We start from the raw sequence: 270957 nt of genomic DNA on the forward strand, positions 1-270957 counted from the left end.
CTAATAAGAGTATATTTCTATTCTATATTACTTTAGTTATAATAGCTATAATTAAGACTTTACTCTATCTCTTTAATTAATAATAAAGTAGTATTTATATATTTTATATTTTTTATATTATAAAGCTTATAGCTAAATTCTTTATACTTATAGTATTAAAATAGTGTATAAAATACTTTTATAGCTCTTAAAATAGCTAAGTTAGCTTTATATAGGTAATAATAGTAATAAAAAAGTATAGCTTATAACTATAGCTAGTAACTATAGCTTATAGCTATAGCTTATAACTATAGCTATAGTTTAAGCTATATTTATAAAGCTACTATATAAAGTATAGTAGTAAAATAGTATATAAAATCTTCTTCTTATATATATAGAATTTCTTCTTACTTTTTATATAATATTATTCTACTAACTATTATCTTATATATTTTATTAAGACAACGCTCTATTAAAAAGAACTATTCTAACTAATAATTAAATATTTAATATACTATATTCTACTAATAGTTATATTTTAGTACTAGCTAACTTTATACGCGTTTCTAAGATATTTATAATATTTCTCTTACTTAGTAAGAAGAAGACTTTAAGAGTAATTACTTTATATACTATTACTATATATATTTATAGAAGGTAGGCTTAGAACTACCTTAAAATATATAATCTCTAGAATATATACTTAGGTTATAGTAGTCTATATAAGAAAAAAGGCCTTACTACTCTTTACTTTAGTATTCTTACTACTAAGTAGTAAAAGAGAAATAAGATTAAAGCTCTTTATAATTACGCTTATAAAAATAAGCTCTAAAAGTAATATAAGTATATTAAATATATAAAGAGATAGAATTCTAGTAAATAGAAGTACTAGAAATATAACTAGATATATTCTTAGAATCTAGTTAAGAAGGCTAAGCTTATAGCGTAGGTATAGAGAATTTATAATATAATTAGTATATTATATAGTAATATTATAGGCTAGGCTAGGTCTTACTACTACCTACCTAGAGCTTATATTATAAGCCTAGTAGGTGCTACTAGGTTACTACTAGATTACTTATAATGTTTTATAATAGATTATAATATATCTTAATAGGTAATATAATAAATAATATAATAAATAATATAATAGATAATATAATAGATAATATAATAGATAATATAAAGATAAAAGATAACTTAGATAAAGCGTACGCGCGTATAATACTAGAGGCTACTAAATATAATAGACTAGGTAATAGTAGATATACTAGACTACAGCGCCTATATAAGTACTACGTAAGATATAGCGTAATATTACTACTACTATAGTACCTACGTAAGTACTACATAAGATAGCTAAGTTATTATAATATTACTACTACTACTATAGACTATATCTATAAGTACTATATAAGGTGTAGTAGAGTTATTATAATATTACTACTACTACTACTTTTATTATTATTATTATTAGTAAATAAAGAAAGTAATTAGCTAAGACTTTAAATAATATTATTACTTTCTAAGTTAACTATATACCTATCTACGCGCGTATTTATAACTATAAGTAAGTAGTAAAGCGCTATAAGCGCGTAATATATATATAACTATAGTAATAAAGCTATAGTAAAGTAGATAAGAATAACTAAGTTATATTAGTATAAGACGTTACTTAGGTAGATAACGTAAAAAATACCTAGGCTAGTAGAAAGTATAGCGCTATCTTACTTAATAATAGTAATTATCTTAATATAAATAATATAACTCTAGATAAAATAGCTATATAGATAACGTATATAGATTTTAAGAGTATAGTATTTATTAATACTTTTTTAGAAGCTAGGCTTACTATAGTATAGATAGAAGTACTATAAGCTCTAGCTATAATAATCTATAGAGCGTAGAAGTTTCTAAAAGAAACTAAGTATAACTTAGAGTATAGATAGAATACCTTTAATATACCTAAGTTATTCTAATTATTTAAGAAAAAAGAGGTAAGATAAAGTAGTATAGTAGAATTCTATATTATCTTACTATTAGAATATGCAACATTCTTATTATATTTATAGCTATACTACCTAACATTTATAAAAAAGAATCTTAATAATAGTTAGACGCTAGAAGTAACTAACTATTATATTTAAATTCTTATTAAGAAGAGCTTTATAGTAAGTAATACCTATTAGTTTAAAGTGTACTTCTACTATCTAACTATAGCGTTTATATATTACTTTATAAATATTACTAATAAGTAGAAAGAGAATATAAAATAACTATATAATAAATTTATCTATAGATATTAGTTACTATTAAAGAAGATTCTACTAGTATTTAGCACTTTTAATAAAAAGCGCTTCTATAAGTAATATAATATAGAGAATATTATAGTTTAACTATTATATAGTAGTATAATACTTATAAATATAGTACGTAATAATACCTAAAAGATTCTATTTATTATTATATACGCCTAGTATCTAAAATATCTACTAAGAAACTAAACTATAGTAGTTAGTTAATAGTATAACGCAGCTTTAAATATTACTATAGTATTAAGTAGCGTAGACACTAAAGTAGAGTACTTTAAAGTCTAAGTAGTAAGAACGTATAAGAAGAGTAGAAGAAGCCTAACTTAGAGTAAGTTAATAATCTTTTAGCTCTTTCTATCTCTAGCTCTTATAACTACTATAGAAATAGAATAAATAAAAAAAGTATATAAAGTAGAGGTACTTAAGAAAAGGCCTACTTAAAAGACACTATAATATTAGAGAACTAGAATTTACACTAGAGACGTGCTACTTTATATCTATAGACTAAGTAGTCTAGTAATTATCTTAACTATAAGAATAGATAATATCTTTCTATAATATAGATATAAATAGTATTATTCTATTTTTTATATTTTAAAATAGTTATTAGCTATATATAATAGGTTATTATAAGTATACTAAATAATACTAGAAACGTAGAATATCTTCTAAGTACTATCTTAGTACTATAGTAGTATAGTGTTAGTCTCTTATAGACTATACTTTAAGAAGAACTATAATACTATTATATATATACTTAGCTACTAATTATCTAAAATATTAGTCTATATAACTTACTTAGGTCTTAAGTCTACTTAGTATAATATCTTAGTTATAATAAAAGATACATATCTAACCTAGAGTAATATATTAGGTAGAGTATATATCTTTATCTCTATAAGAGAGTAATTAGAATATTAAGATTAGAGTAATTATTAGCTAAACTACCTAGTATCTAAAAAGAAAGTACTCTTGCTATTACGTTCTAGTACTCTAATACCTACACTAATATCTTAACTAACTATACTACTTATTAGACTAAAACTTATATTAAAAGCTTTCTTACTATTAACCTTCTTTACTTTTTACTAATACTTTCTTTCTCTTCTACTATAGGCTATTTTTACCTTCTCTAAGATCTATAATATAGTCTATATCTTTAAGAACTTCTAACTTACTATAATAATCTTGTAACGCTAACTCTTACCTAAAGCCTATATATTGCTTAATATTACTATCTTACTTATACTAGGCTATAAGTACAGCTATAATTAAGAACTAATTAAAGATTATAGTATAAGTATATAGAATTTGTTTAAGAATAAGAAGAGCTATATAGGTAGAAAGGAGCAGGTAGTATTAGTGAGATTAGGGAGGGAGTGCGAGAAGTTGTGGGCGGGGAGGTGGGATGAGGGTGCTGTAGAGGGATGGACGGGGGACGTTGTCTTGAATTGATAGTTTGGCATGGCGTATCGGCTAGCATCCGTTGCTTTCATGATTATTGCAGTCTGGTCTTGCACTCATACGCGAGGATAGTGCGGTAGATGGTGATGCAAAAATAATATGCACATGTATGTATTGCTTTCCTCTGCTTCACTGTCGAGTGCACGTTCTTTCGAGGTTGCGCGGAAGCTGCTTGCGGTTCCGTCAACGTCGTCTCAAACGATAGTCATTGATAGAGGTGAGCGTCGGAGTTTTGCCCTAAGAATCTCGAGATCGAGCTTCCTTATCAGATCCGCGTGCATGCGCATAGTCATGTAGCGAGCACAGTGTTGGCAACTACCCCTCATGCATCCCTGTCGCTTCCCGAAATCATCCCTCTTCCGGACAAGCCTGGGCGCAATGACTCCACGACCACGAACACTTGGTGATGAGCTCTTCAGGTAGTAATTAACTCACCGTGAGATAATCTACGGTAACATCCAAACCAGTCACCAATACAACTGCCGCGATGGCCACGTCACAGCAAAGCCTAGACCACCTAATCCTCTTCGTCCCCGCCAACCCAACAACGCAACTGCCCGAAGTCCCTCCATTCTTCTCGGACAACTTCACACTCACCCCAGGAGGCTTCCACGCTGACGGCGCGACATCAAACGTCTTGATTCTTCTCGCAGATGGGTGCTACATCGAGCTCATCTCTTTCATCAACCCCTCCCTCGCGCCTGAGCATTGGTGGGGTCCGGACGCCGACTTCGTAGGCTGGAAAGACTGGTGCTTGACCAACTCGCTTTCGCCCGAGAAGAACTACGAGGCGGTAATAGAAAGTCACTCAAAGCCGATCAAGGGTGGGAGAAAGAGAGCCGATGGGGTCGATGTAGCCTGGGCTGTCACCTTCCCCAAGGGAGAGAAAGGTGGACAGAGTGTTAGGGGCAAGGTACCATTCTTCTGCCACGACATCACTCCCCGGCGTGTCCGCGTCCCAATCGACGATTCGAAGACGACTCATCAATGCGGCGCGATTGGGGTCAGCCGACTTACTATCATCGTGCGCGACCAGGCCCTGCTAGAGGAGACTAGAAAAATCTACAACGCCGTCATCGGTAGTGCTGGTGAGAAGGTTGATGGAGGATTTGAATTCAAGCTCAGGCGCGTGCATGAAGTGGAGACTCGTGACACCGGTGCAAAGATTATACTGCGCTTGCCAAAGGACGAGGAGGAGCAGGGACGCGTTAAAGATAGGGGATTCTGGTATGGCGACGTAGTCCTAATAACAGACACGAAGGCCGGAAAGTTTGGAGGCTCCGCGGAGAGGCTGGATAGTGGAGAAAGAGGTGGCGGGGTTGGCGGGGTGTGGCTCGAGCATGCCTGAGCGGACGGCGGTGGATATAAGAGTGGATTATCAAGGGACCAGTGGGACCGAGATTGAGGCTGAACTATAATCAGTCGTGTTTCGTATTTCTTGCTTGCGAAAGTACATGTGCCGGGTGGCCTTCGGAACACGACCCTTGGTCTGGGTGGCGACCTGTGCTATAGCAAGGGATGCACCTGCAGGCCGGCGAAATGAAACCATGCTTGCACACACCCGTGTTACTACTGTGCTGCGTTGGCACAAAGCGCAGATCGAAGTGGTTATATCGCGCAGAAGCGCCATGGGCTTGTTCCTAGCCATGCAAGACTATATTCGCATTCGCAGTCGGGAGGATTTATGGATGTGTAAAGCTAAAGGTTGCATGTGCCTTAGCGGCGCTAGGCCGCAGCCGGGCAACCGAGGGACAACCCAAATTTGGCAGCTGCGATGATTGGCGGGTGCTGTCCGGTGGTTTGAGATGACTTGATCCACAAAAGATCGGGTTATATCCTTAGGTGGGAGTATGGTGATGCGCGTGTTTGTTCAAGACGTGGCTCACTAACAAGGTGCAGTCTAGGAGATACACCATATGCTGCCCGGTCACGATAAGGTTATACAGCATAGTGCATGACTCGGGTTATTTGTGCGATGGCACTGCAGAGGTACATAGAAGGACGACGAGGACGACAGGACGGCGATCTGGAGGCGTTGATACGGCAAAAGAAAACACGCCAGCGCCCCAATCTTGGGTTCCTCGCTTACAAGCAGCGAGATGTCTAGAGCGAGAGCAGTAATTCTTCTCGGCGGAACTCGAATCGAAATTCTGAGGTTGGCGGAGCTAGCTCGGACGACTGATAGCGGGCACGTGTCCCAAGGTTTGCTTTTGTGCTAAGGTGACAAAGTGAAGTGCCGGCAGGATCGCATTCGAGGCAAATTCCATGTCGACCTGTCTGGTCGCGCATGGGAAATTGCTGTGATGCAGTGTGCGAGTGGCCAGCGACGGCGGGATGCCGCTGAACGGCGGAGGGGACGACCGGCAGAGGGGCCCGAGGGCTAGCGCCTGCGGATCTGGACCGACGTCTGCCCAGCTGGAGTCAACGTCGACGCCGTCTACTTCTCTGCCCGCGCCCGTGGTCGAGGAAGTCACTATATGGGGCGGCGGAACCTTCGTCTCGACACTCGCCCCGTGGCGCGCCCCTGCAATGGCGGCGCACGCAGCAGAACCAGGGCAAATGCGCGGGCACGATGAGTATTGGCCATGCGGACTTGTGCACCGAAGCCAATCACTACGAGGTCGCTCCCGCCAAGGCGCAGCGTTCATCCCCAATCTTTGATTCCCATGACGCAGGCGGTTATTTTCATAAACACGATGCGAGATGCGCTGAGATGACTCTTGTTCCCTTACCACGCAGCGTGAGTTTTCGCGAGCGGCCCGATGCAAGACGACAGGCGACCTGGACCCCCTCCGGCTGGTCACCCCTCGGCCGGTCCCTACGGGTCGCAGTTCAAGGTCGCCATTCCACGCTTACCACCCCGACGCGCCCCGCCACCCACCACGCCCAAGTCGCGCCAGAGGGACAGAGTCCAGCGGGCATGTCGCAACTGTCACAAGCGGAGTGCGTTGCCATTGTCTTTTCCAACATCATTCACTTTCTCTCGACCTCTAACACACGCTAGAGATCAAGTGTAGCGGCGGCCTCCCCCGCTGCAACTACTGCGACAAGACCGACAAGACATGTGTATACGAGCGCCCCAGGAAAGACCGGCTGGCGACGTCAGTTGAACGACCTGATTCCAAGTTCTGAAATTGACTCCGCCAGTGCCAAAGACCGCAACCATGCCCTCGTCTCCGTCCTCAAAGACCTCAGCTTGCGCGTCAGCGACGATGACCGACGTCGAATTGAAGATGCCCTCCAGGATGTGAGTACAGGACCTGCCAGCCGGATGCCACTGCTCAAACTAATACCGCCAAGTCAGATGACGAGGTCGGGTCGCCCGTCTCCATATCCTCTTCTTCGCGAGCATCCGCCCCTCAACCATTCTCTCAGCACTCGCGCATGCACCCCTTTGCCCCGTCCTCTAGCTATGTGCCGCTCGGAGCAGAAACCTCGCCTACCTCGGATCAGTCACCCCTTCCTCGCCTGGACGGTACTGTCCCGGAAGACTCTGGCGACGAAGACGGTGGCGAACTGCCCAATGTAGTCGAAGCAGGCTTCTTGGGCCAGATCTCCGAAGTACAGTGGCTACAGACGCTCAGGAGCAGAGTACAAGCTCTCGATACCGTTCTGCTTGGCCCACCTGACACCGCTGCGCCACTCTCTCAGCCACCCTCGCCTACTTTCACTGCGTCACCCACCTCCCTTGCCGCGACTCCGCTCGAACACATCGCTCTCACCAACTACTATCTCGATGACGAAGGCATCAAACTCACGGACTGTGGGAATCCGTTCGAGCTGCCACCAGAACATACTGCAGTACTGCTATTCCAGTGCTTCACCCAGACCATCCAAGTCTCCTTTCCCATCCTCCCCCCAACTATAGAGCACCAGCTACAACAGTACTACACCTTGGTTCGGAACGGGCAGGCGATACATTGCCCGGAGAAATGGTTTGCGCTGGTCAACCTTGTTTTTGCAATAGGCGCCAAGTTTTCACATCTCATTCAGGCTGAATGGCGAGCCGACGAGCTGGATCACATCGTCTACTTATCGCGTGCCTTTCAATTGCTTAGCATGAATGACACAATCGTTGTCCTAACGACTCCGGATCTGCTCACAACGCAGGCAAGTCTGAGCTGCTGATTTTGTTTGACTATGCTAAACGTTTCAGGCTGCTGGACTCTTTGCGATTTACTACATGACTGCTGGCCATGTTAATCGGTACGTATGCGGAACATCTCTGCTCGTGATTACCTAGTTTATCCACTCTTCGTCTCTTGCTTCAATCGATGTGCTTGCATGCTAATATTATGTCAGGGCTTGGGTAATGGTAGGCATGGCGATGCGATCGGCCTTCTCGCTCGGCCTTCACGTGCAACAAGATGATCAATCTGTCTCAGCCGCCCGAAGACAGAGTATGGTCTGCACCTGGTGGAGTCTACATGCACTGGAGAGCATGCTGAGTTCGATTACGGGCCGGCCGAGCATTATACCCAACGAAGACATCACAACTCCGCTGCCCAGTGCCGTGAATAGCGATCAGACCCAAAGCGTACCTGTGTCCAATCTCGACTTTCTCGATGCGGATATCCACCTGAACCTCCTGACCCAGCAAATCATCTCCAATCTCTACACACAACGTAGATCTGCGCCATCATGGGACTACGTCCAGCAAATGACCATATCTCTATGCGAACACCTTGATAAGTGGGCATTTGAATACATTCCCCAAGTTCATTCCGAAGAACGGAACTCAGCTCGCATGCAACAACGCGACGTATTCTTGCTCAAACTTCAGTACTACCGACTGAAGGTTCTGACGACTCGTCCCTCACTCCGCCGTATTGAACGCTGTTTCCAAGCCGGCACCGATGACTTCAATTCGCTCGATCAGTCTGTGGCAGAGTCGTGCATACAAGCGGCACGGGATGTCGCATCGCTGTTGGCAAACGAGCCTAATGTCCGGAGTTTATATGAAAAAGGGCCCTGGTGGACAATCGTCCACAACAGTATGTTGACACCTCAAAATTCCAAATCACCTACTGACTAATTCATTACAGTCATGCAATCACTCGCCGTTCTCATGATAGCCATATCCTGCCCCGATCACTTCCGCGACACACTACAAGCGTCTGTGCACAGCACACGGCAACTCGTCACCTCACTCCGCAGCATGTGCGACACAAACATGTTAGCGTCCCGCGCCTACCAGGTCGTATATTCGATAGTCAAGACGTCAAAACCGTACGTCTGGGCCGATATAGCGGACGCCTTCCCAGACGAGGTCATCATGGTGCTGCAACAACCAGCACCAGCAAAGGTCGACCCGCAATATCTACCATGGCCGGACAACGACCAACCGGCTGAAGCCTTGTTCCGTTATGAAATGGACAACTTCGGCAACTACCACTTCCACATGTTATGAGGACGGGGGGAGTACCTTTCGCGGCACAACTACTGCAGCACCGACTGCACACACAATGATGCGATTGGTGGTGAACCCGGGACACTATCGTTACCCTTGCGGCATCGGTATTCAATTCTACGCTAGCGGCTGCTTTACCACAGCCTATTCTCTAAAGGAACCCCACCTCGTCATAATCGGGGCCAAAAGTTGGAAACGGGATAAGTTCGCATTCTAGAACACGACCGGCTAAGAACGGCACAACTGGATACGGACGAAGTAGCCACGTTGTATGTGTCTGCCGGATGAAGTCCAACACTCGTCGCTACCGCAACATGACTTACGCGTGTTATACCCAGATACTATCTCGAACAGCGATGCAAGATGGAGGAAGGATGTTGTATCATAGCATCAGCATTCGCTTGTGCGTGTCATATTATCGGCCCGCATCGCATCGACGCGTTCGCGGGATTAGGAAGAGGTGTACTACCCAAGTACATAGTCTACCGTTCACGGAACAGTAATAGCAGGATAGTAATAAAAAAGCAGTATTGGTTCATGGCCAATGCATCTCCTTTGATGCAACAGGGGCGAATTTTCACATGGCCCGGGAGGCATACTGACAATGTCCACGTGACAGTTGTTTCATGCTGTAGGGACGTACTAGCAGGAGATTGTCTAGGTAAGCCCCTATAGTCTAGCCCCATTGCATCACTTCAGTCTTGCTAACATCCAATAGGGCAAATCCAGCACAGAACCTCAAGACAATCTGGCAGGTCTCAAGCCAGCTCCTCCCGCAGCATCTCCCATCTTCTCTGTATCAATCTCTCCAATGACGCTCTTCAGCAACTCGGGCACAATCTGCGCCGCATCGCCTTGGAAGAACCAGTCCCCATCGTATAATCCTCCCGCAGGAACGTCATTGGCGTCCATGTTGATAATGGCAACCCTCGCCCCCTTGCTACGCGCAAGATCCACATACCCGGCGGCAGGGTATACCTTCGCACTCGTCCCAATGACCATGATGAGATCGATATCCTCTTCGTCCTCGATAAATGCGTCGACGTCCTCCATAACCTTCTTAGGCAGTATTTCGCCAAACCAGACTACACCCGGACGTAGCAGGCCGTTCTTGCATTCGGGGCAATGGGGGAGGTGCTTGTAGTCGAGTTCTGGGATCTCGACATTGATGTCTGAGATGTCTAGTTCGCGGGCGGCAAGGGCGGCGTTGGTGGTTGGGTCGGATTCGTCGGTGGGGATGGCGAGAGCAGGCACGATGGGGTCGGTGTAGTTGTTGCGCTCCGTGTAGTTGCAGAAGAAGTCGGAGCACTTGAGGTCGAAGAGGGAGCCGTGCAGGAGTTTGAGTTGGTCGGCGGGGTGTTGGGCGCGCGGTGATAGGCCTGGGAGTGGCAGTGTTAGCTATGTAACTGCTGGGGTCTGAGGCGGAGACTCACCATCGACGTTCTGGCTCAGCGTGATAAACTGCTCCTTCTTCTTCGCCAGTTCGGCAAGGGCGTAGTGAGCGGGGTTCGGCTTGGCTTTGAGGGCCATGTGCCGTCGGTAGCTGTAGAATTGCCACACGAGTCCTGGATCGCGCTCAAAGGCCTGGGGTGTTGCTAGTGATGTCGCGTCATGTGTCCTCCACATGCCTCCCGCACCTCGAAAAGTTGGTAGTCCAGAAGATGCTGATAGCCCCGCACCGAGAAGCGCGAGAATACGCGTCGACTTGGTCAGGTGTTGCTGGAAGCTCTCGAGGTCCTTGGGCGGAACGACGCTGGGTTGGGCGGCCGACGAGGCCATTCTGCGGATGATGGTGGGCAGCGTCACGGTGGAGGTGGTCTTCTTCGCAGACTAAGCGTGCGAAGAGGAGGAAGATAAGCGGCCGGGCGTGTCATGTGTGCGTTGGCTGTCCGACAGGCAGAAACGGGGGCCTGGAGGTGTTTGCGGGGAGGGGGGAAGCTGCGGCGGTAGTGGCACCTGCAAGGTACGTCAGGCTCCCCCACCAGCGGCCTAGCGCCCACCAGGCCGGGAAACCGATGCCTCTTCCGCCGAAGCTTGATTCGCCCGAGCCAAACCTCCGCCAACGACCATGACTTTTGCCCTGAGATGGCTGCGACCGGCTGCACGCGTGCCATACCGGTGCGATGCTGCGAGACGCGTCGGGCGGGTGCAGCCCAGAGTCGGCGGCACGAGGGCGTATGCGGCCGCTGCTGTGCCCGCCGCTGAACTCCGATTTGGCCAACCGCTCCATGAGACGCATCCACACCTACTCAAGGCTGGGGAAGGTGATGACCGCCCGAGCAACGTCTTACCCTCTACTAACATGCTGTAGTCACCCCCGGTATCACGGCCCTCGAGTACCACCAACGCCGCGCCGCCCTCGCCAAAGAACTGCCCCCAAACTCGACCGCCATCCTCGCCGCAAACGACCTGAAATATGCGTCCGGCGCCGTCTTCTACAAGTTTCACCAGGACCCAGACTTCCTGTACTTGACGGGATTTAGAGAGCAGGATGCCGTGGCCGTAATAGAGAAACACGGGGATGGAGAGCACACATTCCACTTGTACGTCCGGCCCAAGGACCCCAAGGTGGAAGCCTGGGAGGGGCCACGATCAGGCGTTGAGGCTGCGGAAGACGTCTTCAACGCCGACGTGAGCGGCAGTATTGACGACCTACCTCGTCTACTCCCCGACATAGTCAACCGCGCGCAAGCCATATACACCGACCTCCCCCAATCCCGCGTGTCCAAGAACCTACTATCACGGTACCTCGCCGGCGCAGAGCCCTCACGCACAGGCGGTATCTTCAATGTCTTCCGCGACGCACCCGCAAGCGTACGACCCCTCCGCCCGCTCGTCAACGAGCTCCGCCTCATCAAATCCGAAGCCGAGATCACAAACATGCGCCGTGCAGGCCAGCACTCGGGCCGCGCCATCACAGACGCAATGCGGCAGTCCTTCACCACGGAAAAAGACCTCGACTCTTTCCTCGACTACTGGTTCAAGCAAGACAACTGCGACGGCCCGGCATACGTCCCCGTCGTAGCCGGTGGCATCAACGCAAACACCATCCACTACGTCTCCAACGACATGCTGCTCAACCCTAAAGAACTCGTGCTCGTCGACGCGGGCGCACAGTACGGCGGCTACGTCACGGATATAACACGCACATGGCCTGTATCCGGCAAGTTCAGCCCCGCCCAACGCGATCTCTACACCCTCCTGCTCGCGGTACAAAGATCTTGCATCTCGCTCTGCCGCACAGATTCAAACTTCACCCTCGACAAACTACACCATACAGCTTCCAACTCGCTGGCTGCTGGTCTGAAGGATCTAGGCTTCGACATGGATGCCGATGCTATTCAAACGCTCTTTCCACATCACGTGGGCCACTACGTTGGTCTCGATGTGCACGACTCCCCTGGTCTGAGCCGGAGTAGGAAGTTTGAGAAGGGCATGTGTGTTACCGTTGAGCCCGGTATCTACGTCCCCAATGAAGAGCGGTGGCCCAAATGGGCGCGCGGCATAGGCATGAGGATTGAAGATAGCGTTTGTGTGGATGACGAGAGTCCGTATGTCCTCACTACCGAGGCGGTCAAGGAAGTCGTCGATATAGAGGCGTTGAGGGGGACGGAGACGAAGTTGTAAATGGAAATTATGATATCCGCTTTTTGCCTTTTGTGATGGAACGTGCTTGCTATTGCTTGATGACAACAAGGGGAAGTGACGCTTACACAAGTACGAATTCATCTGCACTAGCTTCATCCCAAGTTACTTCCTCGCCGCGCATAGCGCCTTCAAAGTAGCACTGGCCCATCAAGCGATAATAACCATTTGCAAGACGACGAAGCGCAAGAGGTACTTTCGAACCGTGCACGATGCATATCACATCCCCCTCGTTGACTGCATCATGTGCGAGACCAAGTCTCCAGTCGCGACCCACTACCAATTGTCGTCCCCAGGCAATCCGAGCGTGATCGCGGAGTTGAGTCGCCTTCGTCTTCCAAGACTTGGTAGGTTTTGGTGGCTGAGTATCCTGGAGTGCAGCAAGTGCATGCAGGTAGTCGTATGTTTGTAGCAAAACATTTATGTCAACGGCAGACAGTCCGTCACGGTTGTAGTCCGATGTTGTTCGGTTGAATACGAATGAGCCATCTGCTAAACACGTCTTTAATGTGTGCTTTCGAGATGGAACACTCCGTTCTTCTGGCCAGATTTCTCCAAGAACATTTACCAAGCGCGCGATGTTGAGGTAGTAATGTACGGGCCATTGATGACGGCTTGTTGCTGGTTCTCTGTCGATCTGTGTGAAGGGTAGTGTATGCGTAACCTCACTGATTATCTTCCCTCTGAAAACCAAACAAGATGAAGGGACACCATCTCGTTTCTCCGGCTTATGCCGCATCCCGCGCGCGGCGTCGAAGTACGTATGATATTTCGGAAACACAAACGCCTCAGCTTTCAACCGTCGCGACCAATCTGGAACCCAGGACGGGAGATCCGACCATCGCGTCTCATCGTCGTCCCTTCGATGCAGTACGCCCAAGAGATCCAGGCTTTCCGATGCTTCGACGATGGACCTGGTGACCATAACAGGAACCTCATTCCAATCAAGATGGTAATCAGGCAAGATACGCCTATGCGATTCATTCTGCAGTCCAAGGAACGCATAGACAATATCATGCTTATTCATAGTCCTACACCGCGGCGCAAACAGCGAGAGCGAGTGGTAGAAAGAAGATTTTTCTCCACCATTGCTGCTTTCACCTGTGACGCCCATCCGTTGGTCTCGCAGGCGCATGATCTCGCTTAGTACTAGGTATCCTTGTAGCTGTCGTAAACCGACGTAGTCTGCGGATGAGATGCGGTCTTCAGAACTTCTGAAGCGCCGGATAACGGCCCATAGCTCATCGATGGGAAAGGGGGAGGAGGCGAGGAAGCAGGTGGCTTTGGGTGGTAGGACGGCTTCTTGGACTACCCAGGCTCTGCTGAACCAGGGGAGGGATAGTAAGGAGCGTACGAAGGATTGTTGGCGGGGGAGGGAGAAGATGAGGGGTTTCTGGTCAGGAGGTACATGGTGGCTGTCTGTTGAGGAAAATGAAGACGAGGCGTGGAGCTGGGGTGCTACGAATGCGCTGTTTTCGAAGTAATGAGACATGGATTCGGTGTCTTGCACTTCTTGCCCGAGCCAGATTAGTACGCGTTGGCATCGGCTGTAGATCTCGCCCATGAGGGCGACTTGCTGGTTGCGGTCGGGGATGCTTGTTTGGTCGACACATAGCTATGAATATCACAACAGAGTCAGTACGGCACCTCCATCTGCTCGGTAGTGTATTACCGTACCTGATCAACCCATAGATAGCCTGTTTGACAAGAAGGCCGAATTCGCGTGAGTGTTGTGCGCAATGTAGGCGTGATGAGGACCGACTTCCCCGAGCCCAACTCATAGACACACGATTTATCTTGCCCGCCCCATACATAGGAGATCGTTTCGTAAGGAGGTGGTGCATTTAGTGATACATCCACGAGAATAGGTTTTTCTTCACAGTGAGAGGCTTCTGGTAGCTTGAGAAGCCTGATGTGACGTTCCGCAAGAGGTTTGTATTCGTGGTGCGCCATTTCTGAACAGCGGTGATGTATCTTCGCGGAATATGCGTTTGGAACCAGGATAGCGTCTCACCTGATTCACGTTGGCTTTTGGCTGATGTATGTTACACTTGAATCATGGCTTGATCAATATGCAACTTTGTGAAAGCTAGAGTCCGATTCATCAGTGGCGTGACAGTGGTATCGGTGTACGCAACTAAGGTTGAGGGCCATGGCGATGCGCTACAGTACTGCGGCAATGATTACTGACACTTGAGGCATGTAGAGTCGAGTTGGAATTGTGCCAGAGGTGGTGTTCCCACTGGAGCTAAGTTGATGTGGAGGCTTGGTGTCCGCTGCTCTGGCGGGGAAAACCTTAGGTGGGCCGCTAGTGCGATTCTGCTGCCTCTGATTGGCGAGACCTGCGATGAAAGGGTGAGTGCCATCAGCTCCAACTGTTTGGCCGTCTTCTGAGCTGGTCAACCAAGTTACGTTTTGAGGAGATACTGTGCCTATCTATCCGACATGGCTGCATGTTTGTTGGTGCCTTGCCAAGACAAGCTTAGGACACGGAATCATGATTGAGTGATAGATTATTTATTAAATATACACATGAAGTGCCTGAATATCTACTACTTCTAGTAAGTGTAGCAGAGGAGTTTACCCTGAGTATCCAAAAGATCCCTCAACCTGACAGTCGGCGCCAACTTACCCAGACCAACCTCAAAGTCCAGAGTAACGTTCTTGCCACTGTAGTCGAAAGGAATGATCGGGCCACCTACCTGGTGAAGGCGGTTCTTCAAGTCCTTCTGCTGCCACATCGAGAAGATGTGATCGATGTTGCCGTGGTGGAGATAGAACACGGGTTCACCGGGGCTGTTGTTCGCATCACCAGCCTGGCCCAAAGCACCGCCAACACCGAAGTGACCACTGCCGTGAATGTTGGGTACTGCGAAGGTAGCCTCGCCCTCGACTGCGCGGGCAAATCCAGTGTAGTCCTTCGAAGCCATGACCTTATCGACGAGCTTCTGGTCGGCCCAGACGTTGATGAGGGTAGGGACGAAGTCGCGCTTCAGGCAGTGAGGTTCCGGGAAGTTGACCATGAACTTGTCGGGTGTGAAAGGTCCGTTGGTGACACATCCACCACCTGTTCCACCTTCAACACCAAAGGGGTTCGTCTCGGGTGTGGGGTCGACCTTGACGCCGTTACCGCCGAAGCCGGTATCTGGCTGCCAGATCTCAGAGTCGAAGATGCGTGTCGATGCGGGGTTTTGAGGCTCCGCATCCGCAGACCAGTTCCAGTAGGGTTGGCCGCCAGTGTAGCCGCATTCTTCCCGCAGAGCCTTCTCGTAGGTCGCGACGAAGTAGCGGTGCCAAAGTGTGAAGTGGCCGACCCAGTGGATGTCGGGTGTTTGGCTGCTGTGGACGGCTTGGAAGTCGTCGAAACGGTTGATAGCGCCCTCGATGCCGGAGATGGCTGGCTTCGACGCTAAGCAAAGTACCGCATCGATGTATGCCTTTTTCTGAGGGATTGACAATTGTTTCCTAAAGGGAAGGTGGTCAGTAGGGTTTCAGAAGAGTTTCTGGTGTGTTAGACCTACCACTCGTAGCGCTTGATGGGGTTCTTGCAAGTCTTGGCCGCAGGTGCAGGAAGAGCCGCTGCTACTGCCGACGAAGCGAGGCAGAGCGAAGAGATGAGGACGTTGATCTTGACCATATTTGCGGTTGAAGTTGAAATGCGCAGCTATGTGTTTCAGATTGTTCGAAGGCGGAGTCTTGAGGTCCCTGGAGACTTGTAAAGATGGTGGGCGTCAAGCTTTATGTGCGGCTCATTGTAGGCCTTATCAGACGCATTTTACCCGTGCAAGACCCATCGAACGACATGAACGCTATCAAAATTAGAGCAAAGGGCAGTGAGTGGCGAGCGGACGTGAGCATTGCGAATAGAAACGGGACGTTGGACCCTACGCTGTGGGATTTGGAGCGATGTCCGGGGCCTGAAAAATTCCTGTATGCATGGCGATTCAGGAGACATGCAGCCGCGCCGCATGCAAGGAAAAGTTGAATGTGTACCTGCTAATCAATGTTACATGGGTTAGCGTGCGGCGCAGAGATCTGCGTAGCCATCGAGTTGTCCAAATACCATGCTGTACATATGCCATCGCAGGCTATAACTGTTCAAGCTCTTCTTTGCAGGGGATTCTCTTATTGTAAATGCCCATGGCTTTTCAGCGTCCGTTGAGCCTAAGGAAATGTCCCGAGCGGAAGACGTAGCGTGGCTAGTGCATGTTCCGTCAAATGTAAGCTACCGAGAGCTTGGACGGCTCGTATTCCTCCCATGTGGCGCTGAAGCGGAGTCGATTGGTTCGGAGGCGCTCTACACGGGAAGCCCTTATTGACGTTCTTCCTTTGAGTTCACCCATGCGCGCCAACGGTCTAGATGTGGTGGCATGGTCAGACCAGTTTGAAGCGGAAACGCACGTTCTATGATTGCCTAAGCATTGAAGCATACAACAATTTCGGATGATTGTGGCCGGTGGGCCGGTCTGGATATTCCTCTAGGATTTACCTTGCATAGCCAAGAGGTCGTTGCCGAGATAGCTTAGATGGATGCGTGTTTTCTTCCCTCATCCTTTCGATCTTGTCGTGTTGGCGGTCACATGGGATTCTTTGAGTTCGGAACAAAGCAGCTGATAGGAGGCGTATTGTTTCTATCGGTGTTTTGCTCCCCAGCGCGTGTCTTTGCTCGAGCAGCAAAGCCGTTGCGATGAGGTGTGTGGGCTAGGGACGGGAGAACCCATGGATCGGTTTGGCCCGCCTCCGCGCTGCGGCACAATCAACGTCTGAGTCGTGTGTTTAACGATCGCATTAATTGGAAGGAGCCCAACATGTCCAGGTATTCTTGTTGGCGACCTCGGGATTGACGGGAAAAAATAGGGTCAATGGTGGCGAACGGGATTAGATGCTGGGAAGAGAAGGCACGGCACGGAGCTGCTGAGAAGCCCTGGTCTAGGCGACAACGGAGCGTTCCTTCGTCCCAGGACTCTTCGTCTTCATTCGCGCTGCCCTCCTGGGTACCGGCTCTCGGCTGGGGAACGGGGAGAGCGCGCGGGTGAGTCCAGTTCCGCCTCGCAGATAGCCGAGGGGAGCTAGACTGTTTGGAGCGAAGAGCCGCATCACCAACATCCACCATGACCGAACGAGGACAGTCGCACCGAAGTCCTAAATCCTACCCACTGTGTCGTCGTCCAACCGTTCCATCTGTCCAATGGTGGCTCCGAGACATTAGCCGCCGAGGACGGAGTTCATTCAGTCCTCTTGGAAATGCGGCATGTAATAACAGAAGGATTTGCAAGATGAAGCTGTTGGGTGATGTCGTCTTGCGACACGGCTGGGCAGATTCAAGGAGAAGTTGGCAGTACTCATAGTCATGGTTCGTGCCCATTATGCCAAACCATTCTGATGTGAGTGCATACAAACAACATGGCAGACGGTGGCTATGGTATCACTTGGGACAATGGCTCGCGGCAGCCAATGTTCGTGATCACGACTGGATTTTTAATCTTCTTCGCGACAATAGCAGTAGCGCTTAGGTAAGATCTCTCAGCCCTTGATAAGTATATTCATTGACCATTTGCTCATCTTTTCCTAGGCTTTACTGTCGCTTCACTTTCACACGACACGTAGGACTCGATGACAAGTTCATGGTAGCTGCATGGCTGGTATCAGTCTCTCTCGGCATTCAGAATGGTTTCCTTGTTAGCTGGGGAACTGGGTATGTACATCCGTGTCTACACAGCATATGACTACTAACGGAAGAGAAAGTCGACACAACGCCGATTTGGATGCTTCGATCATCTTGATCCCTACATTCAAGCACTGGTAAGACACCTACTGTCCAAACAGAAATTTTACGACTGACTCTGCTCCAGGTATGCGTATCAGCTCGTGTACCCATGGGCATTGTTCTTCGTCAAAGCTAGCATCTTGGCTCTCTACCATCGAATCTTCACCCAAACCAAGTTCCGCTATACCGTGTACGGTGTAGCCGCTTTTGTTGCTGTTCAAACAATCGTTGTCACATTTGTCAATGTAAGTCATACGCGGAGCTACCATATACCTCCCTGAGCCTACCACTGACTTCCCCAGGCCTTCGAGTGCGGAAAAGAACCATGGAGAGCCTGGTCCCCAACCTTTCCGAAAGGATGTAACGATCTTGCCAAGACATACTTCTCGATGGCTTCGGTGAACATCCTCACCGACATCTTTATCCTGGTTATGCCGATGCGCGCTTTTGGGCAACTGAAACTTCAACGGACCAAGCGATTTGCGCTCCTCGGTGTGTTCATGGTCGGCGGCGTAGCGGTGATCGCCTCTATCGTCCGGCTGTACGCTCTCTATGTGTACGCTGTAACGGATGATCCACCATACGATGATATATTTGTAAGTACCGACCCAGTAGCGACCGTGACTATTATGACTAACGATGCAACAGATCCTCTTGCTCTCGCAAATCGAAGTGAACGCAGCCATCATATCCGCTTCCGCCCCAGCGCTGCGACCTCTTCTTACCAAGGCATTCGCATCCTCATCCCACAATTCATCCGGCCAATATCCAGTGTCCTACGGGGTCGGTGGACCGAACTCTAAGATGTTCAGTCGTACGGCTCGCACGCGTTCAAGGGGACACATGGAGCTCTATTCATTTAATGGAACAAAAAGGGTTAGTAAAGCTCCCGTAGGGGATACCCGGAATACAAGTGAAGAATCCATACTGGGCCCCGAAGGCATTACAAAGACGGTTGAAACAAGAATCGAGGAAAATTACTTGGGAGATTCTATAAATGGAGGGCATGGTAGACATGGGGAAACCCAAGGGTATGATGGTGTGAGGCATAGCGATGTATAGTATTCACGATCAATAGTCCTATAATGGAATTCTACCAGTCACGAGACAGAGCGTGTGGAAACGTTGGTGGAGTGATATTCAATTCCCAATAGTATGATTTCGTTTCTACCTACACACAAAGTCATATATCAGCGCCTGAGCGGACTGCGGAAGCCCATACTACCAAACTGGCTACCTCCCTTCTTCGGCGTGGTCAATGGATCCGGTACATCCCCACCATAGCTACCACTCACAGCCCTTTGTCCCTGCCCACCATTCCCAACAGCTCTTCCCCCACTACCTGGCGCCTTGAATCCCACCAAACTGCCCTTGGCATAGACGTCATTCAACATCTGTTCCAACACGCCCGCATCATCAAACTCCTGCCATTTTCTCCACAGCTTCAGCGCCGTCGTCGCATCCTCGATGGAATCGTGCGTATCCTCTTGGATGCTCTCTTTGAGTACACACCAAGCCAGGAACTTCAAGTTCAGTTTTCGCTTGAAGTCTGGTTTGAACCATAGGTTGCTTGTGTCGACGACTTGGTTCTTGGGGACGTGAATGTTGATGGTGCGGAAGTCGTTGGCAAGCGAGTGGCCGACGAAGACACATCCTAGATTGAGTAGCAGCCATAACTTCTTGTAGGCGTGTTTCAGGGATACTGGTGCGTGTGGAGAGGTTTCGCGGCTGAGGTCGCCCGGAGATATACCAGACCATTCGGTGAGGTAGTCGACCACTTGTTCGGTCACAGCGATATAATCATCGATGAAGGGAAGGCCTGCCTGCTCTCCTTCGCCGCGACATACTGAGACACGAGCTAAGCCCTTGCGATCAGGACGAATGGTCTGGCGGGTGCCATCAGCCTTCATTTCGATCTCTTCAGCTTGGAGGCGGATGAACTCGGCATCGATAGCGACTGGGTAGCCAGGGCGTGGCTCTTCTGACGAGTGTTGGAGCAGCTTAAATTTCTCCTCGGGAGGCGTTGGGTTAGACGACCACCACCTGTACAGAATGGAAGTGTCAAGGTTCTGTTTCCACGAGTCGTCGATCTTGTTACGGGCAGACTTCAGCTGGAAGGTCAGGACAGACGGAAGCTTCCAACTTGTATCGAAGCGCAGAGCCTCCTCTTTGGGAATTGGCCTCACTAGGAAGTCGTTGAAGAGATGCCATCTGTCCTCTAAATCCTCTTCTCGTGACGAAGGTGCGGTGTTGATGGTCGCTACCAAGTGAGGCTTCTGACGCTCGCCGCTGTTAATATCCGCGACAACTCCAACAAGTTCATAAACCATGATCTGATGTACTCCGCGTTGCAGGTGTAGCTTCAGGTCTTGGCCTTCGAAACAGTAGAATTGACCTTGATCTACTATGATCCCGATCTCTTGCGGAAGCCAATTGGGCGTCGACCACAACAACTTGGCTTCATGGCTTTGTATGGCAGCGTTGAGCATCAACACTCCAGGTACTGACTGGATCGTCTTCCGCTGTACCATCTGCTGATAGCGGTTGCACTTTGTACACCAACCCCGAGTTTGATCTTGCCGCTCGACGCTGGCTTTCAAGATCTGTGAGAAGGTCGGACGTGCTATTCTAGTGTTCCGCATCACCTGCTTCGCAGGATACACGAGCTCATTGACGAAGTTCTTGCCTCCACGGATGGTTTCGTTGTTGCACTGTGCACATCTCATGCTCGCTTTTGCTTGGGTTTCCAGTACTTGATCCATGGCTGAAGGCCCAGTGTGCCCTGGAAGCATTTGTCGGAATTCTTCGGAAACCTTGTCTAACAGAAAGCGGTTGAGGTTCTGGATCATAGTGGTAAGTGCAACGTTGGGAGCAAATTCTTCAAGCAGATTCAGTGAAACTGCATTCGAAAGGCCACTGAAGGTCTTCAAGAAGTTAGATGCTTGACAGTTGAGCCCAGCCGCCTTTTCGAGCATATCGATGAGAAAACCCAGTTCGCAAAGAAGGCAAGACTCAAAGAGGCATGGCGAAGCAGTGTGTTGCAGAGCAAGATTTCGTAGCAGCGGCGTAAAGCGGAAGAGTTGCAGAAGGGAATTAGCGTAAGAGTTGGTAATGTGAGTCTCTAGACCAGAGTAGGGTGTCTGGTTGTAGTAGCTGGTGCCGTGTCAGCGCGTGCGCAAATGATATTGTTGGGAAGACATACGCAAAGTCGAAGTCATCAACACCGAACTTGCTGTACTTGATCTCCACGTTTCCATACATGGCTGGAACATCTTTGCGTGTAACATCGTCGAGATGCAGGTCGGTCAAAGTCTCCATAGTCTCTGTTATCCGGGCATCTGGCTCGGTGAAGGACTGCGATGCCCGAGCTTTCTCACTTAGAAACTTGGGGGCAGACAGCGATTCGCTCACTCTATCCACCTGCCGTGTCGCTTCGGCTTGGTTTCTGCGCTTCGTATTGGGGTTCTTCGCGTAGAATCCAATCTCGGCGCGCGTCATGTTGCCGAGTATCGTGCTATCAATCTTAGGCGGAGGGGCGCCGACTTCGAAAACTAGATGACTAGGCCAACTCGATAGCAGCTGTTCCTTGTAATATGGCATACCAACAGTACTCAGGGGTCTGGGCAGAGTAAGCAATGCGTCAAGTTTGAAAATCGGTAAGACCTACGTGTCAGGGCTCCAATCCATCTGTGGGGGCGGTGGAACATTATGATCTGCAGTCTCTGTTGGGTTGCTGTATTCTGGGAAGTGTACTTTGGTCGGAGAGCCCCAAAGATGTATGTGCGAGTTGGAGTCTGCTAGTGCAATAGCCTCGCCAGAAGGTGCCATCTCAAAGCCAGTGAGGAACGAATCGTAGAAGTTCAGCTGCCGGAGGTTGGCCGAGTCGGGGTTCATGAGATCGATGACCTGCATCTGGCCGTTCTGAGAGGCGATGAAAGCTGTAGTAGACATACGGGGATGCATGCGCACATAGGCTGCACCTGTGTGGAATGGAATGGGAGGTAGCTGCTTGAGCGTCTTCAAAGAGAAGACATTGGTGAATGGATCCAGCATATATGCATATTGTTGTCGCGGAGACCATCCGCACGTTGCGAGGAAATCGCCCTTTGCGTCCATGTCGTTGATACTACCAGTATGTCCTTCGAACACCTTGATGATGGCAAGCGAATTTGAGTCCAAGATGTGGATGCTACCGGTCTTCGTGGCGGCGCAAAGGTACTGTCCAGCACGCTTCATGATCGTGTATTGAGCTTCGGCAGGGAGCTGCCATTGGTTAGTTCATGGTAGTTGATGAAGGCATGCGATATACCGTATGTGTGATGATGCCCTTCTCCACGTCTACTTTGAACATTTGCGCCTGGCATCCTGCGACGAGGATCTCGCGCGTGCCCTTGGAGGTGAAGTTCATGCATGTCATATCCTTGAACTCGGCGCTCCTATACGCTGATGGTCAGCCGCTGCCCTTGTACGCTCTTTCCCCTTCCGCAGCCAACATACGTCAGGTGCCATTGTGTGAGTCCGCGGCGGTGGGAATAGTGGACGCTTTGTTTAGAGATGGAGAGAATGCCCTTCTCGGTGAAGAGGAATTGCTTGACGGGGCCATCGGGAGGCGCATGTCCGCGGTACGAGGTGTAGCGTTCGAGGTGAGGGCCGTAGAAGGACGTGACGCGCCCCTGCGAAGATGTCAGTCGCACGGCACCTGGCACGGGCCGCGTGTGAACGTACTCACATGGTTGTTTCCTGTCCATAGCAGTTCTTGTGTGGTGTCGAAAGCGAATGTCGATATAGGTACAGCGGGTAGGTGTGGTCCTGGGGGCGGCAATTGAGCGATGGCTAGCTGCGCAGTGGTCAGTACGGTAGGCGTGATTGGCATGCCGTCGGCTACCTACCTCGTCCCAATCCGCCTCCATGCTGAAGTCGCGTGTTGCAGTCCAGGAGCTCTAGGGAGCAGTCCCGACATGCCTTGCGCTTCGTGGTTGACGGACGCGTCGCGGTAGTTGGACCGTCGAGGCGTGGGGTGAGGCCGGAGCTAGAAGACGCGAGGATGTGTGCTGGTGGGACCGCGGGGCATCCGGGAACAAAGCCGCGACCACCGCCTTGGAAGGTGCTCGGCAACTCAACGTCCTTCGCGTACAATACGAGTCTACACTTATTGTTCATGAATATGGCACGGTGGCAAGTGTTCTTGAACTTGAATGTTTGATTCCTATGAACAATCCCCAAACGCTATTTGTCCGACCGACTACGTAAAAGACCTGGCCGCAGATGTTGGTACGCACAATAGTAGTGGCTATTGTACGCACGCACGAAAGGAGAAAGTAAAAGTGCACGTATCTTACCTGACAATGTAACTGGTCCTAGCCAATGCGTGATGCGTGACCAGTGATGTCAGATGAAGTGGGTATCGAACGCCTATCGAGTCGTCGTGCTTAGTGAGTTGGCTCAACAGACGAGAGTGTGTACCGAAGAGTCATACCGAAAGATGCAAATGTCGTGGTCTTCGTGTGAGCTCAATCGAGTAGTCGTGAGAAGTCGAACCGAGTGCGAACTCCTGCATCAGGTTAGCTCCATCCTCTAATACAAAGCCAAAGCTTCGCTTCTCGATCAACAGTGGATCACTCCATGTAGCTGAGGTATATCTAGGTCTGAAGTTGGCCCGAGGGCAACGTAAGCAAGGGATTCAGAGTATCAAATGTTTTCGATCACACTTGTACGTACCACGGAGTATTCGTCGACCTCGCCTTGGACGATCTAGAAGCCTTTGCGGTCGCCAGAGTACTCCTCGTCCTGGTCAGCGTCGGCCTTGTGGTCGTAACGCTGACGCTTGTGGGTTTCGGTCATGCCCTTGCCAGAGCCCGTAAAGCCGACTGTGAGGGTTAGCGATGAGACACGGGAAGATTGCTAGATTTACTCACCTCGACTGCCAGCCTCGGTACTGGTACGGAACATGGACTCCTTCTTGACAACGCCCTTCTTTTTACCTTTGTTCTGGAAGTCGGCCCAGTTTGACTGCCTCTTCTTGAGGATGCCCTTGTTGGCGATGCGACTAGCCTTCCGCTCTTCTCCGTCCTGGGCAGCTCCGGCGCTCTTGGCAGCCTGCGCACTCGGGTTCATGCTAGCAGCTCCGGAGATGACGTGGGCACTCGAGACAACGGGCGCAGACGGGGTTGCGGCGAACGCAGGCTCGGCGTCGCGCTTGCGCTTGTTCGGCAGAGGGCGTACGGCGGAGCCATCGACGGTCAGGGTGTCGTCGTACTCGATGAAACGAACAAGGTACTTGGGGGCTGAGGCGGCGCCGAGTTTACTCTGGATCTTGGCTTTGTACCAGGACCTGTCAGTCCACTGCGCCTCGCAGATGTCGCCAATGTTCAATACGATGGCCTTCTCGGGCTCTTGCTTCTCCATGGTCTTGCGCAGGACTGGGTGCTTCTCAATATCGAACTTGGGACCGGCAGGTTCAGCGGCGTCCTCAGGAAGCTGGGCCTCGAGAGCGGCGAGTTCGGATCGCAGGACCTCGAGTTTGGTGTCGTGCTCGGCGACACGACCCACGATTTCCGCACGCATGGCTCCTGTTTCTTCAGTCTCTCCGACCGTCGCGATCAACGTCTCCATCTCCAGAAGCTATACAATGTCAGTTGGGTCAATGCGATAGCTCCGTGGTGCGCAGCTCACCTGGCCTGCCCATTCTGCACGTCCTTGCTCTTCTACGGCGATTGCCTGCTTCTTGGCGTTGATGGCGCTCTTGATCTGCTTGGTGTTGTCCGCCATGTTGCAATCGCTGGTTGACTTGTGGTTGCGATGTTGTGGTGGGTTGGATTGTTTCACAGTCGCGTACAAGTAAGGATGTCGCGACCAGCAGTGACGCCCGGCAGGCAGCCGCTGGGCTTGGCGCCGCCCCACACAGCCTAGACCCTTTTTTTCTCCGCGCTTCAGCCCTATAAGTGAGACAAGCGTGCGTGAATGTCGAATGGCACTGGGGCCGTCACCACCGTCACCCAAACTCACTGCTCACGTCACCTAACGTCTGCAGATGCAGCCATCACTTCTGCATTTGATAGTTCCTGCCGCATCTTCATGCTTGGCACCAGTCTACGCTGCTTCACCGACTTTTATGACAGATAGTATCCATGATCAACTGAGGCCGAGTCGCAGGGACCGCGCAAGTACGCAGCGAGATGATTAGTATTCTTCTATCCAGAAAAGCGCCGTCTTCGGAAGTAGACTGCGAGAGACGCACTGGCAGCTCTTATTCAGCATGACGCATGACGCCAATGAGTGTAGTGGCAGCGAGAACCCCAAATCTGTTATAACCAGCCAGTCTCCTTCCAGCAGACAGCACTCGAGATTCTGGCGAGACTCACACCTGCTGCAGGACCAGGCACCGGACGCGGTGATCAGCGTCCGGTGTGGTGGTCTTCGATGGCGTTCTCCCCTACCCCACCAAGCTTTGTGCTTATCAATCAGACCAGGAAGCGCATGCTGAGCCTGCCGTCTGCTGCGCCCTTCTCTGACGCCGTGCTTCTGCGAGAACAGTCACACTCTCGGCCCCAACCTATCACTGACGCTGATCATCCGTTCACCTGTTGTCGGCCGCTTTTTGACAGGCTTAACGGCGTTGCTCCGAAAAGTCGCCCGAACCAACCAGCTAGGGTACCCAGGTGCCGCATTGGATCTGGCTTCCAGGCTGTGAGGCTGCGAATTGACTTCTTGCACCATTGCTCCTTCACCATCTGACCACCTTTCGCTCAAACTGCCCATTTCTTGACAAAAGACATCGCATACCCCTCTGCGGCTGTCGTCAAGTGCGCTACACTCACAGAGCCCTCTGCCCTCTGCACAAGCCCTCCCATACCCGCGAAACCTTCGTCGGCTTACTGGCCCGCCTCCGCCCGCTGAACGAGCTACCCAAATCAACCCCAAACATCTTGCGTCATTCATACCACCTCTCAGAACCCCAACGCGCCCGCTCCTCCACATTTTGCGGTGTACGGGTGGCGAAAACGGTTATCGCACGTGGTTGACCGATAGCCAGCCCCTCCGAACTTCCGCTACGCTGCGCAGCTGCGGTAAGCAACCCGCAAGCTCTCCTCGGAGCTATACACAACACCAACCACCCTCTACCTCGCGATTGTAGTTGCAATGGCTGGAACTACCAACGATTTCCAGAATGGCGCGCCCTTCTACCTGGATGCGACGCAGCAGGATCTCCTCCTCGCGGCCCTGGCCTCGAACAACCAGAACCCCAACGACATCTTTTCCGCCGGCCTAGACAGCGGCTCCAACAACAAGCAGTCTATGAACAATTCCCAATTCCAGTATCCTCTTGACAGCCTCGATCCCGCATACTTCACGTCGCCTCAACAACAGACTCCCGCGAACGGCTTCAACGGCGGAAGTATGGAAGAGAGTCCCTTTGTCGACTATCTGGACGGCGACAATGGCTTCGATTTTGACAACGCAGACGGCGACATGATCGGCTCACTGCCTGGAGATACCCCCGGCGATTCGAGCGAAAAGCGGAAGAGTCCGGATGACGGTGATGATGACGATGATGAGGGCGGCGGCAAGCGCAGGGAAGGTGAAGATAAGCAAGCCAAGAAGCCAGGTCGCAAACCATTGACTTCGGAGCCCACGACTGTAGGTTTCATGGAGCATGCTCACGTTGGCTCAACTGACAGCAGGCACAGAAGCGGAAAGCCCAGAATCGCGCGGCCCAACGAGCTTTCCGAGAACGCAAAGAAAAGCACCTGAAAGACCTCGAAACCAAAGTACAAGAACTCGAGAAGGCTTCCGATGCCACAAACCACGAGAACGGTCTCCTCCGGGCACAAGTGCAACGGCTGCAAACGGAACTTCGCGAATACCGAAAACGACTCTCGCTCAACAGCACCGGAGTGTCTCGTACTCCTGCTCTTGCTGGAGGTTTCAGCTCTATGCTGAACAACAATAGCAACAACAACAATTTCTCCTTCGAGTTCCCGCGTTTTGGCGGACTGCCTGGCGCTCAGCTACTAGACAACGGTCCGTTAGCAAAGAACAAGAACACGTCGGTTTCGTCGAATGCATCTGGTCGCCAAAACAGCACCGGACGCGCCCTTAGCCCTACCAGCAGGGCCAACGGCTCGCTCACAGATTCCCCTGGCGCCATGGGCCCAGGTAGTGCGCAGCGCTCCGGCAGTCTCAACGGCTTTTTCGGATTCGACAACAACAAAACGAACAACGAACCCTCCCGCAGTAACACGGAGAACTCCACTCGTTCGCAATCGCGTGTTTTCCAGTTCAACAGTGGCTCATCAAGCCATTCAGACTCACCGTCCAACTCATCCACATCGCCTACCAACCAAGACTCCTCCTGCGGGACATCACCAGAGCCAAGTCATACCTCGCCCAATCAGCAGTTGGACACGATCAAGGACGGTTATGTGTGTCATGGAAACTCCGAAGGTGAGGTTCTCTTCTGCGAAAAGCTCAACATGGCCTGCGGCAACCCTCGTAATCCCATGCCTCGTGCGATGTCCCAATCTGACGACAAACCTTCTCCTGCAGTCTTAGCCGCCAAATCCCCCACACCTGCCGTCAACGGCATCGATTACTTCGCGAACCAAAACGGCGGCCAATTCGACCCGACCCTCTTTGGAGAGTACCGCGATACCCAAAATGCGATCGTGGGCGACGGTGACTTCACTGGTGGCTTCTTCAATGATGCTTTCCTCAACACTGGCTACGGTAGCCCCTTCCACTTCGGCGACACACCTGCAGTGCAGAAGACGAACCCTCTTGAAGAAATTGAGCGCATACAAGATGGGGAGGACGAGGTAGTCCCCGGCGAGGATGTCAACTCGCTGCTCAACTGCCACAAAATATGGTCAGTACAACCCTGTGGTCACATGAGACCTGGTACGCTAACTCCGCACAGGGACAAGCTCTCAAGTCGCCCAGACTTCAAGGATGGCACGATCGACATCGACAATCTCTGCTCGGAGCTCCGCGCCAAAGCCCGTTGTTCTGAGAGCGGCGTGGTCGTTGATCACAAGGACGTCGAGGCAGCCCTCAAGCGTCTGCCCAAGGACAAACTTCTCGGATAAATATGGCGCACACCTGCATGGGGATGACGGTCAAGGCGTACATGTTTGGCTTCTTTTGGGTCCATTTATTTTCTCATGTTGGCACGGCCAGTCACTCGTTGAGCATGCACTTATAGCAACCTTGCAACGATATCATGATACTTGGAAGGGTGGGCATATCGGCGTTTGAAATGGCGAAACGACGAAAATGGTTAACGGCTGTGGAATACACTGTTCGTGTGCAAGTCGTAGGGTCGATCATTGGATGGTGCTACGGTCACAACCCCAGCTTACTTATGGTCTTGTATTCAATGAAGTACATTTTTCTCATATTCTCATTGGTAGGCTGTCCCAGATCTATATCCAACAACCGTGAGTGAGATGGTACAACCACGCCGTACACATGCATAACTTCCATGTATCTTGTAGGCTGCCACCTTGGCATGACATCGACCGCTCTTCAAATAGACCTTTGTTGGTGTCGCGCAGACATTGATCCTTTATCCTCACCGCCGTCACAACCGCACCAATGATTACATGTATCATTGGGCCTCTATACCCCGAAGAGGTCCCTGACATGGGTTTGACTCCAGAGCTCGAAGAGCTCATCAAGAACAACGACGCCGATGGCCTGGAAGCCAAATTCACAAAGCAAGGACGACCTCGAAAAGAGACGAGGGCCGTCACACAGAAAGATAAAGATCATTGTCTTGATGTGGCGATGCCACATGCGGATTTCGACGTCCTCGAAGTATTGTTCAGACACGAGGCTAAGTTGTCCCGTCAGTCATTTGATGCTGCGTTGGAGAGGGGAAACCAGGACACGAGCTTACTGGATCTGATGCTCAAGTGGGGATGGGATGTAGGAGGTACGGGGCTTTGGTATGGAGAAAGCGTGGCTGGGTATGCATATTTCCTCTTGCATGAGCGAACATGACAATTGACATGCAACCAAGCGCTTCGATCTATGAAGAGAACACTCTTCGCTGGGTGCTAGAACACGGCGCAGAGCTGAATGTCGTTTCGAATCCTCGGTTGGTAGGCTCATGCGCAGACTTCGCTACACCGTTACAGAAGGCGGCTTCGTGTGGCTCGGTGAAGGCCATGGACATTTTGCTTGAGTTTGGCGCCAGACCGGATGCGTCGGTCATCTTTCATGCTATCCGCTCGCAGGTTACCGAATCGGTGGAGTTTCTGCTTGCAAAGGGTGTACCTCCGGATGTTGTGTCGCAGACATGGGGTACGCCGCTGAAGTGCGCTGTTCGGTGCCGTAATGCAGAGGCGGTGGAGGTTTTGCTCGCATGTGGCGCGGATCCTGAGGTGATTTGCTTTGGGTCGACGGCTGCGGATGATGCTAGGAAGCGTGGGTATGTGGAGTTGGTAGGGATGTTGGAAGCGAGGATGAAGAGGAGAAGTAAGAGAATTAGAGGGCTTGGGCCAGTTTGAATCACGAGATGTAAGGATGTCAATAATGATGTAGTGATTCGCACATTGGGACTAGGTAGTAAATTATATGTAGCGTTGGTAACGATAGTGACGGGCAGAGTCCTAGACCCCCAAAGAGGCAGGAGTACAGTGTGGGTAGAAAGAAAAACAATCGACGTTGCTAGATGGCGAAGCTGAGATTCTCGTGAAAAGACCGTGTTGAACATTCATATTCGCAACAAACAAAGATCGTTAAAACGAAAAGAATGGGGCGTTTATAGATAGCCGAGCAAGAACTGGGAGTCAGTTGGCGGCGAGAGCGGTGGCGTGGCTTTATATTGCGAAGTAGGACAGAGTGCATCAGGACTTCTCGATAGTGTCCGCGACCCATATATCGTTATGCAACTCTTTGGTCTCGCTCCACAGCATTACTAGATGCTCTGTAAAGGGTGTGCCATCAGCACTCGGTCCGACGCTGAGATGCTTTGCGTCGTATTTGAACAGCAGTCTCCCGCGTGGGGTTTCGTTGAGTATATCCCTGTCGTCCGTAGGTTCGTATGCATGTTCTTCCCAGTGGTTTGGTTCCCTAAGCTTGGGAAGATATATGCATGCTTCCTCTTTCATCTTATCCCAGTATTCTCTATAGTCACCGCTTTCATCGGCGTTGGATTCGGGATGGATGAGGTAAGCTTTGAGATGGTCGTCCTTGAACTTATCGGCATTCAACCTTAAAGAGTCCTGCTGCTTATTCCTCCCGCTTCCTTTGCCGTTTCGCATACCCTTGATAACAGACTCGGTGAAGATTTTGTCTTGGTCTCCCTTGTATTTGTCCCAGAAGTGGTGTGTGTGGTCTGTGGAAAAGGAGATGTCTTCCCAGAAATGACCCATCCAAACACCCCTGCGACTGACAATGACTAGCATAGTACAGCCCATAAGGTGTGAGGTACCCTGACTCATTTGATTCTCTTGAAAAAACTTGAATTGGTCGAATATCGACGTGTTGGTGTCGAACTCATTCTCGTCACTGTTACCGTCTCGTTGACCCCAAACGACTGCCTCGGCTTCTCCAGTCTCCGCTACAATGTAGTCGTCAATAGTGTCGGGAGTGGGAAGATTCATGCGCCTTTGAATGGTAGAATTGTCAAAAGAGCCTTCTAGGCCCCTTTCGACGATGCCAGGTCCTCGGTGAGGCGCGCTACATTTCGCACGACCAGCACGGCGGTGGAGGTGGCTGCCGAGCGAAGAAAGCTGTCTGACATCGTGTTCGATCAGTTCGGTCCTCTTCTGGTTCGGACTATCAACATCTGTCGCGTATCCTAGCTTCTGATTAGTCCAATGTCATGCTGCTAAGGCAGCAAGTATGGACCTAACTTACGCAAGATGACATTAGCGGTCGAGCAGTAGATGGCGAGTAGCACTGCGAAAAGGGTGCCTCTCCTCATTTTGAGATCTGTGGTTCGTGCACTTCGGTGTTTGTAAGGTTTTCAGGGAGCGCGGGCGATGGCTGATATACACGGGTTGGAATGGTACAACACGTCGCAACGAACTCACGCGAGTAGTTCTCTACCCTTCTGGTCATCTACAGGCGGAAATGCTTTGATAAATACTGAAACTGGAGCAATAGAAATTCTGGGGTAGGTAAGCAATGCCGACTAGGGCCGTAGCCGGGAAGGTGCCACTCATGCCTCAATGAGGCGAGCTACAGAATAGAGGCATGGCACATGAAACATGAAACAGGTGTGTGTCTACTATCGACTGTGCCGGGGGCTATCTCTATCGCACACCAAAAGCGCAAAAGATAGAGAAGATGTTGGTGGTGCCAATCCCAACGAAGGTCGCACGGTTCCCCCCAACAATTAGGGGCCACGTGAGGCGGGGGCTATCGGAGGTGGTTGGTATCTTGGCATGACGTCAATCAGCCCCGGGAATCAATTCGATTGTGTTACCACCCAAACATACACATATCTGTGCCGCACGTTTCATGTATGTAATGCTTGCCCTCCTCGATATCATGGCGCGTAGCCTTGACACCCTCGACTTTCTTCTACCAGCGACATGAACTTCCCGCCCCCGGAGATACAGGATGCTATCGGATCGGACGACATTGACAGACTCCTGGCGTGGCTTCATAGCCACCCGGAGCCGAGCTACAAAGAGTTACAAGGATGCCTGACAGTAGCGATGCGAAATGGATCACTGCGTATGCTCAAAACTCTACTGGACCATGGCGCTACGTTATCGATTCTATCGTTCAACGCAGCTTTCGCTAGAGACGAGCCTGCCGCGTTCCAAGAACTCATCGATCATGGCTGGGATGTCAACAGTACAGAGTTTGAAACGCCAGCTGTCCAGTGAGCACTACCATCATTCTATCCAGTCTGTTTCTCACGTTTTGGTAGCCGAGCTCAGCGTTCCGAAAACCTACTACGCTGGTTCCTCGATCACGGCGCAGACCCAAACATCAAGTCCGTAAGACGAGGGTCATGTCTGCAGCCTTGTACCGCCCTCGCCTCAGCGGCGCGTCGGGAAGATGCAACTCCACTGCAGATTCTGCTGTCTCATGGGGCCACGATGGATCCGTTAGCACTTTTTAGCGCCATTGGAGTTCGGGGCCAAAGGAACGGCATCGCTACTATGGCTGTGTTGATCGATCATGGCGCCGATGTCAACTACGTGTCAAAGAAGTGGGCTACGCCGCTCGACCACGCCGTTCGACATAACGCCAAGGAGAAACTGTTGTATCTGCTGAAACATGGCGCAGATCCTACCATTCGGTGCAAGGTAGGTCGAACAACGCCAATCGAGTACGCGCAGGAACGCGGTCGCGAGGAGTTGTACGAAATTCTGAAAGCAGCCGAACTTGGTCAACCTTAGTGGCACATGTGGCAGATCAGTCGACTATGCCACAATTCTCTTCCAAGCAATGTGCTCATCTCGCTTCCAGAGACAGGTGATATTCAACGGATTGGACGTTCTTTACCTTCGAGGGGTGATTTGCAGGAGAATGTGGCCTCTCTTATTCCGTCAGTGGTACACAGAAGCTGTTACCTTCCTCATACATAACCTGCTATGTCATCTTGTCACATATGTCTTGTGTCTTCGCCGAGCCACGTAAGGATATCAGCCCCTAAATGTATGCTTGAGGTGGCGAGGCAAGCTGGCGTGCAGGAGCGGTAATCGTATTGGAGAAGTCAGACATCACAACACACTCGGCTTATCGGTCACATCATCGTCCTCTTGATACCCTCAATCAGTTTGATTGTCTCGGCCCCCCAACTTCGGGCCTGTGCCTCTCGATGCCAGCATACGGCATGAGGTGCAACACCAGACGCAGGAGGGGGCACAGATAGACTGGTCAGACGGGTAGACGGAGGGCCGAAATGCAGACTGACAGTTAACTTGCTTGATGCACACGTCGCAAGTTTGGATTGAGATGCAGGTCTGTTCAGTATTTGCGGGTGTATATGAACCACCAAGTCGGCAGTTCATGACAAGACAGACACCAGCAGATTCCCAGGAGCACTTGGCTACACATTTCACCTCATTACATATCCATCTTTCAACTCATATCATGGTTCGCCTCATCGTTTTGATCAGCTTTGGAGCACTGTTGTCAGTCTCAATGGCTGAGATCTTCACGCTCAGTTTGGGTGACACCAACCAATACTCAGCGACTCTGGTATGAAACAATATCAACTGATGGACATGAGAGCCCTTTCGCTGACAATATTAGACTGCCACGCCAACTCTTACTGGATCACGCATTGTCTTTACCGACTCACCCAGCCCCAACGACGGGGTCGATGTCATACTTTCAGATGAACTGCGCGGCAAAGTCGAAAGCGCTCTGGAAAGCGCCTGCGTCGACCTTGATGATGTATGCTTTGAGAGTATCAAAGACATTCTCGTCAGCCCGAATACCGAACTGGAAACACGTCAAGTAGAAGAGCTGCTGTATGGAGTAGGAGCAGCGGTTGCAGTCTTCTTTGCTTATATCATACCGGTGACCTCCAACTCATCGAAAGGTGTACCCGTAGCTCTCCATGCCCCTGCTCATCAACTGGGACCAGCAGCTTCCGCAGCGCAAGCATCCACGGTTGCTATAGCCACTGCATCTGACGCGCCAATCATTACAATCACGCGGAAACCCGATGCAACTGTAACCACAGCGTAAGCATGTAATTCCTCTCTTCACTTCATTGAACTAAACGTGCGCAGCACCGATGCACCCCATCAGACCATGTTCACCAATTCGGCAAACAATGATTCCCCTGGCGACATTGAAATCTACATCCCGGAGGCTCTTGGAAAGCGAATGACAGAATTGATCGACAGAAGTCAGCAATGTACTATTGATGACAAATCCTCATCATCACGAAGAGCTCGTAGTCTGGACTTCAGTGAGCAGCTCACCGGAGTGATTTGCTCCACTAAGCAAGTACTCCTCAATGCCTCGCCAGGTGCCGCCTTCGAAGCTCTTGACTCATTGGGGGCGGTGACAACCGAGATTCCTACCTGGATACAGCCAGATGTGCAAGAAGCAATGGAGTTTGTAATGAATATGGCGAAAGAGATGTCCGACCAGATTATGTTGTATGCGCACGAAGCGACGCTTATAGCACTATTTGTCTTCATGGTGAACTACCAACGGTCAGTTACTGGGAGCCCCATATCCCCGTCCATCCGCATCCCCGGTAGTGAGCTCAAGGAGATGGTGAAAGTTTCACTGACGCCCTCGATCACGTCGTTTACCCCGACGTCGTCGATGACCTCTACTGTCAGTAGCTCGAGCTCATCCAGCACACAAGAATGCTCAGCATTTTGCAGCATGATTGGTCAGATCAAGAGATGCACAACACAATGTCCGAAAATGACCGATTTGCCGACTGCCACACCAACTGAATACGCTGTGAGAACGATGACAGTGGAGCCCTGGATCGTTCCGTACCAGCCGCAGATCCCCATCAAAGATGTATTCAGCTTCTGTATGCCCAACGAGGACACTAAGTTTCCGGTTTCGGAGTTCAACGTCACTTACGCCGACTTCTGTGAGAAGGCCGACGGCTCGACCGAAGACGTTACCTGGATGGTCAATGCGAAAGGAGAACAATCGCAGCTGAATCGTCGACGCTTCTGGAGACGAGACGCCTCTGACGATTTTAGCGACTACAAGTTCGCCTTGTGGTGGAGACCCAAGACTGGAGACAACGCTACCGACTGTCAATTTTCATGTGAAGAGGCCTTCCAAGGCCTGACGGAGAGGGATTCGTGTTCAGTAGGCGATGGCAACAAGTTCTTGGCGGGAAGCGGAGGTATCGACATCGGCTGTGGCACATACTCCTTCACCGCGCATCATCAAATCGACTCCACAGTCAAGTGTCTGAACCACCCACTCGACGCACCGAAGAACGACAAGACCGCCTCCGGAGGAGTAAGTGTCGAGTCAGCCATCCAAACCTGGTGCAGCGACAACGACGGCCACCAATTCAGTTCCAACGCCAAATCCGACAACGTATACTGGCGCTGGGGCATCACCCAACTCGACGTACCCAATCGGCGCTCATTCTGGCTGCGCGCTAAGCCAAACGGCAACAACCAACAAGCTTCGTTTGTGAAAGACGAATGCATCGCCGCACTCACCAACGGCCTGAGCACCTGCGACCCCGACTCCGACAACACCCACGGCTTCACGGCCACCGTCGGCACCATCGACTACAGCGTCGACCTCAGCGGCGTCACGCAGCTCGACAACCCTCCCTGGAACGAACACCCAGCCTTCCCCGCGCCAGAATTTCTGACCGCCAAGGACAGCAACAAGCCTTATACAACTCAATGTTGGGATCCGAAAACAACCTTTACCAACCGTAAACTCGCCCCAGACGACATCGAAAAGGCGATCAGCGCATGGTGTAAAGACGGGACTACGATCGACGGATTCGGCAACAACGCCGATGGCTTCATGTATCCCCCAGAAGGCGAGACGCCTTTCTACCCGAACGATCATACGCCCATGCATATGCGTATGAATGTGGCGACGGTGGAGACAGGGGAGAAGGAACCATACGGGGACATGAAGTGGTGCGAGTAAGTCTTGATCTTTACCTTTGTGTATGTTTCAGCGATGCTAATTGTTGTGGCAGAGGCTACAACTGGAAATTGAATGAAGATGATTGTCGGTATGCGGTTCGCAAACTGATCAAAGAGTGTAATACTATTAAGAACAAGTTTAATGCTGGGAGATACACGTATCGGTGCGTCACTTATTCGGTGACTGATACCAATGATCCGAGGTGAGGGTTGAAATCTAGTGGCTCTCAGCACTTTAAGCGCCATAATGCAGGGGGTTTTGGGTGGGGAGTTGGCGGGTACGAGAGTCTCGTACCCGCAAGCAATGAGCTTGGAAGGGCTTGTTCGCATTCTGTATAGTGCTGTAGCTCTACGATCTTATGTCTTCTTATACATATCGTCGTTTCTCATCATCTGAATGCCTTGCCCTCATCCACGCCCCGCTCATTCATACGGTCTCATAAGCTCATTGCCAGCCACAGACTCGGCAAAGTTCTCCAACGCCGTAGTATGGCACCAAGGCTTCAATCTAATCTCCTTCAAAATGGTGCTCGAGAAACATCCCGACCAGCCCATTCGAGGCAGTCGCGCCGTCACCGATTCGATAACCTCCCGGCCTACAAGATGTGGTTGTAGTCCCATGTTATCTGAGTAATGTCAGTCGGTCGACTATCCAGAATACTATCAGCACAAGCATGGCTTACCAAACTCAGTAGCAATCTGAATCATCTGCACCATCGCACTGACCGTGCCTGTCTCACCGGGATCCTGGTGGCGGATGATGGCCTCTGCAACGCTTTCGGCTTGGATTTTGTGAGCGCCGAACTCTTGCAACTTTTTCAAAGCGAGGAGGCCGCCTTGGAACTCGAAGGACATGTGCGTGTTGGACATGTTCTCGTCGGTCGTGCCGATGTCGTGGAATAGGCAGGTTAGTGCCCAGGTTTCGAAGAAGTCCTTAGAATGGTATTCCGGGAAGTAATGTTGGATGATGTAGATACCTGTCGTACAGTGTTAGTAGACCTGAAGGGTTTATAGTTGTTTCCATCATCGTGGCGATGCGGAGCATTGGTGTCGAAGAGTACTTACCGTAGCAGAATACTCTCATGCTGTGATTGTAGGTCTCTTTCGAAAGGTGTTGCTGTGCATAATCACGCGCCTTGTCTGTCACGTCGGTTACAGGCCAGGCGTCCATGGGGTCTGAGTAGAACTCATTGTTCATCCCAGCAACCTCTTCGGCAGATGGGACGTTGGAACGGTTCCTTGGGACGGCGATCCAGCCAAAGTTCTCTGGTGTCCATATTCCATGAGACATGTTGGATGCTTCGAATAGAGTAGTGCTCTTGAGAAAAGTTGCAAGTGAGAAGAGCGGATTGGGTTTGAAGTTTGAAGTTGTGATGGCGCGACTTTAAGTACACTTGCTGTATGTAGATGCGCCTTTCGTCCTAGATAGGTTAGACTTGACAAGACCTCATCCAGGCGAAGCCTGCCGGGTAAGCGCAACACACATGTGCATCAGCGAATGACCTTTAGCTCTACATGCTGACGTTGTTTGACAAATTTTCGTCACTCTGGAATTTGTTTTACCATTAGCAATTATTGCATCATGTACGTCATGTTTATCTCCGACGACGGTGACGATCAATGATTAGAGGATCAAGTGCGCCTGGCTGTGTGAGCAGCGGATGTGCCCGGTATAAAGTCAACAAGCTGTAGGCTTGAGCCCATATTCAAACTGATAGACTTGAGGAAAGAATAGCAAGCCCTCGTTGGACGATATTGAAGATGAAATGAAGCATTGACATGATGGGTTGTTGGATCACTTTATCGATAAGAGATGACTAAGAAATGATGATGGCCGAGGCCGCAGATCTAAAGTTTTGGTGACATCAACGTGCACCGCGTCTCGCAGGCACGAACAAGCTTCAATTGTCGTTATGAAGCCACAACTCACAGCCAGAGCAGTGCGCTCAATACAGCGAGGATTGCCACAAACCTCATCATGTCGAACAGCAACCAAGCAATCCCAATTCCGAATACCTCCAGCAAGCTCGCGATGCATATCGACTACCGCCCCCAAACACCATAACCCAACACCCAACTCCACCTCCACCGTCGACCCAACAGAAGTATCTCACTTCAACGCACTCGCATCATCATGGTGGGACCCCCACGGCCCCTCCCGCCTCCTCCACCTCATGAACCCGCTCCGCCACGACTTCATAACTTCATGCCGCTCTTCGACGTCCCCACCAAACCCGTCCGAGAAACTACGATACTTGGACATTGGCTGCGGCGGCGGCATCTTCGCTGAATCAGCCGCGCGCCTACCCACCACCACCTCCGTCACAGCAATCGATCCCACACCACAAGTCCTCTCCATTGCTGAGGCGCACAAGCGACGCGACCCCACACTTACCTCGCCGGGTAAACTTACATACTTGAATACGTCTATCGAGGACCTACCGCGTCCGAAATCAGACACAGAAGCCTTCGACATCGTCACGCTGTTCGAAGTAATCGAGCACGTAAACGCGCCCGGCCCGTTCCTCGAACACGTCCTCCCGCATGTGAAGCCTGGTGGCTGGTTGATAATGAGCACGATTGCGCGGACGTGGACGAGCTGGGTAGTTACGAATGTGGTCGCAGAGGATGTTTTGGGCATCGTGCCCAAGGGGACGCATGAGTGGAGTAAATACGTCAATGAAGAGGAGTTGAGGAGCTGGTTTGCGAAGCAGCCTGGTTGGGGGAATGTCAAGTGTATGGGTGTTGTGTATGTGCCGGGTTTGGGGTGGAAGGAGGTGGCGGGGAGTCAGGATTGGGGGAATTATTTCTTTGGTGTTAGGAGAGACGGCTGAAGAGGGGGCGAAGAGGGGATGAAGAGGGGTGTGATTAAATGATGTGATGTGTAAGTGTTATGGTCAGATGGCAGCATATGATACCCAAGTAATGTACAGTATATACAACATCATAGCCGCCTGGCTTTTACGTACGCTATGCTTCCTCGAAGTCTTCATACACGGCGCTGTAGCAACGTTATGCGAAGCGCTCCGCTACGTCTGTGTTTGTCGCTATGTTGCGCATGCACTCGGTCTTCCCCATAGCATCGCGTTGTGTTCCAACGCTTCCTCGTATCATTTCCCTCTCAGGATTGGACCCGAGATATCGCAATCGCTCTTGTCCCTTCTCAGCCGTCTTCATGACTTCGTTGCAGGTCTCTCCTCGAATGGTGTCGGTATATTCCTGCCTGAGGCTACCGCTTCACTCCCTGTCTCGACGAGATCATGTCCACCAGCCAATTTCCACGCCCTCAAATAGTCTTCGCCGGTGAATCGCTTTTCGTAGTTCTCTGCCTTGCCGACGTCGAGTCCTCGCACCTTTTCTAGACTGGAGTCTACGAAGGGTGTCAACTATGCAGATGTTAGCATTAGATCTCTACAATGTCTTCCCAGCTGTCGCAAGCCAAACAAATCATTGTACGCACCTCAATGTTATGTGTGCCATGAAGTGGGTACACATATGTCCGTATCTTGCTCCAGTCGGGTGTGAAGTTTCCGTATCGGTTGATTGTGCCCATGGATCCCACGCGGTTTCCCTTGTAGTATTCCTTGCCGGCTTGTTTGGGTGAAAGCGGCAGGCGCCGCAGCATCTTCTGGAGAGAGGCCGTGGGTTTCATGGCGGCGGTTTAGCTGAACCCTGCCGTTGTAGCGAGCGATGCGACGATGTCGATGATGGCCGCCATCAATCTTCGAGGCGTTTGCGGAGTTTGGAGCGGAGGTGGGCGTGGCCCGTGCGTCAAAAAAGTGCAAACCCAGAAGTTCTGCAGGTCGCTCCGCCGCGTTGCCTCTCAACCACAACGCCAAAATGCCGCCCCGAGTAGCACGCAGCTCGATTCAGAGCGCTGGCACTTCAAGCAAAGGCAATGCGAAGTCGCGAAACCCCAAGAAAGCGCAGAAGCGCGCCCTCGATGCCTTCTCCATCGCCCAGTACGAGAATCCAGACGATGCGAAAGTGCGCAAGAACCGCTTAGGCGAATTCGACCCCGCCTTCAACCGGAAGCGCGCGCGCGATGACGACGAAGAGGACGACGAGGATGAGGACGAGGACGACGGGCCCAAACGGCGCAAGAAGAGGTCTGGTGACGAGAGCTACGACGAAGGAAGCGACTCCGAGGGCAACACCTGGCAGATGGGCCACGTTGAAGACGACGACGATGATGAGAGTATCGACTCGGACGAGGCGTTCGGCGAGAGCGACGAAGAACGCTTCGAAGGCTACACGTTCAGAGGCAGTTCCAAGAACCACAAGGGAAAGGCCAAGAAGTCGAAACGAGAGCAAGACATGATGGACGAAGATGGCGACATCGATCTCGACGAGGGCGACAGTGCAGACGGAGAGAAGGAAGACGAGGACGATCTTGGCGAAGATGCTATCGATCTAGCTACTGCCTTGGATCAATACGAGGAGGATGAGGCTGAGGAGCGAAGAGAAAAAGAGAAGAAGAAGAAGGCCTCCGCATTCGACGATAGCGACTCACAACCAAGCGAAGGTGAGGACCCCGCAGCGGATGGCGCATCCGACCTCTCGTCCGACGAAGAAGATGAGGATGACCGCCAGGCGCAATTGCAGAACTTGATCTCTTCGTTGGCTTCACGGGAGGATGATAAACCCAAGGGCAGGAGAGTGGATGTTCATGAGTCGGCTGCACCGGACGAGTTTGGTGTCTCCCGCAAAGTCGATCTCCTCAGCTTTAAGCCCAAGGTTGCCGACGCGGAGAAAAGGAAGGCGCTCAAGCTACTGCAAGACGACAAATCCTCAAAACGAAACGACATTGCTAGGAAACTAGACGCGCCTTTACCGAAGCGACAGCAAGACAAGCTCGACCGCGCCGCGGCCAACGCCAAAGCGAACGAGACTCTTGAGAGGTGGACCGACACTATCAAGCAAAACCGCCGCGCCGATCATCTGATGTTCCCTCTACAGAACCCTACCGGAGGCGACATGGGTGAGAAGACACTCCTTCCCACAACGACCGCCGCACCTACGAACGATCTCGAAAGCACGATTCAGTCCATCCTCCAGCAGAGCGGGCTGTCGAACGGCAAGGAAGACGAGGAGAAGATACAGAAGTGGGAAGAGCTCCAGACGAACAAACTACCAGTTGAGGAGGTTCTCAGGCGACGCGCTGAACTGCGAATGCAACGAGAGCTATTGTTCCGTGAAGAAGTTCGCGCCAAGCGCATCAAGAAGATCAAGAGCAAGTCTTATCGGCGAGTACATCGTAGGGAGCGCGAGAAGCTGCTGGAGAAGGAACGTGAGCAACTCAAGGCCGATGGCGTTGATCTGTCTGAGGAAGAGCGCGAATATAACGATCGCCGGAGAGCAGAGGAACGTATGGGTGCTAAGCATCGCGAGAGCAAGTGGGCCAAGGGCATCAAGGCTACTGGAAGAGCGAACTGGGACCAAGACGCGCTCGATGGTGTGACTGAGATGGCCAGACGGAACGAGGAGCTTCGTCGGAGAGTTGAGGGCAAGACCGTCCGTGATGACGATGAGGAAGCATCTGATGTGCCAAGCGAGGAGGAAGAGAGCGACGATGACGACGACCAATCGGACAACAACGCACTACAACAATCTCTCGGCAAGCTCAAGTCGAACCCCTTCTCGACTAAGGAGTCTAAGCTGGGTCAGATGGCCTTTATGCAGAAGTCCGAGGCTGCAAAGCGCGCACAGAACGACGAAGCTGTTGAAGCCCTAAGACGCGAGCTTGCAGGTGAAGACAGCGATAACGCCGAAATCGATGAGAATGCTACCAAGGCAGGACGGAGAAGATACGGTCCCAACGCCGACGTGTCAGCTCCGGCTATACAGATCAACCGCAGCGAGTTCGAGGAGCACGAAGGTTCCGACGCAGAGAACGAAAACAACCTGACTGCGGAAGGCGGAGAGTCTGTTGCGGACGCAGCATCAGCTAGAAAGCCCGCCAAAAGGAACGGCTTAAGCGGGCTCTCGAATGGTGCTCGCAAAGAGCGCAAGGCTGCCGCACCTGTAGAGAACGGCAGCGGAGAGTCCAACCCTTTCTTGACTAAGGCGAAGAAGGAGAAGAAAGCCACAACAGAGCCTGACCTCTTCCCAGCCACAAGTAGCACGACAACCGCTACGCAGGCTAAGGCCGTCGCTCCCAAGCCTACGCCCAAAGCCAAGCCTCAAAAGAAGTCGAAACAAGCGGCCAAACCTCAAGAGACCAGGGTCGACGACTTCTTGAAGCAACGCGTCACCACGGCCGATGACGATGGTTGGGCGACTGTCATTGGTGGCCAAGAAGACGAGGACATGGACGAGCAAGGCATCGAAGACGAAGGTATCGATCTTGACGTTGTCATGCGCAACCAAGCTCTCACGGCGAAGGGCTTCGCCGGTGATGACGTCGAAGCTGACTTCGACGCCGAAAAGAAAGCTACCATCGCAGATGAAGAAGCAACAGAAGAAGTTTCTATCCTCCCTGGCTGGGGCTCCTGGACCGGTGACGGCATGTCCAAGGCCGAGAAGAAGCGTAACCTCGGCGCCAAAACGGTCACCAAGAAGCCCGGTATCGATGCCGATAGGCGGAAGGACAGGAAAATGGATAAGGTCATCATCAATGAGAAGAGGCAGAAGCCTAACGTCAAGTATATGGCTAGCCAGCTACCATTCCCGTTCGAGAACAGGGAACAGTATGAGAGGAGTTTGCGCGTGCCGAAGGGCAAGGAGTGGGTCACGAAGAAGACGCATCAAGACGTTACGAGGCCGAGGGTTATTGTTAAGCAGGGCGTTATTGCGCCACTGCGGAAACCGCTGGTGTGAGCGGACGGTATTAGGCAAAGGTTCGCTTGCCTTACAATGGAAGCGGATCGATTTTTCAATCTTACTTGTCTGTCATGTGCTGGCAGTCACTTCTGCAAGCCACGTGGAAAAGCTCCTCCTTCCACTGACACCGTGACTTTCCCCTCCTTCCACATTTCCTTACAGAGCCACATGGTACGATCCACCACTGCACGTCATTTTCCCCTTGTATTCCTTCTTTCTACTCAGTGATACATCGTACATTCCTTCGCAATGCCGCCGTGGTGCGACCGTTTGACCGCGCAAATGCGCAAACCTCGTGGTATTGAGCAAACTGGCCAGGCGTCACTTCCCAACCCTCACTGCGCCCATCGCGACAGTAACACCAGACAATGGGTCTTTCGCAGCCTGCAGACCGCACCCTGCAACCTAAACCGATATACCCGCTACCCACCTACTTGTCTATCAGCTGTATTGATACGCGATCACTATCACGCCTAGGAGCATATACGGAGAAGACTGGCACGCAGTTCACATCGAGCATTCGGCTCAGGTAGCTCCCTTTTCAACCCCCTAAGATAGCGTCGATGGGACCATCGCAATCCCGCGTCGGCGACCCCCGACCGGTTTCGAAGTCATCGAAATCTAGCAAGAAAGATAGTTGGTTCGGGACATTGCGCGAGACACGTAAAGGCATCAAGACCTCGCTAGGCTACAACGGCTCGGCCGTTCCCGACGAGATACCTCCCGATAACATCTTCACGCCTATACAGCAAGACAGCATTCTTCCGCAGATACCGATCGGCCGGCATCACCCAGTCCCTAGAACGGGGGTGGAGGATGACGACAAGACGACTCTGCACACGAACAAGTTCTACGCCAATGCATTTCTGGGTCAGCAGAACCAGCCTATTTGGACACATCCCTACTCGATATGGTGGGGCAAGTCGGCATCGGATGTGGGAACGGTGCAAACATGGGGCATGTGCGTGAGCCATATTGAGGAGAAGGATTTGGTCTTCGAACCGGGACATCCTGCGAAGGGCTATATCAATCCGCTACACAAACAGCATCTCATCCTCAGTGCCGTCGAACTCGATGCTCGGACAACCCTTACCACGGACACGCATCTCCCTTTCTCCGTCAACATCAACCTCAACGCGCATTCCACACCTAAAGAACCTAAAATTATCTTCCCTGTTGTTCAAGGCATGAGCTTCGTCACAGCTGGATATCGAGATGCAACGCCTATGATACAGACTGGCGGTCGCGGCTTCGTAGACGTGGTGGGACCGATTATCATGGGCCGCACAGTAAAGTATCGTCTGAAAGACAAGGACGGAGCGTGCTGGGCCATGTACATCAATCCAGTAGCGAGTCTCGACTACGACGCCACGAAGTTCGCCAGAATCAACGCCAACACGCTCGTCGGCCCGCCAGCCTTCAAAGGCACGATTCAAGTGGCAAAGAACCCACTCGGCGCAGAGGGAGAAGCCATGTACGACCGAGCCTGCGGAGCATTCGTATGCGAAGCCAGACTCACCGCCGTAGTACCCGACGGCAAAGGCATCTACACGTTCCGATACACGAAGATCGGCCACTCACCCTTACTCATGTTCGCCCTACCGCACCACATCCAATCCCTCGACCCCGAGATGCGAAACCAGATAACCAACCTGCGCCTGCGCACCACCACCAAAGGCATAGCAACAGCCATCTGGGCCGAAAAGCTCACCTTCATCGAACCCGCCATCCCCCTAACCATGCACTTCGGCCCCTGGAACCCCACCATGAGCGCAAACGCCAAAGTGCGTTATCCCCCCGAAGTCCTCGCCTTCATCGCCGCCGTCGCAGAACGCGACCTCCGCCGCGCAATGACCGAGCGCATACCCCAAGACTCCATGTACTTTGCCGGCAAAGCGCTCTCGAAATTCGCAACCATCGTCTGGGTCATCAAAGACGTGTTGAACCACGAAGCCATCGCAAACGCGGGCCTCGACAAGTTAAAACAGGAATTCGCGCGGTATGTTGAAAATCAACAGCGTAATCCGCTTTACTACGACGACAGCTGGAAAGGCGTCGTTTCCGCTGCTGGCTTCACGGATCCGAATGCCGATTTCGGGAATACGTATTACAATGACCATCACTTCCACTACGCATATTTTGTTTACACGGCCGCTGTGATCGGGTATTTGGATCCGGAGTGGTTGGGCCAAGGGGATAACAAGGCGTGGACGAATATGTTGGTGAAGGACTACGCGGAGAGTGATTACAACGGCCGGGACTACCCTTTTCAACGCGCGTTTGACTGGTGGCATGGACATAGTTGGGCGAAGGGGTTGTTCGAGAGTGCGGATGGGAAGGATATGGAGAGTACGGGGGAAGATGCGTTTTCTTGCTATGCGGTTAAGATGTGGGGGAGAGTTAGTGGGGATGCGAATATGGAGAAGAGGGGTATGCATCCCGTTCAGCCTGTTAAGACCAAAGAGGATGAATGTATGATGGGTGAGCTGACAGAGAAATCAGGAAACCTCCAACTCGCCATCCAAGCCCGCTGCTTCAATTCCTACATGTACATCCGCTCCAACAACACAAACCACCCAAACCGCTACACGCAGAATAAAGTCGCAGGCATCCTGTTTGAGAATAAAATCGATCACGCGAGTACGTATGCCCGTCATAGTACCTTTTGCTGTTGCTGTAAGGCCCATCACCACATCCGCACATATACACATACACAACAAGAACCCCCTCCGCCTCCCCGTCTAACCCCACTGTTGGCTAACACACTCAAACAGCGTACTTCGGTCTCGAAACCTCACTCATCCACGGCATCCACATCGTCCCTATTTCGCCGTGCACCTCGCTGATCCGGCCGCGGGGGTTTGTAAGAGAAGAGTGGGATACGTTTTTCACGGAAGGGCGGGCGAATGTAGAAGGAGGGTGGCGCGGGATTTTGTATGCAAATCTTGCGTTGATTGACCCGAGAGCGAGTTACTCGTTTTTCAGGGATGGGATTGATGGGTTTTGGGATGAGAGGTGGATTGATGGCGGGGCGTCGAGGACGTGGTATCTGGTTTGGGCGGCGGCTTGGGGGGAGTTTGCTAAGGCGGGAAGGTGAGGGAGTCATGATGTGATGGGGATGGTGATGAGGTGAGTTGTTGTATGACCTGAACATGTGTTATCCACGGCGACAAGAGCATTCAAATATTTCTTGACAGTTCATTTGATCCTACATATACAAATGCTCCCTTCCTTCCACCTTACCAACATGAGGTCCGTGCCAAGCTCAGACCACATTCGATCGTCAAGCCACACTCCACTTTTCGGCAGCCGATCGTTCCGATGCACTGCCACAAGTAGATAAAACGCCAAGAACAGCTGCACCGCCCCACAGATACTCATACAAGGAGACTAAGGAACCAAGGAAATGCAGTAGCAAATAGGAAAACAAAGAGGCCCTTCCGTTCTGTAGTCTTGTGCCAAGATATATTAGAGCAGAACATAGATTGTACAAAGGAAATGGATTTCATCGCGCCGCTCAGCGAACGCGAATCGATCGCAGCTAGCACGCTTGCACGCTCTAGGTGGCGGCGAAGAAGCGCTTGACAACATCGACGGTGATGTCGCCGGCTGCGTTGTCGGGGTAGATGTAGAACGCAAGTGCGATTATGGCGTAGATACCAATGCACATGGCGCCCTCGAGGTAGTTGCTCTTTCCGTCCTGGATCAGGTAGTTGACGATCAAGACAGAGATGAAGAAGATCATTGTCTCGAAGCCCTGGAAGTGGAGAGTCATGGGCTGTCCCATGATCCAGCCGAGGATGACAAGGAAGGGAGTGACGAAGAGAGCGATCTGCATGGAGGATCCGATAGCGACGTTGATAGCGAGGTCCATCTTGCCCTTGTATGCGACGATGACGGCGGTGACGTGCTCGGCGGCGTTTCCGACAATCGGGATCAAGACCAAACCAACGAATGTTTTGCTGATGTGTGCGGATTCCACAATCGAGTCGATGCTATCAACGAGGAACTCGGCGCAAATAGCGACAAGGACGGTAACGATGACAAGGGCAACACCGGCAGCAACAGGCGACAAGATCTGGGCTTCCTCCTCCTCGCCGCCTCCCTCTTGGTTCTCGACATCAGCGAAGAGGCTGTGGTGGGAGTAGAGCTGGAAGTAGAGGTATAGGATGTAGAGGATGAGCAGGATGATGGCAGTGCCGTGGGAGAGGACCAGGATGTTCTTGTCAGTCTCGAGGTTGTCCTTCTTGTTGTCACCGTGCATGACAGCGTAGAGGGTGGCGGGGATGATGAGCGAGGCGGATGCGACGGCCATGAGCGAAGACATGGTAGATGCGACGGTCTCGTTGAATCGGCTCTCGTGTTGAGTCAGGCCCGCGGCGAGGAAGCAGCATCCGAGCACCTGGTCACAGTCAGCGCTGAAGTATGAGTAATGGAGCAGCTTGACTCACAAGAAGGATGTTGGACAGAATGCTGCCCAGCATACTGGCCTGGACAATTCGGATTTCGCCCTGCTTGAGCGCAACAATAGAGACCTGTTGCGGTTAGTCAATGTTGCAGCGCAATGGATGCGCGCGGAAACTTACAATGAGTTCGACGGCATTTCCAAATGTCGCATTCATCAAACCACCAAGAGTTTGGCCAAGCTTAGCGGATAGCTCCTCAGTCGCGAAACTCAGGAGTGCGGCAAGAGGGATAATAGCGATGAAGTTGAGGACGAAGACGACGGTAGGGTTCCAGTGCAATGCGCCGGCGATGATGCCGAGCGGCACGAAGACGAGGAAGACGTTGACGTAGTTGCTGGCGAGTGTCGCGTAGATCAAATGCAAGACATGCTTGGGCATAGTCTTGACGCGCGACTCGTCTTCATAATTCTGGGTGCGCCCGATGAGCGGGGTGTGCTCATCGTGGAGCCGGCCGTTGGCGGGCTGGGGCATGGCTTGCTGCTGGTGACGGTGATAACTCTGTGCTCGACCGTGACGGTGGAAAGACTGCTTTATGTTTTCTGCCAAGGGCACAGGTTAGCGATATATAATTCGTGGGCCGAGTGCGCGATGAAGGTTGATGATGGTGCTGTGCTGCGCCCCGGTCGGTCGGTCGGCGGCGATGGAGGTTTGGTTAGGAAAGCCGAACAACGATGGTGTTGTAGGGTCGATCCAAATACCAAGGCTGCGCGAAGCGACTACGACAAGGCCGGCTAACTGCCGCGTGCGGGAAAATGAATCAAAAGGGCCATTGTTACTCACTCATTGCTGTTCGGGAGAAGAGTCAGATGCGCACGGCGCGGGAAAGCTAGCAGTATATGACTTGTCGAAGCCAAGCTCGCTGGTCTGGTAGGTAGCTGCCGAATGCACACCCTGCGATTGGCGGAATGGAGACTAAAAGAATTGGCAAATGCTTTGAGGTTGTGTCTTCGCAGCGAAGGCCCGGCGAAAGTGGTTAGTTATCGAGAGGGGGAGGAGGGCAGTGCTGGCTTGCTGTTTTCCTGGCCGGTTGAGATGACGAGGTGGTTGGTGAGGTAGGCTGTGTAGACGCCAAGCGGGTACCAGCGCATGGTTTAGCTCGGGAGCTGCCAGGTTGCCCAGGGGAAGTGGAGCATATCGTCACATATTTCCCTCACTAATCGCCACGCTGTCTCAGAAGCTGCAGAGACTCGAATCGCGATACTCATACCACGTTATCACCAGCCTCATGAGTTTTGAACATGTGTGCCTCGGTGCGCGCTTCAGCCAGAGCTGATGATGTCATCACCCCGTCGCGCTTGCCCGCCAAGTCCAATCTGAGTCTGGAGTGGCCCATGCACGTCAAAACAACCGCTTGCAGATCATCAAACTGGCCCACCGCCGACCGTCTAATCAAAAAAAGTTCGTTTTGAGCGCTTCACTCCGGTACGTCGCGGACTGCCAAGTGCGCGGACGAGATTCACTGATAACAACACTGCCCGCCGTGTTCGTCGCTCAATGTGAACAGCCACACCGCTTCTACGAGGTAAGCCCGAGTCTTACAGTTGACGATGTACAGCGTGGCAAGGGATACTTGGCGCGCCATATTCTCTCTACGAGGATACACCACGGAGGCACATGGCCCGAACTCCGCCTTCGTGGCTGACTGACATGGTGACCACCTCTCGTGGCGGAGTTGTGAGAAGAGTTCTTGGAGCGTTGGCAGGCGGACTTCCGAGTTCTACGTGAAAAGAACTTAAGGTCTTCGTCCATCCCTCGCTACTGAGCTTGTGGCGCACTACGTATTGCTTTGCGCGATGATGCATTCATCAATATGCAGCGTACACAGTTCATGCGACTTTGCCTTCACATCAGCGCTATCCTGCTTGCTCATGCTGTACCAAACAGAATGTATATCAAGCCGCTCCTTTTCCAGCTTGGAAGCACAACCAAAGCAAGAGTATATTGGCAGCATAGAGCTCGCGTGGCTTTAATGCCTCAAGATTACACCTGACCAGAATTACGTGAGTCACTAAAACCCCTTCCGTTTCCTCCATGCTCGGAACCGTAGCATCCGCAATACCGGAAGTGGGCCGTGCATAATCAATTCTTCATACCATATTGGTCCCGTGTTCTCGCCTGACTTTTTTTTGGATAGCATGCGGACTCTGTACGACTGGAATGCAGCGAAAGCCGCCCACAGCATTACAGAAGATGCACACATCGCAACAGCCGTGATCACAAACGCTCTGATAGAATGACCAGTACTGTTAATCTGCTGCACATTCTACGATGACTATCAGTGATAACACCCACGAGCAGGAACCAAGGTGCTTACCATTCCGTATACTGAGGATGCAAGGGAGACTGGTAAGAAGATAAATGCCAAAGCCGTCACTTGAAACTGTTAGCGTTTGCATTGGACTGTGCATGCATGTCGCCGTACGTAGCATGACTCTTTTGCTCTCACGAATACTCATTTCTGCCATATGAATACTCTTGCTTGTACCTTCCACCGCTAGGTGATCTCTGAGCTGTGACTCAGATTGTTCGAGATCTTGCAGTCGAAACGTCAAGCATTCCATGGTGTCTTTGAAAGCTGCTTGGATATCTTGGTTGCTGTAGTCGAAGTATTTTCGGAAGAAGCGTGTTATCCACCGCAGTGTAGTTCGTTGCGCGTCAACCTCCATCCTCAAATGAGTCCACGTTGTACTTGGATCAGCATACAAGGGCGCAAATCGTGCGGCGCCAAATCGATCTTTCCCTTGGATTTGTCCGTAATATTCCAATTGCACCCGAGACTGCAAGCCACCTCTGTGGATATCAAGTACATGCAAAGGCGCTGTAGATGCATGTAACTCGATGAGTGCAGCTAAGCAAACGTAAAGGAAGTTGCCCTTGCCAAAGAAGTCATTAGAGCCAATCCCAGATGTGATGAACCGCTGAACAAGCCACGTATTCTCATGTGTAGAGTCTGGGCGATTGGCAGCACTATCGATTGCTTCCGGGATATTTGATGGTCCTTTGGATGGATACATTACAGAGCTGGTGGAGATTCTGGGGTCTGAATTTGGGTCCCCAAGAAGAGAACCGTGCCCGATGAACATGATTGCTGCAGTACTTGTCAGCTAATATGACCGCCCGAGAATGTAGAATTGCGAATACCAGTTTTAGAAGAAGCTTCTGCGGGCCCAGCCTCGAGAATGCACAAAGCATTCTGTCCTACACGTAAAGCCGGAAAGCTCTTATGCCAAGGTCGAGGCAACGCACCGTGTCTTCCATAGTATGGATATTGTACACACATCTGCACGTATTCGAACCACTCAGGGCCCAGATCTAGACCAAGGCCGAGAATTTCTTCCGTTTCAGAGGCAAAGGGCATGTATCCAGCAGTCACTATGACTACTCTGTAGGCCACATCCTTATCCCGTGTTTGTAGTAGTTTTTGAAGGCCGAGGGGGGAAACAACTGTTGTTTGAGGTTTGACACCGCGTCCGTCTAAGGCGGGGAGATTTTCGGGAGCCTCTAGGCTATCCTCCTTGGACGGTTCACAGTAGTTCCATTCCATACAACGACCGTCTCCATCGAAGGTCGCTAACCACAACTCCTCCTTCCTAAGAGTTTTATTAGACTGGACAGGCCATCTCTTCAATTTTGCCACATATTCTGCGTATGACCCAAACCCGGTGTTAGCATTGGTAGTTGCGGGAGAATATGACTGAGTCGGAAGAGAATCTCCGGTGTTGTCCCCGGTTGTCATCGTGCAATGTGTTCTTCCTCTCGGCTCAAAGGTTAGATGATTCCATCCGTTGGCAGATGGTATGTTCGTAATTTCTAGAAGAAGTGTTCCATGTAAAAGTCTGGAATTGTGCGAGATTGCAGCGCGATTTTATCTTTTATCAAGTGCCCATAGGGTCGCTATCTGCAATGTGTCTGCTGAGCTGACATGCATATGCGCTTCTTTATCAGTTCTCGTCCTACCAGCTGAAGCGAGCTGAAGACCTCGCGTGTCACATCGCGATGTCGATTGGTCGGCTCAACATCCTGTGTCACGTTCTGGCCGATCGAGACCACAAATGGACAACAAGATGCAGTATCGAGCATGCGTAGACCTTGACCGGTCTCGAAAAGGAATTGCATCGGCTTCATGGTCTTCTATGTGTTGTGATACGCTTAGAAGGCTCAGGAATCCGCTGTGCCGTGTCGTGATTGTAGTCCGCAATGCGCCAATGCCCGTACCGTCCGAACGAGGCGTCGGAGGCATGACGGTCGATATACAGGGTCAGAAATTATCATACCGATACCTTTAGTGTGTGATGCGAATACGCGACAATTGCAAGCTAAGTTGGTGTGAACTTTTGTGTGATTTGGTTCGCGAAACGCAAATGAGTGTGACATCTGCCTTGCTTACCAGCGTCTTTGATAGCAGCGCTTTTGGTGTTCGACGAGTGCTTCGCATTTTCCGAATGCTGGTACTAAAGGGATAGTAGACCGTGAGTGATTTTGTGCGGCTGGAGATCTTTCGTAAGTTGCTGCGGCGTAGTGTCTGACGTAGGCCCACAGGTGCGCCGCAACTACACGGTTCGAGTGATCAACGCTACATGTGGCTGTCGCAACGATACAAATACACGTGTACGGTACAATAGGAGCGCAAAGGACGTGTTCGGTAGTCGCGACTGCCCTCAAGCGTGCCGGGTGATGCCGGCGCTTGCCCATGACGTCATCGGCAAACCTCAACCCAGCGTAGCTTCCTGTCTCTTCAACTACACTCAGTTGCCATCCTGGTGCAACGTCCGCCTACTACGCTCATGAGTGAATCTTCACGGGAGAAGCCCATAACCCTTCGTAGTTCAAGCATGCCTCAGGACCCCGCACAGCTGAAGCTGCCCGATCGCGTCCGCTCCCCATTCGAAGTTTGGGTGGACACATAAACCATGTCTTCACAGATGCTATCACGAGCGAACAGCCAACTTTGTAAAGAGCATGGATATAATCGGAAATGACAGTGGAACTTTGCCGGTACTTTGCTGCCTACCGCGAGGTAGACACCACCAATATTCGGATCGATTACATGTTTCCCATACACCTGACTTTGAAAGAAGGCCAGATTTCACGTTCACGCTAAACATGTCGCAATCATGGAATTTCAGGCTTCCATATAATCGATGGCGTCTTCAGGGAATGGCTACCGCGAGCATGACCTATGCGCTGTATGCGTCTACCGTTGGTTCCAAGGAGTCCATGGGAGAGTAGCTCTTCACAAACAGCGTCAGCAAGCCGACAGGTCTGAAGTGTCTACAGCAAACAGCAGCGCAACTGTCCTGGTGAAGTAAAGACTGTATAATAGCAAGCATGTGCTGCACAGTCCATATTCCTACTCTAGAGACCGCGTTCTGCGACTGACATAGGCTGCGCGCCAGTATAGGCGCCCTTTGCAGCCGTGATTGTATGGTCACGCGACCCATAACCCTTTTCGTGCACTCTTGGAAGGTTCTGCTCAGAATCCACTACTTCAACCTACGTCACAAAGCACGAGCCCCTTTCAAGTGTACACTTCACTACGATACGCTAACCGAGAACCGCGAAAGTTCCCAGCGACGCCTAGATCACGCGCTTGAAACTTTGATATATACAAACAACAGCTTCTACCGTCTCACCACTCGCGCGAGTCGTCAAAACATCCACCACTCTCTGTAACCCGACAAAGCTGCCGACATGGCTCACCTCGGACTACGCGCGAGTTGCCTTTCTCTTCCCGCCGCGCCGTACTTCTTTAGCAATGCGTACACTATCTTCGAGCATCCCAGCGGTCCATTTGGCGCGCGTGGTAGTCGCACTGGCGCTCTACCCCCTGCGGAGACTTATCTTCGCCAGACAGTCACCCGCTCAACCCGCGCCCCTGGACTGTCTTCTTACGCCAAGTTTCGGCGCCTAGGTTCAGTCTGGTCAGTTCCGAGCAAGACGACAGTGAGCGCTGCAACAGTCGCCTTGAAGTTGGAGCAGGAGCAGACGAAAGGTACGCCGATCTTCAGATCTAGTTAATAGGCCAAGACACTGACAGCGCCAGCACTGGACGATATTCTCAGCGCAACAAGCTTTCTGCGTTCGACTCCCCTCGCATCCACCACCCTTGTGGCCCCCACCCTTGTGGCCCAGGTTGATCGAGAAGCATGGGATCACATCTTGGTGAACCTAATTCGCATACCCCACGATAGCCTCTCCGCGACCCTTCGTGCAGTAGCGTCCGAGATCGAGCTAGCACTGGGGATGGGGGCTCTACATGTCCCGGAGCTACCCACACACTCGTCTCCTGTCAAGCTTCACACAGCTGACCAGATGAGCCGCCATAATAAGTTCAACCTCTTCTTGGATGACTTCCCCGCCGGCCGTGTCGCGGAAAAGGACTATAGCCTTCTCGCGGCCAAGCTCCTCGAGAACCCCGACTTCCCGGTCGTCCCGCCATGGCACGAAGAGTTCTATCTTCTGAGGCCTTGGTTCAACGTCGCGCTCGAACTTTCGGAAGACTACCCCTACAGCGATATCTTTGCGCATGAGATACTCCTGAGGAAAGTCTTCCCTGTTGTCAACAAGCACAAAGGAGCACCACCCGCGAAGAGGCTTCGCGCTGCTATTCACGTCGCGAGCCGCGACGCGCCCCCAGAGGCCGAGAAGATGATGCAAGCTGAATTAAACGCAGCTGCGCTTCTGGAACCTGGTCGCCTGCTGCAGGTCAAGATCGAAGATCTAGTTCCTGACGTCGCGAAGACCGAGGAAGAACACAAGGCCTTGCGCAAGATCTCTCTGAAGGAATTGAATATCCCCCGAATCCTGGAATCTGACGACCGCGGCGTCATCCTTCTTCTACAGGCCAAGATGCGCGCCATCTTGCGAAACAGCAAGCATGTTGCCGATGTGGATGATACCTGCATCTGCGACATCATCAGCGAATACAGTGATGACGAAGGAGAGCATCACTTCAATGACGCTGCCGCGCTGAAGGACATCTTTCCCCAGCGTAAGCGAGACATCGTCCTTGGTTGGGCCTCATCCATTGAGACTTCAACTATCCACGACATTACGCTTTCCAGCGCTGATCAGACGTACTGCGAGCCACTGGAGCCTATCGGCGATGCGGACGACATGACTGAAGTAGAGGGCGAGCTCCAAAAAATGAGCGAAATAACATGGGAGCTCGAAGGTTGCTCTCTCATCTTCCCCCGCGGTCACGACGGTGAGATCTTGCTTGGATATGGCTGCCAAGCAGACCAAGTGGTCTCCGAAGGCCACTTCACCAACATGATCAGTGCTGCCTCACCGTCAGAGTCAAGCTCGGATGCAAGCTCATACGAGAGCGAGGACGAGAAGGCTGCCAACCGTCGCAACTCCGACACCTCGTTGGAGAGCAATACTGCTCGGTACGACTACCAAAAGAAGCGTGTCGTGATGGCCTCGGTGAAGCATCTCAACAAGCGCCGGATCACAAATCTCCATATGGCGTACGGCATTCCGCATGGTGCGCAAGATCCAGACCAGCTGGGACATAGCATGCCTCTTGGTTTTGCGACATGCGATGAAGTCCCGGGCCTACTGGACCAGTTCAACGCGGACTACGAGGCGAAACGTCGCGAGCGTGAACATCTTGGCGAGTGAAGAGAGATTTCCAGATGGATACCATCTCACATCGGTCACTCCGGAAGTCCTCCAAGCTTTTGGGACTCTTGCCGTCTCGGAGACGAGGCCGCTGCTCAAACTTGGTCGTGGTATGGCCAGGAGCAGGTTTGCGGATCTCGCTTCATTTCTGTTATGCTGTTGTGCTGTTCTTGTCTTGTTCTTGTCTTGTTCTCGTTGCACTCTCGTTTTTCATCACGCATAGCGTGCGGCGTTTCTCTCCAGCCTTGATACCCATTTGTTTCCTTTCTTTCGGCGTCTGATATCGACTGCTCTGGAATTTGAAAGTCTGGAACCTCTCATAATTGAATCAAACTTTCTACTTACTTTTCTGCAGTCTCTTCGTGACTATACCACCTGGGCACGCGATTACACTGCTCGTCACGTGTCCTTTGTAAGCTTGCGCTCCGGTTGGTGGCCCACTCTTTTCGGCTACCTTGGTTTTCAACTCTGTCCCAGGGGTAGCTTACAAGGCATCCTCACAATGCCAGACTTGCTTACTGTGGCAGTATGAGTGACTGCCCTGCATTGGCCAATATATCGCAGGTCGACCATAGTTGCGTTGATGCAGCTTTCGTCTTCGCATATAATAACTCCCGCATTTCACAGTTGAAGTGGTTGTTTGTTCACTTCCCCTCCAAGATTTCAGACTATCTTCACCCAAGTGCATTCACCAAACCAGACACTTTCTCAACCACGCGCATACCAACATCACGCGCCTACACTTTCGAAAGCAGAACACGCATCCACCAACATCATGTCCTCTCAACTTGAAGCTTCCAAGAGTAACCAGGCCGCTCCCACCAACAAGCCTGTCATGCAAGAGCATAAGGTCGCTGTTGTGGAGCAAATCCACCCAGATAAGCCAGACCACCAAGACTGCCCAGAATTCCAGGCAGCCCGTAAGCACGAAGCCTTCTTACAACATATTCACGCCTCGCCAGCATGGATGGCTGAAATGTATTTCAGCAAGATGTCTGATCAAACACGGCAAGATTTCGACGAAACTACCGACAAGACTAAACGATACTGGGCGCAACATCCCGACCTTTTCTTGCTCCATTTTGGTAACTCTGGATCAAGCTCTGAGGCATCCAGTGAGAATCAGTCAACGCTGCCGACGCAGGTTTCGTCTGATCTTGCTGAAGATGATGGGCACGGTGGTTACAAGACATTCATCTACGCACCAACGCCGCGCCGCGAACAGCGGATCGCCGCCGACTTCGAGGACATGGTCGAACGGGCTGACTACGACCCAATTTCTTCTGCTGCCCACGAAGCTGACCACGGTGCGTCCGACAGGTCGTTGGGGCAGCCTGGCAACTACCATGCGTACCAGAGCCAGTGGCAACAACGTCTATACGCACTGTGGGGACGACATCAGAACTACACGCGGCCGAGCTTCGTTCATTGGTATCCCGAGGAGTTTACGCAGCGGTGGCAGGGTCGACAACTACCTCCGTATCAGCAAGGTCGGCCTCAACCACCACCAGGGTACTCGCAATACCATGCTGCCCAGTCGATGTATATGCCTGGGTATCATGCTCAGTACCAGCAGCAGTATGTGCCATGGCAACCAGGATTTGGTTACTACCGTCAGTCTCAATGGCCACATCATGGGGGACATCAACGCCCGCAATTCAACAGTTATGCGGATGAGATGACATGGAGGGGCTTCGCACGCTGAATGGATAAGGTTCGATTCGTAGCCTACTCCTTAACGCCGACACAGCACATTCTACAATCCCAACGCCTCACTAATACCTCCAGTGAGGTTACCCAAGATATTCGACCCACCAACAATAGCAAAGAATACATCTTTGTACGAATCCCTAGCAGCAACCGTTAGCACATATCTCCCACAAAACCAGACGGTCAGGAAGAACACTTACGCCACAATCTTAACCCCCTCCAGCAACGGCTCCGGCGAACTCGACTGCAACTGCACAATCATCAACCCCAAACTGGGCAATGTCGTCGGCAGCACACTCGGCCTCCACCCCAGCTCAAACGGCAACTTCTCCATCTCAAACAAACTCCTCACATACTCTAGCTTGGCTTTTCCCGTAACCGGGTCTCCCATTGTGGAAAGATACAAAGCATTCTCTCCATAACTCAACACCGCCTCTCTCGCTCCATACACAAACTCCGGATTCCTCTTTTGACTATCCGTCGTGCGCGCGTACTTCGCCTTACTCGCCGTCGGGATATCCGTACGCTCCTTCCCATTGAAGAGGGATATGTATTGCTGCCACGTGGGGTTGTGGAAGGGCTGCGGGTTAGCGAAGTAGGCATCCTGGCGCGACATGCTGGCGTCGTGCTCGATGGGGAAGTTGTGCATAGACAGGTCGTCGAGGTCGAAGGAGCCGCCTAGCGGGTTTGGAGAGGAGAGTAGACCCGCGGCTCCTATGGCGGTGGTGAAGTCTGCGCCCATGTTTAGGCCGGCGGCGAGGCCGGCGATTAGGTGTGGGATGGTCATGTTGCGCCCGTTGCGGTGGATGAAGTCGTGGTTTGCTAGGGCGTTCAGACCGGGGCAGGGGGAGCGTACATCACCGCTGGAAGCGGGATGCCAGTTTGTCCATCGGGGGTCGCTTGCGGGTGCTGGGGCGAGCGAAGTGAGTAGATTCGCTATGTCGGTGGGGAGGTCCAAGAGGCCTTTTGCTGATACTACGCCTGCTCCGACGAGCACTGTGGTGACGAGTGTAGAGCGCATGTTTCTGATCAATTCAAAAGGGTTGTATGTTTCTCTGTAATCCCAAAAAGGAAGGATGTTGAAGTATAGTCAATGAAGCGATAGTAAACACAAGAACGTTCCACAACAGACGCCCATCCCGTCCTTAAGCTTTCCCACATCCACTACTCAGGCAAATCCCCCATGATCCCCTCGTCCAATAACCAGTCCCCTAAACCCGCTGACCCCTCATCCTCCTCTTAGAGCCCTGGATCGTGCCTCGGATCCTGTGCATAGCGTCATGTAGCTCGCATAGTCCCGCGTAGTTCCTGCATAGCTAGTTGTAGCCCACGCAGTCACCCGTAGTCAATCACTACTACTACAGGTCAAATCGACTGACATCGCTGCGGACCTGGATGCCGTGGCTGGCGACTCATGCTGATCGGCAGCTAGGCAAGATCGAAGTGCGCCAGATCGACAGACTCCAGACCCACGACGGGGAGATCGGTGATGCGAGGGTAATTGGAATGCACGGAGAGGGGAAAGTCGGCACGATGGGGATCAAGATATGGGGTCGATTGGGTTTGAGTCTTGATTCGTGTTGCGGTTTTGTTGTTCTTGCGGTGAGGTGCAAAGATGGTTGGGTGGTGACGTCATGGTCGCGGGAAGTTTGGGGGCCGAGGATATATTGGATGTCTTGCATTCGCTTTACCTTGCCATTTATCCCTGCCTCGCTGTACATCGATTTTCCGATATAGCAACAATACGATGAGTGTGATGACTCAATGATCTCGAGATCGATATGTAGCGGCGAGGTCATCACGATGTCGACATGGAGATGATGCATGATTTTTGAGTATCTTCATTCTTGTCTACATAATGGTTGTTTACAATTCTCCGTGACCGCGTCCGACCAGCATTCTTGCGTTCTGTGCTGTTACTCCCATCAATCTGGACCCCTGTTATGGGCGTGACACGGTCGACAGAGCTTACCTAGGTATGATGTCTAGGTACCGTTGCGCACTCTGGGCTTCGATTCTGACATCAACTTGTATGCACGCTCATGCAAACTCATGTACGCAACGTACCACCGCAGCCAGTGCGACTATCCTATTCTCATCGCGTTGATGCAGTGCATGCAGAAACGTCCTTGAATGAATGAGTAATACCATCTCGTGCAACGGAGAAACTTGACAAACCTGCAGCCTACACTGAGATAGTAAGAGCCAAATAAGAACACGCAGAGTTTATGTAGGCGTCAAAGTGATCCCAAAACAACACCACCCATCCAATCCCCCACCACCTCATCAGAAAACCTCTCAAACTCGTCCCAAGACTTAACCTCCAACTCTTCCTCAACTCCCCCACCCCGTAACCGCCAACACCCCACTTCACATGTACAAGCCGGCGGATAATGATTCTGCGGCCTCCACGCCTCATCTTGCTCGTCATCGCCCTCCTCGTCTATACCAATAGTTTCCAAATCAATAGGATCAGGCTCATACACAGCGAAAATACGGTAGTACAGTCCAGGATACTCCTCGAGGTACATAGCATGCCGCTTGAAGATGTCATACCACTTCTCCCTCACCCACGTCTGGATATCACCAGTCAGGGTAATCTTCTTAATATGTTGAAGATGCCCGTTGTACCAAGCATACTCGAGGATCCAGTCGATAACCAAGCCACTATCGCAGACGTGCGGGCGTAGTCTTGCTTCAGCGTAGTTCCAAGAGGGATTTGTCTCGCACCAAGCAGCTTCTTGGACGTCGTACCAGGGGTTTGCCTGCTTGTATGCGTCGCCGAAATGGATCTCAAGTTCCTGCGTGTGCAAGAGAAAATGGCCGGCGCCATGGCAGAATTCGTCGCGGTATAAGTTATCGCCGGCAACTGCACCGTCGCGGTAGTGGAAGGGTGGTACCGCGACGTCGAACATGGCGAAGTATTGTTCAGCCGTGAAGTCGAGTTTGATCTTCTCTAGTCCGTGGAGCGATGAGAGATGCTTCATACGAGCGTATTGCGCACCGTGATCGTTTATTACCGGAAACTTTGTCGACAAGGAGAGTTTCGGGTCCTGGCAAATGGCATCCCATGACTGGTTGGGTAGATAGTACCAGCCTATGCGGTCTTTCATCTTCAAACTCATCAGGAGATGGCTCATGTAGAATGTTGTTGGGTCGGAGAACTCTTTGGCGTCGGTCAGCCAGGAGCGGATCCGAGACCGGAAGTATTCTTGGAAGATGAATGATGGGGCATTGCTGGTCTTGGAGATGGTGGCGAAGGGATCGATGTTTTCAGGATTCGTGTAGGACAGTGTGTAATGAGGATGGGCGGAGCCGTCAATTCCGATGCGTTGTTGACCGAGCCATTGCTGTAGTACGATGAGGAATAGTTCTGGGGGTAGATTTTGTGCAGCGATTTGGAATGTCATTTCATTGTCGATTCTTGAAATTGGTGCCATGACTATGGATACTGCCTTGAAAAACAGGCGTCAAGACATGGGTAGAGAGCCTATATATGTTACAAAGCGCATGCTTAAGCGCATCGTTGGTATGATTTTCGTCACTGCGCGTGGTTTACAGTCCGGTTCGTGAATCGGTACCACAGTTCGTACTCGACACCTGACATCGTGCGGAAACGCGGAGACACTAAGGTGAATTTCTGGTACTGCTGCGTTGTAAACGAATAAGCGACATTGTTGTTAGCATGAGTGTGAACATGTGCTGAGTATTGATATTGATGGAGACTGGCAGAGGGACCGGCTTTGTCAGGCTCGCACCGACTCAAGATCTGACCCACGGTTGGGAAGCGTAGCACGACAGATCCTGCGCCACTGAGAATCATCTTGACAGTGTACGATATGAATTGATTGATCGGACAGAGAGCAGTAATTCGGTGACATTGAATATCGCATATGCTTGCTGATGTTTGCCAGATATTGAAACAGGTAGTGGTACAGTCGCTATTGAACGTGGTCATGATCGTCGTTTGGCTGGCGCTGGACTCCAGCCCTGTGGTTGCCACTCCTGACTCTGAGCCGCCTGCTTCCATGGCGAGTCTTTGGGCTCCTTCTTCATCCTCTTCCTAGGTGTGAAGGCAGGCGCGTCGTCTTCGGCAGGCGGTGCTGGCGGGTCGCGTGGCATCTGCTGAGGCTCTGCGGGTTGTTCCGATTCTACTGGCGCTGGTCTCGCGGCTTCCTGATCGAGTGTCCGCGGTGGCTCTATGCTGTCCCGTATCTCTTGGTCGGCATTCATTTGCGTGACGCCGCTGTCTGGGTCTCGCGACTGCAGCATTTGCACGGGCTGTTGCTTATCCGGCGCATCGAGCGCTGACGGCTTCTCAGCCCATCGTGCATCTGCTTGCGCTGCCAGCTGCTTCATCCGCTCCTGCCTCATCATGTCCTGGTGTTGTTCGGCGACGGTGGGGGGTTCGTAGCGCGTGTGTCTCAGCCATTGCATCCATGACGCTGCCACAGTCAGCCTCGGTCAAACACTGGATATGGAAGGAACGAACGTGATATTTGCACGTCGCCATAGTGAGTGCTGCGACTGTATTTTGCGATCCGTCGGTTGCGCAGGGCGTGCAGAGCGTCTTTGAATTCCCAAAAGGTGTTGCCCTGGAGATCAAAGCCTGCGAGGTGTTATTACTTGGAAGCAAGGATACGCCAGAGACCTATGTCGAGGTCTGCACTCACCCACAAGCCACTTCTTGCGCCAGGGGAAGCGCTTCATCTTCCATTGGTACCATGCTTTGCGAATTGCACCCGGTGCGCCCGCCATGCTGAGTCTCGTTGGGCCGCGAACAAATTCCAGCGGGCGAATATCTGGAGGCGACTTTGACGCGCAGGCCGGTGACGTTGGGGCGAGTGGCTGGTGCGTTCACGTTAGCACATGTGCAAGCATTCCCCCCACCACCAAGTTTCTCCACACAACAACACATGCCATCATTGCATACCCCGACGCCACAACAACACACGTAGCAGTTGAGGTCCTTACATAGAGACATATACATTATCATATCTCACTACTACAACTCGTGCACCCTCCCCGTCACCGCCCACACGACCTTCGTGCCCAACCGCAACAAGCCTGATTTGCGCCCAAACCAACCACCATGGCGTCTGTAACGTCGCTGGACCAGGACATGCGGAGGCTGCGGATGGACAGATACACCCCCCAAGCAGCCAACGAAGTCCGCAGCTGGATAGAAGACACACTCGGAGAGCGCCTGCCCGCGGGAGATCTGCTGGATGCGCTCAAGGACGGGACCGTATTATGCAGGTACAGTGATATCCGTAGAGTTACCGGGTAGTCGGGCCAGTATAGCTAACCTTTCCAGACTCATCAACCTCGCCATACCCACGCCGGTCAGGTTCAAGAAGTCCAACATGCCCTTCATACAGATGGAGAACATCTCGCACTTCCTGCGAGCCTGTGAACAGCCACCGCTGAATATGCCCGCCCATGACCGCTTCCTCACCGTCGACCTCTACGAATCGAAGGATCCAGCTCAGGTTCTGCAGTGTCTCGGTGCCTTCAGCCGTGTCGCCAACGCGAAGAACCCGTCCAACTTCCCCAACACCATTGGCCCAAAGCGCGGTGGAGCTGGCGCATTGAGCCCGACAGCAACTGGCGGCATGCCGAGTCCTGCACTGCCGTCTCCCGGCTTCCCACGCAGCAGGGGACCTAGCACCGCCAGCAACACCAGCGGCTCGAGCACATTCAACCCCCTTGCGCGACCTCCTGCCGACCGAACAGCATCGACGCTCAGTGCCGCACGCACTGGAGGCTCAGACACATCATACACATCCAACGGTCTCCCCAAGTCACCTCCAGGCGGAGTCAGTAGCTGGAGCAAGAAGGTCGACGAAGGTAGCACGGCACCGGCATGGAACATTCATCAGTACGGATACATGGGTGGTGCGAGTCAAGGCAACCAAGGCATCTCATTTGGTGGCCGGCGGCAGATCACGAGCGCAGGTCCGCACGTGCCAAACCTGGCGGAGAAGGAGCGACTGCGACGCGAGAGGGCAGCCGAAGAAGAGCGACTACGTTTGCAAGCTGAGGAGGCCGAAAACATACGTCGCGTCGAACGCGAAGCCGAAGAAGAGCGCATACGCGTAGAGGAGGAGCAGAAGTGGGAAGAGGAGACACGCAAACAGCAAGAAGCCAAGCAGGCGCGACTGGATCAACAGAAGCGCGAGTGGGAAGAGCAAGAGCGCCAGTGGAAGTTGGAGGAAGAGCAACGCCAACGTGAAGAGCGCGAGGCACAGGATAGAATCGACGCCGAGACGAGACGAAAGCGCGCTGGAAGTGATGCCAGGCTGAAGGGGCAGTACCTGAGCGAATACCAGGCTGAAAAGGTTAGGTCACCGCGTAGCCGACGAGGAAGCAGCGAAGAGCCCAACGCTGAGCGCGATCGCATACGAGAGCTAGAGCGCCAGCTCGAAGAGGCCAAGGAACGCGAGCGCCAGTACCAGGCAGAGCGAGAAGGACGCCTATCAGACAAGAAGGTGCGGTCTCGATCCAAGAGCCGTACACGGGAGCGATCCAAGAGTCGAGCCCGACCAGCGCCTCCACCCCGCGCTCCTTCGCCACAAGACAGCAACGTCTCATGGGCACAAGCAGACGATCGCGAGTACCTCCGCAAGCAATGGGACCAGACACAGAGGCAGCCAGCACGACCACTCCCTGAGCCCGCAGCGCCATCTCTGCCTACACGTCCTCTACCCGAGCCAACCACGCGACCCCTCCCCGATCCAGCCGCATACACAAAGCAGAGCCGAACAGACCGCTACCTCTCCTCCAACCCTGCTCCCACACCACCCAAACCCCAGACCTACATCCCACCCGAGCTCACATCCACCTCCGAACAACGCGGCGAAGACGCCCGCCGAGCCGCCGCTCAAACAAAGACAAAAGCCGCCGGCTGGGCCAGCAAGTCCCTCCTCGAGCGCGAGATGGAGCGTGAACGTGAGCGCCAGAAGGAGTGGGAGGAGTCGCAGCGGGCGCTGCAAGAAGCTGCCAAGGACCCTAATGCGGGGACTGGTGGAGGTCAGAGTTGGGATGTCAATCAGTATGGATACATGGGCGGTGACAATCAGAATAAGTTGGGGGGCATTGGGGCGGGGAAGAGGCAGATTATTGGGCCTAGGCCTTTTGGACCTAGGTAGATGGGAGGATGGAAGAGGGAAGGGGGGATTTCGTTCGTTTGGGCTTGGTAGATGTTGCATGTTAACGCTGCTTGCGGCGGGATATGTACGTTTTCTAATACATTAATTTTAGACTTTCTGTATATTCTTGGACCGGATGAGCCTGTCTATTTACCCAGTCTTACTAACAACGAAAGCAACAAAGAGCCCGCAGGCAGTTACCATGTACGCGCTCACGCTGAAGGCACCCTGGATATCATGTTTCAACACCCACCAGCACACTGCGAATATCAGACTCCCTAAAAGGAAAAGGAAACAGATGATACTGGTGAAGACGTAGAAATCCCAGCCTTCTTGGAAGTACAAACCCCATCCCGGAGCTGCCTGATCACCGGCCCCTGATAACTCCCCTGCGACACGCCGTGGTACCCGATTCAATACCCAGGTATAACCTTGGGGGTTACTTTCTGGACATTTGAGCTTATGGAGTAGCTTGGTCGGTCCTATAGGGGGCCAAATTTGCGGAGGGCAAGGAAGGTCGCAGCGGTACTCTGCGTTTGGAAATGGCTCGACTATGTCTTGTGGAGGTAGACAGTCGCAGTAGCTGTAATTCGTCGTGGAAAACACGGAGTCACATGACGCATTATGTTCGCGGATTTCGACGCTGCCGCCCGTCTCCAGAAGAAACTGAGTCCATGTCAGATCTTATCCGGTGCGCTCACCCGTTGTTGGTTTCTTACCTTGGTGAAATGGATCCCTACTATGGAACGACATGATACAGTACGGTAAAGACGATTATGGCGCTGGAGTACCTGAGTTTTGAGGAGCTGGAACAGCGCTCGGTCGGTCGCGATGCCACGGACGTCGATTTGCAGTAGTATTGGGTCATCGCGAGTGCGGTGTACGCAGGACATGAGATGGACTGTATCTAGTTGTTGCATCGGGATGCCCGGGTTGATAGTGTTGGTCGTATTGGCCGTACTACCGGGGTTGTATTGCACGAGACCTGGAAGGTTCGGCTTGCGCCATCGAAGTATTGAGAGCAAAGCGTGACCGATGTGACGAAACCATGTTGGCATCCTGGCAGTATACTTTTGTGCCATGATACCAGGGTGATATGGAGTGACTGTGATTTTGGCGTGTACTGAGCTCTGTCTCATCTCTCGCACCAATGCTGCCACGCCACCGGTCCTCAGCTCTTTGAAATCATCGAAAACATGATCGCCGCAGCACTACGATTCATATTAGTAAAACCAGATCATGTTGATATTCTCAAGACAAGCTTACACAATCACTCCTTATCCGAGTCCAGCCAGCCCTTAGTGGGGGTTCCAGGCATCCCAGGATGATCAGCAAATCGTCTGTCAACGGAAAGCAAACATCCGCTAGGAGAATCAACATGAATCTCGCTAGGTATATGCAATTTGGGCTCAAAAATAGACAATGCGCCATGATTTCTACCCTTTCCTGCCATGCTTTCCACCTATGCATGCTGACGGTTCTAGAAGGGTTCACACATTCTGGCCTTTCTATGGCAGGCCTGTTGGATGGCGCATTTGCGTGCTTCGTGCAGAAAGCATGTATATCCGCTTGCAACGTTGTATAAGCATCACTATCGGTTAGGAAGAGGCGGAAAGCTTGCAAATCTTCCAATCCCGTATGTTCTACTGATCGTTCTGCCGTCTCTTCTTCGGAGCTATCTTCAAGATCATTGCTTGTCAGATCGAGGGGTTCTCCAGACTCTGGTAATCTGTACGGTGCGTCTTCTCCTCTGGCGATGCATCGAGCGGTATGGTGTGCCTTTGCCTCCACGAGACGAGACGCAGCATGTTGGAGATAATCATTCGCCTCTTCTTTGAGTTGCTCTGAAAATGTTTTGATAGCTCCACGGATGTGTCTGCGCAGTCTATCGGGCCCAATCCTGGTATCGTTGCGTGCAGGCCCATACAAAGGGGCTAGTAGCTCGTCATTCTGTAGTATAGTTACGAAGAGTTGTGTAGCATTTTGTATCTGTTCAATTGAGAATCCGCTTTCTTTAGAGAGTACCGTTGCTGAAGTCTCTCTGGACGCTAAGGAGAACACTGATTCTTGTGAGGTCGATGCTACCGACATGCTGTCTTCCTGTTCGAACGCGTCTTGTGACGGGACCTCTCGCTGTGGAGTTAGCTCTTGTGAGCTCCATTCTATCGATGTTTTCGACGTGCTAACTTTCTGGTAGTTTTCTTCCCGTAGTGGGGACTCTTGCCAATAACTTTGTGAGATCGATGCCGTCAACATGCTAGGTGCCTGTTCGGGTTCGTTCTGTAGTGGATTAAGTCTTCGCGGACTTCGTTCTCGTGATGTCGATAGCACCGATTTCATATCTTCCTGGGCGGATTCGTCTTGCAGTTGGCCATTCCGCCGTGAGCTTGGTTCTTGTGTGGTTGGAGCTATCGATATGTCATCTTTCTGGTCTGGATCGTCTTGTAGTGGGATACGTCCCCGTGGACTTGGTTCTCGCCCTCGTACTCTCATTGTATCCTGAATGAACAGCTCCGACTGGTCGTAAGCGATATACGGTTGCCGAAATGTGCCAGCATCCTTGCGCGGCGAAGAAGTTCTCCTTTTGAGCAGAGGTTCTTGGGGATGCGATACTTCTCTCTCTTGTAGAGTATCTTCTTGCGTATAAGCCGTATAAACCGTATAAGATGCGGAAGGTGTGGGTGGCCCGTGGTCTCTAAAATCTCTCTGGGATATCCCAGTACTATGGGATGGCGATGATGCAGCATTGGCTACTCTTGTGAACATTGGTGAGAGTGGTTGTACCCATTCTCCATTGACGACGCCGCATTCTGGACAAACACGTCGAGGGTACGCTGATACCCAGTCGCAATCGGGACAGTGCCAGCATCTCTCTGGATTAATGTTTCCCGCCCCGCCTTTACTGAGGTCCATGGTGGCGCTGACTGATGACACGTTGAAGATTCTGACAACGAGAAAAGAAACAGTAGCAATTAGCACAGAAGAAGGCAGAGAAATATTTGACAGATGGAAAGATGGAGTACAGACATATACGCGGCTGAGAGCTTCGGTTTATGGATGTTCGAGCAGCAGGCTGACAGCATCCCGAGGTCAGATGACGAGTCAGACACAGCCCTGGAGCCTTCAGCTCAGCCTCGTTAGTTGAAGGTTCGCATGGAAAGACTATCATCGCAACGCAAACCAGTACTCTCAAGCGCTCAAAAATCGAGGAAAGCGTCGGATCCGACAGGTTGTGTGAGGCACGGGGAGCGTTCTAAGGTTCCACTGGCGCAAATACCTGCGGCCGCATATGCCTAGAAGATGCATGAATGCGGCGGAAACTTGTATCGTATACAGAAATCACCACCTAGGATAAAACGGTGTTCCCGTTTGTTCATCCGCGACGGCGATGGTCGTCAAGTCGCAAGACTGTGCCAGTCGACATGTCTGAGCGAGGGGATAACCGCGTATAGTAATCAGCTAGCCGTATACGTTCTACCTCGGCTCGATCATCACAAGCTCCAACCGAACGACTCGCCCGCCTAGGTCGTCGGAGCCGACAACATCTCACTCATCATCTTACGGACGTATCGGCACTTTCCTCAACATCAATCTCAGAAATTGCGAGTAAGAACTCATTACCAGCTTCGTAAGAGAAGAGAAAGAGCAAGGAAAAACAACATCAGAAGAGACCACGCGATCACGAAGCAACGATGGCGGAAGCATACCAGAAAGAGTTCTTCAACGTCTCATTCCCAGCGGAATGTGTTGCGCATGTCGAAATCAACAGACCGGAGAAGCTCAATGCTTTCAAAGAGGTGTAAGTGCAGAACGCTTTCTCTGTTTTCCGAAGGCCGGGACATAGAGCTTCGGAATCTACGCGTATCACGTGTCGCAATGAAAGAGAAGGGCACTCATTGGTATCGCAATACTACTGGGAAGATATATGTTTATGATGTTCATCGATGCTATCCAAATCGATTTCAGCCTCTACTACACGCGACGCGAATATCTCACAACCCCAGCTCAACAACCCCCAAACTAACAACCCCCCAGTATGTGGCTAAATCTCTCCACCATCTTCCGCCAACTCTCCCACGACCCCTCCGTCCGCGCCGTCCTCCTAACCGGCGCCGGCGACCGTGCCTTCACCGCCGGCCTCGACGTACAAGCAGCCTCAGAAAACGGCGCCTTGTCATCTTCACCCGACACTTTGGACTCCGCGCGCAAAGCCAACGCCCTGCGCCGCCACATCCTAGAATTCCAGTCCTGCATCACCGACATCGAGAAATGCGAGAAGCCCGTCATCTGCGTGCTGCACGGCGTGTCGTTCGGTCTAGCGCTGGATATGTCACTAGCGTGTGATATCCGTGTGAGTACGACGACGACGAGGTTTAGTGTGAAGGAGGTGGATATAGGGCTTGCGGCTGATATTGGTACTTTGTCTCGTCTTCCTCACTCTGTTGGAAACTTGTCCTGGGTTAAGGATATTGCCTTATCAGCACGTATCTTTGGGTCGGATGAGGCGTTGCAGCATGGGCTTGTGTCGAAGGTGTACAAGGATAAGCAGGAGGCGGTTGCTGAGGCGACCAAGTTGGCGACGCTGATCGCGTCCAAGTCGCCGGTGGCGGTGCTGGGGACGAAGGAGATTATCAATTACTCCAGGGATAGGCCGATCAGTGAGGGACTGAACTACACTGCGGTGTGGAATGCGGCTATGTTGCAGACGGCGGATGTCAAGGATGCTATGATGAGTGGGCTGAAGAAGACGAGCCCCAAGTTCAGCAAGCTGTAGAAAGGCAATCGCATGTGTTTTGGAAAGATCCTGGGATGCGATTATCATATGAAAGACTTTTATCCCATACCGTATCCGAGAAGCGAGACATACACTTCATCCATCGCGAGGGACGCTTCCGTGAGTAACCCGAGCCTCCATAGCCGACATACGAAAACATAGACCACCACGCATGGCAAGCAACCACTTTTGGACTTGAGAATTTTCATTGACTCTAAGCGCCTGGACGTGGTAATGCCGGAAGAGTCCCAAACCCATCCCGCATGAGCATCAATCATAACCCATGGCATGCTACAGAAGATGTGGAATCGTGATTTTCCCGTTACGCCCCGTTGCACTACCCAACATGCACTACCTTATCCCCTCGCCATGACACCCCAGCAGCGGATACGGTTGTCGGTGTATCCGGCGAACAGGGTCTGGCCGTCGGCGCTCCAGGCCAAGGAGACACACTCGGGCTCCCGGCTCTTCTTGCCAACCTCCATGTACTCAGGCTTGAGCTCGTCAACCTTGGACTTCTTCTCAAGGTCGAAGATGATGATGCTGGAGGCGGTGGCAGCGCACAGCCAGTAGCGGTTGGGGGAGAAGACAAGGGCGTGGATCTCGTCACCGGCGGAGAGAGAGTAGAGGTGCTTGGACTCGTTCAGGTCCCACAGCATGGTGGTTCCGTCCTTACCACCGGAGGCGCAGAGGGAGCCATCGGGCGAGATGGTGACGGTGTTGATGTAACCGGTGTGACCGATGTGGTCGGTCTGGATGCGGCAGGAAGCGAGTTCCCAGACCTGGATATTGTCAGCTTCCCGAATTGGAAGTTGGTTGATCAGATCGAGTGAAGGAGCGTAAATCAGTACTAGGTGATAATTGTCTCATAGCCGAAGCTCTGAAGTAGCAAATACATAGATATTCATCATATAAACAAGGAAACGGAGGAGCTGGTGTAAACGCGGATGTACGCACCTTGACGAGCTTGTCCCAACCAGCAGAGACGATGACGGGGTTCTGGGGGTTGGGGGAGAAGCGGACGCACGAGACCCACTCGGTGTGGCCCTTGTCGGTGATGGTGTACTTGCAGTCACCGAGGGTGTTCCAGAGCTTGATGGTTCGGTCGCGCGATCCGGAGACGATCTGGCGGTTGTCGGCGGAGAAGGAGACGGAGAGAACGTCGTTGGTGTGGCCGACGAAGCGGCGGGTGGTGACACCGGTGGAGAGCTCCCAGAGGCGGAGGGTCTTGTCCCACGATGAGGAAAGAGCGTAGGCGCCGTCAGAGGAGATGACCTGTGCAGCAATTGTCAGCTCAGCCGTCGTCGCTTCCTAGCTAGCCAATTGCCCAATTTTGTGGTGAACGTACACAGTCGGAGACAATGTGGGAGTGACCGTGCAGACTCCTCTTGGGGTAACCGTACGAGGTCTCGTCGCGGGTCAGGTTCCAGATGATCAGAGTCTTGTCGCGCGATCCGGACAGGAGCATGTTGGGGCTAATCGCGTGTCAGTATTGCGCATTCGTGTATTTTCCCTCTTCCCGCGTATACGCACTTCTCCAGGGAGGTCGCCAGGGAGGTGACCCAGCCGGAGTGGCCCTCGAGGGTGCCACGGAGTACGAGTTGCTCGGCCATGATTGCGATGAGTGGCTTCTGCTTGGGATGGACGTAGGCGCACTCGGGTGTTAATAGTTGTTCGTCGAAGAGCACTGCGCACAAAGGCTGGAGGCTTCAAAATTCCAAGGTTGATAGGCGAACCACTAGCGTCGTTCGGGATTAGCGTGGTCCGTCAGCACAGGAGCCCTTACTCGACATTTGACCTCACTTGGACATGACATCGTCAGGCCACTAACAAAGTACCTGTAGTGAGTGGTATAGTGCTAATGAATAGTAGTTCGCCGCATGATGCCAGTCCACGCGATCTTGCGTCCTTAGCAACTCACTTTAAAGTCAGGTATGGAGGGGTCAACTTGCTTGCGCGTATCTCACCTGCGCATTATGGGCCATGTAATTGCATGCATTACATACGCATTCACGTTGTATTGTGTACTGGAGGACGACACCAGTGCATGGTCAAGGCTAAGCAAAACATCTCTACTTGTTCCTTCCTTCCTTCACAACTTCCATCCAAAGCCGACTAACTCCGGTATCCCAAGTCTTATCTCCGCGCTACTTCCCCACCATAGAAACATGCACAAACGCATAAAACAGCATACCTCGCATGTGATAGATGATGACCTGATCTTGTTCTTGATCTAATATGATGAATTACACCCACGTACATATAAGAAGAAGGCTCTACCTGACGTGGAATCCTACGCTTGCTTCCAACAAGATAACATCCATCTCATACGACTCGCATACCACACAATCACACATCCATCCGAAATGACCTACCCCCAAACCACCATCCTCCTCCTCGGCGCCGGCGAACTAGGCTCAGCCTTCCTCCCTCACCTCTCCGCCCTCCCCAACGCCCACATCACAATCGGCATCCGCTCCCCATCCAAATACACACACCTCCAATCCCCCAACATCTCCCTCACAGCCATCGATCTCACCTCACCCTCACTCTCCCTCGCCAAAACCTTCTCCACATACGACATCCTCATCTCCGCGACAGGCTTCGGCGCCGACCCCAGCAGCGTCCTCAAACTCGCCGAGGAAGCCCTGTTGGCCGGCAAGATCAGAAAAGAGCAAGGGAAAGGGAAATTATGGTTCTTTCCCTGGCAGTGGGGTGTTGATTACGACGTCATTGGTGATGGGGAAGGGATGATGCCTTTGTTTGGTGCGCAGCGCGATGTGAGGAATTTGTTGCGGCGGAAAGCTGAGCAGAGTAATGTCAAGTGGACGGTTGTCAGTACGGGAATCTTCATGTCTTTTCTTTTCCAGCAGTTTTGGGGGATCGTGGATAGGAGTAAAGAGGAGGAAGGGAAAGTGGTGGTGAGGTGTTTGAAAGACTGGATTCACAAGGTTACTGTGACGGATGTGAATGATATTGGACGGGTGTTGGCGAGGGTCATTGCAGGGGATGTTGAGGCTGAGGACCGTGTTTTGTATATTGCGGGTGATACTGTAAGTTATGGGCAGCTGGCTGACATCGTCAAGCGGGTGGGCGGGAAGCAGGTTCAGCAAGAGGCGTGGAGTATTGAGCACTTGAAGGAGGAGCTCGACTCGGCGCCAGAAGATGGCATCAAGAAGTACAGGCTGGTATTCGCCAGGGATGGCGTGTGGTGGGAGATGAGTAGGACGGTGAATAAGGCGTTGGGCATGAACATGATGGATGTTGAGACGTTTACTAGAAGTTTGTTCAGTAGATAGAAGGTGGTTGGTAACTGAAAGTAATGAGCGTGTTGAGAGTTTCGAAATAGATTTCGTGATCCGCATTACGTGTAATTACTGATGAACTCTTTGACAAGTAATACTACATGAGCGTGAGCCGAAAGCATCCCGACAGCCTGGGAGTGGAACGTACTTGTTCCTATGTGCCTTCACAGCCGTCTCACTGATCTCGCTTCCCCTAGCGTATGGTCCCAGCCTGCGCTATACCCTCTTGATCCGTGTCGGGACTATAGCATTTGCGCCTGTAGCTGCTCCACCTCCTTCTCGTCCGCCACCCCTCATGGAAACTCCGGGTATATCTTCATCATTCTGCCTCTTCCTCTTCATTCCCGCCTCAAGGGCCTCAGCTGCGTAGTTGTCGTGACCAAAGGCAGGTATCATCTCTCTGTGTTCACCAGGTCGCTCCTAACGTCCCGGTGGTCCAGGAGGATATCTGCCAGGAGGTCCGCCAGGTGGCATTCCCATACCACCTGGGGGTGGGTAAGGCATTCCTCCAGGGGGTGAGCCTGCTTGTCCTGGTGGTGGAAATGGGAAAGGTGGCATTCCTTGGGGTGGGCCGCCTCCCATGTGTGGTGGTGGGAAGGGTGGCATACCACCAGGGCCCAGGGGCATACCGTTTGGCGGAGGGAAGGGTGGCATTCCGTTGGGCGGCATTGGAGCTGTCGCACTGTCAGTAAGGAATGATGTGTGGTGACTATGAGGCAACTTACGACCTCCGCGGCCCATGAAATTTGGAGGCATTCCACCCATAGGCGGCATTCCTGGAGGCGGGAACCCAGGCATACCCATCGGTGGCATTCCCATTGGGGGCATTCCGCCCATAGGTCCTCCAGGGAAGCCACCAGCCAGATTCTGTTGGAACAGCGGGTTGGCTTGGCCTTCTGTGTTGTATGCGTCGGTAATACTATTGATGACTTGCTGTGTCTGGTCGCTCGATATCTGCTCGTAGTAGGCCTGGACGTTGCGGAGGTGGTTGCGGCCGTTGTTGTGCGCTTTCCGCACGCTCATACTGTCGTGGGTGAGGTAGACATCGCAGTAGTCGCAGAAGAACTTGGGCATTGTGTATTAAGTGCTCGTCTGGGCGCAGAAATGGGATATTGGGATTGAGGGAGTTGGTAGCGAAGTTGCGCGTGGAGTACGGAGCGCGTCGCAAGAGCTAGAACTGGAAGAATCCCGTCGGCGGTACTTGCGCCGATGGTCTTGGCAAGCCTCATCGCCCTTTCACGTGTTCCGTCCTGAGTCCGCACCTCCAACATCACGCATCGCTACCCACGCCATCTCGCATCGATGCAAACTAATCACAATCCAAATTGGGCTCTTTCAATCAGGATATGCGCATAGGAGAAATCGACTTTCGCATGCATAGGCTGCAAACGTCCTTTTGAATCCATCCGCGGCTCCCTATGTAGGGGACGCATCCAACATGCTCTCGTCGAACCTTCTAACGTCATCCTGTCATTGAGGATCATGAGCCGAAACCTCAATCTCCACTCTCATAGCATCCTCGCCTAGTTTGACAACGCCAACACACGTCCAGATAGGCTGATGATCAGGCATCCATTTCTTGAAATTCCGCACCATAGCCCCCAAGGCCTCATTGTCCATAGGGATGTGGTAAGAGTTTACGCGGAATACCTGCGACCAACCCTTCCCACCAGCGGTCTTCAGAGCAAGTTCCACATTCTGGAAAGCTTGGTCGATCTGAGCATCGATGTCTGCGGGTATGAGTCTGGTCATCGGATCCCATCCACCTACGATCGCAGTCATCAGTATGTGGAGCTCAAGGAAGTCATGGGTATGAATTACCTTGGCCTGCACACTCAATGCGGTCGCCGATCCGTACTGACTGGCTGTAGCTGGTGTTCTCTCTGGCCGACTCGCCCTTGCCGGGGTATGCGTAATACTGGAGATGCGACATGTTCTTGCGGCTATGGGTGTATAGATTCAATCTTTGGAGATTTCGCACGTATCATGACATTGTGGTACGACAGCATTTATAGGTACCGACATTGGCATATGACGCATATACTAATCATATACAGTCCGGCTGACCAAGCTCGCAGGGAGCTATCGTTAGCTGCTTGGGTGGGCTCACGGCTCCTTCTCCGCTGTTCCGCTATATCACCGCGTCCGCTGCGCCATCGACAACACCACTCCGCCATGCATCATACGACGATTTGCAATATGAGAACTGGGCTTGACATACGTTGATCGATTCAACTGAGTCGATAAGTTGCGCAACGATGGAGCCCCGGGCTGCTGGTACGACAACTAGATAGACGTCTTTCACGACATCTCAACTCGCTCCACGAACTACGAGGTGGAAACCAACAACATCAACCACTTTCCCGACACATGGTGTCATACGCACGATGCGTCGCGCATCTCACATGGCGACTAGACGTTGTCGTAAGCCTTTCCACACACCCGCTGCGAGCTGTCAGTACCGCACGTTGGAGAAGACAGAATATGGCATACCAGACGTCGCTCCGAGAAGTCTCTGCGAAGCTCCAACCACACGTCTCGGTCTGTACAATCCGACTCGCCTTCTGATAACGATCTGCATGACGGTTGTTGTCTAGCGACCTGGTCCTCTGTCGCGTTCAACCACGGTTTTGGCAGCGGCCAGTCTGAAAAGTGGACGAACTTGGCTTCTTTCACCGCATCCCGTCCGTTCCATCTTTCTGTCGGCGAGCCGAGGTAGGCCTCATGCTGATCAATCTGGTGGCGAAATTCACCAGTCAAAAGATCGTATCTACGATGCGGTATCACTGAAGTCGAGGCACCGAACACCTTGTTCAAGATATCCATATCGTAGTCGTGGCCCTCGTGGTGTTCCATTGCGCTTTGCACCCGCTGCCAGCTATCCTCCGATGGCTCGATAACTATGAGTTGGGACGATAGGAAGAATTGTTCAAGCCAGTATGCGCGAGGCATGGCCACTGGAGCCGTGGGAAGGAGGAAAAGCTCGTCCATATGCTACTGATTGTCAACACTGGTCATTGTAGCAAGCGACAGCTTCGCTTGTCGACGGAGATAGGCACGTACATTCAAAAGCGTCGCGTCCGAGTCTAAAGAAATCACGCGCTTGTACTGAGTCTGATTCCATGCTAACAGTTTTGTGTAGCTGTCTTGCCACGTCGCATCCTTCTCATTGACATACGTCCTTACTTGGATGGGGTTCAGCTTTGCGTGATACTGGTCCCGAGCTTGAGCCAGCAGCGTGCCTTCATAGTCGGTTGGAGGTGCGTCGTCATCGAGTATGACTTTGGGCACCTTCCACTTCTGTGGATACAACATGAGAAGATCGGCTCTCGTCCCATGTCGTCTGAGCGCCTCAAAGATCATGAGAGAGTTGCAGAGGTAGTTCGAGTTTGTTACATATTGTACGTATGCAAAATCTGACCAGATAATGCTAGCGTCTGTGACTGGAATTGGGGCTGGCGATGAGTCTATTGCGAAAGGAGGGTTGTGCTTGGTGAACTGTCGGAATTGGTTTGGAAGTCGAGCAACATGCTCATCATACCTTACTAAGACACCCGCGAGCAGCAGAAAGGCTGCAACCATGAAAAGAACACGCAGCTTGCGTGCCGAAAGTGCATATTGAAAACGTACGGAGAGCGGTATATGCGACCCTCGACCATGGCATGAAAAGGAGGGCAGAGCAGAAGAGTTCGACGACATGTCTAATGTACAGACGATCCTTGAGCGTTGAGAAGTAAACACAAGAATTGAGAGTGCGTGGCATGGAGCGTCGCTGGATGCTTGCAAATGTAGGTCGTGGCAACTTCTCCGTCCCTCGAGAAGACACTGCGGGCGAGATTGCTTGCAGCAAGGCACACCCCAAGACGAAGGCTGACTACATGCTGTCGGGAAATGACCGCATGACGACAACAAAAAGGTTACATTGTCGGCGGAGTACATCCTGTGCGATGCACAATGCTATTGTTAAAGTACTTCAGGACCGATGTATGCACCGAGAACAGCATCTTCGACCAATCGTGCAAACTTCGGGCCCCGCCCGTGACTTCATTCGAAACGCCATGTAGGTTGTTATCCGTTCCAACCTACATGGATCGGAAGGCTCGTGTCACTGACGGGTGGGGTCACTTCTACACACCGGCTCGCATTGACTATGTATAGCAGGCCATGACTGGTCGTAAGATATCCTGTTACGACTTATCACACTGTTCATCATACCATAGTCACACGCTGTTCGATGTCTTCACGATCTTTCCTCCAAATAGGCGTCAATTTCCTGGTCTTCTTCATAGTTCGCTCGACTGCGCAGAGCCACCTCGATGTGCCATGGAGTGACAAGAAGTATGGACCCGATGGGCCATGGCAAGCTGTGCGAATTACGGTCGGAGGCAACGACACCAATCTGAAAATAGGAGGTCAGAACCACGCTGACGTCGACGTCTATCCGGGAGGATCGTTCGAGAGTTTCATCTTCAGCCGATCGGCTTGCGATCCTTTCCCTGATAGTACCTGTGGTGAGGGAGGCACATGGGAGCCAGATGCTGGTGCAACAAGTTTCCTCCCACTGGGTGGGTGGCACCCTACTGTCAAGATTCCATCTTTCGGTCTAATTGCGGGCCCCGCGAACTACACTGATCGAGCCTTGACGATCCGCGGCACGACAGTATGGAACGCCTCAATCATGCATACGAATTCGGGAAACATCACGGCTTTTGATGGCAAGGTGTCAGGGATGAGGCTCGGCTACTTGGGTCTTGGGGGCGGAGAGCAAGTGCAGACCTTCTCGGAGAGCGACACTGTTGCGGGGTACGACGTATCACTCAACGTTTATAACGGCAAGCTATACAAGGATGGCATCATCGGTTCATATTCGTACCTGCTACATATCGGATCGGCTGCATTTGACTACCCTGGCTCGCTGGTCTTCGGTGGCTACAACAAAGGTCGCGTTATAGGTCCTCCAACGTCCTTTCGAGACCAGGATAAAGTCGACCTTCTTGACATTGGAATCGGGGTTGAGTTTGGCGAATCACCCTTCGAAGTGGACAGCATCAGTAATCTGCTCGTCGCCGACACTGGCGAGACAGGCAAGGCCCAACAAGTCATCATCGACCCTCGTAATCCGTACCTCTCACTGCCGGACAACACATGCGAAGGCCTTGCCAAAGTACTTCCGATCAAGTACGATCCAACCACGAAATACTTTCTCTGGAAGACCGACGACCCAAACTACACCAAGATCGTCACTTCTCCCGCATACCTCAGTTTTACCTTCCCCCCTGGCTCTGGAGCTAGCCTCAACGTCACGATCAAAGTCCCTTTCGCATTACTCAACCTCACGCTTGACACACCTATCGTCGAAAAGCCGACACCCTACTTTCCCTGCCACTCTTACACGCCTACAAACGAGGATGATCGCTATAGACTAGGCCGTGCGTTCCTCCAAGCAGCGTACGTTGGTCGCAACTGGGCTTCGCAGATCACATGGCTGGGTCAAGCCCCAGGACCAGGCTTCAATGGTCAGGGCCTAGGAGATCAGCTCACGGACATTGCCGACGGAGCAACGACTCTAGACTACTGGGACAGCGAAAAGACGAACTACTTCAACCAGAGCTGGGCGGGACACTGGAGTGTCGTTGAAAGTGTGAAGCCGAATTCACCTAATGACACCAATGTGAGCACATCAGGGAGTAAGCCACGATCTGAGCAAGGGCTGTCAACGGCTGCCAAAGCAGGTATCGGGATCGGCGCTGCACTTGGCGGTATAGCTATCCTCGCTATTGTCCTCTTCCTATGTTTCCGACGCAAACACAACCGTAAAATCGTTCCGGATGATGGTCTTCCCACGCCGCAACAACACGCGTATGGCTCGCCGATGTCACCAATGTCGGCGCTGTCACCAATGTCGGCGCTATCACCAATGCCAGCTCCATATGGTCAGCCAGAGAAAAAGAACAATGAGTTCTATTCGGGTACTCAGGAGATGTACACGGCTCCGGTAGCTCAGGAGTTGCCTGATTCGAACGACGTGCGACACAATTGATTGGTGCAAGATCTACGTTGGTGTTCGGCTCAGTACGGTTGGAAGGTGTATCGTCTTGCGAAACAGTGTACAAGTAGGTGTGGCGTCGAGGTTTCTCCTTTTTTTGTGTGTTGACGATTTCATGATGGGGTGCTGTGTTTTTGAGTTCAAGGCGTTGGCAACATCATTCGTAGCGTTCAAATTCACAACGTGGGCTCTTGATGAACTTGACCTCACGCACGATGACGCGATCGATATTGAGTAGCAGGGGATTGAACTCGGTGTCATGCGGGGTACTGCTTTGGGATCGATTTTGTGATTGTCAGTATGCAATGATTACAACTCATGCCTTCCATCACCACTGGCAAACACGCGCGCGTGCTTCTGCACAAGATTCTGAGTAATTGAGGAGATGTAGACCTCACCCTCTTTTTCAACAGAACTACTGAATAGTAACGAAAGGTTTTACCTGGCATGTCCGCGCTGAGCGGTTGGGTGTAAACCTTGTGCGATGTGCCTGTCTGCAGGCTAGTACGGGAAGGGACTCAAGCAGCGAGAGATGCCTGCCGTGCGATAATGCACGACAAAACATGCTTACGCCCAGCAATGCAATGGGCAAGACATATATGATGCGTCGCGAGACGAGATCCGCATCGTACAGTATTCCTCCTCCTTCAGTGTATTCCGTCGTAGAATGGCGGGTAGCGTTGACGATGGCGGGGCCAGCCCCACGCTGAGCAATTACAACAGCCTCATCGCGATTGGCGTACCAACCGCACTACTACTTACATACCTAACCCGCGTCGCACTGCAATGGTACCGTCTATCGCACATCCCCGGACCCTTTTGGGCATCAATCTCTACCTACTGGATCATATCGAAATCGCTCAGAGGACAATTGCCTTTCGCGACGAAAGAACTAACCGACAAATATGGCCCGCTGGTACGCGTCAGTCCAACCGATCTGGTCACCAGCGATCCAGATATCGTGCGCAGAACAACGGCAGTGCGGTCTGAATACACACGGGGGCCATGGTACGATGCGATGAAGCTGGAGCCTGGACGCGACAATCTCTTTTCGATGCGCGACGAGGCGGCGCATTTGAAGTTGAGGAATAAGATGGCTCCTGGCTACTCTGGGAAGGAGAATGAGTCTATGGAAGGCACTGTTGATGAACAGGTAGCCGCTTTCATCGATTTAATCGAGACGAAGTATATCTCGACCGCGACTGAATACCGGCCTATGGATTTAGCGCTCAAAACGCAGTACTTCACCCTAGACGTCATCAGCGCACTGGCATTCGGGAAGCCGATGGGGTATCTGAAGCAAGACGTTGATCTACACGATTACATCAAGATCACGACGACATACGTCCCCGTCATGATGGCGCTTTCGTACGTACCTTGGCTGGCGAATCTGTTACACTCGCGCCTGTTGAGAGGTGTGCTTCCCAAAGAGAGCGACAAGCTCGGCTTCGGGGCCTTCATCAACGTGGCAAGGAAAGCGGTTGCGGAAAGATTTGCATCCGAGGAGTCCAAGCCAAAGTCCGACATGCTCGGATCTTTTATTCGTCATGGTCTCACGCCGGAAGAAGCATCGAGCGAGGCGCTCCTGCAGATTATCGCTGGTAGCGATACTTCGGCGTCTACAATTCGCGCTGTGATGCTGCATACGCTGGCCAATGCGTCTTCTTATAGAAGACTGCAAGCGGAGATCGACGACGGTATCGCTGCTGGGACGATTTCTTCGCCTATTACGGATGCTGAGGCGCGACAGCTACCGTACCTTCAGGCTACTATCAAAGAGGGCCTGCGCATTCTGCCTCCAGCCAGTGGGTCGAACTTCAAAGCCGTTCCTGCAGGCGGTGATATCCTTGCCGGCAAATTCATTCCTGCAGGCACGCAAATTGGGTCTTCCTATCTCAGCATCCAGCACTCTACAGATATCTTCGGTCCAGATGCTGAGCTCTTCAGGCCAGAACGCTGGCTGGATGCTTCGGAAGATCCTGCACGTCTTGCGCACATGGCCAGTACCGTGGACCTAGTCTTTCACTACGGAAAATACAAGTGCTTGGGCCAGAACGTCGCGTTGATGGAATTCAACAAAGTTTTTGTCGAGCTACTGAGGCGCTTCGATTTCTCGATCGTACATCCGCACGAAGCGGCGAAGATATACAATGCCGGGATGTGGATTATGGAGGACTTTTCGGTCAGGGTCACACGGCGTGCAGTCTGATTAAGACATGACCAGGGCTGAGTGAGATGCGCTTCCCATTGCCGTAGTGCTGATGCACTTGTTAGGTCTTACGGCGGGTTGCGGCAGATGTCGACATAGCGGAAGGGAGGGACCCGACATGTCACCGAAAGTATCGGAAGCAAGGTTCATGTCATCAATCTCGGCCTCCGGGTAAACCATGTCTTGTATTGACGCACTTCAAAACCAACGTCCGAACAAATTGAACAATGTATAGGCTGTCGTGTAACTTGACATTTTAGGTGAATGCGACGAGTCTTACGACTGTAAGACGTAATGAAATCGACCACTACAGGCTCAATGCGCACCTCATAGAAGATGACGACTCCATATCGAGACAATGCATCGCATACCGAAACTGCGGAGTTCAGCGTGGCAGGAACAGGTCCATGTTGAAAAATATCGAGAAGCATGCGCCGCAGTATATGCTCGGCTTCCCAAACCCAGCATCACTGCGCCAACCAAAACTGCTGATCGCAGCGTGGCAACGGAAAAAAAGAAGCCCTGTACGAAGAAGCATATACAGTTCTCGGCTTCTCAGACCTAGATCGCGGAGACCGCTGATCACCGCGCAGCGACAGAATCCTTCTCCCACAGGCGTCAGAGAGTACTCGGTTTCCAAAACACCATCTGGGTCGACTACGAATGCTTGCGAGGCGTAGCGCGGGTTACATTGCTGATGAGAGCACAAAAGCATCATATGCTCGATTTGCCACGTGCACGCATCGCGAGCGGTACCAGTACCGGTGTTCTCCAACCCAGCCGTGTGACTTTCCTCGTTGGGGGACGCTGCCGCTGGTAGAGACGCTGGTAGGCTCTAGCTAGTGGGTTATGTGTAACCGAACAACAGTCCCATGAGGCTGAGACACGCCCTATAGTAGCGCGAACATGCGTTCTACACACAGATTGAACGTTTTTCTTCTTCGCTCATGTGGCACATGCCCGTTGCGGCATTGCTTGGGGTTTGCACTGGTGAGTTGTATGGCGGTGAAGAAGCATAGCGGCACTCCGGGCTCGCCGTTTCGATTGCTAAAAAGAATCTTACACGGGATGGGTTTTTTTCGCACGCCTCGCAGGTACTAAGCTCAGCCTTCTTCAGCCCTCGAGCAGTAGTGTTATTGTTTTTCTCGTGTCGGCGCTGGCTAGCGCTGAGTAGCTGGCGGGGTAGACCGTATTCCTCCTTCGCCCTCACGCACTTTCCAACATCATCACCATGCTGCCTTCGTACTGTGGAATTGGACCTCGTACGACGAGGCATGGAGGCGTGCGCGATGCGAAGTGGAGCTCGCCACTCGAAATAGACGGCCGATAAGCCTGTGCGCGAGGAGATTGCGATGGGGAGTTTGCGTGATAAGGCGATAGTGGATTGTTCGGGATGCTTTGTGCGAGGTTATTCCCGCTTGTGTGTGGAGCGCCTCTATGTGAGGCGCTGGGGGTTGGGTGTTTAGCGACAGGAAGTGCATGCTGGCCGCAGATCCCCCTTTCAAATCACAGCCACTTTGTTTGCAACGGCAACGGCTGCTATCTTCCCGTCACACAATGGATTGTGGCATTCTAATCTCAGCTGAACGGGCGAAGGGCGATACTAGCAAATCCTTCTGGCAAGATGACGCTGCCGTATTCAATTGACAACTCACCCGCGCGCGATGTGACAGTCTGCATGACAGTAGGTATGGCACGCTGGCGGACGCCATGTTGACCGGAGCATTACTAGACATTGCTAGATACCGAGGGCGTTCCTGAGAGCTATATTTGGCTGCACGGCATCTGGAAGCGAAGAGAAAAACACGATGCGCCATCCAATCATGGCGGCCCTGCATTCCGGCAGCCGGCAGGTCCGCCGCGTGAACGCAGCGTGGGCAGCCCAGGAAAAGCGACAAGCTCCACAGTAGTTCGTTCACGTCAGCGCGCGCTGACAATTTCCGCGCAACTCGGGGTCGGCTCAGGCCCAGGAGCCCACGGCAAGCAGCATTATCCTCGTGTGTAGACTGTCAAGCCCGAGGTTGGCCTGACCTGGGCGCCCGGCCAGCGTTTGATGAGCCACGGCCCAAAAGCAGTATAGCCTCCCACTTATCATTTGTTCCCTCTGCTGTAGCTCGCGCACGCTTACTTACTTTCCAATACTACGTTGCAGGCCTAGGCCGAATTCACGCCCACGGTACATGCGTGCTTCGTATTTCCATGACCGATCATCAGGTGTCGCTGGTGAGACGGCTCGTCAAGCGCACTGCGAATGATCTGCAGTACGAGGCGCGCGCGCTGTGGATAGTCGGGCGGTAAGGCGGAAGATGCAGGTCCCAGGTATAAGGATGACTGGCCGTCCTGCATGTCGGGATCTTTTTGTACAGCTCGCTCAACAATCACACCAAGCAACCGCATTCGCTTTTAGGTTGTTGTCCTTCGCTTTCCTGCTACTGTCAATCGGGATCTTAGTACCTTTTTAATACTTATACCTTAATCATGCGTACCTCAATCTTGTCCGCCACCTTGGCTGTTGTAGCCAGCGTTTCTGCGCTTCCATCTCCTCAGGAACTTCCCCTGACCAAGCTCATCAAGGCCCTCCCGCTCAACATCTTCGCCGAGACACCAAAGTTCGTTCAGCCCGTTCCTCTCGCGGATGCCAAGCGGATATTCGAGGAGCACAATGCCACACAACCAGAGGAGCCTGCTGCGCAAAACCAAAACTTCCGCGTCTCTACTCTCGCTGCCGCTGCAACATGCGCCAACCCCCGCGTCCGCGTTGAGTGGGACTCCTACCCCGACAGCAGCAAGCAACAATTCGTGGATGCCATCAAGTGCTTGATGGGCCGCGCTCCCTCAGGCCAGTTCCCCGCAGCCAAGAGCCGGTATGAGGACCTCGTCGCCCTCCACCAGACCCTGACACCCAACGTGCACGGAAACTCCAAATTCTTGCTCTGGCACCGATACTACACCTGGGTCTTCGAGGACATTCTACGCTCAGAATGTGGCTTCAGCCAAACCATGCCCTGGTTCGACGAGACCAAGTACGCCGGTCGCTTTTCGGCATCATCCATCTTCTCAGCCAAGTGGTTCGGAGGCATTGCCCTCGGCGGAAACTGTGTAACCAATGGCGTAAGTACAACCCCATTGTCCGACACGCCTCCTATAACCCAGCAACTAACACTCTACAGGCATTCGCCAACCTTGCCATTAACATTGGCCCCGGTTCAGGCAACACGCCCCATTGCCTTGCCCGCAACGGCGATGCCGCCAAGACCCAATACTGCAACTCCGACTACGTGAACCAATGCAACGCCTACGGCGACTTCGCCGGTATGGCTCAATGCGCAGAGGGAGGCCCCCACGCCTGGGGCCACAACGGCATCGGCGCTGTCATGCAAGACACGTACGGTTCGCCCGCCGACCCCATCTTCTGGCTCCACCACGCTTTCGTCGACCGCAACTTCCGCATCTGGCAGAACGCCAACGGTGCTCGTGTCAACACCATCAACGGCAACGACGCATCTGGCCGGGCCCTTACCCTCGACACCAACATCAACGTCTACGGTATCCGTCCTGATGTCAAGGTCAGGGATGTCCTCGACACCACTGGAACGACACTGTGCTACAAGTACAACTACTAGAACTTGTTTGGCTTTTGTGTATAGCGTTGCTTGGGTGGCAGTGCCCGTTTACGCCTTTTCGTGTTCTTAGCGCTTCTGTAAATATTTTTATTAGAATGACATGTGTATCCATGAGAACGTCCCTTCGATTGTGAGACTATGTGCGACTGGTACGATTGGGTCGCATGCCCCCTTCATGTAATGAGAGTGGCTGAAACAGGCGATATTGTAACAGTGCTGGTGGCATGTAAGACACCGACCCCATATCCTCATCTTTGCAGGTTCCGACTGTATCTCACGTGGAGATTATCGCCAAAAGCTAGTTGTCTTGTAGTGCCTCTTACTGCAAAACACCCTAAGAATATACGCGATGTTTTATGCGCGACCCTGACGAACAATGGCGTGTTGATCTTCAGGAGAAGCCTTTTATCAAAGCTCATGAGGATAAGCTTTTCCGTGCTTGATGAATCGCTACTATGATGCAATTGAGATTGGGGGGAGTTCGCAATTGTCGATCGCAAAGTGAGCGTTGTGAGCCGTCAGCGGGCACTGCCCTCCACTGACGAGATAATTCTCAACGTCAGTGGCGAGCTCATCGTCCCTCTTGTCCAGTCGCCATCCAAGCACATCTCCGTTTTCACCAAGCGTTCCCGATACAGTCGCACGCTTCAGCGACAAGCACTCTGCTATCTCTTGCAGTACCCGCGGCCATGCGCAATGCTGAATAGACCTCAATGGCACCTTGTGCTTTTCTTCTGATGCGTCGTTTGGGCCTGTCTTCCAGGAAACGTCGCGTAGCCTGAGATCCTTCAACGTGGAGCTGTGTCTGCTGAGAAGTGACACCAATGTCTCCGGCGTGGCAGAAAGACCAGACAACGATAATTTCCGTAATTTGGGCCATGTAGTTTCAGCAGCGAAAACGTGGCGGATGCTCGCAAGTGGTGCGGTGGTCTCCACTCGCCCGTTTTCCAGGCCAACTTTGAGACTTTCGAGCTCTGGTAGGCACGCAATGAACATCTCCAGGTTTTCCATTAGTAGTTCCAACGTCCATTTAGTACTTTGGAAGCGCCAATCACCAGAGAATCCAAATATCGTGATGTCCAGACTTGTTAAACAATGCAGTTCGCCCGGCTCCCATGAGGTGAAAGCCTCAAGTTGTACTCTGTCTAACTTGAGTTTTCTCAGCGAAGGTTTGCAATATTGCTGTATAGTCCGGAAAGCCTCCACCCCTGGTAGAGCATAGAAAAAGTTGATACCTTCTCCTCTACGCAACACGGGAGGTACGGGTAAAGCGCGGGGTAGCGCATGTGCCACTTTTCTCACACCTCGGTGGGCCTGCGAAAGCTGGCCGTTGACCATGTGTATCGAACGTAAGTTCTGAAAGTTTCCAAGCGCCTCAAACTGGCTCATCTTTTGTCTTGCGATTCTCTCGTCCTTTACTTTGTCACCATAAGCCTCCCACTCTCGTCGGTCCTCCGCAAGCTGAGCATATAACGGCTTATCTAGCTCTTGTGAGTCGCTCCGGCGATGTCGGGGCAGGTGACGACCTGCTGTGAAGTCCCAGTACATTTTCCATTCGTGCATGCCCTCGACGCGATAAATATGCCATAAGTTGTCGTCCCAGAAGATGGTCTTGACACATCTTCGAAGTCGTTCATTTGAACTGAGCTTCTGCAGGCGATCGACACTCGCAGTACTGTAGTGGAAAACAATCGTGCCGAACAGTTCTTCGGTACCTATCACGCACAACTGTTTGCTTGCGAGCCGATAGTGTGGTAAATCCTCACGATGGACGTATGCTGCAATAAGGCGATGTATCTCCGCGGGGAGATGTGGTATTTCCGCGTCCATCGTGATGGTTGCGCGCACTAGAGCAATGCGATAGCGTTCTGTGACATGTGGAGGGTTGATGTGTAATCAAGGTCGCAAGGCAGACGCGGGGCATGATGAAATGCTGGGCAATCACCTGGGCACGCTAGCCACGAAAGCACGTGCCATGACCAGGACGCGTTCCTTCCCGACATCGATATGCTATCTGGGCATACCTAGGTAGAAACAGACAAGATGTAGGATGAGGACGGCATACAGTTTTCCATAAAATCACAAGAGATATGGGATACCGGATTGATCTAGAAGAGAGTGCAGGTCCTGTCTTTGTCCACCGCCAACCGAGCTAACCCATTTGGGCAAGGACAGAGCCCCTTGCTTTCTCTTCCCAACCACCGCCCTTTCGCGGACTCAACCACCACAACGCGCCATGCCATCATCTATCAGACACACAATCCTTCCTGACACCAATCTTGGCATCGATGCGAAAATTTGTAGCCATCCTCGGTACAATAAAACGCCGAATTCCAAGCTCCTGGCCCAGCGTCGCAAAGGTCAGTTGGGAACGGCTGGCGCATGCATCCGTGGCAGCTCAGAGCGTCATGGGCGTATTCCCCTTGGCAGTAACTGTGAAGGAGTGTTTGGTAGTCTTGGCCTTGAGGAGGTTAGCCTTGCGATCCACCTAGTATTTTAAGGAACGAAGAGGAGATTACAAAGAGGCGGATTGGGCGAGGTATCGAGAGAAATGACGTACCTTTTCCCCAAACGACTTCGTCGAAACAATATGTGCGACCGGGTTCGCCGTCGCATTCGACTTGGCCTTGAGCGGGGATAGGACCGGTAAGAGCTCCTTGTCTTTTATTCAGCCCTAGTGGAGGGGCTGCTGCCGCGAAGACTGCAAGAGAGACGATTGCCAGAAGAAGATTCATGGTAGCGGATTGTATATTGATCGATGGACGATAACAGCCTATATCAACGAAGAGAAGATGGCAGATGTTGAGACGCAATCTTTGGACGGTATGTCTCTGGCATAAGTATGATGCCTCTGGGCGTAACGCGACACGGTTAGATGATAACCAAAGGCAAAACGGCCATCCGGTAGCTATCACAGTACCTCATTCCCGCCTACGCTGACTCGAAAGCCAATTTTGTAGCACGAAGACGCTGTTCGAAATGAACTTCGTCACACTTGGACTCAATGACAAGCACGTGCGTAACGCTACGCGGACGATTACCATTGCATCACTAGGAACTCATATCCCCATGGTGCCTAGTCAAGGAACGCTGAGCCACGACATACATCTAAATTGACCCTGGGGAAAAGAAATCGCAGCGTGATTGTACTCGGCGGATGATGCCCAACAATATTACGAAACTGATGAGGCGTGGTACGCAAACCAAGGGAAGAACGAGCGATATCGAGCCAAGTCACGTACACAATCACGACCCAGCAAGAGAAATTAGAGTTCCAAGGAAGTAAATGGGAAAAGGTTACAATCACACTAACGCCTACCCAAACACCACAATGCGATCTACATCACGCCTTCAAAATCCTCCAAGCTCTGCTTGCCCTCCTCAGCAACTGCTTCCCCATCATCGAAGATCTTCTCTCCCGCTCTACCCTTCATCAAGCACTCCAGCGCTTCACCGACCTCCTTCAACACTCCCCTAGCAACGTCCTTCCACTCCTCAAAAGTAACAATCTCAATACCCAACTTCTTTCCTCCGTCCTTGACAAAGGCCTGGCACTTCCACTCCCTCAGCGGCTCACCATGCGGATACAGCGTCTCGAACTTCGCTTCAACACCATTGCCGAACGGCAGTTCTTCAACCCAAGCAGGTGCCTGGTGAACCACTGTGTCGAACCAGTTGACCTTCTTCGCATCCCAATCCGTGCAGTTCTCCACGATCTCCGTGAAGCCCATGGACTCGTAGGCTGCGGAGGTAATGTGCTGGTGCTGCACGAAGTTCAACAGGTCGAGGTATGTCCAGCTAGACTTGAACGGTACGCGGAAGGGAATGTACTGCCATGTCGGTCCAAATATTCGATCAGCGTTCGCCGCGCCAATGTTCCTGCCCGAGACAACCTCACCAAAGACTACGTCTTTGAGACCAAGACGCTGTGACAGAACGAGCGCCCATGCAGCAGTTGGCAGCGACCCGATGGTGATGTTTGCCGGGCGGGCAGAGATATCAAACTCCATGTATACATCCGCAGGGCCACGGTGTGTGAGCGGAATGTCGGGCTTCATGACAGACATCTGGGAGCCGGAGAGGAGGTTCCGCCAGTAAGGGATGGCTTTTGGCATGTTATCTAGAACCACGTGGTTTACGTGCTTGCTGAATGGTATCGTCTCTGGTACGTCGGTGCCTGCGTATAGCGCGGAGAGCTGCTCGTACAGGATGGGAAGACAGATCTCGTCGTATTGGGCGTGGGAGATACGGAAGACGAGGGTTGAGGCGCCGGTCTTTGCGCTTGTGAAGAGAGTGAAGGATACAAATGACGACCCGTGCGGCTTGGGTTCTTGGATGTCTTGTTTCGTGAATGCTTGGACGACTGTGTTGATGTCTTCGTTGTCTGGCACTGCGATCTCGGTGTAGGGAACCCGCAGAGATGACAGCACCACGCCAAGTACCTTGCTCTCGTCTTTGACGAAAACGGTGCGCAGGACTTCGTTGCGTGCCACGAGCTCTTGGCAGGCTTGCTCGAGCTTCTGACGATCGACTGGTGTAACGAACTTGATGAGTTCGTAACGAAGTGAGTAGCGTGGCAGGTCGACGGTACCCTCGACAGCGAGTTGCTGGAGCGGTCTTGCAGGGTATATATCCGCAATTTGCCATGTCTGGTCTTGCAGGTATGCACCGATGCGATCAGCACTGTATAGCGACGCTTCCTTACCGAGCGCGGCGAAAGGTGCATCGATGTTCACGTTAGTCTGCGATGCATTGGCTTCCTCCGCGGACGAAGCAAGCTCGGAAAGAGATTGGCTTTGGAAGACTTGCGCGACGGTGATGTTGAGACCCTGGGCGCGTGCGTCGGATACGAGACGCATGGCACCGATGGAGTCGCCTCCAAGCTCGAAGAAGCTGTCGCTGCCGTTGATATCGCTCTTGGGCATACCAAGAATGCGGCTGAGGACATCCAACAGCTTATCTTCTTTCTCGTTGCCGGTCGAAGCCGCCAACTCGGATAAAGACTGGCTCTGGAAGACTTGAGCCACCGTCAGGTTCAAGCCTTGTGCGCGCGCATCGGACACGAGACGCATCGCACCGATGGAGTCACCACCCAGTTCAAAGAAGCTGTCGCTGGGCTTGATCTCCGTCTCTGGCATACCGAGGATGCGACTGAGAATACTGCACAGCTTCTGCTCGTTTGGCGACGACGCCTTTGACTTGGCATCTTGAGTCGGGCTGTCGATTGGCGAGGTGCCTACACCACTGTCGCTTATGACATCTCGCGGCATCATCGCCTCTGCATCTCGAGCTTCGGCAGGATCGAGAACAGCCACATCGCCCAGCTTACTCTCGGGATTACCCAAGAACGCCGTGATGATGCGATTGAACACGACAAGTACCCTCTCCATAGCTTCCTTGCTGATGCACTTTGAATCGAAGCTGGCCATGACCAAGAAGCCGTTCTCGTCCAATGTGCACACGAGCATGAGTGCGTATGTGTTGAACTTGAGTGCTTCACGTGCAGCTTCCGCATCATCGGCGGGAAGGAAGGTGTTGGCAGGGGCAGTCTCCATATCGACAGGAGCACCGTCATCGTCCTCTCTGGGATGCAAAACAAGACCTGTGCGCAGATCGCATGCTACACGCGCGTCCTTGCTTAGTCGGCGGATGTTCTGCAAGCCCAAGTGCTCATGCGGGATCTGCTGCACCGTCTGCGCGTGAACAGCTTGTAGATATTCAGCAATTGGTCGGTCGAGATTCAATCGGACGCGAATGGGAACGGTTGTGATCATGGGTCCTTCGATCTCCACAATCGCGTGTACGGGCGCGGAACGACCTGTCAACGTCTCACCGAACACGACATCGGGATGGCCCATGTACAATGATGAGGTCAATGCCCAAGCTCCGCGGATGATAGTTGCCAGAGTGAGCTTGTTGTGCGCTGATGTTGGAACGGTAACGTAGTGTTCGAGCAATGAGTCGGCTTGGGTGACATATCCCTTCTGCGGTAGAGGAGGGAATTGATGCGGGTTGACGCCGTTCAATCGCTCTTTCCAGTAGTCTCGGGCTACAGCTGGGTCAAGGCTGGTGAGGTGCTTGATGAAATGCTTGAAAGACACAGGCCTCTCAGTTGTAAGGCCGTTGAAAGCGCGGTTGATACGGTCAAACACGAGAGGCATCGACCAGCCATCGTATACAGCGTGATGCATCGTGATGACAAAGTGGGTCTTGTCGCTACCAGCTTCTTGAGCCAGACCGTAGCGGAATAGTGCAGTGCCCAGATCCATAGCTTCTTCGCGGTCGCGTCGAAGATACTCTGCTGGATCATGACCATGCTCGCGCAGTAGTTTGCCGTCCTTCAGGACGACCTGGTAAAGACCACGGCCAGAGACGTTAACTATTCTTGTGCGCAAGATGGGTGAGCCCTGAACTGCGACATCGAAGGCTTTCTTCAAGCGCTGAGCGGTCGCTGATGGCAATGTCGCAACTCGCTGAGCGACATAGGCATCCTGGAACTTAGCCGAAAGGGCCATGAGACCTTCTTGAAGCGGCGTGCAAGGAAGAACGTCCTCGACTTCGTCAATCTCGACACCACAGAGCTTGGCAGTCTCGGCTTGAGCAGACTTTGCTTCCCAATCCTTTCCAATCAGCGAGAAAGCAGGTACGTCGTTCGTTGCTTCTTCCGACAACGGTGTTGCCTTGGCAGCCATGGCCGACAGGGTGGGATTCAGCATGATGTCTGGAACGTGTAGCAACAACCCAGCTTCTCTCGCAAGAGGAACCAGCCTCATCGCTCGGAGCGAGTCTCCGCCCATACTGAAGAAGTTGTCGTTGGCACTGAAGTCTGCTTCTCCTCCCAGAAGCTTCGCCCATAATGACCGAAGCTTGAGCTCCGTCTCGGTGGTAGGCTCTTGCTTCTCAGAGATGACGGAGTTGAAGCGCCTGAGATCTTGGCGTGTGACGGAGGTACCGATCTCGCGAAGTCGCTTCCGGTCTGTCTTGCATGACACTAGTAGTGGCATCTTCCAGAGCGGGATGTAGGCGCTTGGCACCATGTAGCCGGGAAGATCGATGGCGAGTTGCTTGGTCATAGCTTTGAGAGCTGACTGGAACTTGGTGGTGAAGCTTCCGAACACGTTTCCGTCGAGATGTCGCATACCGTTCTTTTTCTGCTCGACGAGGAAAGCGACGAGCGTCTGTTCGCCGCCTCCACTGGGCTTGATGACTTCAACAGCGAGCTGAGTGTCTGCGGGGAGATGCTTCTGCATGTTGAACTCAATCTCAGCTAGCTCAATGCGTTGGCCTCGGAGCTTGACTTGCTGGTCTTGCCGTCCGACGAAAATGGGTTCACCGTTGCCATCAGGGTCGAAACGTACAAGATCACCGGTCTTGTAGATGCGCCCATGTCGGCCCGGGTAGCTCTTGCTACCTTTGAGTAGGAACTCTGGGTCTTCGATGAACACTTCCTTCGTTTTTGACGGGTTGTTGAGATACCCGTCGCCGACGATGGGGCCTTCGATGAGCAGTTCACCGACTGCACCTACGGGTACGAGCTTGTTGTGGTCTTCGGGCTCAGTAAGCCAGATGGCACATCCCTTGCGCTTTCCCATAGTAATGTATGGTTTGGCGGCTACGTTGTCGTTGATGGTGGCACCAACAGTGGCTTCCGATGGTCCATAGGCGTTGACGACCCTGGTTCTTTGACCCCACGACATCGCATCGCTAGTCGATACACCTTCGCCACCTAGCGCGATGGAATCCAAGTGGTCGAGAATGTCTACGTCCAGCGTTCGAGCGACCGAAGGAGTCATGCCAGCGAATGTCACGCGCATGTCGCGCATCGCGCCACTCATGTCGTTCATGCGACGCTCATCGGAAGGTGTGCAGAGCGTGGCACCGTGAGCGAGAGTGCAGAGCATTGAGTCAATACACACGTCGAAGGCATAACTCGCAAAGTCCAGCACGCGAGAATGCGATCGATAGCCCACAGCGTCAGCGCGCGGTATCGCACCAGACGTGTACTGACTGTGCGTAACGATGCATCCCTTCGGAAGACCCGTACTTCCACTGGTAAATTGGATGTACAACGGCTGGTCAGGTGATACTGGTGCGAGAGTGGTCTTCGGTTGCTGCGCAGCAGCTGGAGAGTACACCTTGTCGAACTTGGACGAGGAGATGGGGATGATAGTCGCCGATGGTGCGACACGCGCAGCTAGTGTAGACTGAGCTTTCGATGAGATGAAGAGCTTTGCACTGACTTGCTGCACTACTGCTCTTAGACGACCTTCTGGTTGTGCTGGATCAAGGAGCGCGAAGCATGCGCCGGCCTTCATGACAGCCAATACTGCAACCGAGGTCCATCGCGACTTCTCGAAAAGTACTGGGATGATCTGACGGGGTGAGTCGTCCAGCAGCTGCAGAGTCTGCGCCAAATCGGTAGAAAAATCTTCGACTTGACGATACGTTAAGGTGCCGTCCCAGGCCTCGATGGCGATCTTCTCCGGATTGAGCGCAGCCTGCTCGGAAACCTTCTCATGCATGCAGAACCTCAACTCTGGCTGTAAGGGGTAGTTCCAACTCCAGAGCTCATCGAGTTCTTCTTCAGTAACAGGCATGAAGGAAGAGAGGGTGTGATCAGGGTGGCTGAATAGGGTATCAAGAATCGAAGCAAAGAAATGAAGTTGCGAAACGGCTTGGTGGCGAGACATGGTCGTCGTCTGCCATCTTGAAGTGGCATGGAGAGAGCCCCCCTCCCTTCTGAATGATACTTCAAAAGTCCACTGGGTCATGTCAGTCGTGTCAGAGAAATGCTTGTGCTGGTTAATACCTCATGTAATGATCCATCGTTGAGGAAAAGAGTAGCATTGTGCGCATCATAGTCCCTTGATCGCACATTGCTGATCTGTGACTTCAAACTCCCGGCTGTTTGGTGGCTGGCGAAGTTGATGTCGGTTGTGTTGATGGTTTGCGAAGCCCGATCACGGCCATCGACCGCGCCCCAAGTGAATTGATGGAAGACATCCCTCTGGTATCGGTGTATGAGTACCGACCATGCAGCCAGAACGGTATCCACAACGGCATCTGAGGTGAGGTCGCTGGGTATTAATGCCCGAATCTCGTTGGCTTTCGAGCTGTGGCCGTTCGTATGCAGAACGTCATGGTCGCCATTCTGGGTTGCGGCCTGCTTGTGCGTCTTCGAGGCGCCATTGCTTTGCACCTTCTTCGCAACATGCTCCTCTGGAGCACCACTGAAGTTTGATACATGCTCGCCGTTGCGAAGATGCATCTTGTCGCCGCTCAAACTGCTATGTGGTCTCTTCATGGCGAGGTCGGTATATATTTTTGGAGAAGATGTGGAGCTGAGGAAGACGTGTATGTTTCCGAGTCCGATGGAGACCCCGGATACTTCTGTAGCAATAGCCAAGCAGTGTAAAGCCGCGAGTCCACCAAGTTCACACACGATCTTCCGTCTCTCTCACAAACTAAGCTCTCCACACATCGCGCCAGGATGAATCTCCGGCACGAGCACACCAGACCGCTTCAAGTGACCCATCATCCTCGGTCGGACAGCCGTCGGCGTCATAGTTTTCTCTTACGACGCAGAAACAGGGCCCACTATATCGCGCCATTGTGTCTTTCTCGATGCAGGCTGTATTGCGCATCGCCTAACGTAAACACGGAGGCGATGTCACCAATGTGGGATCAGGCGCAGTACCACGATTTAGCCGTAAAGGAAAGCCTCTCCGCCCCTGCACACGCATCCCCACACTTAGCGGATCAGATAATTCTAGCGTGAAAGGCGGCGTCATGAGGCTTCATCTGATAAATTTGATGATGTGGTATCGATGCAAGCGCGGAATTGCCCGATGGAGTAGGAGTCATGCAGGGTTACGTCTTTGGCGCTGCAGATCTTTTTCATCTGATAACGGCCGATGTTCGGAGAACTACTCGCGTCCAATTACAGCAGCAATGCTCGTTGCTTGCATCGATCGACAGCGTCCACCGGCTTTAAGTGTCGTGCATCATTCGTTAGGGATGTTGCTGGTTCAATGAGAAGGGCCGGCCTGCAGTATGCACGCTGTACATACGGGATACGGTCATCCCACGCGTGAACGACACGGCAAATTCTCTTGTACGCGCTGATCGCGGCAAGAGGTGGATATGCGCGTGGCCATGGTATTTCTCGGATTTGGCGCTCTAGGCGTCATCCGGTTGTACGACGGCACATCCCTCGCCGTGGCCGGGAAGTTTCGCTAAGGACGGATCAGATAACTTTAATCGGCACATGCGAGGGGGAGGCACAGGCAGAACGGCCGGTACGCCTCAATGGAGAAGGTCTGGTTGTCGTCGGTGGCGTGAGGGTTTTTCGTGTCGTAATGTGGGTCTTGAATTCTAGTTTTGCGCCCTGTAATTTAGCGTTGTGAGGCAGGCGGTAGTGCTTCAGTGACAGCCGAGGAATTGGCACAGCTATGGTGCCCGTCCTCCAACTGCTTGGTATCAAAGTATGTTGTATGCGTGACCGACGATCTCTGAACCGCAAGGCTGGGCATCGAGAGTGGATCGTTGAATCCGGGTGGTTAATGGGCGATAATGCTACCAAGTTCATGTCTTTGGGTCGAACAGTTCGCTGCAGCTGTCAAACGTTACCAAAACCTTCTGTTTCTAAGTTTACATCTTGATTGGCAGACGATCTAGATCCTTCCCCGCTGCTCGATCATCCAAACGACACTACACTAAGTCGACGAATCGTTCAATATGGGCTTCGTAGTCCTCCCCGCTCTGGTGCCAGACATTAGCGCGGTATACGATGTGCACTTTGCGGCCTTCAAGGACAGCCCGATCACGCGCGCGCTGTTTCCTTCGGCTACCGAGAAAGATTTGACAGACTCAACTTCCGAGTTCCGGTAAGTGCCGGTCATTGAATCGCGTTGACTGTCGGACGTGTGGACTGACTAGGAGAAGACAGGCTCACACCGGCCATGTCTCGGAGTACTGGAAGACAAGTGCAACGCAATACACCCTGAAATGTGTCGACACCGACACTAACAAGATCGTTGGGATGGCGCTTTTCGATGTCTATATCACGCCTAGTGATTGGAAGAGAGGCGAGATTGGATGGCTGGAGGGCAAGGAACGTGAACGGGCCGAGGCACTTGTGAAGCCGCTTTGGGACGCGAGAGAGAAGCTGTGGCTCAATGAGAGATACGTCTACTGCCACGTCATGGCCGTGCACCCGGACTACCAACGGCGGGGCATTGGCGAGTTGCTGTTCAAGTATGAGATGGACATTTGCCGGCAGGCTGGGCTGCCCATGTACATAGAGAGCTCAAAGCAGGGCATCAAGCTTTACGAAAAGATGGGAAGCAGGAGATTGAAAGAAAAGCTGGTGCACAAGTCGGAAGACATTACTCCGGAGAAGACCAACGGCGCGAGGGAGGACCAAGAGCTTCCATTGTTCGTCTGGCTGCCGGAAGGCGCAGAAAAGAGACTACCAAAGTCTGTGGAGCTGGCGTGAAACTGCCATGGTGGAATTCGATATAAAGATACATATTACGAACAAATCTATCCAAGCATCTGATGGAGAGCGTTGACGCGGTAACTCTCACTGCGTTGCACCAGTTCTTCGTGGCGTCCTTGGTCCACAACTTTACCCGCCTCAACCAAGAAGATCACATCGGCTCTGGCGATCGTCCTCAGTCGATGAGCAATCGCGATGACGGTCACACCGTGACCCTTGACAGCCCGCTCGAGGCCTTGCTCCAAGGCCTTCTCACTCTCCGCATCCAATGCGCTCGTACTCTCGTCCAGCAGCAGCAACTTCGGCTTACGCACAAGAGCTCGAGCAATGGACAAACGTTGACGCTGGCCGCCAGATAGCTGGTTGCCCTTGGAGCCACACTCGGTATCATAGCCTTGGGGAAGATCCATGATGGTGTCGTGTATGTTCGCCAGCTTGCAGGCTTCTTGAATCTCTTCGTCGGATGGGGTGTGCCCAGGTCTCGCTCCTAATCCAATGTTGAACTTGATGCTTCCTTGGAAGAGAATGTTCTCTTGAGGTACATAGGCAATGTCATCGCGGAAGGACGCGCCGTGATGTCGAGAGATATCGAGGCCGTTGATGGAGATGCTACCGGAGGAGGGAGAGTAGAATCGTTCAAGAAGGGCCAGAACAGTGCTTTTACCTGCACCAGATGGTCCGACCAAAGCGCAGAATTGACCGGGCTGGATGGTCAAAGAAAGAGATGTCAAGACCGGCACACCAGGACGTGCTGGATACGAAAAGCCCACGTCTCGGAAGACAACCCTAGCACCACCTTGTGTGGTAGCTGGTATTGGAGATTCAGCCAGTGCCTCGATGTCGTCCTGGTTCTTCTCCGAGAGACTGGGGTCATCACGGCGACCCGCATCAGGTGTATCCTTGCCCAATTCGATTAGTCCACAAATGCGCGACATGGCACTCTTGGCCTTGGAGATCTCAGGTGCAAGCGTGAACAGCTGACCCCATAGCTGTGCGGAGACAAGCATGGCGATCAGGATGACGAAGAACTCAGTTTGGGTGTACCTGCCTTCGATGATGTTCTTGGTGCCCCACCAGTAGGCGAAAGCGTAAATGAATGTACCACAAGAGTTGGCGACGGCCAACCAGACGTTGGTCTTGAAGCTCTGCTTCACCATCTCCTTTCGTGGAGCCTTCAGCGATCGCCTGTAAGTTGAAATGATCTCTTCTTCGATGGAAAGTGCATGTACAGTCTTGATGTTGGAGACAGCTTCGATGGTAACACCGATAGAAGAGCTGAAAGCTCCAGCATGCTTTGCAGCGAATTTACCAATAGCACGCAACTGCATAAAACCGGCGCCCAAGAGAAGTGGTACGACGACGAGACAGACAATTGCGATTCTCCATGCGAGGATGTGGGAGAGGATGATGGCGGCTATGAAGTTGACAACGACGGAGAAGAGTGTGCCAATGATGGAGCCGCTGAAGCCCGCTAGCGATTGGCCATCCTTGGTGATGAATTCGAGGAGCACAGTCGGGCTTCTTGATTCAGATTCGTGCCATTGTAGCGGCTGTTGGAGTAGCGTGTGTAGAGACAGGTTGCGGACCTTGTAGATCAATCGTTCCGACAAGAGACCAAACGACGCCCAACTGGTGAAATTGGCCAGGAAGGCGACACAGGCAAGCATGAACCACATCCCAGAGAGGAGTTCACCTCTAGAACGAACGTACTCGGGCGTGTTGCATGGAGACATAGTGCCCATGATGTTACCGAACAGGAGACCCGATCCGCAGTACTGGCCACCTACTACCAGTGCTGCCAAGAAAGCCAGGATTACAAGAAGTAGGTACGGTCGCGTCAAAGGAAGCATTGTCTTCCTGATAGAGCCCGCAATGACGACACCCTTAGTGTGCTCGACAGCTTCCGCAGCATTGGCGTCGTTCGCTGGCACAGCATCGGGCTCCTGCGCACTTAGCGCCAACTTCTCATTGGTAATAGAATCGGCATCGCGGGAGTCCAGACTGGTTCTTGAGCTGGTCGCACCGTCGTCAGATTTGACGCTTTGAAGGTGAACCATGTCTGCGTATGACCCTTCCAAGTCCATGAGTTGATCGTGGGTTCCTTGTTCGATGATGTCACCCTTCTTCATGACGATGATCTTCGCTGCAGCTCTGATAGTGGACAATCGATGAGCGATCGAGATCACTGTCCGGCCGCGGGAAGCCCGTTCAATAGCAGCTTGGATGCGCTGCTCACTAGCTGAATCTAGAGCAGCGGTGGCTTCGTCGAGGATCAAGATACGAGGGTCCCGGACCAGAGCTCGGGCGAGAGCAATACGCTGCTTCTGTCCACCACTGACAAGACTGCCACTCGAGCCAACCGAGGTCGCGAACCCGAACTCCAGGCGATCGATAAAGATAGCAACATCGGCGAGGTCTGCAGCATCCTTCACAAGTTGAACGATCTCCACAACTTCAGGACCAGCCTTCTCGGCGACTTGAGCAAGATCCTGGCCGCCCCTGACGTCTTCCGCAACCTGAGCGAGGATTCCGCTCAGCAGCGTTTTCTCGAGATGGGCATGAGGCGGGCTGTTGACGAGACCGAGAGCAATGTTCTCCAAGATGGAGCGATCAAGAAGTGAAGGTTCTTGCTGGACGAGACTGATGAAACCTCGGAGAGACTTGATGTTGATGTCTTTGACATTGCGGCCGTCCAGAACTACATCGCCAGATTCGGGGTCATAGAACCGGCTGATAAGACTAGCGACTGTGGACTTGCCGCTTCCGGAAAGACCCACGATAGCAGTCAGTTTACCTGAGTTAGATGGTCAGTCTACGTACTTCCATTCCGTGCCATGTAGGTGACGTACCAGCTTCGCATGTTAAAGAAATACCGTTCAGCACGGGATGATCAGGCCTTGAACTATACGTGAACGCGACGTTGCGGAACTCAACAGTCCCATCAACATGAGTAGGCTTCTCCGCGGATGACGAGGTGTTGTCGATGGTGGGTTGAGTCTCGATATCCTTGCGCAAGCGCTCGAAAGCTGATATCGCCCCGCCAAACAACGGCAACATCGGCGCGATCTGACTGAGGACGATAGCACCTAGTATCGGAAGTTAGCATCGGAAGAACTAAACGATCGGTAAGATACTGACCATCGAGCAGAATGAATGTGACGGTGTAGATCTCTCCGATAGTCGCACTGCCTTTGCCCTCGAGAGAGTCTGCGATCCTGCGACTACCCTGCCAGTAACCTAAGGCGCTGGCCGAGAAGGCGATGAAGTAGAGCAGACCAGCCTGAACCGCAGCGGTCGTGGCCTTCTTGACACCTGCTTCACGAGCATCGCTCAGATGGCCCTCAAACTTTGCCTCGAGCCTGGCATTTGCACCCAGCGCATGCACGAGGCCTACATGACTGAGAGCTTCAGATGCGATGGCGCTAGCGGACCCAAAGCAATCGCCGACCTTGGCAGCATACTTGCCAAAAAAGTGACCGCCAACCACGGCCATGAGCAAGAATGCAGGGATTAAAGAGACGAGCATGCCAGCGATCTCGGCATTCTTGATGAAGCCAACGATGTAGGCCGTGACACAAAAGGAGAGGCAAGTCAGAGCCACGCCAACCTTTTCGCCAGTACCACTCTCGATTGACTGGATGTCGCCGTTGAGTCGAGAAGACACTTCTCCGGCCTGTAGGTTGTCAAAGAAGGCCATGTCCTGTCGCAGCAGGTTTCGGAGGTAACGGTCTCGGATGCGTTGAGCTAGGCGCTGTGATGCCAAGTTCCAGCATACAAGGTGCGTGTAGATGCAAGTGAAAGTGCCACAAGCGATGTAGACGAGCAACAGGATCTTGGGCGTGATGTTGGCTTCTTCAGACCCGTTAGAGCTACCTTCGCGGTTGTTGCATGTCGCAACATTGATCTCATCGACCAATTGACCGAAGACGATTCCGATGAGTGGGAATGGCACGCCTGCTGCAATGGCAGCTATAGCGCCCACGAAGACCAGTATCTTGTCGAGCCATGTCGGGTCTGCGTAGAAGAGGAGGTGAAGGAAACCAAAGAAACGCCTGATAGAGGCCCCAGAGGGCTTACTGAACGGCATTGAGCCTGCGAGACGTGGTTAGGAGCTCAAGAAGGAGTATCTCGCGCCGTATGCAGTGGTGAAGCTGCGCGAAGACGCCTGCATGAGGTTCACCCCCCGGGCGCTATGGCCGCGCCAGGAGGCGATGGCCAAGATCGACATGGTGCAGCAGCAGGGTCAACGGCTAGCACAGCGTGAAGAGGCATAGCGTCACGTGAAGGAGGATGCGTGGTGGAAAGTGGTGTGGGCCGGTGTGGTTCGTGTGTGGAGGCTTCAGGACGTGTCACCGAGTCACTTGCATTGGGGTCTGTGCTCAAGTTGCATCAGATTAGATAAAATTCTGCACCATCTAGCGCCTAAACCTTGGAACCCAGAACCCACAGCTGCGCACCATCATCCCGCTCTATATCCTAGCCTGGACCTGTAGTCCGGCGCCATCCCGTACTTCAGATGACCCTGTCGCTGCCTTGCGCACGATCTCGCCAGCCATCAAGGCAATGTCCTTGGCCAATGCACGTCCGCCCTCTGACTTCGAGGACACCAGCCACAGCCGGCAGCCCTCCGCGACGGCGCCACGCTTGAACTGCACTTCCTCCAGGCTCTCTCCCTTTGGCCGGCAACCCAGGATGAGCGAATCAATGCCCTGGAACAATGCTGTGTTTGCAAGCGGACTTGCTGCCGTATCCCTGATGATGAAGTCGGACTGTGAGCACGCGGCAGCAGCGTCCTTCCCAATGATGACGCGCAGTCTGAACTCGCCCTTGGACTGGACTAGCTTCTCGTACGCGCGCATGTAAATCGTCTGGATGAGCTCTGATGCTTCCGTGACAGAGGCTGGCTGCGCGCTAGTCGGTTTGGCCCAGATCGAGCAAAGCTGGGGTTGCGACGGCTTCGTGTCGTCGAGAACCGTCAGAGGGGCCAGCGATTCGTCCTCTGTCACAACGGTAATGTTTCCCAGACGCGAGCACGTCAGGAGATCGTCCAGCACCTCGGCAGTCTTTTTGCCTGAGCCAACAAGAGACACGTTGAGTCGTGGCTCATTGGCGCCGCGCAGTTCGTTACGCCTGCTGGGGTACTCGTCCATGGAGATGATCCGCTGTCCGGATAGGAAGTCAACAGTCGGTAATGGCTGCGCAGCCGGACTGCTCGCTCTTGATGGGGAGGGTGCGACAAGACTCCTCGCCCGCACCACGTATGTCTTGCCTGCGCTGTCCTTGACGGCCACCTTCCAGCTTTGCACAGCATCTGCCTCAACCTCGGGCGCTACACCAACGACTTCGCTGCCATAGCGGACTTCGTCTTTGAAGTGCTCGGCGGACCACCTCATGTAGTCTTCGAACTCTTCTCGTAAAGGGTTGAGACGATCCGAGTTTGAGAACTCGATGAGACGTTTACGAGCGAGCAGATAGTTGACATAGCTGAAAGCAGTCCTTGGGTTGCGCAGGGTCGCCAGGTCGTACATGAAGGGGCTCTCCATTCGCGTTCTCGAGATGTTGGATGTCGATCCCCATGAGAAGGATTTCTTCTGCTCGACGAAAAGCATTTTGGACGGCGTCTTAGATTCGCGATTGGCGATGGCTGTGGCGAGTTGAGCTGCGCCAAAGCCGACACAGACAACGTCGTAGTATGGCGATGAATCCGCCATGGGCGCGGCAGTCGCTGCGTCGCTTGCTCTCCTCTCGGTCGAAGTCATCTTGGAATACTGTTTGGTTGATTTGGAGCAAGTATCGATTGTGACTTTCTTGATTTGTACAGCAAGAAGGTGTTTCAGCGCTAAGAGATATAGTACTACAGCGACATAACACGATTGCACAGCTCAGGCACAATTTGCAGGCCCTGCGCACTGGCCATCATCAGGTATATCGATGCCCACGCTCGAAACAACGATGTCACCAATGGTTAGCGTCGCCGGTACAAAATGCGCGATGCATTTTCGTCCACTGACGCCGACCTGCATGGGTTTGTGGAAGCTAGACTGCGGCCCACATGGGGTGGATCAGCCACCAAATCGGAGCTTTCCTCACGCCACCTCTTGACTACAACCCTGTGACCTGTTTTCCTTGCCGGAGAATGGGTAACAAATCCACCTAAGCCTGCGTAATGCAGTGGCCTAAGCTATACCGGATATTGGGAACGACCTCGGTTAAACATTCACGCATCGTATTCCTGAGCATCTTGAGAGACTTCAAGCATCCGGGTTATAGCTTCTCGTCCATTGCTGTCGCATGCTCGACTGTATTTTCAGTTTCTTCTTCTTCATTCTCAGTTCTTGTTCATCACCATGGCGCAGCAAGCTAAGTCGGATACCGCGCAAGAACCGCTCGTTCTCAAGCTTCCTCATCCATACCTTACGGCATATACTGTCGCGAACGTGGCACCTAAAGGCCAGTCTGCTAGCTACCAAGTTCAGCTCTCTTCACAAAACGATACCGGCAAAGGGATCGCTCCACCCACAACTCTGCATAACGAGACTGTCACGTTCAGCGACGTTGGGACTTTGAGCCAAGATGCTGTACCGCCGATGGGTGATAACAGTTCTTGGGCGCGCACTCGAAGATCTCCATATGTGACAGTTACGTGGACCCAAGATCGTCCATCTGTCCCGCAGCTCTGGCTCATCGCCTACGCGTTGGTCTCGCTGCATCCCCTAGTTGAGAACTTCCGCGTGCTATTGTCAGGGAAGGACTCTCAAGCACTAGCCCAAGAGCTATACGCCACTGGTCTCTTTCATTCGCATCCCAAGGCTTCCAACGCATCGGCGCCTCATGATGGCCATCTCCTCTTCCGAGGAACATTCTGGCAGGGCGCGGCTTCTCCATTCGGTGCTCGTCCAGTCTGGGCACCGCATCTCGATGCCTCAGGCAAGCCGATCGACAGGCGATATCCTCCATTCCCATTCCAAAATGCGCCATCAACACAGTTCCCCGCTCTCCCCCGGCACACGCAGCATCCAGTTCGTGAGCCAAAGCCCGAGCCAGGCTCGATCATCTATAGCCGATGGGTTCCACATCTGAAGGAGCACTTCACGATGGTGGCTCTCGACTACACCAATGACGAGCATCTCCGCCTATTTAACAAGTGGCAAAACGACCCACGTGTCGCTGCGGGATGGAACGAAACCGGTACCCTGGATCAACACCGCGAATACCTCCGAAAGCTGCATGAGGACCCCCACGTACTCACCATGTTCGCGGCTTTCGACGACATACTATTTGCGTACTTTGAAGTTTATTGGGCGATGGTAAGTTAACATCATCTCCGATCTCGTACAACCTATGGACTAACACATGTCACAGGAGGATCACATGGGTGCTCACTACCAGTCTTCGCCTTACGACCGTGGCAGGCACTCACTCGTCGGCGACGTGCGGTTCCGAGGGCCATATCGCGTGTCTGCGTGGTGGTCTGGCCTAATGCACTACATGTTCCTCGATGAGCCGCGCACCTGGAACCTGGTCGGTGAGCCCGCAGCAACAAGTAGCACAGTGCTAGCATATGACTTCGCCCACGGCTTCCATGTTGAGAAGCTTATGGACCTTCCTCACAAGCGCAGTGCGCTGATGATGGTCAACCGGGAGAAGTTCTTCACGCTTAGTCCATTTACTTGGGACGGCGAGAAGAAAGTTCGCCCAAGCCTGGATGCAGGCGCGAAAGCGAAACTGTGATCTGGCATTATGCGCTCCTTTCTCGATACCACGTAGCTATACCGACTTTCCATTAATGTAAATACCACATGTCCATCTTCGACTCAATGCGTGAGCCATTTCCCTTTCCGATCACGTCGGAACTAGCTTCCGTCCCCAAGTACCGCAACCCGGGTTTCGCCTGGAGACGGCCGGCAACATTGTGATGTGCATTAGACAGCTTCCGCATCGCTTTTCACAAGCAAACTTACACCGTTGTACGAACATACATTCATCCGGCCGTTCGTATATCCCACACTAACCGACGACACGCACGTCACATATGACATGACCTCACGCCCCGTCCAGCCAATAACGACCGTCTCACCCCGGTCTGCTCCGCTGCAGCCCGCGGATCTGATAATTAGCCGCAATGTTTTTATCTGATCCGTCGGTGCATAGCGCTCAAGCCAGTGCGCACCGCGAGTGGACGGCGCGGCATGTCTTCGACCGCATTTTCCACGGCGCTCGGATGACGGTCACTTTGTGGAGATGTGGTGTGGATGCAACACGTAACGGCACTGCAGCGACACGACAGGACAGACCCCGGCTACATTCTCGAACTGGTAGATCGCTACGCGATGGTGGATGTGGATGAAAAATTATCAGATGCACCGGCATGACACCAGGGCGCGCCTGATGGGGCAGGCCAGTAAATTATCTGATCCGCTGTAGGCTATTGCCCAGCCGGATACAAGGCGCTAGAGCATCCTTCCCACTCTCCACATTGATGCGGCACACCATCCCATGCCGGACGCCTTACTCGTACTTTCCATCTGATAAAAATTTCTTTTTGATCTAATAAAAATTTGCTTTGCATCAATGCGCCTTTTACGAGGAAGGGCCCACCGATGTCGCAGCGCCAGGATATTGCCATAGCCTGCCTTAATCTTATCAGATCAAGATCGAGCGCCCGACCCTTGTCGGTCTACTACCCCGACAATGGTGGCTTCGCCGCTTGCTGTCATCGGTCCCAACATGCAATGGAAACGAACTACACTCACGGGGGCGATGCGACTTCGAGCGACGATCTTTGCCTGCTGTGAGTAAGGAAAATTCTGCCCATCACTTAATGGTGCCTTGTTAGCCTGGCTGCGGCGTTGCGTCCGGAAGGAGCAGGGCTGAGCGAGAGGCCGGCGATGGCGTGGGTAGTCGATCGAAACGTGAGTGATGGCCCACAGACGTGTCGTTTCGAGGGCTCCGGAGACGGCGCGTTTCGAGGGCGAGATGGGTTGCCCTGTTTGTGTTCTTAGATCCGAGCCATCGGCGAAGCACCGTCATTGAGCTGTTGTTATCGCTGAGTGCTATGGCCGAAGTTGCTACTTCGAAGGTTCATCGCCGAGTGATTGATTGCCTTTGGGTGTTGTTGTATACTATTGCTTCTTTATCGTTTTCTTTCTACGCCTTCCATCAGCTTAGTCGCCAGCTTATACCCACCGTTGCGAACTCTTCGTTTTGAGGTAGCATTCGGATCGCTTTCCGCATTCGACCATAGTACTTCGACAGGTTGCCTGCGAGGGAACGACATACACACATCGAAATGGGGGAGATATACGACCAATCGCGGAATGACGCATTACAGCGTCTGAACCAAACACTACTTCAAATCGACCCTTACATCCTACCTCCATATCCCAACCTCTCGATCGTCGCAGGGCCATTGGATCCACCACTACTCCAACTAACACTCTCGCAACTACTCCAGCAGCAGGTCGAGTGCTACCCAGACAATGAAGCCGTCGTCATACCTTGGACAGGTGCGCGGTGGACGTACAAGAAGTTATGGGAAGAGTCAAGTTTGCTCGCAAGAGCTTTACTGAAAGAGGGAGTGCGACCGAGAGATAGAATAGGAATCATGAGCGGAAATTGCGAGAAGTACATTGCACTTTTCTTTGCTTGTGCGAGGGTTGGGGGTATCTGCGTTACGCTCAACAACACGTATACGGCGACGGAGATGGAGTATGCGCTGAAGCATACCAGTAAGTTAACTTGACGTATGACATGAAGGAAATACTGACAATAGTAGAATGCAGAATACTGTTTACTACACCTACGATCGCACGCTTCGACAATAGACCACTGCTGGAGAAGCTCAGTCAAGACGATATCAGCTCCACACTACCGGACCTCAAGACCGTGTGCCTGATACGCGGCCAACACGATAGCTTCATCTCCTACTCTTCCCTTATCGAAGAAGCCCAATACATCCCGGAGCATATCCTAGACATCTTTGACGGCATAATAAGTCCCTACGATGTCGCGAACCTGCAGTTCACGAGCGGTAGTACTGGCAACCCGAAGGCTGCCATGTTGACACACCAGTAAGTCAGCCCACTCCATTAGATGATACTCTGCTGACGTTGTGCAGCAATCTCATCAACAACTCCCGCTTCATCGGCGACCGCATGGACCTCACACCGAACGATACCCTCTGCTGCCCACCACCTCTCTTCCACTGCTTCGGTCTCACCCTCGGTCTCCTCGCTTGCCTCACACACGGTGCGAAGATTGTCTTCCCAGCCGAACAGTTCGACCCAGTTGCCTGTATGCAGGCTATCGACGCGGAACGCTGCACAGCTCTCCACGGTGTACCAGCTATGATGGAATCTATAATGGACGTGCCGCGGCCGGAAGGCTGGACGAGCGATCTGAGGACAGGCATCGTGGCAGGAAGTCCGGTGCCGAAGTGGTTGATGGAGCGCATGGTCAACGAACTCAACATGTCGGACTTCACGTCCTCGTATGGGCTCACCGAGGCCAGTCCGACGGTGTTCAACGCACACACGACTGACTCTCTGCATGCGCGGTTGACTACTGTCGGAACGGTGTTACCACATGCGCGCGTCAAGATCGTCGACCATCAGGATCGCGTCGTGCCGATCGGCGTCAGAGGCGAACTCTGCGTCGCTGGATACCAAGTCTGCCGCGGGTACTGGGAGAATGCTGAGAAGACGGCGGAGCTCATCGTTCGCGACGAGTATGGCGAGCCTTGGCTTCATACTGGTGATGAGGCGGTTCTCGACGTGGATGGTTATTGCACCATCACCGGTCGGTTCAAGGATATCATCATCCGAGGTATGTGTCTCCCTTCCGTCAACACAACCATTGAAGCCTGCGTACTAATGAGATGTTAGGAGGCGAAAACATCTACCCTCTCGAAATCGAAGAACGTCTCGTCGCACACCCATCCATCGCCCGCGCAATCGTTGTCGGCGTCTCACATCCCCGCTACGTCGAAGTGCCCGCTGCCTTCCTCCTCCACGAGCCCAACACGGATAAACCAGATTTGGCTGAGGTGCAGGGCTGGGTACGGAAAGTGCTGGGCAGGCATAAGGCGCCTGTGCATATCTTCTGGCTGGGGGAGGATTGTGATGCCGAAGTACCGTTGACAGGCAGTGGTAAAATCAAGAAGTTCGTGTTGAAGGATGTTGCGGAGGGTTTGTTGAAGCCCGCGGAGGGGAGGTAAGCACTATGTCACGTGCTGACGTGCCGCGGATGAAATTTAGCGTGTCATGCTTTCGCGCAAACATCATTGTTCTTATCGCGACTTCATCATCGTCTTCGCGCAATTGTTTCCTTCCACTTGTATACACGTTACCGACTTCCTGAACTATCTTATACCTCTTGCTCAGGCTCTTTCCCCCGCTGACAAGCGTTCCTGTCGTCCACAACTTGACGCTCCACGGAGTCGCACAATCGACGTCATGTCGTCGTCAAAGCTACACCATTGCCAATGCTTTGTTTTGGCTCACGCGACGCACTGGACCAATGATGCGCGAGCTATTACATGAACCCGTCATGATAATTGACTGTTTGGGCATATACAACACCATGTACCTCCACGTGCAGCTCCTACGCTCCTTTCACCTGCCGTTAAGACATGTCGCTGTCTGCCCCTCGTCTCTTCCGTACCTCTCTCCTTCGAAACACCGCACGAATATCCTCCATACGTCTAGCTTCATATAGCAGACTCGCGCCCCGCCTACAGCAAGCACCGAAATACGCTTTCGCAGGACAACAAGCGAACATGGCGACCATGAGCGGCGACGCGCCAGTAGCTACGGCCAAGACTTCGAGCCCACAGCACTTCATGTATACAAGCGGAGAGACGGACCCTGTGTGGATTCACCACCTGCCGTACAAGAGCATCCCCAAGTTCCCCAAGCTTGACAAGGACCTCGAGACGGACGTCTGCATTGTCGGCGCCGGCATCTCTGGTGTCTCAGTTGCCTATGAGCTCGTCACTCGTGGCCTGAACGTTGTCTTGATCGAAGGCCGAGAGGTACTTTCAGGTGAAACTGGACGTACCAGCGGTCATCTCGCCAACGACCTAGACGACGGCTATACTGCGATTGCGAAGAAGCACGGGGACAAGGGCGCAAAGGCGGCCGCCGAGTCACATACCTGGGCGCTTAACCGCGTCGGTGAGATCTCCAAGCAGCTGGGCATCGAGTGCGAGTACCGCCATCTTCCCGGCTACGACTTCTCGCAATACCCCAAAGACTCAAAAGACCATGCGAGCGACATCAAGACTCTCATCGAGGACGGCGACAAGGCGAAGGCGCTCGGTATCCCCACGGAATACAAGGAAGGGTTCAAGCTCAAGGGTTGGGAGGGCAGCATTGACCAAAGCGATGCCGTCATCTACCCGCAGCAGGCGACGTTTCATCCCACCAAGTACGTCGTCGGTGTGCTCGACTTTCTCAAGCAGCAGTCCAACTTCTCGTGCTACACCAACACTCGATGCATCGACGTGCAGGAGAAGGGCGTAGAGATCATGGGCATGGGCCACAAGGATGTCTACGTCAAGACAGCCGACGGAAACACCATCAAGTGTGCCGATGCTGTCGAGGCTACCTGTGTCCCGCTTCAGAAGCTCTCTGTCATCGCCGAGGAGGAGTACTTCCGCACCTACTGCATTGCTATTCGCGTACCCAAGGGTTCAGTCGAAGACGCCCTAATCTACGATTCGGCCGAAATCTACAAGTACATACGTCTCACCGAGTGTGACGAGAAGGATGACTACATGGTCGTGGGTGGAGGCGACCACAAAGTTGGCCAAGCCGATACCGTCGCGCCCTTCAAGGAGCTTGAAGAATGGACACGCGTCCGCTTTCCACAAGCAACCACAATCGATTACAAGTGGAGTGGTCAGGTCTTCGAGCCCGTCGACCACATGGCGTTTATCGGCAAGAACCAAGGAAACAAGCACATCTACATCATCACCGGTGACTCTGGCAACGGTCTGACCCACGGCGTCCTCGCCGGAAAGCTCATCGCAGACTCCATCACCGAACAACCTAACTCCTGGATCTCCGCCTACGACCCCAAGCGTCTAGCTTCCATCGCAAAGTCAGCAACCAGTATGATCAGCCACGACCTCCAGATCAACGCCCAGTACAAGCGCTTCGCTCAGTCTGATATCAAAGACATCGAAGACCTTGTACCGGGCGAGGGCGGTGTTCTCAACACCAACCCCACCAACCCGCTCGCTGTGTACAAGGATGAGGGTGGCCAGGTTCATAAGTTCTCCGCCCTGTGCCCGCATCTGAAGGGTGTGGTGTGCTGGAATACTACGGAGAAGAGCTGGGATTGCCCGGTTCATGGCAGCAGGTTTAGCAAGGATGGTGTGCAGCTTTGTGGGCCGGCGAAGATGGGCCTCGGGCCTGCGAATGAGAGTGGTGAGAAGATGCAGCAGCAGGCTATCAAGGGTTGAGTGGTCGATGCGAGTGGTCTCAGGTGGCAAGCACGGTAAAGTTACTTCATGTGTCGAAGAAATTATTCCAAAGTATCAGCATGTTGTTGCGTCATGGTGTCTGCTATGTAGCCTGATATGAACACAAGCACAAGTACAGGTCTCGCAGAATGCTCTTTGTGTCAAACCTCTGCGGAGGCGCTTATAGCTTCGAAGAAGACAGCAAGCCACTACAATCACCTCGCAAACTTGCACCTGCCTCTTACCATCATGACAGAAAATATCATATCCTCTTTCACTGCCCTTTCACGCTCACCTCCACCCAATCTACCACAATCACATACGTCATACCAATAACAACGCGCACTCTCACTTACACACAACATCCCATATACTCAAAATATTCTATTCGAATCTTACCCTACCGTCCCCGATCACCACCTCCACACTCGCTCGCTCTTGCAGTCCAGTCGCGCCCGCGCACCCAAAAATGGCAACACCAAACCGCAACCGCGGGCGCAGCTTCCAACGCGTCGACCGCGCACAAAGCATCCTCTCCGACTCCCAAGCCTCCTTCCACACACCGCGTCCCACGCCCCCACCGCGACCCCCGCGAAGCGGCCGCGGCGTACGCGCCAACAGCACCGTCAGCGATGCGCCTTCCTTGCTCGAACAAGACACGCCTGGCAAAGCAGCAAAGAAAGAAGCAGCAGCCGCAAGATTATCCGCACACTACCACTTCGCGCCCACAGTCCCGAATCCGTTTGCAGGGACGCTGGAGGCGAGTTTGGATGCGATACAAGCCTGGGGGAGAGTTCACAGCAACCTTGGGACAAAAGGACTGCATCCGCTCATCGACACTTTACTCCGGCCTGTGGACAACAAGACAAACTGGCCTGCTCTATTCAGTGCGCTTGAAGACAGGCCTGCAGGTCGTTTCCGGTATCTGTGCGAGGAGCTACTTTTCCTGGTCACGCGGACGTTGTTGCCGGAGGGGATTGTGCAGAATAGGGCGCTTATGGCTAGGCTTTATGATAGGAAGAAACAGCTTGCTATGCGGTTGGTGCTGAGGTATGATATGTTGCGCGAGTGGAAGATGGAACATGGGGCGACGGGTCGCGAGATGCCTGTTGCGGTTGCTTCGGTGCCGCCGACGGGAATACCTGCACCGGATCCAGTCCCAGCGACTTTCCCTACCAGGTTTCCGCACAGAAGGGCGCGGCTGCCTAATATCATTGCGACGGTTATTGCGGCGCCGCCGGGAGGGTATGGGACGCATGGTGTGATAGCGAGGATGAGGCATCATGTTACGGCTTTGGACGATTATCTGCTGTTGACCGATGAAGAGGTGGCGGGGTTGAGTGGCATCGCGCTGCTGGAGAGGGTGTGGCAGGTTCTACTGCATTGGCAGTGGTTGAGGCAAAATGATGAGATGCTGGAGGAGATGGAGGTGCATGGGTGGGAGGAGTTGGAGGGCAAGGCGGATGAGTCGGAGTGGATTGCTGATGATGTGAAGAAGAGTGCGCAACCTGGGAGTAAGAGAATGAGAGAGAAGGAAGATGAGTAAGGGTCGAGAATTGCAGGTGATTGCAGGCTGAGAGCTATGAGTAGGGAAGGTGCTGCCAGGAAGACTTGCAGATAAAGAGGTGCGCTGCGCACTACAAAGCGCCCAGTCGGTGGACGCTGCTGTTCTTGCTCCAGCGACGGAACGTCTTGCCTTTCCACCAAAAGAGAATACCGAACGAGCACCAGAGCGTAACAAGAGCCGCGTTCGTCATAATGGGCGAGATAAATCTACTACAGTTAGCAATGCTTTTTCAAGATCAGATTTACGCGTCTTACCCAACCTCTTCACTCCACGGTGTGATGAATTTGCCAAACCCGTAGCCCCAAAGATTCTTGTTGACGGTGATGGCGACGAATAACGAGCCTGCAACGGGCTTGTAGGAGTCAACAGCATATGTACTGACAATGCCTGGCAGCGCTGCAACCTGTATACCAGCGCATGTGTAGCCAATGACGATGATAGCTTCCCAAGGCCACTTGCGCTCATAGCCTATCGCCACGACGATGTTACCGATAAACATGATGACGACATATGGTATCATAGCTGGCAACCGCATCTCTGGTTCACGAATACCATTGTTCTTCCTGGTGCTCCTTGCAGACACCCAATCGCTGAGCGGACCAGCAGTGAAGAGTCCGATGAACGCTCCCGCCATGATGGCGAAGTTGGTAAAGCCGACCGTCATGGGCTTCATGTTGTAGGGAGGCAGGGCGAGGACTTGGCTTTGTGTAAGGTTGATGGTGAGGAAGCTGGAGCATGACCAACTGACGACGAAAGCGGCGAATTCGACAATGGGGAAAGCGAACAGTTTCCAGGGAATCCAAAGGTCGAGGAAGATGGAACGAAACGGGTGGGCGTTTGGTTGGAAGATCTTCCACTGCCATTTGCCAGGTTTGCCGCGGCCAAGGAAGGGGTCTCGCTGAGCTGTCTCGGACATCTCTAGGCCGGCCGTGTTGGGCAGGACGGAGTTAGCTGTGTTGATGTGCTGGATTGGATTTGTCTCTTTCTCGCTATCGGAGTGATTGATGTCTTCCTGGGTAGTTGCTCGCGTCTTCTCTTCTAGTGAACTGGGTTTCTTCTGCCCTAAGTGCTCGGGCAAGGCGCGCTTGAACCTTGTTTCTGGGAACATAAAGACCACCATCAAGAATGAAAGGCCGAGGATGCCTGTATTGAGCCACCAGAAGCTGCGCCAGCCGACCGTCTCAGTCATCGATCCAGACACGATGGGACCGACCATCAGCGAGCCCATGTAGACTACCCAGTAAAGAGTGTTCCACTTCCCACGGTCGTGCAAGAAGAAGATGTCGGCGATGATCTCGGGCATGATGGTCTCGGCCGGTCCAGCACCGATGCCATTGAGAATGCACGCGCCCATGAACGAATTGTAGGAATTGGCCTTGGCGCGCCATATCGAGGTACCGAAGTTGATGAGTTGGGATGCGAGATACACCGGGCGACGACCGAACGATGTGCTAATTGGAACCCTAGCATTACCCATTAGTATCTGGCCCCTGTATCTTGGTCTGATGCTACTCACCAGATGAAGTTGCTAAATCCCAGTACCAAGATGCAAACACCAGTGAATTGGACTGCTCCGGCCAGATCGGTGTTGAAAGCTTCGATCAGTGCCGGAAACATTGGTGCTAGAGCCAATGGACCAAATCCTTGTGTGAACGTGGCCATTGATGCCGCCATGATGCATGCCATCTTCCAACCGGTACTCCAATTAAGAGGATCGTTGGGATCATCGCTGGGTTGTGGAACGAGGACTTGGCGGTGCGCTCCTTTGACGAAATGGTGTGAGCCTACATCTGCCATGACCTCCGTGCCGGGAAGGATCTCTGTGTGCAGCTCGGCTTCGAGCTGCCGGCGTTCCTGCATCTCTTAGCACTGGGCGGCATCAATCGTCTTGACCACTTACATCTTCGTTATAGTCGTGTGCCTCCATCGTGATCAAAGCAACTGATGTGCGAGAGACGATGATTGTGCTCAGACCAAGGATATAGCGAGGTACTTGTATCGCGTATTGTACGAGCAGGCGCACTTCGCGGGCCTATTCTGACTCAATCTGGAATGTCGGTGCTATTGCGATTCGACTTCGAAAACCAGCCGGAGTGCAAGTCAGACGTGGCTTGCCATGGAGCGCGTGAAGATATCGGCAGGATAGCACCGTGAGCACCTCTCGTGATCCGGCAATTGTAGTCGGAGCAGAATCCAAGACAAAAGGTTACTAAAATGTGTAGACAACGGCCGGTCGATCCTCTGCTGAGCGTCTGGGTACTTATCGCCCATCCTGATTTCCAACAGCCAGGTTCTCCGCATCTTCCACACGTGAAGGACCTGCGTGCCGTCTCATCGTTCATAGCACATCATCTACGGCATATATCAGCGCGCGCTGTCCAGTCATGAGCCTTGAGCACGTATTAGCCTCTGTTTAGCCCCGGTACGCCGATACATACCCATGTTCGCAGCGCTGAAATCTCGACCCAGGTTCCGGGATCGAGCGGCAGCGGATGAAGTGGGCGGCAAATGTCTTGCGAGCACGCTCAGCCACGCTGCGCGAGTTCACGCGAGGGTTAAGCTGACCGCACGGGGATTTGATCGAAAGAGTGATGGTTTGGTGATCGTGAGTGAGGTTTGACGACTTGTGTAACTGCCGAGCCACGCTAGTTTGCGCTACGTCACTAGTGCGATGCGGGGAAAATAAGGGGAAGCCGCCACGAGAAGACTAGAACGCCGAGCTTACGACACCAGCATCGACGGTCCAACATCACGACAGGGAGCTCCTGCTGTTCTACTGATAATATCTTCGTTGTGTCTAGCCTATCGCGCAACCTCACTACGCCTCAGGCTTCAGCGGCGCGGGTCGTAAAGAGCATGTTTGTCTCCAGGTATCCCAGTCCTTCTACCGCCTATCCCTCTAAGTATTCTGTGCCTCAATCTTCGCATACGAACCGATCGTGTACTTTGGGGTCGTAATTCATGCGGCCTGTAGGCCATGGGAACTCGAAGTTAGCTATCTCGCCGTAGGCAGGCGGACCGAATTCCTTCCACCAGTGGCACGGGCGCTTGCAGAAGCACACAGGAGGACTGCAAGAGATGGTCAGAACACACATCGGCAACAACAGTCTCAAGCTGGAGGGAAACAAGACTTACAAAGGTCGCCGCAAGTAATCTGACATGATTGTCAGCCTTTCAGCGGAAAGGTCGTGAAGCGTACCATTGCGCTCATCATGCAGTATTGCCTCCCACTTAGTACGTGTGCTGAGTTTCACATGTCCGGACATAGTTACGGATGGTATCTGTCGAAGGTCTTCCAGCGCCAGTGTGAAGAACCAATCCAGTAGTGTCTTCTGACAGGAGATCAGGTCAGTAGGATGGCTCGGCAACGACCGAACCCAAGGGTCGTGGGAGAAAAATTGATCTTCGTTACCTACCCTCTCTATCCATCGGGGGAGAGAAACCTGGAAATGCAAATGGAGGCGAGCTAGCGTCGGGATCCTCCCAAAGACTCGAATCAAAGCTTGACCTGGCCACTCCACTTGGCGTTGGTCATCATAGCCCAGAAACCTGAAGTAAATGGAGTTTGGAAAACCGAGAGAGATGTGACGGAGCCATTTGCCTTGCAAACTAGGCAACACCTCTATGAGCGTCCAGGGATCCCGAAAATGCGGCACAGTCGATGTCACGGTAAACTTGCGGAACTCGGCTCTTACCTGCTTACAGATGTACTGTATGTTGGTGTTGATCGACGCCCAAGGTCGTTCATTTCCGATGGGATCGAGAGAGTACTGAGAAGTCCGTGCGAATGCCATACAGCGGTTAGTGTACGCTGTATACGTTGCCTGGCCGAAGATTCTCAACGGACTTCTTAACGGGTGTTCATGGTATCCTAGCTTTTTGTGAGGCCATATGTAAAGCCCAAGAAGCTGTCTGTATATCATCGAGCGAAGTTCGAAAGGCAAGTCCAACAACCTAAAAGGGCGGCCATTCGCCTGCCACCAGCACTGTTGGCTGTTGTCAACAGCACGTGGAGGTAGTGTCGCGAGCTTTGCCGTGAGCCAGTTTCCGAATGAAACCCATTGATATGAGAGCCCAATCTCTACGTCGCTCAATAAGGTTGCTACTGGACCGCATGTAAGAACCAATGAGGGTCGTCGGCGTATCTGTAATGCATTTGTCTTGCCAAGTTCCCCAGATGTATGGCGCGCGAAGAAGGTTCCGTCTTGAAGCGACTCCAAGGACATGTCGGCGATCGAGGTCTTCCTCCATACATCGAAGTCGATCTTGCGCAACTCGAGGAGACGGTCCTGTAACATACGGTAGTCAACGAGCTGAGAGTCGTGTCAGCCTGGTATTCGAGTAACGTTCACGTCGCACGTACAAGCCCGGTCTCGTTGCTAAAGCCCTTACATTTGCACCGAACCTCAACCCAATCACGTAGAGGACGCCAGTTACGGCGCCCGCGGACCTGGACACATGCTAGAGGAGATATGTCTGCTATGTCTGACTTGTTCGACAGCGATAGATCATAGCGTATCTTGACGCGAGGGGTTCCTGGGCTTGTACCAACGAAGCTATAGTAGCCGGAAGAAACTTGTTGGATCTTTCGCGGAGACACCTTGAGCCCGGCCGTTTTCGCGTGGAATGTGGCGCATCCGCGGCGCTTCTCGGCAATGTACTCGTTGATCGTGGCAGAGATCAAGTCCTTGGATTGTCAGTGTTGCCACACAATAACCTTGTATGATACGAACTTACTGCTTCTTCGACCACATTAGAAGCTTCCTGACGACTCGAGTGTTGTGACATTTTGCCGCTGGGTATAGGGGTTGAGTACAAAGCGACTGGTCATAGTTCTTGAAGAAGTGTGATGGACAGAGGTTTTATATACGCAGGCGCAAAAATTGAGGAGTGTATGGCCCTTAGGCAGCAATCTGCGTGAAGGATTAGGGTCTACCTCATTAAGTTAGTGTGTCGAAGCTTACTGGAGACCCAACAAAGGTAAATCTGGGAGCGGAACTGGGAACTTGTAGTCGCTTGTCGGCGAGATGATCGTATGTTTCATAAAGCGCGTTGCGAGATTACGAATTGTCGGCTGCGAGTACGACAGATAGGCAGGACATCTACATCGCATTCGTATTGTCTGAACGTGTTCATTCAAAGACATTGTAGGCTACATAGTAGACGATGGTCAACTTGCGCCAGGGCCAGACTCGGTCCAAAGCTCCGTACCTATCACATGCTGTCATAGGTATCATACCTTCTCAGTACCAGGAAGACTCCACAATCGCACCTTCTCCTTCCTCAGCTAGGAACCCTTTTCCACCACCGGCGGGAATTCGTGGAGCAAAATCGCCAGGTACCCACATCACGGGCGCGAAACTCACCCCATGAAACTTCCTCATGCTGCAGGAGTCGAGTTCGTCAATGAGACACTTCGTATCCTGACAGACATGTCCATATACGCAGTCTGCACGATGGCAATCACCGCCCATCGCGCAAGGGTTCCTCTTTGTCATATATCTAACCACCTTGTAGATCTGGCTACTAATTTCAGAGTGATCAAAAGAACAGTCGCTACCAAAGCGGCATTTTCCTTTCCCGAGGTGGAACAATCTGCAAGGCGGGGCGGCGCCACTTCCGAATTTCTCTGCGTATGCTTGTCTATCGGCGATAGAAGGAAGCCCCATATGGTAGTCTAGACGATGCCCAGCTTCGTTGACGGGTACATGGCCACGTTTTGCGTCTCGAAGATACGGAAGTCGGAGTTCTTGACGATGCGCATCCGTAGTATCGTTCGGCGTAGTAGGTTCAACGTCGCAATCATAGTGAGTGTCGACGTAGGAGAGATCGTGTGACTCGTTTTTGCAAGAAGCGTCAACGCTGAGCAGTTTCTCTACGAAGCGCTTGCGCATAGAGTGCGATGTGAGCGAAGAGAACGGGTCTTTTCCTGCGGGCTTATCGAAGATATTCGGGATGCTGATAAAATCGCACGGCAGAGGAACGAACTTGGCCCCCGCGCCCATCCCGTCGCCCTGGACTAGCGTGACCTTTTTGGAAGATGTGCGCAACATCGCGAGGTATACGGGTCGTCTCCAAGCAGCGAGGAAGATGTGCTTGCAATTTGGATCGTATCGAGCTGTTTCGAAGGCATCTAATATGGTTAGGGAAGATAGTCCGAGATGATCAAGTGTTACTCACTAGAGACTTTGAGCTCTACCGTAGCTTCATCTTGAACGCCGATGAAGTCGAAGTCGGCGTCAATCGAGGAGAATTGAACAGCAAATTGCTGAAGCGGGCGAAGTAGATCATTCTCTAACTTGGACGAGTTGGCATATAGGCGCACAATCAGTCGAGACGCCCCGAGTGCTGCAACCGCGGATATACCGATCAAGTAATTCTTAATTGCTTTCTGAAGACGACTCTTGATGTTAAATGGCTTGACTCTTTCGAACTCGGAGTAGATGTGCTCGGAGGACTCGTGGTAGACATCGTTACAGAACTGAGTGTAGAGTTAGCAGTTGATGATGTAAAAGTGCTCGTCATGTTGAGATGTACTCCAACACTCAAACACGTCCTAGACGGCTACATTGTCATCTGCTTCTTTATCTTGCAACGTAGATCGTCGTGTATCCATCTGACTTAGGCTCTGGATAATGGGTACAAGGGAACAGCTTACCGGATGACTATGCGCATCAATCAGCACCAGTACGTGAGCATCGCCGCGTGAGTGGAACTTGGTGACAGTCTGCTCCAACTCCACCGCAGCCTCTTGGAGCGACGTCTTGGATCTTTCGTGAGGATCTTCGTGGGTCGATATGCTATCAGCGAGGCTACGCAGTCGCGCCGCCAGCTCAGCGACCTTCTCGGGGCTCGCCATGGTGTTGAGAAGATGAGAGAGAAGCCTCTGGGGCTGGAAATTTCTATATTGGCGTCTTTGAGATCCCTGTCAAAGCGCGTCGCTCCTCATCTTCACCATTCACCGCGCCAAGGCGGTGAGCGTGCGGCGATCGACCGATTAGGAAGTCAACATAACAGACGCGACAAAGACGCTCGAAATGATCGCAGTTGAAAGCGGTAGAAGCAGATGGAAGCAATGGTAAAGAGAAGTAACGCAAGAAGTGGACCTGTCGACCGATGAGACTGTGTAGCAAATTTTAAGGCATTATGAAAGGTCAATAGTGGTCGAAGACAAGGCCTTAACGGCCGCAGCGCAACGTCGGAAGCACTGCATATCTTGACGCAGTGCTAATGCTACCTCCAGTACCAAGACCTAAGTATCGGCCATCGTAGCTGAGCGGCTTCTCTTCGCATGCTTGATTTGAATATCTCTTTCTCCCTTTCTCGGCAAAACGAATAGCTTTCCAGCAAGCATATGCAATGAAGCACCGTTAGCGGCCCGTGGACCCTGGGAGTATCTGCGTCTACCAAGTGGGCAACATGGCGAGAGAGAACGGTCCTCAAAGATTTCCATAAAATGCAACGAGATGGCGTGAGGATGTATCTGTTGAAGCGCAACGGAGAGAACTACCCGGGCGGTCGGCATCACCAGCGCTCTAAGATGATGATCAATGATGTCATCACCCTTTCCTTTTCCCACAATCCCAGCCACACCGATCCGTGTGGCTGTTCCTGTTTCACCATCCACATCAACAACATTAGAGTACCCTCTTTGATAGCATACTAGACTCTTCGCGCCACGCTTCTATATACTCGCATCAGTCTGCCCGCGTGGGCGGAATACTTGCCCCAGCTCCTCTAGGCCAGCGTAGCACGCTCTTATGGCGAGAGCAGCCACCTGCTCACTACGCGCGAGTGCACACATCAATAACGATTGCCAACTCGTTTGCGATCATCGTACGATTTTTCGGAAGCAAGGCAACTGCTTAGTGTCACTGCTAAGTAGCCCTTGAACGTCTCGCTACGCCGTTTGATGCTATCGGTATCGCCATCGGCTCTGCTGCGTTGCGACAGGCGCTGCTTCAACAGACCCAGAACAGTCAAAGGCTATAAGAAGGTTGATAGAACAAACATCCCGTTCAAGATACTGCTTGGTCCAGTTTTTGCGAGATTACTGGTGGTAAGTGTGCGAGCCTCGTTTTATTGTGGTCTAGTGCCTACGAAAGCATCACCCAGGAAGAAACCTTGGAAGTCTCCCGAGGTCATTTCACCATCTGGAGCACTCTTACCCACTTTGGTTCCTTTCGGTCTAACGCAACCATTGCGAATTTCTGCATCGATAATACTCGTGTAGGGGCTGTCAGGCTGAGTGGCGTCTGCCTGCAGAACGTCTCCTACGCTCAAGTGCGCACACAAGAATGTGGCTGAGTTGGCCGTATGGAGTAAGCTTGCGGAACCGGAACTCCCGAGAACGGATATCAAGCGCAGATTCTTGTCTGCAACCTCATGAATACCCTGCGACTTGCCCAAAACACTGAGCCATTCGGCATGGAGATACAAGGTTGCTTGTGTGTGTACTAGCCGAGATTGGCACACTAGGGCTTCATAGGTCAGCATGCAGTCAACCCCCCGGGGCGCGCTTGAATGACTCCACATTTCGCGAACGCAGTCCATTCCATGCGTCATGTTGGCGCGGATGTCACCACTTCCGTAGTCCACTCCTTCCTTTCTTGAATAGCACTGACTATCCTACTGCGTAACATGAATACCTGGTCCTCAAATGTAGAAGACGATTCGACTGTCGGTACTGTATCGCTTGGTATGGTGGTTATTGATGAGATCCACCTACCAACACGATCGCCTTTGATTGACGTAGCGGGGGGCTCGGGAGCCTACGGTATGTATCTTACACATGTGGTGCTTCCAGAACGCTGATAGACTTACGATAAACAGCAACGCTTGGGAGCCGCCTGTTCAAGACCCCTGCGCGATCGAAGACGGTGGGCTGTCTGGCTCTTGTGGGCTACGACTTTCCAGATGCCGTGCGAGAACAGCTACAGGCATGGCAGACGACTCTGCACATAAAGGTCTCGCAGGACAGGCTGAGCACCAGAGGGCTTCTTGAGTACGAAGATGATACATTTGGACGTATGTGACTGCCTTGTTCCAGTGGTAGACTTTTGGAGCTTACGATCGCCTAGCGAAGAAGTTCCGCTACACTGTGGAGCCGTTGAAGCCATCACCAACCGATCTGATAGATACGAATCTACTTGGCTCGGAAGCATTCCATCTACTTGCACCGCCCGAGATTGTCGAAACACAGATTCCAGAATTGATAAAGCTTCGCATGCAGCACGGGTTCAAAAGCCGGCCATTCATAGTGTGGGAACCATTTCCAGCAGCTTGCACCACCCAGAACCGACCTTCAATCCTGGAAGCCTGCAGACTGGTGGATGTATTTTCGCCCAATCACTTAGAAATGTATACCATGTTCGAGGATTCACCCTGCGAAGGCTTTCAGCCTGGCCGACTGGAAACATACGCACTAGAGTTCAGCAAGGCAATCGGACCGAGCGGAAACGGGATCGTTATCGTGAGAGCAGGTGAGCATGGGTCACTGACCACTCAACATGAAGCTAAGAATGTATGGCTTCCGCCATACTACGAATCATCGGCGGTCAAGGTTGTTGATCCTACCGGAGGTGGCAACACGTATCTAGGCGGGTTTATTGCAGGCTGGAAAACATCGGGAGATATTACTGAAGCATCTATGTATGGCAACGTGGCTGCAAGTTTTGCTATCGAGCAGATCGGTTTGCCTTCTTGTGAGGTGAGCGATGGTGAAGAGATGTGGAACGGCACTCGTGTAATGGAGCGTCTTTCTGAGTACAGGGAGAGGCTCAGCTCCACAGGCAAGAAGTGAGAAGAGTATATCAGAAAGATAGAAGGGGCCACTGCAATAATCGATTCGACTATGAGTTTCGGAGACATCAGTCCGTATGGAGCCCGATCAATCGTGCCGTTTGAGAGCCACCTCTGGTGTCTGCCGATGCTGGCCTGCTACCATTGGAGCAAAAATATCCGCAATACGCTGTCGGGACACTTGATGTCACTTATAGCGCCATGCAGAAGGAAGTCCTGGTGCTGGATGGACATGGATGTAAGGGAGGCCGTTCTATTCCAGATATCTGGCAGTGATAGAGAGTCCAATCTCAACAGTATTCTGTACAGCGCACTCTGCGCTCGCTCTCTGTTCTTTTCGTTGGGACCTGGGCAAAAGCTGATGACGAGACAAAGCATTGAGGCTCGGTGTAGCGTAATCACATCAGAATCAGTCTACTTTACAGCACGTCATCGAATCCCCGAGCAGCAGGCTTACGTCGACATTGATACGCCTATCTAGCTACAAGCGCTTGAGCAAATTCGCCTTGTAGACAACGTCCGGTATAGCAAGTTCCACTTGCAAAGATGGAAGAGCTCAAGACCGGTGTCAGCTTGCCAGGCAATGTTAACACAAAGGTCACATAGTAGCAACCTCATCCGTTCTACCTCGCTAGCTTAGTCTTCGAAGCAAACCCTGAAGAAGAGCCACCTCAAGACGGAGACGAAGTACTTGCCGCCACCTCCGACTACAAACCGTCATATCCCAGCTTTGACACAATCACACGTAAGTGAGGCTTGGGTCCGCGAATCGACGGAGTCGCGGAGTCACGGAGAATACTCCGCCGAACTTCACTCGCGACCCAACGTACCAAACTGCATACCGACGCTACTGTCTAGATGCCGCTGGAGAACGGAGATGCCGCTTTAGATTGGAGATGCCGCTATAGATTGGAAACACAGACTTCACCAACCCGTTCCCGAGAAAGGGATCCATGTAGTCGCAAACTCAGCCTTGACTGCTCGTATCGAGGACCGGCATACTGTCTCCGAAGGGCTCAACAGCTCTTGGCAGGACATTTCACTCACGGGCGGCTCCCGCAGCCTCATCATGATGCAAGGTATCCTTCCCATACGCCTGCCGTAGCTCCGAAAGTCGCTTTACACGCGGCTGACAAGACTTGGGAGATATGGGGCGATGGGACGATGGGGCGATACGAGGCTCAAGGCGTTCCGTCCTCGCTATCGGTAGCGCGCGGACTTCGAAGCCGAATGAGTGATTTACCACCATCTTACAGCGCAAGACTATCGGAAGTTTGACGATGCAGGATTAGCGATTCGAGGGGTGCTGGAGGACAGCCGCCACCCTCCACACTGGGGAATGCCGGACTACTGTACATATACCAACGTGTACTGTGCAGTAGGCTGGAGAGCTCAATAAGTCACGCGCCAGGCTTCCCAAAGGATGATAGTCAGATCGTCGAGCGTGAGGGGTTGACGAAGGCGTTGTAGCTGTATGCCTAGATCTTTCCCAAGAAACTCTGACAGTACTAATGCACGTACGCATGCAGAAGTCTCAATCCCATGCGTCTCAGCCTTCCACTACAGGATCGCGATCACCGCCCTACCTTGACTGAGGATCCCATTGGGTACCAATTGGGTTACAGGACACGCTACCCCACTGTCGGAACGTGCATTAGTAGGGCTTGTTTTGTAATCTGACAGGATCGGACGCTAAAATCGCCGATCACCCCCCAATTTCCCGCTCCTGCACGTTTGCGCTGCCACAGTCGTGGCTTCCAACGTCAAGAATACGTTTCCACGATACCTTTAGGATGTCCGGCACTGAAGTCTTGGGCTCGACTTCGCTTGTTATTGGTACGAACTAGAACGACGACATGGCGGCGCGCATTCCGGTTCGATACGGAGCCGAATACCGAAGAGATAGAGGAATGCCTTTGCCGCTTTGTCTCCTCAGGCAGCCTCGATAAGTATTCAGGTGAGATATATATAAGAGTATTAGTTCGTGTCTGTATGTCAGGATGACCACATTCGTATGTCTCTTCAGAACAACTTCTAGTAGCACGTCTACTCCACGAGACACATACCAAAAAACAGAGCAACACCATCCTTGTCATTATCACAGCTATTCCACTTCAACGTCTTTCACCAGGACAGATCTTTGATCCCAACCATGCCTTCGTTCCTAATGAGAACTTCACACGGTCTTATCACCATCTACGACTCAAATCTCAAGAACGACCAGCCCGCCCTCCTTCTCCTACACGGCAACGCCTCATCCTCCAAACAGTTCCGCCATATTATCGAGTCGCCCACGATCAACAAGAGCTGGCGCATCGTTACTCTGGACCTCCCCGGCCACGGCTGCTCGTCCAATGCCCCTGATGTGAAGACAACGTACTGTCATCGTGGCTACGCCGACCTCGTTATACGTGTCTTGCAGCACCTCAGAATCGAGTCTGTGGTGCTCATGGGCTGGAGTCTGGGTGGTCACATCGCGATCGAAATGCTTCCCTGTCTCGCCCATGATGATCCTCCCATGGTGGAAGATGCACCTCGGATCAGCGTCAAAGGGCTTATGCTTATCGGTACCCCGCCCTCGCGTGGCGCCGAGCAGATGGCTCAAGCGTTCAAGATGCCGGCTGGTGGTCTTACCTTCGCGGGGAATAGAAATTGGGTCAATTTGGAGGCTGACCTTTACCTGAGACACGGTGTGGCAGCGGGCAAGGAAGAGTTCTATGAGAGGTGGATGTTGGAGGATGCGAAGCGGACGGATGGGCGCGCGACAGTCTTTATCGCTGATGCCGCGACTGGAACGAAGGATAGCCCGCCCAAGGGTTGCGATCAGAAGCGTGTGGTGGAGGCGACTGATGTGTTGATCGCGGTCGTGAACGGAATGGAAGATCAGTTTGTCAACCTGGATTATATCGACGAGGAGGTGAAGTGGAAAAGGCTCTGGAGGGGTGAGTGCTTGGGCTTATCTGGGCTCGGGCATGCGCCATTTTGGGAAGATGCGGCAGGGTTTGAGAAGGTGTTGGAGGAGTTTTTGGACGATTGTGAGGAGTGGGAGGGTTCGGATTGTGATTCTGCTGTAGGTATTTAGTCTACCATGTTCATGGTTTCTCTCCATGTACGCAAATCACTGATACCTAATGCATATGTAGTATCCACTACTGGTTCTTGTTGAATGTGCTGGTTCTATAACGCAGGCACGGCGCGGCTGAGTAACACCGTAGATAGTCGCAATGCAGGTGTATTTCCCAAACACCTTTGCTCACAGTATGTAGCAGGTAGTATCCGCTACAATCCCATCATAGTCGTGAGCATATGCATTGGAACGCCACATCGCATACCATAACGTCCACTAATTGCTGACAAACATCTCGATACGAGGACATGTGATCGCAAGTTCGCTTCTGGCGAGGTCTGGATGGGGCGTAACTAGTCAGTGTTCGCGGAAGCGCTAGGTCAACACTTCCTAAAGCTAGATCCCTGTACACGTCCCGCCTGATCTACGCATGTCTGATCTAATTCTTACGACCTAGCAGGGCGTAGTCCCACTCCTCTTGGTACTTTCGGAAGAAATCCCGCTCACCAATAAGGTGCTTGCCCATGAACGCCTCCCAATGCTCGCGCTTTTCCCCGCCCTGAGTCATGGCCTCGAGCTCTCGCGCTCTCCGCATGCGTACCAACTTCTCCGCGGTCTGCTTCAGCTTCTGATGTGGAGCAGCGTACTCGCCGAGACGAAGACTCTTATCAATCTCTCGGCGATTTAGGTATACATTGGTAGCTGTGCGTATTTTGCTCAAAGTCCTCCCGCCTGGGCGAGCTGCAAGTTTGCGATCGTTTAGTAAGGAAAATATCCCGAGCTCCCATTGATCAGGCGGAAGCTTCTCCAAGCCGTCCGTGACTTCGAATCGCTTGTACCATCTATGTTCACCTTTGGCGATGGTACGCATCATCTTATGCCGGTCTTCGCTTTCCATATATTTGATGAGACTATTCTTGACCACAGCTGCTTTCTCCGCGTATTTGCTAAAGGTGGACAGACCGAATGGTATTATCCCAGCGAGGGATGCGCCGTCGGAAATGGACCTGGTTTGGCCAGTACCTATGGACAATAAGATGGCAGGTTCGTTCTCATCACCCCAAACCGAGGCAGCTTCAGAATAAGCGCAGTAGCTGGGGTTATTCTCTCGTATGCCACCATCTTTGAAAGTGGAGCTACCGTGGGGGCCCTTTACTTCCAGTGGCTTGAAAAAGAAGGGTGTGGCGGTAGTCGCTCGCCCAACCTGCCACGTAGACATGTCTGAAGTACCTTCGTTGTAGGTCGTGACCCATGGTGGGGCAATACTAGGGTCGTATTGATGATTGTAAGTGCGCAAGAGATGTGTCTCGTCCCATCGCCGAGTGGAGATGGCAGTTACGCATATCCTAAGCATCATCAACAACAGTTCTTCCTATATGATTCCAACACACTTGATCACCTACGTTTGGCAAAGCTGATATTCTGGACTCTGTAGCTCGAAAGCACGAAGCTTGGACTCCATAGGGTCTCGTCGTGTCGTCCAACTGTTCGCGTCGTCCGAATCGTCCGAATCATCCGGGTCATCGAGTTCCTCTTCACTTGCGAGATCTTCCAAACCTGTCGTGCCCCACCAAAAGTCATGGTCTTGATTGCAAAGACCGCGTTCGTGCTGTTTGCAGTGCTGTCGGGTCATCGATGCAAGCGCAGCCGTAAGATCCGAATGGCTGTACTTTGTAGCAAGTGGGACTACGTTTCGTGAATTTGCATACATCGCATTGAGGATGGACTCAAAAGCGACGATCGTTTGGCCCACGTTCATGCGAAGTCGACTCAGCGCGATGGCTAGTATCCTAACATAATGTATTAGCATGAGTTTGTTCTCGACGACGGCTAGCATGCTCACCCTCCTGTCGACGTGCCATACATCTTATGAAAATAATGGCATGGACGGAATTCGGAAGCTTCGAAGCTTCTGGGGTATTGTGTAAACTGCCGCTCAAATCGGTTCTCACAAGCGATAACCTCTTTCATGAGTTCCTCGATGATCAAAAGACTTGACCACGACTTAACTCCACCACCATCTGACCCTCGAGTTAGCAATCACTCTGCAATCACTAGCGCAAGTACAGACCGAGAGTGAGTAGGCATTCTCCAGATCCACCTTCCACCAATCTGGACCATGTAACTCCCGATTTGTCTGCTTGAGAAGGTGTATCATTTTTCACCAGGCTCAACGGTCTGTCATAGTTGAACTTCTTCTCTCTCTCAGTCTTAGTGGGAGGTTCTTCGTTGTACAATGACTGAAAAGATGCGCCATCGGTGGATTCCTCGTCTTCATTGGTCTTAATGAAAGGTTCCTCGCTGCTGAAGAATGAACGGATCGATGCGACATCGTTGAGTTCTCCGTCTCCATCGGGCTCGGTGAAAAGTTTCTTATTGGATGCTGAACGCAGCAATGCGCCATCGTTTGTTTCCTCGCCCCTCTCGTTCTCAGTGATGGCGATGTTGTAGGCTTCAGACAAACGCAAAGGCAAAAATTCGGGTTTGGCTTCTTCTACGATCCAATCGGGAGTGTTTTCCAAGAATACATCCTCTAATGAAGCCACAATGAGGTCACGATTTTTACCGACAAACTCTGTAGTAAAGCCTACTGCTCGCAGAGATCTTTCTATCTCTAGCCAGACCTGTCGCTCAACATACGGATTCTCTGGAGCCGTATCAAAGCTGCGAATTGATGGAGCCACAGAGAAGCTGCGAATTGATGGAGCTGTGACAAAGCTACGAATGGATGGAGCTGCAGGGAAGCTGCGAATGGATGGCGCCGTAACAAAGGTGTGAATGGAAAAAGCCTTTTCTGTGTTTTGAAGGCTATTCACTAGCTGAGTGAGAGTCTCCTTGATGGTATTGTAGTCTTTCTGGGCCTTGCGGTTGCTGACGATGTTAAGATGCGATTGCAGACTTGTGAGCCTTGACCGCAAATCCAGAACATTTTCGCCGAAGGATGGAGAAGTCTCGTATCCTCCAAGTCCACCTTGCTCTAGTGTCTCTACCAGTAGTTTAAGCTCTCGTAGTATTGAAGCGCATTCTTCTGAAACTCTTCCAAAGTGTAGGTCGCTGGAAAACACGCTAGTGTCGAGCGTGTTTGCATAGTCTTCAGTGTATTTCGCAAATACACTCAAAGCCTCTAGGCTACCGAGAAGTTTATGGGAGTTGTTTGTTTCGTTGCAACGACTGCTCAAATGTTCAGCGACCTGCCGTATTTCGGTGATCTGATTGATGGTAATGTCTCTGCCTGCGGTAATGTCACCGTGGAAGACGGCGCCACCCCCACTATCCACGGATCGGTCCGGCAGGTCCATTCGTGCGCAAGTAGCTTGGCTGAGGTTCTGCAACCACCCGGAGGATTATTTAGAGGCTGACGGCGACATGCAATCCATGAATCGGTCTTGGTAACGTTTGGGATGGAGGTGTTCTTCTGGGTGTCCTCACAAGGTGGGGTCAGGCTGACTGCGTATCGCACACCTCGCAGTTGGCTTGGTCAGCTCAGCTGCCGCTGGGGCTGAGACAAGGCAAATAGCCGCCCGCTGTCTGCCTGCTTGACACACTCGTCAGAGGCTGTCGCGCATAGCTTCGAAAGCTGTGGAGATACCGGATATGGGTATGTTCCGCCGTTTGAAGACGAGCGTCCGAAAGAAGAAGGGTCCAGAAAGCGACAAGCAAACCGAGGAGCCACCAGAGGAGTTGTTCTCGACGGCAGGCGCTTACGGCCTCAGAACAGTAGCGGAAGGAGCGACTGATACCGTAGAGTAAGCGCCCAGCCTCACCACCAGAATACACCTAACACCCATCTTAGTATCGTATTCGTCCACGGCCTCACTGGTAACCGCGAAACTACGTGGACGTACAAGAAGACGATTTTCTGGCCAAAAGACCTCCTGGCGAATGACCTCGAAAACGTGCGCATCTTCACCTTTGGGTACGACGCAGATGTGGTCAAACTCCTTAACATCGCGGGCGGAAACACTGTACGCGATCACGGGAAGTCTCTCGCTCAAGACCTCTCCTTGCGAAGAGCAGAAACGAACACAGTACACACCTACCTTCGCAACACCATTCCACCAAATAACCATCGTAGACCTCCCGCCCAGTAATCTTCGTAGCCCACTCCCTCGGCGGCCTCGTCGTCGAACAAGCCCTCCTAATCTCGCGCGGCACCTCCCAGTTACACGTAAAATCTCTCCTCACCTCCACCTTCGGCATCGCCTTCATGGGAACCCCCCACCTTGGCTCGCGAAAGGCAGACTGGGCGCGTCCTCTAACGCAACTTTCTTCTCTCCTCCGGAAGACCAACAAAGACATCGTCGCAGTCCTGGAACCAGCCTCAGAAATGCTATCAACCCTCCAACAAGAATTCCACACTATGTTGGAAGACCGGCGACGCAACGAAGGGAAATGGATTGAAATCTTCTGTTTCTACGAGGAGTTGAGTTACGCGGGTATAGGAGATATTGTGCCGCGTCAATCGGCGATTTTGCCTGAGTATCCTAATGCTAGTATTCATCAAAATCACTCTGATATGACGAAGTTTGGTGGGAAGGCGGATCTGGGGTATGTGAGGGTACGGGGACAGTTGTGGTTGTGGGTTGATGCGATATGCAAAAGAGGGCATAGTACTCCTGGGGCAAGTCCAGGCCAAGCCGACTGTGGTAAACGGACACTTGTCTCGCAGACGAACGAGTCAGAGCAAACATCCGTTGCACCAGTGGAAGCGGAAGTGTCTGAACCGGCAGACTCGGGAGAAAGGCAACCGGCGCAGAGGGAAGCGAAAGTGTCTGCACCGGTAGACTCAGGAGAAATGCAACCGGCGCAGAGGGAAGAGAAAACTAAGAGCAGTCAAGCTGGTGCTATTTCATCTCAAGGCGGCCCAGTCTTCATGGGTAATGTTAGTGCTGGGCGCGACTTTAGATACACTCAACACTGATGCTGAGAAAAAAGACTCGTCGCATCAGGATATAGTATTAGTCGTGACCATTGACCATGAGGCAATCACCCCTCCCTACCTGTTATTACCTTAGTTATAGCCCACACTTGATTGTAAAGACACACCATACAACACGTGCGCAGATAAAGGTTGTGCATTGGTTACACGTGAGACTTTTACGTCCTCCCCAGCCCCTCTTCTCCGGAAAGGCTTTGCGGAACATGTTACTGCTAGAGCTCGGCGCGACCTTCGTTATTCTCAACGCTCATCTTAACATACACATCTCGCCAAAACATCCACTCCCCTTCGTTCGCCTCTGGCCCCATTTAAGCGGTCCAATCTTGATGCGAAGTGCTAGTGCTAGGGACGGCTTTAGTATCGTTAGCATCGAAGTGAGGTCATGATGCCTTCCACTCCTTCGCTGGTTTCTCCTTTCATCCACATACCTACCAGCAAGCCAAACAAAACCGAAACCCCCCACTGAACAAAGAAGATAAAGAACCAACGTGACTCCCACAACCTACCTTTCAAACGCTACATTTTGTCAAAGCTAAGTGCCTAGAGGAAAACGCAGCATCTAACCCTACCTCGAAGGCACTCGCAGCGACTTGCTTCCCCGTGAGTACACAGACAACGCAGCTGACTGAAACTTCACGGTGTGGTACATTGAGGATAGATACAGTCCACAGGTGATATCTTTTGTATGCGGCCTACAGATCCATTCGATGTAGACCCGAAAACATAGTTCATGTTACATGGCGAAGATGAATCGATTTGCTCGATCCAGTCTACTTCTTTTTCTCCTCTTCTTCATCGTCATCGTCATCATCATCCTCTTCCTCATCACTATCCTCTTCATCCTCATCGTCGTCGTCATCGTCATCATCTTCTGCGTCCGAAACTTCTTCTCCGAGAGCCTTAAGTCGTTCCTACAACCATTAGCTGCATCCTTCCACAACCCTTTACACAAAAGGGAATAGAAATCACATACCTTATCTTTCGTCCTCTTCTCCTCAAGATCAGCCAGCACCATGATCAAATCCTCCAACTCAGTCGCCTTCTCCTTCTCTGCTTCTTCCGCTTTACGCAGTTTCTCTTTGAGATCTTTGAGTTCCTTCTCGCTTGCACCTCCAGCCTTACCCTTCTGAGGGTTTGACTTTGCGGCAGCCGCTGCAGCTTCAGCTTTACGCAACTTCTCCTCTGCTTCTTTGACCTTCCAAGTCTGATCCTGCGCTTTTGTCTTAAGATCTTGGTTCTCGGCTTTGAGTTTATCGATGGTGGATTGAAGGGCTGACTTTTCGGATGTGGATTGCTTGAGCTGGGCCTCTAGGGTGGATTTGGATTTCTCTGTCTCTTCTTTGAGCTGCTTGAGTTGAGTCTCTTTCTCTTCTTCGAGTTCTCTGAGCTGCGTCTCTTTCTCCTCTGTAAGGATCTGAAGCTGTGCTTCGCTGTTCTGTACATGCGTTTGTGCGTTGCGGAGAGTTTCGGTGATGGTGGCGACTTCGGTGCGGGTTTGTATGAGTGTATGTTCGAGGTTACGGATGTTCTCGATGGCTTCTTGGCGGGCCTTCTCTGAGGCGCCCAACCGACGCTCCAGCTCAGTGCGTGTTCTGTGTGCGTCGTGGAGCTGCTCGTCGTACTCTTGTCTGACCTTGGCGATAGCTAGATTGGCATCCTTGCTCGCTTGTTGGACCTTGTTGTTGAGCGCAACGATTTGAAGATTGTACTTGTTCTCCATCTCCAGCATAGATTGTCGGTGCTCGCGATCCTTCTTCGCAACTTCCTTATCGAGATCGTCGTGCAATTTATCATTGATGCGCTTCAGGGTGCTACGTTGCTCCTCGGCTGATTGCTGGGTCTTGCGATGCTCGGCCTGCTCCTGGTCTATCTTCTGCTCCAAATTCATGAGTTGTGCTTTAAGCTCTTGGATGGTTTGCTCCTTTTCGTTACTCTCGCCACGAAGTGCATCAACTACATCTCGATCAACACCATCGTGTGATTGATGCTGCTCAATGTTTGGGTTGCGATCGATCGCCCGAGATAGTCGGCTAAAGTTATCCTTTAAGAAGTCTACAAAGGCTTCGTCGAAAAAGATGTCTGGCAAACCACCACCTCCGCCGGCAGTCCGGGGCAAGACCTCAAAGTCTCGTACGAGCGGATGACGGCGTAATCCAGTGATGGCGTCTAGGTATTTGTCACGACCGAGCTTCGTCATGAGTACTGGTTGTAGTTCGCGTCGTGGCACAGGTGAGTCCCTCGTTGAGAATTCGTATACGACTCCTAGCAGTGCAGCACAAAGACCGCGAATCATGACTCGGTCTTCTCCAGGGGTCAGGACGGCTTGTACCAGACTTTGCAGACTGCTGGCTTCTCCCAAGAAATCATCTACTGCAGCGGCATCCTCAAATAGCCAGCCTAGCAATAACATTAGATAGGCTACCGATATGCGCTCATCTTCCCCGAGTTGCAGGCTTGCGATGAGATTCGCCGTAAGCGTTTGTATGCACGTGACGACCTCTTCACCGCTCTCTGCATCTCCTTCCTTGACCCCCATAAGAGTGTCCTTCGCTTGATAGTCATCGAAGATGAGGTGGTAGATTAGATTAGAAGCAAACCAGATTCTGTATGGGTCGCCAGTTGGGGGAACCTGGGGTCCGGCCATTAGGATTGTAAGAGCATTGGCTGTTTCGTCGCCGCCTTCGTGACCACCGATGGCTCGGTTAAGGAAGTGTTCTTGTATTTTTCTGTGATTGTAGAAGTAGGCCTTGATGCACTCGCATCCTGCATTGCGCAGGTCGAACAGGTCGTTCGGCGCCGGAAAGAGGACCAGGTTCAGAAGCGCTTCAATAACGTATACAGAAGGTACGCCGTTGGGAGAAGTGACGCCATTCGTAGGAGGCTCAACAATGGGCCTGACCTGCTCTTGAGCGAATCCTTCTTGGAGCCGAGCGTTGCCTCTAATCAGATCTGCACACGTGTTGAGAGCCTCGATCTTGATGGGCATGGCGGTAGCGGGGTCGAAAGCGATGTTGAGGAGTTGGCGAACGAGGCCATGCTGCTGGAAGACGTTTTGGTTTTGCAGTGTGCCCGGGCTGCCCTTGACGAGGAACATGCGCATTATGGCGAGCAGCCCCCAGATGTTCTTGTCGCTCTGCGGACTGACCCATTCGTCCTCTTCTTCAGCACTCGCGCGTCCCTTCTTCGGCTTGTTGCCGCCGGGTAGCAGCGCGGCAAACCTCGCGACATGGCCCATCTCTCTTATGTTGGTCTGATTGGACACGTTGAAGCGAATGAGGATAGCCAGCAGACTCAAGCAATCTTGAACGACAACCCCGCCCTGGGTGAGGCCGCCATCGGCATGTATCATGTTGAAGACCTTGGTAAAGGCATCCTCGAAGACGAAGAGCTTCTGGAGTTCGGCAGAGGTTCGGGACAGGTCGGTAAGGACGACGAGGGCTTCGTTACGGATGGCATCGCGGGGGTCGTCCAAGGTGGCTACCAGGCGCTCGATGCCGCCTGGGGCTGTGAGGACACATTCCTGGGTTCGTTGGGGGCGGGCGAGCGAAATGGCGCGTATCAGTTGCAGCGAATAGAGGCGGGAGTAGAAGTCGGGCTTGTCTAGGAGATCAAGCAAGAGAGTGATGTTGTCTTGCCGCTATCATAAGCTCAGCACTAGTAGATGTGTAGCAGGACAGGACCTACTTGGGAGAACTGGTCGGCCAGCAGCAGCTCCAACTCCTCCGAGGCCTCGTGACTGGTCTCGTCGGGGTGGAAGAGCATGAGCAGCGTCTCGAGCACCACCTTGAGCGTGTCCACGTCGTCGCCATCTTTAGTCAGCGAGGCGATGAGCCCTTTGAGGGCGCCCGAAGCGACCGAGGCGGGATATTGTTTGGCGAAGCTCCGGAGGCCGAGGATGGCAGCGCGACGGTCTTCGAGGAGGCTTGCGCTCGTCAGCCTCCCACTAAGAGTGCTGATGGTGTCGGTTGCCGTCTGCTTCGGAGGCGCATTGGCCTCGAGAACGCGCATCATCTTGGGAGATTGGCAAGATTATGGCTTCATGGTAGATAGGTAGACAGTGTTTGGTCATACATGTGACTCTCCCATAGGCAACGTAGTCGTCCCGTTGCATCGCAGGCCTCGTGGTGTGGAGCTCCACGTATAATTTGGCGCACGGGCTCGCGGCTCCTCCACATCCCTGCAGCGTCGGCGGGTCGGCAAAACCGCGACCTTCAGGGTCCCGGCCGCGATGCTAAGGAAAGAGCGCGTCTTCCATCGCCGCTCCCTCTCCCTCTCTCTCCCCATCACCACCTCCCATCAACCATCGTGCGCAAACTCGGTGATCGCGCGCCGACAGAGATTGCGGCACTAGCACTCATATCGCCGCACTGGATATCGCATCCGGCGCTTCAAGAGGAGGAAAGGGCTTTCATCGCCATCAGGCAGTCTTTTTCTTTCCACTGCGCATCGTCGCAGCACTACCACACACTCCAGACTACTAGTACACACGCTCTCGCACTCGTCGCAATCGCACTCGCACTACTACCCTCCAGCTACAGTCTCACTATAGCCACCCTTCACCCTCACACGCCGCGCGCCACCGAGCGCCTACCGCCATCATGGGTGTCCCAGCCATGTTCCGCTGGCTCAGCCAGAAATACCCCAAGATCGTCTCAACTGTGCAGGAGGAGTTGCCCAAAAAGGTCGGCGACAATGTCATTCCTGTAGACCGCACCGGCCCCAACCCCAACGGCGAAGAGTTCGACAACCTCTACCTCGACATGAACGGCATTGTGCATCCTTGCTCGCATCCCGAAGATAAGCCTGCGCCCAAGACCGAGGCCGACATGATGATGGCCATCTTTGAATACACTGATCGCTGTGTCGGCATGGTCCGTCCTCGTAAGCTTCTCTACATGGCAGTCGATGGTGTTGCGCCTCGTGCCAAGATGAACCAGCAGCGTTCGCGTCGTTTCCGTGCCGCCAAAGAGGCAAAGGAAAAGGACGACGAGCGCGCTGAATTCCAGAAAATGCTCAACTCGCAAAAAGCTAGTCGTGGCGAGGACATCTCCAGTCTCGAAGAGGTCATCGAAAAGACCTGGGACTCCAATGCAATCACACCCGGTACACCCTTCATGCATCTCCTTGCCGAGAGTCTTCAATACTGGTGTGCCTACAAGTTCACAACCGACCCCTCGTGGAAGGACATGAAAGTCATCATCTCCGATGCGTCTGTGCCTGGTGAGGGTGAACACAAGATCATGAACTTTATCCGCTCGCAGCGTTCTATGCCTACTCATGACCCCAACACCTCGCACGTTATCTACGGCTTGGACGCCGATTTGATCATGTTGAGTCTTGCTACCCATGAGCCTTATTTCCGTGTTCTCAGAGAAGATGTCTTCTACGACTCGGGTAAGGACAAGGTCTGCACGCGCTGTGGCCGCAAAGGACATATCCGCAACAACTGTGAATTCCCCGACGACGGCAAGAAGCTCACCGAAGAGGAAGCTGCCGAGGAGTGGGCCACTTCAGAGCACCAACTCAAGCCCTTCATCTGGCTGCATACCAACATTCTGCGCGAATACCTGGCAGTCGAGATGGAGACGCCAAAGCGCAAGTTCAAATACGATCTAGAACGCTCCCTCGATGACTGGGTCTTTATGTGTTTCTTTGTCGGTAACGATTTCTTGCCACATTTGCCTAGTCTTGAGATCCGAGATCAGGGTATCGACTTGCTCATCAGCATTTGGCGAGATCTCGCTGCTGAAATGGATGACTACGTGACCAAAGATGGTTTCCCAGACATGCGTCGTGTGCAGCAGATTCTCTCCGCCCTAGCGACTCGAGAGGCTGGCATCTTCAAGAAGCGAAAGGAAGTCTCTGATCGTCAGGCAGCAAACAGGGCTAGGCGCGAGGCACAGCAGAACGGCAACAAGCGCCAACGAACTGAAGCAAGCGGTCCACCTGGCTTCAAGCGTGCGAAGGAGAGTACCGACACGTATACCAGCGCAGGTATAGTATTCTTCGACCCCAAGGATGCACAATCCAAGGAAGTGCGCGATGTGCACAAGGACATCATGCACACCCGTGACGCCCAATCCAACAAGAGCGCTGCTGCTCGACTCAAGGAGCTCATGAAGGCCAAGGCCGATGGCACCGCTGCGCCTGAGCCTGAACCGACCCCAGCTTTTGAGCCTGCGGCGGAAACCGCTGCTGAAACCGAAACCGTCCACCTTGGAAAGCGCAAGGCAGATGAGGTTGAGGACGCCGACAACGGCACACCCGGTCGCAATACACCCGTAATCCCCGACCCACCCGCCCAGGCTGCCGAGCCGAAGAAGAATGACGACGGCACTGTAGAAGACACCATCATGCTTTGGGAGGAAGGTTACGAGGAGCGTTACTATGAGCAGAAGTTTGGCGTTGACCCCAACGACATCGCCTTCCGTAATAAGGTTGCGCGACAGTACGCCGAGGGTCTCTGCTGGGTGTTGGCCTACTATATGCAAGGTTGCCCATCGTGGACATGGTATTTCCCTCACCACTATGCTCCCTTCGCTGCAGACTTTGTCGGTCTCGAAGACATGGATCCCCGCAAGCTCTTCGAGAAGGGCACGCCGTTCCACCCGTACGAGCAACTGATGGGTGTCTTGCCCGCCGCATCGAACCACGCCATCCCCGAACCCTTCCGTGTACTCATGGAAGATCCTCAGAGTTCAATCGTCGACTTCTACCCCCCAGACTTCCCTATCGATCTGAACGGAAAGAAGTTCGCCTGGCAAGGTGTCGCTATCTTGCCCTTCATCGATTCGAAGCGACTACTAGATGCCATGGCAACCAAGTACCCTGAACTCTCTGACGATGAGAGAAAGCGCAACGAGTTCGGCAAAGAGACACTCATGTTCTCCCAAGAAAGCGGCCTATTCGACGATGTTGAGAAGGCTCTGTACCGCAAGGGAGAGCAGAAGTACAAGATCGATCCCGCCAAGAGCCGCGCGCTCCATGGAGAGATTGAGCCGCATGATCTATTTGTTATGGACAGTCAACTCGTGCCGCCTTTTGATGCAGATGGTATCACGGAGTTTGAGATTACTCAAGATCGGTCAATGAGGTACGTTCGAAATTCTATCAACTTTACATCCAGACAGTACTAACAGTCATTCAGAGTATACTACGAAATGCCAAGCGTGAGCAACACCCGAGCCCACAAGTCCGCCCTCCTCGAAGGCGTCATCATGCCCAAGCCAGCGCTCAGCCCCGGTGAAGCCGAGTCAGTACGTCGCTCCAACGAACGCGGTGGCTTCCGCGGCGGCCGTGGCCGAGGAGGTGGAGGTTACCGTGGAAACTACAACAACGACCGAGGCGGCGGCTACAACAACGACCGTCGCGGCAACGACAACTACAACAACGGCGGTGGACGAGGCGGCTACCAAAACGGTCGTGGAGGGGGTGGCTGGGACAACAACCGCGGCGGATACGGTGGCAACCAGGGTGGCTACGGCGGTCCTCCACCCCCGCAGAACTTTGCTCCTCCGTTTCCCGGCGGCAATTTCGCGCCTCCCTTCCCGGGTAACTTCCCTCCTCCACCTCCTGGATGGGTACCTCCACCCGATGTAGGAGGCTGGCAAGGCGGTGCGCCCCCGTACGGCGCACCTCCCATCCCTCCACCAGTTACTCAGCGTCCAGCTTGGATGAACGGCGGAGGTCAGCAACATGGTGCCCCGCCGCCACACCACGCACCCAACAATAGTTCGTTGAGAGACGAGCGGTTTTACCGCCCCGCAGACGAGATTCTGGGTCGTAGTGGAGGAGGTGGCGGTGGAGGATACCAAGGTAACAACCCTTACAATGACCGCCCGCCGAGGGATGATCGTGGTGGCCGTGGAGGTAGAGGTGGACGTGGTGGACATCGTGGTGGTGGTGGTGGTGGCGGAGGGGGATACCAGGGGAATAGGCAGAGCTATAACTCTAATGATTATCGTTAGAGGGAAGCTTGAGGCGGATGGATGTGGTATGGATGGGGTATGGAAAGGATGGGATGGGATGATTAGGATATGAGCTTTGTATGATAGTATATGGGTTTTGATTGATGCCCATGAAAATTCGTTGTATGATTTTTGAGAGTTGAAGGAACGAAATCCTGTGTGAATGTCGGTCATGCATACTCTGTGACCTCTATCCGCTGCCCAGAATTTACATGTCGCACTTGGTATTTTCTTTCGTCGATATTTCATCGAAACATGGAGGATCGATTTGACATTCTTAAGGCTTAGCACGTGACTGGTACCTGGGGAGTATAAATACCCCTCGCATTTCCTGTCTTTCTCACTCAACTTAACTTTCATCCCTCTTTTTACCAAAACGCGCTCAGTCGATCTACATGGTCCCCTCTCTGCTCTCGGTGTTTCAAAAGACATGGCAAGTGTTCATATGATCTCCTGTCTTGCGGCATTCCGTCGTCATGCACATTTATCTCGCATTTAATCCAATAACTTCAACGTCATCATCGTTTCGTGTTTTGCACCCTAGTGACGTGCCATATCAGTCTTCGGTCTTTTTCTCATGACAACAAGCTGGGAGAATTTTGGAACGCACATATGTTCGCGTTGTGGATATTTCGGAAACATAGTCATGAACACCTCTTCTTTTCGTAGCTGTTCGGAAGTCTGGAGAAGAACAGGAGCATGATGCGTCGCTTTCCATATTTTGGTAATTGAAGTGCAGGAAGACGACTCGCACATGTACACGACATCTACCGAGTTTTTTGGTGACTTTGGTGCGCCGCACATGTAACGATGTTGATGAGGTTTTGTTTCCACTTCTCAGACATGTGCTCTTTCCATGCTTGTTATGGGAAAGGCGGTGGTCTCGAACATGCGATGATCGTCTTTGGTTTTGGAAACTGAAGTTAAGGGAAGAGACGCGGAAGTTTCGCACGCATAGAGTAAAGCAGAAAGCAGTTTTGGTCTTCTGCTGACATGGGCCTGCTGGTGGTGGTTCTTTCGCTTTGCAGACATGTCGTAATTCTTGAGTAGTTTCTGGAAAAGGCGATGAGATAGATCAAAGCCAAGTCGAAGGCGCAATTTTGATGATTGAAGTGGAGGGAGAAGAAGAGGAAGACTCGCACACATCGAATTTCGCATAATGCTTTTTTAATCTCTCGCACATAGTATGAGGTTGGAAGTTTTTGGTCATCTGCCATGATTCGGATACTCGTGATTTTTGAGAAACAGAAGTAATACTGTCTTGAAGAAAGAGGGAAGAGAGAGAGGACTCAATTTATATAGACATCCAGGTCAGTGCGGAGACTGCACATGATATACACTGATCGACGCACTGATCCTCACGGCCACCTTCTACAAGGAAAAAACATAAACAGGTCTGCAGACTACAGCAACACAAAGACATGCAAAGTAGGTGACCTAACCTCGATGTAGGCTCTGGGGTGTTTGGTTTTACGCTATGGCTGCAGGGAACAGGGCAGAGGATGAAGTGTGGTGTCTGCGAAACTGGGAGACCGCGTGAGATCACGTGTCAGCGTGGGTGGAGGTGTGTATAAAGCCCTCGTTGATCTGTCTCTTCTTCTCTTCAAATCACTATGTCTTGACATTTAAATTCCAATAAAACAGACTATTCACTGCCGCATGGCTTTCCTTCTCTTCCTCAGCCAGCCTTTTCAAAAAGTCACATAATGGCATTCAATGTCTTCGCGACTGTCTCCCTATAAAATTATCTTAGACAACCCCATGGTCTGATAACGTTAAGATGGCCTATCCTCACTTTTTCGGTCTTCTCTTCCAAAAACCGTACCCTCACGAACCAATGTGTGTGCGTTTCCCTTTTCAAAAGCATGCCAAAGACATGGAATGAACACTGGAACAACGACATATTTCTACATCTCCCTCGGACTTCTTTTCCAAAGGAAGACAAAGATAATGCATGTGTTCGCGTTCTTCCTTCTTAAAAGTTAGATCTGACGAAGCCTATACGACCTTTTCGTATTTCCGATGTCTGCTCTTCTAAAAGAACTGGTCTCTGTTCTTCGTGTTCGCGAGATCTCTTTCTTAAGAAGCTGTCAAAGAAAGTCCTATGGACTGAGCACACCGATACGACATGCTATCTCTCTCTCGATCTGCTGTTCGCGACTTACTTTCTCAAAATTGAACAAGAGGAGCACCTATGAGTGCTGGCGTCTGTAATTCTACAAACTTAGTCGATCATGCGCGCGCTGCGAGCATCGTAATCTAAACACTTGAAAGATGAAGAAGTGTCTTCCATGGAGTGGCGTCGCTGCTATACTTTCCTTTCATATGGAAATCATTGCTCCAGTCTTGCAACACCAACATCGTATGGTCGGATATCGATGTCGCCGAGCGTCTTCCTGTCTCGAAGTCCACATCAAATATTCGCATGGTTGAGCTGTGTGTGGAATCCGCAGGAAACCATTGAGGTTATCTGGACGAGTACAAAAAGCATGAGTCCACTCGTCATGTGTGCCCGCAGATGAGGGTTCGACTGTCACAACGCATTGCAGTATTTCTTAATCGATGAGTAGTGATATGTGTTGCGGTAAACTGCCTATGATGTTACATGACACGTCGCGACGGCGAGTGCGTTGGGTAGCTGCTGGAGATGCCCAGGTGCTGTCGCGCGACCGTGACGCGTCGCGTTCGCACGCCAGGTTGCTTGCCGTGCGCACCTTCCAGCGTCAACCAATACCCTACATATCGTAACGATCTTGATGATAAGAGCAGAGATGCTAGCAACAAATTCTTTGATGATTGTGCAACAAGCGTGTGCGGACCTGGTTTTCGAGGAGTTGGATGCTGTGATGCGTTGCGTGAGCTCTATCCTAATTAGGCAAGTTCTCGAATGCCGTCGATTGCAGTGTCTGCAGAGTTACCACAACTTTTTGGACCTTGAGCCTGCCAAGACGCGGCATCCGCACGCGCTCTGCCGCGGAGAAACCCCAATTCGTGAGCCAAATATACGAACTTCGTCATAAGATGTTACCAACACATCAGCAGACTTTCAGAAACGGCTGATTACCTCAGAGCGTGCCTGCATCAAGGTGCAGCGTTGCCTTCGGAAGAAGTCGGCATTTCGGAAGCGAGCTGCGAGGAACCATCGGATGGTGATGGTGTGACTTTTAGTCACCGAACAATGCAACTGCATCATCAGACTTGCGGCTACAGCACTGTGAGACTCGTATGCGGATAGTCATGGAGCTTGAATTGAGTTACAGGATCTGTTGAGGACACTGTCATGATTGAGTGCTTGGAAGATATCGACACCCGATGTAGAAAGTTGCGGCGCAGCGACCTCGGGAATGTTTACTCCAGCGGTCTACTACAACATTCCCGTCACGAATCTAGAAACGCGATTGAAAACGTTGTCGCATATCGGAGTCTAGTCCTATCGTAGCTGTCGCGCGTTGATGCACTTCGTACCTGAACATCCTCACCCGCGCGCCATCCCTGTAGCCGTGCAGCGGAAAAGCCGCGGGCGCCCGGATACGACGAAATCCATCACTCACACGTGTGCTATACGTAATATCCGATCGCACTTACTAGACGGACGCTTCGAGGCTATTGTGAGCCCGCGAAAATCCTGTCACGCTTTTGCGATGTGGACCCATCGGACTATTATCATCGTTCGATATATCCTGGTTGCTTGCTGGATGGAAATGCATCACCGCGGAGATGCACAACTCAGCGGGTGTTGCAGGGAGTGGGAAATGGCGTGTTCGTATATGGGAGGAAATGGGAGAGATATTTAGTCGCGTGGGATTTGAAGTTGGTTTGTCAGTGTCATACGGTTGTCTTGTTTCAATTTCTGTGGTATATTCCATCTACTGTACTCCTAGGAAAATTCACAACACCACCACAACAACCAATACTCAAGGCTACACCCAATATTCCATACCTCCCAGATAATCTCCATCGAACGCCCGCAAAAATGGGCGCATTGACCCCATCACAAGTGCAGACCATTAAATCGACAGTCCCCGTCCTTGCGGAACACGGCAACGCCATAACAGCAAAGTTTTACCATGACCTGCTCTCCGCACATCCCGAACTGAAGAACGTCTTCAACAACACACATCAAGCGACCGGCCATCAAGCACAAGCCCTTGCAGGAGCCCTCTACGCATACGCCGCCAACATCGACGACTTGGGGAAGCTGAGTCCAGCAGTGGAGCTCATATGTCACAAACACGCGAGCTTGTTCGTCCGAGCAGACCAGTACGATGTCGTCGGCAAGCATTTACTTGAGACAATGCAGACGGTGCTGGGTGATGCTGCGACACCCGACATTCTGAAGGCGTGGGGTGCGGCGTACTGGCAGTTGGCGAATATCATGATTGGCAAGGAAGATCAGCTGTATCAAGAGACGTCGTATTGGCCTGATTGGAAGGACTTCACCATCACAAAGAAAGAGAAGGAAAGTGAGGAGATTGCGTCGTTCTACCTCGAGCCAGTGGATGCAGATTTGAAGCTACCGGTCTTCAAACCTGGCCAGTACATCTCGGTCAACGTTTTCGTGGACGAGCTGGAAGGTGGTGTATGGCAAGCGAGACAGTACAGTTTGAGCGATGCGCCGGGAAAGCAGTATTTGAGGATCAGTGTGAAGAAAGAGCCTGGGATTGAGATTGGGGAACCAAAATACATGACACATGCGGGCTACATCTCCAACCTGCTACACGACACGAAGGACGAGGGAGACATAGTGAAGGTGTCGCATCCATTCGGAGAATTCTTCTTCGACACGAAGGAGGTCGATGCAGACGCACCCGTTGTTCTAATCTCAGCAGGCGTCGGACTCACTGCTTTGACCTCTATCTTCAACTCCCTGACAGCGGAGAAATCAGATCGACCGATAACCTGGGTCCAAGGCGCACGCAATTCAAAGACACGTGCCTTCAAGACGCACTTTGACCAATGCGCTGCAGCAAACGAGAACGTGCATGCAGTGTATTACTCGTCGACTCCGGGCGAAGGGGAAGTCCAGGGCCGTGACTACACCATCAAAGGTCGCGTAGATCTGGACAAGATTGACAGGAAGTACCTGCATACCGACAATGGCAAGACACAGTACTACTGTTGTGGACCCACACAATTCATGCTCGACGTTGAGGCAAAGCTGAAGAGCTATGGCGTGCCTAGCGAACGGGTGAAGATGGAGTTATTCGGTACCGGCGGAGTACCGAGGGTTTAGGGCTGTTGGTGGAATAGCGATCGGCTTAGTGATGCGTTCATCGTATTTCTAGTTGTTTAGTATACCAGATTTCGTATTAGTAGATCCAACACCGTTCTGCTCATCCGCGCGCCAGTCGCGCAGCGGATTTCGTCAGTGCAGCGGCGTACAAGCCACTAATTCGGCATGTGGGATGCGTACCACAACGCGCATGCCGTAGGATGCCATTTGCAACGCTCCTACGGACACGTGCAGCGGAACGAGGAGCTTTGATGGTAGATCTTCTTAGATGGCAGCGGGAAGGTAAGGTACTAGGACATTGACCAATTCCGACGTCCTGGTCGTTCACCAGGTCAGGCCAGAGGTCGCACACTTGCGCCAGATGCAGGGCAATGTTCCCATGCCTTGCCTGGGACCATGTAAGAACGGTCTTTGAGGAAGCTCGTTTTGGATATATTGTACCCCAGATACTGACGCCACCCGAAAGGCACACGGCAATCTCTTTGTTTACTTCAATAGAACGTGTAATATCGAATACTACCAGGATCCCATATCCGAATGCAGAACAACTCAGCAGAAACAGCTGTCTTCGTAATTTGCCAATTGAACTGAATGTTGATCGTGATCATAAGGGGCGCATATAGTTCACAACTGCCAGTACAGCAGGGCCGGTAGGATCATACGACAAGGTAGGGCCGAATTTTGAACGTTGTCCGTTATCACCTTCATGCAGGTCGGAGTTGTACGCGCTGCCGCCGACGTCTAATTCGCCCATAGGGGCTAAACAAGGCGTTGCAAGGCCAAAATCTGGGTGGCTGGTAGCCTGGCGGGTAGAAAGCAGGCGCCAACTGAGATGACGGCATGCAGGTTCTGAGCAGAGTCATCTCTCGGGCTCGTGTTCGGAGTCACAACCGGCGAAAGGGGTAATCTTCTGGAAAAGACAGGGTGTGGGCGAGTGAAGCGCACCGTGAGCCTGACCAATGCGAGCGTCTTCTAGAAATTGCGCAGAAGGGCGCTCGGGCAATGTGTGAGCCTTACGCGCAGGGTTGCGACAAGTCATCCTGGCACGCACGCCGGAACGTTGGTCAAAGGAGCTGGGGCCGCAACCGCCGGCTGGGCCATTGGCATATTCTGCGGCGATGACACAAAGCGCAAGGAATTGTGAGGCGCCCGTGCATTCGGAGACAAGAATAGCTCCCAGGAATCCATGTCGGGTGAGGATGTGAAACAGCTGTGGGCAGCGCTGCCGTAGATGGCACAGTACGCGTTGTGTGCGCGTGATGATGACTCAATAAGAAATAAGATTTAGCTTGTCGGTGTCGATCGTCTATGAACGAGTCTGGGGAGTGCGGTGTAGAGAAATTATGCTTTTGTGATGTGCTGGCCCCGTGCACAACTGTTTTGGAGATGCGCTCGTGTCAGGCACAGAAACGCGACGAGGCTGGGAGTGGGTCCGGCAAATATGGGCATTGGCTTTAGGTGGGACGCGCAGCACAGACGGATCTGGCGGAAGCATACCGACGACCAGGCTGCAAAGAGTTGAAGATATGCGGGACCCCTTCACCGCAACACAGCCAGGAGGTAGCAAATGTCGGTGGGCAGAGCTTGGCTTGGAAAAGGGAGTGAGGGAGGAACCACGTGCCTGACTTGCCTTAATGAGGATGTGCTAGAGACGCGGAAGCGGCAGGCACGCTGTACCTGCCGGGAAGGAGGTTTTGTGATATTGAATTCCCTTTGAAGATGCCGTGCATTGCAAAGGATGCAGAGGCGCCCTGTTGGCAGTTGGACATGGACATCGACGACGTTGGATACGGCCTCGTGGTGGCGGTGTAGACCACGCAGACCTGGCGTTCGCGCCCTGAATGATTGACTCGGCGGCGGTCAGGGGCGTCTCCGGGTGTCTCACAAGTCTCCAACCTCCACAAAATGGACAAGCGTGGCCCAATAGGCGGCGGGACTGCAAAGGCAATACGTTGGTTATTCAGTCGTTATGCTTCTTTTTCGCTGTCTCAAACCCGGCTGGTGCTTTGGCCCCCTGGTGGCTTCTTGTCGCCTGCTGCACGTTCTAAGCAAGTGCTATGCACCGTGCCTTCCCTCCCTTCTAGCGGCCTTCTATGTGCCTTCCAAATCTGGCCCATGCTCCCACATCCCAGCAGCCTCCAGGAACCGCTGAATCGCTGCACCTGGTGTTGCGACCCAATCTGCGCGGTAGTGGAAGGGGGAGGGTGAGATATCGTGGCGACCGCATGTAACGCCGGAGCCGCAACTCTATGCTCCTTGTCAAGTCACGGTGCATCATCAACTCCAGTCGCGTGGTAAGGTCCAACATGGGCGTTGGAGACTACCGTCGGCTTGTGGATCCTCATCTGTGCACAAAAGCGCCACATACGCCTCAAACAAGGTCGCAGGACTGCCCCAGCTCCTTGACAGCTAGCAGCGGCATGCTAACAGGAAAGGTCATGGTGAAGCTGTAGTGTCGCGAGCGCGAGATGAACGCAAGGATAGGGCCGCTCCACAGCTGGGTGCGCTGCGATGCATTGATCGAGTGTATTTGAACGTGCCCTGCTCCATGCTGTCAGAAGAATGCTTGCCCGTTCCCTCTACACGCACCACATCTCCAGACTGCTAGGACCAATCACCTAGAGCCTCAGACACAGTCAGCGAGCAGAACTGATTTTGCTGCAGCCACGATTCACCTTTTCTTTTGCCGGCTCTAGGGAGGAACACGATCGACCAGCGCCCCCATCAGTCCACGACAAAGTTACCGACCATACCGACCCTCTTGTTGGGCGGAAGCAATCTAATCAGCACTCCGGCCCAAAGTGTCTTGTACGTCACGTCACCACATTGTTAGGTGGACAGCCAGGACGCCAGAGGACCAGAACCGCCGCGCCGCCCCCGCCACTCTTCAGTTTGCTTGCGGTGAGACGCGCAGTTTCGTGTGTCTGCATAGCCGTTCGTCTACATAAACCGCAGTGTCAGTGTGGTGGGCTTCAGACGCTTTGACAGCGACGCTGCCTGCACATCGTGGTCCCTTTTTGTCGACTAGCGCCTAGGACGATCCGCCCAAGGCCGAATCCGCTCTAGCGCCCCTACGACTTTCTGGGCAACTACGCGCAACGAGGAAAGAAGTACCTGCAGACTCTCCAACACCACGCCCTCCATCACCGCCATCCCCTGCCCTGCCCTCTCGCGCGTCTATATCTATCTCAGGTACGTACTCCCGCTTTGCACGATTCCCTTTCGCCCCGTGCAGCCCGCGCATTCCCGCTGCAGGTCCTTCTCACCGCTCCACTCCCCTTTTCTCCTGCTCCGACGTGGCCAGCGTGACTGCCAGACCGACAATTTCTGGCGCGCCCTTCTTTCACCCTTTACCTTGACGCTGCTGCCACGACGCCCGCTCAACCTCGCAACTGACATCGCCATCTTCAGTAGTGCATCCGCTGCATTGACCTACGCGCGGCCCCTCGACGACTCGACCTGACGCTTCACCAACGCCATCTCTGCTGCGTCCTCGCCCGACGCCTGATTTGCATCATCCTTACAGGCTCTCACCCTCACTTGGTGCGCACCGTCCCGTCTCTTGCTCATCGGGCCTGCAGTGCCTTGCCGCTTTCCGTCACGCGCATCCCGCCGACCGGAGAATGGAGTTGGACACGATTCTGAACCAGAGATTAACAGCATCCCTAGGAAACGGAGCGCTCACCATGCAACACGCAATGCAGCCCCAGCACTTCGGTGCGCCCCCGAGCTACCTCAATGGCGGCCACATCAAGTCGGAGAACGGCTCGGAGCGTGGCGTGTCGCCGCACCCGTCAGACTCGTCGCGCTACTCGTCGCAACAACCGCAGCAGCAACTCCCCTCGTACCCTTCGATTCCCCAACAGCACATGAACGGCCTGCGCTACCCCTCGCCCTCGCAAATGCAGGCGCCCATGCCCATGCTCAACAACAGTAATTACATTCCCAACCCGCCAGAGCACGCGTACGCGCAGCAACAGCAGCAGATGGCGGACGCGCAGGTCCAACACCAACACAACGGTGGGCGCCCCGCGTCGGACACGGGTCCACCTAAGGCCTTCGCGTGCTCGACCTGTGGTAAAGGCTTCGCGCGACGCAGTGACCTCGCACGTCATGGTAAGAAGCTTTGGCCCCAACATCAAAAGCAGAGCACTGACAGCATGCAGAACGTATCCACAGCGGTATCCGCCCTCACGTGTGCGACTACCCCAACTGCGGCAAGCAGTTCATTCAGCGCTCCGCCCTCACGGTTCACCAACGTGTCCACACTGGCGAGAAGCCTCACATGTGCGAGCGATGTGGAAAGGTACGAAAATTCTGTTCTGCACTGCATTCACAACTAACATCGAAAAGCCTTTCAGTGACTCCAGTTCGCTGGCCCGCCATCGTCGCATCCACTCCGGCAAGCGCCCATACAAGTGCCCTTACGCCGACTGCCAGAAGACTTTTACGCGTCGCACTACCTTGACGCGTCACCAGAACCACCACACCGGCACTGTCGAAGAGGCCGCTGCCGCCACTGCTGCTGCGCTCGCATCGCGTGCCTCTGCCTCGAGCAGGACCGGTCGCTCCGACGGTGGTGACTACTCCGAGACAGCATCGCCGCTTGGCACTCCTTCGCCCAATGACCGCAATCTCTCTCTTTCACCCGCACAGGGAATGCCTCCTGGTGGCATGCCTGGCCTTCACCGCCAGGGCTCCGACTACGCCTACATGGGCGGTATGAACGTCCCTCCTCACATGCGTCATGAGATGCCCCAGCCCAGCCCTCGTGCCTCCCCTGCGCTCACAGCTCAGTCATACACATCCAACGTGAGCGGCTCTCGCCCAGCGATCACCTCTCACCCGACCGCCTACGGCCCACCGCCGATTCTTGAGCCTCCTGCGTCTGCAAACCACAACCAGTCCGGAGGCACCACCAGCGCCAACGGCAGCCCTCACATGTCCGCCATGGGCTGGCAATCACCGGGCCAACAGGCTCTCCCCTCCCCTGGTGCCCAAGACAATGGCTACGTTTACCCCGAGCCCCAATACCAGGCACAAAACGGAATGTACTACCAGCAAAACAACATCCGTCGTCCCAACAGCACTGAGCCGGACCACTACAATCCCAACCACCGCGAGATGGGCAACGGAATGTGGGCTCCTGCTGTCCAATAGAGTTGCGGCCCTGGCGCAGTTCTCCCACAGATCCTGGAAGATACATCCGACGTAACGCTTGAGCAAGCTCCACCGCGGCGTCACGGTTAATCTTCCCCACTGTAAAACTAATACATGCGATCACGCCAACCTAGGGAAAAACTGAACAGCCTGGAGCCTACGTTGACTTTGGGTCGCCTGCTTTGCAAAGTTTTGGGTCAATATAGTCTGCAGACCTGTTCAGTTTTTCCCTGGTATGAGGTGCGATCCTTTGGTGTTCTCGGCAGGCAGGACCTATACCCTGTTCCACAAAATTTTCTTACTGGCATCCCTATGGGCTAGCGGGTCATTGAGCGCGTTAGTTTTCCTGTTTCTTTCGACTTGCCCATATCTGTTTGTTGCAAGTCTTCCCATCTCCGGGTCGTGGTTATCTGGCGGCGGTTTTTCCATGGGTTTTCGTCCATCCCTCTCTCCATCGGGAGCTCGAGACGGGATGGCAGGCGTTGGGCGTGCCTCATACACACCAAGACGGGCAAGGGCGTCCGGGCTTGTTCCGTTTTGTCTTGTTTTTCATATGCACCGGTAAACCTCTCTAGACTGGTATTTAATGAAGGACTTATATCCGCCTCTTAGACTACACCACTATTCTGCGCAAGCGGAGCCAAAAATTTAAATCTCTATAATACACTCATTCCACGGTATGCAAGTGAGATGCGTAATATGTGAAAAGCTATGCCATTTCCATTATGGTAGGTACAGAGATGTTGTGCTCCTGTCGTGCATGGCAGGAACGTGAAAGAGCTCGGCTGTACCTGAATACCCTGAAGGTGTTCGCAGAACTTTGAATTGGCGATAAAGTTCGACAACAATACATGCTTGAGGGTGCATCCCAGTTAAGCGTACAAGTTGCTCGAGACGAGCGCCTTCGTATCCTGTGTGCTGCCCTACAGTCGCCTCATTGGGCTCAGCGCATTGCGAGCATTACCCGTTGCATCCAAGATCTGCCCAGGCGACAAGAGAAGCCTCGTCAGCTCATTCGCAATAGTTGCGTGCTGCTCGCACAGTTGTTTCACGACAGAGAAGGATATCCAAGTATCTAGCACGAGTGAATGCCACAATATCAAGACCAATGTCCATGTTGGACCTCAAGTGAAGGTGCTGGTGGTGCCCGGCATTGACGTCGTCGCCGCGCTTTGACCCTCGAATTCGGTCGCTCGGCCCTGTCCTATGCAGGCGGTCATCGCACCAGCCTCGCATTACGTCTATCCACGTCTCTCCTGCATGTCCATTTTACCCCAGCTTGCCACAACCCACGCTGCCATATCTCGCTACTCTCACCATCGCTGGGCAATCAATTCCGACGACAAACCGCGCTGTTGATTGCTTGCGCCCGTCTACTTAGTGGCACGTCATCCGCCCAGCGCTATACCTCAGCCACTCCTCTGGCGACCCTTCCCTCCCGACAGCTCCGACCCAACGACACCGCACACTGTGAGACGGAAATTACGTCGCGACCATGAGTAAAATCGCGAGATCGGTCAAGAACGTGACCAAGGGGTACAGCCAGGTCGAGGTCAAGGTCCGCAATGGTATGGAGTGCCCCAGGAGCTGCATGCAAGGCGTAGCTGACCATCGCAGCGACCAGCAACGACCCATGGGGCCCCGTCGGGTCTGACATGGCCGAGATCGCCCAAATCACCTTCAATAGGTACGACGAGTGCGAAGGCTACGCGAGCCATGCTGACCGCTACCCAGCTCGACCGACTTCTATCAGGTCATGGACATGCTCGACAAGCGCCTGAACGACCGCGGCAAGAACTGGCGTCACGTCCTCAAGTCGCTGAAGGTGCTCGACTACTGTCTGCACGAGGGCTCCGAGCTCGTCGTGACATGGGCGCGCAAGAACATCTACATCATCAAGACACTGCGCGAGTTCCAGCACACCGATGAAGACGGTCGCGACGTCGGCCAGAACGGTAAGCGCGTCCTGCTTTGCGCATTCGTGCCTTACTAAGACAATCGCAGTTCGAATGGCAGCTAAAGAGCTGACTTCGCTCATCCTCGACGAAGAGCGCCTGCGCGCCGAGCGAGCCGACAGGAAATCGTGGAAGTCGCGGGTCACGGGCATCGAAGAGTACCCCGGTGGCGGCCACCACGGTCCAGATGGCGGGGAGAGAGCCACGCGCCCGCGCAACGGCGAACAGCGTCGCAACCGCAGAACAGAAGAAGAAGATCTCGAGCTGAGACTCGCGCTCGAGGCAAGCAAGAACGAGGCAGAGGAGGAGAAGAAGCGCCGCGAACGTGGGGCCAGAGTCGAAGACACCGACGATGACTTGGAAAAGGCCATCAAGCTGAGCAAGGAGGAGGAGGAGCTGCGCCGGAAGGAACTCGAGCAGACCAACGCCGACCTACTTTTCGGCGAGACCACCGCACAGCCGAACGCCTACCAGCCCACGGGCAACAACCAGGGGTACCAGCAGCAGGGCCAAGTGGATTGGTTCGGCAACCTGATGGACCAGAACCAGCAGCAGCCTCAGAACACTGGCTTCCTCAACAATGCATACTCGCAGCCCACGGGCATGCAGCCTCAGCAGACTGGCTTCCAGAATGGTTTCGGCGGCTACGGTGGCTTCCAACAGCAGCCCCAAATGCCACAACCTACCGGCTTTGATCAGTTCGGCGCTCAGCAGCAACAGCAGCAATACATGCAGCCCCAACACACGATCCAACCTCAGCAAACCTCGTTCAACAACAACCCGTATGGTCAGTTTGGAGGTGGAGGCTTTGGTGACATGGGCCAGCAGCAACAGCAACAACCACAGCAAGATCAGAATGCACTCCAGCCTGGCAGTCATAACCCGTGGGCAAGCAACCAGACTCAAGAGTCGCTCAAACCGCAGCCCACTGGCTCCAACAACCCATTCGCTCAGTCCTTCAACCGACCGCAGCCCACTCAGACCTTCACGCAACCGACGTTGAACTCGTTGAGCGAACAGAAGACCCAGACTCAGTTCAACAACACCTCGTTTAACCCACCGGTATCCTTCTCTCCTGCACCGGCAGCGCAACCACAGCAGCAGCAGCCACAGGCGCCACAAAAAGAGATGGACCCGACCGCTGCCAGACTCAATGCGCTTCTTGCAACAGGCGAAGGTCAGGACACTTTCGGCAACGTCGGAAACATGCGTATCCCAGCTCAGCACACTGCTCCTGGAACATTCGTCAACTCGGCTGGCGCGGGCTTGAACCGGGTCAACGCCAACGCTACCGGTAACAACCCGTTCTTGAACTCGCAGTTCACCGGCATGCCGCAGCAAAACCGCATGATGCCTGCGGCAACTGGCCCAGCGAGCAACTTCGGCGCCAACCCTTACGGCAGCGCGAATCCATTCGGTGCTCAGCCTCAGCAGCAGCAGCAACCCCGTCAGCCTGGTGCCAACAACCTAATAGACTTATAGTGTGCTGGTCCAGATGGTAAAGCTTGCGCTTCGGGTCATTCTTCGATGCTGAAGCGTGGCACTCAGGTCTGCCCCAGATCCCCTCTCCCTCAGAGGCCCAAACCCGCATTCACGAATGGCAAGGCAGAGAGTAGCTTGGACGAGGCTGGTGGGAACGCGTGGTCATTTTGATTCCCTTATTATTATTTCCCCCGACCACTGCGGTTTGCATAGAGGCGAGCGACGAGCGCAACGAGTCAGTGGTGGCTAGTGTAGATAGCTTGATGAGACTATTCAACCCATGATGGTGCAGCTCGTCTGTGGTGCCGCGCAAATGTCTAGATTGAGACTGGAATCATTAATCCCTATTCTCTTTTCACGCTCCTCTCCGTGAAGTGAAAACTTGGAAGCTGTTGTAGAATTAACACGACCTCATTGGGCTGTGTATGCCCAGAACGAGACTGTAACGGCCATCTTCTATTGTCCGTTTACGCCCTCTCACCGTGAATCGCGAAGCTATTGTAGAATAGGCACACGTGACGCAATCTTCATGCGCACTGACGTTTGCTGGGCCCACAGCCGTTCTACACGCTATCCAACCCCGCAATCATTCACCTCCGCGTCGAGTCCACCTGCACCTTGCCGTGTCGCGAACTCCCTTGCCGGCTATTGTTTGCGCCGCTTTGGTTTATTGCCATTGTATTCACTTTTGACGCTTCTCTCAGCCCAGCTATTATCGAATGCCGCGCACCTGTTAGCATTGTCTAGACCTCACGCTTGGCCAGCAGACTTCACGCTACTGTACTTGGCGACTTCGACGCGTCACGGCCAGCCAGCCATCGTTTGATATACAGACAAAACAAATACGATTACTAGTATCGCCATCTTTAGGACATATCGTTCTACCCAAAAGCCTACATGACTTCAGAAGACGAGGCAATGCGCCGACGAACACGCCCGGTGTCCGCCATGAGCGGCCGAAAGCGTGCCATTCAAGAGGAGGAAGTGGAAGCGCATGCGCCAGAGCCGAAGAAGCTTCGTACTCGTGGCCCAGTTGAGAGCGATGTGGTCGGCAGCAAGCCTCAAGCTGCCGTGGTATCAAGCTCGCGAGCCCGCAGTGGTCTTCTCACGCCAGAACCCAGCACCTTGACCGAATCGCAACTCGAGCCTCCAGCCGACACCTCAGAGACGTCCGAGACTGCAACGGCAAACTTCTTCCCCTTCATGAAGCTTCCCGCCGAACTGCGCATCCACATCTACCACATGGCGCTCGTGCGCGAAGAGCCGCTCCTCCTGCATGCCGACCGCGCGCCCGAGAAACCCGAAGACGGCGACGACCTTCTCGCAGCACCGCGTCGAAACAACCTCTACGCCCCCTACATGCCCCGTCACGAACTGCCCGGCCCCGGCTACGCCTTCCATCGACCCAGACAGGGTCCCGAGCGCATCCCGCTAGACGACCCCATCGTTCCCGAGATCCTGCGGCTGAACAAGTTGATATACCGAGAGGCGCGTCAAGTCCTGTACAGCGACAACGTCTTCACCCTCAGCCTCACAAGCGGCATCCACACCCTCTCCACACTACACCAGCGCTCGCGCAGCCTCATCAAACACGTCGTCCTCACCATACCCTCCCACCACGATATCCTCGACGGCTTCGCCGACCTCGTCCGCCTGGGCCTGCGCTACTGCTGGGGTCTCAAGACCTTCAAAATCATCCTCCAAGCCAGCCTACCAGACGACGGACGGGTGACGGGCGCAACAAGCGTATACGCCAACGCATTCCACATACTTCGATGGCTGCCACGCGGTTGCAACGTCGGTCTCGAAGGCAACGTGAGCGATACCGTCAAGCGCGTTGTCGCCGAAGAAGGCAGATTACAGGCTGTACTTGATGAGGTGAGAGAGAATCTGAAACAACGTGATGATGTGAGGATGTTGGGAGCTGACAGTGTTGCAGGCGAGTTATCTCAAGAGACAGCATCAGATGCCGGAGAGGCATTAGTGGTGTCGATGTGGTGGCTCTGTGTTGTGTTTTTTTGAAGAGCGTGATCTGAGATGTTCTTGGGTGTAACGCTGTTGATGATGTGATGGGAAGTTGGCCTTTTTGCTGGCTTTGAGCCTTCGCGCAACGGCATGTTGTCGCGTCTTGCGTCGTTGCCAGTAAAGAGACTTTACGCTGGGTTGCAGTGTTGATGATACGATGAAAGGTTGCGCTTTACCGGTTGCCGGCTAAGAGCGACGTTATGTTGTCGCGTTTTGCGTCGTTGTCAGCGGGGAGACTGCGCCCTGGGTTGCCATTTTGATCACAAAGGGGAAAGAGGCTTTTGCGAGCTGGACTAGAGACCCGTGTTGTCTCGTCTTGCTCAATTATCAGCAGCAGCGTACACATCGAGTGTGTTGTTTTGAGTATGTGTTATCGTGTCTTACTTTGTCTGGACTGCAGGGAGCCCTCACCTCGAGCAAAACACCTTCCTCTCACAGTCACATACCTGTCTTCCGTCTCATTGCTCGCGATACGTAGCGAACATTCATGTCTCAACGACACGCGATTGACCACAGGAAGACTTCCATGGACAGCTCGAACCAAGAACATGCCCCTGTTATGAACCAATAACGTATTCCCTTCTTCGTGGAGGCGCGAATGCGCTCTCAGCTTCTTCTTGGCAAGTCACGTAAAGTCACCTGTCATTGCAAAAGTCTGCACAGTAACGTGACAGACCAACCCTTGGAAATCTATAAATTGAAGATGCTTCTCAGCCGAGATGTCCTGATTGGGTGGGTGCGATTTGGAGTTCGGAAGTCGCGACCTCGGGCGTGGCTCGTATGCCTCGTGTCACCACGGTATCAAGGGAGGAGCGCCACATTCAATGCTGTAATTTTATCGTAAGTTATGAATGATGCACAGCTCGCCCCTTTCCCTTCGAAAAGGCGGCGTGAGATTCTTTGTCTCGCGACTGCTTACGCAGCACCTTAGCTCCTACCACTATTGGCTAGTAGCTTACAGTGTTGACACGCCACAGGTACAGTACCATCTCAGCTCAACATTCGAGTGTGCTACCTAGCGAAGTACCTGGTAATCCCCTCGTCATCGCACGCCTGAGATCGCACGCGCTGCTAGACCTAGGTTTGTTTGGGCTTGCCAGCGGAAGTTGTGGCGGTGACGCGTCAAACGCGCCAGCGAGACATCACAAAGCTATGAGAACCGTCTGGAAAGACAGAATACGGGATCTTATCTCCAGAGCGGGGGCTGAAGCGCGCGTCCGAGTTATAACCACCTCCTGTTCTAGGTGCGCGGGTGAGGGACAGCGCAACATACCATCAACACTGCTCGGCACAAAGGCGTCCAACTTCTGTTGGAAAGACTCAGCTAAAACGAAGCTTCTCAGATGATTCAGCTTCTTCGGAGAGTGATGGTGCAGGCGGTGGGGATTAGGTGGATATATCTACCGCCTGCTCCGCCTGCTCTCGTGCATCTTAGCATCCACCATACATACGTCAGATCGGATCGCGGTTCCGAGATGATTCAGCTCTTTGTAAAACGCAAACTCCATGGCTATCTTGTCCGTTCAGTATGCCCAATGCGGAAACAAGTAATCTTGGGATTTAGTGACCAAGCGGCTCTCAATCCGCATCTGTCGCACAGCATTACCGGCAGCTATGACTAAGTCCTCGAAATGAATACCCTTTGGATTTGGCATCTCGGATGACCATATCCTAATGCCGTGCGGCGAAGTTGAGGCCATGGTTGACGGCAGCATAGTGGTGAAGTGCGTTACTTGCCTCCGCCGCCCGTTGGGGCTGTTGCTATTCTTGTTGTGTTTAATCAGCAGTGCCCAGGAAAAGCACGGCAGCGGAAGCCGTCGCCTGGCTCTACCTAGCCAACGTCGATGTAGGGTCTAGGCTAAGCTCTCTTTACGGCTTGGATGTAACCCTGCCGTCTTGCAATTAGGAACTGATCAGCGGCTCAAAAGCAAGCCTTCGCCAACGCTTTCGGGCAATATCCATCCCATCGTTCTGGTTACCGAACACACTAGCTGGCGCCATGAACTCTCCTCCCACTACTCTATCGTCACAGTCTCTTTCTACACCCGATGCGCGACCAAAACGAGCGGCAGTGAGCGAAGAGCCTGGGAAGAAGCCTAAGAAGCCCAACAGCGAGATACGAAAGCAACAGAACAGGATAGCTTCACGTAACTATCGTACGTGAGCCCACGGGTCGTCGCTTGTGGTGACCACAACTAATGACATTCGGTATAGGAGAGAAGCGCAAACGGAAGCTCCAATACCTCCAGCAGTTGATCAGGGACGACTCAGAGGGCCGTCAGGAGTCAGAACCTTCGCCTGAGCAGCACGAAGTGTACCCGCGCTCTCTGTCTGCGGACTACGACATTGTGGGCCCGAGTTCGTCGCCCTACCAGATGTCGTCAAACCGTGTCTTCGGCGCAAGCAGTGCAGTTGCAAACGAAGCCATACTGGCAGCTACCGTCGCATCCCTTGATCCCCATCATCTCGCAGTGGACCAAGCGTATCCTTCTTACCCGCCTCATTGGAACACGCACATCTACTCTCCGTCTCCACCAGCGAGCATACCCTGGAACATGCCGCCAGCGTGGATGTCGAGTTTAGACTACTCTGCGCAGGCAGTTGCGACCACCCGCCCCTCTATGTACCGATACCACACCCACCCAGCACGGCCATCGTTTCAGCACCCGCATGCGCCATCACCGTCACATTTCCAACGCGACTTCTCATCGAACACGGATGTCTACGGCTATGGCGCAGAGTATGCATCACACAGCCAAGCGCCTGGCAACCCCAACGTGAGTCTGCCTACCTCGTGCTCGTACTCGCCGTATAATCAGGGCCGGCGGACTGCTCCACATTGAGGTTCGAGATCCTCTTCCCCCGTTTTTTGCCGTATGGCTTGGGTGGAGACAGCAAGTAAGCTGACGTGACCAACGCCTAGCAGTACGCGCTTGTATGCGATCCTTCGAGCTACGAAAGGCTGGTCTACATCTGAACGTCTATAACGCATCGATTTCAGTCCGCGATGGCTCGCTTGATGCGAATAATGCAGGCAAAACCGTGCCAGAACGTTTTCCTCCGTCGCAGTCAACGCGAAGTCTCTTCCCCGATCAAAGATAACGCGCGTCACCACTGAACCGGCAAACTACCACGCACAGAAAATGACCACGACGATACAATCGACTTTCAGCCGTCTCCAAAATTCGCTTCAAACGAAGTATCTTACTCCATCGGGCTATTGTTCACGCGCGGAAGCCGCGAAACAGCTTACGCCAAGGCTACTGCCACGCTGGTAGCACCACACCACGATATCTGAGACATATGGCCACGCGGTCTTGCGTTACTTGTTGGTATAGGCGTGAGATGGATGAGATGGATTAGAGGGAGGGGTATCTTGACTGTATTGAAACATGTTGGGGCAAGTTGGAATGAGCTTTTGGAGGTGACGACGACGTGGACGACCTTCGTTGAAAGACGTAGTAAGATTGAGTTGGAAGGAAGGCTGTCATCTTGAAGCGTGCATTGTTGCGGCTGAGAGACCAACGAAGAGTCTGGCAAAGTACGGAGTAGAGTACATGTTTGGGGGCGGACTGGCGTGACGTCAGCTGACCGGTCACGCTTTTGATCGGTACTTCAGTACCTATTGAACTGGAGCAGAGAGGGGAGATACTCCCATGCGCAAACATTATAACTGCGAGTGTAAATGGCCAAAAGTCAGATGACTATCGATGTGCATTTGCTGTTCTGTCTGATCGCGGGTGTGAAATGCCTAGTCCGCTTTCGGCTAAGCCTGGATGGGCTGTGCACCAGCGTCATCAGCTGCACCCGTCGAGGCTTCCTTCATCTGCCTCCGCGCACGCACGACAAAATTGACGCACGACACGCCATTCCACAGGTCTTCAGAGGAGTGGCGCTCAGTGTCGTCGCCATTTTCTCAGGTATTCCTGTCTTCCGGAGACGGCCTAACAGCTAGGCTGCGGCAGCTAGCTCTCGCTGTGTGCGTGTTAACTTCGCGTAGTAACTGAAGCACTGTTGCTGCTGTTGAGGCAATATTCCCATATATGCATGACGACTACTGTGGAACTATAGCTTACCCAGGCTTTTACATGCGGCGATGTCTTCCATAAACGAGCTTTCAGATGCGGAGATGTCTTCCAGCGACGAATCTTCAGGCTCGGAGCTGGTACCTTTGGAACGGTCAGATATGGAGGTGTCTCCGCGAAGCCGTTCAGAGTTGTTGTAAGGTGATTGAAACGCCTTGATAACGCATACTAATCTTGGGCAGGTCTCTCGCCAGGAGACTTTATCCAAACAAAAGTGAAAAGAACATTATCTCAAGATCGAACAAGCTTGCTCTGGTGCCCGACAGAGTGTATACTTTATACGAATTGAGTTGTAGCGTATGCCATCAAGGCACGATTGAAAACAACTTTCACTTTATCTTTGCGGAGTGGCTGAACGCAGACTGCGACTTGTGTGGAATCCTACGCAAATGTCAGCAGTATTTTGCAAGAGACGCGAAGTCGCTGAAGTTGAGTTCCCTTGAGCAGACCGACATCCAGATATGCTACAGCAGTCATCCAAACGCTGTTTGTGAAGACATTCATGTCCAATTGTACTCAAAAGGTTTGTCCTTGAACTTTATTCGAAGGACTGGCTGATATAAGCGACAGAGCCAGAGGCTCATGTGAGTCCTTTCAGATACGCGAAAGATGTTTGCGAGTCTGTGAACTTGATAGCCTCGACGAGTGTCATGAAGGAGTGGATCGATCGTTGCGACAATACCCATCAGCATGCTCCACCAAAACACGAGTCTAGGCCTACACGCTTGATTGAAATTGGTGGCCAGGACGGGAGAATTTATCGACTCTGCTCACCAAAACATTCTGTAAAATTTGCCGCACTTTCCTACCGCTGGGGATCAGGCAAGCAGTCCGAGACGACGAAGGAGAACGTTGGCGAGAGGTCCAAGAAGCTGATGACATCTGAGTTCCCAAAGACTCTCCAAGACGCCATTCAGGTTGCTGGAGGACTCGGTTTGGAGTACATTTGGATTGATCGGATTTGCATTACCCAGGACGACGATGAAGAGTGGGCGAAAGAGGCATCACTTATGGCAGACATTTACGCAAACGCGTATGTCGTCTTGTCTGCCACAGCGACTGAAGACTCCAAGGATGGGTTTTTGCACGAAAGATTGGAGCCCCTGGTCATGGTATACGCACGAAATGGCCAACAGGGCCGTGAAGTGCGTGCAAGACTCATTGAAAGCCACGAATGTCGTCGCGATATAGGAAAGAACAGTTACACGTTATTCCGACGGGGTTGGTGCATGCAAGAGAGATTTCTGGCTCGTCGCATAGTCCATTTCCTGCCAGATGAGATCCTTTTTGAGTGCGAGCGTGAGCGAGAATGCGAGTGTGGCGCGGCCAGTAAGGAAGAGATGACGCGGCGCGCTGGCAGAGGATACAGGATGTTTGCAAAACTGCGAGCTGCCCCAGAGATGACAGAAAGTTTTGCGTTTGAATGGATGGAGATAGTGCAAGACTACAGCAAGATGGAACTAACCTACGGACAAGACTCACTACCCGCGCTTTCCGGAGTGGCATCATGCATGGAACACTTGATACCCGGGGAGTATATCGCAGGACTCTGGGAACATCGCGTCGTGTGTCAACTGGGGTGGTATGTTAACACAAGTCCCGCTACAAGACGTTGGAAACACCCCGAGGATGTTGATATTTTGGGCCCTACGTTCTCATGGAGCTCACACGTGCACGGCATAGGGTTTGATGACCCTCTTGAGGATGCACGATATATATGTACCTTGGAAAGTTTCCAAGTCCAGCCAGACACATCCAATCCTTACGGACCAGTTCTGCATGCATCCCTTTGCCTCAGCGGCTGGATAGTACCTGGAGATCACATGATAATGCGTTTACCGGCGTATGGGATTAATGGCAATAAGAGGGTGGCCTTGGTGTTGCTCGATTCGGGATTCAGCTTCAACACTTTTGAACCATACCCGCACGTTGATAGTGGTTTAACCTATGAGGGGTTGCAAAATAAGATCGCATGGAAGTCGGTGGTGTGTTTCGGTTTACACAAGGTGTCTGAAGAAGATGGCGATCTTGACGCACTTTTACTGCAGCCCACAGATAATGGGGAGAGGGAGTACGTAAGGATTGGGTTAGTTTCTGGGTTGGATAGCTGTTGGTTTGATGAACACGCGGTAGCAAGCACGGTTACTCTAGTCTAGCTAGATAATTGGCGATGGCATTGCCCAGAGAATACAACGCGTCCCAACTGCACTTATCAACGTGCTCTTCCGTCCCTTCTTCGCCGATGATCACCATTTCGCGGTCCACGCGGTGGGTCCCTTTGCGGTATCTCACCACTAGACCACCTACCCTGCTCATCTCTCAAGTCGACCCAGCGTTCATCCAAACCCTTAGCCACAGCCTTGTCCCTGCGTTCTTTACCCGCCACTTTGTCCGTCACGCCATCCTGCACCAACAACTGCATACCTAACCCCTCCTCAGTACCTTGTTCATACATGCCCAGATTTAGTGCGCCTCCATCCGAATTGTACGAAGCGCGAACGTCGACTACACCAGCACTGTGACGGACAAGAGAGTGGGAGAGCATGGGATCTGGGTGGGTATCCGCGACGCCATGGAATGTAAGACTCTCGACAACGCCTTCGAGGCCGGCGTAAAGGTTCTGTGAGGTAGATGATGGGATCGAGAGGCTGTACACGGGTGAATCTCCTCGCAAGCGGGAGTAGTCGGTGCGATACGCCGTGCGTGACGGAATGGTGCGGGGAGTCAGGTAGAGATTCCAGCCGCCACTCACTATTGGAACCTGGCTCTTCAGCCCATCAACGATGGTGTTGGTGGCTGAGTCTCGTGACAATGCTTTGTTTGTTGGCTTGGTCTTTTTGTCAGATAGTGAGATGGCGTGGTACGAGTGCGAGCCTGATAAACGCAGGTCAAACACTTTGATCATGCTGTGTAGAGCTACACCTGCTACGAAGCGTTCTCGCCCTTGTGCGGCAAGAGAGTATACTGCCGAATCGTTTGTTGGATCCCAGAAGGTCTGTTCGAAGCCGCGCGGTGAGCGCATGTCATGCAGCCTAACGATACCATCGTAGCCGCCGGACAGGAAAGTGTGGCCTGCTTCCGATGCGCCCGGTGATGTGCTGGGTAATGGGAGTATAGAATAAACCGCCGTGTGATTTGAATGCGCCAGGCTCTCGCTGGCCACGTTGAAGCGACGCAAAGGCTCTGATACAAAGCCTTCGGGCCCAATGTGGTAGACCTCGATAGGTTCGGCGTGGGGACCCCATCCAACGGCGACAGCATCATCGCTTATAAACTCGCATGACCATATTTTACGTTGTGGTTTTCCGTCTAATACGGCCTTTGCTGCGGAAGAGGGCTTAACTGCTTGATCCGAAAAGTTGTGACGATCGATAGGGTAAATCGCTAGCGATGTATCCGAAAGTGCGGTGGCTAACAAGGGCGTGCTCGAAGACGATATCGAAAGATTAGCGATGGCGCGTTTTCTGGTTTCATCAAAGACATCAGGACGGTCAGTGTTGTAGTGTTGCAGCCGCGTCTCTGCAAAATCAGGGCTGGCGCTGAGTAGCGATAGCTGGCCTGATGCCGTCCCAAAGACGATGTCTTCGGAAGCTAAATCCCGTTGATGCGGACGGAGCAACTTCAAGTTGACGATGTCGTCGCGACCTTCAGAACTGTCTGGGATCTTATACGTGAACCACGTATTTAAGTGTCTGAACGCGTCATACCTCCACGTCTGGTCAGGCGCCTGGCCGAGCCCCTCTTCGCGTTGTCTGATCTTCTCGATGTTCGCACCCGTCTCTTTCGTACGCATCACAATCTGCGTGCCTGCAGACCACGCCAATACTTCTTTTCTTTCTCCCCACGATCCATATATCTCTTCATAGCTGTCAATGCTAGGCTGATAGCCCATTGTCTGGCCCTGTGGACCCCTCCATCTTTCGGCTCGCCAGGTATTCATGCTCATCGTCTTCTCTGTTGGCTCTAAGTATCTCGCGATCAGACCTCTTCGGTCCCAGTTTCGGCATAGTGTTGTCACGCCGTGTACGGCGTTGTAGGCATCCGCGTCCAGACCGCTCAGGCCAAAGCGGCCTCTAAGCAAAGCTTTCCATCCATCAAGCTTTGCGAACTCGCTCAACCGGCGGCTTGCCAGAGAGAGGTAAAGTAAATCGCGCGGTCGTTCAAGATGGGTCGTTATCAAGGAGAGAATCTCATTCGGCAGCGTGTCGATAGTCGCCATGCTGCAGTCGCCTCCCTTAGCTTTTGCTCACGGCTTCGACGACTAATACTGTAATGTTGATATTTGAAGTGTCAGGTTTAGTAGAACAATTGCAAAGTCGGCATGGTGGCGTTTATAGGGCTCATGTTTGCTGGGAGGAAAAGTGAATGCCTAGGTGTCTCATCGGACGATGACGACAGAGTTCTCGCTTGGTGGCGTTTGCACTAGCCACATGTGAGCCGAAAGGTCTGGGGAGTCATCGATCATGGCGACAACAAGGCCACTTTGTGACTCTTCTGCGTATACTGCACGCCTAATTCGGACGACATCAGCTCAACCCAAAGCGGTTGTGCAGTCAGGAGACGATATCGTTTTGTACCTGACATTGAACTGCGCCGCTCGGCATCCGCGCCCCAAATTAGCCGGCGTCCCTCATTAGGGACCGCCACACCACCCGCTGGCCGCGTTTCCCCTGGCATCAAAACGCGCTATCGCACCGTTGAGATCACGGCTGCGACTGATGGCTCGTTCTCGTGACGAGGCCGAGCCGTTGTTGTTGGAATCCCGCACTGGCAGCACGCCCTGTTGATCGCGGTGCAACTCTCGCCAGACAGCCCCATCGCGCCCCAAGCTCGCGGTATCTTCTCGGGTCCTGGGCCCACGGCCATCCCTATAAGCAAGCCATCCACCTCCGCGGATCTGGCGCTGATGACTTCCTTGTTGTGCTCTGTCTTGTGACAATCATCCGCAAGTGCCAACCTTAATCCTGGTTGTTTCTGACTAAATGCGCGGGGTCTCGCGAGCGTTGCCGTCAGTCGCAACAATTCCTGACAGTCAGACACTTGTTCAGCAATCCGGCGCCGCCCAATCGATCCACGACATTTGTTTTGCTGCGACGCGACGCGACGCTATCGCGCCATGGCGGACGATGAGAAAAGGGTGTTCGCCTTAATTAGCGCCATCGGCACCATTCGCGATCAGCTGCGACAGAACATCGACGGCTTGCGACATATCCACAATCGTTGGAGAGATAGCGATGGCTCTTCCATCAACCTCATCGCGCAACTAACAGCATTGAAGTCTAGTCTCGGTAACATCCTGGACTGGCTCAATTATGCTATTAGCGACCTCCATCCACAACTGGTATCCGACTTGGACGTACTAGCGCATTCTTGTGGGCTGCTGGTACGCCATGTAGATGCCCTGAATGCGCGTCTGGACTACCGGGACCATGGTGCTGTCGATGTCGCTTCCAAATTTAAATACAGCGTCGCTAGTAGATCTATGGAGCGATTGCAGCAGGTTGCGCAACGACAGAATGACGCCGTGAACTTGTTACTTGCGGCATGCCAATGGTGAGCTGCTAACCCACCCCTACATACAACTGATTCTAATGCCTCTCAGTACTGCACAAGCGCAACGAAAGATCCTGCTTCATAAGAGCCGCCAGATCAGGAAGGAAGATGCGGCAAATCTGAGGACCCTCACCCAATCCTCGAAATTAAACGGCGCTTGCATCACAAGCCTTGCGCAATTATCGCGATTCATCCAATGGCTGAGACTTTTGTTCCACATGAAGATTGCGCGGAACGATTTCGATGGAACGATCACACCATCGGACGAAGAGTACGAGCATATGGCAGCAATCAACCGGTCCGAAGCAATAGATCGCGCTTTGGAGAGAGAAGCTACTAACCTTCGGCACGAGACTAAGCTGGTCCTTGTAGGCAATCCACAGGGTGGCAAAGAGCTGATAATGCATCAGCTGAAAGTGCAGTTCGCCGAAGGTTATGATAAGACGGAAGAACGATTGAAGTACCGCCCTGCAGTTTACCAAGTTGTAAGATCGCTCATATCGTCGATCACGAACTTACTTACAGAAACTGGCGTTACGCTCTCTGCCGAACTGACCCACGACTTCGCCATCTTGTTGCACGAGCTAGACGCCAGGGAGGAAGGCATATCGTCTGACGCCGTCAAGGCAATCACCAGAATCTGGTCCTGTCCCGAATTCTCCAAACTATACGTCCGGAACTTCGAGATCGAATTCCCGCAGTACGCGCCATACTTCGTGCAAGAAGCACCGCGCATAGCCGAGGAAGATTATGTCCCCAGCGAGGCCGACATCATTCGCCTAACCCGATCTGGTGGTGGCATCAACGAAACACGCTTCAACTGGGACGAGCTAGATATCCACCTCTTCAACATCAAAGGCTACGTTCCTCAACACTTCAAGGAGCGCTGGTACCATCAACTCGAAGACGCGACTGCCGTCATCTTCACTGTTGACGTATCCCTCTACAACAAGCCCAGCCCCGAACGGCCCTCCGAATCCATCCTAGTCCACGAATTCGAAGGCTTCGAACAATGGGTCAATCGTCCCGGTTTCGCCAAATCCACCATAATACTCATTCTCAATAATTTTACCCGCTTCGTCAGCAAAATGGCCTACGCACCCCTGGAGAAGCTTTTTCCCGATTACGTCCGTAACGAATCCGATCCGGAATTGAGTGCACGTCAATACATTCTCCGGCGTTTCAAGAGCATGAACCATCAGTGTCTTTCGGTATATTCTTTCTGGGTCGATTTGGATTCGAGCGATAATCAGCATTTGTACGGTGCGCTTAAAAAGACACTGAGCCAGGTTCAGGCGAGGAAGGCGCAGGAACAGGCTTGGTGTGAGGGGCTCTCGGCTGCGACAGAGTCGGATAGACCGTCTACGAATGGGCTGTCGGTTGCGCTGAGTCCCACAAGGAGTCGAAGTCGAAGTCGGGGGAAGAAGAAGTAGGAGAAGGATCGAGCGAGGGTTGTCAGATTGATGCAGTTTGGCTGGGTAAATGGACTGGTTGGATATGTCGTTGAGGCGGCGCGTCGGAATAAGTGTGACCAGGGTAATGGCTTGGGATTTGCTGTTCGGATTTGGCGTTTCTGGGTTCGAAGATACCATGGTACAGGTTGTTTACATATAGAGAGCTCCGTCTCATAATCATCACCGACATCTCCTTTGTATTGCAACGAGAGGTTGAATGGCAGATAGTTAGTCAATAATCCTGAACTGTTGCCCCCAAAGATAATACTGTTGAGTTGTGGTATGGAGGACGCCTGGTCTGATTTCGCGCGTCTGGTGGTCTCCTTGGTGTAGAGTCTAAGTTACTTGCGCTGCTCCCTATTAATACAGCAGCGTGGCGATGTAGCATCCCTCAGCCTCATGCGATCACCTAGTCACTGCTCCGTCTCCTTGTAGGTCTGCACGCTGCTGCTATATGTACTATTTGGGCAATTGCGGCTGTGCTTCGTTGATTGGCTACTTCTCTCCTGTTTGGCACTAGTCAATATCCACTCTATTTCCGGAATGCGCATCTCCATCTCCCTGCATCGCAACCTCTAGAATCTGTCGTGCTCCCATCTACCATCGACTTTGCCTGGATAGGCCTGCTCTATGATGTGGGTAAAGAGAATAAGGCGTCCAGTTCGGCGTTCATTCACGCCCATGCCCTACCACCAATGATCGAGATGATCTCGCAGCTTGTTACCGGTTTCCGATACGGTGTGGGGGCCAGCCTTGTGATGCGGCAGGGCTGTTAGGTGTTACTCTGTGGCTTCGGGCGGGACAGCGCGACACCGCTGATAGGGTCCGCTCCGCCTGACAAGGCTTGCTTGTGTTAGTAGGCTGGTTATGAGAGGTCGCCGTTCATCTGGTGGCTGCAGGCGGGCCACCGGTCAGCCATGTCGGAAGATTGGTGGCCGCCCCGCAACCTTCAAGTCGCCGATGTCCCAACTACTATGCGCTCACTTCGAGTTCATATTTCCCGTGTTCCCAAGCTCTTTCTCCTGGAACGTTTGTTCTTGCGCTCAATTCGACTTCCCATCAACATCAAGCATGGTGGTATCCAGCATAGCCATTGTTACCGACCTTGCGCAATGGAGCAGTTCAGGCCCATCTGGCGATCCTCCCCCTCTGACAACCAGATATGATCCTAGCCCGGGATGCGCGACTCAATGGATACACAATCCTGTCAATACCACCAACATCCGAAGCGGAGACAATAACCTTGTCTGGCAATCCACAAACGGAAACCCGGGTGGTCGGACGGGTATCGCAAGCCTTCTATCAGCGAACTACTGGAAGTCTTGTCGCCCTTTCCTCCAGCCGATAGATCAGCCTTATTACAGCCCGGGGATATGTACAAGACAACAAACGATAGCTGGTATCGAGGAGCAGCGCTTTGGCAGCTCGCGAAGGTGGAGAGGATGGTGTTGCGACAGGTTGTTTGCCCACGGCTGAATCCGAATCTCTAAACCCGGGCTTACGTATCCACCAGGGGAATGTCCATGACAGTTCTTGGACAGGACTGCGAAGGCGAATTTTCGACTCCTAGGACTGCGCTCGCAAATTTCACGACGACAATCATAGACCAGTGGGATAGGACTCAAATCGTCTCTGGCATTGACACAGCAACGAGGTTTTGTACAAGATCAGGGGGTTCCCAGACTTGCGCAGATCAGACGACGCTGCAGAGGCCGACTGTGTTATCTTCTGGTATGGCTTTTGCTACTCCCTTCGGGGTGTATTGGGAGGAAAGAGATTTGTCGAACTTTCCTAGCGAATACGCTTCTTCACTTGCGTCGCTAGTTGACACTACATTTGGAGGCAACAATACGACTGCGGATCCATCGCCGGACTCAAAAGATGATGGCTTAAGTCCTGGCGCTATAGCGGGCATAGCCGTCGGGATAGGCCTATTCGTTATTATCGGTGTCGTCAGCCTCTTGTTCTTGAGGCGAAGGAAAAAGCAGCAGAGAAAACGTCTTCAGCAGCCGAACGAGGCGGAGATGGATGGGAGCTCACAAGGGTTCATGCACCCTGCGGACACGAAATGGAGGGCTGAGGCGGATGGAAGGTCGGTGCCCGTCGAAGCTGGGACGGGAGGTGTGGTGCCGCGGTCGCCGGTGGAGCTGGATAGCACGCAGCGGGAGAGAGACCGCTGAGGAGATCGAAAAGAGAAGGACACTATAACGAATTTGTCGCGCTAACGAAGATCGCAATCGAGCGATGGCCGTCGTTTTCTTGGCTCACTGTTGCTTGTGTGCCTGTCTTGCATGCGACAAGGCTGCAGGTACTCTGTCATAGTATTGGGTGTGTGTGGTACACATGCCGCTGTAGCCGCTGCGTGAAATGCACATATCGGCGCCGAAGGACTACGCCGCATTATGCGGCGTAGCAACTCTACCAATCAACTTCACAATTCGATGCCCGTCACCTCTCCACATCTGGATCAAAGTTCTGTGCCGCTGGCGGACTTCTTTAAGACCCGTTCTTCCCTGAAAACAGCGTTGACTTATTCTACCTTCGAGATACCGTCGATATGGCGACTGTTTCAACAATACCAAAGTCTGACTGGAGATACCAAACTGCTCCAACAAATTTGCCACCACTATTGACCGTCTTTACGCCGCCAGGAGAATGTTCAACGCGCTGGATCTACGACGACACCAGTTCATCTGCAATCTACAGCGGAAGAGCTGTCTTTCAATACTATACCGATGCTGTTGCCGACTCCTATTACTATGAATGCAATCCGTATCGGCAGGAGCAGACGACGCCGCTGTACAGCCCAGGAGTTTGTGGGGATAGTCAACAACCCGCTGAGATAGATGAAATTCGCTTGGACTATGTCTATTGGTTAGCATACTGTTGTCCCAGGTACGCTACCCATGCTCTCAAAGGGTTTATAACTCTCACCCCGCGGACACGCGCTCACATGAATGCAAATTAGCGATATGTCTTATCGTTTCGTGGAACGCGAAGGCTGGTTCTGCGAGAAAACCTTTTCAGAGACGACAACTGTACTTAGTCGATTCACCACCACTACAACCAACGACGTTGCGGTTGGGGGAACATCCGTCGTCACGCTGATCGACACCACTGTGCAGGTCTGCAGCTCTAGCCCATGCTCTACTATTACTTTCAACAGTAAGACGGTGTTGACAACAGGTACGGCTCGAGCGAAACCAACCGTCGTTTTCTGGCAGTCTAGCGACCTCGCCCTGTTCCCGGGGGACTATGCATCTTCTATTGCAGCGGTGATTGGTGTTTCATTCGAAGGCTCCGCAGCGTCCTCTTCACTACCAACCATCACCTCGCAAGATGCAGACTCCGGACCATCGACTTCGTCTCCGCCCATCACATCACAAAATACGAACTCCGGTCTAAGTCCAGGTGCCAAAGCTGGTATTGGAGTTGGGGTGGGTATCTTCGTTATACTAGGCGTCGTGATCTTCTTATTCCTATGGCGAAGGCGGAAACAGCAACGACAACAGAAGCAAGATGCACAGCAACCAGAGCAGGAGCCCTCGGGCGAGATTGGGGTATCGGAGATGGATGGTGATGCGAACGGATCGAAACGCTTTTTGAGTGGCCATTGGAGGGCTGAGACGGAAGCACCGTCGGCTCCAGTTGAGGTTGGGTCGACGAGTGTGCATATCATACCCGGACCACCTGTAGAACTAGACGCTACACATACGAGAGGAGGAGAATGATGGCTACGCGAACTCGTGTGAAGTATTATATAGAAAGGATATGTTTGTATAAGAAGAAGATGGGACCAAGACAGAACGTAGCTATCGGAAAGCCTCCACCTATGACCCGTCACTAGAGTATCCTTCGTCGAGCGCGTTCTCATCTTCGCTTGTGTCGTAAGTCTCTTCTTCCACCGTGGAGTAGCCATCGTCGTCGCCGCTTGCACCATCGCTTGCTACGTAACTTTCATCGTCGGAGCCACTTGCATAGCGCTGCCAATCACTTTCACTTTCACTTTCGTCAGAAACGTCTCGTTCAGAGTCTTCGATACGAATGCTCAATCGATCCAATTGTTGAGACAACGAACTGGGAGAGCAGGCCCGTCTTGGTAAAGTAGTCCCCCTCGCTAAATGCGGAATGATCTTTGCGCGAGGAGGCTTTCGTGACGTAGAGGGTATGTCAGGTATTCTCTCATTGGGTGGCTCGAGAGACTTCGCTCTTCTTCGTTGCTCGACCTGATGGCCGTCTGGAGCGAGAGACGTCGAGGGCTTTGGATGCAAGCGGACTTGAGTGATCCATCTGCATATCTCAGGTTTCACCCGGTCGTGCACCCATTTGCGCATGTTCTCGATCACAGCACGTAGCGCAAAGACACCCCAAGTAAGCTCCAATGAAGTTGCCCAAATGCAGCGCATCTCAATGTTGTGGCTGGTCTGACGCATGTTAGCTACTTGTGACGCTTGTATGGTAAGCTTCATACTCACTGGGTGTCTGAAGGTAAGCCAAAACCGAACGCTTGGACCAACACATGTGAAAGAGAAGATGACCAGAGCATCCTTACTTGGCTCGTTCACTCTCTCAGCCAGTCTTTCCCTCATCATGAGTGCTTCAGCAGACGCGTTTGCAGCTTGGCGATAACAAAATTTTGACTTATCACGCTTCCATTTACTGGTTTTGACTTCGACAACAGCCCAAGGAAAGCATGTTAGGTCTGCAGCGCCAATCGGTTGTGGTTTTTTAGGATCCCACTTGGCCAACGCAGATGTCGGTGACGAGATTAGGCTACATCCGGATGCCTTCCGGAGTTCGCTAAGGACAGGAAGCGTGAAGTTTTCGACTTTAGGGTCAAAACGGTGGAATTTTGACATCTTGTGTGAGGGATCGAAAATAGGGAATGAGTAGGTCACGTCCGGCTTCGGTCCAGTGCGCACTCGTATCACGCAATCATTCCTCGGGAAGCGTTCGTTCCAATGAACATCGGCATGCCTATCAAAGTTAGCCTGATTTGTGAGGCGCCACCGTATTGCTTACAGTTCCCATCGATCAAACAAAAAGCTAGAAGAAGTCAATGAAGAGACTTTGAAAGCATTACAAATGTGCATACCTGTGCTCGTCTGGAGTGCCATGTACCTCCATGTATGTTTTGAAGAAGCTCAATCCTAGGAACTCCGCCCATGCGGATTCCTTCTCGTTCCTCCCACGAAGATATATCGCCCGTTCCTTGACTTTCCGACAATTTTCCAGTACTTTTGTCGTCCCTGCTGCTAGGCTGTCTTCTTCGTCAAAGCTCTCCTCGCGAAGATATTGATTCCTGTTGGGTTTCAATCTCCAGAGTGATTGCGATGCGATAGCCCCATCTTGACCTGAACGTTGGAACGTCTCGAGCTCGGCGACAAACTTCTTTCTTTTTTTCCTTGGGACTTTTGTGCGCAAAAATCTCATCTCCCAATGTATGGGACGGAGCCACTTAGGCAAAGAGTTCCTCTTGTGGACATGCTCATAGAAGTAAATGCCCTCATCTTCTAATATTTCCCGGGTCAAGTTGGGCTTTTTAGTGCCTTTGGAGGGAGACTGCATGTCTTGATGGCGTTTCGGGGTCAACTGTGTGCGCTGTACGGGAGTGGGTGGTAATGGGTAAAGCTTCACACCACGTTTGCGACGGACGACTGTGGTAAAGCAGAAAGTACGCTGGCTGAGTGTAGTTCTTTACGACTATGTTCTAACAGATCTTTTTATTCTGTATACTGGACAGCATCAGGAGGCTGGGGCGCAGTTATTCGAGTATGCAAGGCTGAAACAGCTTTGGCGAAGCACCTGCCAGTTCAGCCTCCCTGCTCTCGCCCCCACGCTGCAGGAGTAGCAGCACCGCTGTCGACTTGGCCTCGTCTTCATTTCACCGATAGATAGCCCGTCTATCGCATGCTGTTCAAACTTTAACCGAGATGTTTGAAACATGGAGTAGTGTCAGAATGAAGTAGAAGGATGAAAGATGAGGTTCTGCGGCGGGAGACGGCTCTCCTCTCCCATGGCCCGTGCGCAGGATCATAACGCTAACGTGTTATTGGGAGCTGCTCCGTCGATGCAACACCATTCAACAACGTTTCTGGAAAGCAGCAACAATAATAGTACACGAAGGATGCTTTGGTACAGGTGATGGCATGGTTTGAGACGAGCGACGACGGATGCTACTTGGCGATGTTTCCGCATCCCACGCCCACGTGGCTGTTATCGGATGATGTACTCATTAAATCAACACACAATTTAGCGCGAGTGGTGGCCAGGGTCGGGGATCAGTTTTCGAAATACCCTGCGATAGCGTTGCATCAACGTTAGTCAGAAGGGTGGCTATCGTCATTCCAGAAGGAGCTACATTTTGAACCGCATGTCTGCCTACGGCCTATTTACAGAGTGTAGCGGAAAAGAAGGCCGGGTCCATTTGCGACACCCTCCAAACCTACAGCCTGGTCAGATTTGCGATTCAGCTTCTGCAGCCAGAAGCGTAGTATAAGTGACGCAGTTGCGCAGCAAAGGAGTGCTACTGTCAAGACAATGCAGCCCATGCGGTAAAGGCTAAATCGCCGAGTTAGTGATTGCTCAATTGGAATATGGAGAATACTTACGGTGCGCTCCACGCGGGGTATAGGTAAGCAGTGGCAATGTTCGTTGCATTCGACACCGCCGTCGCCAATGCCAACGTAACAGCCCTCTTCGCCTTTGGCCGTGCAACTGTTGCAGAGACCCAAGGCAAGATGAGCTGGAAAGCAGAGAAAGATCCCATAGCTTGTAAGAACATGGCGAAATAGCGAGGGCCAGTCTGGTACGTTGACATGGAGATGATCTGCCCAACAGCGGAGATGACGCACGCAGCGACGATGTGGAAGCAATGCTCACCGGAGCGCCCAGAGTGCCACGAATTCGCGACCGAGAAGATGAACGCCAGGAAGTAAGGCGGCGCTGTGAGCAAGAGCGTCTCAACGCGGGGGAAGCCGAGTGTCTGGACGATGGATGGGAAGAAGTAGGTGAAGCTCATTGATACGACGGCGCATGTCTGGATGAAGACAAGTAATGGCTAGAGGTGGCATTCGACGTTAGCAACGCGTACTGGTTTACGGATCCCGATTCTCGACACGCAATGATAAGATGAGAGAGATACGTACCACTTTCGGATCAGAGAAAGCCTGCTTCAGTCCAACGAAGACCGATTCATTCACTTCATCTGCTACGCCATCGTTTTCGCGGTCAAGTCGCCACTGCGCCATAGCAGTCTCTTCGGGCGACAAGAAAGAGGTGTTCGAAGGGTAGTTCGGGAGAAGCGCATATCCGGCAAAAGCCATAACGATTGTCAGAGCCCCCTCAAGTATGAAGATCCAGCGCCAACTCGGGTAGCCACCAAGACCTTCCACGCCGTCGACAATGCCAGCGGCAATCAATCCGCCAAACGCCGAGGACAGCGTGTATCCAGAGTAGAAAGTGGCGATACGACTTGGCAGCTCTTTCCGGGTGTACCAGCACGAGAGGAAGAAGATACATCCAGGGAAGTATGGGGCTTCTGTTACGCCGACCAGGAATCTCAAAGCGACTAGACCGGCGTGGTTTTGGACGAATCCTGTAGCACCGGAAACAATGCCCCAAATGATGACAACTGTTGGTAGATATAGCCTAGGCTTGAAGATGGAGAGGAGCATGTTCGACGGAATCATCATGGAGATGTAACCAGCCCACAGCACCATGACTGCGGTCTGATACTCCACATCGTCGATGCCCAGTGTGGCTTCCAGCCCTCCAAGACGTGCATTGGCAATGGCATTCCGATCAAGGACGTTGAGTAAGAAGAGGACGATCAATATGGGTAGAGCTCGGAAGTCGATCTTCCGCACAAGTTTCTTCTCGAGGGCGGTGAGCTGCTCAGGTGTGTGGTTGCGCAGGATCTCGGGGACGGAGTTTCGAGTTTCATTTGTAGCTTCGATGTATTCGCATGCTACATCCTTCTCCAAAGAGTGCTTTTCGACGTCCATGGTGACGGCTTTGGGAAGATTTCGTGATCGTGACGGTTGAAGATGAAATTAGATTGACGCTACCCCACGAATCTGGGGTAGACTGCATTTTATACTTCTACCCCGGATCCATATCGTCACGTCGTCGTCTTACCTGCTGGTGTTGGCTAGGTTAGTGTGGGATGAGATGCGGGGGTTCCCGCATCTAGCTATGTCTCCCGGCCGGGTAAGGTCGTCCATGCAAGTCGCACATGCATAGCAGGTGTCATGGCCAGCCAAGTCTGGTGATCACGGCATTTTGGCCGAGACTTACTGAAATGACGCTTGCATGCTAAAGTATCGGTCTTTGAGCGAGTTGGCAATGATCTGGATGAGAGACGAGGGGAAGACCGGGGATGCGCCGATCACGGTGCTTTATGTATAGCCGAACAAGGTCCAAATGGAACGTGCCGACGGGCAGCATGTGCATTCAGTCACCGGCAGTGCGTAAGGCTGTACTGTATGCGATATGGGTGTCATCATAGAACAAGATAGTTTGTGTAAGATAATAGTGGCCTGGCCAGTGACATGCGAAAGGAAGACCCCTGGCATGTATCTTTGCAGACGTAATAATCTCTGCGCGATGACTTCGACGTCATAAGAGAGCGCTGTCAAACATGGTAGCATAGTGGCTGTGTGAATCTTTCAAACGGATCGTGGTCTAGTATATTATGCTGCGACTTCTACAGTATTGACTTGCACAATCTCAATCTTCTGGCTCGCCTGCTCAGTTCCCTTCACACTCTGTTTCGGTGCGAAAGCCTCCACATAATCCCGAACAATTTGATCAAATCCAGTATCTCTCACGAAGCCAAGGTCCAAAGCCTTAGTGTTGTCAAACTCAGCAGGCCATGAGTATAGAATCTTCTTGCACGCGGGTTCGTCCTTCATCTCAAGCAGTTCAAGCTTATCGCTACCTCCTACCCTTGCAAGAGAGTCCATCATGTCCTGCACCGAGACGCCGATGCCGGGGAAGTTGAGGCAGCGATCAAACTTGGCGAGGCGATTGATCTCAAAGTCCGTGGCGGCGTAGACGAGGTTTTGGACTAATATCCTGGGAGAGCATAGCCAATGCCGCCATTGTTTATCCTCTAGTGGAATGACACACTTGATGCCGTTCATCGGTTCGCGGATCATACCGCTGATGAACGAACTCGCCGCGGCTGTGGGTTTGCCTGGCCGTACCGAGACGGTAGGGAAGCGAAGTGAGATGCCATCGATGAAGCCGCGCCGTGTGTATTCGGTGATGAGGTACTCGCACATCATCTTCTCAGCACCGTAGCTTGTCTCGGGCGTCGGCATCTGAGATTCCGTGACGGGTAATGTGACGGAGTTGTTGTATACTGCCTGACTTGATGCGTATATTACTCTCGCTCCTGGGCACGTTTTCCGGATAGACTCCAGTAGTGCGCGGGTAGCATCGAAGTTCGCTTTCATGCCTAGCTCGAAATCGGCTTCTGCGCCTGAGGACATGATGCCGTGGAAGACATAGACAGCCTCTATGTCTTTAGTAACGACAGCATCTGCTTCTGTACATAAGTCCGCCTTGATGGCCTGTGCTCGTGTTGAGGATCGCGCATCTGATGGGATGGGTGGTTCGATGATGTCGGTGAGTACGAGTGAATGCGCTGTCTTCTCGTCGTCGAGCAGCTTCTTTGCTACGAGTTGACCGATGAAGCCGGCGGCACCTGTGATAAGAATGCGCATTGTGTTTTTGATGAACTGGGGTAGTGTGAGATGGCATGCGGCTCTGCCAAACAAACTTTACTCATATACGAATCGCGCTCTGCAACCATCGGAGCGGTGCTTCGGCCGACTGTATGCCCTTGTGATGCAGGCATGTTGCTCGCGAAACCTTCTCCCCTCGGTTCATTGTATCCGTAATGATTAGATGCTTGATAGTGTTGGTGGTGTCGGCCGCGGTTGCGGTTGTCAGAGGCTCGTCGCTGCCTGCGAGCCATCGGCGTTTCGCCGGGCCCACTTCTCCGCATCCACGTCGGTAGATCGACTAGCGAGGTACCTGCCGCGCCAATGGACAGCCTCGCGAACATTACAAACGTTCTCGATATACTTTGCGTTCTTAGCCCGATTACTTTCTTAGCCGTTCTTGTGACAGTGTGCAAAAATGGCAGATAACACCGTTTCCGTGGAAGAGATCAAGAAGCATGCTACTGAACAAGACTGTTGGATAGTAGTAGATGATGTAGTATGGGACATAACAGAGTTCATACCAAGTCATCCTGGCGGCAATGAGAGTAGGTGATTTCTTGCATGTTCTACTAACCTTGGAAAGCATTGGAAGGCATGCAGACAAAATTAGAACCTCTATCCGGATACACACATGTCAAAGTACCATCATGCTACAAAACACGCAACTGACAGCCCCCAGTAATAACCAAACATGCCGGTCTCGACGCCTCTCTAACCTACAACTCCGTCCACTCCCCCACCCTCATATCCAAAACGCTCTCCCCAAGCAAACGCATCGGCAAAGTCTCGTTCTCAACACCCTCCTACGAGCTCCTAAAACCACCTCCAACAGAATCCGCCCAACCCGCCCTATCAATCGCCTCAAAGCCGCCGCTCAGTAGTTTGATAAATAGCCACGACTTCGAAGCCGTCGCCGAGAAAGTTCTCGGAAAGAAAGCATGGGCCTTCTATTCCAGCGGCGCAACGAACCTCGTGACGCGGGATGCGAACAAGAGCATGTTTGATCGGATATGGTTTCGACCACGATTATTGAGGAATATCCGGCATGTTGATACGAGAACGAACATGTTAGGGCAGAGTGTGGAATTGCCGTTTTTTGTTAGTCCAGCTGCGATGGCGCGATTGGCGCATCCAGATGGGGAGAGGGCGTTGGCGAGGGGATGTGAGGGGAGAGGTGTTGCGCAGTGTGTATGTTGATATCTCCATCTGCTGTGCGAGCTGGAAGACGGAAAGGTGAGAAAGATGATGTGCTAACACGAACTGCCAGATATCAACGAATGCGTCGTTTACCATGCAGGAGATTACGGGGAGTGTGAAAAAGGATTCCATACCCTTCTTCTTCCAACTCTACGTCAACAAAGACCGCAAAGCCTCGGAAGCTCTTCTCAAAGACGCGGAGAAGAATGGGATTAAGGGTGTGTGGTTCACCATCGACGGACCCGTGCAGGGGAAACGAGGTATGTCTCACTCTACCAAACACCCGTTTTTCTTCTTTGCATCTTTACGTATTTGCAAGACCCATACTAACCCCCTATTGTAGAAGGAGACGAGCGCGTAAAAGTCGAATCCGCGACCTTCGCCAAAGCCGCCATCAGCGGCGCGGCCGCCACAAACGACAAGAAAGGCGGTGGCCTCGGTCGCACCATGGGCGGCTACATAGACGACACATTCAATTGGGACGATATCGCCTGGCTGCGCAAAGCAACAAGGCTACCTATCGTAGCGAAAGGAGTGCAGACAGTCGAGGACGCGGTGCTAGCTGTGAAATACGGGTTGGATGGCATAGTGATAACGAACCATGGAGGGAGAAATTTGGATACGTATGTCCTACCCTGCCTTCCCTATCCATATACATAAAAGGGAAGAGTAGTTTGCTAATAGACACCAACAGTTCCCCACCCTCCCTCCTAACCCTCCTCGAAATCCGGCGCCACGCCCCCGAAGTCTTTTCCAGCCTAGAAGTGTACCTAGACTGCGGTATCCGGCGTGGAACCGACATAGTGAAAGCGCTGTGCCTGGGCGCAAAAGCTGTGGGAATGGGTCGGCCGTTCTTGTACTCACTGACGTATGGACAAGAAGGTGTGGAGCACTTCATCGACATCATGAAAGATGAGTTGGAAACGACGATGAGGTTGTTGGGTATAACATCGTTGGAACAGTGCCATCCGCGGTATCTTAATCTTGGGGATGTAGAGCATTTGATTCCGAAGGATTTGGAGGGCGGGTTACCGGAGATTCCAGGGAAGAGGGTGAGGGCGAGGTTGTGAAGTTTGTGGGTGTTGGCAGAACGAAGTATTGGGTTTATCTGTGACTTATTCAAAATCGCCCGACTCGAGTGCCCTTTTGTCAGCTTTCTCCTCTTGCATTTTCCTCTCTCTCCTAAACTTCTGATCCAACCCCGCAGCCTTCAGCACAGCGAAACGCACGTGATCAACACCCAACCTCTTCCCTTCCACCAGCGTCTCCGCGCTCACCCCTAGAATCTCTCCTAGCGCACCGCCGCCGACCGGTGGCTGGATGTCGTACTTCAACTTCTCCATCGCCTTTCTGAGCTCTTCAGGGCTACCTTTTGGGGATAGGCGACGCAGCACTTTTCCATCGTGGCGTTTGATCTCCTTGGCAGCGGGAATGTATAGTTTGTCTAGCTTGGAGAGAATGACTTGGTGACTTACACCCGCTAGGCGCAGTGAAGCGAGCAGAGAACGGTCTTTATCTTTAATACCGTGTTCGGCGTCGATTAAGAGAAAGACACGGCGGAGTGGCTTGCGGTTGGTAATGTACTTCATGATTTCCGTACCCCAGGATGCGAGTGAACCTTCGCCGTAGCCGGGCATGTCGACGATAGTCAAACCGCCGAGGCCGACGATCTTTTCACGATCTTGGCCTTGTTTCTTGATGGTTACACCGTTGCCGGCGCCGAGACCGTAGAGGTTCATTGTTTTGGTGAAGCCTGGGGTGGATGAGGTACGCGCTAGTAGTGCTTTGATATCGGCGTTTACAACGGCGTTCAGCAACGAGCTCTTGCCAACGTTGGAACGACCGACAAAAGCTACTTCCGGCACGTCAGACTCGGGGAAAAGACGGAATTGAGCTATGCTCCGTAGTAACTTTGCATTCCGACCGTGGGTAGTGAAGAAGTGGTTCGCAGTCGTTTTCTGTGCGACGGTGGGGGGAAAGGTATCCCAGTACCAATTGAAGTCTTGCAATTTGTTGAGATTGAGCGAGAGCGAAGTGACTGGTGTCTCAGGCGCTGAATTTAGTGTTGTCTCGGATTTTGGTTTTCTGCCCAAGGGCGCTGATGGCGGAGAGGGTACTAGCTCGTCTCCGAACGATTTCTTACGACCAGCGGGGAAATTTGTCTCCCATTTGCGAATGACAACACTCTTTGGCTTTTTGATAAGAGGTTTGTGAGGCGCGTTGAGATGTGCTAATTCCATTTCTTTCCCTTCTTCTTTCAATTGCTCCATCTCCAATTCTCTCTTGTGTCTTCGGCTCTCTCGCATTGCCCGCATTTGTGCGGTGGTCATGGGTGCATCTCTGTTTTGTTGCCGTCTCTCTCGCATCGTAAGAGGGCGTGGTTCATCCGCTACTCGTTCAAGGTCCTCCGCGGAGGGTTTTTGCTCGTCCGTCAATTCTACGCGCAGCTTATTTTCCGTCTTGCTCATATGAAGTATACTGCGTGTTGGCGCCGTTGGCCTGAACTTCGCTATCGCATCGCCATTCCAGTGCTTCCGTATCCGTAACCTCGCGTTGGGCGCATCATCTTGAGATGCATCGGTGGTCTGTAGACGGACTTGCGATCGCGCGAGGGGTTTGGTATGTTGGCGCGATAGCCGTTGTATGCAATTGCGGCATACGTATCGTGAACTTGGCGCTAAGTTGTTCATTGCATTCGTGCGAGAAGACGGAGGAACAGTGGTGGTGCATCTGAAGTTCACGACTGGTCCAAGCTCTGCCGCATCTTTTCGCCGCAGCACTTCCGTGTGGTGAACTTCTCCAACACCACATCGACAAACCACGACACCCAGGACACCTCGACGGCCTTTCGATACATCCAATTCCCCAAATCAACCCAATCACACCCACTACCCACAATGGCACAACCCGCGACTCCCCAAATCCTCTCCATCTACCGGCGCCTCCTCCGCGAACTCCCCTCCACCCCCCAATTAACCCGCACCCAACACCAAAAGCTCTCCGCACCTTCAAAACTGCAACAGCGCATCCGCTTGACGCTCTCGCAATCGAACCCCAATGCCAACGCGCAAAGTCATATACAACAGGCGGAGCAATTCATACAATATGTGCAGGCGCAACGGATGCACTCGACGCTGCTGGAGCGGTATAATCCGGGTATGGGCATGACGGAGGAGGAGAGGGTTAGGTTGAGCGCGAGGAGGGTGGGCATGAATTTGCCGGTGGAGTTTGAGGAGGAGGGTGGGGAGAAGGCTTGAGGATGAGGGATGGGGTTGGTTGGAGTGAGATGCATGGGTGCGAGGAGTCATGTCAGAAAATGAAGGGCATGAAGACTGGAAGGATGACGCGCTGCGAGAACCTCAAGATATGGATGATGCAATACAAGATCACCGGAGTCTTCTCGGATGACATGGAGAACAGTGAGACGGACTGGCACATGGAGATGAAACTAGAAATGTGCATATGCAATGTACGATTAGAACTGTACAAATCTATAAACTCAAACTTTCAACACAGTAATCCGACCCTCAGTCGACCAAAGTCTCGTACCAGTGTCGCCAATTAAGGGTATGCTGCTTTTGGTATACATAACTCCGTGTTCGCCATACTCTTACACGCCAAGGCGCATATCCTCTTTCTACTCGTGAAAATGCTTTGCGAATCGTCTCCCGTCTATATCCAGTTATGACGCTCAGTCCTCAAACTTGAAGCCCTTGCCGCCAGAGGTGTCGATCATGCCACCCCTGTACGAGCCCCTCTTTCCCTTGTTCTTTTCCTTGGTAAAGCCCTTGCCCTTGGTGACGATCAACTTGGCGTGCGCGCGGTCGGCGTAATCGTAGGAAACGTAGGCGTTGCTTGCGAGGTTGGGGTCGACTACGACGTCGGGCTTGATGCGCTGGAATCGGTTCTCGACGTGGCTTCGCTTTGACTTGGGAGCGTCTTGTGAAGGAGAGCCGGCCTTGCGCTTGTTGTTCTTTGGCTCGGGGGATGTTGCTGGAAGAGTCTGAGACGAGTCGCTGCCAGAGGCCTTGCGCTCGAGCGCGGCGGGTTTCTTCTCATCGTCGCTGTCGCTGTCGGAGTCGCTGTCTGAAGAGCTGTCCGAAGAGCTGTCGGAGGAGCTAGAATCGCTTGAGGACGAGGGTGTGGCAGCCTTCTTTCCGCTCTTCTTGGCCTTCTTCGTCTTGGCTGGCTCTTCGTCCGAGTCGCTGTCGGAGGAGCTAGAGTCGCTGGAGTCGCTAGAATCTGAAGAGTCCGAGTCGCTTGAAGCAGACGATGATGAGACTGAAGCGGCCTTCTTGCTCTTCTTCACTTTCTTGTCCTCCTTCTTCTCGGCTTCTGAGTCGGAGCTGCTGTCGCTCGAGGAATCGCTGTCTGAGTCGCTGGACGAAGAGTCGCTGGAGGCATCGGACGAGTCGGAGTCAGGAAGCGGGACGTTGGCGGGCTCTTCCTCAGAGCTGCTATCGGAGTCGCTCGAGTCGCTGGAGGAGGAAGCGGAGGATGAAGACACGGATTTGGCCTTCTTCGCTTTGGGTTTCGCCGGCGCGCTTTCCTTCTCAGATTCGGAATCGGAATCTGAACTGGAGCTTGAAAAGTCGGAGCTAGAGTCGGAGGAACTCGATGAGCTGGAAGCATCGTCCTTCGCAACTGCCTTCTTTCCAGCAGTCTTCTTGGTCTTCTTTGGCTTTGCCTCGGCCTCAGACTCGCTGCTTGAGTCGCTGCTGGACGCGCTTTCCTCATCGTCGCTAGCCTCCGAATCGTTGTCGCTCATGGGCGACGCACACCATCGGTCAAACTCCTCATCGATCTTGGTGACAGCATCCTTCTCGCCCTTCTTCTTGAGGAACTTCTTCACCAGCTCAAGCTGGGGAACTTCTGTCGATGCAGCCTTCTGCTTCTTGTCGCCGCTAGACTTCTTAGAAGCCTTCCCGGTAGCCATTGCGCGGTACGTGTCTTGTTTCGTGGACTGCGGCGGTGGAATGGTGGTGTTGGCGTGAAAGGTGCAGACGTCGCGCAAGAAAAAAAGTACGGTAGGCGGAATGGTTCAGCGCCCCGGCTGCGCTAAGCCCCAATCGTGATCCCTGTCCCGCGCGCCTGCCGTCTCATATGGAGTACACGACGCCAGACGTCCCTCTCCGCACACCACCCCATTGCCTCTTTTCACTCGCCGCCCACATTCTTCCCTCGAACGGCGCACTTGGCAGCAGTTGTTCCGGGACTACCGCATTGAGCACCCCGATTGCTCCTCACCGCCGCTCCACCCGTCGACGTCGCATCGCCCGGCCATCGCAAGACTCATTACCACCTTTCGCGATTCATGGCAGCTCCCGGAGGACCTCTCGCTAGCGCCCGGCGGCAGTAATCGGCGCATCATCCACCCACGCCTTCAACTACCCCATCGGCCTCGTAGATAGCCGTATAGCAGAATGGAGGGGAGGCCACGCAACTACACCAACGGAGCGGGGGACCCTCGAGCTCCTGCCGGCCGCCCACCTGGCAGCTCGAGGGGCGCGCCTTCTGCCTCTAGCTCGACGCCCTCTGGCATGTCGCGCGCAGAACGATTCGACGACGAGCGGAAGAGAATCACCGAAAGCTGCTTCTCCAAGACGGATGACCAGGGTCAGCGTACGTGTCTACATCAGTGCCCGCGCATCTTGGGATATATGCTTGGCATACACCTCTACGTGCTGTAGCATCGACTGACAAACCCAAGTCCAGGAATCTTATATCACCCACATCCGCGTCCAAGAAGATGGCGGCTACCCGCAGTCCCCCCCACCACCGAGCTCGGCCCCGTCGAACAAGAAGGCGCGCATCATCATGATATCAGTGCGAAACACAGGCAGGGTGAAGCTGCACAAAGCCAGGGAGAACGCCAACGGGTCCTTCTCCATTGGAAAATCTTGGCCTATGGAGGAGCTTACTGCTGTCGAGAACTACACCCACCTCAATCCTACCAGTGAAGAGGAGGCACAGCGGAAGCTATGGGCTGGGGAAAAGGGCTTCACTGTGACCATAGGCAAGCCTTACTACTGGGAAGCGGGCACGGCAAAGGAGAAGGAGTTCTTTATTGGAAGTATGGTTAAGATCTACAACAAGTACACTAAAGGAGACTTTCCTATCCTGACAGGATTCAGCGTGACAGAGCTGAACAGTCTGACCAACGGGCAGCCGCATCTCGCGACACCAGAAGGCCGAGCCGCCGCAGCCAGTGGTCAGGGTGGTCAAAGTCCGTCCCAGAAGCGACCCGGGCCACCAGATCAAAGACCAATGCCTCCAAAGTCACCTGGACCACCGCCGAGAAGACCTGGCGAATCTCCGCCTATATCTGACGGGAGAGCGCTTCCACCTGGCGCAAATCCAAACTTCCGGAGACCTCCTGGAGAGCTAGGGGGGCCCCCAAGAAGACCAGGACGACCAGACGATTTGGGTAGACCGAGTACTGGGGATGACGCCCGTAGGCCTCCGCAGTTCATGCCAAATTCAGTTTCGGTCGCGCCATCTATGCCCGACCTTCGCCAAAAGCGGTCAATGGACCCAAGCATTCGTTCTCGGCCTAGCGGTGATAGCATGCGGCCTCGTCCTGGCCAGGGACAAAGCCCTATCCCACCTCAATTCGCGTCTCGCAATCTAACACCACAATCTTCAAATTCTGAATTCGCTGGTCGGCCACGGACACCGGATTCAGGCAACTTCCCAGCAAGCTTGAGTCCAGGGCGCGGGCCGCCACGTGAGGATGCGCAATCGCAACGGTCAGAACGATCCCTTGACGAACCATTATTGGACGGCGCGCCTCCAGGTATTGCGCCACCAGATCCACGCAGACAGAACGGGTACCCCTCGCCTAGGAGAGATCCGTCGCCCAGGGGTCTCAGGCCTGGAACAGCCCAAAGCGCTGGTCGACCGGGTACGGCTCAGAGCAACACCAGTTCAAACTTCACACGAAACGACGACATGCCGCCAGAAGAACCGCCCCAAAGGAGAAGGCCACTCATGGAGCCCCGTCCATCACAGATGTCACAACGGAGTGTCGATAGCCAAGGCGCAGAGCCACGCTCAACGTTCCATACGCCTTCAGGCTCGCCAGCTCCACCACTGGAAGTACCGCCGCGGAGACGACCTCAGGAGATACCCGAGAGACTGAAGCCCGTTTCTCAGGAAAACATCGCGCCTCCCGCAGACCCACTGCCTTCTCGACCACCGCAGCCTACGCCTCCTCCCACATCACCCCTTCCACAAATTCCGACTGCGCCAATACCAGCAGCACCACAGGCTGAGGAAGTAGCGGCGCCTGCAACACCACCAACAGCGCCTGAGCCAGAACCGCTAGAACGCACCAATTCAATGCCTGAGGATCAAGAACGCCCTGGCCTTGGGCCAATGGTCAAGAAGCCGCTGCTTAACGATAATGCGGCGACCAAGTTCCGCAAGGCAGCAGCGGCGGCAGGCGCATTCAAGCCTCGTGCTGGCGGTGCTGCTGCAAAGCTCTTCAACAAGGAGACGAAAACAACCGATGAAGCAGACGGCGTCAGCGCAGTGTTCGTGCCCCAGCGACCAACACCAAAAGAAACACCAAAAGAAACCCCTCAAGAAGAAGTCGAGCAGAAACTCGAAGAGCCCCCCAAATCCATACCTGACAGGTCATCTAAAGAGCGACTGCGCGTTAGTACCGAGGTCGTTCCGTCGGTTACAGTCTCTGGCCCAGGTGATCGCAATGTGGCTGGCGCTGTCCAAGAAGTTGAAGAACAGCCTGCTCCGCCACCTCCAGAAAAAGCAGCATCAAGGAACATTGAGCCTGAGCCCGAGGTGCGCCGAAAGAAGCGCCGGTCCAACCAACAGATTGTCAACATATCCAAGCTTGGTATAGATCCGAACATCATTGACGAACGGGGATTGGAATTCGAGAGCCTGCTGACTGAGCTGGGATGGGGAAACAACGAGCTGTCCGCCAAGCACATCGAGTCTCTGGAGAATGACATCAAACGTGAAATCGCCCGCGTGGAGGCTGGGAGCTGGCTAAATCACCTGGAGCAGAAGGACGATCGTGTAGAGGCTGTTGAGCGCATGTTGGACCGCGCGATCGCTGAGTGCGACGAGCTTGAGGGTCTGCTAACCCTATACAACGTTGAACTGAGCAGCTTGAACGATGATATCGCTTTCATCGAAGCACAGAGTCAGGGTCTGCAAGTGCAGACTGCTAATCAGCGGCTACTGCAGCACGAACTTCAGCAGCTAGTCGACACTATCTCGATCACATCAGATCAGCTGGAGTCATTGAGACGCGCTCCTATAGGCAAGATCAACGGACTCAAGGATATCGAGTTTTCTTTGGTTCTGCTTTACAAGGCACTCATCACAATCGACCCTTCTTTCGTCGCCGGAGCTCGACAGGGCACGATCAGCAGTGGACCAGGATTTGGTAATAGCGATTTGGCAACGATGCAAGCTCTGCAAGAGAAACGAGACAGGTACCTCAATGAGGGATCCATGTTCCTCGAGAGGCTCAAGAAACATATGGAAATCACGTTCGGCGCAGCCTTCCTATCGACGAAAGATGCACTTTCGAGACTCGATGATCAGGGATCTGAGCCATCTCTGAAGAGAAACGTAGAAGCGCATGACGCAGGTCGAAACGAGTTGTGGATGTTGAGCCCAATCATGCTGTTCGCGAAAGAAATTGACAGGGCAGCATGGGACTCACTACTACGCATGTATCAGACTCAAGCAGCGCAGGTGTATCAACAAGAGGTTCGCGACAATATCCTGGCATGGAGACGGTTCGCAAGAAAGCCCACTGGCGAGGAGCAAGAACTGCTCTTTACCGCGCAGGAGAAAGAGCCGGAAACTACCTCCACATTAGGTACGGCAAGGAAGCTGACCGTTAAGCGAAGTCAGACCCTAGCTCGTGGCCTGAGATCAGCGTCTGGGGACAAAGATGGCAAGGCGAAGCCAGCGGCTCAAGACGGCAAATTCCACGCATTCAACGTCTTCGCTAGGATCCTAGAAGATACCGGTCCGGTTCTTTTGACGGAGCAGAACTTCATTACTGAGTTCTTCCATGCTACTTCAACTGACTCGCTTGACTTCCCCGAGGCCGTGCAAGCCGCGCCCCCCGAAGCGCGTCGTGGACCCAACCTCTGGATCCGCAAGCAGTTCGAGGCGGACCGAGTCATGGCAAAACATGTCACTGGTGTCATGGAGGAGATCTTCTCTTTCTGGCCCTCTGAGATTCAGAGCCTTGTGGACTGGGCTACCAAAGCTGATCCTCTGTAAGTCATATTTCTGTTATACATTGCTCGCTTACTGACTCTTCTTAGGCAAGGTGTAGGCATTCTTTGTGCTGTCGACCGGAAGTTGCTCGATATCGCAGAGACGGACCAGGACTTCTTGACAAGGAACCTGCGAAAGATACACGAACGTTTGCAAGGGCTGTTCAGCCGCTTCTTGGACGAGCAGATACGGGCCATTGAAGATACGAAGGTCAAGATTAAGAAGCGCAAAGGAGTAATCTCGTTTATGAAGACTTTCCCACACTTCTCTGTGGCGATTGAGAACATGTTGCCGCCTGCTTCAGAAGGCGGAGACAAGTTGGAAATCCGCGACATGGTCGACGAAGCCTACCAAAGAATCAACAAGGCTATGTTCGAGAGCTTGAAGGTCATTGCCAAGGAGTCGCCCACCGTCATGGCTTCCCAAGGACAGGGCGATCCCGAAGATAAGGAGGCGCTCAACTACCACATTCTGCTTATTGAGAACATGAACCACTACATGGAAGAGGTTGATGCCCGCTCGGTCAACGTTCTGGAATTCTGGAAGGGTAAGGCTCAAGACGAATACAGCGAGCACATGAGTCTGTATGTCGACGCCGTCATCCGGAGGCCACTGGGCAAGCTTCTGGTAAGTAAACATCCTCATCTTATACCACTAAATCTAACATGATCCAGGAATTCATCGAATCAACCGAAACCCTTCTCTCCCAACCCGGCGCAAGCGCCCAAGCCATCGCCCAACGCTCCTCCCATTCGCGCTCAGTCTTCAAGAAACTAGTTCACTCTCACGACGCTAAAGAACTTCGCAAAGGTATTGAAGCCCTCAAGAAGCGCGTCGACAAGCACTTTGGCGACGCCGATGACCCGACTATCAGCCGCGACCTCGTCTTCAAGGTCCTCAAGGAATGCGAGAAGACATACAACAAGGTATCAGAGCGCATGACGACTATCAACCAAGATGTATATAGTGGGGAGGTGGAGATTGATTGGGGTACTAAGGAGGTCGAAGCCGCGTTCAGGAGATAGAGTCTTCGGAAGAGTGGGAGTCGGCATCTTCTCGGGTTTGTCGTGTAGTGTCAATTGTATCGCTGTGTTGCTGGTGTTTGTTGTTGTGTTACTAGGATTTCTGTATTGGTGTGTTTTGCATTGACGCGTCTATGATGGTTGAGCTGGTGTTTGGGGTTGTATGGCTGGGTGCTGGGCTAGGTACGCGGCTTGCATGGTGTTCTGGTGCGGAGCGAGTGATTGCGAAATGTATCGTTATGCCCGTGGGCTTCCTCACCATCCATCATACTCCACGTATTCTTTGCAAATGTTAAACCTGCATACATTCTAGACTACAATGCAGTACGTCAACACGCATCCTTATGCACGTAAGCAAGATCTCGTATCCTGAATGCGAAGCCCGCCGGCGTCCGAACGCACCGAGCCCTGCGCGCTATCCGGAAGCTTACCGCTGGACCCCAGTCGCAAGTGGAGGTAAGCGAGGAATGACGGCATCGATCCTGACTGCGAGTCTAGATCGCCAGGCGCTTTGCAACAACGGCATGCGCCGGATGAACCGCCGATGATTGTGTTTGTTGGGTAGAACAGCGAGGTGCATAAAGAGTACCTGAAGATCCTCCGTCTTCCGATTGAAGGGTATATGTTGGGGTGCGCCGAAGTTTCCTCAACCGCATTTCTGATTTCGAAGCTTTGCAACAACATGACGCTCTTGCAAACCCTCCTCCGCGCAACAGCGTTCAAGAATCCTCTTCTACGTACCCTTGTTCCCTCTGTTGCGCTTGCGTACGGCATTCAAGCTGCCGTCGCTGTTCCCTCCATCGCAGCACAAACGGAACGGTACTATGACCTCTCCGGCAGCTTCACATACCTGTCCTGCACAGCCCTCAGCCTAGTACTCCCATACATGCGCGCAAGAGCCGCAGGCACCATCACCGGCGGTATAACCGAGTATTTCAGCGCCCAGGGCTTGGGACAGGGCACGTGGTGGTGGAGACAGGCGCTTTTGAGCGCTGCCGTGGGGATTTGGGCTACGAGATGTACGTTCCGTCCGAAATGGCTGGGTTGAAAGAGAGTTGAGGTGCTAATGCTGATGAAACAGTGGGTTCTTATCTCTACAAACGCATATCCAGCGACGAAGGAAAAGATTCCCGTTTCGACTCCATCCGGACCTCCCCGCCCAAGTTCCTCGTCGCCTTCTTCGCCCAAGCAACATGGGTCTCCCTCTGCACCTTACCCGTCATTCTAGTAAACTCCGTTCCACGCTCCGCCTACGCAACCTCACTCCTCGGTCAAGCCGTATCTTCAAAACCATACTTAACAGACATCCTCGGCCTCGCCATCTTCGTCTTCGGTCTTACGTTTGAGGTTGTGGCTGATAGACAAAAGGACACCTGGGTCCAAGGCAAAAAGCAAAAGAAACACTCTGAAGAGTTCCTCACACATGGCCTGTGGAGTAAATCTCGGCATCCGAATTACTTTGGCGAGGCGACGTTGTGGAGTGGTATTGCGATTGCGGCGGCGGGGTTGCTGGTTAGGCAGCCTGCGCAGGCTGCTTTGGGATTAAGTGGGGGCGTTGGTGGACAGGTGCTTGTTGCTGGTATGTGTGCGGCTAGTCCGGCTTTTGTGTCTTTCTTGCTGCTGAAGGTTAGTGGGGTGCCGTTGAGTGAGAATAAGTATGATAAGAGGTATGGGGATCGCAAGGATTATCAGAAGTGGAAGAGGGAGACGCCGATGTTTGTGCCGAAGATTTGGTAGGTTGATGGAGAGGAGTGTAGAATATGCGTCTCACTCTGGTCGTATCAGGAGAAAAGGCTCTTGGTGAGAGGCGAGTATGGGCAGAAGTGGAAGTCGAAGTAGAACAAGGCGTAGAAAAGAATCGCTACGACTTTTCTCCCTCAGTTTTTCGGCGCGTTCTCTACTATTCGCAAAGCCTCTTCGTCCATGATTTTGGCTTCCACTAACGCCGCAACCGCATCGCGTATCCAAGTCTGACAGTTCCTTATCTCTACCTTCTTTCTTGGTACCTACCACATTCAGTCAATCAGCCTCTCAACATCGAAGTTCGACAGCACAAAACTCACCGTACTATCCGCAGCAACCAAACTTGGCCCCGGCGGCTTTACACTCAACACGATCTCCTCAAGCCTATCTCTCGCAACTTGATCAACAGACCACTTCCCGCCACCCATTATATCGACAACATGCTCGTCCGCAACTTCCCCCAAAGAGATGAGTTGGTGCCGCCTTCCATCAGCACCCAGTTCGTGGTTACGTTCGAACTCAATATCAAAGCCAGATGCTGCATCGCCGGTTGCGTTGAGATACGTTCCGGTTTGAGGGTCGGTGGACGAAAGGTGCGGGATCCAGAAGCCCCAGTGCGCGGGGAAGAGAGGGGAGTTGAAGACGATGAGGTAGATGGGCCGTGGCATGGCTGTAGTTATCGCGTGGTTTGTGTGATATAGGTATAGAAGGATTGGGGTTGAGCGCTGTGGTCGGAGGTTTTGCTGGTGAGCAAGGGGGTGCGCAGCGCTAATGCACTGTGCCGCCCCCGCGATCAGCGTTGCATACCTGGGTGTCTCAAGTGTGCTAGGCATCAGCGTTGTACTTGTATACAAGCAAGATGGTTGGAAAACTTTTGGAAACCGGAGTCTCTAGTTCCTCAATATGTTGCGGTAGACATTCACAAGTCGCCATACTACTGCAAGACTAGAAATCTCTTTCAAATCTCACAAGATGCCGGTTTTAGACTCACCAGTCTGGCTTCGCATGTTTGTTTGATTCCATGACACTCTGTTCATCAGACTAACGCCATCTAGTGTCTTCTTGGCTCTCACCGTGGCGTCCTTCATACCACAACTCCACCGTACCATCTTCAGACAGAAAAGTTCAGGCATGTCGACAAACTACCTGCTATTCAACCTCGTCTCAGCAACCGAACAATTCGCCTTCACGTTCTTCTACATTGTAGATTCCATTCGAGAAGACAAAGGTTTTCACCGCGAACCCGTAACCGTAGGGAATTGGATCGATCTAACACAAACCGTTGTTGTACTGCTGTATTGGCTTACCATGTATGCGCCCGTTGCATTCCTTCCATTTCTCCGGCTCAAACAGCACAAGCACTGACTCTCATCGTTTACAATAGTTCAATCCTACATCTCCACTACCCCTCCCCCTACCGCGACGTCTCAACAAGCTCCGCCATAACAGCCTATGCAACGTATTTCTTCCTACTAGTCTTCCCCATCTTCGTCGATGCCTTCTACGCTAAGGATATACACTGGTTTTACCACATCATGTTCGCCTGGGCATGGTATGGCGCGCACATCCTCTGCATCAATTGGATTGTCATCGGTTTGGTTATCGCGTCGTTTTTCTGGCAGGCGAGAGCGATTCGTGCCAAAAAGAATGAAGAAGAAGAGGAGGAGGATCGGGACGAGGCGAAGGAGGAGGCGCTGAGCCGTTTGGGGCTTGCGATGCAGGCGGTGGTATTTACTGGGGTGGGTGTGGCCTGGGGGTTAAGCGTCGAGATGCCTTCGCGGTGGGAGTGGTACAATGGGTTTTTGGGGTGGTGGAATGGATGGTATCGTTATGCGGGCTGGACTGCCGTTGGTTATGTGATGTTCGCAGGTGTACAGGCAGGCTTGCTATGGGAGGTGATGCGGGATTGCAAGGAAAGCAATGGATGTGATGATGATGAGACGGAGCTGTTGCTGCCCGCATGAAGGCAGTCTTAAGACCCTGCTAAACTTTTACCGATTAGAAACGAAGTGGTTAGCCACTCTTAGGTTGAAAGTCATGCAAACCTCGTTGGTGAAGTCCCCACCTAAAATTGCTACGACACTTGTCTACCCGCACTGCGCACCCTATGATCAACGAAAGACGCGCACTTCATTTCTCGCCAAATTCACATCCAATCTTGTATCTATTGGCTTCTCTCACAGCAACAATCAATTCATCAAAGGTATCATCAAATCTACATCACACTCACGCCAACGCGCCCATCGGGTCCCACAGCTCCAGCATCTTCGGCTTCTGCTCGAGCACCTTCTTAATCGTCGAGCTGACAACGCTGGGATCGACGACGGCCTGGTACACAAACTCATCCATCCAAGCATCGCTCATGACAAAGTAGCCCTTGTCACCTGCACGCTCACTCCACGAGTTCTCCACCCTCCAGCGCACGGGCTTGCCATCAACAACATGTACAGCCGTCAGCACCATAGCATGCGTCATCTGGCTCTCACCGGTCTGCAGACGCTCCGCCTTGGACATGCCGAGCTTGATATTGAAGCCCAGCTCGTACTCGAAGAGATCGGTGTCCATAATTCCCTTGGTGGAATCGGAGTACTTGCCTACATCCGAACCAAAGAAGACGGGCATGCCTTTCTTCAGCATCGCAATGCAAGCATCTTTGATGGTCTTCATGTCGACATTCACATACGTCACTGGTCGGCCGTTCCAGACGTTACCGAGTCGCTTCACGCTGAGCAGACGGTTGTAAGGGTTGCGCGGGTCGTTTACAAGCGAGAAGAGCGAGTGCACGTCCGTTCCAGACAGCGCGCGGACGGTCTTGTTGTCGGAGAGTTCTTTCGCAAAGGCGGTGGGTCGCGTCTTGACGGTGCAGAAGTTGCCGTCCTTGTCATAGTACTCCCAGGTGAACGGCTTGGTAGAGCACGGGGGAGGTCCTAGCATCAGTGTTAGGATCAGGTGAATTTCGCGCAGCATCTTCTCCTTCTCTTCGGCAATAGTCGCCTTGATCGCGTCTGGCGATGCGTTGCTGGATGCGATGGCACGTAGACGGACGGCATCCTCCCGCAACTTGGTGGTGATCAGACGGTCCATGGTGGACGAGTTGGACGCGTTGAACGAGTCTGGGTACAGCGAGTGCGGTACCAGACCGTACTTCTGCACGAGGTTGGCCACCATATCCCACTGTCCGCCGTCACCGACAGGGCTGGACATCAGCGCCTGCACGATGCGGCTGTCAATCTCCTCACTCTTTGTATCCAGTATGCTTTCGAGGAAGTAGTTTGCCTTCTCAATCTTGTCCCAGTAGAAGAGGTATGCCTGCGATAGCTGGAACTCGGACAACTTGTACTTCTTCATGATAGCGACGCGGAAGACGTTGGTGGAAGCGAAGAGCCAGCATCTTCCAGATGAGGCTTGGTTTGTGACAGGCGAGCCCTCGAAGGGGATCTTGATGTTGAACTTCTGGGTGTCTGCGATGACAGCGGATCGGGATGAAAGTACGGCGTTGGCAGAGTTGGAGCTAAGAGCTGCGAGAGCGAGGCGGTTCTACAGAGGTAAGTAAGAGACGGTACAAGAGCTGTGTGTAGTACCTTTGGGTCTTCCATGAGCTCCTTCTCCCACTCTGACACTGAGGCGGCAGATACATCTTGTCGGTACTTGACGCCGGGGGTGTATCGAGGTGCTTTGACAGTTAGACTTGGTATACCATTCTCAACGCCATGCAACGTACGAGCCTCTCCGCCAACAACGACAAATCCATCCTTCTCGTTCATGGGTCGTTCATCCTTCATGTGGAGTGCCTGGAGTCGCTCCATCAACTTCTCATTAACAGCAGCATCGGACGGTCGTGACTGGTTGTTACCCATGATGAAGATGGGGACAGAACTTGCGGACTATCGTACAGCTCTCGATCAAGAGATAGCTATGTGTTGTAATCTGGGGAAGCTCTGGCTGCCCATCAAGGTGTCGCTCGTTATCGCGCTTATCGGGCGGGAGCAACGCGTGCATGGGTCTCGTGGCAGCCCCACTCCGATCAGATGGCTGGCGCGGAAAGTGCCCGCCTCCATACCTTCCACATTCGATCGACGTGCATCGAAGCATGATGCTTACATGCGAGACAGGCCGACTCGTGCACAACTCAGCATGCAGATGCACGTTACTCACGACTGTTGATCGGGTGCTGGAGTCTATCGTTGCCTGACTGCCTCAGCCACGACGCTGCGACCACCGCGCTATTACCGCGTACGAGGCTACGAGCATCGCCTAACGGCCCATCTCCACAGACCCTGAAACTCGTGACAGCCGTTTTGCTTCTTCATCAGGACAGCGAATAACATTATATCGCACCAATTTAAACACTTTTAACGCGCATCCAACGCATCTATCACCACCTACGCATAGAGGCCATGCTGCAACACCGGCCCCAAACGGCGCGGCTGCTAAAAGAGGGAGATGAAGATGTACAGGGCCGAACGCGTGTTTCATCACGGCGCCGCAAGGCGTTCCCCTGAGCGTACGCATCACAGCCCAGTCAACGCGAGTTCCCGAAATATCGGTGTATCTCGCGCTCAGCCCTGCAAACTGAGATTTATATCCTGGTTTCCTCTTTTTGTTGCGCAAACATCGCACCTAGCCACCGACAAGCAGCGATAACCTCCAGCGGCACCGATTCACCATGGCGCAACGACCGGTATTTTGGCAGAAGCGCGTTCTCGTCCCCTTCTGGATAGTGCGCATATGTATCATGCTCTTGATCATTGGAGCAGTAGGCATTTCGCTGAGCAACGTGAAAGAACTGGAAGACGTTATCCAACCCTCAGTCTCGTAAATCACACCATCAACGGCGCATACACAAAGCTTACAGCCAGTAGATTGCTCATTGTCATTATACTCTTCAGCTGTATAGTACTCCTCATCGACATTCTCGCCATCCTGCTTTTCCTTCGCGATGCGCTGAAACCCGGCACTTTCCTCACCATGAACTCGTTCCAGACTGCGTTCTGGGGCGTCGCCTTGATCATGGAGTTTGCGGATATCGGCAAGGGCGGTAGCCATGTAGGGCTTGGATTCGGTGTCTTCGTATTGTACGTTCAGAGTTCCATGGGGTCGTTTGCAGCACTGACACATCGCAGCCTCAGCTACTTCGGTCTCTTCATCTACTCGGTCATCGGTTATCGTCGCGCGAAGGCAGAGGCCAAACGAGGCCAGTACGCACCGGCGCACAACCCATTCGGGGGTTCCGTACCTGCTCAGCAATCATCTCCGTACAACAGCGCACCCGAATACCAAAATACCGCATACCACTCGCAGACGCAACCTGCTGAGATGAACAACCAGTATCTTCCGCCATATCAGAGCGGTGCTGCGACGGACTACTACCAGCAGCCGGTGAAGCCTGCTCATATCGTATGAGCGAGAGATGGAGATCTTAAGGATCTGGCGAAGTGCAGAGAAATATAGAGCATTTGGATAAGGCGTTCTGGCAAATAGGAGACATTGATACCACGGGTTCCGGATACTTTCACATGTCGACATGCCGCATGAACCTTCATGCGCAGCGGTCCGAACGATTCAGTATTGAATAATGGAAGCATAGTTCTTCGAGGAACGGGCCGTTTGAATACATGCGCGGGATGACATCCCATATGGTCAGTGTGAGGAACGGTTTCCTGAAAATCGATAGACGGATATATGAAAGATCATGAACCAAACTACTTGCATATCAAAATCCGTGAATGACACCTTGAGCTCCTCACACGTGCGAAAGACTACCGGACGCTCCTGCCCATTTGAGTGGCTGCAGCCGAGGCGCTAGGGGCGACACCCCCAAAGGCTTGGAAATGTCTCCGTTTCGGAGGTCAACAACCACTCACAGCTCCAAAGCCGACGTTTGCAGCATGTCACGACCATGGTCATTTATGCGACGAGCAATCAGATCGCTGCTACCCGCACGTTGTGACTAGACTGCGGCGTGTGCCATGGCTGTGTTCCTGACCTCTGTTCGCCCGTTCGGCTCGCATAATGCTTGGAACATTAGCGGTGGATCAAGACTGGGGACTCTGTGGCTGGCGTAAGGATAGATCGGGAGGAGGGTGTTGTTATAAACGTCAGGTGCGCGCTGTTTACTTGCATAGGTCTCAGGTCGCTCCGTCAAACACATTCGCTTCATCATCTTCCATTCGTTATTCAAGATGCGATCCTTCCTACTACTCGCTGCGGCAGTTCCTTTCGCCCAAGCCGTTCGCATCGTTCAGTCAAACGATGACGGCTGGTCAGAGGCAAACCTTCGCACCTTTTTCGACGTCTTGAACTCTGCTGGTCACGATGTCGTACTGTCTGGTCCCGCCGAGAACCAGTCTGGCAGAGGTTGGTAGTCGAGTCATGGCCATATACACATGCTGACTTATATCAGGATCCTCCGACGCACCCCCGAAAACCGTTGATTCAGACGGTTGCATTCATGCGTCCTGCCCAGGAGGAAGCCCGCCAACCGGCGCAAACGCGACAGACCCTCGCTTAAACTACGTCAACTCTTTCCCGGTCACCTCGATCAAGGAGGGAATCGATGTCACTGCCCCCAAGCTCTGGAACGGCGCAAAGCCTGAACTCGCTCTGACCGGACCGAACGTCGGCAGCAATGTTGCTGTTCAGGTCCCCTTCTCCGGCACAGTCGGCGCTGCTGCATTCGCGGCAAAGACGGCTCAGATCCCGGCCATCGCCTTCTCTGGCGTGACAGGAGATCCTACGGCATGGAACGCACCTACTCCTTTCCACAGCAAGGTCTATGCTGACCTGGCTTTGAACGTTACCACGACCATCATCAACTCTGGAAAGCCGTACCTCCCAGCAAACTCCTTCCTGAACGTCAACTTCCCCGCTGTATCCGAGACCAAGTGCAGTGACCCCAGCCAGTTCAAGTACATCTTTACTCGCATCAACACTGGTCTTCTGAGTGCTCGCGATGCCGAGTGGTGCGGTAGCACGCGCCTGCCGTGGGAGGCGGACGTCATCTTGATCCGTGGAAGCGACTGCTACGTTACCATCAGCCCTGGCGATGCAAACGACAAGACGACTATGAATGATGCTGCGGTTCAGACTGAGATCATCAACAAGCTCAAGCCGATCCTTTCGTGCTTGCCTTAAGTTAGGAATCATTATTGGAATGGCTGAGCATGAAGCTTTTATGATGTACATAATAATACTATGGAGGATAATGCTGCTTCAGAAATACCCTCCAATCCGTCCTTCATCGCGACGCGACCACCATAACGACCCTGATCCAGCAACTGAAGTGAAAACACGTGAGGCTGATGAGTCATCGTTGACATTAGGGTGAAGGCAGGTGTTGTCTTACCTCTTGACAGCCAACACCTTCAACCGACCTGCAAGATTTACGATACTAACTCCAATACCATGTCAAACCACGGCGATGTCGAAATACCAGCACCGCGCACCCATAAATCTCTATCACTTGCAGCGCGCATGAAATCGTACGAAGCACAATTCGACCACACCCTTCCTCTCGACAAGCCCATCATCCTCCGCCTGGACGGTCACGGCTTCTCACGCTTCACCTCGCATTTCGCGCGCCCGTTCGACGAGCGCATACACAGCGCCATGATATCAACGTGCACCGATCTCCTCCATTTCTTCCCCCGAGCCACAGTCGCATACACGCAATCCGACGAAATCACCCTAGTCTTCCCAGAAGGCGTGCAAAGTTTCAACGAGCGAGTACAGAAGCTATGCAGTCTAAGCGCTAGCTACTGCTCCGTGAGATTCAACAAGCATCTCACTGATGCTCTGAAGACCATGCCTGAGCCAGAGGTCAAGGGCGATGTGGAAGAAGTGTTGGGAACGGCGCATTTCGATGCAAGGCTCTTTCCTGTGCCTGACATAGCAGAGGCGCTTAATAACCTTATTTGGCGCTGTCGCAATGATGCTGTGAGGAATTCTGTTTCCGCTTTTGCGAGGACTATGTATTCGACCAAGGAGATGAATGGGAAGAAGACGAAGGATCTTGTTGGTATGATGCTAGAGGAGAAAGGTGTTAGGTTTGAGGAAGCGGTGCCGAAGTGGGCGATAGAGGGCTGTCTGTTGAAGAGAGAGCAGTACGAACACGAGGGGGTGAATCTGAAGACTGGAGAGACTGAGAAGACGTTTCGGACGAGGACGCGGGTGGAGGAGAGGGGTATTCGCGAATTTGGAGATGAGGGGTTGAAGGCGATGACAAGTAGGTATTGGTAAAGTAACTTCGTGAGCTTATTGCTCTTCTGCGCGGCAGTCAGGCTGCGACAATAGCCACAGCGATCAAACGTCACATGCAACCCACTCGTATGTGTGCTTTCCTTAATCCTTTCTTAGTTAATATTGAATCCGCGAAGAATAAAGGTATACAGCTGCGTACAGTTATTACAGTGTGTTTGCGTTGCGATAATATAACGTGTTGCTCAGCCGCTCCATTTGGCGTCCCCAGACCAGCGCAATTAAAAAATCAAAAAATAAAATAAAATGAAACAGAAAGATGTGAGTCACACACGCAACTCATACCTGATCTCCTCATGCGTAGAATGCTGCAAAAAAAGAAGTTGGGGCCTGACCGGGATTCGACTAGACGCTATTAGTTTGCGTTCGGATTCGATTCTTAATGGGTGAACTTACACCCGGGGCCTCCTGCAGAATAGGCTTATCACAATCACGTGATTTCCCAAAGCAGGAATCATACCACTAGACCATCAGGCCGATGGATCTCTTGAAGAGATGATTGATGAAAGGCTGTGATTTTGGTGCGATTATATAGCGGGTTTTGCAATAAAGGGGCCGCGTCGAAAATTGGGGCATTAGCGTTCCCAAGCGAGACATGTTGCATCTACCCCACCTTAGTCCACTAGTCTCACTATCTTGCCCCTCGGATTTGACCCAAGAATATTGGATATTGCATTTTCATGTTTCCACCGCGACTCGTTTTTGCTCGACACACTTAGGACCCCAAGAAACTTTCCGATGCACTCGATGTAAAGCCTCAACACCGCATTCATGATCTCAATGTCCAGAGCCTGCGTTGTCAATTTAGTGATCGCACTTGAGAACAGTCATGGGGTAGCAGCAATATGAAATCATAAGAAAGTGCAACACTGAAGCACAGCATGCGAAAAAGTTTACAATTTCAAGACCAACTGTGCGCCGTAAAAGCATGTACAGTATCATGAGCATCGATTCAGGTTCCGTGGCATTTGATCGGCCTCCTAAGATCCAAAGAGGTTCTCATCCCTCCAAAAAATGGAAATTTGCTCAGACAAAACATCAGAGTGTGTAGAATCACACAGTGTTATTGACCATAAGACAAGCGGCAAAAAGATGGGTGTAACGAGAGAAGCCATCTCGACTGGAGAAGTTCTTGGAATTGTCACTTGGTCCGCAAACACTAATCTGCCAGAATAGATGCAATGAGTATTTGCACATACGCCGCATATAATGGATGCAGAAAGCGTTCATGACTCATAGTTGAAAGCTTTATCACTGCCTAGGAACATTGCAACGTTTAATTAAGAGCTTTGCGGATTGCGCAGAAATGGCGCGTTTTGCCTCCAACCATTCATGATTACACCGTCATACTCATGTATCTAGCAACCCGTAGCTTCAGGTCCAGCCTGCTTAGATACCAACGGTATGATTTGTGTAGCGCGCTGTGTTGCATTGCGCAAGTACGTGTGCTTCTCAACTGAGTAAGCCCGGTCAACCAAATCACGATGTGATCGCTTCTCGAGCTGTCCAGGACATTCTATCGTGAAAAGTGAATCCTGCAATGCAAGGACCGCTGCGAAAGCCTGACGTGAATCCCATGGCAAAGTGGAGTATTTTCTCCACTGCGACCACTACCACGGCCGTGCATGCTGCGCAGTCAGGCTCTTATCATGGGAAAATGAAAACTTCTCCATCTTAGATAACGCATCAAGGCACAAAATTCCCATGTTCGCTCAGAATGATGTACCTCTGGCGTGTTGGCGACACTATCCGCGACCAATCACCACAGCTACCACCCAGCCCTGTGTCTCCACAGCCCCGCATTCCGGATACCGGTTGGGAACAGGCGCGACCCACTCAGACCACGCAGGCCAGCCGTGCCTGCAGGTGCCAACATCGTGAGATTGATGCTCGTACGTCTGTGTGGCAGGCCCAGTAAGCTAATCGTTACTAAATCTTATGCCGTGTTTCCGTCACGCGCCTAGTATCAAGCTTTTGCCCTGCTCATTTGTAGCGGCGTTCATCTAGGGTCTCAACGAATCGTGCGGCTGGGTCGCCGCGGAAGTCACGATGCTTTGTCGGTCAGCCAAGGTGAAGGAAGGGGAGGTACGCGTATGAGCTGCAATTACATCATGCCTGTGTGACATATACATGTCAGCACAGGAGCGCCCTGGTTTGTCGCTCAACATTGTGTTTCCTCTCGTCTTGTCTTCCTACTTTCGACTATCAGTCTGCGAATATACAACATCAGTTATGGCAGCTTTCCGGTCCTCGAGAATGTTGCTTCGACGTTTCGCGCGCCCAGCGCCACCTGCATTCCGACTTCAGCCTTGCACGACCCCTCTTCAGCGTCGAGGTCTCGCTTCACACCAAGACGCAACCTATCCCCAAGTTCCATACGAAAAACATGAAACTGTTGGAGAGAAGCGGTTCAGCCAATTCGACCTCGACGGAAAAGTGTTCGTGGTTACAGGTGCAGCATGCCGTCCTCCTCCCATCTCCAGAGCAGACAATATGCCTTTGTAACCCGTGTTAACGTATCAACAGGTGGAGGTCGTGGATTGGGACTATGCATGGCCGAAGGGCTCGTAGAGGCTGGTGGCAAGGTGCATTGTCTCGACCGGTTACCAGAGCCCCCTCAAGCATTCCAAGAGGCTCAGGGCCGTCTCAAGAGCAACATCGGTGCAGGTCTGCAGTACCATAGGGTGGACGTTACAGACGAGCAGGCGATGCGAAAGTGCATTGGCGACATTGCCTCGGAACACCAAAGGCTTGACGGCCTCATTGCAGGTACGGAATTCTTCAAATACTTCGGAACTCCAATGCTAACCATCCCTTCTCCAGCTGCCGGCATCCAGCAAGTCACACCCGCGATCGACTTCAAGAAGGAAGACATCGCAAAGATGCTCGACGTCAACTATACCGGCGTGTTCCTAGCAGCTCGAGAATGCGCCCGTCAGATGATGGAATACAAGATTCAGGGCTCGATCTGCCTGGTCGCAAGCATGAGTGGCACCATTGCCAACCGAGGCTTCATCGCGCCCGTTTACAACTCGTCCAAGGCGGCCGTGGTGCAGCTGGCACGGAACTTGGCCATGGAGTGGGGGCGAAAGAATCCAGATGGTTCAGGGGGTATCCGAGTGAACTCTTTGAGCCCAGGTCATATCGTCACGCCGATGGTGCAAGGTAAGTTCTGACTGTACGAAGTGCATGTGAGACATATACTGACTTCGTACCTCTACCTCTGCAGCCAACTTCGACAAGGGCGAGGCCAGCCGCGAGGAATGGGAGAACAACAGCATGTTGGGCAGGCTCAGCACTCCTGAAGAGTACAAGGCTGCGGGACTGTTCATGTTGAGCAAGGCGAGCAGCTACATGACTGGGCATGATCTGAAGTTGGACGGCGGTACTACCGCTTGGTGAGAAGGCTGTTGTCGTACTGTAGGATATGTCTTTTGAGCGTTCTCAGCGACAGGTTGGCGTTGGTATGGGTTAACGCCGTTACGAGATAGTCTAGTTTTGTTAAGCTTTCCAAAATTGTATCATCAGACTTCTGTCAAGTTAGTACGAATCGTGGTCGTCTCAACATATTGAAGCTGGAAGAGTGATGGCAAGACGCTCCTCCCAGTCGCTCCAGCTGTTCTGGTTCAGGGTCCGCACGCGCCTTCCCCACTCGGCGCTAGCTTACAGTCGGACCATCTGTCCTTCCGCGCGGTCTTGCGACAGCTGTACATTTCGCGGAGCCACCAAGAGGGCAACAACTCGAGTCCGCAAGCGCTGCAGCTCTCCACACATCCCCCATCCAGCATGGACCGGTTAGCACGTCTTCTCAGCTGCGTGCTGCTGGCAATCCTCCCCCTCGCCGCGGCCCTGAAATTCGACCTCCACCCCGTCGCACCACACGACTCGGCCAAGTACGAGCGATGCGTTAGGAACTTTGTTGCCAAAGACCAGTTGGTGGTTGTCACGGCGATTCTGGATGGATACCGCGGAGATGGACAGAGAGTGGATATGCATGTACGTTGCAATTCCAGCGCCATATCAACAAACCAGCATCATGCGAGCATTATACTGCCTGGAGACCTTACTGACAATAACAAACAGATCCGCGACGCAATGGGCAACGACTACCACCGACCCAAAGACGTAGTGGGCGAGAACCGCTACGCCTTCACCTCGCACGCCGACTCAGCCTTCGACGTATGTTTCGAGAACATCTTCACCTCGTCCGGCTCGTCCAAGAACATCGCACCCCGCCACGTTGAGCTCGACATTGACATTGGCGCCGACGCCAAGGACTGGAACGCCATCCAAGCCGTCGACAAGCTGAAGCCTGTAGAAGCGGAACTCAGGCGGATCGAGGAGACGGTTGGCGAGATTGTCACCGAGATGGATTACCTGAGGAGCCGGGAGCAGAAGCTGCGTGATACCAATGAGAGCACCAATGAGCGGGTCAAGTGGTTTGCGCTGGGCACTATGGGTATGTTGGTCGGACTGGGGGCTTGGCAGGTTGTGTACCTCCGCGCCTACTTCAGGAGCAAGCATCTCATCTAGAGATGTGGAGTGGAGAGGAAGACTTGGAATATGGTCGTTTTGGTTAAGAAAGAGACGTCAGGTACGGATGGGTATGGATACGAGTACGGAGCGTTATGGCCTGCATACTTCACACACGACTGGAGCGGCGTTGGTAGGACATATCCAGATTTCAAAACATGTTTACACTAGTTCAAGACGCCTTCCAAGCCCGTGCCTCAACTCCTACGTCCCTTTTGCTGGTACTCTTCCCACAATGCCACTGGCGTCCTCTCCTTCTCCACAGCCCTGACACCTACTACCCATCCCATGCCCCTCACCAACCCCAGCAAAACCAGTATAACACCCCATTCCAACCACTCCTCCACCTTCCTATTCCACCGCCCCAACCAGCACAGCTCAGGCAATCTATGTCTAACCCTCAAATACACATCAATAGGCAACGGCCACCAATCCCTCCCCTCCCCCAACATATTCCTCAACCCCAACACCACAGGCCAATTATCCAACTCCCAAAACACATTCCACAGCTGAAACTCTACCCACCAACGCCCCAACACCCATTGCGCAAACTGCTGAAGCGGAGGCAGCGTCGCGGTAGAAGGTGCCTGAATAACGCCATTCAAGTTCCAGAAGAAAAGCGCTTTCCCCCCATCCGCCGGATCCGTCCATTCCTCCACCACCACCTCGTCGTCGATATCGACCGGGAATCGTGGTGTAACACACGATGGTCTGTGGTTCGCCAGATACTCTCTCGCTCTACCCCAGTTGTGTCGTGCGTACTTGGGGATCTGGAGGACTAGTCCGGGTTCAGTCTTGTAATTGCCGTAAACGCATACCTCGCCACCGGCTACAGCACTCAGAATCTTAGTTTGCCCGTCTAGGTACACGGAGATGGAGCCGCGGACGAGGTGTAAGTATTCTGTGTGCTGGGCGTGGAAGTGGAGGCCTGATGTCCATTTTGAGTGACGAGGGAGGGAGATTGTTGTTTTGGAGGTGGATTGAGTGGGAGAGGGAGGGGAGACGGGGATGTGGTAGGTTACTGCGGAGGGCCCTGGGCGGATGACAGGTTGGGTTCCTGGGGGAGGAGGGTTTAGGACAGTAGGGGAGGGGATGGGTTTGGAGCGATGGGAACGCCTGGGCATCTCGGCTGGTTTTGCAGCGTGTCGTGGTATGAATTGAGTCGGTTGAATGGAGACCAAAGAAGAGATGATGGAAAGGGAGATGCAGTCTCGATTTATGCTACGTGCAGTGTATTTTCTGTGGAATGGTTCAAGTCGAGGCCCTGCAAGGACTGTTGCGCAGTGTAGTGAGGTAGCTACATGATGCATATATATCGAAATGTAGTCTGGCTGCCTAAGCATACTGTGCCGTAATCAGCAAGGGGCGGCTGACGTTCGCCAGGTACCTAGGTACTATCAGGCAAGCGGAACAAGTCCGCACCTGTATCGACATGTAAGCTACTGTATAGAGCTCTAGCGTACCACAATCTAGATCTGGTTCTCGACAACGGCGCAAGCATAATGATATTTATGTTTAGATTGATATTGATATTGGTCGGTGGTAGTAGTGGTAATGCTTGTACAAAGCTGTTGGCAACACAAACGCCTTAACCCATCCCATGTCCCTTACAAAAGTATCAAGGCAGCAATGCCGTACATATGATATGTCCAATACGCCACGATACATATCTCATCAGTCAGACGCCGCGATAAGTATAAGCAGGACACCGCTCCTTTATCTAACCAAGTCGCCATGCTAGAACGAGCAAGAAAGAAGCAGCAATAGTAGTAGTAGCCAGGCAAGAAAGGTAAGCTATGCATTTGAACGCCGGAAAACAGTATTCAAAAAGGAAGAAGAAAGAGAGAGACCAAGGGCAAGCGGGTGAGTTACTCGCTGTCCCCCTCGATCTCCTCTTCTTTGCCACCAGCAGTGATGGCAATGCGCTTCTTGGGCTCGCCCCACATTTGCTGTCGAACCTTCTTCTTCTGGTCATCTCTGAGAGTCTTCAAAAACCCATATGTACCCGTCAGGTCGTTCAACTGCTGATCCAACCCAAAGCTGTTGCTCTGCGCAGCGCGGATGAGAGGACTGATGAGGTTCTTGCGTGCTTTGTCTAGCTGGTCTCTGACGGAATGGATAATTTGGATATGCACTTTGAGCTCGGATTTGTTGATGAGGGTTGATGCGCGTACGTCTTTGAGTAGCTTGAGGTTCTTTTCGTACTTTTTGATCTTCATCTTGTTGTTGATGGAGGTGCGCCACATGGAAGCGAGGAACTCGTCTTTGCGGTTTGCGAGCGAGTCTTCTTCTTTGGCGACGGAGCGGTGGAGGTTGTGGAATTGGCGGTCTACACTCTCGAAGAGTTGGAAGAGGACGTCTGCGCGCGCGAGCTCGTTCGCGATGTTCTCTTCTAGAGTGGTCAGGAGGTAGTCGAATGTGCGCTGCAGGGTAGCTTTCGACCGCTGTTGTGTAGTATGTCCAAGGATATCGTTGACAACACGGCCAACGGCTGTAGCTTCGCCGTTGCGCTCAAGCAGGCCAATCGCGTTGAGGCCGCCGTGGACATTGTCGATGACTGTGTCAATCATGCCAACCTTTGGGCCTTGAATACTTGCTAGCTCTCGCTTGGCCCATTCCATAGTAATGAGGATGCTACAGTTATCAGTAGGTGTACGAGGTCAAGAAGGCTATACCTACGAGTCCATGTCGCCATCTACGTTGGTAAAGAAGCTGGTAATCTTCTCGGATAGGATCCTGAGACTATCGCCTAGGTCGTCTAGCTGATCGATGATGACAGGCGACGCAGACATGTTAGTCGCACGGACGCTCTCTCCCAGATCTTGCACGGCGATACTGGCATCTGCAAGCTCACGCGATCGTGGGATGACACTCTCTGAAGCGTATAGCAAAGGCTCGAACTGTTTCGCCATGCTGGCGACATTTGCGACATCAGGAATAAGACTGGCCTGCCAGGGGTGCAGCAATAGGTAAGACATTAAAAGAGTCGCGACAGTAAAGATGAGGTTGGCTCTTGACCGTGTAAAGATGTGAAGGCCACTCGCGAAAGTGGTGATTGTATCTTCGATGGGCGCTGTGCGGAACTTAGCTTCTCCTCTGTACGCAAAGCGCATGACTATGGCTGTCAGTATACACAGCGCGCATTGGGTCTCACTACTTACAGCCCTCGACTGGCCCTCCGTCGTCGTGTTGCGACAACGTCGACTCGGTCCCCGCCAATGCGCCCGCGCTCGCTTGCGGCTCCTCCTCCGGGCTCTGTAGTCGCGACGCGATGTTGGTCGACATGTATCTCTGCTCCTCCTCGGGAATGGGTTCGGGGCTGGTGCGCGGTGTTTGCTTGTAGGGCGACTCCGGCAGTGGTATGCGCGAGGGTGTGACGTCGCGATCGGTGCGGTACTCAAACGGCGACTTGGACGGGCTGTTGCGCATGGCGCTTTCACCGAGCAGCGACTTTCTGTACCAGTGATTGCTAGATTGCGACTTTTGCCATGCTGGTGGCGCCCAGGGCCCGTCCGACTCGGTTTCACTGTCGACCTCGTCCTGGGGCACGCTCCAGCGCGACGAATGCATGTTGGAGCGGCCGCTGTAGGCCGAGTGCATGCTGCGCTCCGGGTCGAAGGCTTCGAGCGACGCGCTCAGCGACGGGATGTCGTGCTCGTACAAGCTCCCGCGATCGGTTGTGTCCATCATGGTTTGCGCGCAGTCGCTGGTGGCGGAGGAATGGGAGGAATGGGCGGAATGGGAAGGCTGGTTCGCCGTCTCAGCTATGCGGTACTACGGGCGTGTCGAGGCTCTGGCGGGCACATGGGAGTACCCTTGTGACGCGTGAATCGGGGAAGGAACGGTGCAGGTGGTGGGTGCCTAGCGCTTTGGTCAAGACAGAGTCGAGAGGGAATGCGATCATGGTGGAGGAGCCCACAGAGAGTCCCCGTATACCGCCGATAAGCTAGCCCGCCTATGCGAGCGCATCTAATCGCCCGTGTGCTGTCCAGGGCTGCAGTGGGGTGAAACGGAGTGGCTGGGAGCTGAGTCTTGATTGGCTGTCATCCATCCGGGCTAGTGCGGGGAAAGCGCGACCGCGACCCCGTGACGCCCTGCAGCACGCATTCCGTACCCTTGCAGCCCACCATGCCCGTCCGAGTGGTGACGATAACATTAAGCAGTAAGCCCTTGGTCTTTGCGTCCTCAAGCTTTCGAGTAGAGTCCAACATCACTCATCGCGGAGGGTGCGCACTGCGGAGTTGCTGTCCTCCGATTGGCTGTCATCGCTGTGGAGCAACACTGCGGGACGGGGGCGAGCGACTGACTTACATGATATGCACCATACTGGGTACTAGCTCCATCTAAGGTGGCAGTGACCAATGAGCAATGTCCGACGATCAATGCAAAGGAAGAGTGCAGTCAAGCAAGAAACAAACCTGTCGCCAGTTCTAGATGGGCAAAGGTGGGGACAGCTGAAATAGACGCGCAAATGATGGCAAAAGCAATGCGATCTCAAGGGTGCAAGGTGTATACATCGACTTGGAATGTTTTCCAGCCAAAACCATCTGACAGCCTGGAGCTAATCAATGACTTCTACACTGAAGTTAAGCCAATACAAAACACATTGGCATCCTCCCGACCTACCTCATATCCAACAGGTCTGAAATTTGATCATGGCGGTCGTCTGCAGCGGAGCAAGGAGACGGCGGACCAGCTGCCCAGGAACAACTTTGGCCAGTTCAACGGGCAGCCAGATTTACCCATTGGCATTGCCATGGGCGACCAACGATGTTTGCGGAAAATCAAGCTCGATATTATACTCCTGCCAGAAGTGCGCTTGAACGGTCAGGTGGGTATTTTTCCCCATTGACGACCTTTGAAAACGCGACGTTTGTACTGTTTTTGCCATGGTGGGAAGATCCGATGTTGGTGTGCATCTTTCGTTTGGGTGCCTTGTTCTCCTCATTGCGGCTGTTGTGGTCTATGGTGTGATTTGTCTTGACCTTGACTTTCTTGAAGAAGTTCGAGACCTGCTTGCTCATACAGTGCCAACTCCTTCAACGGTGACTGGTACGTGTTCCTTCTACGAAAACTGGCTAACCCGGGGTTGCTGTTGTCTGTGGGCAAAGGAAAAGGATCGCCGTTCTTGGGATGGTATACGACAGTGAATTTCTTGTCGAGTGATACCTTGACTAAAGAGCCTAGCTTCTGGTTGAAATCCGTTGCAATCTTCGCTGCTGAGAAAGGCGGCATGCTCAAGAGGAGTTCGATCAACTGCTTACTCCGGGGCTTGGAGAATTTGTCGCCGGAGAATGCAAGAGAGTACCGGTGCAGGTCTGTGGCCGGCTTGATTCCCTTGAGCTCGAAAAAAGTGGTACACAGCCCAATAGGTCTTCCTCACGTCAGGTCGTCTTGTGTTAGTTGAGTGAAAGCTGAGGCTGATGGAGCGGTTTGATACAAGTGAATTGAGAGATAGGGAAGAGAGAAAGCGTAGGATGCTTGTTATGAGACCGTGACTGCTACAAGAGCGATGGATTGACGGGCAACTGAAAACTTTCGACACCTGGATGCGGCAGGCCTAACTAAATGCCCAATGGCAAACGGCCATGGCGTCTGTCTCACCGGCCTTTCCGCCCATGTGTAATGCTCTCTACGGATCAGCTCGTTCTGCGGGAGTCGCAACCCAACCTGCACCGTGGAGGTATACGCTGCATCATGTATCATATTGTGCAGCATGTAATGTATTGAAGACCTTCAGGGTACATATTGAGCGAAGGCGCACATGTAGCATCTTGGACCTGGCAATATCAGATCATGGTGGTGATTTGCCGAACACGTTGGTTTGATCTGGGGTAAAGGCAAACTGCGCACGGACGCTGTAGCGCGACATCGGCTTGAATATTCGGCGTCACTTTGCAAGAACATCACCCAGCCGACTCCACAACACAACTCAATGCCGCCACGATTAAACGTCCCCGCGATCACGCGCTCGATCGCGTTCCGGCCAAGGCCTCAGGCTCAATGGCCTGCTCGGTCAGCGCTTCGAGTGGCGCCGTCGCAATGCCGCCTCTACTCGGATCAAACCAAGCCTCCCGCCGCCGACCGATCGAAGCGAGAGGACGCAAAGCCAATTGAACATGTCTCGGAAGAAGCAGCCTCGATGGCTAAGACAATGGGAGAGGACGGTCCCGACCTCAACCAGGGCACACCAATCGAAGATGTGGGGTCATGCACAGCAAACATGGCAAGGCGAAGGCTGACAGTGTGTTAGGTAGTCAAGGGCGACAAAGAGGCGCAACAGAACCTGCCCAAGGTGATGCAGGACAAGCTCAACTCGCAAAAGCCCAAGACGACACCGAACATGGCACCCAAGGGCTCGCGGTCCTATTCGACTATGACGACACAGCCAAGCGGGAGCAGCGGCGTGGACATGGGTCTCGTAGACTTCCAGGCTGCCTCAAAAGCACCAACGACGCCAGGACTCAAGTATGAGATGCCCACTCTGCCGCTGCCCAAGGACGGCCATGTCAAGCATCGCCACGACCCCGTAGTCGACCAGGTCACCAATCTGCTCATGCGACACGGCAAGAAGAGCGTTGCGGAGCGAGTAGGTCAGCCAGCCTTGAATCACAGCCTACAAACAACTGACTTGAATTGCAGAACATGGCGCTGATCCTGCAACACCTTCGGACATCACCGGTTCCCACTATTAACCCAGCACGACCTCTGCTTCCTGGCGCGCCACCACCATCGCATCTACCCCTCAACCCTGTGCTTTACCTCACTCTCGCCATTGACTCTGTCTCGCCTCTGATGCGCATCCGAAGTCAGCGTGGCGCTGCTGGAGGTGGTGTTGCCCTTCAGATCCCCGTTCCGCTAGGTCAAAGGCAACGGCGACGTTCTGCTATCCAGTGGATCCTGGCCGCAGCTTCTAAGCGGAGGAATATGGGCAGTGGAAAAGGCAGCTTTGCCCAGCGTATTGCGCAGGAGCTCATTGCTGTAGTACAGGGCACGAGCGGCATCTGGGACAGGCGCAATGCCATTCACAAGCTTGGTGTTGCTGCACGAGCCAACATTGTTCTGCCCAGGAAGAGGTAGACTGCTGGTAGTTAGGGAGCCTCCATGTATAATATATTTATCGATGCCTGCACCTGTATGCATGTGTCTTCGCTTCACGTCGGTTGATTCGGGAATGATGAGGTAACTTTCATTGTTCTTTTGGCTAGACCGCAGGAAGCTCCACATGAGTATCCATGGATGGAGCGACTGCCAGCACAGCACAGCCACACCCCGGGCTGCTTCACTAATCGCCAAGCATCATATGAAAGATGCGCGCGCTACTGTTGAATTGCTCAATGTGCGTGCGCTTGATGATTGAATTCAACTGGACAGTAGTGGAAAGACTCTTCATATCTGCGCGTTGTTGCCTATTCATGTCAAAGTAGCCACTCGTCCCTGCGTCAGCGGCGTGGCAGTCTCTGGTGATCTTCGCTTGCCAAGCGCTGCCAAATCGCCAGATGTTGAGGGGAGGGGTTTCATGCCCACTTCGCACCGCCGCCTGGACCAAGAGCACCCGCGACCATCGACGCGCGCTGACTGTTCGTGCATAGCTTCATCGCCTGCTGCTCGCGCTTTGACTTCCACATGTCGTCCGCCTCCATCAACCTGCTAGGGAACAACTTGTTCTCCGACAGCGGTTAGCTACACTGTATACTACGGTTCGGCCCGCCATCGCTTTCAGCTACTGCCAGCTGCTACAGTCTTTGGAATTGCTACCCCACCGCTGCTATTAGTCCATCCCATCACGCGCTCACCCCACATCTTTCCAGACGACTGCGCTCGGGACTGCATCGCTGCTATTTGTAGCCCCTTCACCCGACAGCACACAGCACCGCCTATGATGCCATAGCGCGACGCCAATTGATACCTTGATCACTTCTGCTACCCCGCGAGCACGACCGCGTTCTACTACCAAACTTCCACTCCGACCGGCCGCCAGCCTCACTCACTTACTCCACAAACTCCACAGCCCGCACTCCACACGCGACTCCGTGTCTTCTCGTCCAGTTGCACACCGCCACCATGGCGTCACTCGAAGCTGCTATTGACGAGGAAATGAGAGAGGTCGTCAAGATCCTCGAAGGCAACCAAAAGCCCGGCGCACGACGCGCAGAGAGCCCAGCCGCGCGCGCGCAAAGTCCTGGCTCCGCTGCCTCGCCCATTCGCAGCATGCTGGACGTCGACTCGCCGGCCCAGCGTAGGAGCTCCAGCCGCGGCAGCACTGGCATCCCCTTTGCCATGCCCTCGTCACCGCGTCGCGTGAACCCCGAATCGGCGTATAAGTTCGAAATGCTGCCCTCCATCGACGCACATGCCATGCCTAAGCGAGTCTCGCAGGGTGGCAAGCTGGATGCCGCTGCGAAGCCGCGTGCCATGTCCTCCGTCTATGGCAACTCCAGCGGCTTCCTAGGGAATTCCAGGGATAGGCACAACTCCGCGAGTGGGCCCTTGGGCAGATCCAAGTCTGGCTCTCCGGGGCCAGGCCGATCTGCCTCCCCAGTAACGCGCATGGCGAACCCGACGCCGGCCGCACCAACATCGAACAATACCTTCGTCACAGACTCGGGCAAGCGCATTGACATGGACAAGGCATATCGCAAACTGAACGACTCCGCTTTGGCACAATCTGAGGGTGGATTGTCCTCACTACCGAATCGCAAGGGTGTTGATCCCGTCAAGGGCACGGCTACCGCGCCCGGTGGAGGCGTGCGCCTTGCGACAGACGACGACGGTGAAGATAGTGCTGCTGTCGAGAGTAGTGACAATGCCTCGGATAGCTCAGATTGGGAAGATGGGTGGAACAAAACCAAGGAGAGAAAACGAGGCAGGCAGCGGTCGAGGAAGTCATCTGGAGGCACCGACAGCATGGGCAGAGAAGTCATCACTGCTAAGAGCCTGCTGGCTGCCGCCGAGCAAGAGCGTAAGCATTGCAACCTACCTATATTGACTTGTACATCTCACTAACTCCACACAGGGCGAGATGTCGCCGTTTCCTACAAAGTACGATCATTACTAGACCCCAACATAAACATTACTGGCCCCAACGGGGAGAGGATATCGAGGAAGGGTTCGTCGGGAGTGGTACATCCCCATACCAGTTTTGACCAGGGCGGATCTGGTCTTTCGACCCCAGTCCATTCAGATCACGAGGATGAGCTTGCCGAGATCAAATCAGCCCAGCAGCTTTCGCTGAACATTTCCCCTATCCAGTCCAGCCCAGAGGCCCACCGCTGTGTTCGACAAATTATCCGCGGCGACTACGTTCAGTTTGCCGAAGATGCGAAGAACGGGTTGAGAAGACAGCGTGTGTACCTGGTGTCTACCGATCTCAGTGATGAAGCAGCTTATGCTTTGGAGTGGACCATCGGCACCGTTTTGCGAGATGGCGACACTCTACTCGCCGTCTACGCTGTTGACGAGGAAACTGGAGTTGCAACCACGGATGCTTCAGGTGCACCTATCAGTCAAGGTACTACCGGACGGCAGGAATCTGATCATCTCAAACGGACGCTGTCGAACCATGACGGGTTGCCAGCCACAAGACCTGGCTTCTCCGCGCTATCCAGCTCCATAATGGCTACCGAGGCCAACGTGAAAAACATGGGAAAGGCGGAGAAAGACAGGTACCAGGCATGCGTAGAGGTGTCTGACCGGTGCGTCAAGCTGCTCAGGAAGACCCGGCTGCAAGTGCGTGCCGTCGTTGAAGTGTTTCATTGCAAGAGCCCCAAGCACATGATCACTGAAGTGGTAAGTTTTCGATCTGGCATCTCGTAAGCGAGCGGTTTGCTGACAGGTGCTGGACAGATTGACTTCTTGGAACCTACCCTGGTGATCCTGGGGTCGCGAGGCCGCAACGCGTTGAAAGGGTGAGTTGATCTTGACAAATACCCCTCCGCAATTTCTAACTACGGCAGTGTTCTTCTCGGATCGTTCAGTAACTACCTTGTAACCAAGTCGTCGGTACCAGTCATGGTCGCACGGAAACGGCTCCGGAAACACAGCAAATACAAACGGCAGAACGTTCGGATGTCGAACGTGATCGCGGGCTCCAATGACAGGCTCGCAAATGCAAAGATCGATTGATGCTCGTTTGGAAATTTGTCAATTCGCGTTTTGGAGGGTGTTTTGGTCCGGCGGGTGGCTGCCATCGTAAGCCTGAGATTTGAGTTTCCAAAACGTGAGCGGTTTGGCCGGTAACATCACGTGCCTAGCTTGGTAATGGCTGGAGTCTGGGTTCTGTTTCTCACAACACATATATCTCTACACAGATCGGGGAGTCAATCTCGTGCCGCGAGTCTATTTATATCCAGATCGTGCTCAGGCACAGCATGCTTCAGCATCCTTCCGCGCTGGGACGATCCATGGTAGGGCTTAGCCTCTTCATGACTTGACCGTTCAACTTCGTATGTCTGCTGCATCATGATCACTCTCCGCTAGAACAAGTTTGTCCGGAAAATTACGTACCGTGTGAAATTGCAGGACGATGCATACCATATTGCTTTTTTCCTTCTAGAACTTCTAGCGCGGCATGTCGAGTCCGCAACCAGGCGTTTACCGGAACAAATCCATGAGTCTGCATGTTTCAGCTCGTGTTTTTTCTTTTGCAGTCGCGACTGCCCCTTCCGAAAGATTGCGACGTCACCTGCTTTGCACCTGCGAGGACCGTGCGGACCCGTAATTGTACCCGAACATCTGGATCGCTCAAACTTTACTATACCCAACTACGCCTTATGCATCCTAACGTATCGTCAAAAGGCAGCCAAGCCTTCATCATACCCCGCAAGTACGCAATGCGGTAGCAGGTGCGCGAGGGCCCGCTTGTGGCGCCAGTGGGCTGACGGAAAACGTTCATGCATGGCACCGTCCTCTCAGCTTGTCTATCGCTGGCCCCAAGACCAGAGCACGGCTTTGCGCCGGCGCTCTTGGGTGCAGAAGGAGGGATCATGGGTCATGAAGGGAGAGCGAGGCCATCGTAGTCAAAAAGGTCTGGGTGCCTTGTACAAGAGGCCAGTCCATCATCGAACACCAACAGTTTTCCTATCAAGCGAGCTGGATAATGTATTTTCCCATGGCTTTGTCAACACCATTCCAGTACTACTCCCGGTTCGGACAGTGCAACTTTCTGGACATCGACGAAGACGAGCTGGACACTTCGAGTCTTACTACACGGACTGTCAAATCTGGTGCACGAGAGAGTTTGATCAATCAGCACAGATGGACGGCGCCATCGTTCACCACCAACATCAATGCGACTACCCTCTTGGCGAATATCAGCCGTCTAGCACCGGCACTCACCAAGGAGTTCATTCCCAAAGACCATCTGGAGGCCACTTTCCCCTTCCGGTTGATCAACGACGTCGAGTTCCGCGGCGAGGAAGAGTCGTATATCGCACTCAGCTACTGCCGGAAATCTTTCACTCTGAACGCGCCGAGAAGAGTAGTCACACCGGTTGGAGATCTTCCTTTTGGATGGCAGAAGGAAATCGAGCAGTTCCCGCTACCCACTGGTGCTGCATTATTCGAGGCTGTCATCAGAGAAAAGAACAAGGGCGAAGGGCTGTGGTTCGACCAGGTTTGCCTTGAACAAGAGGATGAGAGCGAGAGGACAGGGGTTGCTGGTGCTATCGATGTCGTTTACAAGAATGCAAGAGCGGTCGTAGTGGCAATAGACGACATTGCCATCACGCCAGAGGAGGAACAATTCTTACGCTACTACGTCGAGCAATACAGCTACTCCCAGGTACCTTCGGGTCAGCAACCAAATGCAGGACTTACTCCGCCTCTCATGGAGCAGTTCAACCCCCTCAAGACTTTTCTGGAACGGATACTCAGCTCTGAGTGGTTTGATCGCGCTTGGTGCGCCCACGAGATGAAGATGGGGCGAAGCCATGTTTTCTTAGTACCTTGCTTGCGGCATTACGAGGATGAGGTCCAGACAATCGTACGATTTACCGGAGAGTTCTTCACTCACTTACTGGTTCTTGCCAGTGAGCTCACTACCTTCACACATCCAGTCTCGATGAAGATCCGCTCGCTTCTGGCGTTCTTCCAGGAGCTCGATACACTAAGTGCACATGGCCAAGGCACATTGCAGAGACCGGATACTCCACACGATCAATCTCCAACGATGCAATCGTTTACGTCATTGGTCGCGGAAACCTTTCGCATGAGAGCCGGTGGTAATCCAAGATTACCCGAGTACATGCGGAGGCTTGACGCAAACCGGGACAAAACCGCTATCGCTCTGAACGCTTCAGGCCTACCTCTAGCACTGGCTCCTCCAGGTCCGTTCTCAAGACCGAACATCGAAGACGAATGCCTTCGGTCACTACTACTCGTCGGTATCGCGGCGCGAGATCCTGTTGCACTTTGCACAACTGGCACACCACTTCAACTACACGACGGGTCCGTCTCATGGCTGTGCCGTCCAACCTCCCTGGACACCAACGCGGCCCGGCCCCCACCCCCACGCTTTTCAAGCCAAGCAAGTCAGATTGTTCAAGCCTCAGACGGCAGAGCCGAGTATGCGCAGCTAGATCTCATCTTCCTTGATCTACCACACCGAACACAACCCAGCCCGTCTTTTCCCGCACATGTTGTGCGAGCGCGTACAATCATCGATCTCTGTGTTCAATACCAGATACCAGGAACAGGGTTGTGGAACTTCTCACATGCACCCCATCACCCACGAACACCAGCTTTACGCAACATCTTCATCCAAACACTGGCTTGCGTACTGAGCTGCGGCTCACAATGGCTTCTAGAAGTTTCGACAAGCCTCCAGGAGCCAAATGAACCCAGACTGGAGCCTTACAACATCGAGATGCTGCTAAACCCTCATCTCATCTTACAAAACTACATGCTTCTTACCGAAGGCCGAGCGGCCTTCTCATCGCTCGTCCACTTCCTCTCTAAACTAATCACTTCGGGTATACCCTGGCCCTCAGGCGCTTCAGAGCGCACCCACGGCCCTTTAATCATCTCCGCGCCCTCTTCACCATCATCGGCATACGACTATACTGGTGCACCACTCTCAAGCGGCAAAGCCATCATCTTCGCTCCCTTTGAACACTCAAAAACACTCCTCATCGCCGTCCCCGAAGTCGTCAAGGGGACTGAGTACTCTCCACTAGCCCGCGGTTGGATCTTAACCAGCATGAACCCCTTCACTGGCAGCCCCAAACCGACAGTCAGCTGGACACTACAGTCCAAAGGCGCCATCTTCGGAGACATCAACTTCGCTACGAGGCTAGCAGGTAGTGGCGCCGTGGACGTCAGGAATCACAGGGTTTACGGTCCTTTGCGTCGCTGATACCTGGTGCTGTAGCATCTTTTCTTTCTTTCTTTTCGGCGTTTTACTGGGCACATGGTTTTGGGTTATACCTCGGATAGACTGGATAGACGGATGGGATTGGATTGGATGGCTTCATGACACTTTAGATTGATGTGATAGATAGACCTTTTTGGGCGTGAGCCCTTAGATTGATGTGCTGCGGTATATCGAGCCGCTATGAATGTATTGTATATTATCAGATTATCTGCATGTTCCGACCTTTTGTCACGATGTCTCCCACTGTAGTTGAGTTGACTTCACATATCCTTCACCACATGCATGCTCACGATCGGCTACTGCTCGTCCCACGCCAATCCCTCCATGCTGCACATCAACCAAGAAAAGCTCTTCCAGGCGTCGCATCATGCATGCGTCGCTCGCATCTCACCCCTGCTCACCTACGTACTCGTCAGCAAAGGTGTACCCACACCACAAGCACGACTCAACACCCACCACGATCCTCCGACCCTCGTCACCACATCTGCACCCCTATTCCCACATACCCACTTCCCTCTTCGCAACCTCTGCATGCCACCCCCGCCGCCCATCAAACGCACCCCTCCCAAATCCTAGCCACGATCTATACCCTTCCCCCACATTGCTTTTTCCCCAAACCCGTTATCTCGAAACGTCTCTACCCCACCATGTTTACTTTTTCCTCCATCTGCCAGCGTCTGCCTCAGCACTCGGTTGACGGACCGAATCCTTCAACCAGGCTACGCAAGGCTGCGTAAGCCACGATATGCATGCCCTTGACATGTATGCTTGTTGATGTGTGTGTGCGATTCAGTAGATTCACGACGCGAGATATACGCTAGGGGCGTTTCAGATCCTTCTATGCAGGCTTAGAGGGCTTCTATGCATGATTGTGAGATGAGGTCACATTACAAAGTCGAGAAAAAGAAAAGAAATATGGGTGCGGTGGTGGTTGGGATGTTGTGATGCTGAGATGCGATTGGTGGTGGTGTTGTGAAGCTGGGATGCGATTGGTCGTGTTGGCGTTATGCAGATATGACTTCGTGTGCTTGGAGGACCATAGGGCTGGCGTGGCTGGCGTGGCTCTCGTGAGTACTATCCGGACGATCAAACATCAGCATCTTGCAATCCGGGTAGCTGGAAACATGCAGAGCGATGTTTCAGGTCGTTTTGTAGTTGAGGTCGTTCCTTTTGGCGTGTGGTGATATTCAGCGCATCACGATGATGGACCGAGGTTGTCATGCTGGACCGAACGCCGAGTGAGGGTTTGTTTGTAGTCAAGGGCATGATGTGATGGAGGAATCCAAGGGTACCCAGAGGTCGTTTCGCATGTTGCAGCATATTGATAAGTGGATACTCCTTGAGCTGATGTATGCTTCAACCTCAAAATAGTCTTGTCAAATACGACACGGAATCAAGATTTGAAAATATTTATTATGGCTACATGGCCATTGTATTCTGCAGAATTCATATTCTAAAGCTAACGTAGACTTCAGAGCCCCATTTCAGCTCAGGTGCTCTCGGCACCCAAAGGCGCAAGCTCGTTAACGATGAAGTCACGTGCAGAGTATAGGTTGGTGGAGCCATACACCACTCTTCTTTGCTGACCAGCGCCAGCAGCGCTGGTTCTTTGCGACCATGCCTGGAGGTTGCCAAACTATGGAGATGTTAGAACATGTCTTGGGTGCATTTCTAATTGACTACTCACCTCGTCCATACTGCCGCCTCCCACTGGGAAGACGAGGGCTTCTGTGTAGCCTTGCCGTCTTTGTCCGAAAGAGGCTTCAATACCACGTGAGACAGTGCCTTGATTGCGTGATTGACTGGCTGGCGGTATGGTTCCACGCGCGTTCGCTGACCGGGGATCAAAGTAAAGCCACGATTCAATCTTGTTGAGCGCACTGGAAGTTGCGTCTAGAAAGGTATTAGCACATTTCCTGATATGCCCAGGAGAATCGCTCACTTTGTGGATCGGAAATGGCCTCCACGACCTTTGTGAGGGTAAGATCCTTGTTGGCTGGCAAGTAACTCTTAATGCCGGACTAGAGGATGCCACATTAGTCATTGTCTCGTATCAAGGTCTATGAACCTACCAATACACCTTCCAGATTAGGTGTTCCGAGGCCGGCTTCCTTGAACTTGTCGGTAACGCGACTCCCTAGACTCGAGAAGCCGCCGAAAAGGTTCGATGACGTCGTCTGGGCAGGTTGTGCAGGCGCGGAGCTGAGCATTGTCATGCGCGTGATCTGTCGGACTGTCTTGACGTATGCGACGGCAGTTGTATCGCATCCAGCTTGTTCCAGAGCTTGTGTGAAGCTGTCGAGCTCGTTGCGCGATAGGTCGTCAGAGGTGGTGAGATACCACTGTAGGAACAGGCGCAGCTTGTCGTAGGGGTCGTTTCCTTTATCTGCGGCTTTGATTATCTCCATTATGGTCGCTTTGGTGGCCTTTCCAAGCTCTTCTTCAAGCTGGAAGAATTCGTCCAGCTTCCTCTGCTTGATGCCATCCATGACAGATTCAAGCATACTCATGTGACTCTCAATGGTAGCTTTGCGATCACGGAGCTCGGGGAGCATGGATATGGCCCCTTTGAGGTGGGCTGCGAACTGGGTCTCTACATCATCAAGAGAGTTGGAACCTGTGGTTTTCGTGATCTTCTCCGCGTCTGCTGTGTACTTGGTCCATTCGTTTGTGACGTCTTCCGCTACTTGAGGGAACGGCTGCGCCGCGTTGCGTTTCCAGAAGTAGTCACTCGCAGTCAAATCGTACGTCTGCTTCTTGGAACCACTCTCTGGCTTCTCCTTGTCATTTGGCACAGTAACGGTGACTTTGTTGAGAGAAAAGTCTAGCACGTCGTAGACAAGACTTTGGTATATCCAGGAGTGACTGAACATGGGGTTGAGGTCGATGTTGCGGTCGACAATGATGAGGACGGGGCGAGACGCTGTGTTGGCGGAGAAGAGGTTCTCCTTGCTGTTGAGGATGTGGTCGCGCAGCTTTCGATCGAGCTTTGCGGCGATGTCGGAAGCAGCGCCTCCAGTTGGGCATCGTATGATGGGTACGACAGCCATGGTGACGACGACGGAGAAGAGGCCTGAGACAATGCGGTCGATCAGCTCGTCCAGCTCCTGATCCGACGTCTTCGGGCTGTTGATCTTTCGGTACGCATCTTCGATGTTCAGGGAGAACTGGTCGCTGTCCAGGGTGACAAAGTTCAGATACTGGTCGTATAGCTGGGCAATGTTCTCTGCAGCTCCTGGCGACGCAGCAATCTGACTACCCCAGTCTTCCAGGAGTGTTCGGGGGACGCTTGAGAGGAAGTTGAGGTATATCGGAGTGTACAGGCTATCGTTGAGGTCCTTGGTGACTAGCGCGAGGTTGTCGGCGGTGGGGGCGATCAGGTACACGCCTGGCGTGTCGGGTATGGGGCTGCGCTTGGAGGCCAGGTTGAAGTGTACAGTGACCTATGTGTTCTCAGTATGTGTTCGTATTCTAACACCCCATAGGAAAATCTGATGACCGTGGGGACTACATTGACGCTGAGCCTTCACGTTTGCTCATTTTTGAGTCGATGTAGCCTCCACGGTCTTTAGACTTCATCGTGAATAGGGTGCTCGGGATTGGTCATACCCCAGCTGCCCTCAGGTCGTTCATGCGTAGAACTGCCGATATCACATTCCTTGCCTGTGTATCGAGGACTAGGACCTTCCATTCGATGTCGGAGGTATTTGCGGTCGCGCTGGCGGCGTCTTCGGGAGCGTCCACATCGTGGATGGGGGCATTGAGGCTTTCTGGGTTAGCGGTGCCGTCGGTGAAGCGGTTTCAGCACTCACTTCAGTATGCGCTTGATTGCAGCTATCACGTGCTGTCAGTGCTATTCCAGCGTCTCAAAGAAAGTCGCATCGCATACCAATCTGGCGATCCCGCAGTGAGAGAGCCATTGTTTCCGTGCTGGCACCCGCCTCTTGTTAAATTAAGCGCATGCGCAGAGGGGACATGAAAGAGCGTGAGACGTACGCGAAGACCAGAGTGCACAAAGAAGATACCGTGGCGCGTCTGCCTGCCCGCGCTCCTTCCACGGTTGCTGTCCCGGCCTTTGGTGATGCAGCTCGAGCTTGCCCGCCGCCCCACTGGGGGCTAGCGCGTCGCGCTACTTGGCGGCCAGGCGACCTTTGAAAACGGGCTCGCCCCTTCGCTGCGCTCCCTCGCTCTTCAACTCACCTCGCCCACGACAACAAATCGTCCCCTTCTTCCCTCTTGACACTCATGCTACTTCTCAGTGAACTCTCGCCCACCTAATAAGGGCATCTGATTCTGAGGCTAGATTCAACCTTCGGGTCCTTGCTTTGGGGGAAGTGCGCGCTCAGGCTGGCGGCGGCGTTTGTGAGGAAGGCTTGCGTTGTGGAGGGCAGAGTGACAATCATCTTCGATTTCTGCTACTAATACAGCTCCGTCTTCGATTCGACGCGCTGCGCATCAGGGAGTCTGGCCGGAGAGAACTGCTCGCCGCTGTCGCTGTCGCAGACATACAACACGTGCTGTGCTCTGGTGCGCGCAAACGTACGTCAAGTGACGCGCCCAGCAGTGGGCTCCTCATCTCATCGCATAATACGCGAGGCAAAGTGCCATCTCCATAAAAGCCGTATCTACTGTACGCATCGTGGACTGGGCGACACGGCATCGCGGGCGTCGGGACACGAGTACTGCCTTGTGAGCCAGGTCTGTTGCATCTCCCACCACATCCGAGGGCCTGCGACCTGCGACGGCCTTCAGACAGCACAACAGCACTACCGCCCGAACCGGAAGTTTTATCGACCTTTTCTCCCATCCCCGAATCGGCAACCCTTCACACTTGTGACTCTGCGCCAGTCCATATCGCGCCTAGTGCTGCTGCATAGTCGCCTAATTCATTCCGTTCGCTGGTTTCAGACACTTGTGCGTCATCCGCCAATCACACCCCTGCAGTTGCAGCTGACAGCTGACACTTTGGCCAGCCAAGAAAATCCTCTTCACCAGCCACAACATGGCGGCTAATCACGTGCCGAGTGACCAGGTGCCTCTGCAAGGCCAGAACGTCTACACCGACCCGTCATATCAGCACCTCTTCCCTGGTGTCGACCGCTACGGCACCCCTTCATGGGATGCCCAGTTACATCAACACTCGGCGCTGCCACCCAATACCTCAGCCCAGAGCTGGCACCATGGGGCTTACGCACAACAACCCTTTAGCGGCAGCAGCCAAGCATACACCACTCAATCACATGGTCTTCGCACCGCGTCGCCGTATCAGTATGGACAGTTTGGCCAGCAAAGCTCCTTGGGCGGTTACGGACAGCAATCGAATGTCGACCCATCGCTGGGCATGGATCCCAATGCTATCCGACAGCAGCAACAGTCGCCATATCCAATGCCCATGCGAACTCAAACTCCCCAGGGCCATGCAAGTACCGTGACACCACAAGCTCTGCAGCACAACACGCCCTCGCTGCAACAAGCCCGCCCTACTGCATCTCCTTATCAAGTAAGCTTCCCCATGGCCTCCTGTCATCTATCAAATGCTAATTCTCTAAAGGCACCGAAGACTTTGGCAGACAACTTTGCTCAGCAGCGTGCATCTGCTACGTTTGTAAAGCCAGTACCCGTGCCTGAGTATGACATGCCAAAGGGAAGGAAGTCGGGGGGTCTCTACGTTCTTGACCAGGCTGCACTAGCAAAAGCTACCAATTCTACTCCTTTGAACAAGTTTGTGACATTGGGCAACGAACCTTTTCATCTCGCAACCAATAGAAGTAAGCTTGAATATACTACAAACATTGCGCTTAAAGCATCCTCTAACATGTGCACAGCTGCGCTCCCCGTCTACGTTCCTCGGCAATCGCTCAAAGACCTGAAGAAGGCTGGTGCAGACAGCAAGAAGCTTCGTGCAAGTCTGTCGGCTGCCAAGTCTCAGTCGAGAGCCTTCAAATCCACAAAGAAGCCTACGAGGCAGGCGAGCGATAGTGAAAGTACTACCGACTCATCGGATTACGATAGTGACTCTTCAGAAGAAGAGGAGATGCCCATCCCAGAGACAAGACCAGATGATCCTGATGCGGCTGTTCGTTATGATGTTGTCAAAGCTACATGGCATCCTTCTTCGTCTTCGCCTAGTTCTGACAAGATCAAAAACAGCATGCGCGAGGTATGGGAAGTACTCGACACAATCCATAAGCGGTGGCGAGCCGACAGCAAAGCTGTGACGGAAGCGGAGGAACAGAAGAAGCTAGGTGAGCTGCCCGTGCTGAAAAGCCGGGTAACCAGTCAGCGTGACCTGCTCAAGTCTGCCCTTCAAGCTGCGCTTGAGCACTCCCATCCCGATGTGCTATATCAATTGGGACTGATTAAGCCTTTCTTGTATATGTGCTATCAGTTTCTGGCGAACCGTTTCAAAATTAAGGACTACGATGGGCCTTTGTCCGCGGTCATATACGAAGTACTCTCGCGGTGTGGTACCTTGAATTCTGAGCTCCTTGAGGAGACTAGACTTGGAAAGGCACTTGTTTCGATGAAGAAACACGCAAATGACAAGCACAAAGCTTTCATACAACAAATCATAGATGGTGCTTCCGCAAATTCCAAAAAGGCCAAGGCAAGCCCGCCGCCACGAAGCGAGCCCACAGAAAACAAGGGCATCAAACGACCTGCACCAGATGCCGCGAGCCGATCGTCGACCGAGAACCCTTTGACGAAGAAACCAAAGGCACCCGACGCTCCTGTGAACGCTGTCAAGAAGGATCTCGCGTCCACTTTGGCTTCGAGGTCTGCAACCACTGGCTCCAACACAACAGCACAGAAGCGACCTGGCGAGAGGGCGGCACCGGCGCCCGCTCCCGTCAAGACCCGTGTTAGTCAAGTTACCAATAAGCCCTCGGGCATCTTTGCCTCGCTCAACGCGGCAAGTAAGAAGTCGGCGCCTGCACCAGCACCCGCGAAGGCTGCTGCGCCTAAGGCTGCTGTCCCCGCGCCGAAAGACAAGAAGCCAGCGGCAACGACAACATCGAAGCCCGCATTTTCGTTTGCTCAAACGATGGCCTCACTCCAGAAGTCAAAGGAGCCGGAAGCTGCGCCAGTCAAATCCGAGAAGCCAGTTCCAGCGGAAACACAGGAAGAGAAGGCGAAGCGTCTGCGGAAGGAAGCTCGAAGACATCTTCGCGTTACTTGGAGGCCTGAGACATCGCTTGTGGAGGTCAAGTACTTTGATCACGAGGCGGATGACGAAGAGATGGACAGCAAGGGCGACAATCTTGTTCGGGATGCCGGTGACCTCGGTGGAGAAGGACACATGTTCAAGCAGCACAAGGAGCTTGATCTCGACGACGATGATGAGGAGATGGATTTCGACAGCCGATCATGGCCCCCGCCGTCCCAAGTCGACTTCAGCGTGGTGCCTCAAGACGAGCGCCAGCGCAATTACGCGCCTTATGGTGGCGGAGAGAAGGAGCCGTCGTGCCCTGAAAAGGAGGCCAACGTACAGCGCGAGAACGGTACATTGATGGTCTACTACTCAAGTCCTGACGACATCCCACCGTCACCCCAAGAGCCGGTGGAACAAGGGCAAGACAACACATCGACTGGCACCGTGGTCAGTTTCGGTACTCCGCCCGATATAGTAAAGAACAGGTGCCCACAAGCGCCAATGTCTGCAGGTGTACCCGACTTTAGTCAATTGGAGAACATAATCAAACAGCTTTCCGGAACCAGTCAACCGCCTGCCGCTACTCCGGCTCCTGTCGAACAGGCTTACACCCCACCTCCCCCGTCAACAGCCGCTCCATTCGACCCCGCCGGCCTTCAGACCATACTCAACTCCATCAGCAATGGCCAAGCCCCTCCTCAGCCCCCACCTGTGTCTTTCCCGATGCAGCCACCGCCACAGCAGCCAGGCATGCCCCTGGATATTGCTGCACTCATTGCCAACATGCAGGCAGCAACAGGCGGCGCTCTTCCTCCACCACCACCTCTCCCAACTGGCTTCCCTCCATTCCCATTCGCTTTCCCACCCCAGCCTCAGCAGCCTGAAGCTGCAGCATGGACACCACAGATGCAGGATGCGTCCACCTACCAACCCCAGATGCAGCCGCAGTACAACCAGCAGTCGAACGGTGGCACCAAGCGGCAACGCGATGAGGGCAATGGCAACGGCAACAACGATCGCAACCAGGGAAAGCGGCCCAAGAACCGGGGAGATCACAAGCCTCACAAGGTCCTGGCATGCAAGTTCTTTGCCAAGGGTCTCTGCAACAAAGGCGAAAACTGCACCTACATTCACGACCCCAAGATGATCGGGCAATGATGTCGTTGCAAAAGCTGCGGTGTCTCTTGGAGGAATATGGTGGATCTGTATAACAAGCGCTTTTCTTTCTTCTTCATGTTTTCCTAGTTGTCATTCGAGCATATGCATGCATACCCCGGGCGGTTGGCCTGCCCACGCGCGCAGGCCGGAGCATTCACAGGCGTTTGTTAGTAGCGCAGCATTTGAAGGGCGCAAATAGGGATAGTTATGGATATGGGTGGGACGCATCTCTACGGAGACATGGATGGGCTAGGAGTGGTATGTGTCGGATGATAGTAATTGTGCAGATGGATAGCATCCTAATTCTATTCACACATACTTGCATTTTATTGATCTGTTACTTGATTTCGCAATGCTACCTAGAGTGATGACGCGCCCTTGGGGAGTAGACTAAATGTTCAGCTGCAGTGGAGTCGATAGCGTTCGCTCGCAGCCTGGAACCTGCAGCTATGGCCCAAACAGTTTCAAGGCTGCATGTTTGAGAAAAGCAATCACGTGGTAAACGACTGAAGCACTCGGCGCCCCCCTTCTCATTATTGTCTTTTCCGCACCAATTTGTGCCTGATCATCGGCTTTGTTCTGGTTCCGAGACGTGTTGTTGTGGAGTAGCGCGCATCAACCGGTTCCGCGCTGACCAGGCTTTCCCGCAACGGCAAGCTCCGTCATATCTTTTCACAGGCATCAGACATCATCCAACCTTGGCCGATCCGAATCCAGCCCTCCGTCCAACACTCGCCCTCGCCCATCACCACCGCAATCGCTGCACTCGCTGCACTCTCTCGACCCGCACCCTCGGCGCTCTCCACGTCGCTGGCCTCTTCTTCCCGGACCTACTCCGCTGCCGAGTCATCGCTCCGCCGTACACGAGCCGATCCACGACCACCCCACGCCCACCACATCGCGCCTCCATCGTCCGCCACTACCCAGACCCCGCAATCATGGCTCCCGCCCGCAAGAGGACCACCAACATCGCGCGTCGCAGGCGGACGGATGACGAGGATGAGAGCCAGTCGGTGGCAACCCTTGCCGACGACTCGCAGAGCGACGCTTCCCTGCTGAGCGATGTCGACGAGGACGCCGACGCCGACAACAGCGACCTGAGCGAAGTCGACAGCGCGCCCTCTCTCACACAAGGAAAGCCGAAGCGGAAAGCAAACGGGGCGCGTGATGCAAAGGCCCGGCAGGATGCAAGCAATCGCCAACCCTCGCCGCCCATCGCCCGCTCCGATGTGGCCTTTTCCACCATGAAGGAGACGGAGATCATGATGAATGGCCTGAAGGTTGGCGAGGACGGAAAGGAGGCGGAAGTGGTCGACTTCGAGACGGGCGTGGCAGCAGTGGAAGCCGCACCTGCCGTTGGTGCGCCGCAATCGCGGGCAGAGACGCTGGCGGAGCGGCGGCGGCGGGAGCATGAGGAGTACAAGAAGAAGCGCGACTCGGATCCCGCCTTCATCCCCAACCGCGGCGCCTTCTTCATGCACGACTCACGGCATGCTCCTGGTCAGAATGGCTTCAGGCCCGCAGGCCGTGGACGTGGGCGGGGTGCTCCCATCGGCGGGCCCTTTTCCCCTGCCAAGTATGTACAGACGCGGAAAGCATGTAGACATCCAAATAACACGTCCTCTAGCATGCGGCCACAGCCACAGGAAGCCACGGATTCCCCCTGGCAGCACGACCTGCACGAGACCGTCAACGCGCCCGGCTCTCACGCTCACGCCGGACACCATCCTTCCAATGGCCCCATGTTCGCATCGAGAGTGCCGCCAGGCCCTAGCCAAAAGCCACCGCCAGCTCGCAACTTCTCCACCACGACGCACACGCACAATGCCATGGTACGCGTCTTCCTGCCGAACATGAAGGGCCCTATACACTTCCAGAACGTCCCCATAAAGTCGCACACTCGTCTGCCCAACCACCGGCCACCCCTCCGCCGCGACAAGCCAGTCCGCATATCACTACCCCCGGCTCCACCGCGCTACATCTTCCCCACAACAGAGCGCTCCTTCATCTTCATCCCACGGGCCCTCCGCCCCAACCAGCAGGGCTTCGGCCGGGGCCGCGGTCGATTTGGATCCTTTGGCGGAGGCTTCTCAAGCAGACGGACAAGCGCGTACGGAGGCAGTGTATACTCGCCAAGTGTAGCCATGAGCAGGCGGTCGTCTATTGCACGCGAGATGGGTCGGGACAATCTCGTCTCTCCGGCTGGTTCCATCATGTCACGTAACGGTGGCTTCGTTGATCCCAGTCGTCCTGTCGTGCGCCTCCCGCCTGGTGGCCCTCGGATGCCCAATGGCCCATCCATGATCTCGCCCACAAACGGCGCTGTGCAGCCACCTTACCCTCTTCCACAGAAGCCTACCTACCGGGAGAACTGGCAAGGTTCACTTCCGATGCACCAGCCCCGCCCGCAGAAGACTGTCTCTGTTGCTGGTATCGAATCGCCTGCATCTATGAGCTTCAACCCCCCGCAACAACAAGAGCAGCAACCCTTCCATCAGCAAGTTCCCGCGCATATCAATGGAGCTGCCCCTGCGGTCGAGCAGCCATACTATCAGCATGGACGTCACCCTTCGTACCCAAGCCAAGTGTCAACCGGCACACCCAACATCCCCGAACGAGCCATCCACGCTCCCGCATTCCAGCCTTACGCGCAGCCTGGCTTCCAGCCACAAGCCTTTGTGCCACAGGGATACTACTATCCCCAAAACGGCGCACAGCCCCAATACATGGCTCCTGCCGGCATGGTGCCAATGTTCGTTCCTGGTGCTCAACAGCCCGGCTATGTCATGCCGGTGTCTGCTCCTCCTCCTCCTCCTCCTGCGGCTCCACCAGCACCTGCTGGCCCTCCCAACATGGTGGCTTACGAGCAAAACGGCATGACATACTACGTGGATTCCGCCCAGCTTTACCCCGCGCCGCCCGTAGAGAACTATGCTCAGCCTAGCTACGCCGTTCCTGGGATGGGAGGCATGATGACACCTGGTCCGGACGGCGCCTACTACTACCCACAGCAAATGCAGCCCGCGACATTCTACCCGCAACAATAGACGACTAGATCCTTGCCACCCATGTCCCATCTCACAATCGCTCTGATTATCGGTTTTGCATTTCGACATGTTACGTCCAACTATACAGTTCCTTCCTTGCAGTCGAGCATGGCGCATCTGGCTTTTGATTGGGATATTTGGTGTTCTAGGCGAAGCACATTCGACAGCGTAACTTGGTTCTTTCCCTCGGTCACGACAGCAAGCGACACAAAAACATTCATATTATCAAATGTACTGGCGGGTATCGGTCTTTTCTCAGCTGCTTACGATGTGGCTCTTTTACACAAGAGATGATCTGCTCACGTTTGCATGGTGTTCTGCGTCCTGCGTTCGGTGGCTGTATCTTTCTTAGTCTGGATATTTCTACTCTGTCCTAATAAAGCTAAACTTTGATTCCTCGTCATTTGATATTCCGGTCTTCTCCTGGCTTCTTGCATTATGGCAAGCAGCAATGTATCGGGGTTGGAGGGACGTCAAGTAGGCGAATGCCTGAGCAAGGCTTTGTTGCTCGTCAACTACTTAGATAAATAAATATTGGTTTCACCACCACGATCTCGCGACGGCGAACAACATCAGACCATTGCTTGTATTGCTTGTGAATTGCTTTTAGATGGTGAATGGGTGTGGTTGGCATGGATGCAGTAGCGGGGCTTGGCGCGTCAAGACGCTAGGAGCTGGCACTGGGTTCGCCGCATCATCATCGCGCAGGCGTTCGAGGCAGCTCTCGCTCCATCAACCTCCATCTCGCATAACCCGCCCCCATCGAATTCAGGGACAAGCACACCTCCCCCGAAGTCTTGTCTCCCGATCCGCCATCATGGCGCCCAACAAGGACACCATGTTCCGCTCCGCGGACATGTCCTTGACCCAGCTGTACATTGCCAACGAGATTGGCCGCGAGGTCGTCTCAGGCCTCGGAGAGCTTGGTGTCATGGACTTTAGAGATGTGAGCACAGGCAGACATGTTCTAGAGCTTCGCTGGGAGCTCTGGGACGGATGTGATGGCATGGGAAGCTGACAAGATGTGCTAGCTCAACGCCGATACGACCGCCTTCCAACGTACTTTCACCCAGGAGATTCGCCGCCTCGATAACGTGGAACGCCAGCTCCGCTACTTTCGCGCCCAGATGGAGAAGTCGGATATCTCGATGCGCTCCATCTATGACTTCAACAACCCCTTCACTGCGCCTTCCGCCTCCGAGATCGACGAGCTCGCGGACAAGAGCCAGAGCTTGGAGCAGAGAATCTCTTCGTTGAACGAGAGCTACGAGACACTGAAGAAGCGCGAGGTGGAGCTCACAGAGTGGCGATGGGTGTTGAGAGAGGCTGGCGGCTTCTTCGACCGGGCCCGTGGCCAGACTGAGCAGATTAGGGACTCTGTTGATGATGACGACGCGCCGCTGCTCCAGGATGTTGAGCAGAACGGACAGGGTGACACGGGTGCCGAGCGCTCTTTCACCGTCATGAACATCGGTTTCGTCGCTGGTGTCATTCCCCGCGAACGCATTGCCGCGTTCGAGCGCATCCTGTGGCGTACTCTCCGCGGTAACTTGTACATGAACCAGTCGGAGATCCCCGAGGCCATCATCAACCCGGAGAACAACGAGGAAACCAACAAGAACGTCTTCATCATCTTCGCGCACGGCAAGGAGATCATCGCAAAGATCCGCAAGATCTCAGAGTCGCTCGGCGCCGACCTCTACAGCGTGGACGAGAACAGCGAACTCCGCCGCGACCAGATTCGCGAAGTCAACACCCGCCTGAGTGACCTGGCTAGCGTCCTGAAGAATACCAAGTCCACCCTCGATGCCGAGTTGACCGCGATAGGACGCAACCTCGCAGCTTGGATGGTCGTCATCAAGAAAGAGAAGGCTACCTATGAGACGCTGAACAAATTTTCCTACGACCACCAGCGCAAGACGCTCATTGCTGAGGCATGGGCCCCCACCAACTCCCTCGGTCTGATCAAGTCGACCCTGTCAGATGTCAACGAGCGTGCTGGCCTGTCAGTACCCACCATTGTCAACCAGATCAAGACCACCAAGACGCCACCGACATACTTCAAGTCGAACAGGTTCACGGTGGGTTTCCAGACCATCATCGATGCCTACGGAACGATCAAGTACCGCGAGGTCAACCCTGCGCTGCCAGCCATTGTTACGTTCCCCTTTATGTTCGCTGTCATGTTCGGTGATGCCGGACACGGTGTCATTATGCTTCTCGCAGCTTGCGCCATGATTTACTTCGAGAAGCGGCTTGAGCGCAGCAAGCTCGATGAGTTGTTCTCCATGATGTTCTACGGTCGTTACATTGTCTTCATGATGGGTCTCTTCTCCATCTACACCGGTCTTCTCTACTGCGACGCTTTCTCTCTCGGACTGCCCTGGTTCAAGTCTATGTGGGTGTGGGACAACGACGGCAAGGGCCCAACCTCGAGCCGTGTGGAAGGTTACACCTACCCCTTCGGTCTGGACTACCGCTGGCACGACACCGAGAATGATCTGCTGTTCTCCAACAGTTACAAGATGAAGCTCAGTATCTTGCTCGGTTGGACCCACATGACCTTCTCCCTGATGTGGTCGCTCGTCAACGCTCGCTACTTCAAGACCAAGATTGACATCTGGGGTAACTTCGTCCCCGGTATGATCTTCTTCCAGTCCATCTTCGGTTACCTCGCCTTTACCATTGTGTACAAATGGTGCATTGACTGGCCTGCGCGTGGCGAGAGCCCGCCCAGTCTGCTCAACATGTTGATCTACATGTTCTTGAGCCCCGGTAATCTCGAGGCTGGCACCCAGCCGCTCTACCCTCATCAAGCAGGCATTCAAGTGGTTCTCCTCTTGTTGGCGCTTGCTTGCGTTCCCGTCCTGCTCTTCCTCAAGCCGTTCTACCTTCGATACGAGCACAACAAGGCTCGCGCCATGGGCTACCGCGGCATCGGCGAGAACTCGCGAGTCAGCGCGCTGGACGACGACGATGAGAACGGTCATGCCAACGGACGTGATAGCTACGGAGACGACGATGACGGCATTGCTATGATCACCCAGGACATTGGCCACGGCGAAGACCATGAGGAGTTTGAATTCAGTGAAGTCATGATCCACCAAGTCATTCACACCATCGGTAAGTTGCCCTTCTGCACCTGTTGCAACGTCTACTAACACCCTTCTTCCAGAATTCTGCCTCAACTGCGTCTCCCACACAGCCTCGTACCTCCGTCTCTGGGCCCTCTCGCTCGCCCATCAACGTCTCTCCATCGTCCTCTGGGAAATGACCATGAAGAACGCATTCGCCTTCACCGGTGTCGGCGGCGCCTTCATCATGGTCTTTGTCTTTTACTTCTGGTTCGCACTCACGGTTGCTGTGCTGTGTGTCATGGAGGGTACCAGTGCCATGTTGCATTCGCTGCGTCTGCACTGGGTCGAGGCTATGAGCAAGCATTTCATCGGTGATGGTGTGGCGTTTGAACCGTTTAGCTTTAAGCAGTTGCTTGAGGATGAGCCTGTAGAGTAGTTTGCTGTTTGTTTTGTGCAATGTCTTTCCTTTTGTTTTTCTAGTTTGGGGTGCTGCTGTAGGAATATGATGAGAGTAATTGTGCATGTCTGTATATAGGAATGGATATTTTTACTCCGTGTCACTTGTGTTGTTCGTAAGCTGAAACTCGTCTCAAGTCTTTTTTGCGTGGTTTCTCAGACGAAGATATATCGGAAATGTTCGGGTCGACAATGAACCGACTGCCAGGACCGCGGACAGGAAACATGAGTGGGCCCACGATCGTAGGGCTGCAACTGTGGCTGGGTGAGGCATTATTCCCTTTGGGCGCCACGGAACTGCGGATCAGCGACCAGTGTTACAAGCCTCATATCGGTGATGACATTTGGAGCTGCAGCTGTGACATCTGGCGGTGCTGAGGCGTAAGCTGACAGGGGGTTGTTTGGCCACACATTTGGAGGGATGTTACTGCATGGCTGGCTGGCTGGCGTCTTCTCCACGCCAATGCCGACCTGCATATCCGTCCCATGTGGCATGGACTAAGTTCTTACATCGGCCTCGACGCGGTCGGCAGCACTAACTACCGTACGCTACGTATACCGTCAAGCGGTGAAGAACAAGTGAACCCAGGATGAGGGCCTTTCTGATCTAGAGGCTAAAGGCACGCGCCGATCCGAGACGTAAGCCTCCATCATCTCCGTGAGGCAATTGATTAGGGATTGGGATTGTCTGAGCAACGTCGCAAGGCATGTCTGTGTTATCCCCGGTGGCTGAAGCAAGACGCGGAAGAAGGAATGTTACATACGGGATTGGGCTAGCTACCAACGCAGCTCGCATATGTGCAGTTGTGGATGCGTGCATGCATGCGTTTGTGGGTGGATGCCCTACCTGGCGTGCGAGAGGGCACCACGACACGCGTGTTTACTTCGTACGGCGAGTTATAAAGGGCCGATGCGCCTTACCTACCCTACATACACATATTATCTGGCCCTTGAACCTCCCCTCGATCGATCTTCTTGAGCCCCTCGTTCTCCAAAGCTCGCTCTGTTTTGTTCTGTTGATACCACTTGCCCTCTTCCTTCCACACCCCACTACGCAGATCTGCGCACCCACCCCTCCATCATCGAAAGCTAGGCAAAGCTTGATTTCGCGCAACCACCAAACTCTACACACACGATGTCTTTCTCGGCAGACAAAGTCAGTCATCTCAAGGGCGCGTTCTCGCAGAGGCGCTTCTCGAGTTCCAAAGATCCTAGCGAGAGTGGTACGTACATACCCGTTTGTTCTTCCCGATTGCTGTGACTACGTCATTCCTGAGGTGTACAACCCAATGGAAGTGGATCTGAGAAAATTGGGGGCGCGCTGCTTAAGATGGGCTTTTGGGAGCTTTTCGGTTCTCGATGTTCCGATCTTGACCGCTAGAGGTTCTTATCGGACCTCCTCCAACTTTTGCGCTTTCTTGGAGAGTCTCGTTGGAGTTGCTTGAGTCCTTTTAGCCGCTTTTCTTATCGCGCATTGTCCCCCCGTGCCGTTTCTCGCAGCCATGTCGCATACCAGACACGAATCAGGTCTTTACAAACTGGGAGGATGTATTGAAGGTCAAAAGTGCTAACATATCGTAGAGCTCGGATCCTCTATCCATCGCCAATTCCGCCAGTCGCACGAAGGCCACAAGCCACACGCCGGTCTCGACGCCACGCGCGCCTCCACAGGTGTCGTCTGGACATCCGAACAAGCCTACAAGCACGGTTTCCTCGAACACCCGGAGGAATGGGCAAACCTAGGTCAGGGTGCGCCTGAAGTCGACGACAGCATCAAAGGCTGCTTTGAGAGGCCGAAGGAGGTCGATATCAGCGCTCATGGCAGAGAGTACGGCCCAACTGCCGGTATCAGGCCGCTGAGAGAAGCGGTCGCGACACTATACAACGAGCACCACCGCAAGTGGCGCAAGAGCCAGTACACATGGGAAAACGTGTGTATTGTGCCTGGTGGACGTGCGGGTTTGATCCGTATCGCTGCTGTGTTGGGTAACTGCTACTTGGGCTTCTTCATTCCTGGTATGTTTAGATGAGAATTGTAGGATATTGGCTGCAGCTGACGAGAACAGACTACACTGCGTATAACGAGATGTTGTCGCTCTTCCGAAACATCGCTGCTATCCCCGTTCCCCTGGGCGAGGCCGACCAATACCACATGTCTCCCGACAAGATCGCTGAGGAAATCGCTCGCGGTACTTCTGTCATCCTTACATCAAACCCGAGGAACCCAACTGGCCAAATGGTTAGAACATAATTTCTATTGTATGAGGCATACACTGACTTCAAACTAGGTCACCAACCCCGAACTTGCACAAATCCAGAACATCTGCCGAGACCGCGCAACCCTGATCATGGACGAATTCTACTGCGGATACAACTACACCACCAACTGCGACGGCACCGTCATCTCAGCTGCCGACAACGTCGAAGACGTAGACGAGGACGATGTTCTCATCATCGACGGACTCACCAAGCGCTTCCGTCTCCCTGGCTGGCGAGTAGCATGGGTTATCGGCCCCAAAGAGTTCATCCAGGCCATCGGCTCCTGCGGTTCCTACCTCGATGGAGGCTGCAACGTGCCCTTCCAAGAAGCCGCCGTAGAGATGCTCTCACCACCCCGTGTCCGCAACGAGATGCGCGCTCTGCAAATGCACTTCCGCACCAAGCGCGACTTCGTCATTGGCCGTCTCCAGGAAATCGGCTTCAAGTTCCCGTACATGCCCAACTCGACCTTCTACCTGTGGCTCGATCTGTCGAACCTACCTGAAGGTATCAACGACGGTTTGAACTTCTTCCAGGCCTGTCTTGAGGAGAAGGTCATTGTTGTTCCCGGTATTTTCTTCGACTTGAACCCTAGCCGTCGTAGGGATCTGTTCGATTCGCCGTGTCATCACTTTGTTAGGTTGAGCTACGGACCTCGGATGGATGTTTTGGAGAAGGGATTGGATTCTATTGAGAGGATTGTTAAGAAGTAAGTCAGCATCGAGAAGTAGGATTGCGAGATTATGCTAACAATTGATAGGTACAGGGAAGAGCCGCAAAGGCATCGCGCTGTGGCCCACAGGCCGCGTGGTACCGGAGCCCCCAACTAGATGTGGGTTGAAGGCGACATGCGTGAGATGGATGATCTGTGTGGATTACGAAGTCGATGCCGACTTCAATACAAGTTATCATCTTCACTTTGCACCGATTCTGTGAGCATGTATGCTGCTAACCTGCTATTTTGACGAGCCTTCACCGCTTTCCAATATCTATGAACTCCGCAATCCTGTCAACGTCTATCATAACAGCTAATTCGGTGGCAACAAATAAGGATTATGAGATAATCCTTACGGTCGGGCGTTGGCTTACATCCGTCTTATCTCCTCGAAGGACTAACTGGGTGTCAGCACTACAACACAGCACGAATGACAAGGCTGGAACGGAGCTTCTACTGCATCACTTTTGCCTCTTGGACACCGATCTCAATGTTTTGCGTTTCTTTTCACTGTAGATGTCTTAGCGGTCCCGACGGATTGGATCCGATACTGCGTCACAATTTGTTGAATAACATGTGACGGACTTTAGCCGGTAAGCTTGGGGGATGTTCGGTGCCCGCCATAGAGCATGTCGTTTACTATAAGCATTCTGTTACTAGTCAGTCTTCCGACCCGTTCTTCTGTTGCTCTAATATATTGTCTCTGCATTCACGTTTCTGCGATGGCTTGATTCACGACGGCAATTATGAATCTGATCGTGACAAGCACCGCCACGAATCTCGATCAATGGAGAGGTTACAGTCCTGGGAACATTCCCTTATTGACGAGCTGGTTTTCTCCACCATCTGGTTGCTCGACTCGGTGGACCCAGTTGAGTTCTGATCCAGTCGTCATCTTCAACACATGGAATATTTACAATGAAGATCGGCTGGAAGATCGCGAATGCCGTCCGTATGGCAACGCAGAACCAACATACAGCCCCGGAATGTGCACGGCTGGTCAAACTATGGGTGGAATATTTGAGGTGCATTACCAGAACTCTGTGAAATGGATAGGTCGCTGTTGTGATAGGTAACAACCCCATTTGAGTACAAGGCAGTCTTACCCAGGCTTACGTTGACCTAGTGGTATGACTATTGGAGTCCTGTCCACCAGCTGCGAAAAACGTTTCACCAGCCCAATGACGGCTCTCACATCCTTCACAACTACATTAACCGACCTCTGTGAAGGAAACCTTACGATCTCCGCCCTTGATTTAGTAACATCAGTCTGTTATGTTAATGAGCTTTCCGAGACGACTGGAATTAACACTACCTTAAGGCAAGCGCCTACTGTACTTCTGTCCGGTATAGCGCAAGCAGCCCCGTTGACAGTTATCTGGAATTCTGAAGATATGGGTGCTTTTCCCCGTGATTATGCATTGTCACTCGCATCAGTGTTGAAAGTCCCTCTCGGAGATACAACTTCGGCTTCGTCGAACGATACAAATTCAACCTCCGCACCTCCGCGCACCAACTCTAACCGCAAAAGCACCATGATGAGCCCCGGAGCCATTGCCGGCATAGCCATCGGAATTGGTGCATTCGTCATATCCAGCATCGTTGTCCTCCTGTACCTTTGGCGAAGACGAAAGCAACGACAAAATCGACAGCACCCAGACGTGCCGGAGATGGAAGGAAGCTCAAGAGGGCTGAAGCGCTTTATGGGTGGGAAGTGGAGAGCTGAGACGGACGGAACTTCACAGCCGGTAGAAGCTGGTTCAACAAGCGTGAGGATTATTCCGGGGCCGCCCGTGGAATTGGATAGTACGCAGAGGGAACGGGATCAATAACGCATACCTGGGTGTGGAGAGGAGGGGACGCAGCAATTCGCTGGGCATTTCGGGATATTGGAAATAAGCGCGAGCAAGCTTTCGTGACTACATCTAGGTGTTGGACGAAAGGGAATTGGCGGATCGCAGACGCGATATTTTACCGTTCAGATAATGTGCCTGCCTGTCAAAATGGGGCCAAGATGAGAACCAAGAGGATGCTGCATTGTCAGACCGCACTTTCGCTTCTTTAACCCAACAGTAATCGACCACCATTATTCCCCAATATACCAATCTTTGCTGGGGGTAAGAAGAGGGCGCTCTGGACGTCTAGGTGAATCTTAGGTATGTTTGAGTTGGTGGGGGTGGTGTTCTGGGTGCGTTGAGTTGGCAAAAATGATTTAATTCAAACCAGACACATCTAGTATGTTTCTAGATTGTTCAGAACTTGTAGAACAGCAAAAAGAAACTGTTTCCGACACCGGGAATCGAACCCGGGCCTTGCCGGCACTGCGCTGCTGTGAGGCTGCGAGCTTGCTCTGCGATGAGAGCGGCAAATCCTAGCCACTAGACCATATCGGAAATTGATGGAAGAGACTGCGGATAGAAACAATATAATGAGAGTTTTTGACAGCTGGCGTGATTGGGGAAGAAGATCGAAAAGATGCGAGTCAGGAAATCGGGCAGGGAAAAGTTCGACCAAGATTGACTAACTCGCATCAAGCCTATGTATTACAGACCCACAAAGACCCGAGGCTAGACTATCAGCACTTGTAATATATTCTATTGGACGACCTAGGTGCGTACTACGTTGTATGTGGTTTGCGAAGCCACTGTTGACGCATGGCTGAGGAGGTCCTCAAGACATTTTCGGATTACGCAGGATATTTGGTACCCTACTGAAGTACACCAGTCATCTCTATTGTATTCTGATCGTAATATGAACAGCTTGTGAAGACCTCCTGGCTTGAGAGTTTGTACCACAGTTCACGTAATATATCATTCGACCAACAGCTTTGACTGCATACTCGCCCACCAAACGTTAATAGTTCACCCGAAAATGGACATATTTACCTGCGCCGAGAACTAGCTCCGATGAATTGGTATCGAAGCTCGATCAATCAAAATAGTTCTCCGATGATGTGATGACTCCCGACATCGCCGCGTCCCGGCCCGCGAAACAAAAAGTTCCCCGCGAACACCAACTTCGACTGGACATAGCGGTCCTCCACTTCAACTCCCAGCTTCTTCCACCCGCCCACCATATACACAATGGTCGCAAAGAACACGGCATTCGATCTGCAGAAATGCGCGCGATCCAACATTCTCGCATTGGAGCCGTACCGATGCGCGCGCGAGTAGGTGAATATCCATGACTCTTACCGCCGTGCCCAGCTCACGACGCGTAGCGACTACAAAGATGACGGCACCAACATCCTCCTCGACGCGAACGAGAATGCATACGGGCCGGGACTACAATTGAATGGCGAGGGCAAGCTGCCTGGCGCGAATGTCAATGGCACCTCAGACTCATCTTCCGCGATTGATGTCGATTTGCTTGGCCTGAACCGATACCCAGATCCGTATGTACACCGCGACCGCTTGCATCGCACACGCTGATGACCTCATGCAGCCACCAAGAAGAACTCAAGCAACTCCTCTGCAACCTCCGAAATACCCACACCCATACCTCCAAGAACATAGCACCCGCCAACCTCTTCGTTGGTGTCGGCTCCGACGAAGCGATCGATGCCCTGATCCGCGCCTTCTGCGTCCCCGGCAAGGAGAAGATTCTGACATGTCCACCCACATACGGCATGTACAGCGTTTCTGCGCAAGTCAACGACGTCGCGCTGGCCAAGATTCCCCTACAAACACCAAGCTTCGATCTCGACGTTCCCGCGATACTGAAGGCCATGGATGAGGACAAGAGCATAAAGTTGGCGTACCTGTGTTCGCCAGGCAACCCGACCGGAAAGCTGCTCAAGAAGGAGGACGTACAAAAGATACTAGAACACCCATGGAACGGTGTTGTAGTCGTGGACGAGGCATACATCGACTTCGCGCCCGATGGAACAAGTCTAGCAGAATGGGTAGCCGAGTGGCCCAATCTGGTGGTCATGCAAACACTCTCGAAAGCGTTCGGCCTCGCAGGCATTCGATTAGGCGCTGCCTTCGCAGACCCAGCGATCGCCCAAATCCTCAACAACATGAAGGCACCCTACAACATTCCCAACCCAACAAGCCAGATTGCGCGCGCCGCCCTCAGCCCGAAGCACCTGCAAGTCATGCAAAGCCACAAGGACCTCATCGTCAAGCAGCGCGACAGGCTGATCGAGGAGCTGCCCAAGATTCCTGGCATTGGAAAGCTCCACGGTGGCGTAGAATCGAACTTCTTGCTCTACCAGATACTCGATGCACCGGCGGATCAAGGTGGCAAGCCATCGAACGAGACGGCGCTCGCGGTGTATGAGGGCTTGGCGGAAGAGAAGGGTGTGGTAGTGCGGTTCAGAGGCAAGGAGCACGGATGTCTGGGCTGCTTGAGGATAACGGTGGGTACGGAGAAGGAGGTAGATCGCTTCTTGCAGGAGATCAAGCAGGTGATTGAGGGTATCCACAAGAGCTCGGGTAAGCTGGGGAAGAAAGAGGAGCAGCGGAGGGAGATGGAGGCTAATGATGTGGTCGCATAGAGGAGTGTAGGAGAAAGAGCCGCGATGACAAAGTACAAGTTCAAATGACCAGTCTGAACCAATGTCAGGCCCCAGTCTGAGTCAAAAGCACATTCTCTTTTTCATCAAGTGGTAGAGTACGTCCCTTCTGGTTCTTGACACGTCGACTACTTGAGGTGAAGGTGAACTTTGAGCGTTTGCTCTTTAGCGCTCATTCCGTTTCGGGAAAATCATATCCTAGTCTCAATATTCCGCTTCTGCCTGGTTTCTTCTTCCTTCTCTAGGGTCGCGCAAATTTTATTCGTCAGCTACCTTGTTCAATACCTTCTGACACCGCGTTGCGCCTTTCGATAATCGGCAATAGCAGCGCGCATGGACACGCCAAAGCAGGAAGCTGAACTTCAGGGCCTGCTCGCGGAGGGCCGAGCCCTGCAGAAGTCTTTGGCGGTATTGTCTTCCACTTTCCATCTCTTTTTGGTATTTGACAACTAATCTTTTACTAGACTGCAACGGCGGATCACGGCGCATACATGGAGAAGTGTATTGAAGCGAGCGAGCGCATTCTTGCCGCCGCAAAGAGTGTGACTACAGCGTCTGTCTCAACTCAAACTGCGTTAGAGGGCGTAGAAGAAGCGAGTACAGTCAGCACTGCTGGAGCCCCAGGCGGTCATGCCATTGTGCTGGTTCTCATCGATGGTACAAGCCACCAGGTATGTGACAAATCGCTGGTTATGATCACGATCTGACATTTCAGCAGTTTCTTGATGAACTATACCGCAATAAGATGTCAGGAGGAGCTGAGACAGCGAAGCGTCTTCGTGATGTCGTGGGTGAGAGGGTTGCAGCCATACTTCCCGCAGTCGCACGAAGCGGGTACCATATCTTCATCAAGATTTTCGCCTGCCTGAAGACTCTCTCGACCCGCGCTGCCGCAGCTAAGCTCACTTCTCCGGAGCCTAGATCCCTTGGGTTCCACTTCGGCGAATTCTCCAAGGTCTCTTCCTTCTTCGACTTTGTGGACACAGGCGACGAGGGTCATGTACCGACAAAGATTAGTGGTAAAGTTCTTTTCCTGCATGAGATATCTGGTGCTGACATGCCTGGTGTAGAAAACTTCAAGTTTTACATGGCCGACCCGAACTGCAAACACGTTTTCTTTGCCGCCGTGGGCTCGTCTCTGTACCGCCGAGCACTATATCCCTATCGCGGCCAGGCTAAGAAGGTAACACTTGTGCGTGGCACGAGCAATACTGGCGGGTTAAGTGAGCTGGGGTTTCCTGTTGTGACATTCGGCAATGTGTTCTCTATACCATTGATTGGTCAGGTCCAGGCTGGAGGTACAACGCAGATTGACACTACGACAGAGTCTCCCATGGCTGATACCGCTGCAGTGCGTTCAGTTCTTCATTATGCCATAAGTTTACACTAACCATGTCTCAGAAAGCACGTTCCACGAGCAACACAAGTACTTCCACCAGTCTCATCGATGTCAGTGGAGATCTCGAGACTGTGGGGGCTACGTTATACGAAGGCAAGTTGCCATCCTGCTACATTGACGGCCACCTACCCGTGAATGCGGCAGAGCAGCGCATCGACATTTATGTGCCAAAGCCACCTGCAGCGGAGATCGATATCTACAAGGCGCACTACAAACGGGATAAGCTGTGCAACCAACACCATCTAGGCAACTCTTGCACCATCGCAAAATGTCGATACTACCACGGCGTGTTGGAACCCGAAGCATACAGGGCGCTGCAGTACCAAGTGATTCGCCACCCATGCAAAAAGGGTGGCCTTTGCAGATCTTCAAATTGTTTCCACGGACACGTCTGCCAGAGCGAAAAATGCGCTGTAGCAGGCAATAAGGTTAGGGGATGTATAATGCCCGCTTCGATGCACGGGATGGATCTTAAGGTCGCTGGCTGGGTGGCCCCATCGAATGACAAAGTGAAGAACAAAGCTAGGCTGGCTGCACCGACCAAGATGGAAGATCTCCGGCCATTCGACGATATCGGGGACCTTATCGACTTTGACTAATGGGTTTCTGTCTGACCAGGCGTGTATTTTACCTGGACCTGAATACTGGAGTAAGGATTAGAAGGACACATGTAGATGCCCGAGATGATGAACCACGAACCTAATGAGGAAGACCGAGGAAGCGCTTTGTAGGCTACATGTACCTAGGGATGACACGCCTACCAATTATAGGAGAACGCGCCTTTGGCTCGGACTCGTTGTAGGCACGTTTGCCATATGTGTAGAAAATGGAGGGCTAGAAGCAAGCGCATAGATGGTCAGACGAACACATCGAAAGTAAAAAGTAACCACCCACGATGGATGTAGAAATACAGCGCATGACTGAAATCTGAATAATGTGGATGACCTCATGTTCCCATGGCTGCCAAGCCTCCATCGCCGAGGCACGAGTTCGCGCCAGTGAACCTTCCAACGCGAACAACACGCGTCCAACCACCTCACTTTTCTAAACTTGTGTACCAACGCCCACCTCGGATCACTTCTCGCGCTTCTGTCTGGGTGAACACTCGATCTGAAACCTTCACATGATCCTGCAGCACCCGCGATTGCCCAGTAGTAGTAAGCAGAATTCTGAAGATGCCCGCTGATGACTTCTGGTGCTCGAACAGCACTCCTAGGAAAGCATCGCACCACTGCGCACCTGCTCCAAACGCGAGGTCGTTGAGGCTGTCAATGGCACATATGCTGAGGTGTGGAGTCGCTGCCAAAAGTGCTGAGAACAACTCAAGAGCTGTCGGCCAGCTTTTATCCGAACCGTCCAATCTACGTAGCGCGTCCTGAGACGCTTCGAAAGTGTCTTCGTCGAATTGAAATTGCAACAGCTGAGATATCAAGCTGTACATCAGCCCGATCAGACCGACTTTCTCCAATTCTCGGTCCGCTACATGTGTCGCAGTCCGAGGTCTCTCGCAGAAATGCGAAACTGTTGGTAATCCCGCTTCCCACGCTGCAGCTAATATGTTCATCGCGAACGCGCGAGAGCAGGATATGCCACTATGCGACACTTCTGGGTCTGACACCCAGAGTGTAGAGGACCCGGCTTCTGCATCCTCCCAAGCCTGGTGTTTGCACGTTCTTTGGACCTCAGATACCCAGCATTTGTTATCGACACAAAGCGAACGACCTTCGGTCCCTACACAGAAGTCCTCTAGACCAGGAACGAGGTACCTCGATTCTGTTCGATTTACCAAGCTGTCATCCAGCGCGGCTTGCCCTGCCGCCCTGGAATCATCAGTATGTGCGAGCTCCTCCTTTTTATGATCATTTCCTTCAGCCCCGAATTCGATACAAGATCTCTTGTGCCCACTTAAAAGCAAGTCATGTGAGTTCCGTCCTATGTCATACAAGTCAGAGAGCTCCGAGTTTTGCTGTAGCTGAAGAAGCAAGCGTTCACCGCTTCGCTTCTGCTCCGCACTCATCACCAACGAGTTGGCCAGTTCCGCAGTCTGCGCTACCCTATACATCATCGTCACTTCCCTCTCGATTTTTGCTATCGCTTGTTCGTATCCTTGCTTTATCTTGCTGTTGAAACTTTTAAAAAAGCGGGCCGGCTGCGACTCCATATACCATTGCATAGCCTCGCGATAGAAGAGGAAGACTTGCGCGTAAAGTCTGGAATACAGTTCGCGCATCCGGCGTGTCCGCACCAACAGCACAAGATCTGCTGTATGAACTGCTATCTCGGTTATGTGAATGACATACTCTGAAAGGCAGTCGGCAATCTCGTCGTGGTTGACAGCAGCCTCAATGATGAGCATAAGGCTACCAGAAAGCACAGAGGCGTAGCTGTTGTGCGATGGGAAGATTGTGAACACGTTCTTGTGCGCTTCCAGTCCTCGGCAGAGGCCACGAAATCGACGAGCGAACTTGTTGGTATAATTAGTAAGGTGAGCATTACTGCGCAGTTTATCTGGCTATCGTACCAATCCTTCTTTGCTCCTCCATGTGCTTTCAAGATCACGAACGTAGTTGCACAAGTCATCGAATCCATGGGTGGCCATTCCCTGGATTGCCTCATTGGCTCTCGTCCGAGCCGCTTTGCGTTTCAATCCGAGTTTTGCTAATCGCGACGGTGGTTCTGGGATCTCGAACAATTTGCAGGTCTCAAGAAGTGCAAGTCTCTCCGTTTCGATAGTATGGAAGGCAAAATCGCTAACTCTATCAGTACCAGCAGATACACGAAAAGAAGACAAGCTTACTCTTTCTCGTCGTCTTTGTATAGCGCCCGTACCTGAGCCTCGAACATCTGCTTCTCTGCAGCGTCCTGCGCATGCTGTACGCTAATGGTCGCAAGCTCGAGGGTCGACTCCCCTCGCAGCTTGTTTGTAAATCGCCGCACCAGCGTTTGTCCTTCAAGATTCTCAGCTTCGATCCGATGAGAAACAGTATCCGACGCCATCTGCTGACTTTGGTATTTGACTACGAACCTACGGAGATCAGGTCAGCTAGTTATGATGCAGGCAGAAGATCCAAAGGCTTGCTGAAACCCTGCGCCTCACTTGCACCCTTGCAACCTCAACAAAGGGTCACAAAACCTGCAATGGCCCGCGTGGCTTCACAGCTGAGAAGCAGTAACACTCTCGATACCTATACACTGGTCACGACGTACGTGGCTTCATTGTTGAACAAGAGGTACAGTTTGATATTATCGTGATACAAGCGCTGATCTGAGTTAGGTTGACGGGGCCTCATGTAGCATCCGTTTCTTTGTCCTCGTCCACTGCCCGCGTCATGCATTCTCCCGTATAACTACGCATGCCTATCTAATTTAGGCTGACCGGTTACGAAAACTACTCGGAAAAGCCCAAGCGGCGGCAGGTTCCTGATGGGCCAACCTTGGCTCAACTGCGACCACGAATTCATTAGATTTGGATCATTCACGACACCACGCTTCTCCTCTTGTCCATCATGGCAACGGCCAAGCCCAGCTCGCTTCCTTCCAACGCCTGTGCTGAGCCACCAAGAAAGTCTAGCCCGGAATCTGTTCTCGTCGCAGTCGGTGGATACGAGTCTACTGCTGACAACCATTCCAAAACCCCGAAGCACGACCGACCGAAACTCCGCAGCGGTGATACTACTGACGATATCCAACAATGCAACAGCCAGTCCGAAGAAGTCATGGAAGCCTGCTCCGAAAACAACAGTGCTGGAAATGCGAACTATCAGGACGAGGAAGCCGAAGAAGTAACCGAGGATCTAGGCGAAGAGGATCACGACACCAACGAACAAGAATCCGATGACGATATCACATTTGAAGCTCCGATGGATCATGTCAACAGAGCTATCCAGGCTGCCACCGAAGCTGGGACGAAGAATGAACCGTGCTTCGACTTGTCGACGGGTGTACCTCGGCATATCAGCGCAAGATTTGGGGATTCGGCCGTCTATGTCATTCCTTGGATAGCGTGTTACTCATGGGAGGTATGAAGATCGCATTTTCTATAAATTTCGTGTTGCACGCCTGACTCAGTATACCAGGTGGTCTTAGTGTTACTAAAGACGTATTACCGCAACGACCACGATGCACTGAACGACATAAACTGGAACAACATCAATATTCTGAAGCTAGACCATGGCTTGATCTCCTCTGAAACGTGGGACTCGGTTGTCCAACACGGAATGCAGGTCGTATTCTCGGTGCACTCCTCTCTCGTCCCAAAACAGCCTCCACTGGATTACCGAGATCAATTGCGGTATACCGTCACCTATTTGGAAGTCAGTCCAAAAGACAGGAATGGATGTTTCGTTGACGAGCGTGCATATGACGCCCCAATGGAGGTAGATACTATCCATGGTGATACAGCGATGCCCGCACTGGAAGAATTGAGGACCATCCAGACCCCACGTTACCGGGCAAATGAGAAGGACGCCGATGCGCAAGCGAGAGCTAAGCTGGGGCCTCTCGATCAAGTGAAAGAGATTAGCCTGAAGATCAATTCGTCATATCTACTGAACATACTCAAGTCGGTCATCGAATACGCGTCAGAATCTCCTCATGGAGAGGAGTTCGGTGTAGGTATGGGCGAGTTCAACTACCCATTCAAGGATCTTTACCATCACATGGACGATCTGATAAGATACCGGGCTGGTGAGAGCTACTTACGTGCTCAGCACCCCGCAGCTTTCAACGAGAGGGCAGACTGTCACATTGACTTAATTCTTGACTATCTGAGCTTGCAGCGAGATATACCCTTCGAGAAATATGCCTCTGCCCGCCGCGAAAAGGTGTCAGTCACCACTTTCGCATCATGTTGGTTACTCCTAAAACCGGGTACTGATGTGTATGTGCGTGAAGAAGATGGACTTATGAACGCGTATATCGTGCATGCAGTCAGCGGAGGCGTCACTCAGGTCGATGGAAAAGCGATCAATCGCGACTACGAAGTATCCGTATGGAACCTGGCGTGTGATGGAACACACGCATTTCCCGAGGTTCGACATGTACGTGTTCCAGTTTTCGACAACGAGAGGGAGGTGAAAAGTCTGCCCGTATTTCCCGTTGAGTACAACGACAACTTCGACGACGGTAAACTCAAGCAGGAGTTGACAGAACGAGGCAAGAGGTATCTCAAATACACGAGCCAACCAAGCTTCTTGCAGTACTCTGGCCGGGGCTTAGCAAAGGGTGTAGAGGTAGCTACATCATAACGCCTACGATATAAACAACTGACTGTATGCAGTACAAACGAGCACGTGTTGTTGTTGCACACGAGAAGACGCCCTGGATTTCTTGCGACTTGAGCGATGCCCACCATAGACCGATGAATTTCACAACCTACATAAAAGCATCTATTCGCGTGGCAAGCTGCGAATGCCACCAATGTGAAGAGTTGAAGACATCGCAAGAGACTCACGACAAGGAACGATTCAGCGATTATTATATGATTCAGCCAAAGAGCCCTGATCTGATCTCTGACCATCAATACATGCTTATGGCATCGCATGTTTATGCCTTCATGCTGAAAGAGCGCACTTATGGTATGTTCGCCATCTTTGTCGCCCTAAAGTTGCTTACTGTACACTAGACTTGCTAGCTGTCGAAGGCTTGGAAGAGCCTGAGCTGGTCGAAACAGCGATCGACAGACTGGTCATAGATCACAACAACAAAGAGTTGATCAAGGCCATGGCCCAGGTCTATACAGATAGCGACCCCGATCGGTTCAGTGGGGACTTCATACGTGGAAAAGGCGAGGGGCAGATCATACTGTTGCACGGGCCTCCTGGAACTGGCAAAACGCTCACAGCTGGTGTGTTACCGTATCGTGTTGTCGGTTTACAACGACTAACGTATCCCAGAAACCGTTGCAGAGTATACGCGACGACCGCTCCTTAGCATCACTGCAGCTGACTTGGGCCATGAGCCTGAAGCGTTGGAAAGGAGTCTTCTCCGCTTCTTCAAAGATGCTAGTGACTGGGGCGCTATAGTGCTACTGGACGAAGCAGACGTGTATCTCGAGCAGCGAACGATACATGACCTGAGACGGAACAGCATCGTATCAGGCAAGCTTTTCACCTCTGCGTCTGCTGACGGTCGCTAATTGTCATTCCAGTATTTCTCAGAGCTCTCGATTATTTCGAAGGCATATTTTTCTTGACGACGAATCGCGTTGGTCAATTCGACGAGGCCTTTATGTCGCGCATCCATCTCTCACTTGGGTATGACAAGCTAACGAACGACTCGCGTGGCAAGATATGGGACAATATGTTCAGGAAGCTCCGCGATGATCACGAGCGTGGCGGACGAGAAATACTCTACGAATACGACGCAAAGAGCTATGTCAAGAGCAGAGAGGTACAGGAGCTAGAGTGGAACGGACGCGAAATTCGAAATGGTGAGTCGCTTGATGCGTATACTGAAACGTGTGACTGACGAGTCGTACCGTAGCCTTCCAAACCGCCGTCGCCCTAGCGGTCTTTGAAGCCAAGAAGGACAAGAGTGGAAAGCCACCCAAGGTGACTGAGGGCCGCCTCAGACAAGTCGTGCAGATGTCTTCGGCTTTCCGCAAATACATGACTGCTGCGCATAACGGTATGGACGAATCGACATGGGCTTTCAGACATGGGAATCGCGAGGACAAGTTTCCAAGCACACCAGCGAAGACCGCGACTTAAATCTGGGTAGCGCGAAAGTACTTAGTCCCTGCTTTTTAGTCATCAATATCTACTCTCATGGCTTCTCAAATGGAACTGAGTTCCTCCCTTAGTTCCACTTCATGGCAAGCTCAAAACCAACTCGTCGCAGGTGTCAATAACCGAGAAGCAGTACATGACTTGGTCCCGTCATACTTTGATCGCATACAGTTCTCCAAGAACTCTTTTAGATACGCACCAGCTGCAAATCGCAGCGCAAAAAACATACCCATGTATCGAATTCGATTTGATATTGTGATTCGAGGTGTAGTTGAAGAGACAAGATGCGCACATCCAAAAGGTATTTATACCCTTGCATGGCTGGAATTTGTGAGGTAGATCATCGCATCTCTTTCGTACACCACTCATGCTATTTTCCGAGCACGCATTTCTGTCATAGTTGGTTCTTCTGGTTGTGAGACCACAGCACACTCATCACACCAAACACTTTAGCTTTTCGTTTTGGATAATGCGTGATATACACCGGGTCTTTTTGCGACTGTCCTCAACTTCTCAGAACATAGTACTTTAGCTCGTCCGTTTTGGGTTTTCTGAAAGAGGAAGCAAAACTTTCACACATGAAAGCATTTCGTTGATACTTGAGAATGTAGTTTTTGGTGTTGGAGAAAGAGTGACGGGTGGTCCAGGAAGGCGGAATGAACGGTCTTTATACACCTCTTCTCTAAACCGACATGGCAACTCATCGGCTACGTTTTGATACTGTTGCACGACGACACACATGGACCCTGTAGGTTTTTGTTTTGGTAGTTCCGCAAACATCATCTTTTCAGGAAGCTCTTTTGGAGTCTCGAGACATGTATGGGAGTTCCTGTATTTTGAAGACATCGAAAGCGCAAGCCAGACTCGCGCACATGGAAATACTTTTGTAGTCTTTTGGAAACACGAACATTGAAGTTGTGGTGGAAGTACAGAGCTTGAAGGCAGCGGCGAAGTAGATATTTATACTCGCGTCAGAGCTCCGACGCCCGGCAGTCTTTTGGGCTCGAGACGGAAGACAAGAACATGTGCAATCCTCCAGCCAATTTTGAAATGTGACGTGATGGCTATGAGAGATAGCAGATGTGCGCAAATCAGGCAAGGAAGCCCGGAAAAGTCCAAAGACTATTCATGTGCGAGATGTTGATCCACCGCGTAGCTGCGAGTACGTCGAAGTATCCTTCTGTCGCCGTTGAGACATCGAAAATGCGAAACATTTCCTCAAAACTGTCTAAAGCCAGCGCTCAGAATGCCGCAAGAACATGCGCGATGTGTTTCAGCATTTAGATTTTAAAAGAGAAGGTCATGGGTCGAACGTGAATGTCATTTCGAACGCTGTTTTTGTGAAGGTGGGAATGAAGATGGGTTGTGGCAGGTTCGAGGAGCAATTTATAGACCCAAGGACAAAAGTTCAAAAATGGGCCATGCTGGAATCCATGAAAATGTTTATCATTGTGGTAAAAAAATTTGACTTGAAATATACATCAGTTCGACAACACCTCAACAATGTTATCCCAGAAGCCCAGATCATACACATTTTCCACCGCCGCCAGATTCCACACGCGCTCGAAGCTATCTTCTCTAGCTACTGACTGTATGCGGCTCGGAAGTGTTTTAGGCGGTTGACCATTTCGCGTGCGGATGAGAATGTGTCTGCTTTCCAGCGGCCATGTTGTTGGCGGCTCTTCGTCTTCTGGCGGGGTTTCCGGAGGAGTCGGGAAGGGTGACGTTGACGAAGAAGAATGCGCGGAGGCATGTGTGTGTTCCCGTGCAGGTGCTGCTGATCGATATTCTTGCATGGTATCCTCCCGCCTATGGCCCAGGAAAACGACGCCATCGGCCATGTCATCTCGCCAGTCTGCCCACTTGGCACTCTCGTTTGTGGTCATGCCAGCCCAGATCAAGTAGATGTGGTATGCGAGCAGACCCAACGGAAGCGGCCATGTGAGGAGAGCCAGCAGTCCGACTCCGGACCCTCGCACACCGCCCATGTCGAGGTAGATGGTCGCGTAGATAAGGAAGTAGTGAGTCTTCCGGTCAAAGTACCCGAACCAGCTCTTCGTGTTTACGCCTTGCTTAGGGCTGTATCTATACCATCCTTCGTACTTCAAGTAGTGTCTGTGGACCAACGGTGAAAGGCTGTAGTAAGCCAGGTATGCGCCGTAAGCTATCAGTATGCCCGTGGATAGCAACAGGGCTAGGAACCACTTGTAGTTGCCCCGTCCTAGGCAATTGTTAACCCATATGCAATGATGGTCCATCCTCGACACGCATGTCTTGCATATGCTGCAATGCTTGCTCCGCGCCGGCTTCAAGAACTTGCACGTCCGGCACGGCGTGCCCGGATAATACAGCACCCGATCATATGGGTAGTGTCGCATCTGCTCGGCATGATTGAGCGTGGTGATGTATGTCTGGCTGTTGCTTTTCGCACTGAGATATAGGAAGATGTACGGCTGCGGCAGCAGAACGAAGGCTAGGAGCTTGTGATGCGGTCGGATGAGGTGCCAAACGGTGGGCAGGAACAGCGTCGCGCATGCGGTTACGAGGCCGAGGAAGAAGATGACGACCAGCGGGTGCTTGTCGTGCATGAGGTAGTTGCCCAGGCGGGAGCCGCCATTGGTGATGCGGCCATTGGTGAGCGCAAGATCGAGCTTTCGGAATGCGGAAGGGATGTGGATGAGGAAGAGGCGGTTGAGGAAGCCTATAGGCGTGTTTCTGGGAACGTTAGAATGAATGATGCGAGGACGAGGAGCGTAGATACCTAAAAGCCGGGAGTCGTCCGAAGAAAGCTACAAAAGTCACCAGCGACACTGTGATGGTGAAGATGATGATGGTGCGGGCGACGGTCATGGTGAAAGAGACCTGCAGACTGCGACACTAGGCATGGCGGAACAGAATGAAGACGCGGATCGAAGCTCTATGGCATCACGTCGCGCTCTGTCTGTCAGTTCACAGAGGTGACAGCGCAAGCGTCGGATAGGGCTGAGCAGCCGCGGAGGCTAAGCGACCCCGCGTGAATCATGCATCCCATGTGAGCACGCGTCGCGCCTGAGCCAACGCGTCATTCATCACCACCATAATCCGACAATACCACCCCACCATGGCTGGGCCGACCGTATACACCGACGTCGCTGAGGACTTCGATTTCGCATCAGGCGGTCAATTATTCGCTGGCAAGAAGTTCTGGGTTGCGCAGCGCGTAGCGTCACGCAAACGGCTGCTGGACGATATCAAAGCCAACGGCGGAGAGATCGTTGCGTTGGAGAAGAAGGCAGACTACCTCATCGTCGACCACGCTCGGAGAGACTGTCCTCCCGGATCAACATCGTACGAATTCATAGAAAAGTCCATCAAGGAGGGAGAACTCCAAGATCCCGAGGACTACACAGCCGGACCGCCGCTAGGTGAGGCGCGAGAGGCTGGTTCCATCCACCAACCAACGAAGAGCGGAAGGACATCGTACACAGCAGAGGAAGATAGGATACTCTCCAAATGGGTGCGCGACGCTCAATCGAAAGGCGCTTCCATCAGCGGGAACGAGCTATACAAGCAGCTCGAAGCCAAAGTATGCGCCAACAAAGAAAACGCGCGTGGTAGTGGTCGCTAACGAACGACAGTACCCGCGGCATACATGGCAGTCATGGCGCGACCGATGGGTCAAGACACTTAGCAAACGTCCGCTCTCGGCTTTCACGATACCTGACAACGCTCCTCCGTCTCCTCCTTCCGATCAGTCCAACGAACGTATGCCCCCAGTTCCAGCCCCCTCCAAGCCTACAGAACAGCAAACACCTAAAACAGAACAGGCTCCGAGTGCGACCAATCTCGATAACAAGGGCAAAGCAAAAGCAAACCGCGACTATAGTGTGGAAGAGTTAGAAGTTATGTTCAGCACAGACGACTGGCTGGAGTGCTATGCTTTTGTAGCGATCATCGATGGCGTGGAAGGACAAGACGACTGGATCTCAGCTTGGGATGGGTGGGCTGAGAATCAGGGGAACCAAACTGCCGAGCAGTGGCGGCAGTATTACGAGAAGGTAGTCCGTCCACAGTGGTTGCGCGATCCGGTATCAAAAAGGGACAAGATCAGAAAGAAGATGGAACAAAAGCACGATGCCGAAAAGGCAAGGCGGAGTCAGGCGCTCAGTCAGCATCTAGCAGAGATCGACAAACCAGACGAAACAGTGCCATATCCTCCTCCAACAACACGAGATGAAGTGGAGCCGGTACAGCCGCCAGCCTCTGAGGGAGCGTACTCTGAGGAATTACTGCAAAACCGAAACCCACCGAAGATCGCATCAGAGCCTAAGATGCCGTCATCATCCACCGCTCGCCAAGAATCTCCGAACTTCTATGATGAACAGCTTGCCAGGTACACTAAGCGATTACGGGAAGACAACTTTGTGAAGCAGGAAGATGGGGAAGAACTAGCTCCTCCCACCAAACGTCGGAAGAGCGGAAGCGCGACGCCTACCCAGGAAGAGCCAATGCAACCGATCAAAGCCGAGGGCACGCAGAACCAGCCCGTGGAGATATCTTCCGCTGCGAGTTCCCAGACTAATTCGACGTCAGAAGATGCCGAGGAGTTGATGCAAGAGCAAATCCGGTCTCAAGAACCCGATGCACTGGATGAAGATGCTACCATCGTGAACATCGACGAAGATCTAAAAGAAGAAGAGGTGAGAAGCATAGAGTCAGATGATTTCCCTGACATTGATGAGCTACACCCACTCTCACCGCCACGAGAACAAGACTCGGTATCTGGCGATGATCTTCCCTCAAATACACCCACACCGCGTGCCACCCGACAAAAGATTTCTAATTTCGAGACTCAAGCCATCCTATCGTCGCCGACACAAGACACGTCCTCAAGACCACAAGACTTCGTCCCCAACATGAACCCTCGCCAACCGCAGCGGTTCTCATCACCACCCGAACAACCACCATCCGACGCATCGACAACGCAATCCATGGAAGAGTTCCGCCGCTCCCTTCAAGAAGAAGGCGAAGAAGAAGACCCAGATCAAACCCTCTACTCACAGAATCCCCCTCAACCACTGCTCATATCCTCATCCCCCGCACCTTCCACCTCATCCACAGGCGAAGAAGACCCCGACCCACCTCTCACTGGCGACGAAATCATCGATTTCTACACCGAGCTAAACGAGCAAAAATGGTCCGACGAATTCATCAGCCAAGCACTCAAACGTACAAGTCTACGTCCTGACTTGGCTGAAAAAGTACTCGATGCATGGAAGGTCGGAAAGCCTCTACCGATGGAAAGGGGTATATGGAGTAAAGAAGATGATGAGGCGGTTGAGGGTGGTGATGGATATCAATTAGCGTTATTGGAGAAAAAACATACGTTGGATGGGTGGGGTGGGATTGTGGAGAGGTTGAAGTTTTTGGACACGTATCGGAGTCGGTAGTGAAGGAGATTCATGGCTTTGGTATTTGACAGTATTGAGCCAATTTTTAGAATGGCGCTTCGCAGGATTGGATGGGACGTTCGTATATACCCTCAGCGCAGCCCACATGGCGGCTATCTTTACAAATTTCGCAGGTCTGACAATCCATGTGTAGGAGAAGCTCATCTCATCACCTCCCCCGAGTCTTAATGCCCAACCCAAGCCCGATGCGCCTCCCCATACCTCTCCCCCTCCGGCTTCGCCTGATCCACAATCCTCCTCATCTCCGCCATCTCCTCCTCACTCAACTCCACATCCCTACTCCCCCAATTCTCCTCCAACCGCCCCACCTTCGTCGTCCCCGGAATCGGCATCATCCCCTGGCTCGCCACCCAAGCCAACGCAATCTGACTCGTCGAGCACCCCTTCTTCCTCGCCAACTTCTTAATCTCCTCGACAATCGCTTTATTGCGATAGAAGTTCTCGCCTTGGAATTTCGGGACGGTCCGCCGGAAGTCGTCAGGCGCAAAGTCGTCGGGCGACGCGTAATCGAAGTTGTCGACGAGCCAGCCGTGGCCGAGGGGTGAGTACGCGATGTAGGAGATGGAGAGTTCAGCGGCGGTGGCGATGAGGGAGTCGGTTTCGTGGAGGGTTTCGAAGGCGGAGTATTCGGCTTGGATGGCGTGGATTTTGGCGACTTGCGTTGGGGTTAGTAGGTGGAAGATTGATAGGTTGGGGGTGGTGTACTTGAGTTTGCTTTTCGGAGTGTTTTGGCTGAGCACTCTGAAAGACCGATGTACTTGGTTTTGCCTGCCTTGCGACATTCGTCGAGGGCGGGGATTGATTCTTCTAGGGGGGTATTCGGGTCGATGCGGTGGAGGTAGTAGAGGTCGGGTGTGAAACCTAGTCTTTCGATCGTGCCGTCGATGTACTTCTTGATATGAGCTGGGCTGTTGGTTACGCCTGACTCGCCATCGAAGCATGCAACGCCACACTTTGAGGCAACTGGACATAGGCTATCAGCGATACTGCCAGTACGAGATCTTAATCTCTAATTAGGAGAACTTACTGAACACCTTGTCACGAACGTTGTGCTTTCGGATGAAGTCTCCTAGAAGCTTTTCGTTCACACCAGCCTGGTACACGACGGCAGTATCCCAGAAAGTGCAACCGAGTTCAATGGCTTTGAGAAGAACGGGCTCGGCTTGTTCAAGGCTGAGGTTGCTACCCAGTCCATGACTGAGGCCCATGCAACCAAAACCTGGAGATGGGACTTGGATGTCCTGGAACTGGAAGGTCTTGACCATTTTGATAGAGTTGGCTGCGTAGAGACGAGACGTTCTGAGTAGAAGTGGAAGTTATTGAGCTGGTTTGATAAGGTAAGACTTGCCCACAGAGGTCTGTCTTATATATTCACGCAAAGCAACTTGGAATATGTTCGGTGATACAGACTTCGAGAGTGTCAGCCAGTTGCATTAGCGGACCCATGCAACTTCGTGGATAAGTGATGTTGAGTCGAGTATCTCCGCTAAAGCCGCGTTACCCTCATGCCTCACGTACTCCTGATCCTCACGTACTCCTAACAAGAACGGAATTTTGTCGGTGAAGAATCTGACGTGATGTCCACATAGTTGTTTCGATTGGCGTACTCAGAGGCGTTATGTCCGTTACCGCCGATGTTGCGACTCACATCCACATCAATAGTTTGAAGTATCGACATCTTGTTTGTGCCAATCTCACAGGTAATTCTTACGATCGAATAGCTTACGAAAGTATTTATTAGTATTACGGCAAGTGTATCTGAGAAGTGTGAGTTGCATCGTCTAGGTAGAGGTGAGATATGTTGGAAGATCGCAGCTAGCACATCGATGTTGATGAGGACCTCCAGCCACGCAGCCACAGCTTCAAGCCACTCATTACCAGCAATGACGTCGCCCAAGATGTGGATGCCGGAACCCTGCTTGTCGCGTGTGTCTCCTGTTGAAATGTCGACACAACTACGTCTTCGCGTCTCCGTGTATTACGCCGCGATCCGATCTCCCCGGCCATTGCATCATCCTTGTGCCGACAATGAGGCACCGACTGTCAGCGCTGGCCTCGCTCCCACGCGCCTCAACATTCCCGACCGCTCGATGCGCACCACTATTCACACGCAACTCTCCACGCATATCAATACAGCTTAGGGCATCCTCCCAATTCCGATGCTATGCGACCAAGCCCAGAGGCCTGGACAAGGAGACTGACAAGTATGGAGACTACAGCAACTCCAATGCGCGGCCTGCGGCAGACCTCAATGAGAACATCACACAGGAAGAGAAGGACCACTTCGCAAAGAAACTGAAGGAAGACAAGGGCAAGCAAATACGAACACCATGGCACAGGGAAGGAAGCGACCTGCCGCCTGTCGCGCGACAGAGGAGCGCTGGAGCCATGACCAAGGGTATGCCTCTCTTGTTGTATGAGGACTTCATCACTAACAAGAGACAGGTAAACTTCTCACTACCCCGTCGCGGATGCTTAAGATCATTCTGCCACTTACGACGAGCGATATGAACACCGATCGCAAGGATGTTGAACCTCTAGCACTCCTCGTCCACCCACAACAGCCCATCTCCTACCTCGAACGCCTGATACAAGCCGAGCTACCCACAATCAAGGACAAGGAGGGCCGTGATCGCCAGCCGAATGTCTACTTCCGCGCCGAGGACTCAATGCAGCATGACGCCGAGCCGGAGGAAGTGGAAAGCACACCAGTCAGTAACGAAAGCGAGAGTCTCAGCGAGAAAGACGGCGAGGAGGACTTTGAACAGGTCGACGAGATCCGTATCGATGGAAAAGTCCAGAAAACAGGGAAGCTCAACAGCCAGGATCGGAAGACACCTGAACAAGCTGAGCAGCTGCGAGGTGGGCCTGGCAAGGGAGGCGTCGAGTCGTACTCCGGACAAGGCCAGGAAGCACCAGCAGACAAGCAAGGCGAGCGCAAGTTTGTGCGATGGTCTTCATCCACCGAGATTGGCGACTTCATCCGCGATGCTGCTCGAGGGCAGGAATTCGCCATTGAGATTGAAGGTGCGCCAGAGGAGATCCGGGTTGGTGTGCCCAGCTTCAAAGACAGGACCTACTATCTACGAATGCGTCTGCGCAAGACGTCCAAGAAGATCAGTGAGATGGCGAGTGTGAAGAAGGAGTGCGACGATCTGGCACAGGCGGCGGCAAAGAACGTTGCAAGGGCTGGTTTCGTCGGCATCGCTGGATGGTGGTGCGTTGTGTACTACCTCACCTTCCAGACAGAGCTGGGCTGGGATGTCATGGAACCCGTCACGGTAAGTTTGGTCACAACTTGAATCTGGGATTATCTGACATTTTGAACAGTACCTTGTCGGTCTCTCCACCCTTATTGGAGGTTACGTATGGTTCCTCTACCACAACCGCGAAGTCAGCTACCGGTCTGCCATGAACTTCACTGTATCCCGCCGACAGCAGAAGTTGTACGCGCAACATAATTTCGATTTGCGCAAGTGGGAAGTCCTGATTGAAGATGGAAATGCGCTTCGCAAGGAGATCAAGGCTGTTGCCAACGAGTACGATGTTGAGTGGGACGAACTGCAAGAAGAGAAGGACGAGAAAGTCCAGGAAGCACTCAAGAAGGACCGCAAGAAGAAGGAGGAAAAGAAGAAGTCCAAGGACGACGAGGATGACCCGGCACCGGAATCGAAGAAGGACGACTAAGACAAGTGAGCGGTAGATCATTGCACCAGCTCATACATGTTTTGTGGGTTGAGCACTTGAGCGAGGCGTTCATGGGCATTTTCGGTAGACAGCGCTTGCAGCATGGTACATATTGCTGCCACATGTGGTCCTGCACCACATATACATATTTGCCATTGAGCGTCACTTCTGATCATCTGATGGCGCGTCGGCTGATTTAATATGATCAAACATCATCAGCCGGGTTTGGACGCGGAGAACGCCCTGCTGTCATCTATAACGTGGTACTGTGCCGCCACTATACATGACCGCGTCTGGGGCTAACGCGCTGTCAGACCTGGGTCTGGGAATGCACGATTGCCGAGAACCGTACTACGGCCATCAGCAAGCAAGCAATCGCTTCCTCCCACGGTCATCAGTGTGCCTTTTGTCTCACACCTCAGTCCATGATAGGATTGCGACACCACCACCAACTCGTAAAGGAATGTGCATCATCATGTATAATCGGTAGCAATGTCCACGTATGCGACATTGGAGACGAATGTTGTGTTGCGTTATAATTGGACCTGTTGCCTCCTCGGCCAGCGAAAAGCAACTCGGCACCAAGACACTTCGAGATGGCGGTGCATGGTGGTGTAGAGATTTAGGGTCCGGGTTGGGGTGGGCCGTTGCGCGTGTTGGAGTGGGCCCACAGCGACTATTTATATCGCCCCGTGTGGGGATTTCTTCTTGGATACCAAGACGAACACCACAACGGTCGCATGTCGGACAGGACGATAAACGTGTCACGAGGCTGTCCGAACTTCGCCCGGAATACATCGGCGGTTTGCAGCACACCTGGGATTGATAGTGCTTGTTCCGAGAAGTGCTAGACGGGCGCAGACATGGCCTGAGGATGGCGACCGTGTGGTGCCTGTTCTTTACTTAGCCGCCGACGTCTGGTCGCGGGCAGGGATGGTGCATAAGGTGCATGTGGGCGTATGCATGAGGCGGCGCCCATTCGCTGGTCAAGCAAAAGTCAAGCCTCGCTACCTTGCCAAACCTCCGTCGTCGACACTGCATCGAGTCTAGACGTGCAAGCCGCGTGCCCGACATGATCGACGTCTGCTTGCCCGGCGTCGAATTGGCCGCCTTCCCTTCCATCCTCATCGTTGACCGACACACAGCATGACCCAGCATCCTTGCGCGCCTCGGCCTCTGCGTTCGCGTGCTAGGTGACAACGTCGAGAGTGGTGCAGCGACCAACGCCGCCCCATCGCGTCTCCGCTGCTGGATTCGCCCGTACCACTTGGGAGCCGCCAGCCCTAATTGACATCAAAGTTGATAGTGGCAGCCATGGAGCACGCCTACAGTCCCGCGCCGCCGTCGCCCCGACTGCCTCCACCACCGCCCTCACCGCATCCCGCCCACCTCCAGGCTCCGCAGATATCTCCCCGGCGCTTCGCTGTGCAACCTCCCCTCCTCAACACCACCCTCGCCCCGCCCCATCACTCCCCCCACGCCTACCTGCATGGCTCGTCGTCTACGCCGGGGACTTCCTCATCTCTGAGCCTGCCCTTCACGCCTTCCCCAACGCCCTCGACGTATGCGCCTTCCCCCAGCGCCGCTGCTTCTCCCATGGCCATGAGGGGCTCGGGTCCAGCCGTGCCATACAATCCCCAGCAATGGACGCGGGGAGGGAACGTCAGCGGGCAGCATGTCCAGCATAGCCAGACGTCGGTCCCTACGAGGCTCCAGGATGTGACGGGCATGGAAGGTATATATCACTTCCTACTTCCTCCTCCTCTCATATCATACGTAGTAGATTGGATAGACTTTCTTTTCGTCTTCGCAAAGCATGAATCCCTGTGTGCCGAAGCCTTGTATCAATTGCGCAAACCCTCGTGGAAACCTCCCGCGCGTAATGAGATGTGATGCTAATGGCAACAGCGTCGATGCCCTCCCCACCGCCTCCGTACTCCCCTGGCCAGAATCCGAACGTATCTCAGTCCCTGAGCAGCCATAGCAATACCTCGTCGCCTCAGATGTCGGCCGGCGCGTTTCCTCATCCTCCACCTCCCCCACCGCCGAGTAGCACCCCTTCCTCGGCGCGACCAATCTCTGGGTATCATAGCCGACCCGGATCTATGGTCATACCCTCTAGCGCGACGAGCATAACATCAAATCCGCTATTCCCTCCTCCACCGCCCAGAAACGGGCCCGGACGGTCAGCATCGCGCGACAAGTTGGCTTCCAAGTTTAGTCTGTCGTCGTTTAGGAATCGGAACAATGACCATAGTCCTGCCCCGAGCAACATCGACTCGCTCCATATCAGCACTTCCGATGCGATCCAGCGGGCACCAGCTTCTCCTGGGCTGGTCGCACAGAGGGCGACTTCCAAGTATGTCAGTGTACACTGTAGCACGACTCGATACTGACTTCGGTACAGTTACATTGCGAACACGTTAGAACGGCGGTACAGCCCCGACACACAGTCGCCTATCCGGGCACCAACCTCTCGCAGAGCTGCGTCTGCTGGTGTGCCAGGTTACGAGACCCGGACACCTATTGACGAGTCGCCCATAGTCCCACCAGGAGGGAGCTGGAGTCGAAATGCCCCATTACCCCCGCCTCCGCCGGGCCCGCCGCCCAGCAGCTCAAGATCGCAAAGTATGGGCCCCGGAACAGAACCGCCAACAAATCGTGCGCCTACGTTACCCTCAGCACCTCCAACGAGGAGACCGGGGCAAACAACACTGACACCGATTCCACCTACACCTCAGGGCTGGCAGGAGGAGCAGGCGAATGTGCGATCGAGGTCCCCCGCGGCACACGGTCTACACATTGATACGAGTCCTCGTGCTGTTCATCTATCAGATCCTGCGCCAACGTCAGAAAGCGGAAGCGTTTCGATATCCTCGGGACCAACGACTATCACATCGGGTTCCGGTAGCACTCTCTACCGCGCAAACAAACGGGAGACGAGTACCAGGGGCATCCGTGAGCGAAGGAGCGAGAGTCGTGCTGCTCGAGAGCTACGGATCGAGCCTAGCAACAACCCTTGGGCGCAAGATTTGGAAGCAGAGTCAGCAAAGCCTGCCAATCTTGACTTGGGAACGCCTGAAGGAGGCTTAACCCGCCGTGGTGCCATCACCAAAGGTACACCGAGGAGCGGTGGCGCACTGCGTTCGCCCAGAAGCGGACATCTTTTTGAAGACCCCGGGTCGTCGCATTCCACGCCTCGGATGGACGTAAACGGAAAGGCTGTAGCTTTGTCTGTCGCAACGCCACCTTTCTCGCCAGGTATGGAACATCTCAGTCGTTCAGCACAAAAAGCACCCGTCTCAATCCCCTCGAAAGCGCTACCCACTCCACCGCTACGTATATATGGTGATGCAGGAGAAGCAGACCTGACGCAACACTCAGAAGCTGCAAACGAATCTGCTACGCAAACACCCAACACATCGAGAATGGGCGTACAAAGCTCAACGCTGAGCACACCCAAGCCAGCAAACGTGCACGCTTTTGCGACTGCCTCCATGGAGCGACATCGACAGTTCATTGAAAAAGAGATGGCTGCGGAAACGGACCAAGAGAGGCTGGAGTTGTTTGCCGAGTTCATTGTCACTGAGTCGCGACTCCGCCGTGATCGGTACTCTGGAGCTTTCGACGCAATGGCCGGAGACATTATGGATCTAACAAGAGACTTATGGCGATCGTACGGCAATTCAGGACGCAGATCAGCTACACCAAACACCCAGGCCACGCCTGTAGGTCATAGCAGCAGGAGATCTCAAGGCTCCGTGGCTGGTGAATCCCCGGATACACGCTTCTCTTCGATGCCGACGACAGCTGCTAGCCCGGCATCCTCCATTGGCAACTTCACTCCACATACCGAACCGGCCTCTCCTTCGAGCGCATCTAGCCAGAAAGCTCGGGATGCTTCGTGGGCGAACAACTATCACCCCTCGCTCTCGCCCATCCCAAGTATGGCTATGAGTACCATTCCTGATGAGCAAGATTCGCGAGGACGCTCAGCAAGTCGCTGGTGGGAGAGCGATGGCGGCTCATCTGGCGTAGGAGGTGGCAGAAGGGTGGAGCGGAGTAAGCGGGAATCCAAATACATGAGCTTGTTACCGAAGGAGGCCCGCGAGAACCAACAGTGGGCGGGTGAAGACCTGTCTACTCCAAGGCAACGAGGCGAATCCAGCAGTCGACCAGCTTACGGAGCCAATGAATACCCACCCGAGAAGGTCGGACTACACGAAGACAGTCTACAGCCATCGCAGCAGCAGCCTTACGGCTACTATCCCAGATCTGCTACGGCAACGCCGGACCCACATAAGCTGGATGTATCGCGACTAGTCACTCTCCCGCCATCGTACCCACGTCACCACCCCGCAGTCAACAATAGCCATCCCGATTTGGCAACTATCCGGACTAGCCTCAGAACTCTATCTGAGCTCGACGACGTAAAGAGTACGAAGGCGAAGTTCAAGACGAAGATTGAAGCACGAAAAGAGCAAGAAAATGCATCGCTGTCTGACAGAAGAGCTCAACTGCGATACAACATCCAGGACAATGTTCGGAATGGAGTCATGTCGTTTGCGGAGGCGGCGAAAGCAGAAGCGGACTTTGAAGCGCGAGAGCATCAAAGAGCTCAGGACGTAGTTCAGTGGGTGTTCGACAGCTTTCAGGCTGAAGTTGCCAACCCACTGCACGCCATGTTCTGCGAGCGCATCACCAAAGCCACGGCATCGATGGAGCACCTTAAAGGACGTTTGAGCAGCGAGGCGCAAGAGCCCAATCCAAACCAGATGCAGGAAGAGGGCGATGAGAAACCAGAACTCTTGGAGATGCTTACCCTGCACAAATGGCTCTTTGAGGCCCGGGAGCAGCTGCACAAGGAGATGTTCGACCTGGAAGACGAGCGCAACGATCTTTACAGAGACATTATTGTCCTGCCGTACGTCCAGACCAAGAACGAGCAGAAGGTCAAGGAAGCTACGACCTTCTTCCAGCGCGATGGCCAGGATCGCAAAGTCACCTTTGAGAAGGAGACGTTGAAGCGCTACGAAGACCTCATGAACGTCATCGAGCAGAACGTGACTCGGGGTGTCGAAGCGCAGTTGTCAGCTTTCTGGGACATTGCGCCTGGACTACTGGAAATCGTGCAGCAAGTACCCCGCAATTTGCATGGCTTCGGAGTTCTGGTCCCACCGCAAGAGTATGCGGAGACACCAGCATACCACGACTACCCTCTACAGTATTTGTACACTCTGTTGGCTCATGCTGGTCGTTCGGCGTACCAGTTTATTGAGTCGCAGATCAATCTGCTCTGCCTACTGCATGAGGTCAAAACTGGAGTTATGACCGCAGGCTCCCGACTTCTCGAGACACAACGACTCTTGGAAGGCGAGGATCTTACGGGTGTGAATCAAGAGATGAAAGCCATCAGGGCAGACGAAGAACGGCGACTAACGGATGACCTCAAAGAAAAGGTCGGTCTTGTTGAAAGCCAGTGGAACGAGGCACTTGGGCAAGGCCTGGAAGACTGCAAAGCACGTGTAGAAAATCACTTGACCGAGCAAGGAGGGTGGGATGATACTCTCAAGGAGTAGTCTGAGTACTCGTTGATGACGATGACGTGGTTGGCATTTTAGCATTTTCGCACCGTATCGATACCCGTTTGAATATCTACTCAAAATACCATCTCGTAGGTTGTCGAATCTGACATGGATACGCCTTGGAGGCGTGATTGCGCTTGTCTCCGAAGACGGTTGTCTAGCTTGCAGTGCTTGTGCATGTATGTTGTGCGTCGTCTTACAGAGATGCACCTTACCCCAGGATAGCTGGTCAGCGGCGCCAAACCTGGTTTCAGTGCGCACTTGATAAACTCGCTTTGTTCTGTTTCTCGAGTATTGATCAAATTGGTACAGTCCTGCACAAGATTTGCAACAATGCATGATCGCGACTGCAGAAACTCTTCTGTTCCACCCCTCCTCATACGCCTACTCGCGTATCTGACATGTGATACGCACAAGGTCAGGGTCCAGTATCGCGGCGGCTGTTACGCTTGTCTGCTCTTTCACAAACAAGAACACTGTAGTGAAGCCACTGCCCCTGGTCTTGTCAGCCGCCTGCGTTCCTATTTGCTCACCCATCGCCATTGTCTGCCTGCCTAGGGCTCCTTCATTCACCGCCCTGGTTGCGCCGTCTATAAGAAGCTAGCGCGGCGCCCGGACCACCCAAAAAATCACACACCTGCGCATAAAGACTGGCAACCTCGTCGTGTCCCTCCCCCCCAAACGCTTAACCACCCCCAACTACACCCACAGCTCTCCAAGCCCTCGGTTCCCAGTGGACCGTTCATAACAGAAAAAGAAACAAAAAAATACAGAAAACAACAAGAAAAGCCCGTCCGACGACCACCGCCAACCCTTCGTCTCCCACTGTCGCTTGCACCCGACAGACGTCTTACTTGGTCTCACCTTTTTCGCACGAAGAAGCAACCAGCGCGCCCGCACAGCCCGCGCTCCCGGTCCCATACGCCGACTCTGTTACCCCGCACATCTGCTGTTGCAACTTAGGTGAGTGCTGAAACTTTTTGCGAAGCGAGCGCACTGGCACATGTCGACGCTGCTCGTGCCCGCAATATTAGGACCCCTCCGCTAACCTGCGACCCCGCAGATATACATCATGTCTGACGTCGCCAACTCTACCTCGCCCGTCCAGGACGGTGCTGCCGCCAACGGCGCTCAGGTCGACACCAACGTCGCTGCCGCCCAGGGCGAAGCCCCCACCCCCACCACCGCTGCCCCCGCGAACAACCAGAACTCCGCGTCGCTCTATGTTGGCGAGCTCGACCCCTCCGTCACCGAGGCCATGCTCTTCGAGCTGTTCTCGTCGATTGGCCAGGTCGCGTCTATCCGTGTCTGCCGTGACGCCGTTACCCGTCGCTCGCTCGGTTACGCCTATGTTAACTACAACAGCTCTGAGGATGGCGAGAAGGCCCTCGAAGAGCTGAACTACACCGTCATCAAGGGCAAGCCTTGCCGCATCATGTGGTCCCAGCGTGACCCCGCTCTGCGCAAGACCGGCCAGGGCAACGTCTTCATCAAGAACCTCGACCACGCCATCGACAACAAGGCTCTCCACGACACCTTCGCCGCCTTCGGTAACATCCTCAGCTGCAAGGTCGCTCAGGACGAGCTCGGCAACTCCAAGGGCTACGGATTCGTCCACTACGAGACCGCCGAGGCTGCCAACAACGCTATCAAGCACGTCAACGGCATGTTGCTCAACGAGAAGAAGGTCTTCGTCGGTCACCACATCCCCAAGAAGGAGCGCATGAGCAAGTTCGAGGAGATGAAGGCCAACTTCACCAACATCTACGTCAAGAACATCGACCTTGATGTCTCTGACGAGGACTTCCGTGAGCTCTTCGAGAAGCACGGTGACATCACCTCTGCCTCCATCGCGCGCGATGACCAGGGCAAGAGCCGCGGGTTCGGCTTCGTCAACTATATCAAGCACGAGGCCGCCTCTGACGCCGTCGAGAAGCTCAACGACGTTGACTTCCGTGGCCAGAAGCTCTACGTTGGCCGTGCCCAGAAGAAGCACGAGCGTGAGGAGGAGCTCCGCAAGCAGTACGAGGCCGCTCGTCTTGAGAAGCAGTCCAAGTACCAGGGTGTCAACCTCTACATTAAGAACCTCAACGACGATGTCGACGACGAGAAGCTGCGCGACATGTTCACTCCTTTCGGTACCATCACCTCCGCTAAGGTCATGCGCGATGCCATGCCCGCTGAGCGCGCCGAGACCCCATCCGACGAGAAGAAGGACGAGGCCAAGGAGGAGCCCAAGGAGGCTGAGAAGACTGAGGAGTCCAAGGATGAGTCCAAGGCTGACTCTTCTGACGAGAAGAAGGACGAGAACGCCAGCGGCGAGAAGGTCACCATCAAGGGTGAGAAGAAGATCCTTGGTAAGAGCAAGGGCTTCGGCTTCGTCTGCTTCAGCAACCCCGACGAGGCCACCAAGGCTGTCACCGAGATGAACCAGAAGATGATCGAGGGCAAGCCCCTCTACGTCGCTCTTGCCCAGCGCAAGGATGTCCGCAAGAACCAGCTCGAGGCTACCATCCAGGCCCGCAACCAGCTCCGCATGCAGCAGCAACAGCAGCAGCAGTTCGGTGGTATCCCTCAGATGTTCATCGCACCTGGCCAGCAGCCTATGATGTTCCCCGCTGGTGGCCGTGGTCAGATGCCCTTCCCCGCCGGTATGCCAGGCCAGCAAGGTGGTCGTGGCGCTGGTTTCCCTGGCGGCATGCCCGGGCAGCAAGGCGGTCGCGGTGGTCCCAACGGCCAGCAGATGCCTCCCATGTACATGCCCCCCGGCATGGCTCCCGGTGCCTTCCCTCCTGCGTACATGAACCAGCAGTACATGCAGCTTGCTCAGGCTGCTCAGCAGGCTATGGGCGGACGCGGCGGTCGTGGCGGCCCCATGGCTCCTATGCCCGGTATGCCCCAGGTCCCGATGGCTGGTGTTCCCGGCATGCGCGGTGGTCAGGGCGCCTTCCCTCCTCAAGGCGGTCGCGGCGGTATGCCCCAGGGCGGCCGATCCGGTCAGTCCCCCATGCCCGGTTACCCTCAGGGCGGCCGTGGCGGTCCCGCCGGTGCTGGCGTCGACATGGGTGCTCTGAGCGGCGCTCCTCCTGGTCAGCAGAAGCAGATGCTCGGTGAGGCTCTCTACCCCAAGATCGCTGAGATGCAGCCCGAGCTCGCTGGCAAGATCACCGGTATGCTCCTCGAGATGGACAACAGCGAGTTGATCACCCTGTAAGTTCTCCACTTTCCATCGCACTACCTTCCGTACTGACTATCCTAGCACCTCCGATGAGTCTGCTCTCCGCGCCAAGGTCGACGAGGCCATGAGCGTCTATGACGAATACGTCAAGAACAAAGAGGGTGAGCCTGAGAAGGAGGCCCCCAAGGAGGAGACCAAGGAAGATGCTTAAACCTCTTTCTAGTTGCCACTGAGTAGGATTCAGTTCGCGATTCTCTCGAAAGGCAACAAGTTACGATGGTCGCATGATCTTTCTGAACGGCGAACGGCGCACGGGTAACGGTTTTCATTCACGACACGGGACGGCTTTCATGACCCATGCACCCAAAAGTTTTCACGATTCGATGTCCACTTCTCAGCTACCTACTACGATACCTCTTTCCCCGGTGACTGACTCCTTCACTGGAACGTCGGACACCTACAGCACCCAAACTCGCATCTCCAGAGTTTGGTTTTCCTCTCATGTTTTTTCTTTGTTCCCCGCTTTGTGCATGTTATCATAGACGGCGCCACGTCTTCGAAACGTCATGATATGGGTCTGTGTGGATGGATTTTCTTTGCGCAAACAGTATGATACCTCACGAGCAGCTTTACGATACTAAGCTGGCTCTCAATGTTCGGGTTTTCGGCGTCTCGATAATTCATGGTAGATGTGGATAGGATTACGGGTTCGAAGCATTTAGTCCGTACTGGATAGCTTTGCTGGGGAGAGATGAGCAGATAAGATCTTAGGCATGTAGTCGATACTCCTAATAGATCTTACAATATTCACGACTGGTTCTTGATGTGATGACTCCCAACTTGTCTGCTTGAGTGTCTCCAAAGTCTGTAACCACGCATACAACCATACCATCACCATCTCGAGGTCAGACACCGTCAGACACCGTCATCATTACACGCGCATGACAAAACGAGAATGAAGAGATGTCGAGATTGGTATCGTCATTCAATAACACTGCGTCGATGTCGTAAACTCGAGTCTTGACCAGCAAGGTATCTGCTTATATGCCCGTGATAGCCCAATTATATGCCATCCCACGTTCCAAGCTATCCACAGACGCCTATTTCTTGTAGTTCTTGTGCGCATCGATGACCTTTTGGACCTCGCCTTCCGAGCCGAGGAAGATACCCGATCGGTCGTGGATGTGTTCGGGGACGACCTCGAGCATACGGTCCATCTTGCTGTTTACCGCCAAACCGCCAGCTACAAGCAAGAAAGTTAGCAGGAGTACATTGGGATAGGAAGAAAGGAGTGAACATACCATTCTCAAAAACCATAGCCATAGGCGCACACTCATAAAGAATCCTCAACTTGCCCTTTGGCGTCTTCTTATCCGCTGGGTACGCAAAGATACCACCATAAAGCAGCGTGCGATACGCATCTGCCACCATGGAACCGATATACCTTGCACTGTACGGCTTCTGTCCCTCAGCGGGGTTCTTCAAGCTCTCACACCACTGCTTGACAGGCTCTTCCCAGTACATGCTGTTACCCTCGTTGACGGAGTAAATGCTCCTCGTCTTGGGGACGCGCATATCGGGATGTGTGAGGATGAACTCGCCAAACGCATTGTCGAGCGTAAAGCCATTGACGTTTCCGCCCTTCATTGTAAGCACCAACTGTGCGGACGCGCCGTACATGGTGAAGCCCGAGGCCACCATCTCGGTACCGGGTAGAAGCATCTCTTCTTTTGTGCCTTTGGCGCCCTCGGGCAGTTTGTACACGGCGAAGATGGTGCCGACGGCGACTCCGGCGTCGAGGTTGGAGGATCCGTCGATGGGGTCGCAGGCTACGGCGTAGCGCGCGTTGGGGTGCTCGTTGAAGACGATGGCTTCTTCTTGCTCTTCGGAGATGAGGAGGCGCACGCGGCCGGAGGAGCGCATGGCGCTGATGAAGAGCTCATCGCCGATTACGTCGAGCTTCTTTTGGTCGTCGCCGGTTGTGTTGGATGTGCCTTGGAGGCCGGTGAGCTGGGGGTGTTAGTTGCGCTCTCGTGTGGTCTGTGATGGTTTGCATACGTTGATCAGTGTTGCTCTCCGGATGTAGTAGGCAATGCTCTTGAAGGCGAATTGCAGTGCGTGGCATAGTAGTCTGGTAGAATGATCAGGTTTCTGTTCCAAGTGGCTTGAGTTTGGCACTTACGTGAAGTCTCCTGTTGCCTCCGCGTACTTGGTCTGCTCTTCAGTGAGGAATCGCGTAAGGGTGATGATATCGGTGTTGATCTTCTCCTGCCCGGCTGGGCCTCCTTCGTTACCGTTGGAAGCCATGGTGTAAACTTTTGCTATACTCCAATTTACAAGATGCGAATGAAGTCAGACGTTAGAAGCAAGTTGGTAAGTTGGTATGGGCGGTCGAAGGGAAGATGGGAAAGCAGTCTGGGGAATGGGGAAATTTGGAGAGAGGGATGGTGAAAAAGCTATCAAGCTCAAGGTTCAGCGAAAAGCGGAGCTGGCTATCGTTATGAAGTCAGGGTGGGTAGAGTCGGGCAGGCGGACCACACTTCTGTGGCATTTGTTTGGCAGGCCGCTGGGAAGCTATAGCCCTCGGCAACTGGCCGGACGTCACTGGCAGCTCACGATGCTTCAGCCGGGGCGGCGGTCAGCGCGTGTCACTGCGCCAGTTTCTCCGGAGCAAGCCCGAATTTCGTGGAAAAATTCCCGAGCGAAGATGCTCGACATGGTTCTGGCCCGCGAGCTGAGGACGGCATCCAGAGTGTTGCGGGAATTGACGCGCTTTGTTGCGGGAGCGCGTGGGTGGCAGGCTATGATGCAGGTGCGGAGACGGAAAAGTGGAGGGGCACGAGGGGTTGGCGGGGCGCGACTGAAGCGCTGACGTTTGCCCGACTTCTTCCGGACCGCGGACGTAGAGGCATCACCATCACGCTCGTGCTATATACTCCCGTGCTTCTGAAGACTATTCGTGGTTTAATTGCGCTATGCTGCGTTTTCCTCTTTGGGTTTCCGCGTCTGGAGAGAAACCGCGACTTTTTCAGTCAACAATTTACTCGTGTTCGGCGCAAGCAGCGACAACAATATGCCCAGTCCAGTAAAAGCCAAAGACACCAGATAAACAGTCTTGAAAGCTTGTGACAGGCCCAAATGATATGCCGGTACCGCAACTGCTCTAATCTCAGGGGTTAGTCCGTTTACCATGGACCATGCCGCAGGCGTTCCCAACGACAAGGCTGAGAGGATCGAAGCAGTGCTATCTTTAGGCAAGCCAGCGCCCAACACGGCGGGAACTACTGCAGCAGGTACCGTCGTCGAGCGCCTGTTCGCCAGGACGACGTTGTAGACTGCTTGACATGTACCCGCGACAGCGGTGCGTACTGATGCAGCAGCACCGCCAGCAGCGCCAATCTCTCGTTGATCGGTTATCGTGAGAATCGCGTTTCCGAGGGCGATGTCCGCGACGTAACCCATCATCATGGCGGAAAAGAAGATTAGCGCAGAAGATTGGGCTTGGTTGCTTGGGTTTGCTGTTGACACCGCTGTTGTCCCCGTTAGTATACAATACAGTGTAGATGCAGGGATAAAGTAAGACTTACACGCAAGCAGCCCTCCACCTATAGCCATAGCCACGGTAATCTGCCAATTCTGATATCCGATCGGTCCAGCCAAGCATCCTCCCACAAAACCGCCTATCAGAATCCCTAAATTGGCTAACGAGGAAAGGAATGCGGCATGCATAAGGTCGCCGTTGGCGTAGAAGTTCTGTGTGATCTGGGGCCAGATGACTGGGCGATTAGCTGATATCCTAGCAAGACTGAAGGAATGAAACTTACTCGCGCCGGCATAGTACACTCCAGCCCCGATACCCGTGAGTATTGCCGATACAACCCATGGTCGGTGGCGGAAGAGGCTCATGGGGACCAGAGGCTCCTTCAAGTCCATGAAAAGTTCCCAGCATACAAAAGCAACAAGACAGGCGAAGCCGATGAGGATGAAGGACAGCACCTCCGCCGACGTCCAGCTATACTTAGTGCCGCCCCATGAAAGACCAAGCAGGAACATAGTAAGGCCGGCGGCATAAAGCAACGTGCCAACGTAGTCGAACTTCTTAACAAAATCCATCTTCTTCTCCCTCTGACCATGCTTCTGGTGGAAGTTGGGAGGATGGTAAAATACGCAGTAGCAGATCAAAGACGCTCCGTTGACGGCAGTGAGTAAGAAGTATACAGCTCGCCAACCAACGCGAGTCGCAACTAGGCTCTGCGCAACGACGGGGGCGAAACCCTGCCCAGGTAGATTCCAGACGTTGATTGCGCCAATCATGAGATATCGGTACTTAGATGGGATGAGTTCGCCGATGGTGTAGTAACAGGATAGTTGCGTCGCAGCGGCGAGGGCCTTGATCATGGATCCAACAATCAACATGTTGACGTTGATAGCGAGAGCACTGATCAGTGTCCCGATCATAGCGAGGAATGCCCCCACGATGAAGAAATAACGACGGCCGAAGATGTCGCTCAGTCTTCCTATGATGGTCTGGTCGAAGTCAGTGATGAACGAGTGGAAGTCGAGATTGGTCTTTGTACGCACCATACCTACGGACAGTCCAACTGGATGCACCAGTGCCACCCACTGGATGTTAGGATCTGGTCCAATATCCGCGTTGATAGTTCCCAAAATAGGTGCAGCATATGCAAAGCCTGTATTGCGATCGTTAGGCATTTTCTCATGTGATTCATCAAGTAGCGGACTTACCAGCATTGCCAGCCCAAGCACCAAAGCCCACGGCGCAACATGTACCAAGGAAGAAGGAACTGAGATAGTACCCCTTCGGCAGATTCTCCACATCGCCAGCGAAGCCATCGGCGTCAGTCTGGATCTTGTCTTCTTCCTTCATGTTTTTGAGAGGTATGCTCGAAATGTCCTCAACCGTAGAGATATCGGGAGTTGACTTATCGGTTGCGGCCATTCTGATAGCTGTTGTGGCCCCAGTTGTTGTTGAACCGGACATATGTCGGAAGTGGATACAGCATTGATAGCAATACTTATGGTGTGGGATAAGACTTGATTCATACGCGAATCACACAGTCCCGTCCTTCCCGACTTTGTGGCTGCGAATGTCGCGATCTGTGTTGAGAATTACGGGAGTGGATACATTTCTCCGAAGCCACCGTTTTCAGCTCAGCACACGCCATGAGATTCGTAGAGTCTGATGATTCGAGAACACGACTCTGCTAGGTGACTGTGATCAGAGTACATAGACAAGCATTGCGGGGTATCGCCGCGCGAATGGTAGTTCTCACGCCGCCACGTAGTTCGGTGTTGAGTCTCGCCGTTCATGATGCGATATGCAATGTCAGTGTGGTAGCGTACGAAAGCGGGCGCTAATGCAAGGTCATGCTAGCGGCACCATGTCGTTTGCGGTCATAGCGATTTCGCGGGAGCCGATATGCGACCGTATACTTTCGATTGGATGAGACGAATGCGGATATCGTTGTTCAAACGATGTCGGTCGTGCCGTAACTCCGCGTAATCGGCTTGCATGACACTGCATTGCAGAGTCCATGTCGATCCGAGCGTGCACCGTTGAAGTGGAGATGTATCTGGGCAGTCAAGTCTATCCTGAGTTCAAGCCAGCTCAGAGTCGCTTCGAAATTGATCACGACCTTACGTTGTCTTCGAAGTCGTACACCTCCAAATTTCACACAATATGGTAAATCGTCAGCGAAGCCCCGTCAAACCAGCATGGGATGCACAGACGGCTGTTCAAGAAGTCGACGAAGCGACACCCTTGTTTCCTGAACTGACATCATCATACGAGGTGAGCTTCTCTCATCCCAAAATTACCTTTTTTGTTAGCTAAGTTTTTGTAGGCAGTCAATGGCGCTTCGCAGGATCCTGAGCGAGGAGATGGGTCCGCGAAAGACCACTCAACGCCGAAACGATCGCTGGTGACAACCATTTCTATCTTGTTGATCGGTGGGTGCCTTTACTCTGTCGACACAGCCCTCCGCTGATCGTAGCAGGTGTCTTCATCTCCCAAGCGGACACATCGCTAGTGTTAGCCACGTATGGCAAGATCTCGTCCGAATTTCATGACCTCGAGAGCGGCTCTTGGCTCCTGTCAAGCTACATGCTGGCCATGTGTATATCGCAACCACTCTTCGGAAAGCTGAGCGACATCTTTGGGCGAAAGTCGTGTTTGCAGGTGGCCTACGTCCTCTTCGCAATTGGAACGCTCGGTTCGGGACTGGGCCGGTCAATGGCTCAGATCATCGCTGCTCGTACAATTCAGGGTGCTGGGGGCGCTGGAATGGTGTGCATGGTGTCGATCTTGTTGACTGATCTGCTGCCCTTCCACGAAGTCGCGCTATACCGAAGCTATGTCAATGTGGTGCAGACAGTTGGAAGAAGCTGTGGCGGCGTAATTGGGGGGTTTCTTGCTTCCACGATTGGCTGGCGCTGGTAAGTCCTTAGATGGCAGTTCTTTCGTTACGCACACAAGTTACTGATGGATGCCGCAGGGCCTTCTTGGCACAAGTTCCTCCAGTCATTCTTTCGATTGTCTTAGTCCAGTGGAAATTGGACGTTCCACAGAAGACTTTCAAACCTGGGCACTGCGAATCCACTCGCGACAAGTTACGACGTATCGACTTCATCGGAGCGGTATGCATGAGTATAACCATCTTCACTGCGCTATTCGTCCTGGACACTGGCGGACAGAAATACGATTGGAACCACCCCGTCATCATCACATCCGCTTGCGTTGCTGTTATCGGTGCTGGAACGTTTGTCGTATACGAACGGTACTTCGCGAAAGAGTCAATCTTTCCTGTCCAACTACTCACCCGCTACGTTGTTGGCACGTCTTATGGAATCCTTCTCCTGCAGAACTTTTCTCAGACCGCAGTAAGACCCAGCAATTGTAGCTGAAAGATGAAAGGCTAACTTAGTGCCAAGCTAATGTTCATCATCCCCATCTACTTCCAGGTCACCAATAATGCATCGACTGGCGAAGCCGGCGCCTACCTCATACCCTCTGTGGTTGGAAATACAGTCGGTGGCCTCCTGACGGGGGCATGGATCAAGCGGTACGGTCCTCCGTTCACGTATCTGGGATGGCGAGCTAACACAAACCAGGACCGGAAGTTACAAAGCTCCTACCATACTCGCGAGTGCCAGCTCAGCGTTGTCTTTCATTCTTTTGCTCTTATTCTGGCGTGGGCATACCACAGTCTGGGGATCCCTCCTAATATTCCCCGCCGGCTTTGCAACAGGCATGGCTCATTCGGCCGTGTTCGTTGGATTGACATCCGCAGTGGCGAAGGACGACGTAGCCATTGCTGGCTCTGGCTTGTACCTGAGTGGTAACGTGGGGGGCGTTACGGGCGTGAGCGGGGCTGCTGCAGCCTTTCAAATCGTTTTGCAGATGGGCCTGAATCATGCCCTGGAGGGAAGGAATGACGCATCCGAGATAGTCGAGAAGGCGACCTCTGATATCGCCTACATTCAGCATGTGGGCGACGGTCTTCGCGAGCTGCTAATGCCGGCATATATACACGCCACGCAGCAAGTATTCGGTAAGTCAAGAAAATTCGAGGCCTGACTTTGCTAACTTGCGACAGTGCTTGGGCTAGTCGCCTCCGTCATCGCATTTTCCATCGCACTTGTCACGAAGGAGAGGAACCTGTTGAAAGCAAACTCGGCCGAGTAGACAACGTATCTTGCCCCCATTTCTTTACGCGTGAGAGTCAATAACTTGGATGGCGCAAGGTGTTTGACGTCACCCATGGGCAGCCTGTGGTGGAATGGTGTAGCCGGGACATATAGCCCGAATTGCTACAAACGATCAACAAACACCGTATAGTACAATGAAGTCTTGCATCAGCTGCGGCGCTGACCAAGTCATTCGACGCATGCGTGATCAAGGCGTCGTCGGAATGCAGTCCAAGTATGGGAATGTTTCCACCAGGTCGGGCCCGACTGTCCAGTGCTTCAGCTGCCGGACGTGACTTTCGAAGTCCGGATTGAGCTGCAGCTCACTGTTCGATGCGACAATGAGGATACTAGATATGTCGTGAGGCCAATGGATTGACAGCGAATTGCCCGTGATCTCCCGTAGCTTGGAGAACTCCCGCCCCTCAGACAAGTCCATATACTGGAGTATGCGCTTCCGTGCTTCAGGCCTTCAACTATATCGTCAGTAGTGGTACTCAACCTTTGACCGTAAGCTTACCAAACTATCGTATCAACCCAAATCGGATGGGGTATTGTTAGCTGGGCTTCTACAGGCCTCAAGAAGTCTGGCATGGCTTCATAATTGCGCTTTGTGGGGGATATGAGCCAGCGTAGCAACAGGCTCATATAATACAAACACGCAACCCTTTCGGCTGAGCCCTTGACTGCCATACTTATCTTACCGTGCTGACCTAGAGCATCCGAAATCGGATTCTGCGAATTGCGGGTAGCAGGGTTGAGCAACGACCGAACGCTAGGGAAAGACTTTTCTGGAAGCTGCCCAGAAGATTGCACGTGCTGACGGCTGGTAACAATGATCTCCAGCAATACAGAATCGAGCCGACAGGTGGCGGATGCATGAAGCGGCAGTCGCTCCCACGGCGGAGGCTGTGAAGATGTGCCAGCCACGTCTAACAACGGGAGCTCTGGTGCGAAAGGCCAACCCCCTGGGATGCCGACACCGTCCTGGGCTGCATTCGCGCCAAATAGTGATAATGAGTATGTATTGTTCGCGTCTGGTTCCAGGACTAAGGATTTAGCTGATATCCGATCAGTCCACGATAGCGAGACTTACTCGAAGTGCCATCCCACATATTGAAAAGAGACTCGTCCGCACTGATAGGCAGCTCTAGGCTCAGCCCAGTATCTGCATCTCTCAAAAGCACGCCCTCGGTGGACGTTGCGCCGTAAGCTGAAGCATCGATAGTCGCTGAGCCATCGCTCAGGCCAGCAGATAGTGAATGCGATGCGAAGTTCAACGTCGTATTGGCCCCAATACTAGTGGGGGGAGATCTTGAGGTTTGCGACAAGTCGAGCCCGGCCTCAGCAGAGGAGGGGTCTGGGACTGCTCCAGTCGATGGTGAGGACGCATCTCTATCAAATGGTGAGACTGTGTGGTGATCGACCATCTGAAGGGACACTCGCGCCGAATTGATGATCTCTCGAAGGCATGTTTCATTGTTCTGCAGCTGTTTGACGAGGCCTTCCGAGCGCGTAAGGCGCCGCTTCAGATCAGCGACCTCTTCTTCTAGCTCTGCTATACGCGACTTCTTCCGCGCTCTCGCAGCTCTTTGGTTAAGTCTGTCGAATGTCCTCTTTCGGTACAATTGTTCGGTACTCATATTTGCCACTGTCCTGTCCATGGCTGCGTGTCTCGTCGGTGACGAAGTTTCCACGTGGAGAAGCCATGGGAGGAGCGCGCCGGCATTCTCGGCGACGTGTTAGGAATCGCCGCGAGAGGATTGGCGTTCGCGGCTTGCTGCGTCGTAGCCGGGCACGCAATGCGGAGACGATAGCACGAGGGAGACATTTCCCGCGATGGCTGGTGCCAGGTGTGGGGTGAGGCTCGTGCTCGAGGTTTAGCGTCGCGCTACGTGACAATGCATCGACCCATGAACTCCACCCGCGTCCTGCACTCACGCGTCACGGCGCCGGCCTCGTCTTCAAGCCCAGTATCGACGCGGTAACATCGACCCTGAACATGGCTCTGTTTGGACGCGGGGAGAGCGCGTTTAACCGTATGATGCCTTATAAGGGCACATTTCACCCGGTTCAGTTGTCAGCTTCGATAACGGCCTGCGACCATGAAGCTCCTCAAGTTGTTCCATTATGCAGTGCTCTCGTCGGCACTGCACTGCGCAGCAGCGAAGCAGCCAAATATCCTCTTCATCTTGACAGATGATCAAGATTGGCACATGAAGTCATTGGTTCGTACATCTCGGGTGATCTGAGGTAACAATAGCTTACAAAGAACAGGAGCACATGCCATTCTTGCAAAAGTATCTACTCCATGAAGGCACACTGTATGCGAACCATTTCTGTACGGTTGCGCTGTGTTGCCCTTCCCGCGTAAACCTCTGGACTGGCAGAGCTGCCCACAACACCAACGTGACTGACGTCTTTGCCCCTTACGGTTAGCAGTCACCTCCGCGTATTATGCCAGCCTCATTAACACGTCTCAGGTGGCTACCCAAAGGTCGTTCGCGAAGGCATCAACGATGACTACCTCCCAGTATGGATGCAGAATGCTGGCTACAACACATACTACTCTGGCAA

General features: G+C 52.9%; 87 protein-coding genes and 1 non-coding gene across 88 annotated transcripts in view; 54 read left to right on the forward strand and 34 right to left on the reverse strand.

Moving 5' to 3' along the window:
- Window positions 1-4242: 4242 nt before the first annotated feature.
- Window positions 4243-5103, forward strand: J4E87_009498 (uncharacterized protein; the record flags this gene model as incomplete). Its single annotated transcript, XM_049381074.1, has 1 exon — window positions 4243-5103. The coding sequence occupies one exon, from the start codon at window positions 4243-4245 to the stop codon at window positions 5101-5103; it is 861 nt and encodes a 286-aa protein (XP_049229100.1).
- Window positions 5104-6675: 1572 nt separating this feature from the next.
- J4E87_009499 (uncharacterized protein) lies at window positions 6676-9165 on the forward strand (the record flags this gene model as incomplete). Its single annotated transcript, XM_049381075.1, has 6 exons — window positions 6676-6698; window positions 6773-6856; window positions 6903-7002; window positions 7056-7794; window positions 8075-8749; window positions 8801-9165. 6 exons carry the CDS (start codon window positions 6676-6678, stop codon window positions 9163-9165), a joined length of 1986 nt encoding a protein of 661 aa, XP_049229101.1.
- A 738-nt stretch (window positions 9166-9903) lies between these two features.
- Window positions 9904-10944, reverse strand: J4E87_009500 (uncharacterized protein; the record flags this gene model as incomplete). The annotated part of the gene is made up of 2 exons (XM_049381076.1): window positions 9904-10544; window positions 10599-10944. 2 exons carry the CDS (start codon window positions 10942-10944, stop codon window positions 9904-9906), a joined length of 987 nt encoding a protein of 328 aa, XP_049229102.1.
- A 289-nt stretch (window positions 10945-11233) lies between these two features.
- J4E87_009501 (uncharacterized protein) lies at window positions 11234-12792 on the forward strand (the record flags this gene model as incomplete). The annotated part of the gene is made up of 2 exons (XM_049381077.1): window positions 11234-11429; window positions 11477-12792. The coding sequence occupies 2 exons, from the start codon at window positions 11234-11236 to the stop codon at window positions 12790-12792; spliced, it is 1512 nt and encodes a 503-aa protein (XP_049229103.1).
- Window positions 12793-15368: 2576 nt separating this feature from the next.
- J4E87_009502 (uncharacterized protein) lies at window positions 15369-16447 on the reverse strand (the record flags this gene model as incomplete). The annotated part of the gene is made up of 2 exons (XM_049381078.1): window positions 15369-16275; window positions 16332-16447. The coding sequence occupies 2 exons, from the start codon at window positions 16445-16447 to the stop codon at window positions 15369-15371; spliced, it is 1023 nt and encodes a 340-aa protein (XP_049229104.1).
- A 1817-nt stretch (window positions 16448-18264) lies between these two features.
- J4E87_009503 (uncharacterized protein) lies at window positions 18265-19253 on the forward strand (the record flags this gene model as incomplete). The annotated part of the gene is made up of 6 exons (XM_049381079.1): window positions 18265-18323; window positions 18383-18505; window positions 18550-18612; window positions 18663-18822; window positions 18880-19173; window positions 19251-19253. 6 exons carry the CDS (start codon window positions 18265-18267, stop codon window positions 19251-19253), a joined length of 702 nt encoding a protein of 233 aa, XP_049229105.1.
- Window positions 19254-19767: 514 nt separating this feature from the next.
- PAN2 (poly(A)-specific ribonuclease) lies at window positions 19768-23487 on the reverse strand (the record flags this gene model as incomplete). The annotated part of the gene is made up of 7 exons (XM_049381080.1): window positions 19768-21730; window positions 21780-22196; window positions 22245-22840; window positions 22887-23013; window positions 23075-23250; window positions 23307-23414; window positions 23467-23487. 7 exons carry the CDS (start codon window positions 23485-23487, stop codon window positions 19768-19770), a joined length of 3408 nt encoding a protein of 1135 aa, XP_049229106.1.
- An 841-nt stretch (window positions 23488-24328) lies between these two features.
- Window positions 24329-25345, reverse strand: J4E87_009505 (uncharacterized protein; the record flags this gene model as incomplete). Its single annotated transcript, XM_049381081.1, has 3 exons — window positions 24329-24444; window positions 24493-25198; window positions 25250-25345. 3 exons carry the CDS (start codon window positions 25343-25345, stop codon window positions 24329-24331), a joined length of 918 nt encoding a protein of 305 aa, XP_049229107.1.
- Window positions 25346-26716: 1371 nt separating this feature from the next.
- On the forward strand, window positions 26717-28662 carry J4E87_009506 (uncharacterized protein; the record flags this gene model as incomplete). Its single annotated transcript, XM_049381082.1, has 3 exons — window positions 26717-27214; window positions 27259-28442; window positions 28494-28662. 3 exons carry the CDS (start codon window positions 26717-26719, stop codon window positions 28660-28662), a joined length of 1851 nt encoding a protein of 616 aa, XP_049229108.1.
- A 556-nt stretch (window positions 28663-29218) lies between these two features.
- On the forward strand, window positions 29219-30059 carry J4E87_009507 (uncharacterized protein; the record flags this gene model as incomplete). The annotated part of the gene is given in 3 exon segments (XM_049381083.1): window positions 29219-29544; window positions 29598-30008; window positions 30026-30059. 3 exon segments carry the CDS (start codon window positions 29219-29221, stop codon window positions 30057-30059), a joined length of 771 nt encoding a protein of 256 aa, XP_049229109.1.
- A 367-nt stretch (window positions 30060-30426) lies between these two features.
- On the reverse strand, window positions 30427-31508 carry J4E87_009508 (uncharacterized protein; the record flags this gene model as incomplete). Its single annotated transcript, XM_049381084.1, has 2 exons — window positions 30427-31382; window positions 31442-31508. 2 exons carry the CDS (start codon window positions 31506-31508, stop codon window positions 30427-30429), a joined length of 1023 nt encoding a protein of 340 aa, XP_049229110.1.
- Window positions 31509-32637: 1129 nt separating this feature from the next.
- On the forward strand, window positions 32638-32940 carry J4E87_009509 (uncharacterized protein; the record flags this gene model as incomplete). The annotated part of the gene is given in 3 exon segments (XM_049381085.1): window positions 32638-32645; window positions 32661-32847; window positions 32881-32940. The coding sequence occupies 3 exon segments, from the start codon at window positions 32638-32640 to the stop codon at window positions 32938-32940; spliced, it is 255 nt and encodes an 84-aa protein (XP_049229111.1).
- A 940-nt stretch (window positions 32941-33880) lies between these two features.
- Window positions 33881-34157, reverse strand: J4E87_009510 (uncharacterized protein; the record flags this gene model as incomplete). Its single annotated transcript, XM_049381086.1, has 2 exons — window positions 33881-34018; window positions 34098-34157. The coding sequence occupies 2 exons, from the start codon at window positions 34155-34157 to the stop codon at window positions 33881-33883; spliced, it is 198 nt and encodes a 65-aa protein (XP_049229112.1).
- A 60-nt stretch (window positions 34158-34217) lies between these two features.
- J4E87_009511 (uncharacterized protein) lies at window positions 34218-36154 on the forward strand (the record flags this gene model as incomplete). Its single annotated transcript, XM_049381087.1, has 2 exons — window positions 34218-34225; window positions 34285-36154. 2 exons carry the CDS (start codon window positions 34218-34220, stop codon window positions 36152-36154), a joined length of 1878 nt encoding a protein of 625 aa, XP_049229113.1.
- Window positions 36155-36576: 422 nt separating this feature from the next.
- Window positions 36577-37444, reverse strand: J4E87_009512 (uncharacterized protein; the record flags this gene model as incomplete). Its single annotated transcript, XM_049381088.1, has 3 exons — window positions 36577-36779; window positions 36837-37130; window positions 37219-37444. The coding sequence occupies 3 exons, from the start codon at window positions 37442-37444 to the stop codon at window positions 36577-36579; spliced, it is 723 nt and encodes a 240-aa protein (XP_049229114.1).
- An 883-nt stretch (window positions 37445-38327) lies between these two features.
- J4E87_009513 (uncharacterized protein) lies at window positions 38328-38987 on the forward strand (the record flags this gene model as incomplete). The annotated part of the gene is made up of 1 exon (XM_049381089.1): window positions 38328-38987. One exon carries the CDS (start codon window positions 38328-38330, stop codon window positions 38985-38987), a length of 660 nt encoding a protein of 219 aa, XP_049229115.1.
- Window positions 38988-39326: 339 nt separating this feature from the next.
- On the reverse strand, window positions 39327-39805 carry J4E87_009514 (uncharacterized protein; the record flags this gene model as incomplete). Its single annotated transcript, XM_049381090.1, has 2 exons — window positions 39327-39539; window positions 39614-39805. The coding sequence occupies 2 exons, from the start codon at window positions 39803-39805 to the stop codon at window positions 39327-39329; spliced, it is 405 nt and encodes a 134-aa protein (XP_049229116.1).
- A 188-nt stretch (window positions 39806-39993) lies between these two features.
- On the forward strand, window positions 39994-42972 carry J4E87_009515 (uncharacterized protein; the record flags this gene model as incomplete). Its single annotated transcript, XM_049381091.1, has 1 exon — window positions 39994-42972. One exon carries the CDS (start codon window positions 39994-39996, stop codon window positions 42970-42972), a length of 2979 nt encoding a protein of 992 aa, XP_049229117.1.
- Window positions 42973-43538: 566 nt separating this feature from the next.
- J4E87_009516 (uncharacterized protein) lies at window positions 43539-45972 on the forward strand (the record flags this gene model as incomplete). The annotated part of the gene is made up of 3 exons (XM_049381092.1): window positions 43539-45651; window positions 45750-45838; window positions 45961-45972. 3 exons carry the CDS (start codon window positions 43539-43541, stop codon window positions 45970-45972), a joined length of 2214 nt encoding a protein of 737 aa, XP_049229118.1.
- A 562-nt stretch (window positions 45973-46534) lies between these two features.
- J4E87_009517 (uncharacterized protein) lies at window positions 46535-47912 on the reverse strand (the record flags this gene model as incomplete). The annotated part of the gene is made up of 3 exons (XM_049381093.1): window positions 46535-47377; window positions 47427-47510; window positions 47562-47912. 3 exons carry the CDS (start codon window positions 47910-47912, stop codon window positions 46535-46537), a joined length of 1278 nt encoding a protein of 425 aa, XP_049229119.1.
- Window positions 47913-53196: 5284 nt separating this feature from the next.
- Window positions 53197-55067, forward strand: J4E87_009518 (uncharacterized protein; the record flags this gene model as incomplete). Its single annotated transcript, XM_049381094.1, has 3 exons — window positions 53197-53200; window positions 53368-53433; window positions 53485-55067. 3 exons carry the CDS (start codon window positions 53197-53199, stop codon window positions 55065-55067), a joined length of 1653 nt encoding a protein of 550 aa, XP_049229120.1.
- A 775-nt stretch (window positions 55068-55842) lies between these two features.
- J4E87_009519 (uncharacterized protein) lies at window positions 55843-56772 on the forward strand (the record flags this gene model as incomplete). The annotated part of the gene is made up of 1 exon (XM_049381095.1): window positions 55843-56772. One exon carries the CDS (start codon window positions 55843-55845, stop codon window positions 56770-56772), a length of 930 nt encoding a protein of 309 aa, XP_049229121.1.
- A 51-nt stretch (window positions 56773-56823) lies between these two features.
- Window positions 56824-60217, reverse strand: J4E87_009520 (uncharacterized protein; the record flags this gene model as incomplete). The annotated part of the gene is made up of 3 exons (XM_049381096.1): window positions 56824-56917; window positions 56978-57832; window positions 59190-60217. The coding sequence occupies 3 exons, from the start codon at window positions 60215-60217 to the stop codon at window positions 56824-56826; spliced, it is 1977 nt and encodes a 658-aa protein (XP_049229122.1).
- Window positions 60218-60731: 514 nt separating this feature from the next.
- On the reverse strand, window positions 60732-61535 carry J4E87_009521 (uncharacterized protein; the record flags this gene model as incomplete). Its single annotated transcript, XM_049381097.1, has 3 exons — window positions 60732-61222; window positions 61270-61386; window positions 61451-61535. The coding sequence occupies 3 exons, from the start codon at window positions 61533-61535 to the stop codon at window positions 60732-60734; spliced, it is 693 nt and encodes a 230-aa protein (XP_049229123.1).
- A 334-nt stretch (window positions 61536-61869) lies between these two features.
- On the forward strand, window positions 61870-63928 carry J4E87_009522 (uncharacterized protein; the record flags this gene model as incomplete). The annotated part of the gene is made up of 2 exons (XM_049381098.1): window positions 61870-62036; window positions 62095-63928. The coding sequence occupies 2 exons, from the start codon at window positions 61870-61872 to the stop codon at window positions 63926-63928; spliced, it is 2001 nt and encodes a 666-aa protein (XP_049229124.1).
- A 3692-nt stretch (window positions 63929-67620) lies between these two features.
- Window positions 67621-68702, forward strand: J4E87_009523 (putative secondary metabolism biosynthetic enzyme; the record flags this gene model as incomplete). The annotated part of the gene is made up of 2 exons (XM_049381099.1): window positions 67621-67727; window positions 67964-68702. The coding sequence occupies 2 exons, from the start codon at window positions 67621-67623 to the stop codon at window positions 68700-68702; spliced, it is 846 nt and encodes a 281-aa protein (XP_049229125.1).
- A 356-nt stretch (window positions 68703-69058) lies between these two features.
- On the reverse strand, window positions 69059-70315 carry CPC2 (cross-pathway control WD-repeat protein cpc2; the record flags this gene model as incomplete). The annotated part of the gene is made up of 4 exons (XM_049381100.1): window positions 69059-69484; window positions 69660-69977; window positions 70051-70177; window positions 70236-70315. 4 exons carry the CDS (start codon window positions 70313-70315, stop codon window positions 69059-69061), a joined length of 951 nt encoding a protein of 316 aa, XP_049229126.1.
- A 753-nt stretch (window positions 70316-71068) lies between these two features.
- On the forward strand, window positions 71069-72001 carry J4E87_009525 (uncharacterized protein; the record flags this gene model as incomplete). Its single annotated transcript, XM_049381101.1, has 2 exons — window positions 71069-71536; window positions 71789-72001. The coding sequence occupies 2 exons, from the start codon at window positions 71069-71071 to the stop codon at window positions 71999-72001; spliced, it is 681 nt and encodes a 226-aa protein (XP_049229127.1).
- Window positions 72002-72427: 426 nt separating this feature from the next.
- Window positions 72428-73081, reverse strand: J4E87_009526 (uncharacterized protein; the record flags this gene model as incomplete). The annotated part of the gene is made up of 2 exons (XM_049381102.1): window positions 72428-72681; window positions 72733-73081. The coding sequence occupies 2 exons, from the start codon at window positions 73079-73081 to the stop codon at window positions 72428-72430; spliced, it is 603 nt and encodes a 200-aa protein (XP_049229128.1).
- Window positions 73082-73477: 396 nt separating this feature from the next.
- Window positions 73478-73940, reverse strand: J4E87_009527 (uncharacterized protein; the record flags this gene model as incomplete). The annotated part of the gene is made up of 2 exons (XM_049381103.1): window positions 73478-73773; window positions 73829-73940. The coding sequence occupies 2 exons, from the start codon at window positions 73938-73940 to the stop codon at window positions 73478-73480; spliced, it is 408 nt and encodes a 135-aa protein (XP_049229129.1).
- A 479-nt stretch (window positions 73941-74419) lies between these two features.
- J4E87_009528 (uncharacterized protein) lies at window positions 74420-75370 on the reverse strand (the record flags this gene model as incomplete). Its single annotated transcript, XM_049381104.1, has 3 exons — window positions 74420-74452; window positions 74501-75001; window positions 75194-75370. The coding sequence occupies 3 exons, from the start codon at window positions 75368-75370 to the stop codon at window positions 74420-74422; spliced, it is 711 nt and encodes a 236-aa protein (XP_049229130.1).
- Window positions 75371-76241: 871 nt separating this feature from the next.
- On the forward strand, window positions 76242-78047 carry J4E87_009529 (uncharacterized protein; the record flags this gene model as incomplete). Its single annotated transcript, XM_049381105.1, has 1 exon — window positions 76242-78047. One exon carries the CDS (start codon window positions 76242-76244, stop codon window positions 78045-78047), a length of 1806 nt encoding a protein of 601 aa, XP_049229131.1.
- A 538-nt stretch (window positions 78048-78585) lies between these two features.
- Window positions 78586-80262, forward strand: J4E87_009530 (uncharacterized protein; the record flags this gene model as incomplete). The annotated part of the gene is made up of 2 exons (XM_049381106.1): window positions 78586-78594; window positions 78631-80262. 2 exons carry the CDS (start codon window positions 78586-78588, stop codon window positions 80260-80262), a joined length of 1641 nt encoding a protein of 546 aa, XP_049229132.1.
- Window positions 80263-82740: 2478 nt separating this feature from the next.
- Window positions 82741-83885, forward strand: J4E87_009531 (uncharacterized protein; the record flags this gene model as incomplete). Its single annotated transcript, XM_049381107.1, has 2 exons — window positions 82741-83373; window positions 83433-83885. The coding sequence occupies 2 exons, from the start codon at window positions 82741-82743 to the stop codon at window positions 83883-83885; spliced, it is 1086 nt and encodes a 361-aa protein (XP_049229133.1).
- Window positions 83886-87223: 3338 nt separating this feature from the next.
- Window positions 87224-93189, reverse strand: NPS6 (NRPS; the record flags this gene model as incomplete). Its single annotated transcript, XM_049381108.1, has 2 exons — window positions 87224-92647; window positions 92695-93189. The coding sequence occupies 2 exons, from the start codon at window positions 93187-93189 to the stop codon at window positions 87224-87226; spliced, it is 5919 nt and encodes a 1972-aa protein (XP_049229134.1).
- A 1433-nt stretch (window positions 93190-94622) lies between these two features.
- J4E87_009533 (uncharacterized protein) lies at window positions 94623-95382 on the forward strand (the record flags this gene model as incomplete). Its single annotated transcript, XM_049381109.1, has 2 exons — window positions 94623-94771; window positions 94824-95382. The coding sequence occupies 2 exons, from the start codon at window positions 94623-94625 to the stop codon at window positions 95380-95382; spliced, it is 708 nt and encodes a 235-aa protein (XP_049229135.1).
- A 47-nt stretch (window positions 95383-95429) lies between these two features.
- On the reverse strand, window positions 95430-99472 carry J4E87_009534 (uncharacterized protein; the record flags this gene model as incomplete). The annotated part of the gene is made up of 3 exons (XM_049381110.1): window positions 95430-98179; window positions 98235-98471; window positions 98524-99472. The coding sequence occupies 3 exons, from the start codon at window positions 99470-99472 to the stop codon at window positions 95430-95432; spliced, it is 3936 nt and encodes a 1311-aa protein (XP_049229136.1).
- A 382-nt stretch (window positions 99473-99854) lies between these two features.
- J4E87_009535 (uncharacterized protein) lies at window positions 99855-101144 on the reverse strand (the record flags this gene model as incomplete). Its single annotated transcript, XM_049381111.1, has 1 exon — window positions 99855-101144. One exon carries the CDS (start codon window positions 101142-101144, stop codon window positions 99855-99857), a length of 1290 nt encoding a protein of 429 aa, XP_049229137.1.
- A 588-nt stretch (window positions 101145-101732) lies between these two features.
- Window positions 101733-103116, forward strand: J4E87_009536 (uncharacterized protein; the record flags this gene model as incomplete). Its single annotated transcript, XM_049381112.1, has 2 exons — window positions 101733-102692; window positions 102748-103116. 2 exons carry the CDS (start codon window positions 101733-101735, stop codon window positions 103114-103116), a joined length of 1329 nt encoding a protein of 442 aa, XP_049229138.1.
- Window positions 103117-104674: 1558 nt separating this feature from the next.
- Window positions 104675-108850, forward strand: J4E87_009537 (putative NRPS-like protein biosynthetic cluster; the record flags this gene model as incomplete). Its single annotated transcript, XM_049381113.1, has 5 exons — window positions 104675-105113; window positions 105161-105455; window positions 105503-106209; window positions 106269-106596; window positions 107104-108850. The coding sequence occupies 5 exons, from the start codon at window positions 104675-104677 to the stop codon at window positions 108848-108850; spliced, it is 3516 nt and encodes a 1171-aa protein (XP_049229139.1).
- Window positions 108851-110487: 1637 nt separating this feature from the next.
- Window positions 110488-112859, reverse strand: J4E87_009538 (uncharacterized protein; the record flags this gene model as incomplete). The annotated part of the gene is made up of 6 exons (XM_049381114.1): window positions 110488-110623; window positions 110672-111880; window positions 111934-112271; window positions 112318-112449; window positions 112702-112736; window positions 112856-112859. The coding sequence occupies 6 exons, from the start codon at window positions 112857-112859 to the stop codon at window positions 110488-110490; spliced, it is 1854 nt and encodes a 617-aa protein (XP_049229140.1).
- A 3235-nt stretch (window positions 112860-116094) lies between these two features.
- J4E87_009539 (uncharacterized protein) lies at window positions 116095-117276 on the reverse strand (the record flags this gene model as incomplete). The annotated part of the gene is made up of 4 exons (XM_049381115.1): window positions 116095-116166; window positions 116213-116550; window positions 116598-116898; window positions 116986-117276. 4 exons carry the CDS (start codon window positions 117274-117276, stop codon window positions 116095-116097), a joined length of 1002 nt encoding a protein of 333 aa, XP_049229141.1.
- Window positions 117277-122370: 5094 nt separating this feature from the next.
- Window positions 122371-123300, forward strand: J4E87_009540 (uncharacterized protein; the record flags this gene model as incomplete). Its single annotated transcript, XM_049381116.1, has 1 exon — window positions 122371-123300. One exon carries the CDS (start codon window positions 122371-122373, stop codon window positions 123298-123300), a length of 930 nt encoding a protein of 309 aa, XP_049229142.1.
- A 424-nt stretch (window positions 123301-123724) lies between these two features.
- On the reverse strand, window positions 123725-124747 carry J4E87_009541 (uncharacterized protein; the record flags this gene model as incomplete). The annotated part of the gene is made up of 2 exons (XM_049381117.1): window positions 123725-124631; window positions 124689-124747. 2 exons carry the CDS (start codon window positions 124745-124747, stop codon window positions 123725-123727), a joined length of 966 nt encoding a protein of 321 aa, XP_049229143.1.
- A 2132-nt stretch (window positions 124748-126879) lies between these two features.
- J4E87_009542 (uncharacterized protein) lies at window positions 126880-128206 on the forward strand (the record flags this gene model as incomplete). The annotated part of the gene is made up of 5 exons (XM_049381118.1): window positions 126880-126883; window positions 126932-127031; window positions 127079-127313; window positions 127361-127833; window positions 127897-128206. The coding sequence occupies 5 exons, from the start codon at window positions 126880-126882 to the stop codon at window positions 128204-128206; spliced, it is 1122 nt and encodes a 373-aa protein (XP_049229144.1).
- Window positions 128207-128994: 788 nt separating this feature from the next.
- On the reverse strand, window positions 128995-132235 carry J4E87_009543 (uncharacterized protein; the record flags this gene model as incomplete). Its single annotated transcript, XM_049381119.1, has 3 exons — window positions 128995-129135; window positions 129198-131861; window positions 131909-132235. 3 exons carry the CDS (start codon window positions 132233-132235, stop codon window positions 128995-128997), a joined length of 3132 nt encoding a protein of 1043 aa, XP_049229145.1.
- Window positions 132236-132822: 587 nt separating this feature from the next.
- J4E87_009544 (uncharacterized protein) lies at window positions 132823-136191 on the forward strand (the record flags this gene model as incomplete). The annotated part of the gene is made up of 2 exons (XM_049381120.1): window positions 132823-135317; window positions 135372-136191. The coding sequence occupies 2 exons, from the start codon at window positions 132823-132825 to the stop codon at window positions 136189-136191; spliced, it is 3315 nt and encodes a 1104-aa protein (XP_049229146.1).
- Window positions 136192-140164: 3973 nt separating this feature from the next.
- Window positions 140165-141424, forward strand: J4E87_009545 (uncharacterized protein; the record flags this gene model as incomplete). Its single annotated transcript, XM_049381121.1, has 1 exon — window positions 140165-141424. The coding sequence occupies one exon, from the start codon at window positions 140165-140167 to the stop codon at window positions 141422-141424; it is 1260 nt and encodes a 419-aa protein (XP_049229147.1).
- A 3623-nt stretch (window positions 141425-145047) lies between these two features.
- J4E87_009546 (uncharacterized protein) lies at window positions 145048-146584 on the forward strand (the record flags this gene model as incomplete). The annotated part of the gene is made up of 4 exons (XM_049381122.1): window positions 145048-145052; window positions 145077-145540; window positions 145591-145730; window positions 145778-146584. 4 exons carry the CDS (start codon window positions 145048-145050, stop codon window positions 146582-146584), a joined length of 1416 nt encoding a protein of 471 aa, XP_049229148.1.
- A 1495-nt stretch (window positions 146585-148079) lies between these two features.
- On the forward strand, window positions 148080-150021 carry J4E87_009547 (uncharacterized protein; the record flags this gene model as incomplete). Its single annotated transcript, XM_049381123.1, has 4 exons — window positions 148080-148152; window positions 148202-148271; window positions 148319-148539; window positions 148589-150021. 4 exons carry the CDS (start codon window positions 148080-148082, stop codon window positions 150019-150021), a joined length of 1797 nt encoding a protein of 598 aa, XP_049229149.1.
- An 897-nt stretch (window positions 150022-150918) lies between these two features.
- J4E87_009548 (uncharacterized protein) lies at window positions 150919-152005 on the forward strand (the record flags this gene model as incomplete). The annotated part of the gene is made up of 2 exons (XM_049381124.1): window positions 150919-151899; window positions 151961-152005. The coding sequence occupies 2 exons, from the start codon at window positions 150919-150921 to the stop codon at window positions 152003-152005; spliced, it is 1026 nt and encodes a 341-aa protein (XP_049229150.1).
- A 9642-nt stretch (window positions 152006-161647) lies between these two features.
- On the forward strand, window positions 161648-163117 carry J4E87_009549 (uncharacterized protein; the record flags this gene model as incomplete). Its single annotated transcript, XM_049381125.1, has 2 exons — window positions 161648-161655; window positions 161734-163117. The coding sequence occupies 2 exons, from the start codon at window positions 161648-161650 to the stop codon at window positions 163115-163117; spliced, it is 1392 nt and encodes a 463-aa protein (XP_049229151.1).
- A 6413-nt stretch (window positions 163118-169530) lies between these two features.
- On the reverse strand, window positions 169531-171144 carry J4E87_009550 (uncharacterized protein; the record flags this gene model as incomplete). The annotated part of the gene is made up of 3 exons (XM_049381126.1): window positions 169531-169699; window positions 169750-170198; window positions 170287-171144. 3 exons carry the CDS (start codon window positions 171142-171144, stop codon window positions 169531-169533), a joined length of 1476 nt encoding a protein of 491 aa, XP_049229152.1.
- A 687-nt stretch (window positions 171145-171831) lies between these two features.
- On the reverse strand, window positions 171832-172869 carry J4E87_009551 (uncharacterized protein; the record flags this gene model as incomplete). The annotated part of the gene is made up of 1 exon (XM_049381127.1): window positions 171832-172869. The coding sequence occupies one exon, from the start codon at window positions 172867-172869 to the stop codon at window positions 171832-171834; it is 1038 nt and encodes a 345-aa protein (XP_049229153.1).
- A 418-nt stretch (window positions 172870-173287) lies between these two features.
- Window positions 173288-175139, forward strand: J4E87_009552 (uncharacterized protein; the record flags this gene model as incomplete). Its single annotated transcript, XM_049381128.1, has 5 exons — window positions 173288-173417; window positions 173552-174060; window positions 174140-174329; window positions 174413-174692; window positions 174764-175139. The coding sequence occupies 5 exons, from the start codon at window positions 173288-173290 to the stop codon at window positions 175137-175139; spliced, it is 1485 nt and encodes a 494-aa protein (XP_049229154.1).
- Window positions 175140-175184: 45 nt separating this feature from the next.
- On the reverse strand, window positions 175185-176384 carry J4E87_009553 (uncharacterized protein; the record flags this gene model as incomplete). The annotated part of the gene is made up of 1 exon (XM_049381129.1): window positions 175185-176384. The coding sequence occupies one exon, from the start codon at window positions 176382-176384 to the stop codon at window positions 175185-175187; it is 1200 nt and encodes a 399-aa protein (XP_049229155.1).
- Window positions 176385-176966: 582 nt separating this feature from the next.
- Window positions 176967-177326, forward strand: J4E87_009554 (uncharacterized protein; the record flags this gene model as incomplete). The annotated part of the gene is made up of 1 exon (XM_049381130.1): window positions 176967-177326. The coding sequence occupies one exon, from the start codon at window positions 176967-176969 to the stop codon at window positions 177324-177326; it is 360 nt and encodes a 119-aa protein (XP_049229156.1).
- Window positions 177327-177760: 434 nt separating this feature from the next.
- J4E87_009555 (uncharacterized protein) lies at window positions 177761-179005 on the reverse strand (the record flags this gene model as incomplete). The annotated part of the gene is made up of 1 exon (XM_049381131.1): window positions 177761-179005. One exon carries the CDS (start codon window positions 179003-179005, stop codon window positions 177761-177763), a length of 1245 nt encoding a protein of 414 aa, XP_049229157.1.
- Window positions 179006-179609: 604 nt separating this feature from the next.
- J4E87_009556 (uncharacterized protein) lies at window positions 179610-184361 on the forward strand (the record flags this gene model as incomplete). The annotated part of the gene is made up of 4 exons (XM_049381132.1): window positions 179610-179691; window positions 179780-183335; window positions 183384-183963; window positions 184011-184361. 4 exons carry the CDS (start codon window positions 179610-179612, stop codon window positions 184359-184361), a joined length of 4569 nt encoding a protein of 1522 aa, XP_049229158.1.
- Window positions 184362-185040: 679 nt separating this feature from the next.
- J4E87_009557 (uncharacterized protein) lies at window positions 185041-186095 on the forward strand (the record flags this gene model as incomplete). Its single annotated transcript, XM_049381133.1, has 2 exons — window positions 185041-185377; window positions 185440-186095. The coding sequence occupies 2 exons, from the start codon at window positions 185041-185043 to the stop codon at window positions 186093-186095; spliced, it is 993 nt and encodes a 330-aa protein (XP_049229159.1).
- Window positions 186096-188327: 2232 nt separating this feature from the next.
- J4E87_009558 (uncharacterized protein) lies at window positions 188328-189958 on the reverse strand (the record flags this gene model as incomplete). The annotated part of the gene is made up of 3 exons (XM_049381134.1): window positions 188328-189638; window positions 189683-189774; window positions 189823-189958. The coding sequence occupies 3 exons, from the start codon at window positions 189956-189958 to the stop codon at window positions 188328-188330; spliced, it is 1539 nt and encodes a 512-aa protein (XP_049229160.1).
- A 1111-nt stretch (window positions 189959-191069) lies between these two features.
- On the forward strand, window positions 191070-191504 carry J4E87_009559 (uncharacterized protein; the record flags this gene model as incomplete). The annotated part of the gene is made up of 2 exons (XM_049381135.1): window positions 191070-191176; window positions 191225-191504. The coding sequence occupies 2 exons, from the start codon at window positions 191070-191072 to the stop codon at window positions 191502-191504; spliced, it is 387 nt and encodes a 128-aa protein (XP_049229161.1).
- Window positions 191505-192070: 566 nt separating this feature from the next.
- J4E87_009560 (uncharacterized protein) lies at window positions 192071-194339 on the forward strand (the record flags this gene model as incomplete). Its single annotated transcript, XM_049381136.1, has 4 exons — window positions 192071-192076; window positions 192227-192458; window positions 192505-193222; window positions 193457-194339. 4 exons carry the CDS (start codon window positions 192071-192073, stop codon window positions 194337-194339), a joined length of 1839 nt encoding a protein of 612 aa, XP_049229162.1.
- Window positions 194340-196816: 2477 nt separating this feature from the next.
- On the forward strand, window positions 196817-197759 carry J4E87_009561 (uncharacterized protein; the record flags this gene model as incomplete). Its single annotated transcript, XM_049381137.1, has 4 exons — window positions 196817-196821; window positions 196846-197126; window positions 197181-197522; window positions 197587-197759. The coding sequence occupies 4 exons, from the start codon at window positions 196817-196819 to the stop codon at window positions 197757-197759; spliced, it is 801 nt and encodes a 266-aa protein (XP_049229163.1).
- A 384-nt stretch (window positions 197760-198143) lies between these two features.
- ERV25 (vesicle coat component) lies at window positions 198144-198890 on the forward strand (the record flags this gene model as incomplete). The annotated part of the gene is made up of 2 exons (XM_049381138.1): window positions 198144-198353; window positions 198441-198890. The coding sequence occupies 2 exons, from the start codon at window positions 198144-198146 to the stop codon at window positions 198888-198890; spliced, it is 660 nt and encodes a 219-aa protein (XP_049229164.1).
- Window positions 198891-200758: 1868 nt separating this feature from the next.
- J4E87_009563 (uncharacterized protein) lies at window positions 200759-202580 on the reverse strand (the record flags this gene model as incomplete). Its single annotated transcript, XM_049381139.1, has 3 exons — window positions 200759-201524; window positions 201570-202005; window positions 202052-202580. The coding sequence occupies 3 exons, from the start codon at window positions 202578-202580 to the stop codon at window positions 200759-200761; spliced, it is 1731 nt and encodes a 576-aa protein (XP_049229165.1).
- Window positions 202581-204825: 2245 nt separating this feature from the next.
- On the forward strand, window positions 204826-205970 carry J4E87_009564 (uncharacterized protein; the record flags this gene model as incomplete). Its single annotated transcript, XM_049381140.1, has 3 exons — window positions 204826-205092; window positions 205144-205479; window positions 205533-205970. 3 exons carry the CDS (start codon window positions 204826-204828, stop codon window positions 205968-205970), a joined length of 1041 nt encoding a protein of 346 aa, XP_049229166.1.
- Window positions 205971-206954: 984 nt separating this feature from the next.
- J4E87_009565 (uncharacterized protein) lies at window positions 206955-209015 on the forward strand (the record flags this gene model as incomplete). The annotated part of the gene is made up of 4 exons (XM_049381141.1): window positions 206955-207852; window positions 207907-208679; window positions 208737-208798; window positions 208847-209015. The coding sequence occupies 4 exons, from the start codon at window positions 206955-206957 to the stop codon at window positions 209013-209015; spliced, it is 1902 nt and encodes a 633-aa protein (XP_049229167.1).
- Window positions 209016-210000: 985 nt separating this feature from the next.
- On the forward strand, window positions 210001-212244 carry J4E87_009566 (uncharacterized protein; the record flags this gene model as incomplete). The annotated part of the gene is made up of 1 exon (XM_049381142.1): window positions 210001-212244. The coding sequence occupies one exon, from the start codon at window positions 210001-210003 to the stop codon at window positions 212242-212244; it is 2244 nt and encodes a 747-aa protein (XP_049229168.1).
- Window positions 212245-213751: 1507 nt separating this feature from the next.
- J4E87_009567 (uncharacterized protein) lies at window positions 213752-216182 on the reverse strand (the record flags this gene model as incomplete). The annotated part of the gene is made up of 7 exons (XM_049381143.1): window positions 213752-213898; window positions 213950-214155; window positions 214205-214283; window positions 214335-215705; window positions 215872-216028; window positions 216075-216096; window positions 216152-216182. The coding sequence occupies 7 exons, from the start codon at window positions 216180-216182 to the stop codon at window positions 213752-213754; spliced, it is 2013 nt and encodes a 670-aa protein (XP_049229169.1).
- A 1082-nt stretch (window positions 216183-217264) lies between these two features.
- On the forward strand, window positions 217265-220573 carry J4E87_009568 (uncharacterized protein; the record flags this gene model as incomplete). The annotated part of the gene is made up of 3 exons (XM_049381144.1): window positions 217265-217762; window positions 217814-218030; window positions 218088-220573. 3 exons carry the CDS (start codon window positions 217265-217267, stop codon window positions 220571-220573), a joined length of 3201 nt encoding a protein of 1066 aa, XP_049229170.1.
- A 938-nt stretch (window positions 220574-221511) lies between these two features.
- J4E87_009569 (uncharacterized protein) lies at window positions 221512-223620 on the forward strand (the record flags this gene model as incomplete). The annotated part of the gene is made up of 2 exons (XM_049381145.1): window positions 221512-222149; window positions 222201-223620. The coding sequence occupies 2 exons, from the start codon at window positions 221512-221514 to the stop codon at window positions 223618-223620; spliced, it is 2058 nt and encodes a 685-aa protein (XP_049229171.1).
- An 817-nt stretch (window positions 223621-224437) lies between these two features.
- VPH1 (H(+)-transporting V0 sector ATPase subunit a) lies at window positions 224438-227133 on the forward strand (the record flags this gene model as incomplete). The annotated part of the gene is made up of 3 exons (XM_049381146.1): window positions 224438-224566; window positions 224652-226743; window positions 226796-227133. The coding sequence occupies 3 exons, from the start codon at window positions 224438-224440 to the stop codon at window positions 227131-227133; spliced, it is 2559 nt and encodes an 852-aa protein (XP_049229172.1).
- A 1155-nt stretch (window positions 227134-228288) lies between these two features.
- On the forward strand, window positions 228289-230242 carry J4E87_009571 (uncharacterized protein; the record flags this gene model as incomplete). Its single annotated transcript, XM_049381147.1, has 5 exons — window positions 228289-228376; window positions 228735-229169; window positions 229220-229392; window positions 229442-230121; window positions 230173-230242. The coding sequence occupies 5 exons, from the start codon at window positions 228289-228291 to the stop codon at window positions 230240-230242; spliced, it is 1446 nt and encodes a 481-aa protein (XP_049229173.1).
- Window positions 230243-232411: 2169 nt separating this feature from the next.
- On the reverse strand, window positions 232412-232520 carry J4E87_009572. Its single transcript has one exon. It is a non-coding gene; the product is annotated as a tRNA-Glu (tRNA).
- Window positions 232521-233210: 690 nt separating this feature from the next.
- Window positions 233211-234628, forward strand: J4E87_009573 (uncharacterized protein; the record flags this gene model as incomplete). Its single annotated transcript, XM_049381148.1, has 3 exons — window positions 233211-233296; window positions 233348-233521; window positions 233572-234628. 3 exons carry the CDS (start codon window positions 233211-233213, stop codon window positions 234626-234628), a joined length of 1317 nt encoding a protein of 438 aa, XP_049229174.1.
- A 509-nt stretch (window positions 234629-235137) lies between these two features.
- Window positions 235138-236644, forward strand: J4E87_009574 (uncharacterized protein; the record flags this gene model as incomplete). Its single annotated transcript, XM_049381149.1, has 3 exons — window positions 235138-235317; window positions 235365-235997; window positions 236048-236644. The coding sequence occupies 3 exons, from the start codon at window positions 235138-235140 to the stop codon at window positions 236642-236644; spliced, it is 1410 nt and encodes a 469-aa protein (XP_049229175.1).
- A 2907-nt stretch (window positions 236645-239551) lies between these two features.
- J4E87_009575 (uncharacterized protein) lies at window positions 239552-242755 on the forward strand (the record flags this gene model as incomplete). Its single annotated transcript, XM_049381150.1, has 7 exons — window positions 239552-240064; window positions 240122-241276; window positions 241324-241621; window positions 241669-241890; window positions 241940-242162; window positions 242204-242475; window positions 242529-242755. The coding sequence occupies 7 exons, from the start codon at window positions 239552-239554 to the stop codon at window positions 242753-242755; spliced, it is 2910 nt and encodes a 969-aa protein (XP_049229176.1).
- A 1499-nt stretch (window positions 242756-244254) lies between these two features.
- On the reverse strand, window positions 244255-245623 carry J4E87_009576 (uncharacterized protein; the record flags this gene model as incomplete). The annotated part of the gene is made up of 2 exons (XM_049381151.1): window positions 244255-245488; window positions 245535-245623. 2 exons carry the CDS (start codon window positions 245621-245623, stop codon window positions 244255-244257), a joined length of 1323 nt encoding a protein of 440 aa, XP_049229177.1.
- Window positions 245624-245873: 250 nt separating this feature from the next.
- Window positions 245874-248202, forward strand: J4E87_009577 (uncharacterized protein; the record flags this gene model as incomplete). Its single annotated transcript, XM_049381152.1, has 2 exons — window positions 245874-246338; window positions 246391-248202. 2 exons carry the CDS (start codon window positions 245874-245876, stop codon window positions 248200-248202), a joined length of 2277 nt encoding a protein of 758 aa, XP_049229178.1.
- A 185-nt stretch (window positions 248203-248387) lies between these two features.
- On the reverse strand, window positions 248388-249488 carry J4E87_009578 (uncharacterized protein; the record flags this gene model as incomplete). Its single annotated transcript, XM_049381153.1, has 3 exons — window positions 248388-248878; window positions 248929-249186; window positions 249251-249488. The coding sequence occupies 3 exons, from the start codon at window positions 249486-249488 to the stop codon at window positions 248388-248390; spliced, it is 987 nt and encodes a 328-aa protein (XP_049229179.1).
- A 763-nt stretch (window positions 249489-250251) lies between these two features.
- J4E87_009579 (uncharacterized protein) lies at window positions 250252-251910 on the forward strand (the record flags this gene model as incomplete). The annotated part of the gene is made up of 3 exons (XM_049381154.1): window positions 250252-250621; window positions 250669-251504; window positions 251554-251910. The coding sequence occupies 3 exons, from the start codon at window positions 250252-250254 to the stop codon at window positions 251908-251910; spliced, it is 1563 nt and encodes a 520-aa protein (XP_049229180.1).
- Window positions 251911-254015: 2105 nt separating this feature from the next.
- J4E87_009580 (uncharacterized protein) lies at window positions 254016-257489 on the forward strand (the record flags this gene model as incomplete). The annotated part of the gene is made up of 2 exons (XM_049381155.1): window positions 254016-254269; window positions 254318-257489. The coding sequence occupies 2 exons, from the start codon at window positions 254016-254018 to the stop codon at window positions 257487-257489; spliced, it is 3426 nt and encodes a 1141-aa protein (XP_049229181.1).
- A 1078-nt stretch (window positions 257490-258567) lies between these two features.
- Window positions 258568-260884, forward strand: PAB1_2 (Protein phosphatase PP2A regulatory subunit B; the record flags this gene model as incomplete). Its single annotated transcript, XM_049381156.1, has 2 exons — window positions 258568-260705; window positions 260755-260884. 2 exons carry the CDS (start codon window positions 258568-258570, stop codon window positions 260882-260884), a joined length of 2268 nt encoding a protein of 755 aa, XP_049229182.1.
- Window positions 260885-261773: 889 nt separating this feature from the next.
- J4E87_009582 (uncharacterized protein) lies at window positions 261774-262980 on the reverse strand (the record flags this gene model as incomplete). The annotated part of the gene is made up of 4 exons (XM_049381157.1): window positions 261774-261916; window positions 261975-262683; window positions 262732-262804; window positions 262856-262980. The coding sequence occupies 4 exons, from the start codon at window positions 262978-262980 to the stop codon at window positions 261774-261776; spliced, it is 1050 nt and encodes a 349-aa protein (XP_049229183.1).
- A 666-nt stretch (window positions 262981-263646) lies between these two features.
- Window positions 263647-265633, reverse strand: J4E87_009583 (uncharacterized protein; the record flags this gene model as incomplete). The annotated part of the gene is made up of 4 exons (XM_049381158.1): window positions 263647-264203; window positions 264261-264449; window positions 264498-265364; window positions 265420-265633. The coding sequence occupies 4 exons, from the start codon at window positions 265631-265633 to the stop codon at window positions 263647-263649; spliced, it is 1827 nt and encodes a 608-aa protein (XP_049229184.1).
- Window positions 265634-267047: 1414 nt separating this feature from the next.
- Window positions 267048-268378, forward strand: J4E87_009584 (uncharacterized protein; the record flags this gene model as incomplete). Its single annotated transcript, XM_049381159.1, has 5 exons — window positions 267048-267055; window positions 267189-267573; window positions 267655-267755; window positions 267805-268244; window positions 268290-268378. The coding sequence occupies 5 exons, from the start codon at window positions 267048-267050 to the stop codon at window positions 268376-268378; spliced, it is 1023 nt and encodes a 340-aa protein (XP_049229185.1).
- Window positions 268379-270663: 2285 nt separating this feature from the next.
- J4E87_009585 (uncharacterized protein) overlaps window positions 270664-270957 on the forward strand; it is a gene marked incomplete at both ends in the record, with an annotated part of 1753 nt that continues 1459 nt past the window's right edge. The window contains 2 exons of the mRNA XM_049381160.1: window positions 270664-270814; window positions 270864-270957. The exon at window positions 270864-270957 is cut by the window's right edge and continues 1459 nt beyond it. Of these exons, the coding sequence (XP_049229186.1) occupies window positions 270664-270814; window positions 270864-270957 (245 nt within the window). The remainder of the gene's footprint in view (window positions 270815-270863) is intronic.

Source organism: Alternaria ethzedia (assembly GCF_023757985.1).
Source record: "Alternaria ethzedia strain BMP 0044 chromosome Unknown scaffold_36, whole genome shotgun sequence".
Taxonomy (NCBI): Eukaryota; Fungi; Ascomycota; class Dothideomycetes; order Pleosporales; family Pleosporaceae; genus Alternaria; species Alternaria ethzedia.